The sequence below is a fragment of the Callithrix jacchus genome, chromosome 1 (assembly GCF_049354715.1).
Source record: "Callithrix jacchus isolate 240 chromosome 1, calJac240_pri, whole genome shotgun sequence".
Taxonomy (NCBI): domain Eukaryota; kingdom Metazoa; phylum Chordata; class Mammalia; order Primates; family Cebidae; genus Callithrix; species Callithrix jacchus.
The window spans coordinates 63,076,817-63,365,174 of record NC_133502.1 but is presented as its reverse complement, the minus strand read 5'-3'; the positions used below and the strand labels follow the sequence as shown (position 1 = coordinate 63,365,174).

Genomic DNA, 288,358 nt, shown 5'->3' with positions numbered 1-288,358 from the left:
TTGTCTAATAAAGACAGCAGTACAGTTTGGCAAGAATTCTAATGGTGACAAAATTGACCAAGCATTTCAATAAAGCTCTTATTTAAAAAATGATCAAGCATACTGATAGAGCCACTTGTACCTTGAAGAATAGCTTTTTGAATTTCCACCCCTGCAGAGTAGCTTTTTTGGGGAAAAATATGTGCCTGAAAGATTAATGCAGAGAAAGTTGCCTCCGATATGTTTCACTTAATCACTAGAAAATTTCACAACTATTGTATGCCTTCTACAGTGGAGGGAAGGAGGGATTAAGAAACCTACCCAGGTTTCCAGTGTCAGGGCTGGAATTTAATCTAGGCTTTGTCTAAAAGTGTATTTTTTACTTGCATACAGTGTAAGTAGGAGGTCCAACTTCATTCTTTTGCATATGGCTACTTGGTTATCCCAGCACCATTAGTTGACCATTAAATGGTCTTGGCATCCTTTTGAAAAAACAATTGGTCTTATGCTTGCATGTGGGCTTTTTGTTTTAATAAGCAATTACTAAAAAATCAATTGACCAGCCAGGTGCAGTGGCTCACGCCTGTAATCCCAGCACTTTGGGAGACCAAGGAAGGTAGATCACAAGGTCAGGAGTTTGAGACCAGCCTGGCTAACATGATGAAACACTGTCTCTATTAAAAATACAAAAAACTTAGCTGGGTGTGGTGGCACGTGCCTGGAATCCCAGCTACTTGGGAGGCTGGCAGGAGAATCGCTTGAACCCAGGAGGTAGAGGTGGCAGTGAGCCGAGATCACGCCACTGCACTTCAACCTGGGTGACAGGATGAGACTCCATCTCAAAATAAAAAATAAAAAAAATCAATTGACCATAGATATGAGTTTATTTCTGAACTTGCAATTCTAGGTATATGTCTATCTTTTTCCTATTATCACACTATCTTGATTACGACTGCTTTGTAATAAGGTTTTTTTGAGACAGAATCTTATGCTTTCAATTAGGCTGGAGTTCAATGGCACAATCTCAGCTCACTGCAGCCTCCACCACCCGGGTTCAAGCAGTTCTCCTGCCTCAGCCTCCTGAGTAGCTGGGACTACAGGTGTTTTTCTGTATTTTTAGTAGAGACGGTGTTTCACCTTGTTTGCCAGGCTGGTCCCAAACTCCTGACCTCAAGTAATCTGCCCGCCTTGGCCTCCCAAAGTGCTGGGATTATAGGCATGAACCACCAAACCTGGCCTGTAGTAAGTTCTGAAATTGGAATCTATGAGTCCTCAAATTTTCTCTTCATTTTCAAGATTGCTTTATCCTGTTCTGAGTTCCTCATACCCCCATATAATTTTTTTTTTTTTGAGACAGGGTCTGGCAGTATTGCCCAGGCTAGAGTGCATTGGCACAATCTCGGGTCACTGCAACCTCTGCCTTCTGGGCTCAAGCAATCCTCTCACTTCAGCCTCCTGATGGCTGGAACTGTAGGTGCACACAAACACACTGGCTAATTTTTGTACTTTTATAACTCCAGTACCTGCTGTTTCCACTGAGCTTTTGCTTTTAAACTGAAATGCCGGCCAGGCACGGTGGCTCACATTTGTAATCCCAGCACTTTGGGAAGCCAAGGCGGCAGATCACAAGGTCAAGAGATCAAGACCATCCTGACCAACATGGCGAAACCCCATCTTTACTAAAAAAATACAAAAATTAGCCAGGCATGTTGACCTGCTTCTGTAGTCCCAGCTACTCGGGAGGCTGAGGCAGAATGACTTGAACCAGGAGGCGGAGGTTGCATTGAGCCGAGATTGTGCCACTGCACTCCAGCCTGGTGTCAGAGCAAGACTCTGCCTCAAAAAAAAAAAAAAAACAAAACAAAAAACCGAAATGCCAGGGACTGGGTGGTATGTATTTCAAAAAAGAATTTGAGCTTAAATTGAATGCATATTAGACTAGATAATTCTACTGACAGTGAAATGGGATGATCACCTTAAAGTCTTCTTTGAAACTTTAGATGGATTGAATTAGCATTGCTAGAAGTAACTATTTGACAAGATTGACTGGGTGTTGTTTTGTTTGGTTTCGAGACACACTGTACTCTGTCACCTAGGCAGGAGTACAGTGACGTCATCACTGTTCTGTGTAGCCCCAACGTCTTGGGCTCAGTAATTCTCCCACCTCAGCTTCCCGAGTAGCTGGGACAACAGGTACATGCCACCACATCTGGCTAATTTTTTATTTATTTTATTTTTTGAGATGGGGTCTCACCCAGCCTGTGCAGTGGCATCATCTCGGCTCACTGAAGCCTCCACCTGGGTTCAAGAGATCCTCCTGCTTCATCCTCCCAAGTAGCTGGGACCACAGGCACGTGCCATCACAGCTGGCTAATTTATCGTGTTTTTGGTAGAGATGGGGTTTTGCCATGTTGCCCAGGCTGGCCTTGAACTCTTGAGCTCAAGCAATCTACCCCCTTTGGCCTCCCAAATAATTTTTTATTTATTGTGGCAATGGAGTGTCACTGTTTTGCCCAGGCTGGTCTGAAACTACTGGGCTCAAGCAATCCCCCTGCCTTGGCTTCTCAAATTGTTGGGGTTACAGGCATGAGCCACCACAGTTGGCCGACAAGTTAAGTTCTTAGAAAATTTTATACCTCTGGTAACATATACGTAAATACTTGTGCTACCTGTTAAAAAATGAAGTGATAGAGTCACAGACCTGCAAATCACTGATTTTCAAATACTTTTTAAATGAGGTAAAGTTTACAAATTGCAATGCACAGATTTTCAGTCAGATGAGCTTTAACAAATAGTAAATCCGTGTAGCTCACACCCCAAACAATAGAACATGTCTGTCACCTCCTAAGAGTTCCCTGGTGCCTCTTCCCAGTCACCCACTCCCCAAAGTCCACCGCTGTGCTCTGATTTCCATTACTGGATATTAGTTTTGCTGTCAAATGGTATATTCTGCATAAAAGAAAAGCAAATGGTAAACCATATTGTACATTACTCAATTTAACAAGCACAGCTCCTAAGGTGGAATCTATCCTCTCATTTTCAAAAAAGCTTAATATTTTTGGTTAATTTTAGTTTTAGATTTGGGGGCACATATGCAGGTTTGTTACCAGGGTAATTGTATGTTGCTGAAGTTTGGGCTTCTGTTGATCCTGTCACCTCGATAATGAACGTAGTACCCACTAGGACGTTTTTCAGCCCCTGCCCCTCGTCCTCCCTCCCTTGACTTGGAGTCTCCAGTGTCCGTTGCCATCTTCATATTGAAGAGTACCCATTGTTTAAGCTCCCACTTGTAAGTGAGAACATACAGTTTTTGGTTTTCTGTTCCTACATTGATTCACTTAGAATAATGTCCTCCAACTGTATCCATGTTGCTACGAAAGACGTGATTTTGTTCCTTTTTATGGCTGCGTAATATACCATGGCGTGTATGTACCACACTTTCTTTACCCAGTCCACTGTTGATGGGCACCTAGGTCGATTCCATGTCTTTGCTATTGTGGATAGTGCTGTGATAAACAGGAGTGCAGGTGTTTTTGGTAGAATGATTTATTTAACTTTGGGTATATACCCAGTAATGGGATTGCTGAGTCAAATGATAGTTCTATTTTGAGTTGAGAAATCTCCAAACTGCTTTCCACAGTGACTGAAGTAATTCGCATTAGAGTGTTTTCAATGCTTAGTTATTTTTAATAACCAATTCTGATCCCAGGGAAAGAAAATGGAAATGGAGATGTACTTTACGTGAACTATGCTCTTTTGAAACTCTTCAATGGCATTCGGGAAAGCAAATTTACAACCCACATGCTGTGCCACTTCAAGGACTTACTTTTGTGGTCTCCCAGAAGAAAATGACACTAGGGGAGAAGTGATTGAATGTGAAGTGTCAGGAGATTGCTGCTTGTCCTTAAAACCCCGGGTCTGGCCGTGGGCTGCGGATGCGGGTGTGTGTTGGGGAGACCTGCGACTGCCGGGGCCGCACCCCCTCCCGCAGGACCTTGGCGGGCCTCTCGCCTTTCCTGCCTGTTTCCTGTCCAGCAGCTGGCGAGCTGGGGGCGGGCAGGAAAGGATGCGCTGCCCAGAAGGGGCGGGAGTCGACCACACCCGGTCCCGAGAGCCCCCCCGCCCTCCCCACGCCGTCGGGGGCGGGCCCGGGCGGGGCAGTGGGAGCCGAGCGCCGCGGGGTCAGGGCGCTCATTCCCGGACTCGAGATGCTGGGCGCGCTGCCTCGCGGCCACTGAGGCCTCCCGTCTGCCTTGCCACTCGGCCGGCCAGCCTGGGGTCGCTGCCTGCCAATCCTGAAAGGTAAGAAGCCACCTCCGCATCCCGGTGCCCGCAACCCGGTGGACGCTCCTGTGCCTCGAGACCCTCCGCGGTTCTGCTGGGGTCGGGAAATACTCCCGGGCCCTGCCACTTCCCGGCAGCCCGAAGGCGCAGGTGGACGGTGGCGGCCACTCCACACACCCGCATCGGGCCCCAGGGCACACTTTAAGTCTGGCTCTCTCCTGGCTCCGATGTTGCGATGTGGCCGATTGACTGAGACTGGCCACAGAACCTTGAAAATTTGCGTTTTGAGCTACTGTTTCTTTCCAAAAAGAAATCCTTTCTGGGATACAGAAAGTATGAGATATAAACATTACATTAAATTAAAGACGGTCTTCATTAAGAGGGCTTTATGCTGACGACACGAGGCTTAGATTTCCAAGCATGAACTGGGCTTGCAAAGCTAAGTAGATGGGGCGAGTGCACGGCGTCCCAGGGACGCTGCACGCAACCCGTGGGACCAGGGCAGAGCAGACTCGAATGAACATAGAAGTAAAGCCTGTTTACACGAGCTGCTTTAGAACTAGAGATTTCCTCCCAATAGATATGATTCCTAGATATACAGACGAGTATGTGCATGTTGGTCAGGAGGGACAAAGTAACTGCTTCGTTCTCCCTTTTAGTCTTTCACGAATTATTGGTCCCATCGATTTTAGTGTAATTCATTTTCTTTTTCTGCAGCTATGAAGGGAAAATTCGAAGCGTTTGTTCGAATTTTCTTGCTGAAACCTGGTTTCAGCAAAATCACTAAGGTTGGGGGATGCTGTTAGCCATTGAGAATATTCACAGCTCTTCCCCACCTTCTCAGCTGATGCATTTAGAATTTTTCTATAAAGTTTACATACGAGAATGCTATCTAGACGTATTTTCAAAAGTGTATAAACTATACCTAAGTTCTTAATTTCTTAGAACAATTCTTGAGCCAAACGTTGTAAGAAGTCAGTTGGGGTTTTGGGAAGAACATGTTGAAAGAAAATAAGCAAGCAAGGTAGAAATTAGAGAGGCATATTACTACTATGATGTTATGATTATGATCGTAATCCATATTATGATGGACGAGTAGGCTGGTTTGTTTTATGTCTCTTTCCATTCAGCTCACAATATAGATGATCTCACAATTCTATGTTTTACTGATCATTTTCATAAGAAAGAAAATGTGTTATAATCACAAAATCAGTTATGATTTTTTGAATAAAAATCAGTTTTTATTTTTTAAAAAATAAAAAGGTTATTGTGGTGGAAACAAACAAATCCGAGAGAAACCAGTTCAACTTTTGGGAGCTTGCTTCTCCTTAGTTTGGTGACCAGGTCTCGATGACTTAAAAGCAGCATTGCTTTTAAGTAATTGTCCTAAGTGCTCACACTAGCCCAAAAGATACGATGCATTCTCTCAGGATCTCACCAGCTGTCTTTGGCCAGGTTTCCATTCTGCGTTCAAGGAAAGAATTGGGTCAAATCTTTGGCTAATTCTACCCAAAACAGAATTTTCTTTCTTTCTTTCTTTTTTTGGCAAAGGGTGGCAGGGAAGAGGAGGGAGCCCTAATCATCTGCATAGTTACACTTCAGATCTCTGCTTCCCTTTCAGGAAGTACTGAATTTCCTTTGTTCAACCAGTTCTTACTGAAAGAAAGCTAATAGAGACACACCAGTTTCCTTTCCATTGAATTTTGGCTTATTTCAATCGGTCTTCTTAATTCTACTAATTTGTGTTCTTCTCTGAAGAGATGTAATATGTATTTGGAATATATATACTTGCTTATTAAAATGATTAACTGTGGGCCAGGTGTGGTGGCTCATGCCTATAATCCCAATGCTTTGGGAGGCTGCAGTGGGTGAATCACGAGGTCAGGCATTTGAAACTAGCCTGGCCAACACGTGAAACCCCTTTTCTACTGAAAATACAAAAATTAGCCAAGCATGGTGGTGCACACCTGTAATCTCAGCCACTCGGAAGGCTGAGGTGGGACAATTGCTTGAACCTGAAAGGCAGAGGTTGCAGTGAGCCAAGATCAGGCCACTGCACTCCAGGCTGGGTGACTAAGCAAGACTCTGTCCCAAAAAAAAAAAAAACAACAAAGAGAGAGAGAGAGAGAGAGAGATTAACTGTGAATAATGGGGGAACCATAAACACTAAGAAAATATATATTTGGGTATATTTAATATTAATAACTCATAGTTTGCTAGACTCTAGTATGAAAGAACTGTCTTATATGCCCCAGTATCTTATTCTATAATTGAATAGTCTGTATCAAAATAAGTGCCTCTTCCAACAAATAACTCTGAGCCACAGGCCAGCAATGTCTTCCCTCCGTTTAGGTAGATTGGCAAGATTGCTGTGTGACTCACCTATCTCCTGATGCATACCAGCAGCTACAAGTATTGCAGGACTGATGAAGATGATTGTTATTTGTATGTTTTTAGACTACCCTAAACAAGGGAAGTCAGGGCCACATAGAGTTCACATTTAATTGTAGTATTCTGGGGTATCTTTTTTTTAAAAAAGCTTTGATCACTTGGAAGTAGTTCCCAGGAGTCAATGAGTGAAGCAATCCTGGTAACACATCAGTGGTGCAAGGAAGCCTTAACGCATTTGTGGACACCAGGCAGGGAGCATGTGGGTGTATATAGCACAATGCTAAATGAAAGTCTGGCAAAAATTTAGCAAAGTTATCAGCGTGAAATGCCAAGCAGATAAATACTGTGAAAATGTAGTCTCAAAATTGGCTATTAACTTTGATAAAATTAAGCAAATTACAATAAACTCTCCACTTAAGGATATGCCATAAAGAGAAGAGATTTTGGTGTTTTGCAAAGATAATCTTATCGGGTGTTGGGCATACCTGCATATTCTTGACCAGTGAGTTATAATGGAATGAAAAGGGCTGTATAATTAGAAGTCATTGCCCCAGGGAAAATTAGTGTCCTCTCTAGCTTCCTTTTAATATCACATAGGCAGTTTGAGTTTTAGAATGGTTTTGTTATTTCATGATTACTATTTTGTCAATCACATTGAATGAAGCCATCTGTTTTTGAGGTTCTAATTTCAGGTGTTTGGGGGGAAGAAAAATCACAATTTGGATGTGAGAAAGGACATGAGGAGACTAAAGACCTGGGATTTTGCTGATCAGAATGAAACCAATGTTGAAAGACTTTTCAAATCTATTGTTGATGGTGCTCTGTGACTATGGTGAGTATTGTGAGTATACTTAATGTTTTGGTAGCAATAAAACATAAATGTGACATTTATAAATGCATTGATGTTGATGACTCTTCATGAAGGAGACAGGGTAGGGTCTATATAGTTCAGTGCTTTCTAAACTGTGATCCTTGCAGCCCTGGGTTCCCTTATGTTTCCATGACTCTGCATGATTGATTCAAATTTCACTTTATATTTTTAACTCTTTAAAAAAATTTTTAAAAGACTCTCTCCAATTTTAACAAACTGGAAGCAAGCATGTTACCTTCAGTTCTCTTCTATTTCCCAAGAATTCAGTGTGATAAATCACCTCATACACACATGCAATGATGTTGTATATACTAGGATTCTGCATAAGATTTTACTTGACAGAGTTTTGGTATCTTTGGAACCAATCTAACTATTTCAATCCTTGAACGCTGGGTGCTCTGAGACAAGTTTCTTAATCTCTTTCAACCTCAGCAATAATATTGACTTCACAGGGTTGTTAAGATCATATCAAGAATGTGAAACACCCTTAATGTGTGAGCAGAAAGTAGGTGCTTAAAGTGTGTACTTTTCATTAAGTTCATTTCAACTAAAAATTGAGTTCATTTCTCAGAGTTTTACACAACTACTAAACCAATAGAGTCAACAATATGACATAATCTTCACTACTTTTCTTTTGATTTCCAAATATTTCATAGACATCTAAGCACTTGATGGTATGGGAGTGGAAGTTGTTTTCTAATTTGGTGAAGAAATTGTGATCCAAGGTGTAGAGGACACTGGCTTGTGTGAGTGGCACAGCAGTTAAATGGATCGGAGCATGTTCTGTTCATATCATTCAGTAGACCTCCTTTTTCAGTCTTCTTTTTTAAGAAGTTTATTTATGGACGAAGATGCCAGATTTAAGGAAAGCCAGTGTAGGATTCATTCATTTTAAAGTAATTTAACCCTTCTTAAAAATAGATTGCTGTACATGTAACAGCCTTCTATAAAAAAACTATGTGTCCTTGGTTTCATAATGATAAATAAAGCATTGAAATTCTCCATTTAAACAAAGTATACAAGGGCGTTTGTTGTTAAGAGCAAAATTTCTTACTGGAATATGAAAATAAAAGTTGAATGAGCATAAAATAGAGCATAGAAGTTAAGTGCACAGGCCACTGATGAAAAAGGAGGTATTGTCATCCAGGTGTGGTGGTTCATGCCTGTAATCCCAGCACTTTAGGAGGCCAAGGCAGACAGATAACCTGAGGGTAGGAGCTCAAGACCAGTCTGACCAACATGGTGAAACCCCATCTCTACTAAAACGTACAAAAAAATTAGGCTGGCATGGTGGCATGTGCCTGTAATCCCAGCTACTCGGGAGGCTAAGGCAGGGGAATTGCTTAAACCAGGGAGGTGGAGGTTGCAGTGAGCTGAGATCACGCCATTGCACTCTAGCCTGGGTGACAGAGCAAGACTCCGTCTCAAAAACAAAAAAAGGTAGGTATTGTCATAGATCTGTTTTTCCCTGCTTTATCTCTACTCAATACTGATCAAAATATACCATTACCCATATACTATATTAGTCAGGATGTGGTAGAACCAAATTGTGGTTTTCTTTTTTTTCGAGATGGAGTCTCGCTATTGTTGGCCTGGGTAGGGATGCAATGGTGCGATCTTGGCTACCCGTAACCTCCACCTCCTGGGTTCCAGCACTTTTCCTGCTTCAGCCTCCCAAGTAGCTGAGATTATGGCTACCTGCCTAATTTTTGTATTTTTAGTAGAGATGGGGTTTCACCATGTTGGCCAGACTGGCCTCGAACTCCTGACTTCAGGTGTTCCACCCTCCCCGGCCTCCCACAGTGCTGGGATTACAGGCATGAGCTACTGTGCCTGGCACAAATTGTAGTTTTCTAACAGGAGCTCTAAGGTAGTAAATTCTCCCTTTAGTACATACCTCCTGTCTGCTGCTGCTGGAACCCTTCTGTTGCATCTTTATTCTTTATTTCCAACTGGGCATGTGTGTCTTTCTCATTGACTGGTTTCCATCAAATCAGAATCTGATCTGCTTCATTGAATTGACAATCCCCGTCATACACAATAGACTTTTTTTTGTTGTTTAGCCAGTCAGTTTTAGTAGTTAGGGGTCATATACCTAACTTTAGTGACATTAATGTTAATAAGTTCCGATAACCTGCTACCGTCAGACCAGTCTGCAGTGGACTTTCATTAGCTAACTGAGTGGTGTATGTGTCTTATTCTTAAATGCACCAAAGAACCATCTTGCCCCCTTCAGACTGAAATTAACATGACTTTTTTCTCAGTCTTAAGCACTTGCTTGGGCTGTGGTAAGTGCTGGGGTCTGTTTACCCACTAGTTCAAGAAAAATAGCAGTTTGGCTCTGACCCAGTATGCACGCTTCACCAGAATCAGCTACCTTGAGTCATCTCAAAAGGGAATATCCCTCAACTTGTTTTGCTTAATTGGAGAAAAAAACTTTATCCCACTGTAGTTTTCAAACAAGTAATAATCGAGCATTCAAGTCATCCAAGTTCTATGTCTTTTATTTCACCTAATCTGAAATGAGAACTAGGTGAAATGCTATGCTAATTAAAAACTCTTCTGTGTGCCAGGATATTAATGTGCTGATTCTAATAATTACTGTTTGCATATATCTCTAAGGGTATTTTAAAGACTGCCAGCCCAAACAAAAAACACATGGGCCCCTTTGGACATACATATGCATGAGGCATATATAATAATAATAAAGTCATACTTACACAAGTTGTTTTTCAAACCTAAAGGGCACTTCAGTCCCTACATCTAGAACTGTTTCTTACCCTAACCACGGGCCAGCTGACTGTTGCATTGCCAAATTCTGCCTCCTTTGATATGTATTTGGATAGGATTCAAAAGGGAAACAAGGATTCTTGTGTGTCTGTTCTTTGCACTTTTCACTTAAGTACTCTGCTGGGTAAGATTTAAAAGATATGATTGATCCTAACAGAATGATACTTGGGAAGTAGTAGTCATCTGTCCTATCTAGACAAATACAAGTTGCTGTAATGTCATTATATTGCCAAGGACAAGCCTAGTTATTTCCTAAATGTTCACCCTATCCCTTTGGTTATTCATGCATAATAAAGTGTCAACATTTCTTATCCATCTAAACATTTCTACCTCACACAAACTGAGGACACTGATTCCTTTACTGGTAAAAAATTTCCCAGTGCTTGCCTTGAATATCAGAAAATAACAACTTGAAGTAAATTTAGGGTCTTACATTTAAAATCATCCAGAACAATTTGTATTGTGTCATTTAAATCCAGCTTTCTCTTCAGTGTGTATCCATTTTCCCAAATATCAACCACCAGAATATGATTAATAATATGAGATTGGGTTTTTAATTCCAAAAATTATTATTCTAGTTGTATAGATTTTCCTTGCAGTTATATCACATTGTCAAAAGTTGTGAATTCAGAGTATTTGCCACTAGTCATTGTAAACATAACCATGAAAGATGAAGATGAAGGAATGGAACCGCTTCAGAGTGCAGAGAGCACAGTGGCCAGCTTCCAGGATCGTTACTCAGTATAATTTCACATCATCCCTGGCTCTGTTCTAACTTCTCTTATCTAAAATGCTGTTTTCTGCTGGGTACGCGGCTCATGTCTATACTCTTAGCACTTTGGGAGTCTGAGGTGGAAGGATTGCTTGAGCCCAGGAGTTTGAGAACAGTCTGGGCAACATAGTGAGACTCAGTCTCTACAAAAAGAAAATTAGCTGGTGTGGTGGCATGTGCCTGTAGTCCCAGCTACTTGGGAGGGCGAGGTGGGAGAATCACTTGAGCCCCAGAGGTTAGGGGTACAGTGAGCAGTGACTGTGCCACTGCACTCTAGCCTGGGTGACAGCGTGAGGCCCTGTCTTGGGGAAAAAAATTAAAAATTCTGTTTTCATCAATGTCACTAATAGTTCTGCTCAAATATACCTTTTAAAAACCAATTCTGACCACGTCATTTCAGTTCTTGGAGAAGCTGAGTATCTTCTCTTGAGAGAGCCAGGCCATGTAGCCCTCAGCAATGATACTGTGCATGTGGATTTCCAGTATTTTGATGGTGCTAATGGGACGCTGAGGAATGTGTCTGTCCTGCTGTTGGAGGCCAACACCAATCAGACCGTAACTACCAAGCACGTCCTGACCAACCAGTCCCAGGGAACACTCATGTTTGAATGCTTCTATTTCAAGGAGGCTGGTGACTACTGGTTCACAATGAGTCCAGAAGCAACAGACACCAGCACTCCATTCCCCTGGTGGGAGAAGAGTGCCTTTCTGAAGGTGGAATGGCCTGCCTTTCATGTTGACTTGAACAGGAGCTCCAAGGCAGCAGAAGGCACCTTCCAAGTGGGCCTGTTTACCAGTCAACCACTGTGCCCATTTCCTGTGGACAAGCCTGCCATCACAGTGGATGTCATCTTCACCAACAGTCTTCCTGAGTCAAGGAGAAATTCAGGACAGCCGCTGGAAATAAGAACCAGCAAAAGGACAGAACTTGCTCAAGGTCAGTGGGTTGAGTTTGGCTGTGCACCTGTGGGGACGGAAGCCTATGTCACTGTAGTGCTGAAGCTGCTTGGGCGAGACTCAGTCATTACCTCCACAGGACCCATTGACCTGGCCCGGAAATTTGGATACAAACTGATGATGGTGCCAGAACTCACATGCGAGTCCGGGGTGGAGGTGACGGTGCTGCCTCCACCATGCACCTTCGTCCAAGGAGTAGTCACTGTCTTCAAGGAGGCCCCCAGATCCCCTGGGAAGAGGACCACTCATTTGGCTGTTAACAGCCTGCCCCTGGGAGAGAGGAGGACCGTTTTTAACTGTACTTTGTTTGACATGGGGAGGAATAAGTACTGCTTTGACTTTGGCATTTCAAGCACAAGCCACTTTTCTGCAAAGGAGGAGTGCATGCTAATTCAGAGAAGTATAGGTTTGTACTGAGATTTTTTAACATTTTAAATCAAATCCTTCATGTAATCAAAATTATCGTTTAGAATTTAGATGAACTGTACCATCATTTTTGTGGTTCAGGCCTTATAGTGTACCAACTGGCATTATCACCCTTAGCTGAAAAACTAAGTGTACCAGTAAACCTACTTAACCTCTTTAAGTCTCCGTTTTCCCCATCAGTAAAATAGGGGCAATACAAGTACACACATCAGAGTCATGGAGATTGAACGAAATCCACATGTGACATTCTCAGTGCCTGGCATATAGGAAGTGCTCAATAAACATTATATTTTTAAAATCCCATTATTAAATCATATGGTAAGTTCATGGAGAGATGACTGGGAGTTCAAAACCAAATCCCAAATTAGCAACATCTGTCTTCCTCTAGCTGAGCATGTCTCTTCTCTCATAAGTCACTCATTATAGGAATGCAGCCTTTATAGTGAGAAATCAAAGCAAGATTTAAAAAAATGTGTTCAGATTCTGTATTCTGTGTGTAATGCCCTACCTAATCACAAAGGGGTTGTGACAAGTCCATTCATTCCCTATGCTGCTCTTTGTGTTTCTTTCCCTTTTCTTGGGGAAAAGCCTGGTCTTAGCAAGTAGTTTAATTTGGCAGAAATCTTCTTGTTTGCTTTTATCTTTATCCCCAGTAAGCCCAGTGTCCCCTCCCTGCACAAGCCTGACTTTGTCTGCAACTCCCAGTGTTCCTTGCTGCAAATGTACACACTTCCTCTCTTTAAGTCCCTTTGCTTTGGCGTTCTCCTTCTCCACTTGCCACTTCCTTCCTTGTACTCCCTTTTCTATGCAGCCTAGATTCCATAGCTCATCCCGTTAACCACCCTCCTGCCAATATCCTAACCTCCTTAGCCTCATTGTCCTTCTGATACACCTGCCAGGACACACCTCAGCTCTGCACGTATCCAGCCATCTGACAGCCACCCACTGCACCACTTCTAAGGCTGCATGACAAGGTTACACACAGGTGGCCTGATGCCACCATGGGTGGATCATGCTTTCACCTTTGGCAGGGCCTGCATGCTGCTCAGCATGTCACCCAGGCCAATGCTCCTTCCTACACAACAGCCCTTTCAGACCTTCTCCACTCCTCTCAGACCTCAACCCCTGCCCACTGGTTAACTCTCAGAGTTGATTTTCCACCTACCATGCAGAGCAGCTGGAAGCCGCTAAGTGGGAACTCCACCCTCCCACCAAAAGATCTGTACACCTGTAGACGTCAGACCCGTCCTCTCCTCTCCCTTCCTGCCACCATGGAAGAAGTGTTATTCCTTCTCTCCACTGTGGATTTCAGCCCCTCTGCTCGTTTCGGGAAACTTTTCATTAGTCATTGTACCCTATCTCTCCCATCCTCAACTGTCCTTCATTTTCATCAGTTTTGAAATGTACTTAATTATTGTGTCCCAAAAGAAAAACCACCCTGACCCTGTGATCTCCCCCAGACATCACCCTCTTTATTCTTCCTTTTATAGCCCAAAAACTGCTTGACAATTTGCCTGGTGCTTCAGAGTTCTTTTTTTGCCTCCCATTCACTTTTCAACCTATTGCAAATTGGCTTCCACACCTAAGTCCTCCCCTGAAATACTCTTACTGAGGCAGCCAGCAAATGAGGTACAGGACTCCAAATCCAGGTACACTTCAGCCAGTGTCTTCATTGACCTTGATTCTGTGACACCACACACCTGTCACCTCCCTGCTTGCTTCTTCATAGTCTCCTTGGCCTCCCGGTTCTGCTGCCTGTCTCCCTCAAGTGCTGGTCATCTTCTCTTGACTCTTCACACACTTGCCAGGTGATTGACCTTGATGCTGATGGCTCCAGCTGGGTGTGTCTCCCCTACTCATCTCCTGCATCCAGGTGCTGCATCCCTTGGATGTCTCCCTGGCATCTCAGAAGCAGCATTTCTGGACTCACTCATCATCGTACCCCCAACCCTGCTTCTCAGCAGTATAGGTCTTCCCCAACCATCTTACGGATCAAACCAGAAGCCAGGAGTCCTCCTCTTTACCTTCTGTAAATGATACATTACTGAGTCCTATGGCTTTGTCTCCTGGGTGTCTCAGTCTCTCCACTTCTCCCCAGTTCCACTGATACCAGGTGGATTAAACCTCCATTACTCCTTGCCTAGACTCTTAGAACAGATTCCCAGTTGGTTTCTCTCTGTCTACTTCATTCTCTCACTGCATCCAAAGGGATTGTTTAAAATTCAGGTCAGCTGAATTTTAAGCAGGCTGTTCTCCTGCTTAAAAGTCATTTCACTGGGTCATCTCACTGGGCAAAGTTTACATGATCAGTTTTATAGGTGATGAAATGGAGGCACAGAAAGGTGAAGTAATTTTCCCAAGGTCAATGATGTTTAAATAGTAGGGTCAGAACACAAATCCAGGTAGACGAGCTTGGGAACTTGCTTTGACCACTATTCTGTAACTGCCTTCCATGTAATCGACTGTCAATCCATGTATTAAATAGTACAAAGCTTTTAGGTTGAAAAAAAAGGTTCTGATTTTCCCTCTTTAACTTACTTTGTCAGTCAAACCTTCCATGGTCAGGCTGCCCCCAGGTCCCTGCAGTCACCATCTCTGCACTGGGGCCTAGAACACCCTCCTGTCACCTTCCCAGTTAACATTAACCCATCCTCCAGGTCTCTGCTTGGGTTACTCTCCCATGACCTCGGGTTCAGTTCCTCTGCTGTAACCTGGGCAGCATCTTTTCATTCCTCTTTCATGGCATTTATCACTTCTGCCATTGCTTGTCTGTCTTTCTATCCCTATGCATCCCCTCTGCACAGCAGATGGGGGAAGTTCATTTGATGGCAAACTTGATTTGTGCTGCTATGAACCTTTTTATGGCCTTTATTTGGCCCACTTAGTATGCCTGGCACATTCAGACATGCTCAATACATGCTTATTAAGTGAAAATTGAACTCAGATTTGGCTAGTCTCAACTAGGTATTAGGAGAAAAACAGTTAGATTGAATGAATTTACTCATCTAAGATATTCTTTTTTTGTTTTTGTTTCTGTTTTTGACACAGAGTCTTGCTCTGCTGCTCAGGCTGGAGTGCAGTGGCACAATCTCGGCTCACTTAAACCTCCACCTCCCTTGTTCAAGCCATTCTGCCTCAGCCTCTTGAGTAGCTGGAATTACAGACACGCACCACTGCACACAGCTAATTTTTGTATTTTAGTAGAGACGGGGTTGGCCAGGCTGGTCTTGAAAACCTGTCCTCAGGTGATCCATCTGGCTCAGCCTCCCAAAGTGCTGGGATTATAGGCATGAGCCACCGTGCCCAGCCCGATATTCTTGCCTTTGCCAAAGAATATACTCATTTGGGAGGAGCATAAATCTGACTGAATTTAATGGAAATGAATCAAGGGAAGTTGAGAAACTGGGGCCATGTGATTAAGGTCACATGGGGGCAGGAGGTCCACCTTGTTGGTGTTTTCAGCTGCTGGGCTTTCCACAGATGCTTCCACTCCATGTCTAAAGTCTGGAGTTTTTCCTGCAGCAGCAGCGACACCGGGCAGTTGGGAAAAGGGCAGAATGGGAGTGGTTCTCTGTGTGTCCAGGTGGAGGGTAGTCAGGGGCTCCCAATGGGGCTGCCCTATGTAGCAACTGCCAGATATATCTGAATAGCAGGGCTGGGGGCAGTAACTAGGGGAGCCTAACATGCCTGGAGACCCTGATTCTTGGTGTGGCAGACAAACTCTGACGCTGTTGGTCTGAGAAATGAAATTTATGCTTGAGAAAGGAACCTCAGTGATTCCTGCATTTTGAGTATATAAATTTATGACTGAACTGAGTTCTTCTCTTATTTTCTATCTAGATTGACAGCTCTGACCTGCAGAGAGTATCTTTTTTTGCCGAATGGTACTATTTAGGGGCCCACCATGATTTGTGTAAGCCACGGACTCACACTGAATTTATTTTGAAAATAGAATAATGTGTTTTATGTTTGTGCCTTTTTCTAAACGTGTCTGAGGATCTTAGGATAATATGTAAATAATTTATAGGGAATACATAATGGATTTGCCCAAAATGACTATTCATAATCTTTATTCCACTTAATGGGATGAATATTTGCACAGTGATCACTTGGCACCAGGCACTGTTCTAAGTGCTTTATGGATACTAACCCATATAGTCCTCATAATGAGTCTATGAGTTCAACTCATTACATTGCCAATTTTATAGGTGATGAAATGGAGGCACAGAAAGGTGAAGTAATTTTCCCAAGATCAATGATATTTAAATAGTAGGGTCAGAACACAAATCCAGGTAGACGAGCTTGAGAGTTTGCTTTGACCACTATTCTGTAACTGCCTTCCATGCAATTGACTCAATGCATGTATTAAGTAGTACTAAGCTTTTAGGTTGAAAAAAAAGGTTCTGTTTTTTCCTCCTTAACTTACTGTTTCATCTTGTGCCACCCATCTCTTAGAAGACCCATAACCACTTGGGAGCCCACAGGCCCAGGGTATAAGAATGATCTGTTCAATATAAGGAAGCCTGGTTCTATGCAAAGAAAATCTGAACTGCGGATCCCAGGTTCGACTGCTCTTCCTACTGCTTATAGCTACTCTGCTATGTCTACAGAGTTTTCTTATAATCATGATTTGTTCAGTTACCTTGATTTCTTGAACAAAATGCCTTGCAGATGTGAATATTTCAAAGGCAGCATTCCTTCAGATAGTCTTATGGGTAGAAACAAACCTCCCTTTTCACATTTAAGACATATTTTGCTTATTCAAAATTAAAACCCTCTATAAAAGCCTGAAAGGCATTTATCCTGGACAAACAGGTTTGTTATGTAGTGTGAGCACATGTATGGACATCTAAACAGGAACAGGACAAAACAAAACAGCCTTTCATTTGTGACAACGGACTATTTGGAGTATTGGCTTTTTGCTCTTCATTTCTAACATGTGAACTACAGTTATCTAAAGAGTTCACATTTGCCAAGTATTTTCCTCAAAGTTACTAGCAGAGATCTTCAGGGATCAGATGGAGTTATTTAAGACATTTACAAATATTTGCCTAATTTTTTTTTTTTTTTTTTGAGATGGAGTTTCACTCTTGTCACCCAGGCTGCAGTGCAATGGCGTGATCTCGGCTCACCGCAACCTCTGCCTCCTGGGTCCAGGCAATTCTCCTGCCTCAGCCTCCTGAGTAGCTGGGATTACAGGCATATGCCACCATGCCCAGCTAATTTTTTGTATTTTTAGTAGAGACGGGGTTTCACCATGTTGACCAGGATGGTCTCGATCTCTTGACCTCGTGATCTACCCTCCTCGGCCTCCCAAAGTGCTGGGATCTTGCTCTGTCACCCCACCTGGAGAGCAGTATGGTCTCAGCTCACTGCAACCTCTGCCTCTTTGGTTCAAGTAGCTGGGATTACAGGCATGTGCCAGCATGCCCCGCTAATTTTTTTTTTTTTTTTTGTATTTTTATTTGAGATGGAGTTTCACTGTGTTAGCCAGAATGGTCTCGATCTGCTGACGTAGTGATCCACCGACCTCAGATTCTCAAAGTGCTGGGATTTCAGGCATGAGTCACCATGCCTGGCCAAATATTTGCCTAATTAAATTTGATCATTGCTTTCAGTGATTTCCTGTGTTTATTGTTTGATTAATTTGACTTAGAAATTGAGACATAAAAGCTTAAATATTCATTTTGTTTTATTATTTGGTATCCTACAAGCTATGACTTTAAAGGGGAAACAACACAACATTTCAAAATGAGATTTTTTTTTTAACATTAAGATTTTTGGTTTTAGCCAGGAACAGTGGCTCACGCCTGTAATCCCAGCATTTTGAGAGGTCGAGGTGGGCGAATCACTTGGTCAGGAGTTTGAGACCAGCCTGGTTAACAAAGTGAAACCCTGTCTCTACTAAAAATACGAAAATTAGCCAGGCATTTTGGCATGTGCCTATAGTCCTAACTACTTGGGAGGCCAAGGCACGGAAATCGCTTGAACCTGGGAAGCAGAGGATTTACAGGCACACACCTGTAAATCCCATCACTCTGGGAGGCCAAGGTAGGTGGATTGCTTGAGCTCAGAAGTTTGAGATCAGCCTGGCAACATAGCAAAAACCCATCTCCTCAAAAAGTACAAAAATTAGCTGGGGATAATGATATGTGCCTATAGTACCAGCTACTCAGGAGGCTGAGATAGGAGGATCACCTGAGCTGGGGGAAGTCGAGGCTTCAGTAAGCTATAATCACACCACTGCACTCCAGCCTTGGCAGCAAAATGAGACATTGTCTCAAAAGAAAAAAAAGAATTATTGTAAGTCCCCTCTCTATCAGTATCCATCCAACCCAAGATCTAGCAGATCCTGCCAGCACTAGGCACCAACACAGACTCTGCATAAAAGACTATTCATCCTTTATGGACAATAACTTCTAATGCAGCCAAAGGTATACAAAGTACTACAAAGCATAAAGAAAATGTAGGGAGATGCATTCTCAGGTGAGCCAAGTGGTGCAATCTTTGGAGTAAGTAATGGGATGTGAGTTCCATTATATATGTATGTATGTGGGTGTGTACAGACACACACACACATACATTTTTAAATTTAAAAATATATATACTTTTTTATAAAAACTGATTTTTTTCTGATCCTAAGTAGTGGAATTTTTATTTTTAGTTTGACAAATGACTCTATGTACTTAAATAAGTTATATAAAGTAAAAGAGCTCAGAAGGAATAACAAAAATTCTTAGCATGTGTAATTCTACCTTTTGTGGTCTTGAATGTGAGCATGGAGAAGAATAAATTATATATTGACTTAATTTTCAATTTAGATTTTACAGTAGTGGGATTTCCAGTAGATTTTCCAAAAACAAATCACAGTACTATCACTCAGACTGTGATTCTCAAAGCTTTTCAAGCAGTGACGCTTAGTATTGGAACAGCTCTGAAGCTTTGAGGACAAAGCCAGCTCATTGTTAGGCTGTACGAGGAGCTGCAGTGTGATCTTGGAGACAGAGAACTAATATTGTCTTCACTTGGACTTCTAGATGGAACATAATTAGCACACCTCAGTTGATGTTGGTCCAGGATACTGGTTTGTAACCCTCCCACTCTTCTGAAAATCCTTTTAATTGCTGTAAAGAACTCATATTCCATTACTCAATCCAAAGATTGCACCACTTGGCTCACCTGCGAATGCATCTGCCCTGCACGTTTTCTTTATGTTTTCTAGGGCTTTGTATACCTTTGGCTGCATTAGAAGTTTTTGTCCACAAAGGATGAAGAGAGTCTTTTATACAGAGTCTGTGTTGGTGCCTAATGATGGCAGGATCTGCTAGATTTTGGGGTTGGATGGGTACTAATAGAGAAAGGACTTAGAATAATTCTTTTTTTTTTTTTTTTTTTTTTTTGAGACAATGTCTCACTCTGCTGCCGAGGCTGCAGTGCAGTGGTATGATTATGGCTTATTGAAGCCTCGACTTCCCCCGGCCCAGGCAATCATCCTACCTCAGCCTCCCAAGTAGCTGGTACTACAGGTGCATGCCACTATCCCTGGCTAATTTTTGTATTTTTTTTTTTGTAGAAATGGGTTTTGCTGGCCAGGCAAGCTGGCTCACCCCTATAATCCCAGCACTTTGGGAGGCCGAAGCAGGTGGATCACGAGGTCAAGAGATTGAGACCATCCTGGGCAACAAGGTGAAACCCCGTCTCTACTAAAAATACAAAAATTAGCTGGGCATGGTGGTGCGCGCCTGTAGTCCCAGCTACTCGGGAGGCTGAGGCAGGAGAATTGCTTGAACCCAGGAGGTGGAGGTTGCGGTGAGCCGAGATCATGCCATTGCACTCCAGTCTGGGTAACAACAGCGAAACTCCGTCTCAAAAAAAAAAAAAAGAAATGGGTTTTGCTATGTTGCCCAGGGTGGTCTCCTGAGCTCAAGCGATCCACCTGCCTGGCCTGTGCTGGGATTTACAGGCGTGCACCACCATGCCTGCCAAAATAATTCTTTATATGGAAATTACTCATTTATTCTATCTGGCAGTGATTGCATATCTGCTTGGATGAGATGTTCACATTTATCAATCAATAATAGCTGGGAGGGTTTTGTGTGCACTTTAAAGCTCCAGTGTTAGGTATGTCCTCATTTAGGATTAAAGTTCCTTGCTGAATTGACCCTTTTATCACTATGTAATGTTGCTCTTTATCCCTGGCAGTATCCCTGGTTCTGCAATCTATTTTGTTTGATATTAATGTAGTTACTCTAGTTTTCTTTTGCGTAATGTTCATAAGGAATATCTTCCATCTTTTTACTTTTAACATATGTATGTCTTTATACATAAAGTGGGCTTTTAAAAAAAATAACATATAGTTGGATCATGCTTTTTTATCTAATCTGACAATCTCTGTCTTTTAGTGTTTAGGTTATTTAGTTTTATCATTATATGGTTGGATTAAGATTTATTTTGCTGGATTTATATTTGTTACATCCATTCTGTTTTTTTCCTTCCTTATTTTAGATTAATTGAATATTATAATGGTTTACTTTATACTATTGGTTTATTGTTTATACCTTAAAAATGTATTTAGTGGGCTGGGCCTAGTGGCTCATGCCTGTAATCCCATCACTCTGAGAGGCCAAGGCAGGTGGATCACTTGAGATCAGGAATTTGAAACCAGCCTGGCCAACATGATGAAACCCCGTCTCTCCTAAAAATACAAAAAAACTTAGCTGGGCATCATGGCACATGCTGGTAATCCCAGCTACTTGGGAGGCTGAGGCCCAAGAATCACTTGAACCTGGGAGGTGAAGGTTGCCGACGCCATTGCACTCCAGCATGGGTGACAGAGCAGATTCCTTCTCAGAAAAGAAAGTATTTATTTAGTGGTTGTCCTAGAGTTTACAGTATACATCTTTACTCTCAGTCCACCTCCAGGTATTATATTGCTTCATGTGTGCTACAGGGACTTTTGAACAATATACTCCCAATTCGCTCCTCCCATTCTTTGTGTGATTGTTGTCACAATTTTACTTTATATATGCTTTTTTTTTTTTTTGAGAAAGAGTTTGCTCTTGTTGCCCAGGCTGGAATGCAATGGTGCTATCTCAGCTCACTGCAAACTTTGCCTCCCGGGTTCAAGCAATTCTCCTGCCTCAGCCTTCCAAGGAGCTGGGATTATGGGCATGCACCACCATGCCGGCTAATTTTTGTAGTTTTTTAATCAAGATGGGGTTTCCCCATGTTGGCCAGGCTGGTGTCAAACTCCTGACCTCGTGATCCACCCCCCTCAGCCTCCCAAAGTGCCGGGATTACAGGAATGAGCCACCGAACCTGGCCCTATATATGCTATTAAACACTGAATACGTTGCTACTATTTTGCTTTAGGCTATCAATTGTATTTTAGAGCATTTACACATGACAGAAATGGTTTTTGTATTTATCTTTATATATACTGTTACCAGCACTCTTCATTTCTTTGGATAAAGGCAGATTTTTTTCTGGTAACATTTTCTTTCTGCCTGAAGGATTTCTTTGAACATTTCTTGCATTTAAGGACTGCTGCTAATGCATGATCTCCATTTTTGTTTATCTTAAAAAGTCTTTATTTCTCCTTTATTTTTGAAATTATATATATATATTTTACTGGGGTGGTTTTTTCTTTCAGTTCTTCAGAGATGGCATTCTGTTGTCTTCTGGCTTGGATAATTTTGTCAAGAAGTCAGCTGTAATTCTTATTGCCATTCTTCTCTGGTGGTGTATTCTCCCCTCTTCAGCCACAGCCCTCACACTTTTTGGTTGTTTTAGTTTTCAGCAGTTGGAGGACCATATTGCTTTTTGCATTTATCCTGCTTGGTGTTTTCTGAGCATCTTGGACTTGTAGTTTGGGGTCTTTCATTAACGTTGGAGAGTTCTTAGACATATTTATTATGTCCTATTCTGTCTTCTCCTCCTCCAAATTCCAATTGCATGTATGGGAGTCTGTCTGATATTGCCCCACAGCTCTCCGGTCTTCTATTCTGTTTTATTTACTCATTTTTTCCTCTTTGTGTGTGTTAGTTTGAGACATTTCTATTTACCTATATTACATTTACTGTTTTTTCCTCAAGTGTTTCAAGTCTATTGATGAGCCTTCTTCATCTGTTTTAGCATATTTTAAAATTCTAACATTTGATTTTTTAGTTTCCAACTGTCTGATGAAATTTGCCATCTGTTTATGCATCTTGCTCACCTTTTCCACTGAAGTCTTTGACTTATTTATCATAGCTATTTTAAATTCTTTCTCTGACAGGTCTAATATCTGGGTCACATCTGAGTCTGGCTATCTTGGTTACTTTGAATCTTGATAGTTTTATGTTTTTTCCCCTTCTTTTTGTGTCTAATAATTTTGAGTTGAAAGCTGGACACTTTGTTTGAAACTGTAGACATGGAGGTATTTATGCCTGGACGTGGTCATACCTCTGTTCTTGCTGGGCCTTTAATGTGGGTATTGTGATAATATAGTAAGGAATTGAGCTGTGTCTGGGTTTTTACCATTGCTATGGCTACCCTCAGTGTTTATCACATTGGAAATTTTTCTAGTGTTACTTTGTCTTTAGGGCAGGCATTGCATCACCATAGGGGTTTTCTCCATGCTCTGTCCCACCCTCAGCTTTGGTTGTGAACCTGTACATCAGAGAGGCTTTCATCTCTTGCTCTGCCTCTTCCTCAGAAGTAGACTGTTGTTACTTGATACTTGGCACTTGCTAGCCTGGAACAGAGGGAAGGCATTCTCCTGTCCTAGTTCAGCCTCAGTGTTAGGCAAGTGCTGTGTTCCTACGTTTCAGGAGTGGGGACTTTCTGATGATCCTGCTCCTCCCCAGTGGTAGAAGATCTCTAATAGTCTGGGTGGGCCCAGGATAATTTTGGCTCTTCCCCAAGGGTGAAGGAGTTTCTTTTTCCATTCTCTAGAAGCAGTTGATATCAGCTGGTGCTCTTAGGATGATAGGGTTTGAGGCCTTTTCCCAAGTGGTTGAAGATTTTATTCAGTAAAGGAAATGGAGAGAGGATCTAGGTGAGGTTTTGTGTCTTTCCCACAGTGCTGCCCCTTCTCTCCTTGGGCCCCCGCCATGAGGGAGGCTTTGTCTGGTCTGGTACCTGCCCTCAGTCCTTTTTGTATTTGATGAGCTCTGTGGAGAAGATCCAGCAAGTGAGTATAAATTCTGCTTGTGTATGTGAGTCATAGGGGTTCTATATTCTGTGCTAATCCACTAGACTTTTGGCAGTTCATGACATTTTTAGGTGAACTCTGCCCCTGGTAAACAAGAATGGCATCTCATTTTTTTTGGAGGATCCTATCTTTCATTATATTGCAGGATAGTTAGTTGTCCTGTGACTTTAGCTCTTTGGTGGGTTCTGGAAAGGTTAAGATTTTGTAAATTATACAGCTTTTCTGTCTTTTTTTAGGTTAGGAGCAACTCTTTTCAGCTTTCTACATCTGGGAATGCTTTTACTCACAGACTTTTCAAGACCTGAGATTTGAGTTTTGCTGTTTCATTTGGGTGCAGTTACATACTGACTCTCAAATGAACTAGCGTTAAAAGCATAACTTATATCCTTGCAGAAACTTGGGGACTGTGGCAGCCGTGGAGCCAGTGTAGCACCACATGTGGGGATGGTGTCAGAGAGCGTCGCCGAGAGTGTCTCACTTCCTTTTCCTCCAGACCCAGCTGCCCTGGAATGCCCTTGGAGACCTCCCTGTGTTCCCTGGAGGAGTGTGCTGGTAGGTGTTCTTGCTTCCTTCAGGAGTCTCTCCTCAGATCCTTCATCAGAAGGTATATTGAACCCAGGTCTGCCCGAGAGTTACGAGTCTGAGGTCAAGAGTAGACTCATGAATACTCTGTGATTGCTGTTAGTTGTACTAGCCCTGTATACGTTAGTGTCTCTAAGACTGGGAGTAGCTGGGAGAGTAGCTTACCAGTGAGATGATGGGATTTACCGCTGTAGAAGACAGGGAAATGATAAGGAAATATTAAGGATTCAGACATATTAAATCATTTCTAAAAATGCAAAAAATATAGAAGGAACCATTTCTTCATAAGATTTTTTTTTTCTCCCTGTTTTTCCCTATCGAAACTGTGGAAAAACAGTTTTCCTTAAGTTTTCTCCCTATCAACCCAGAAAAGCCGGGGGACCACATAGACCAGTATTTGTCAGAATGAGGCAAGACTGCCTGTCTAATTCCCTGCGGCCTAAGTTGTTCCTTACCACCCCTTCCCAGAGGGACATTTCTTCTTGCTCTCACCTGTGGACTGGCCTTTCCTGCATCTTCTAAGTATCTTCAAGGCACATGCTAGTAGCTGGTCAGTGAGTATTTGGTGTAAATGGTCTATAGGTAAGTTGCTCGCATGGTTCAGTTGGGTTTGCCCCAGCTTATGGAGCTGAATCGTGTTCACTTACCACGAGTCACACACTGAATAGTCACCGCTTTTCCCACACACCATCTTGCCTCCTGACGGACAGTCCACATTGACTTGGCCAGCCTCTGCCCTGGTCCTGACTCTTAAAGTTCTGTCAAGTCCCGTCTTCTCATACTCTCCAATTCCAGGTTAAAAGACCATCTTAGTTCCTTGTTTCTTTGGGATCTGGAGGAGTTACGTGCTTTTCTGTGTTCAGATCTCAGAGTACATTTTGGCCCAAACCACAGGCACCTGGCAGCGTCTCAGCCAGTGTCCCCACCTGTGGCCTTTAAACTCCTTGCGGCTCTATTATTTTCCCACCCAGTATCATCGGCCTTGTTCCCTTCATTCCATCATTTTTAGGATATTATTCTTTCTTCTGTTGTTTTTTTCTTATTGTAGCTTCTGACCCAGGCTCTTCTTTTAGGCCTCCATCTGCCTGTCTTCTTTCATAAGTCCCGCCCTGAATTCATTATTTCTTCAGTGATATTTCATTCTGTTTTCTAAAGCTCTATTCTTTGTCTCCTCTTCTCTTTATAAGTCCTCTCCACTTTCTACAGACCTTCTGTGTCTATAACTTCCTTCAAATATACCTCATCCTCTCAACTCTGGGATGGGATCATGTATGCAGACATTTCATATCTGAGTTCCATAACACTCATGCATTTAAACTCAGTGGCCACTGGTGACTGCTATTCTTTTATATGTGACGAAAATAGGTATTTATTGGTATTACCGTTATTGATTATGTGCCATGTGGCAACACTTAAAACACATAATCTCACTTCAGGCTGACAGTAATTCCACAAAGTAGGTATAGTTGGGCTGGGTTCAGACTTCTTGAGAGCTTACTGCCTGCCAGGCATTTTTCTAAGAGCCCTGCACACATAAAGTAGGCACAGTCTTATCTCTACATTGCAGATGAGGACTCTCGGGGACAGAGAGGATGAGTGGCCTGACAAAGATCATGAAGCTAGAAAGTGGCGGTCACTAGATGTGACTCCTTGCCAAGCTACCTATCCTGAATACCTTGCTTTTATATACAGGACAATTTGGCTTTCTAGAAGAAGCCTCAACAAAATGGAATTAACAATCATTTTTAAGAAATGTGATATTATGTCATATTCTAGCATCTTAATTCTTTAATACTGAGTAGGAACTGGAAATTGTACATTTTAAGTTAGCAAGAAGAGTAAGTCCTACAGACTCGCCTGCCTCTACTGTAAGTGGTCCTCAGATAATTGCTTATGTGGATAAAAACGATCCTTTCTTCCAAGGGTTCTCTTTCCTAGTCAACCTATTTTCCATTCTTTGGAAATGTAAAGATAAATTCACTGGCTGCATAACATCAACACATCTCCTTTAGTTCATGTGAAACAGGAAAAACTATAGATAGAGATGGGTGAGGCCAGCAGCTTTTGGGCTTTTCTCCAGCTATGATTTTAAAGGAAGCCAGCCAGAGTAAAATGATAAGTGAAAATTTAAAAGAAAAAATAAGTAAAAGGTAAGTAAAAACTCAAGTGAAGAGGTTCACGGTGTGTCCTGGCAATGCTGCTACCCTGTCATGAGGAGTCACTGGAGTTGAAGAAAGTGACCCATCAGGGAACAAGTCTGTCATCATTCAACTGTTTTCACTTGTTTGGGAGTTCAGAGGTTGGTTTGGCTTTAAAAGAATGTTCTTCCGCCAAGGTCTGATTGTAGTTGTACATTATTTGGTCTATCGTGTTCAATAAGAGAGTAGCAGTACAATTAAATTGTCGTTTCACCTATGTTCCATCTGTTGGAATATTGATCATTTTGCTATTGCCTTTTTAATAATGAAAGAGTGAATCACTAGTGTTTATTGAGAACTAACTATGCAAGTCACTGTGACTGTGGTTCTGAATGTATTAAGATAGGACTGTCTAGAAGGGGCTTATAGTAGCTCGGAAGGCACATAAACAGGCTTAATACTATACAATACTGTAGGGCCTACAGTTACAAATGTACCCAGAGCTTGCTATAGAAGCTTTCAGGAGTAATAATCCAAGCTCAAAACATTTCCAGTCTTGGAGGAGACTGGAAATAAAAATTATTGTTTTTTTTTTTTGAGACAGAGTCTTGCTCTGTTGCCCAGGCTGGAGTGCAGTGACACGATCTCAACTCACTGCAACCTCTGCCTTCCGGGTTAAAGCAATTCTTCTGCCTCAGCCTCCCAAGTAACTGGGGCTAAAGGTGCGTGCCACCACACTTGGCTAATTTTTTGTATTTTTAGTAGAGATGGAGTTTTATCATATTAGCCAGGCTGGTCTCAAACTCGTGGCTTCAAGTGATCTGCCCACCTCAGCCTCCCAACGTGCTAGGATTACAGGCATAAGCCACCACGCCTGGCCAAAAAGGTGGTATTAGAGTTGAAATTGGAGAGCTGAGGTTTCCCCCAGGTGAAGTAGGTGAAAATGGGGGTTTTAGCAAAGAGAGCAATGAACGAAGGCATGGAAGATGGCACAGTAAGAGAACTGGAGAACTGAAAGTAGTTCAATGTGGCTGGATGATAGTGTGCCAGGGAAGGGTGGGAGACATGAGGCCAACCAAGAAAACGGGGTGCATATCCTGAGGGGCCTTGAAGGTTGGGACCTGTGTTTTCGTGGTATCTCTATCTGGCTGTAGCATGGAGTATAAATCAGAAGGTTAGGCATGGCAGCAGATGTACCTGTTAAAGAGTTTTGCAGTAACCTACATGCAAAATGAAGTGCCAGCAATTGTGATGGAGGGAGAGGAGGATTCAGACTCTGTATGTGGCAAGTGATGGCGAAGGAGGCATGAAGGATGAAACCCAGGATTTTAGAATTAGCAACTGTGGGAACTGTGATTCCATTCCTTTGAGATTATATATATCAGAGGAAGCACATGTTCTAGGCAGAGATGGTGAGTCTCGGGCATTTTGAGATGGAGGTGGTGGGATAGCCAATGGAGATGGTAGAGCTAATGGAGCCAGGAATGGAACCTAGCTCTCCTTGGAGCTAAAATCTATGCTATTCTCTCTAATTTACATAAGTGAATATTTTGACTGAAACCAGAAGGGAGAGAGAGAGTTGGAAGAGCTGTCTAACAGTGGCCAATGATGCGAAACGAACTCCTTTGCATTTGACTATTGGGAGGTCATTCATAACCTCAGTGGCAGCTGTTTAATTGGAATATTGGGGATAGGTTGCAGGAGACAAAGGTGATGTAGGAGCAGTAAGCAAGGCAGACTCTTCTTTTCAGTAAGCATGACCAGGAAGACAAGGGGCAAGATATGGCTGAGAGTGTGAGAAGGTTCTTTTAAAAGTGAGAAGAGCTGGCTGGATGTGGTGGCTTGTGCCTCTAATCCCAGCACTTTGGGAGGCTGAGCCATGTGGATCACTAGGTCAGTTGATCGAGACCATCCCTAGCCAACATGGTAAAACTGCCATCTCTACTAAAATTACAAAAATTAGCTGGACATGGTGGCACAAACCTGCAGGCCCAGCTACTTGGGGCGGGGCGGTGGGGGGGGGAGGGTTGGGCTGTGAGGCAGGAGAATTGCTTGAACCTGGGAGGCAGAAGTTGCAGTGAGCCAAGATTGTGCCACTGGAGTCCAGCCTGGTGACAGAACAAGACTCTGTCTCAAAAAAATATAAAATAAAATAAAGTGAGAAGAGCTCAAGTATGTTTCTATGCTGAGGAAAAGGAGCTACATAGAGGAGTAGCTAGAGAGATTTGCTGCGGAGGGGACCCTGGACAAGGGAGGCCTAGGGAGTATTTGCTTGTGGCCTCACCTTTTATAGGAGGACAGTTCTCCCACTGATCATGTGGAAAAAAGGTAAATAGAGGTGTGGCTGCTAATAAGTTTATGGGGCAGGGGAGGATGACAGAAGAAGCCAGGCATGGACTTGCCTGATGGCTTCTGTTTTGTGTGTGTGTGTGTGTGTGTGTGTGTGTGTGTGTGTCCTACTAGAGTGCTAAGGAAGTGGATTGATGGGGCTTAAGGAAGTGGTGAAATTGGGAGCAGGTGTTGTAGGGGACCCACTGAAGGATTTGTGGGCAGGTGAGGTTGGGTGCTGTGACTGTGTGGGGGTACTGACCTGCATGGTTGTGTTATTTCCTTCACCCGTGCTCAGGACCTGGGTGCAGCAGCTGGGAATTCATGTGTCTGAGGTTCACATGTCTAGGGTTGGACTTCTGCTGCAGAGCAGGGGAAGGGGTATAGCTCAGTATTAGAGGCTGAGAGAGTTGAGGTTGTTGGAAGGAAAGTGGTTTCAGTAATGAATCATAGTTCTAAATTGGTTAGGGGCGGTAGTGAGTCTAGGAAGCGTCTGGCAGATGTGAGAAAATGGAGGGCTGGAGAATCAGAAGTCTCAGTTTAGTAATAGTGAGTGAGTGAGAATAGTGAACACAGATAGAGAGCAGGTTGAGCAGTTTCACATTTTAGAAGAGGAGCAGACAGTGGGAAGGTACCATATGTTGGATGGACCTGAAGTCACCTGGATGCTCCAAGCTCTGGGATAGTGAGGGAGGCTGGGACCCAGGTGCTAGAGTGACTGATGGCTAGCAGGAGGTTGGGAGCTGATGGTGTTGAGGGAGGGGTGGAACATTTGCTTGCCAGGATGGCATAGGCATCAAAGGAGTGGAAGTTTTTTAGGGAGGTGAAGGGTGCAGGTTGGAAATAGCAATAGGAATGAGCTTGAGGAGCACACTCTGCTGCTGACCCTGTTTACTTCTAAAGAAAGTATGTGTGACAGCTTCCACTGAGAGGACTGGAGGAAACCAGGCCCTGCAGGGTAGCCTGGCTTCAGGTGGGACAAGGAGGTGAAGGCAGTGTTTTGTGGATCAGTGAGGAATGTTGGGGAATTTGTAATCAGCTGTCCCCTAGGGGATAGTGGGAGGACGGGTGGAGAAGATGAAGAGCCGGTGGTGGTGATACAACCATGGGAGCAAAGCCATAGGACAGGTGACCAAAGCAGAAAGAGTTGGGAGCTCAGGGTCTCACGTTTCCAGGTGTTTCAGTGGCAGTACAGGTAGAGGCTCCAGGTGGTGCCTACATTTTGATGACCATGGGACAAACCAGTTTGAGCAAGCAGGGAAAAAGAAGAAAAATCCGCCTCACATAGAAGGTAGGACGGGGAGTGGATGGCTGAAAATAGAAGAGTGAGAACGCAGAGGCTTTAACACTCAGGAAAGACAGTTTCTGGATATTAGAAGGGTGAGATGAGTTGTGTTATATTTTGCCACATCTCATTTTCATCCATTAATTTCTCCTAAGATGTGCAAATTTAGGTACCTAAATTTGGCCTGCCTAAATCATTTTGCGTTTCACATTTTATACTTGGTATTTTCTGATGTGCCTCTCAGAGTACATTTAACTTTAGGTACAACATTTACATTATCCTAAGTGAACACTGATTTTTACCTTGAAAATTTCTACATGCTACTTCTGTGTGGAAACTTGGAGGCCAATTCTAGCAGGAGCTGGTGAGCACAGAGTCACCTTGATTATGGCTTAGCAGGTCACCTTGCTTCTGTAGGTCTCTGTTTGTGCAGTGTTTCTCCTTTGGTGATCCTGTTTAGCTTCAGCTGCCAGTAGAAATCCATATGTAAGACCAGAAATCCCAGTCCTTGTATATGTTCCTTCATTCCAGAACTGCTAGATAATTCGAGCAAGTGACGCAGATACCTTAAAACTGTGCAGAGCAAACAATACTACAAAATATGTATTTGGGCCAGGTGCAGTGGCTCACAGCTATAATCCCAGCACATTGGGAAGCCAAGGTGGACGGTTCACAGGTTAGGAGTTTGAGACCAGCCTGACCAATATGGTGATACTTCGTTTCTGCTAAAAATACAAAAAAATTAACCAGTCTTGGTGGCACATGCCTATAATCCAAGCCACTCAGGAGGCTGAGGCAGGAGAATTGCTTGAACCTGGGAGGCAGAGGTTTCAGTGAGCCCAGATGGGTCCATTGCACTCTAGCTGGGGTGACAGAGTGAGGTTCTCTCTCTCAAAAAAAAAAAAAACAAAAACAAAAAACTGTTCCTCTGTGTTTTTGTTTTTGTGTTTTTTTGTTTGTTTGTTTGTTTTCAGCTTTCCAGCCATCCAGCCCATCTCCTCTTCAGCCCCAGGGTCCAGCAAAGTCCAACAGCATCGTGACTGTCACTGGCATATCCCTGTGCCTGTTCATCATCATTGCCACCGTGCTCATCACGCTGTGGAGGAGGTTCGGCCGCCCCGCCAAGTGCAGCACCCCTGCTCGACACAGCTCCCTCCACTCCCCCGGTTTCCGGAAGAACTCGGACGAGGAGAACATCTGCGAGCTGAGCGAGCAGCGCGGGAGCTTCTCGGATGGGGGAGACGGGCCCACGGGGAGTCCGGGGGACACGGGCATCCCTCTGACCTACAGGCGGAGCGGGCTGGGGCCTCCCGAGGACGATGCCTCTGGCAGCGAGAGCCTCCAGTCCAACGCCCAGAAGATAATCCCCCCTCTGTTCAGCTACCGCCTCGCCCAGCAGCAGTTAAAGGAGATGAAAAAGAAAGGTCTGACGGAAACCACGAAAGTGTACCACGTGTCTCAGAGTCCCCTGACAGACACTGCCATTGACGCGGCCGCCAGCGCCCCCTTAGACTTGGAAAGCCCAGAAGAAGCTGCAGCAAACAAGTTCCGGATCAAATCCCCATTTCTGGAGCAGCCTGCGGTCAGCGCTGGGGAAAGGCCTCCCTCCAGGCCGGATCTAAGTGTGACTCAGGCCAGTTGTGCCATAAGCCCCAGCCAGACTCTGATCCGCAAGTCACAGGCGAGGCACGTGGGCAGCAGAGGGGGCCCGTCCGAGAGGAGCCATGCCAGGAACGCGCATTTCAGGAGGACAGCGAGTTTCCATGAAACCAGGCAGGCCCGGCCGTTCCGAGAGAGGAGCATGTCCACTCTGACTCCACGGCAGACGCCCGCCTACAGCTCTAGGATGCGGACCTGGGAGCAGACAGACGACAGATCTAGGCCTCCGAGTCGAGACGCCCACCTGTTTCCTGAGAGGCTGGAGCATTCCCATGGGGCAGGTGGAACCGGTGGCCCATTAAGCCCTCTCCCTAAATGCTACACTTTGGGGCAGCCCTTGGGAAAACCAGACCTTGGGGATCGCCAGGCAGGATTAGTGGCAGGAACTGAGAGAACAGAGCCTCACAGAGCTCGTCGGGGACCGTCCCCCAGTCACAAGAGTATCTCAAGGAAACAGTCTTCTCCCATATCCCCCAAAGATAGCTACCAGAGGGTCAGTCCTCTGAGCCCTTCTCAGTGTGGGAAAGACAAGTGTCAAAGCTTCCCGGCTCACCCCGAGTTTGCCTTCTATGACAATACGTCATTTGGCCTCACTGAGGCTGAGCAGAGGATGCTGGACCTCCCAGGATATTTTGGGTCAAATGAAGAGGATGAAACCACAAGTACACTTAGCGTGGAGAAGCTGGTAATCTAGACTGAGAGTCTGGCTGAGCTTTACACAGCTGGGGTCTGCAACTCAAGTTCTGTAGACTTTTGTGTAACTATTTGTGCCATAGGACACAATGTGATGAAGTAGCACACACAGAGGACGACGTGTGTGTATGCATGTGTTTCAAGTCACAAGGAAGAAATTATTTATTTTGAGCTTTTCCTTTGTTATTCAATTTCTATTGGTTTATTACTAATAACAATGATAAAATGTAAACGAGCAAATGGGGCTTGGTCTGCCATACATGGATATGAAAGATAATATATGACTTTGGAGTAGGACATGCTCTGAACATTGCATTGGCAGTTTCCAACCTGAAGCAGAAATCTGGAACCTCAACTAAAAAGGGGTGGAGCAAAGTTAACTTGGTGTCATAACTGTGAATTGCAGTTTATGAAGTTATAAATACATTAAGAATTTGACTCCTGGCTAGGAGCAGTGGCTCACGCCTGTAATCCCAGCACTTTGGGATGCCGAGGCAGGTGGATTGCCTGAGCTCAGGAGTTCGAGACCAGCCTGGGCAACACGGTGAAACCTCATCTCTACTAAAATAATACAAAAAATTATTCGGGCCTGGCAGTGTGCACCTGTAGTCCCAGCTACTCGGGAGGCTGAGGCATGAGAATTGCTTGAATCCAGGAGGCAGAGATTGCAGTGAGCTGAGATTGTGCCACTGCACTCCAGCCTGGGAGACGGAGCAAGACTCTGTCTCAAAAAAAAAAAAAAAAAAAAAGAGAAAAAATAATTTGACTCCTACAAAGGCAGTATCAAATAGTTTTTGTATTTGGCTAAGTTAATCATGCCTGTTAGACTGCTGAGCTGCTTAGAAATGGTGATACCACAGATATTCCAGAAGAACTTTCAGATTAGAGTTGATTCCAGGTGATGTCACAAAATTATATGAATTAAGTCTGCTTTAAAGTGATAATGTAAGAAGATGGTGGTTCAGGTAGTAAGTCAAGTGAAGATCCAGCTGTTCTGAGCAAATAAACAGTAAACATTTTGGAAAGGAAAGTATTGTCTCCTGAGGAAATGGGCAGTAGGTGCTGATCATGCCGCTACCTGGGACCAGGACGCTGATTATGTATTCCTGGACCAAACTGGTAGCAGAGACCTCAGTGGGTGAATCGGTGCATGTATGTTCTTAAACATAACTTTGTCACGTTGTTCAGCAAACGCATTGACTAACGTTAGGAATACGTAAAGCAGGTAGACCAGTTTACAATTTTACAGTTTAAGCTTTTTAAATTAGAATGAGTTAAAGAAAGAAACAGAGGAAATACGCCTTTTTAGAAAGTTAGAGTCCCGTTTGTGTTTTCAGTCTGCTACACTTTACATACAAGACATCTGAGGTTCAGGGTTCAGGGAGAGTAACAGGATTGGCTAGGATATGCACTGATACATTATTCTAAATATGCTCTTTCCACCCTGTCTTTACAAGTTTTTTTTTTAGACAGTCTCTCTCTGTCACTCAGGCTGGAGTTCAATGGTGCAATCTCAGCTCACTGCAACCTCTGCCTTCTGATTTCAAGCAATTCTCGTGCCTCGGCCTCCTGAGAAGCTGCAATTACAGGCACCCACCACCAGTCTGACTAATTTTTGTATTTTAAGTAGACACAGGGTTTCGCCACGTTGGCCAGTCTGGTCTTGAACTCCTGACCTTAAGTCATCTGCCTGCCTTGGCCTCCCAAAGTGCTGGAATTACAGGCGTGAGCCACCACAACCGATACACAAGTCTTCTCTAATAGCAGAAACATCAGGAGAAAACTGGCCCTTTTTGTTTGCAGTAAGAGGCTATGAAGAGACACCTCTATTAGCTTTTCTCAATGGAAGGAAGCTTTCTGCTGCTTGATGAAATGTTGACTGGTCTTGCAACTTGCTTTGTTTGGCAGTAAGGGCTAAACAAAAGAACCTGAATGTTTTGTTCCTTTATTAGAAATCTGTTGGCCGCGCATGGTGGCTCACGCCTGTGATTCCACCACTTTGGGAGGCCGAGGTGGGTGGATCACAAGTGAAGAGATCGAGCCTATCCTGACCAACAGGGTGAAACCCTGTCTCTACTAAAAATACAAAAATTAGCCGGGCATGGTGGTGCATGCTTGTAGTCCCAGTTACTCGGGTGGCTGAGGTGGAAGAATCACTTGAACTGGGAGGCAGAGGTTGCAGTGAGCCAAGATTGCTCCCTGCACTCCAGCCTGGTGTCATAGCAAGACTCCATCTCAAAAAAAAAAAAAATCTGTCATTAGTTACCACATGGGCATTCTGCAATTTCATGTACTTCCTTTCAACCCTGGACTTTAATGACTTATCTGTATCCCTTGACTAGCTGCACTTTCCTCCTGTTTCGTGGTGATCTAACTGTCACACCCACCCTGCCTTTTAGATTGTGTTTTCCTTCTTCCTTTTAGAGTTTTTCAGGATATCAGGATGACGGCCCGCTGGTGATATTTCAGGGACCACCAGACACAGTGGAATTCGATGGGAAAAACATCACAAATGCAAATACTATAATTTTAAATTTTTCTCTCATATTTATTGCATTGCCCCTTCATTTGTGTCTTTTTAATTGAAAATCAAAATATAAGTCCTTTTGGCAGTGTTTTAATATTAATCACTTTCAGAAATAGGAGGGGTAGATTATTCAGAGCTCTCTGACAGCTGGTTTTTGCTGATGTCAGGAAGAGGAAACCAGACTTGTTAATCTTCATTTTCTCTGTCATACTAGAAAGCTTTGTTCTCTTTCCAGGTTCACAGGCCTGCATCCCAACCTTTGAGGACAAAGGGTACATGCTCACTTGTTCTACAGTGTCACACAGACCAAAACAGATATGGGAAAGGTAGAAAGTAGAGGAAAACACTTTGAACAGACAGAAAGATTTTCTGTTAAATTATGTTCTTCTCCATCATCTTTACACATCTAACACCAGCATCTAACATGTTTGCTATCTACCTAGCCCAGTTTTCTGGAGCTGTAAGAATAAAATCTCTATATTTCAAAGTTAAGCTAATTTGGTCTCTGCCTCTGAGAAAAAGGAAGATGCCTCAAGCATTGCCTTTTGTGGGCATGTGGGAAACTTCATTAGAAATAATCTGATCTTCACCATTGTGTCCCTAGGTCCTAGCCCTAGTGGCTGCCATAGAGTAGGAGCTCAATAAAATTTGGTAAATAAATGACCAGCTATTGAAAAGCTTTCCAGAAGCAGGGGAACACAAACTTCTACAAGAAACAAAAGGCATGCTGGCGTTAGATTGATCATCAGCGACAATGGAATAAAAATGGTTGAATAATAGCTTCCAAGTTCGGGAGGGGAAATGATTTTCAACTTGAGACACCTCTACCCAGTCAAATTACATGTGAGGGCAAAATAAAGACATTGTTATACATGCAAAGACTCAGAAAGCTTACCTTTCAGACACCTTTTCTTGAGGAGTTATTAGAGCATAGACTCCAGTAAAACAGCAAAGTTCCATGAGGAAGCCATGGGATTTGGGCTACAGCAGATGTGACCCAGAATGTCAGTTTCATGGGTTACTAAGCCATCAGTTCATATCTGAGCAAGGATGGGGAATCCAAGAAACAAAGGTATTTCATGGAACACACAGTTGGAAGAACTTGAAGATATACTTCAGGCAAAGAAAATAAAAATAAGCACCTAGAAATTTTATTTTCTGAAAGACTCTACAAGAAAATCATAACACAAACATGAATTAAGTTAAACTGAGTCGTCAATGGGCTTTCAAAAGAAAAATATTCCAAGCAATAGAATGGGTAAGATGGCACAGATTTCTTCTTTCAACAAAATACTGGGCAAAGCCACAACTAAGTAAATCATGATTTTGAGAAACTGAGCAGCACAGAGTTGAGACATTGTGATCACACTGAGGAAAATCAATCACAGCATACTACTTGGCTCTGCTGTGGACCAACATTTTCATAATGTTAATGCTGCTTATTGGTTATTGTCTATTAGAACCAACTTATAGAAGACTTAGGCAGGGCACGGTGGCTCATGCTGTAATCCCAGCCGAGGCAGGCAGATCACAAGGTCAAGAGATCGAGACCATCCTGGCCAACATGGTGAAATCCTGTCTCTACTAAAAATATAAAAATTAGCTGAGCATGGTGGCTGCACCTGTAGTCCCAGCTAATTGGGAGGCTGAGGCAGGAGAATTGCTTGAACCTGGGAAGCAGAGGATGCAGTGAACTAAGTTTGTGCCATTGCACTCCAGCCTGGCGACAGAGCGAGACTCCATCTCAAAAAAAGAAAAAAGACAATTATAGTTATGGAAGGGAATATAAATGTTATCTGTTATGGAAATGTGAGAGAGTACAGCTTTGAAAAGTTTTAAGGTAGAGGAGTTTGAGGCTGCAGTGAGCTATGATTGCATCAGGTATACTCCAGCCTGGGCAACAGAAGGAGGCCTCATTTCTTTTTTTCTTTTTTAATTTTTTATTGGATTTTAGGTTTTGGGGTACATGAGCAGAGCATGCAAGACAGTTGCGTAGGTACGCACATGGCAGTGTGTTTTACTTTGCTTCTCCCCTTCACCCACATTTGGCATTTCTCCCCAGGCTATCCCTCCCCACCTCCCCCTCCCACTGGCCCTCCCCTTTTCCCCCCAATAGACCCCAGTGTTTAGTACTCCCCTTTCTGTGTCCATGTGTTCTCATTTTTCATCACCCGCCTATGAGTGAGAATATGCGGTGTTTCATTTTCTGTTCTTGTGTCAGTTTGCTGTACACGAATGTTCATTGCAGCACTGTTTACAATAGCAAAGACCTGGAATCAACCCAAATGCCCATTGATAATAGACTGGATTGGAAAAATGTGGCACATATACACCATGGAATATTATGCAGCAATCATAAATGATGAGTTTGTGTCCTTTGTAGGGACATGGATGAATCAGGAGGCCTCATTTCTAAAAAAGAAGTTTGGAGGTAGAAGCAGAGGTGGGGAGTTCAAGAGAAGTAGCAGTTCAAATCTCCTCCTATCATGAAATGGAGAGCCAAGAGGTGCTGTCTATATTTAATAGAACTAAAAACAAAAGTTTAAGGACATTGAAGTTACTGGTGTAAACAATAGGACTAAAAATTGTGCTGTAACTACCATATACACCCTGTGTTTTCGGGGGTGAATGAAGCTGACTTTGTATCAGTCCTTGCAAGAGTCAATAATGTCACAAAATAGCAGCTTCCTCATATTCATACAGTTGAAGATCATCAGGAGAATTTCAAACCGCAGAGGACAAAGCGATTGCCCTTTGAAAGTGGAACTGAGGCTGGGGAAATAAGAAGCAGGAACAATCGCAGGTCTTCCTCTACTTTTAACCTTTCTTTTTCACTTTGACAAAACAAAAACCAAACATAACAATAGCGGTGAGGGTCAGAGATCATCTATTTTAATGCCTGGAAATATAATCGGTGAGTCATCTTGTGGTTGTTAGGAGGAGGATTTGCTCCTAGTGTTATTGGATCTCCAGCCTCCCCCACGCCATTTTTTCCCTTCTTTGGGGATTCTAGATGGTTCATACCCGAAGCTGCCCCGCCCTCCTGACGGTTCTCTGGTCATTCCAGCTGCGGCCATCTCTCAGGGCCTGCCTCTTCTCAGGATGCCACCTCTGCTACCGGTGTGGGTGAGTGTGGCGCCCCCCTCCATCCTGCTATCAATGTTGACAGCGTCTCCCTCAACTGCTGCCAAACACATCACATGGCATTTTATTATTATAAATTGATTGATAAAAGTTCAAATGTCCACATCACACCTACTCATAGGTTTAAATGAAACATTGATTGGCCATTATTAATACCCATTTTTTTTTTTTAGAATAAAGCAATATTTCCATTCACCCTCCCTCTTTCTCTTCCTCTTTCTTCCTCTCCTTTACTCATTTTTTTCTTTTTCTTTCCTTCTCTCAAAAAAAAAAAAAAAAAAAAAATCAACTTGTAGACCTCTAGATCCAGGCCGGCAATGTCTCTCTCACTGCCTGATTTCCTTCCTTCCCTTCTCTCCCTCCACTCCCTCCCTCCCTCCCTTCCTTCCTCCCTCCCTCCCTTCCTCCTTTCCTCCCTTCCTGCCTTCCTCCCTTCCCCCCCCAAAAAAAGTTCAAATGTATGAACTTAAAAGTTTACTATTTCGCTCAGTATTATATAATTACTTGTAATGAAAATTCTGCTTTTGCGGCCAGGCAAGATGGCTCACGCCTGTAATCCCTGCACTTTGGGAGGCTGAGGCAGGTGGATCACCAGGTCAGGAGATCGAGACCATCCTGGCCAACATGGTGAAACCCAGTCTCTACTAAAAATACAAAAATTAGCTGGGTGTGGTGGAGCATGCCTGTAATCCCAGCTACCCAGGAGGCTGAGGCATGAGAATCGTTTGAACCAGAGAGTATGAGGTTTCAGTAAGCCCGAGATTGCACACTGCATTCTAGCCTGGTGACAGAGGGAGACTCTGTCTCAAGAAAAAAGAAAAAGCTTTTTGCTTTTTCTGAGTTTTTACCACAGAACCACTTTAAAAATAATTTTTCCTTAAAAATAAAGTAATTTATGCTCATTATAGAACATTTGAAAAAATTGCTCCCTTCCTCTTCATCAGCTTGGGGTACAAAAGGAAATTTCATTTGGTCAATATTAAATTAGATGGCTCTATAGGCCAGGCGTGGTGGCTTATCCCTGTAATCCCAGCATGTTGGGAGGCTGAGGCGGGCGGATCACCTGAGGTCAGGAGTTCGAGACCAGCATGGCCAACATGGTGAAACCGTGTCTCTTCTAAAAATACAAAAAATTAGCTGGATGTGGTGACATGTGCCTGTAGTCTGAGCTACTTGGGAGGACTCTCGTGAGGCAGGAGAATCACTTGAACTTGGGAGGTGGAGGTAACAGTGAGCTGAGATCGGGCCACTGCACTTCAGCCTGGGCGATAGAGCGAGACTCTGTCTCAAAAATAAAATAAAAATAAATAAGATGGCTCTGGGTCCCATATACCACTGTTAAAGAGAAGGTCTCTCTTTCCTTCTTCAGTGCTTTGGCCTGAAATAACTCTTAACCCTCCAGGGCTGCTTATGCTTTCTCTTCCTGGGGTGTCACTCTGGCCAGAAATGTGGAAGTTATCCTAAACTCTTTCCTCCTTATTCTTCAGATCTACTTAATGCTAAGTCCTTGGAGAATTAATTAAGCACCTCACCCACGTCACATAGCACCCAGTTAGTGTGCCTTAGGAGCCAGAATCTAGTGCTTAGGAGGCTTAGGCTAAAGCACACTGTTTTGTTATTTTATTTTATTTTTTTTACTGCTCCTTGCAGAGCAGGACTACCCGTAGGCAGTATGCGCAGAGTAGCCAAGCACGCTGTTCTTATTGTGGGTGGCAATAAGCCTTCTTGATGGAAGATGTGGATGGAATAAAGCCGCCTCAGCTGCCCCCAGCAGCACTCATCCCAGGAAACTTCTCTTGGCATCGTTGCCATCATATAGCTACTAAGTGGTAAAAGTAGTATTCACTTCCTCAGTGAATGTGATGTCAACCTTTTTTCTTATTTTGTTTTTTCAAAACCTTATTAATAAAATTTCCAAGTAATCAAAAAAGTTGAAAGAATAGGACAGTAACACTCATATATTTCTCACCAGGCTGAAACAATCATTAATATTTGCCAACTTATTTATCAGGTTGAAGTATAAAAAATTGTAATAAAAATTGAATGGAAACAATTTCCTGTAGTTCAATGTATGGTGCATGTGTTGTTGAACAATCTGAAGATTTCTTTCAGGTACACATGACACTTCAGAGTGTATCTTCTAAGAATAGGTCTGTGCTTCTAAAAAACCCATAATATTATTATTACACCTAAGAAAGCAATTCCCTAAAATAATCTAATATCCAGTCCATGTTCAATTTCGTCTTATAGCCCTTCTTTTTGTGATTCAGAATCCAATCAAGATTCATGCATTGCACATTATTATGCCTTCTTTTATTCTACATTATCCCCCCACATACCTTTTTGTTAAAAATGACATTGACTTTTTAAACTGATGGGGCCAGTTGTCTTGTAGAATGGAGATCTGTCTCATTGCTTCCTGGTAGTGTTAACTTATTCCTCTACTCTCTGTATTTCCTGTAACTTGAAAGTTATGTCGTAAGACTTGCTTAGATTCAGTTTGAAGGCTTAAAGCAAGAACACTTGTAGGAAGCTGTGTACTTATATTGCATGACACCAAGAGGCACAGCTGTCACATTATTAGCAATATTGGGTTTGGACCCCTGATGAAGATGGCAATTGCCAGATCTCACCACTGTAGTGTATATGCCATGGGCACGTCTCCATTGGTCTCTTGCTTCTCTGTATAACTTGAGGTCCAAGCATTGATTGTCTTTTTTTTTTTTTTTTTTTTGGACTATCTTTTCAAGGATATTTAGATAAAACTGCCTTAGAAGGTGAAGATAGAATCTCCCTCTGCAGCCAAGCAAGTTTAAAGTTTTTAATTGTAAAAAGCATAGAAACATTACCATTTTTAATTGCAGAGTTCAGTAGTGTTAAGTATATTCACACTGTTGTGCAACCCATCTCCGAAAGCTTTTCCTCTTGCAAAACTGAAACTCTATACCCATTCAACAACACCCTCCTATTTCCGTCTTCCTCTAGCTCCTGGCAACCACCATTCTGGCTTTCTGTTTCTATGAATTTAAGCACTCTAGGGAACCTCACATGAGAGAAATCACACAACATTTGTCTGTTTGTGAATGGTTTATTGCACAGAATGATGTCCTCAAGGTTCATTCAGATTGTTTCATATATCAGATTTCCTTTCTTTTAAGGCTGAATAATATTCCATTAAATATTTACAACATACATATTGCATGATGCAAATATGCCACATTTTTCTTATCCATTCATTCATCAATAAACGTTGGTATTGCTTCCATCTCTTGGCTATTGTGAATAATGCTGCTATGAACATGGCTGTACAAATATTTATCTGAGATCCTGCTTTCAATTCTTTTAGCTATATACCCAGAAGTAGAATTGCCAGATCATATGGTTATTTCTATTTTTAGTTTTTTTGAGGTGCCACCAGGCTGTTTTTCATAGACCTACACCATTGTACATTCCCACCAACAGTGTACAAGGATTTCAATATTCTCCATAATCTCATCAATATTTGTTATTTTCTTTTTGTTTTTTAAGAGACAGGGTTTCACAAGTAGCCCAGGTTAGCCTTGAACTCTTGGGGCTCAAACGATCCTCCCTCCTCAGTCTTCCAAGTGGGACGACATACAGGCACTGCACCCATCTCTTTTTCATTGTTTGTTTAAATAGCAACCTTCCTAATGAATGTGAAGTGATATTTCATTGTTTTTGTTTGTTTGTTTGCTTGTTTTTTGAGACAGAGTCTTTCTGTCACTCAGCTTAGAGTGGTATGTTGCGATCTTGGCTCACTGCAACCTCTGCCTCCTGGGTTCAAGCAATTCTCCTGCCTCAGCCTCTCGAGTAGCTGGGACTACAGGCGTGCACAACCATGCCTGCCTAAGTTGTATTTTTAGTGGAGACAGGATTTCACCATATTGTCCAGGCCGGTCTTGAACTCCTGACCTCAAGTGATCTGCCAGCCTCAGCCTCCCAAACTGCTGGAATTACAGGTGTGAGTCACCGCGGCCTGCCTCATTGTGTTTTTGATTTGTATTTCCCTAATCATTAGTGAAGTGCTTGTGGCCGTGTGTATATCTTCTTTGGGGCAATGTCTTTTCAGATCTTTTGCTCATTTAGAAAACTTAGTTATTTTTTGTTGAGCTGCAATTCATTATATATTTGTATGTTAATCACTTGTCAGATATTTGATTTATAAATATTTCTCATTCTGTGCATTGTCTTTTAACTCTGTTTGTGGCTTTTCACGCACAGATCAATTCAGATTTTAACATTACATATTACCTTCTAAAATTTGATATTTGAACACTTTTTCTCACACTGGTCACCTTGGTTCCTAATAATATCAAAATATTTGCTTTGTCCCAAAATATACACAAAATAGTCACAAAATTGAAGTGCTATATTTACTACTAAAAATAAGATACAATATGAAGTTTGATATATCTTTGAAATTCTTTTTCTCCTTAGAATACACAGTTTTCAAAATTCATTCAAAATTCTTGTCTCTGTGTAACTATATTACCAGTTCAATACAGAGTTTGGGTAATTCATTTCAGTCTATTTTAAATTTTAATGTTTGCTTGTTTTTTCTTTTTCTTTCTCTTTCTCTTTTTTTGAGACGGAGTCTCCCACCGTCTCCCAGGCTGGAGTGCAATGGCACAATCTCAGCTCACTGCAACCTCCACCTCCCGGGTTCAAGCAATTCTCCTGCCTCAGCCTGCTGAGTAGCTGGGACTACAGGTGTGTGCCAACACACCTGGCTAATTTTTTGTATTTTTACTAGAGACAGGGTTTCACTATGTTGGCCATGCTGGTCTCGAACTTCTGACCTAGTGATCCACTTGCCTCAGCCTCCCAAAGTGCTGGGATTACAGGCATGAGCCACTGTGCCCAGCCTTGTTTTTTTTTTTAAAATATGTAAATATTTACATGGTTTACAATGAAAATCTCTATAAAAAGATATATTCAGAAGAGTCTTGCTTTCATTCCTATCTCTTTTACCCCATTCCCCACGCTCCTACCCCAGAGGTTTTTTATTTGACCTTCCAATATATATTTATGCCAAAATAAGCTATATGTTTAGATGTTTATATTTATAATTATATTCTTATTTCCCCACATTCCTTACACAAAATATAAAAGTACTGGTATCTTGAAGCACTTTACTTTAAATGCATGAATCTTAAACTCTCTTTTGATTTAAAAAAATCTGCAAATAAGGATCATAATAACCTTATGAACGTAAGATATTGCTTGTTCTAAATGGTAAATAATGAATATGTATTTAAAAATAAAGTGGCAATGAAGGATATTCATTGTATCATCAAGGACATGTATTACTATCTTGCCTTTGTCATTTTTATTCTCCTTCCCTGCCTACGGTAAATATGCAGCTACCTGAGGGAATGGATTTACAGGCCTATATGCCCATATACTTTGTTCATAAACCAGTTTCCCATTCATCTCATTGTTTTACAGTTATTTATATATCTTTTCCCCTAATAGTGTGTAAGCTCTGAGAGCAGGGATCGTATATCCTATTCCTTTTTGTATGTCAAGCAGCATGCTACAGGGGAAAGTTCATTGTCTTTGGAATCTTGGCTCTATCACTTCCCAGCTGCATGAGCTTGTTCATGTTACTTCACCACTGTGGACTTCAGTTTTCTCATTTACAAAAATAATGTCCTATTGCAGGACTCTTGATAACACTAAATGAGGCAGTGTAGGTAAAGGCCCCATGAGTGGCCCACCATCCTCTGAGTATCCCATGCTATGTGGCCAACATTTTGTTTGTTCCTAGATTCAACTTCCCTTTGAATTGTGACACTAGGTCTTTTGATGAATTCTACAAATGTATTTGTTAATTGTCTGTATCCCAACCAGTCAAAACCACGTGATATGTCTGTACTTGCTCTATTGAGAATAGATGTTTGGCTGGGCATGGTGGCTCATGGCTGTAATCCCAGCACTTTGGGAGGCCAAGGCAGGCAGATCACGAGGTCAAGAGATTGAGACCATCCTGGCCAACATGGTAAAACTTCATTTCTACTAAAAAAAAAACCAAAAATTAGCTGGGTGTGGTGGCACATGTCTGTAGTCAGTCCCAGCTACTCAGGAGGCTGAGGCAGGGGAATCACTTGAACCGAGGTTGTAGTGAGCCAAGATCACACCACTATACTCCAGCCTGGTGACAGAGTGAGACTCCATCTCAAAAAAAAAAAAAAATGATTAAATGTTCTGTTCTTTCTTCCTAATTTATAGCAAAGATGAAGTTAGTGCAGGGGGTGAGTTGATAACACCTGTTTCACAACTCTAGGGAGCAACATTCTCACTGATGAGAGTGAAAGATGGCCCCTGAGCCCTCTGCAACTTCACAGCCTGGGTTCCTAGCCTCCAACCTACAAACCTATCTGTTTCTAAGCTTCCCCCCCCCCCCCCGCTTTTTTTTGAGGCTGCGTTTTGCTCTTGTTGCCTAAGCTGGAGTGCAATGGCATGATCTCAGCTCATTGCAACCTCTGCCACCTGAGTTCAAGGATTCTCCTGCCTAAGCCTTCCAAGTAACTGGGATTACAGGCACACGCTACCATGTCCAGCTAATTTTTTGTATTTTTAGCAGAAATGGGGTTTCACCATGTTAGCCAGGCTGGTCTTGAACTCCTGACTGCCGGTGATCTGCCCTCCTTGGCCTCCCAAAATTCTGAGATTACAGGCGTGAGCCACAGCGCCTGGCCTCTAAGCCTTTTTTTTGTCTACTTTTTCTTCGCCTCTTCTACCAATGCTTAGGAACTCATCCTTTCTCTTTAGCATCAAGCTTCTTGGAGAAGTTATGTACTCCATTGCTCCTCTTTTATTAGCAATTTTCTTCCTGTTTTCCATTCACTCTTCAATTAATTGCAGTCTAGCTTTTGCTGTCCCTAGATTGAAACACATTGCAAAAAAATCAGTTTCATTTCAAGGCCTTTGCACTTGCTCACTGAAACCTTTCATCACTCTATTACATTGGATTCATTCCTCTCCCACCCCGAACTCTATGTCCTCCTTATCTGATTTATTTTTCTTCAGAGGACTTATTCCATACATTAATTTTTCACATATTTATTTGCTTATTGTCTGTGTTCCCCACTAGAATGTAATCCTAGAGGGCAGGATTTTTATTTTCTGTTTGGTTCACTGATTTATCCCCGGTGCCTTGAATAGGAGATGCACCCAATGGGTGCTTCATGCGTATTCACTGACTTGAACAAATAAATGCATTTTCTTCCCTCCACATTCATTGTGTCCTTTTCCATGTCCTCCCTGAGCTCTCGGGGACACTGACATTTGCTTCTGTGTACTTCCATGACCACACTCTCTCCTGGGTTTTCTCCTATTTTCATACCACTTCTTATTTCCCTTTGCCAGCTTCTTTTCTTCTTCTTCTCTTAAATTTATTGGCCATTCTGGTATCGTCCTTGTTATTTTTCTTTTTCTACTCTACACTTTTCCAGACAAGCTTATCTACACTCGGGAATTTGGCTACCATCCACAGGATGAAAATTCTCAAGCACGTATTTCCAGCTCTTGATTGTGCTCCTTCCATCTGTGAAATGGTCCTCCCATCTTGAATCCCAACACATTTTTTTTTCTCCCCAAACTGCTCTGTATTTAGGTTAAGCACCAGCACACAACTGATTTCCCAAGTCAGAAACTTAAGAGTCACCTCAAACTTCTTCCTTTCCCATCACTCTGAAGCAGTGGGACACTGAACCACCCATGCTATCCCTGCTCATTCTATGCCCATTGCACCACCTTATCATTTCTTGCTTGTACTGTTTAATTGATTTTCTAAAATTTCTTGCCTCTGTCTTGCCTTCCTCTAATTCATCCCATGGTGGCAGCCAGAGCATTCATTTAAAAATGCCAGCCAGGTGTAGTGGCTCATGCCCATCATCCCAGCACTTTGGGAGGCCAAGGCAGGCAGATCATAAGGTCAGGAGTTTGAGACCAGCCTGACCAACATGGTGAAACTCTGTCTCTACTAAGTACAAAAATTAGCCAGGCATGGTGGTGTGCGCCTGTAATCACAGCTACTCAGGAGCCTGAGGCAGGAGAACTGCTTGAACCTGGGAGGTGGAGGTTGAAGTAAGCCGAGATCGCACCATTGTGCTCCAGCTTGGGCAACAAGAGCGAAACTTTGTCTCAAAATAAGTAAATAAATAAAATAAAAATGCCCACCTGCTCATGCCTCTCCCCTTAGAGTCCACCTTTTGTGACTTTCAGCTGCCTGCAGAAATCATCCAAACTTCATGGCATGGTGTGGAAGGCCCTTCAAGATATGTCACATCTTTCACTCTGATGCAAATATTCTGCATATGGTGTAGACTAATTATAATTCTTTAAAGAAGCCACAGTGTTTCTTAGCTCCTCTGTACATGCTGTTCCCAGTGTACTTTGTACATGCTGTTCCCAATGCACAGATGCTCTTCCATGCTTTGTCTATCTAGTGAGCTCCTACTCAGGTCTTCCCTGATATCCCCGGGCAGAAACAGAAGCCTCCTCTGTGTCCTGTCCTACAACTACCTCATTTACAGCACTGACTGCATTTGCAGTAATTGCTTTTCACATGTCTATCTTCCTCAAGAATCTGTGAGCCCCAGGAGGGAATAAACTTCATTCTAACCATCTTTGTTACCAGAGTGTCAGGATAGTGGCTGGCATGGAATCTTTACTTCAGTTTATTAAGTTAATCAATAAAAATACTACTCTTCATCATCACCTTACATTTAACATGAAATTCTCACAACATGTTCTAAGATGCTTCATTGGTGGCCCAGCATTGGGCGGTTGCTATTGAGTACAGAAAGGGAGATGCCATCTAAGTGTGGCTTGTCACCCACCAAGAAGCCCGAGTTCTTGTCTCTTAGACTCTATGGACTTTGTGAGAAATTTAATCCTTCAGGCCTCGGTTTCCTTAACTAAATCAAGGAGAGGAATAACCTGAGTTCTGAGAGGAAACAGAAAAGTGGAACTAAAGTATCCGCCATACTCTGTTTCAACAACGGATTTATAAGCTTTACCATCCTAAAATAAGCTCTGTGTATTTTGTCTCTTCTTATAGTGCAATTATAATTTTGTATATTCATTTAATGTGTACCAGAGTCGTAGGTAGTCATTTTATTATTTTTTTTTTTAGAGACAGGGTCTCACTCTGTCATCCATCCTCTAATGTAGTGGCTTGACCATAGATCACTGCAACCTTGAGCTCCCGGGCTTATTCAGTCCTCCTGCCTCAGCCTCCCAACTACAGACATGCACCACCACATCTGGATAATTTAAAATTTTATAGTAGGAATGAAATCTCACTATGTTGTCCGGGATGGTGACAAGCTCCTGGGCTCAAGTAATTTTCCTGCCTCCACCTCCCAAAGTTCTGGGATTAAAGGCATGAGCCACCACGTTCGGCTGTAGGTGTTCATTTTAGATCATAAACTCCACAAGGGTCAAAGGCCTTTGACTCGCCACATATGGTTGAGTAGAGTACCTGTGCTCCACATATATGGGCTGAACTGACTTGTATAGTGTTCAGAATGACTTCATAGCAATTTCAGAAATACAAGATTAGAAGCAGATTTGCTGTGATTTTAGTTATACATAACAAGGAAAAAATGTTTTGTTCCTGGTAAATGAAAGGCACCAGTTTATCCAAAGGACTAAGAAAGGAAACGGGTGTTTTAATTTGCTAAATCCAAATACTTTTGGTAAAATAGGGGCTGAAAAATGGAAAAAACCTGCCCTAGCTGCCTTTGTGAGATTTCGTTATGCTCAGAGTAGGAGCTCTATAAATACCTGTTGGATGAATGTTGCATGACTGCAGTCCCTCTATAGCTTTAATGATCCTAGGAGCAGCTAGCCATATCCCTTATAGCACCTTTCTGCTGACAGCAGCAGGATATGGATGGTGTTAGCACGGTTGCTAGATGATGAAGCAAGAGAGAGGTCAATCCCGAATAAACATCTGGGAATTTAGTAAGAGAAGTTGGGCAAAGAGCTGCATAAAACAGCTCTGGTTACCAGTTAATGTGAACTTCCTTGAGTTAGGCATACCAGCTTTTTAGAAAACAAAGGCTGATGTCTGGTTACCTGACCACTGACTCTGGCCCACAGATGAGCTTTGGACAAAACATTTGAATTTGGGTTCTTTTTTGATGGGGCCAACACAATCCAGTTTTCCAGAGTTTTGAACACTCCGTATTATCTTGCTTCACTCATTTACGTAACTTGTGAGTCTCCTGAAACTTCCTCCTGGCTTAGAGGAAGCTGAAACTACAAAGAGACACCTTTGGATGCCAAACTGGCCTAAAGTTAGAATTTAGTCTTCAAAATTGGTTTAACCAAGCCTGCAGAGCGTTTCTTTATCTAATTTATCTTAAAGCTTTGTTTACTGCTGCGATCTGTGAAAGACGTAAAAAAGAAGGGCTCAGTATGAGTAATTGTCCAGGACCCCTTAAAGATATGAATATTTTTCATTAATTAAGAATTGTTGTGTGTGCATTCTATGCACCAGCCTAGGTTCGTAGGTGTATGGCACTTCACGGAATTTGCACAACTTACTGAGGGCTACACTGAGGCAGAGCAGGGACTCATCCATCTGCTGATCTCAACTCCATGTTCTTTTCATTGCTCCATGAGGTAACACGTGATTTCCTACTATACTGGGTACTGAAAAGAAAGTTGCCGGGTACAATGGCTCACGCTTGTAATCCTAGCACTTTGGGAGGCCGAGGCAGCATATCACTTGAGACCAGCCTGGGCAACATGGCAAGATCCTATCTCTACAAAAATTAGCTGGGCATGGTGGCATATGCCTGTAGTCCTAGCTACTCAGGCGGCTGAACTGGGGGGATCGCCTGAGCCTGGGAAGTTGAAGCTGCTGTGAGCTATAGGAGAGGAGAAGAGGGAAAGGAAAAGGAGGCTAACCAGTTCATCATAATTTCCCTCCCCTCCCCTCCCCTCCCCTCCCCTCCCCTCTCCTTCCCTCCCCTCCCCTTCCCTTCCCTTTCCTTCCCTTCCTTTCCTTTCATCTTTCTTTCTTTCTTTCTTTCTTTTTTTTTTGACAGAGTCTCACTCTGTTGTCCATGGTTGGAGTGCAGTGGTATGATCTCAGTTCAGTATAACCTCTACCTCCTGGGTCCAAGCAATTCTCATGCCTCAGCCTCCTGAGTAGCTGGGATTACAGGCACCTAACACCAGGCCCAGCTAATTTTTGTATTTTTAGTAGAGACATGGTTTCACTATGTTGGCCGGGCTGGTCTTGAATTCCTGGCATCAAGTGATCCACTTCCCTCAGCCTCGCATAGTGCTGAGATTACAGGCATGAGCCATTGCACCCAGCCACAAGTTCATAATTTCTAAATGAGCAGCCTAAAGAAAGGTCTGCTGCAAGATTATAATACAATAGAATCGCTAACATTTATTGAGTGCCTACTATGTGCTGACATTAAGTGCTTACATATATTAAATTAACTCACTCTCACATCCACTCTATAAGGTATTATTCTCATTTACGGATAAAGCAAGTGAGGTAAAAAGAAGATAAATAACTTGTTTGCCCAAGTCAGGGAATGGTTGAACCAAGATTTGAACCCAGGCCGTCCAGCTCCAAAGTTTACGTATCCATAAGCTACGTTGTAGCCATTTGCCTTTTACTTCATGTAGGGTGCAGAGAAAGAGAGGTTGAACACGGTAAATTACATTCTACCCTGCACTTAAAATTCAATGAAATATTTCTGCTTAAAAGTCAATGATGTCATCTTTATTACTATTTTTATTGACATTCATTTTTTTTTTTGCTATAGCATCCCATTATACAAATGTTCAAGTTTTTGGAGAGTTCTGAAACTATAAATTATTTTTTGAGGCTGATTAGATGGAGACAGGCTTTGTTTACTAGAAAAATGGAAACACCATGGAATGTGCAGTTTTCAGCAGAAAAGTCACAGCCCCTCTTCCACAAAGCCACTATCTATTTCTACTCTGCTATCGCGGAATCCAGATGTTCTCATCCTCCCAACAAATGCTTTCCAATGGGAACTTCTTGTTCAAGCAAACCAAAGCACAGTTTTATATAGTGTGGACTTTGGCTTTTTTTGAGCCCTCCATTATAAAAAAAAGTGCAAGGCAATTCTGTTGCTTTCGTGCTGTGTTCTCAATCAGCAACACAGACCCATCATTTATTATATTGAACTTTGGTTTTTGTATCTCAGGGGAAAAAATTTAAATTTTATGTCCTGGGCAGTATAGAAAAAAATACCTTCTAAAACATTAGAGAATCAGGAACTTGCTGTGGCTTCCCTGCTCCAGTTGTAAAAATAACATTACCAGAATGGGTTTTTTTTTTTTTTGACCTAGCGTTTTAAAAACCAATTGATTATGAGGATTCATAAGGTGATATTCACAAGTAATGACTGTTGAAAGTTATATGAGTAAAAAGAGGATAGACATCAGTGACTAATTTTAACTTAGTCTCCATATATTTAAAATGTGATTTAAGAAAAGGAAGCTTTTGAAAAAACAAAGTTGCTCCGGATTCCTAACACCTTTTTATTTTTGCGGTTCCTTTCCTGCCAGTGACATTGGTGAGTAATTAATGGCTAGAAGGCAGGACACATGTATAGTGCTAAAGTCCTATTACTTAGCTTAAGTTTCATGACCTACCCTGTAAGACAACTCATGTGAAGCTGCAGACATCCCCCGACCCCATTTAAAAAGAAATTTTAAGTACAATTCACTTTTGGAAAATTTGGCTGTGTTCTGGAGTTCAAGAGGGTATGGTGACTACTAAACTCAATAGCTGTGTGTTTGTTTTATGTAGAAGTTATACACACTTTGTAAAGCATATATGTCTGACAGTATTAAAAAAGCAAGGCTGGTAAAACCAATGGCAAGGCTAGGGGATGACTGCAAATTTTGGCTGGGCTAGGAGCCATACTGAGATGGTTTTGTTACGGTTGGTGGTGGTGTGCCGATGATAGGACATCTGAACAGAGGACAAGAGGGTGACAAGATCCAGTTGGAATCAGCTGGGTCTTGAAATCAACCTGTAGAAAGGCAAATCTATGCAGAAGTGTCTGCAACTCCATATACTACTTACACTTAAGGTATTCTAGGATGTTAAAAAAAGAGCTTGCCAGTGTTTGTATAAGAACTCAGGACCACTATTTTTATTTCTAAACATTAAAGGTGACTGGGTATTGTGGACATTGAAAGGTTGACTCCAAAGACACTGGTCTGCTTGGCATCTGCATTAGGTCACTGGTATAAATAATGCCAGCTAACAAGTGTTGAGGCATTGCCATGTGTGAGGCACTGGTGAAGATATTTGATGTGAATTTAATCATTTAATCTTTTTAAAATTGTGGTAAAAAATACGTAACATGAAACTTACCGTCTTAACCTTTTCTTTTCTTTCTTTTCTTTTTGAGATGGAGTCTCGCTGTTGTTGCCTGGGCTGGAGTGCAATGGCGCCATCCTGGTTCACTACAACCTGCGCCTCCCGGGTTTCAGGAATTCTCCTGCTTCAGCCTCCCAAGTAGCTGAGATTACAGGTGTCTGCCGCCACACCTGGCTAATTTTTGTATTTTTAGTAGAAACGAGTTTCACCATGTTGGCCAGGTTGGTCTGGAGCTCCTGACCTCAGATGATCCACCCCCCTCAGCCTCCCAAAATGCTGGGATTACAGGCATGAGCAACGGCGCCTGGCCCATCTTAACCATTTCTAAGAGTACAGTTTAGTGGCCTTCAGTACATTACATTGTTGTGCAACCAGTTTCTCATCCTTCAAAATGGAAACTCTATATCAATTAATTCCTCCATTCCTCTTCTTAGCCCCTGGCAACCACCTTTCTACTTGATGTCTGTATAAATTTGACTACTCATTATACCTCATATAAGTGGAATCATACAGTATTTTTCCATTTGTGACTGGCTTATTTCATAGATATGTGAACACACACACACACCATTTTGTTTATCCATCAATAGACAATAGGTTGCTTTCAACACGTGGCTATTGTGAATAATGCTGCTATAACATGGGTGTGCAAATACCTCTTCAAGATCCTGCTTTCAATTCTTTTCGATATATACCCAGAAGTAGAATTGCTGGATCATATGGTAATTCTATGTTTAATTTTTGAGGACCTGCTATAGTGTTTCCATAATGTCTGCACCATTGTACATTTCTACCAGCAATGTATAAGGCTTCCAATTTCTCTGCATCCTCACCAACACTTGTAATTTTCTGTTTTTGTCTCTTAATAGTAGCTGAGGGGTTTTTCCTGACACTGAATACACAGTTTTTTCCACACCAACAACCAATTCAACCAATTCTCTGGCACTAACTGGGTGTTCAGCAATTCAATTCAGTTCTGATACTAACTTCTAAGATTAGCACAGACCTCAGAGGTTAAGGACTCATTCCTATAAGACTGTCCCCTCTTTGGTTGAAAGTCCCAGGGGTCACCAATATTTATGACTGGCCAGCTATACATTTGGGGTCCCCACAACTTCTTCTCAGGCTTGATAATTCACTGGAATGGCTCACAAAGAGAACTTTGGAAAATACTTAACATTTAGTTTATTATAAAGGATTCATACAACCCAGGAACAGCCAAATGGAAAAGATGCATAAGGCAAGGTACTGAGTGGGGTTAGAGGGTGGTAGGACAGAGTCCACATCCCCTCTGGGCACCCCACTCTCCCAGCACCTTGATGTGTTCACCAACCCAGAAGCTCTCTGGACCTCATTTTTACGGGGTTTGATTGGTTTCATTATGTGGGAGTGATTGATTAAATCATTGGCCATTGGTAATTAAGTTTAATCTCAAGTCCCTCTCCCTACTCCAGAGACTGGGGAGGGAAAGCGGGTGCAGGTAATGGGGGCGGCTGAAGTTTTAATGATTTAATCACCTGATTAGTTTTTATAGTGACGAACTCCCAACCTGAAGGTATCTAGGGGGCCCCTGCTTTGAGTCATCATTAGCATACAAGACAGTAAATTCCAAGTGTTTGGGGAACTTTGTGCCGGGAACCAGTGGCAAAGACCAAATATTTATTTTTTATTACACCACAGTAGCCATCCTAATGGGTGTGAGGTGATATCTTTGTGGTTTTGGTTTGCATTTTCCTAATGATTAGCGATATTGAGCATTTTTTCATGTGCTTGTCAGCATTTATTTATGTCTTCTGTGGAGGAATGTCTATTCAAGCCCTTTGCCATTTTTAATTTGAATTATATGATTTTTATTGTTGAGTTGTAATTATATATTCTAGATACAACCTTTTATTAAATATATGATTTGCAAATATTTTCTCCCATTAGGTAAGCTCCTTACGAGCCTGTTGATCAGGTCCTTGAATGCACAGAGTTTTAATTTTACATGGTTCAATTTATCTATTTTTACTTTCCTTGCCTGTGCTTTTGGTATCACATCCAGGAATCATTGCCAAATCCAGGGTCATACAGCTTTTCCCCTGTGTTTTCTTCATACCATTTTAATAGGTTTAGGTCTTATGTTTAGGTCTCTGATTAGTTTTCAGTTAATTTTTGTATATGATACAAGGTAAGGGTCCAACTTCATTCTTTTGCCTTTGGATATTCAGTTTTCCCAACATCACTCGTTGAAGAGAGTGTCCTCTCCCCATTGAATGGTCTTGGCACCCTTATCAATAATTATTTAATATTTATGTCAACTTTGTGAGATAGATGTCCTCAGATGAGGACACTGACACCCAGAGAGGTTAAATAGCTAGTCCAAAGTCACACTGAGTAAATTCTGGAGTCAAGATTATAACCTAGACTAAGCTAAAAACTTTTGTGCATCGCAGGACACTATCAGGAGAGTAAAAGACAACCCACAGTGTGGGAGAAAATATTTGCAGATCTCACATCTGATAAGGGATTATTATCTAGAATGTATAAAGAACTCTGAGAATTCAATAACAAAAAGCCAAACAATCCAATTCAAAAATGGGCAGGAAATTGAATATCTATTTCTCTAAAGAAGATATATAAATGGCCAATAAAAATGCCTGAAAGAATACTCAACGTCCTTCACCATTAGGAAAATACAAATCAAAACTACAGTGATTCACACCAATTAGGATGGCTGGTATCAAAAAACAGAAACCAACAGTGTTGGTGAGGATATGTAGAAGCTGGAATACTGTGTATTGCTGATGGGAATGTAAAATGGTGCAGCCCTGTGGAAAACAGTATGGCAGTCCCTCAAAAAAGTAAACATAAAATTACTGTATGACCTACTTCTGGATGTACATATAAAAGCATTGAAAGCAGAACTCAAATAGATACTTGTTTACCAATGTTTTTAGCAGTGTTATTCACTGTAGCCAAAAGGTGAAAATAACCTTAATGTCTGCTGACAAATGAATGGATAAACAAAATATGAGATATATATATATAATGGGATATTATTAAGCCTTAGAAAGGAAGAAAATTCTGACTCATGCTACAACATGGGTGAGCTGTAAGAACATATGCTCAGTGAAATAAGCCAGACATAAAAGGACATATATGCTTCCACTCATATGAGGTACCTAGAAAAGCCAAATTTGTAGAAACAAGAAGTAGACAGGTCATTGTCAGGGGTTTAAGGAGGGAAGAATTGGGAGTTCATGTTTAATGATTACAGAGTTTCATTTGGGAAGATGAAAACGTTTTAGAGGTGGATGGTGGTGATGGTGGCAGGACGATGTGAATGTACTTAATGCCACTGAATTGCACATTTTAAAATGGTTAAATTGCAACCCAGACAATTTCCTCCACAGCCTACGCTCTTAGCCACAGTATTATAGCTGCCTCTCTGGTGTGTGGCTTCTTACAGATTTACAACAAACATGAATCTCGTGGGTGCCCCGGCTCATCCACTGAGATGTCCTCTTCAGCCTGACTATATGGAGGTCCAGTCTGACTTGCACCTGCTCAGTCTTTTGACTTTATCTTCTGGCTCCCCGAGTTGTCCCAGCCACCAGAGATCAGAACACACACTGGTAATCCTTTAGCTTTGTATTCTGGTTTTCCCTTATTATTTGCCTTACTTTATCCCAGTCAGTTTGGTGTTTAGAAATGTGCTTATCGTAGCTTATCCATCATTTTCAGATGTTCTGTACTGGGAAGTGTCACTCTGAATGTTTAGTTCTCAATATTGGCCCTCGATGATCTGAGATGCTCTTTTCTAATATTACTTGTAATACCTGGGACTCACGAAGACCTACCTAACTCACCTAACAGCAAAAATGATTCAACTCAGTAAGCAATGGTGGTGGTTACTGTTTTGGAGAGGCATATGTCAATTACAGCAATGCTTCTCAAAATATCTGAATCACAATCTCCTGCAGGGACTAGTTTGAAATGCAAATCCCAATCTCTCACCTTCTTGAGGTTGTGATTCGGAAGGTCTAGGGTGGAACCCAGGAAATCCACAGTTTTAACAGTCACTTCTAAGTGCTTTTGGTAAAAGTGAACAGCTAACCTACTCTGAGAAATGTAGCTAGCAGAAGATTGGGAAAAACATTCATTTGGAGAGAGGGCTATGTGGTCTTTGAGGGCTGCTTTCTCCTTGGAAGAAAAGAACATGGACTTCAGACCATCTAATCTGGACTTTGCTCCACAATGATCACCTGTTAGATCTTCAGCAAGAGTCTTAAACATATTTGTGCCTTAGCTTTCTTATGTTAGGTGGAGTTAATAATACCTTTTTATAAGTTTGGTATAAGAATTAAATGTGATAATAGATATTAAGCATCTTGTAGACTTTTTGCTAAACATAGCTTTTAAATTCACACATTTAACTCCTGCTGAAACTCTGCCAAAATGACAAGAAAGGAATACGAAAAGGCATACATGTCCAAGCCCAAGGAAAATCAGAAAAGTAGAAAACAGTAAAAAAAAAAATTAGAGAATAGAAATTAAATGGAAGCAGAGGAGATATTCAATTAGTACTCACCTTTCCACTCTGATATGACCTCATCGATTATATATAAGCAGTGTCTGTTCTGTGCTCCTGCCCTCCTTGTAGTTAAATATTTTCATGGTCATCCCTGAACAGAGGAATGGTAATTGATTTAGCGAGTTGAACCTAAACCTAAGAAAGTTAAACCTAACTGCCTGAGGAACAGGATGCCAAGGAGAGGGAACCAATTCATTCCAGAGAACATTGGGAAAGTTCAGCACCAAACATCATGCAGAGCTGGGATGAGAAGAAAAGACTCAAAACAGGGAGACTGGTTAAAGAAACACGTGCTGGAGAAGATTTAGACTCAGAATCAGAATTCTTATCTGCAACTCCGAAGTCACTAAGACAATGAAACAACTCTCAAAATGTAGGAGAAAATGTTTTCCAGGAGGAGGACTCAAGATGGCGCTGTGAGAACAACCCAGGATTGAAGCTCTCGCTGGACGCGCGGAGAGGGTGAGTCGGGGAAGCATTTCCAGACGGATCTTAGTTGCCCACAGAACGGGGAAATTCCCAGGTATAAAAGAGACGCGGGATGCCAGGCAGAGGTCTCGGCTGGTGCAGCCGGCAGCTGGTGCGGCTCCGGCCCGCGCCGGAGCACAGAGGCACTCCACAGCGCTCCATACAAAAGCGCCCTGTGAGGGGTGCCCTGTTGAACTGGCAAACTGAGACCCGAGAGGGCTGAACTTGAGACTGAACGGGTCTTGAACTGTGACCCAGCCCAGGAAATCCCAGGGACTCAGTGTTTGGTGGAGCGCAGTGTGAAAAACAACACGGCGATTCCAAACGCTCCTGGTAAAAAGGTTTTTTTAAAGCGCAGCTCCATGGGGGAGGGGGCGTCAGCCATTACTGAGGCAATCAGCCCCTACTGAGGTACACGCCCATTGCTTACGCAGCCTGCCATTGCCGAGGCAACCCGGTACAACAGAGACACTCCGCCACAGGGCGTAGCCCGTGGCAACAGGGCGGAGACCACAGCAGAAGGGCAGAGCCTGCAGCAAAAGGGTGAACCTCACACCAGGAGGGCGGAGCCTCGGCAGGCAAAAAGTGACTAGACTGCCTCTTAGCTTGGCAGGACAGCGAGGTGGACACTCACAAGGAAAGCCCAAACCCGCCCCCAGACAGAGCATCTGAGAAAAAAAGGGGTTTTCTTAAGAGTTAGGTTGCAGCACAACTAAACATAGCAGCCTAGCAGCCCTGAATGAACAACAGAGCTCACAGCTCAGCACTTGAGCTCCTACAAAGTACAGACTGTCTCCTCAAGCAACTCCCTGACCCCTCTATATCCATAAGACTGACATTTGGCAGACATCATCCTGGGACAAAGATAGCAGAAAAAGAAACTGGTAGCATCCCTCGCTGTTCCGCAGCCACTATAGGTACACCCCAGACAAGCAGGGCCTGGAGTGGACCTCAGCAGTCATACAGTGAAGGGGCTAGATTGGTAGAAGGAAAACCAAGTAACAGAAATACTCCATCATCAACAATCTGGGTGTCCACTCAGAGATCCAATCGAAAAGTCAGCAACTACACAGACGACAGGTGGATAAATCCACAAAGATGGGAAAAAACAGCGCAAAAAGGAGGAAAACACCCGAAACCAGAACACCTCGCCGCCTAGAAAGGACCAAAACTCCTCACCAGCAAGGGAACAAAGCTGGATGGAGAATGACTGTGACGAAATGACGGAATTAGACTTCAGAAGGTGGATAATGAGAAACTTTTGTGAGCTAAAAGAACGTGTTTTAAATCAATGCAAATAAACTAAGAACCTTGAAAAAAGATTTGAGGAAATGATAACAAGAATGGATAACTTAGAGAGGAATATGAATGAATTAAAGGAGCTGAAAAACACAATATGAGAACTTCGCAAAACATACACAAGTTTCAATAGCCGAATTGACCAAGCAGAAGAAAGAATATCAGAAGTCGAGGATCAACTCAATGAAATAAAATGAGAAACCAAGATCAGAGAAAAAAGCGCAAAAAGGAATGAACAAAGTCTCCAAGAAATGTGGGACTATGTGAAGAGACCTAACCTACGTTTGACAGGCGTACCAGAATGTGATGAAGAGAATGAATCCAAGCTGGAAAATACTCTTCAGGACATTATCCAGGAAAATTTCCCCCACCTAGCAAGACAGGCCTATTGCAGGAAATACAGAGAACACCACAAAGATATTCCGCAAGAAGAGCAACCCCAAGGCACATAATCGTCAGATTTAACAAGGTTGAAATAAAGGAGAAAATACTAAGGGCAGCCAGAGAGAAAGGTCGGGTCACCCACAAAGGGAAGCCCATAAGACTCACAGCAGATCTCTTGGTGGAAAGTCTACAAGCCAGAAGAGAGTGGGGGCCAATATTCAACATCCTTAAAGAAAAGAACTTTCAACCCAGAATTTCATATCCAGCCAAACTGAGCTTCAGAAGTGAAGGAAAAATACACTCCTTTGCGAACAAGCAAGTACTCAGAGATTTTGTCACCACCAGGCCTGCTTTACAAGAGCTCCTGAAAGAGTCACGACACATAGAAAGGAACAACCAGTACCAGCCATTCCAAAATCACACTAAATGCTAAAGAGCATCAACATAATGAAGAATCTACAACAACTAATGGGCAAAACAGCCAGCTAGCATCAAAATGGCAGTATCAAATTCACACATAACAATATTAACCCTAAATGTAAATGGGCTAAATGCACCAATCAAAAGACACAGACTGGAAAATTGGATAAAAAGCCAAAACCCAGCAGTGTGCTGTATCCAGGAAACCCATCTCACATGCAAGGATACATAAAGGCTCAAAATAAAGAGATGGAGGAAGATTTACCAAGCAAATGGAGAGCAAAAGAAAGCAGGAGTTGCAATCCTCATCTCTGATAAAATAGGCTTTAAAGCAACAAAGATCAAAAGAGACAAAGAAGGCCATTACATAACGGTAAAAGGATCGATACAACAAGAAGAGCTAACGATCCTAAACATATATGGACCCAATACAGGAGCACCCAGATACATAAGGCAAGTTCTTAAGGACTTACAAAGAGACTTAGACTCCCACACAATAATAGTGGGAGTCTTTAACACTCCACTGTCAATATTAGACAGATCAACCGGACAGAAAACCAACAAGGATATCCAGGGCTTGAACTCAGACCTGGAGCAAGCAAACCTGATAGACATTTACAGAACTCTCCACCCCAAATCGACAGAATATACATTCTTCTCAGCACCACATCACACCTACTCTAAAATTGACCACATAATTGGAAGTAAAGCACTGCTCAGCAAATGCAAAACAGCTGAAATCATAACAAACACCCTCTCAGACCATAGTGCAATCCAGTTAGAACTCAGAATTCAGAAACCAACCCAGAACCACACAGCTTCATGGAAACTGAACAACTGGCTCCTGAATGTTGACTGGATAAACAACGAAACGAAGGCAGAAATAAAGAAGTTCTTTGAAACCAATGAGAACGAAGACACAACATGCCAGAATCTCTGGGACACATTTAACAGTCTCTAGAGGAAAGTATATAGCAATAAGTGCCCATATGAGAAGAATGGAGAGATCCAAAATTGACACCCTATCGTCAAAATTGAAAGAGCTAGAGGAGCAAGATCAAAAAAACTCAAAACCCACCAGAAGACAACAAATAACTAAGATTAGAGCTGAACTGAAGGAGATTGAGACACGAAAAACCCTCCAAAAAATTAATAAATCCAAGAGCTGGTTTTTTGAAAAGATCAACAAAATAGACAGACCACTAGCCAGATTGATTAAAAAGAAAAGAGAGAGCAACCAAATAGATGCAATAAAAATGATAAAGGGGAAATCACCACAGATTCCACAGAAATTCAAACCATCATCAGAGAATATTACAAACAACTCTATGCACATAAACTAGTAAACCTGGAAGAAATATATAAATTCCTGGACTCCTGTGTCCTCCCAAGCCTAAACCAGGAGGAAGCTGAAACTATGACTAGACCAATAACAAGGTCTGAAGTCGAGGCAGCAATTAAGAGCCTACCACTCAAAAAAAGCCCAGGTCCAGACGGGTTCACAGCCGAATTCTCCCAGACACACAAAGAGGAGCTGGTACCATTCCTTCTAAAACTATTCCAAATAATCCAAAAAGAAGAAATCCTACCCAAATCATTCTACGAGACCAATATCATCCTGATACCAAAACCCGGCAGAGACCCAACAAGAAAAAAAAACTTCAGGCCAATATCCATGATGAACATAGATGCAAAAATCTTCAATAAAATATTGGCAAGCCGGTTGCAACAGCAAATCAAAAAACTTATTCATCATGGTCAAGTAGGATTCATCCCGGGGATGCAAGGCTGGTTCAACAAACGCAAGTCTATAAACGTAATTCACCACATAAACAGAACCAAAAAAAAAAACCACATGATTATCTCAATTGATGCAAAGAAGGCATTTGACAAAATTCAACAGCCCTTTATGCTAAAAACCCTCAATAAACTCGGTATCGATGGAATGTATCTCAAAGTAATAAAAGCTATTTACGACAAACCAACAGCCAATAATATCATACTTAATGGGCAAAAACTGGAAGCATTCCCTTTGAAATCTGGCACTAGACAAGGATGCCCTCTCTCACCACTCCTATTCAATATAGTACTGGAAGTTCTAGCCACAGCAATCAGGCAAGAAAAAGAAATAAAGTGTATTCAAATAGGAAAGGTGGAAGCCAAATTGTCTCTATTTGCAGATGACATGATAGTATACCTAGAAGACTCCATCGCCTCAGCCCAAAAACTCCTGAAACTGATAAGCAACTTCAGCAAAGTCTCAGGATATAAAGTCAATGTGCAAAAATCACAAGCCTTCCTCTACACCAATAACAGACTTAAAGAGAGCCAAATCAAGAACGAACTGCCATTCAAAATTGCTACAAAAAGAATAAAATACCTAGGAATACAACTCACAAGGAACGTAAGGGACCTCTTCAGGGAAAACTACAAACCACTGCTCAACGAAATCAGAGAGGACACAAACAGATGGAGAAACATTCCATGTTCATGGTTAGGAAGAATTAATATCGTGAAAATGGCTATACTGCCCAAAGTAATTTACAGAATCAATGCTATACCCAGCAAGCTACCATTGACTTTCTTCACAGAACTGGGAAAAACCACCAGGAACTTCATATGGAACCAAAAGAGAGCCCGCATAGCCAAGTCAATTCTAAGCAAAAAGAACACAGCGGGGGGCATCACACTACCGGATTTCAAACTATACTACAAGGCTACAGTAATCAAAACAGCATGGTACTGGTACCAAAACAGAGATATAGATCAATGGAACAGAACACAGGCATCGGAGGCAACACAACATAGCTACAACCATACAATCTTTGATAAACCTGACAAAAACAAGCAATGGGGAAAGGATTCCCTGTTCAACAAATGGTGCTGGGAAAACTGGCTAGCTATGTGCAGAAAGCTGAAACTGGACCCCTTCCTGACACCTTACACCAAAATTAACTCCAGATGGATTAAAGACTTAAACATAAGACCTGGCACCATAAAAACCCTAGAAGGAAATCTAGGCAAAACCATCCAGGACATAGGAGTAGGCAAGGACTTCATGAACAAAACACCAAAAGCATTGGCAACAAAAGCCAAAATAGACAAATGGGACCTAATGAAACTCCACAGCTTCTGCACAGCAAAAGAAACAGTCTCTAGTGTGAATCAGCAACCAACAGAATGGGAAAAAATTTTTGCAGTTTACCCATCTGACAAAGGGCTGATATCCAGAATTTACAAAGAACTCAAACAGATTTACAGGAAAAAAACAAGCCCATTCAAAAGTGGGCAAAGGATATGAACAGACACTTTACGAAAGAAGACATATATGAGGCCAACAATCATATGAAAAAATGCTCATCGTCACTGGTCATCAGAGAGATGCAAATCAAAACCACATTGAGATACCATCTCACGCCAGTTAGAATGGCGATCATTAAAAAATCTGGAGACAACAGATGCTGGAGAAGATGTGGAGAAAAAGGAACACTTTTACACTGTTGGTGGGAGTGTAAATTAGTCCAACCATTGTGGAAGATGGTGTGGCGATTCCTCAAGGCCTTAGAAATAGAAATTCCATTTGACCCAGCAATCCCATCACTGGGTATATATCCAAAGGACTATAAATCATTCTACTACAAGGACACATGCACACAAATGTTCATTGCAGCACTGTTTACAATAGAAAAGACCTGGAATCAACCCAAATGCCCATTGATGATAGACTGGATTGGGAAAATGTGGCACATATACACCATGGAATATTATGCAGCAATCAGAAATGATGAGTTCGTGTCGTTTGTAGGGACATGGGTGAATCTGGAGAACATCATTCACAGCAAACTGACACAAGAACAGAAAATGAAACACCACATATTCTCACTCATAGGCGGGTGATGAAAAATGGGAACACATGGACACAGAGAGGGGAGTACTAAACACTGGGGTCTATAGGGGGGAAAAGGGGAGGGCCAGTGGGAGGGGGAGGTGGGGAGGGATTGCCTGGGGAGAAATGCCAAATGTGGGGGAAGGGGAGAAAGCAAACAGCACACTGCCATGTGTGTCCCTAAGCAACTGTATTGCATGCTCTGCACATGTACCCCAAAACCTAAAATGCAATTAAAAAAAAAAGAAAATGTTTTCCAATGAAGTATTCAATAGCAAACCATTAATCACGATATTTTTAGATATGAAAAGTCTCACAATTTTACTTTCTATGTTCTCTTTCTCAATAAGTTACCAGATAATGTGTCCTATGAAAATTGGAGAGAGAGAGAGGAAACAAAACAAAACAAAACAAATTTCTGTTGTTTTAAGCAATCCAGTCTGTGGTACTTTGTGTTATGGCAACCCTAGCAAACTAAGGCCACAGGGTTAGCAAACAGGCCTCAAAGCTTCATCTGCACAGCATGTGTCTTATTCTTCAGATTGTATATTTAGTTGGGAGCCTTGATAGGAGGACTGATGAAGATTTTAGGGATGATTTAAGTCTCCCAAAACTATCACTTGGTATTGCCACTGGCTAGATGCCAATCTGGATGAGTCCAGTGAAATGAATGTGTTTTAAAGTTATTACAGCCAGGCATGGTGACTCATGCCTGTAACCCCAGCACTTTAGGAGGCTGAGGTAGGTGGTGGATCACCTGAGGTTGGAAGTTCAAGACCAGCCTGACCAATATGGAGAAACCCTGTCTCTACTAAAAATACAAAATTAGCCGGGCATGGTGGCGTATGCCTGTAATCTCAGTTACTTCAGAGGCTGAGGCAGGAGAATCGCTTGAACCCATGAGGTGGAGGTTGCAGTGAGCCGAGATTGCACCATTGCACTGCAGCCTGGGCGACAAGAGCAAAACTCTGTCTTATAAAAAAAAAAAAAGTTATTTCAAATGCATAAGCTTGTTATGCAATATATTTTATGGACAGTAAGATCTCTGCACCACTGTGTAGTAAAAGCCTTGAGCGTTTCTCTATTTCATAAAAGAATCAGATATGAAGCCAAGAGAAGTAGGTCTCCAAGCCTATCCTTCTAATAAAGCTTCATAAGACTGGCTACAGTAAGATGTCACTCATTGGTATCTCATGTCTCTGTTTTGTGTCTGACTGGATACTTAAGATCAAATTATTTAATTTCTTCCTTTTTTTTTTTTTTTTTTTGAGATGGAGTTTGCTGTTGTCCCCCAGGCTGGATCGTTGCCCAGGCTGGCATGCAGTGCAGCTCACTGCAACCTCCACCTCCCGAGTTCAAGTGATTCCCCTGCCTCAGCCTCCTGAGTAGCTGGGACTACAGGTACGCACCACCATGCCTCGCTAATTTTTTGTATTTTTAGTATACAAATACAAAAATGGGATATCGCCAGGTTGGGCAGGCTGGTCTCGAACTCCTGACCTCAGGTGATCTGCCTGCCTCAGCGTCCCAAAGTGCTAGGATTACAGGTGTGAGCCACCATGCTCAGCCAATTTAATCTCTTCTACCTAATTATTTGCTTTTGAAATTTACCAGTTCTCCTTAGTCTCACTGCGGAGACTAAGCTCTAGCGCTCCCGGAAAGACCTTTCAATAACTCAGAGAAAATCATCAGGCCCATATCCTCCCCCCACAAATAACAAATTAAGATTTCAGAATTATCACTTGATAATTTACTTGAATTTTTGGTTTCTTTTTAAACTTTATTCATTCATTCATTCATTCAAGACAGAGTCTCTTTGTTGCCCAGGCTGGAATGCATTGGCATGATCTCAGCTCACTGCAACCTCCACCTCTGGTTCAAGCAATTTTCCTGCCTCAGTCTCTCAAGTAGCTGGAACTATAGGCACCTGGCATCACATCTGGCTAAGTTTTGTATTTTTAGTAGAGATGAGATTTCATCACGTTTTCTCGAAAGATTTTGGCCAGGTTTTCTCGAACTCCTGACCTCAGGCAATCCACCCATCTCAACCTCCTAAAGTGGTCCTTTTTTTTTTTTTTAAGATGGAAATTCATTTGTTTAGGTACATGCCATAAGTTCAAATTCTACTTCCAAAATCTGTTTCACATCTGCCCAGGTCTTTTCATCTCTAGCCTAATGGCATGTCCATATCTCTGAAGATTTACTACAGTAGTGTCTTGTGTTCCCCTCCTGCCCTTTTTTCTTTTCTTCTTCTTCTTCTTTTTTTTTTTTTTTTTTTTTGATAGAGTCTCACTCTGTCGCCCGGGCTGGAATGCAGTGGTGCAATCTCGGCTCACTACAACCTCTGCCTCCCAGGTTCAAGTGATTCTCCTGCCTTAGCCTCCCGAGTAGCTAGAATTACAGGCACCTGCCACCACATCTAGCTAATTTTTGTATTTCTAGTAGAGACAGGGTTTTACAATGTTAGTCAAGTGATCCACCGATCTCAAGTGATCCACTCACCTCGGCCTCCCAAAGTGCTGGGATTACAGGTGTGACCACTGTTCCCCTTTTATATTTTCATTCCCTCCACAGAAAATAAGTCACCATATGACTCTACTTCGTGAAACTATTCATCAGATTCACTTACGATAAAATGTAGCATGCTTAATGTGGCCTACTAGGCTGTTCTTAATTGGACTCCAGTCATCCTCATCTCCTGCCATTATTCTTTTCAAACACTGTACTCTAGTCACATGGTCTCAGGTTCTTCAATACATCAAGCTGTTTCCTCCTCAGGGCCTTTGCACATGCTGTTCCTCTTATCTACCATGCTCTTTTCTCTACTGTTTAGTCTCTTCTATAATTACAGTTACATTTCACTTGTTTTGTCTATAGGTTAGAAAAATTAAAAGCTAATAAACAGCATTTAAGAAATGATTTTCTGCATATGAGTAATTACAAAAACAAGTAGTAAGAAATAAAAACGAACGATCCAAGATGGCTGATCGCTAACATCTCGGATTGCAGCTCCCAGTGAAAGCGCAGAGAACGAGAGGATGCCACACGTTCAGACAAATTTTGGTCGCTCATGGAGCAGAAGATTCCCAGTGGAGGAGCTGTACGGGTCACCAGCACGACTCTTGTGGCTGGCGCAGCGGTTTCACCAGCACCTTGGCGTGGCAGCTCTCGGTGCAGAGTAAACAGGACTAGTTCCCCTTCTGACAGAGGTTTGGAGGAGCCACATGGGTCGCCAGCGCGATTCTTGTGGCTGGTGCAGTGGTTTTGCCGGCACCTCGGTGCAGCAGCTCTTGGTGCAGAGTAAACGGGACTGGTTCCCTTTCTGACCGAGGTTTGGAGCTCCGGGAAGGCAGAGTCACCTATTATGGACTCAAGAAGGAAGCCAGACTGGAGATTCCTGGGCAGAAAAGCATCGTCAGTCTTAACACCGCTGTTTTGGCCGGCGCAGTGGGTTGCTCATATTTCGGCCCTGGGAATTAACAACTTGGATGTCCACTCAGAGACCTAATTTGAAAGTTGGTAATTACAAAGATGACAGGTGGATAAATTTACAATGATGGGAAGAAACCGGCGTAAAAAGGCTGAGAATACTCAAAATCAGAACGCCTCTCCCTCTAAAGAGGATCACAGTTCCTCATCAACAAAGGAACAAGACTTGATGGAGAACGAGCGCATCCCATTAACAGAATCAGGCTTCAGAAGATGGATAATAAGAAACTTCCGTGAGTTAAAAGAACATGTTGTAGCCCAATGTAAAGAAACTAAGAACTTTGAAAAAAGGTATGATGAAATCCTAATGAGAATAGACAACTCAGAGAGGAATATAAGTGAATTAATGGAACTGAAGAATACAATGCAGGAACTCCAAGAAGTATGCACAGGTTTAAACACTCGAATTGTTCAAGCAGAAGAAAGGATATCAGAGGTCGAAGTCCAACTTAATGAAATAAAACAAGAAGACAAGATTAGAGAAAAAAGGATAAAAAGGAATGAGCAAAGTCTCCAAGAAATGTGGGACTATGTGAAAAGACCAAATTTACATTTGATAGGTGTACCTGAATGCGACGGAGGAATGAATCCAAACTGGAAAATATTCTTCAGGATATTATTCAGGAAAATCTTTCTAAACTAGCAAAGCAGGACAATATTCAACCCCAGGTAATACAGAGAATACCACAAAGATATTCCTCAAGAAGAGCAACCCCAAGGCACATAATCGTTAGATTCACCAGGGTTGAAACAAAGGAGAAAATACTAAGGGCAGCCAGAGATCGGAAGGTCAGGTTAATTACAAAGGGAAGCCTATCAGACTTAGAGCAGATCTCTCAGCAGAAACTCTACAAGCCAGAAGAGAGTGGGGGCCAATATTCAACATCCTTAAAGAACAGAACTTTCAGCCCAGAATTTCATATCCAGCCAAACTAAGCTTCACAACTGAAGGAAAAATAAAATCTTTTATGAACAAGCAAGTACTCAGAGATTTTATTACCACCAGGCCTGCTTTACAGGAGCTTCTGAAAGAAGCATTACACATAGAAAGAAACAACCAGTATTAGCCTTTCTAAAAATATACCAAAAAGTAAAGAGCATCAACATAAAGAAGAATTTACATCAACGAATGGATAAAACAGCCAGTTAACATCAAATGGCAGTAATCCTAAATTTAAATCGACTAAATCCCCCAATCAAAAGACACAGCCAAAACCCAACAGTATGCTACATCCAGACCCACTTCACATGCAAGGATACACAAAGACTCAAAACAAAGGGATGGAGAAAGATTTACCAACCAAATGGAGAGCTAAAATAAATAAATAAATAAAAATCAGGAGTTGCAATTCTCGTATCTGATAAAATAGATTTTAAAGCAACAAAAATATAGTGGTAAAAGGATCAATGCAACAACAAGAGCCAACGATCCTAACACCCGGATACATAGAGACTTAGACTCAATGAGACAGAAAATTAATAAGGATATCAAGGACTCAAACTTAGATCTCGAACAAGTAAACTTAATAAATATTTATAGAGCTCTCCACTTTAAAAACACAAAATATACATTCTTTTCAATACCACATCACACCTACTCATAGGTTTAAATGAAATATTGATTGGCCATTATTAATACCCATTTTTTTTTTAGAATAAAGCAACATTTCTGTTCTCTCTCCCTCTTTTTCTTCCTCTTTTTTCCTCTCCTTCACTTCTTTTTTTTTTCTTTCCTTCTCTCAAAAAAAGAAAAAAAAGAAATCAACTTGTAGACCTCTAGATCCAGGTCGGTAATGTCTCTCTCATTGCCTGATTTCCTTCCTTCCCTTCTCTCCCTCCCTCCCTTCCTCCCTCCCTCCCTTTCTCCCTTCATGCCTTCCTCCCTTCCTCCCTTCCTAAAAAAAAGAAATAAAAACATACATGTACAAAAAGACTTGCACTTAAATATTCATAGGGCTTTATTCTGAATATCCCCAGGTTGTAAACAACCCAAATTCCATCAGCAGAAGAATAAACAAAATGTGCTATATTTGTACAATGCATTATTAATTAACAACAAAAAAAGAGAACCTCGAATACATGCAACCTCGTGAGCCTCCAATGTAATATATTGAACCAAAGAAGCCAGATATATTAACAGAAAAGTGCTTACAGTATGATTCTTTTTTTATGATTATTATTTTGTTTTTTGAGATGGAGTCTTTCCCTGTCACCCAGACTGGAGTGCAATGGCACCATTTCAGCTCTGCAACCTCCACCTCCCAAGTTCAAATGATTCTCCTGCCTCAGCCTCCCAAGTAGCTGGGATTACAGGTGCCCATCACCACGCCCAGCTAATTTTTGCATTTTTAGTAGAAATGGGGTTTCATTATGTTGGCCAGGATGGTCTTGAACTCTTGACTTTGTGATCTGTCCACCTTGGCCTAGCAAAATGCTGGGATTACAGGTGTGAGCGACTGCACCCGGCCATGATATGATTCTATCTATGTGAAGTTAAAAGGCAGGCAAACCAATCTATAGCTATGGCAATCAGAACAACACAGTGAGACCCTGACTCTACAAAAAATAGAAACCAGCTGGGCATCATGGCACACACCTGTAGTATTATAGCTATTCAGGAGCCTGAGCGGGAGGATCACTTGAGCCTGGGAGGCCGAGTGATACGGTTTGCATTTGTGTTCCTGCCCAATCTCATGTTTAATTGTAATCCCCAATGTTGAAGGAGAGGCCTGGTGAATGGATCATGGGGGCAGAATTCCCCCTTGCTCTTCTTGTGATAGTGAGTGAGTTCTCATGAGATCTGGTTGTTCAAAAGTGTGTGACAGCTACCCCTTCATTCTTTACCTCCTGAATGTAAGATGAGCCTGCTTCCGCATCTGCCAGGATTGTAAATTTCCTGAGGCCTCCCCAACCATGCTTCTGGTACAGCCTGCAGAACTGTGAGCCAATTAAACCTCTTGTCTTTATAAATTACCCAGTCTCAGGTAGTTCTTTATAGCAGTATGAGAATGGACTACCATAGTACATTGGCACCAGGAGTGGGGTATTGTATAAATATACCTGAAAATGTGGAAGTGACTTTGGAACTGGGTAATGGGCAGAGGTTAGAAGGGTGTGGAGGGCTCAGAAGAAGACATGAAGATGATGGAAAGTTTGAAATGTCCTAGAGACTTGTTAAAATTGTAGTGACCAAAATGCTGACAGTGATATAGTCAATGAAGTCCAGGCTAAGGACGTCTCAGATGGAGATGAGGAACTTAATGGGAAATGGAGCAAAGGGCACTTTTCTTATGCATTAGCAAAGAGGTTGGAGGCATTGTATCACTACCCAAGGGATCTGTGGAAGTTTGAACTTGAGAGTGATAATTTAGGGTATCTGGCAGAAGAAATTTCTAAGCAGCAAAGTGTTCAAGATGTGGCCTGGCTGCTCTAGCAGCCTGTGGTCATATTTGTGAGCAAATAAATGATGTAAAACTGGAACTTATATTTTAAAAAGAAGCAGAATGTAAAAGTTAGGAAAGTTTGCAGCTTGGAAACAAAAACCCATTTTGTGGGGAGGAATTTGAACGAGCTGCAGAAATTCTCAAAAATAAAGAAAAATCAAATGTTGCTAGCCAAGATAATGGGGGAAATGACTTGAAGGCATTTCAGACAACTTTGAGGCAGCCTCTCTCATTATAGGCCTGGGGGCCTAGGAAGGAAGAATGGCTATGAGGACCAGACCCAGGTTCCCCACTACTCTGTGCAGCCGCAGGATGTGGTCTCCTGCATTGTGGCTGCTCTAGCTCCAAACATGGTTAAAAGGGCCCAAGGTACAGCTGAGGCCACTGCTTTAGAGGGTGCAAGCCATAATCCTTGGTGGCTTCCACATGGTGTTAAGTATGCAGGTGCACAGTGTGCAAGAGTTGAGGCGTGGGAGCCTCCACCAAGATTTCAGAAGATGTATGGAAAAGCCTAGAGGTCCAGGCAGAAGCCTGTTGCAGGGGGACCTGCTACTAGGGCAGTGCAGAGGGGAAATGTGGCATTGGAGTCTCCACACAGGTCCCCACTGGGGCACTGCCTAGTGGAGCTGTGAAAAGAGGGCCACCATTTTCCAGACTCCAAATTGGTAGATTGAATGACAGCTTGCACCATGCACCTGGAAAAGCTACAGGCACTCAACAGCAGCCTGTGAGAGCAGCCACAGGGGCTGTAGCTGCAAAGCCTCAGGAGCAGAGCTGCCCAAGTCCTCGGGAGCCCCACTCCTTGCAGCAGTATGCCCTGGATGTAACACGTGGAATCAAAAGAGATTATTTTGGAGCTTTAAGATTTAATGACTGCCCTGCTAGGTTTTGAATTTGCATAGGGTCAATAACCCCTTGTTTTGGCTAATTTCTTCCTTTTGTAATGGATGAATTTACCCAATGCCTGTACCACCATCGTATTTTGGAAGTAACTAACTTGTTTTTTATTTTATAGACTCATAGGTGGAAGGGACTTGACTTGTCTCAGGTGAGACTTTAAACTGTGGACTTTTGAGTTAATGCTGAAATGATATTAAGCCTTGGGGGCCTGTTAAGAAGGGATAATTGTGTTTTGCAACGTGAGAAGGACATGAGAATTGGGAGAAACCAGAGGTGGAATGATATGGTTTGGATTTGTGTCCCTACCCAAATTTTATGTTGAATTGTAATCTCCGAAGTTGGAGGAGGGGCCTGGTGGAAGGTGATTAGATCATGGGGGCAGATTTCCCCCTTGCTGTTCTTCTGACAGTGAGTAATGTCTCATGAGATCTGGTTGTTTACAAGTGTGTAGCACCTCCCCATTCACTCTCCTCCTTCTGCTCTGGAAGAGATGATTTAAGATGAGCCTGCTCCCCCTTCCACCATGATTATGTTTCCTGAGGCCTCACCAGCGATGTGTCCCATACAGCCTGCAGAACTGTGAGCCAATTAAACCTCTTTCCTTTATTAAGTACCCAGTCTCAAGTAGTTCTTTATATTAGCCTGTATGAGAACAGACTAATACCTCGAGGCTGCAATGAGCTAAGACATGCCACTGCACTCTAGCCTGGGTGACAGAGCAAGACCCTGTTTCAAATAAATAAATAAGTTAAGCCCTTTACCAAATGAAGGGCAATAACTTAAACAATGGATTTTTAAAAAAAGTTTATATACAAACACATTTTCTAATGTATCATGTAAACACTTAGTAAATATACTTCCTAATGGTTCTATAATTATATCATGAGCCTTCTTTAAAAATACAATTCTTTAATTAAAATATAATAGCCATTTTATCATTTACATACCAGAAGCACTTCACTAGTATGACCTAAAAGATTCAACACTCTGCTGAAATGAATTCAAATAATTAAGCACAAAGAATCACTAGGGAAATATCAATTATTATATCATAAAAACTTCCCAATCCTATATATGTTAGAATTAAGAAAATTAAGTGTAGATTGTTTTCTATTGCTGTCACTCATGTGTCCTATATAGAAAAACCTTATTTATTAGAAATTAGAATTTCAGTTATAAAAATAAAATTAAAACTGAAGTATACTAGTAAGAACATACAGCTTTTATAAAATGTAAAATCTAGAAGTTGTCCAACAAAATACCATTATAATGCTCATTACAGAATAAGTACAAAATCTGTGGACTCCAAATAATAAGCTTGTACCTCATAAACACATGCAGGTAGGTCTGTCAGAATATACCATACCTTTAATGGGTTAAAAAAATTAGAATGAATAAGACCTACTGTTTGATAGCAAAATAGATGGCCTATAGTCAATAATAACTTAATTATACATTTTAAAATAACTTGAAGAGTATAACTGGGTTGTTCATAACTCAAAGGGATAGATACTCCATTCTCCATGATGTGCTTATTTCACATTGCTTGCCTGAATCAAAACATCTCATGTGCCCCATAAATATATATACTATGTATCCACAAACTTTTAAGTTAAAAAATTAAAGAAAAGGAATATACCAGCCAGGCACCATGGCTCACCCCTATAATCCCAGCACTTTGGAGGCCAAGGCAGGTGGATCAAGAGATCGAGATCATCCTGGCCAACATGGTGAAACCCCATCTCTACTAAAAACACAAAAATTAGCTGGGCATGGTGGCACATGCCTGTAGTCCCAGCTACTCAGGAGGCTGGGGCAGAAGAATCGCTTGAACCCAGGAAGTGGGGGTTGCAGTGAGCTGAGATCGCACCACTGCACACCAGCCGGTGGTAACCTAGCAAAACTCTGTCTTAATTAAAAAATAAAAATAAATAAATATAAATATATATATATATATTTTTTTTTTAATAGCTAAAAAACACAAAGGAGTGTTTAGAATGACTTACAGATCTGGGCTTCTGCTCTCCAGCTGGTGGTCTCCATTCATTTCTATGCAATATTGCATTCCTTTTAATTGGCACAGATATCCTTGATCTTGGTGGGCACTTTCCCTGGAATCTCACTTTTTGTATTTTGCACTCTTAATTAACCAAAATAAAACGGCTTCAATTTTTTAAAAATTGTACACCTTTAATACTGATACTTGTAAGAGTATAAACATAAGCTACATTTTTAGCGGGAGACATTTTACACACAGAGAAGTACAGCTGAAAAATTAATATGCATTTTCTTTAAAAGGAAAAAACCATTTTTTCAGAGTCCCTTTGCATACTTCAAGTAATACATGACAGCACCTTTTTTTTTTTTTTTTTTTTTTTCAGAAAAATAGAAATTAATATTAACATTTACAGAAACAAAATGTATGGGGTAATAGTAAAAGTTATTAAATTCGGTCATCAGAGCTTGGGTTATCGGGCCACTCCATTCATGCCATGTTGTTTGGAATTGATGAGTAGATCTTCTCTCTCTCTCTCTCTCTCTTTTTTTTTTTTTTTTTTGGTTGTTGTTGTTGAAACAGTCTCACTCTGTCACCCAGGCTACAGTGCAGTGGCAGGGTCTCAGCTCACTGCAGCCTCCCAAGTTCATGCCATTCTCATGCCTCAGCCAACTGAGTAGCTGGGATGACAGACATGCACCACCATGTGCAGCTAATTTTTGTATTTTCAGTAGACACGTGGTTTGGCCATGTTGGCCAGACTGGCATCAAACTCCTGGCCTCCAGTGATCTACCCTCCTTGGTCTCCCAAAGTGCTGGGATTAAGGTATGAGTAGATTTTCTAATGTTTGTCTTTATCTCCATCAAAATTTGTTCTTGGGCTGGGCAAGGTGGCTCACACCTGTAATCCCAGCAATTTGGGAGGCCAAGGTGGAAGGACTGTTTGAGCTCAAGAGTTTGAGGCCAGCCTGGGAAACACAGCAAGAGCCGACCTCAATAAAAAAATAATTGTTCCTGTTCTCCTATCTTACCTATACTAGAAACATGGACAATATACTGTCCCATATTCTCTACTTATCTATTTTCTGAACATTCTCAATCTAGACTGATACACAATAATGTCAGTCAAATTAAATGGCAAAGAAGCTCATTCATTTTCTCTTTAACTTTCCTCAATTTTAGCATCTCGATCACAATGGATAACATTTCCCTATCACGGATTTCTTTGAGAGGTTTTCTGCTCCTCCTGATATTGTAAGTCTAGACATTCAGTTGCGGCTAAATCCTGGGGCTTTGACTTTCACAGCTTCAAGTGAATTAGTAATTTTCTCTTCCTTAATGCACCCCTCCCCTGACACAGAGCACTTCATCACTTTCACATAGTTTCCCGTTGTTACCAATTAGACCCCAAGATCCTAACTTCAGCTCCAGTGGTCCTTTGCAACAGAATTCTTAATTGCCGGTCTATCCTATTTTAGAAAAATAAGTTTCATCTCATCATCTGTGTCTATCTGTAACCTTCTCCCACTCTATCCCTTTCCTATACAAAAGTTAAGTTTGGGTTCGACCTCTTCAAGCATCTCTCTCAGCATGTCCTCTGCTTCATGAAGGTTTCCTGACTAATGAGAAGGAAGGTGCTTATGTATGAGCTAGATATACAACTTTCAGGCACACTCACTAGCTGCCATTTGACAAGATGATTTTTCTCCTGCTTATACTGCTTGTATTTTTCAAATGTCCACTTTCCATATGTTTGGTGACATTTCCTTGCATTACTCTGTATGACACATGTGTAATAGATGCTTTTGATTGCACGGCTAAGTCACACTTACTCTGGACCATCTTGTTGAGAAGCTGGCGCTCCTGCTCTGCATATAAGCATGTGATTGAATTTTTCCTGAATGACCTAAAACCAAACACACGTGTCAAGGACCTACAAACCAAAATCTCTGCCAAAATTCAAACAGCCACCTCACAACTCACCTCAGGAGTCAAATATTTGGGAATCAGATTCTCTAAAAAGGGCCTTTTCAAAATGGAATTTATGGATGGTCGGTCTTGAGGAGATATTTTAAAGAGCTGAGATATCAAGGAATGTAGGTTATAAGAAAACCTTGGAGATACTGGAGCAAAATGTGCTTGACAAATCTTCAGAACCAGCTGCTGTAAGTTGCTAACTTCAAACTGAAAGGACAAGAAGCAATGATACTAAATCAGAGAAAAGTTACTAAAGTAACAAACCTTAAAAGTGTTAAAGTAACAAATATACCAAGAAGCAAAATAATGTTTTTAAATTGCAGAAGCACTAAGCTCCTGGGTAATCCCAGTACTTTCAGAGGCTGAGGCAGGAGGATCACTTGAGCCCAGGAGCTCAAGACCAGCCTGGGAAACACAGTTAGATCTTCTCTCTCCAAATCATGATTTTTAAAAATTTGCTGGGTATGGTGGTATGAGCCTGTGGTCCCAGCTACTTGGGAGGCTGAGGCAGGAGAATTATCTGAGCCCAGGAGGTCAAAGCTTCAGTGAGCCATGATCACACCATTGCACTCCAGTCTAGGTAACAGAGTGAGACCCTGTGTCAATAAAACAAAACAAAACAAAAAACAAGCAGCACTATGGTCCACCCTAAATTGTTTTCATCAACTAATCTTCCATGAGCAGATATTGCAGTTACTCAATGAGATGCCATGTTACTTAAAACAAGTTCTTTTTTTTTATTTGTTTAATTTTGTTTTATTATCAAAATAATGTTTACTCATAACAAAAAACTGGGAGGTATAGGAAATTCTAAAGTCATGGGAAAATATGTATAATTTTACCACTCAGAGGTATAGCTTCTTATCTTTTTTAAAAATGATTTTTATTTTACAAAGTTGGGGTCATACTGATATGAAATTTTATCTCTTGCTATTTAATATTAGCATAAACATTCTTCATTTCCTCTAAAATGTTTCATAAACCAGAGAATCTTCTATTGTATATACCCAATAGTTATTTATACATAATAATATTCAACACCATGGTGTGGCAATAAAGGTACACGTTGGCCAGGCACAGTGGCTCACGCCTATAATCCCAGCATTTGGGAGGCAGAGGCAGGTGGATCACCTGAGGTCAGGAGTTTAAGACCAGCCTGGCCAACATGGCGAAACCCCATCTCTACTAAAAATACAAAAAAATTAGCCAAGCATGGTAGTGGGTACCTGTATAATCCCAGATACTCAGGAGGCTGAGGCAGGAGAATTGCTTGAACCCAGGAGTCAGAAGTTGCAGTGAGCTGAGATCAGGGTACTGCACTCCAGTCTGAGCCACAGAGTGGGACTCTGTCTCAAAAAAAAAAAAGAGATACACGTTTTGGTCAGACACTGGCTGTGCAACCCTTGACAATAACTAATAATAATAATAATAATGACAGCTGTGGAGAAAAGAGTTGATGTAGCAGGATATCCTCAGAAAGGTCTGCTTACAAAGTTGGCCTGGGAACTAAGATTTCAGGAGAATTTCCACCATTCCCTGAATGTTAAGAGGGGTTTTCTTTGCCTCACCTATTTATGCAATCAATATGGCTTATGCTGAACACCTGCTTTCTTTCCAGGAGTCTGGAAGTTTGATATATGCCAGGTAGAAGGTGCCTATGTGACCAGTCCCCAGTAAAAACCCTGGGCACTGGGTATATCTGATGAGCTTTCTTATAGATCACATTTCACAGGTGTCATGGGTAACAGCGCTGGAGGATCTGGCACATCCCATGTGACCTCAGGGAAAAGACTCTTAAAACCTTGTGCCTGGTTTCCTATAAACTTTGTTCATGTACATTTTCCTTTTGCCGAACATATGTATTCACACATAATTTATTTATTTTTTTTGAGACGGAGTCTCGCTCTGTCATCCAGGCTGGAGTGGAGTGGTGTGATCTCAGTTTACTATAGCCTCCACCTCCTGGGTTCAAGCAATTCTCATGCCTCAGCCTCCTGACTAGCTAAGAACTGCAGGTGCACGCCAGCATGCCCAGCTAATTTTTGCATTTTTAGTAGAGACGGGGTCTCACCATCATGTTGGCCAGGCTGGTCTCCAACTCCTGACCTCAAGTGATCTGCCTGCCTTGGCCTCCCAAAGTGGTGGGATTACAGGCATGAGCCACCATGTCAAGCCCACGTAATTTATTTTTAATGGAAATATGCTACACATACTATTCTCCAACTCAGATTTTTACTTTATAATATTGCTTGGACATCCTTCCATGTCAGGACATATAGATCTACCGTTATTTTAAGTAGCTCATCCATATAATTTTTAACAATCTAATAAAATCGAACATTAACATTTTTCTCCCAGAAGTTAATTTCTTTTCTACAATTCCAATAATTCAAGATTAGTTTGATGAAGAGCATACTTACAGGATGTTTCAGTGTGCAGAGCTCATATAAGACACAGCCAAGAGACCAAATATCCCTAGAGAAGATCAGAGTTTACAAGCCAAGAAAACATCCATTATTCTTAATAAAAGCTTCTACCCTTACAGTGCCTTAAATTTGTGTTGCTTTACAATTTTATATAAGTTGACCAGTTTTTACAAATGCTTTCCGATATATCATCAATTCTTATTAGAAGATAATAGGTAAAATAAATAAAAATAAAATTTGTAGTTTGTTGGATTTCTAGTAGAAGAAAGGCACACAAACTCTGCTACAACCTGGTGGCTTAATATTTAGTTCAGTTTTCTGCTCAAATAAAATGTATCTGATGAAATTTTGAGCAATTTGGAGGCAGGCAGAACTCAAACATGGATTTGTTTTGACTCAAAAGGTAATATTGAGTTGATTTAGAAAGATATGCCCTACTCAAGGCTTTTGACAGAACCAAAGTTATATTATGTAATGAACACAGTATCTGATTCTCGATAGACATTTTTTTAAATGTACTTAAAATATATATTGTGAGCTTTGCTCCTTACAGATTTAGTATTTCATAAATATTTATGTGATTGGTTTAATTGAGGAGTTATTTGTAGAACAAAAAGCACAATTAAATCTAAAAGATCGAAAAACGTATAATGAGAAATGAAAATGTCAAGGAGCCAAAGCAAGAAGGAATCATTAAAGTGAGGAGTGAGGTAAATGCCTCCTCTAGCAGCAATGCATCATGCATGTGAGAGAGAGAGAGAGAGAGACTGACTCTTATACTAAGGGTTTGAGTACAATAGATCGTAAGTACAAGAGATGGTAAGATTGGTGGGAAACAAATTTGTGGGGTTTTTAAATAATTTTTTTTGTTTTTTCAGAAACAAGGTTTCACTATGTTGCTCAGGCTGGTCTCAAACTCTTGAGCTCAACCAATATTCCCTCCTTGGCCTCCCAAAGTGCTGTGGGCATGAGCCACCTGCATGTGACCCAGGAAACAAATGTCTACTTTCTAGAGCTTCTAGAAACTCACTGACCACTTCACACCACACAGAATTTTGTCTTTTCTAGGGCTTCCACAGACCCAAACTTCTCTTCTGTCCCCAGAGTACCCTCTGCAGCCAGGGTAGAGAATTCATATGCCCCTCAGGGCTCAGGCCAGTAATGCAGCCACCTGGCAGTTGGGAGGGGCCAGTGCAGCCCTGAGACCACTTGGCATGGTGAAGACTGCAGTGAACCAGGGAATGTTTGCTGCTCTAACGGAACCAGCAGCTACCCACCTGATTATTGCTAAGATCTTCCCATTTTGAGATGCACCAACTCTGTATATTTTAAAGCCTTTCAATATTTATTTTTTCTAATGTAGTGACGAGGTCTCACAATGTTGCCCAGGCTGGTCTTGAACCCCTAGACTCAAGCAATCATTCCCCTCAGTCTCCCAAAGTGCTAGGATTACAGGTGTGAGCCACCACATCCAGCATTATTTACATGTTGATTCAAATTCTTGAAAAGCAGTACAAGGAAACAAAACAATGCACCACAGCACCACGCCCTGCTCTGAACAGCCTACTTTCTGTCCAGCACAGCCTACCCGCATTCCTGCATGACTAACTTGAGGCCAAACTCCTAGGTGCTAGGGGATAGCTCTAAAAAAAAAAATCTCTGTTATTTTATTATGCAAAGAAATTTTTACTATTCTTTTTGTAATTGTCTACCATCTGAGCTTTGCCTTTCATTTATCTCTTTCAAAGTCCAATAGCCAAACATCTCTTGTGCATTTTCCTAAACAAAAGGACAATTAACCCAAAGGGAACTCAGTCTTCCTTATTGACAACTTGTTCAATGGCAACCAGCTTTGAAAAGTTAAAATCTTTCCCTTCTCCTTATAGGAAGCAAAAGTTCTTCACCTTTTCTTGCTGTATACATTAACATTACTACTGAGGGCGGCGTGTGGTGGCTCATGTCTGCAATCCCAGCACTTTGAGAGGCAGGCAGATCACCTGAGGTCAGGAATTTGAGACCAGCCTGGGCAATATGGTAAAACCCCGTCTCTACTAAAAATACAAAAAAGTATCCAGGCATGGTCCTGGTACTTGGGATGCTGAGGCACAAGAATTGCTTGAGCCTGGGAGGCAGAGGTTGCAGTGAGCCAAGATTACAGCACTGCACTCCAGCCTGGGTGACAGAGCCAGGCTCCACCTCCAAAAATAATAATAATAATTACTACTGAGAACCAGACTCTGATGTCACACACATAAAAACTAGCTGCGTTTTAAAGCTGGAAGACACCTTAAAGATTACCTAGTCAATATTCTCATTGTTATGAGTTACAGAACTGAGGCCCACAGAGGTCAACTGACTTGGTCAAGTTAGCAACCGAGCCAAGACTAGGATTCCAGCTCCTAACCCAGTGATCGATCAGTCACCAGACCACACTGTGTTCTGCTTCGTCTTCTTCGATCTTGTCTTGCAACAGACTAAACAGTGCTTCAAAGGTATAAACATACAACAAAAAAATGGACATCACAGTGACGGCAATTTTTGATGTTATTTTTTATACCACTTGTATCTTTAAAGGAAGAGAAATGGTTTTCTTCTAAACAACTTCAAAAGCTTCAGGTAACACTGCTCAGAGATAGTCTCTGGGATCCCCATTTTGTGGCAGGCCAGGTCTTACTAACGCAGGCCTCCATCACAACTGTTTCAGTACTGACTAAGTGGTGAAGTTAAACACTGAAAGCTAAAAAAGCCAGTGCCCTGATATCTTCCTTATGGAATGTAACAAAAGCCCATCAAGAGTTTTGCCTAGGTTTTTCCTGGGTCTTAAAGCATGACAAAATAATGAAGCAATTCCAAACAGGACCCATTTAGGATTAAACAAGTTTTATCAGTGGTCTGAAGGAACTCCCCAAACCTCCATGATTTAGCATGAAACAAGATTAAGGGTAATCACCCGAGCACCTAGACCCATTTAGATTAAGTAAACATACTGAGGCTCCAGAAGAAGGTCTTCAGGACTCAGACCTTAGTTATAGATTAAAAGGAGTTAATCACTTATGTCCTTAAATGAATGCACCCTTATACGTAGAAATATAGCTTAAAAGGTGTATAAGCTAGGAAAAACTTTGCAATTTTGAGTTGGTATGGTGATAATTTCCAAACCTCCCTATAACTGGTTACAGAAATAAAAACTCACTTCCTCCCTACTTCATCTGCATCTCATTATGGGGCCACAAGAAACAGCAGCCCAACCCTCAGTTTGGTCCAGGAACAATTTCACACATGAAGAAAATGAAATTACAAAAGTACCATAAGAAAGAGAGAAGAGATTTGAATTTTAGTTTTTGGAATCTTCGTTCAGTGTCATCCATCAGATTTTACTGACATTTTTAAACTGAGAGTCAGCAACTTACGTCTTATTGTTGTAGGACTTTTTCTGACAGATCTCTGGGGACAGGTAGTAAGGTGTTCCAACACAAGTTCGAGCAAGTTCCATGGAACTAGTAAATTATATTAAATAATAAATTAGCATGTTTTTTAGTGGAGATAAAGTCCTAAGAAAAGTCTTAAGACACAGACATTTAAGAAGAATGAGAACATGGATAACACAAGATTTGGTACATACAAGTGTTAGAAGGAAGAAAAACATGGTACATTGATAAAGTAACAAAATCAGTTGATATTTAAAATTACAATTCACCTCCCAAAAAATTACACATTAAGACATATTTTTATGGCTTAAACACTCCACAAAGAGATGAAATTGTTATGTTATAAAAATCTCTTTGATGTAAGAAATTATCTAATTGCAACTTCATGATTTAAAATTTAGAAAATACAAAAATGAATAATGTAAAAAAAGTTACCCAGAATTTTAGCACCCAAAACAACTATTGTTAAAATTCTGATATACTTCCTTCCTGTCTTTTTTCCACCAATATTTTTCATATAACTGTGATCACAATGTATTTAAAATTCAGAATTCCATTTTCTTTATTTAGTATAACAAAGTTATCAAGAAGTCTTCAAAACCATAAATGTTTTTCATGACATATTCAGGTACATGGCCATGCCAAGTTTTATTAAATTTAACCATTTTCCAATTATTTAGGCATTTATGTTATTCCAAATGTCAAACTATTCCCTTGGAACAAATTCCCAGAAATAGAACATTTAAAAATCTCTTAATATATATTGCCACCCGTTGGTGTAAATTCTTCTTTATGTTGGTGCTCTTTACTTTTTGGTGTATTTTTAGAAAGGCTAATACTGGTTGTTTCTTTCTGTGTGTAATGCTTCTTTCAGAAGCTCTTGTAAAGCAGGCCTGGTGGTAATAAAATCTCTGAGTTCTTGCTTGTTCATAAAAGATTTTATTTTTCCTTCAGTTGTGAAGCTTAGTTTGGCTGGATATGAAATTCTGGGCTGAAGGTTCTGTCCTTTGAGGATGTTGAATATTGGCCCCCACTCTCTTCTGGCTTGTAGAGTTTCTGCTGAGAGATCTGCTGTAAGTCTGATAGGCTTGCCTTTGTGGGTAACCTGACCTTTCTCTCTGGCTGCCCTTAGTATTTTCTCCTTCGTTTCAACCCTGGTGAATCTAACGATTATGTGCCTTGGGGTTGCTCTTCTTGAGGAATATCTTTGTGGTGTTCTCTGTATTACCTGGGGTTGAATGTTGACCTCCTTTGCTAGTTTAGGAAAACTTTCCTGAATAATATCCTGAAGGGTATTTTCCAGCTTGGATTCATTCTCTCCGTTGCATTCAGGTACACCTATCAAACGTAAATTTGGTCTTTTCACATAGTCCCACATTTCTTGGAGACTTTGCTCATTCCTTTTTATCCTTTTTTCTCTAATTTTTTCTTCACGTTGAATGGATAAAACGCCAGTCAACATCAAAGGGCAGTAACCCTAAATTTAAATTGACTAAATCCCCCAATCAAAAGACACAGCCAAAACCCAATGGCATGTTACATCCAGGCCTGTTTCACATGCAAGGATACACAAAGACTCAAAACAAAGGGATGGAGAAAGATTTACCAACCAAATGGAGAAAAAAAATAAATAATAAATAAATAAAAAGCAGGAGCTGCAATTCTCGTATCGGATAAAATAGATTTTAAAGCAACAAAGATATAGTGATAAAAGGATCAATGCAACAATAAGAGCTAACGATCCTAACACCCAGATACGAGACTTAGATTCAATGAGACAGAAAATTAATAAGGATATCAAGGACTCGAACTCAGATCCGGAACAAGTAAACTTAATAAATATTTATAGAGCTCTCCACTTCAAATACACAAAATATACATTTTTGTCAATACCACATCACACCTACCCATAAGTTTAAATGAAACATTGATTGGCCATTATTAATACCCAATTTTTTTCAAAATAAAGCAATATTTCCATTTACTCTCCCTCTTTTTCTTCCTCTTTCTTCTTCTCCTTTACTAATTTTTTTTTCTTTCCTTCTCTCAAAAAAAAAAAGAAATCAACTTGTAAACCTCTAGATCCAGGTCGGCAATGTCTCTCTCATTGCTTGATTTCCTTCCTTCCCTTCCCTCCCTCCCTCCCCGCTTCCTCCCTTCCTTCCTTCCTTCCTTCATCCCCTCCTTCCTCCCTACCGTCCTTCCCTCCCTTCCTGCCTTCCCCCCCCAAAAAAAAAAAAAATATATATATATATATTGCCACCAAATTGTCTTCCCAACAGGTGCACCAATTTATTTGCTAGAAAATGTGTAAATCAAAAATAAAATTCTAAGCTCCCCAAACAACTCATGGACCCTCCCTTTGGCCAAGGACATTCCAAAGTTAACCTGAAAAACTAGTTCAGGCCATGATGGGAAGCAGGGTCTGACATGCCTCATAATTTTCTCTTTCCTTTTGGAATTGAGGCACAGTTGACCAGCATTAACATTAAACAGACCTTAGGCAGGGCACAGTGGCTCACACCTATAATCCCAGCATTTTGGGAGGCTGAGGCGGGTGGATCACGAGGTCAAGAGATCCAGACCATCCTGGTCAACAAGGAGAAACCCCGTCTCTACTAAAAATACAAAAATTAGCTGGGCATGGTGGTGCATGCCTGTAGTCCCAGCTACTCGGGAGGCTGAGGCAGGAGAATTGCTTGAACCTAGGAGGTGGAGGTTGTGGTGAGCCAAGATCATGCCACTGCACTCCAGTCTGGGTAACAACAGCGAAACTCCGTCTCAAGAAAAAAAAAAAAAAAACATTAAACAGACCTTAAGACTGACAAAGCGGACTCTTTGTAGCAATAAGATACTGAAATCCAGCCTGAGTCTAGCATAACATCACATGACAGATAGAAGGTCTGAAAGAAATAAAAATATTTTACTCCACATCATGTTTCTTTGCCCATATCTTGAAATAGTCCTGCAAAGCTTTCTCTTATGGGGAAAATCTACGTTCTGGAGAAAATCCCCTTCTTTTTCCAAGTCTTTTTCCTGATACAGGAGAAAATTAACTAAGAGTCTGGCACCCTTTTAAGACTGATAAGAAACATTTATATCTATTCTCTCTGAGGCCTGCTACTTGGAGATTTCATCTGCATAACAAAAACCTTGGTTTCCACAACTCCTTATCTTAACCCACACACTCCCTTCCATTGATTCCAGGTCTCTAGATAAGCTCTTTCAACCAACTGTAAATCAGAATAGTTTTTAATCCATCTATGACCTGGAAGCTCCCTCCCATTCCTCCCAGCTGTGAGTTGTCCTGCCTTTCTGGACCAAACCCATGTACATCTTATTGACGTCTTGTGTCTCCCTAAAGTGTACAAAACCAAGCTGTAGCCCAGCCACCTTGGGAACATGTTCTTAGGATCTCCTGAGGGCTATGTCACAGGCATGAGCCTTGGGTCACTCGTATTTGGCTCAGAATAAATTTCTTCAAGTATTTTAGAGAGTTTGACTTTTTTCATTAAGAAGTGTAAACCTGCCTGTTTCACTAAATTCTCACTAGCTTTATGCGTATTAGTCACATCCCATAGTTGATAAACTGGAATCACACTACAGAATATTAGCAACATCATTCTATTATGCCACAATTTATCTTGAGAATTTTAATCGCAAAGTACCATCTGACTGATTTATTGCACTGACATAAAGCTACCTAAAATTATTTGGACAATCAAGATTTTAATATATTCTTAATCCATGATACCTAAAAATACATACTTGGGATATTTTGAATAGAAAAAAATTTTTTTTCAAAGTACTTACTTATTCAGGACTCTTGCTATACCGAAGTCCCCAAGCTTTGCAACCATTCCATTCTTGCTAAGAAAAATGTTCTGCAAATGGAGAAAATGTCATGTTGTTTGAGGCACTTCAAGAAAAGATCAGAGTTCTCTCTTAGTCTTCTCTCTGAGCTGTTACCTGAGTTTTTATGTCCCTGTGTAATATCTTCCTGTCATGAATGTGTTTTACTCCTAGAGAAATCTGTACAAGCCAACCGAGGATCTATAGCAAGAACACAAAACAAAGCCATTGAATAGCCTGGTAGTCACTGAAATGTCTTCAGGATAACATGCAAAAAGAAAGAAAGAAATTATACACAGACACATACACGCACACACACATAGTGTATGTGTATTTAATAGATACACTTTACAATATTATTATTTTCATTTTACAACTAGAAAAATGAAGGCACAGAAAAGCAATCCAAATAACACTGGTATCAAGTAGAAGCAAGGGAAAGAGGCATGCCATTCATGATTTTCATCTTTTCTTTCTTAACCCTGGGATGCTAACTGCATCAGGAATAGTACACAGCAGCCCTGTTTCCTGATAACCTGGGCACCACTGGTTCTTCCTTTACGGTGAAAGGAGGTAGAGAGAGAAAGGGGCAGAAATGCAGGATCTGTGAGGTTATTAGGAATCGTAATGAAATGTCTATATATCTAATATAAAACCAATAAATATTTTACTTTTAAAGTTTAATTTTATTTCTAAGTCATGATTTTATTTTATCTTTGTTGGCCATGAGCCTCTTTATGAAAATATGTCCTGTGCCTGTAGAGATTTATTTAAACTATTCTAAAATTTCACTGGTTCTTTGTCTGCCAAATTATACAGAAAGAGGAAAATAATAGGAATAAAGCTATATTCCAGACATTAATCTTCAGTTGTAATTTTAGTTCATTCCTAACAAAAAGAAAGATAACTAAAAATTTTGTCATGAGAAGCATTTTTATAAAATGTGGCAAAATAATATCTAGATAAGGAGAGCTTCTATGAATATGGAATTTAATATCTAATACAAATGAGCATACAAAGAATGCTTGATTAATGTTACAGAGATTAGAGATATTGATTCTTTAATCCTTCATATATTCAAAATATTCAATTTGAAGTGGAAATTATACGGGCATGATGCTCTTACATGCTAAACTAGAACAAAGAAACAAATGGCCAAAGGGAAGATGGCAGGCCTTTCTATGTGCTGCTTGAGGCAATGGCCTTACCATCAATCACACAGGCACTAACTCAGATTCCTCTCCAAACACACAAACCTGTCTCCTTTATGAGTACCACTCCCAAGAAGGTTTCAAGGAGGCTTGGAGAATAGAAGAGAAATATGTTTATGCAAAGGGAAAGTGGGAATTGAGGCCATTATTCTTCATTTTTTGTCTCCCCCTCTTAATAACCAATGAAACTAAACAGGCATGGCTAAGACAAGCTTCTATCCTCTCTAGCAAAGTGGGATATCTATTTTAAAACAGAGCACCAAATTGTTAAAGAGAAAACAGTGAAGCTATAAATATGTCATATGTTAAATGGCTCAGGAACACTCACATTCAGATTTTTTTTAACCATTAAGTTTTATCTCAGAGGCATCATACATGAGATTGTCCAAATAGACTATCTTTTCTCAAGAAAATCTCACTTTCTAAAAAACAATTCAGTTTAGGTTCAACTGGAAACTTGTTCTGGACAGAATCTACCATGAACATTGATGCACTATTTTATGGTTTGAATTTCTCTACCAAAACACGTGTGTTATATCAACATAGTCTACTACTTATGACATTACACATTTAATTCTCCCCCTGCCACACATACATAAAATTAAAAAGCAAATTCAAAGTTTTTACCTGATCTTCACTAAATAACACACCCCGTTGTATACTGATCCTTTTCATGAGATCCCCTCCATCACAATCTTCCATCACAATAAACAGGCTGCCATTCTCTGTAAGAAAAGAAATCATGGATGAGGACTCAAGATGGTGCTGTGAGAACAACCCAGGATTGAGGCTCTCGCTGGATGCGCGGAGAAGGTGAGTCGGGGACGCATTTCCAGATGGACCTTTGTTGCCCACAGAACGGGGAAACTCCCAGATATAAAACAAATGCGGGACACCAGCCAGGGATCTTGACTGGTGTAGCCAGCAGCCGGTGTGGCTGCAGCCCACGCCGGAGCGCAGAGGCGCTCCACAGAGTTCCGCACAAAAGCGCACTGTTCCGGGTGCCCTGTTGAACTGGCAACCTGAGACCTGAGAGGGCTGAACTTGAGACTGAACGGGACTTGAACAGTGAGCCAGCCCAGGACAAAGCGTTAGGGGTAGCGCAGTGTGACAAACAAAACGGCGATTCCAAACGCTCGCTGTTAGGAGGTTCCCTTAAAGCGCACCTCCGTGAGGGAGGGGCGTCCGCCATCACGGAGGCAATCAGCCCCTACTGAGGTACATGCCCATTGCTGACACAGCCTGCCATTCCCGAGGCAACCCGGTACAACAGAGAGGCTCCGCCGCAGGGCGGAGCCTGCGGCTGCAGGGCAGAGACCACAGCAGAAGGGCAGAGCCTGCAGAAACAGGGCGAACCTCACACCAGTAGGGCAGAGCCTCGGCAGGACAAGACTGCCTCCTAGCTGGGCAGGACAACCCGGCGGACACTCAAAAATAAAGCCCCAACCCCTTCACAAAGAGCAGCTGAGAAAAAAAGGGCTTTTTTATGAGTTCTGTTGCAGCAGAATTAAACATAGCAGCCTAACAGCCCTGAATGAACAACAGAGCTCACAGCTCAGCACTTGAGCTCCTATAAAGTACAGACTGTCTCCTCAAGCAGCTCCCTGACCCCTCTATATCCAAAAGACTGACATTTGGCAGGCATCATTCTGGGACAAAGATAGCAGAAAAAGAAACTGGTAGCATCCCTACTGTTCCGCAGCTGCAATAGGTGCACCCCAGACAAGCAGGGCCTGGAGTGGACCTCTGCAGTCGTATAGCGAAGGGGCTAGACTGGTAGAAGGAAAACCAAGTAACAGAAATACTTCATCATCAACAATCTGGGTGTCTATCCAGAGACCCAATCGAAAAGTCAGCAACTACACAGACGACAGGTGGATAAATCCACAAAGATGGGAAGAAACCAGTGAAAAAAGGAGGAAAACACCTGAAACCAGAACACCTCGCCTCCTAGAAAAGACCAAAACTCCTCACCAGCAAGGGAACAAAGCTGGATGGAGAATGACTGTGACGAAATGACGGAATTAGACTTCAGAAGGTGGATAATGAGAAACTTTTGTGAGCTAAAAGAACATGTTTCAAATGAATGCAAATAAACTAAGAACCTTGAAAAAAGATTCGAGGAAATGATAACAAGAATGGATAACTTAGAGAGGAATATGAATGAATGAAAGGAGATGAAAAACACAACACGAGAACTTTGCGAAGCATGCACAAGTTTCAATAGCCGAATTGACCAAGCAGAAGAAAGAATTTCAGAAGTCGAAGATCAACTCAATGAAATAAAACGAGAAACCAAGATCAGAGAAAAAATCACAAAAAGGAATGAACAAAGTCTCCAAGAAATGTGGGACTATGTGAAGAGACCTAACCTACGTTTGATAGGCATACCAGAATGTGATGAAGAGAATGAATCCAAGCTGGAAAATACTCCTCAGGACATTATCCAGGAAAATTTCCCCCACCTAGCAAGGCAGGCCAACACTCAATTGCAGGAAATACAGAGAACACCACAAAGATATTCCGCAAGAAGAGCAACCCCAAGGCACATAATCGTCAGATTTAACAAGGTTGAAATAAAGGAGAAAATATTAAAGGCAGCCAGAGAGAAAGGTCGGGTCACCCACAAAGGGAAGCCCATCAGACTCACAGCAGATCTCTCGGCAGAAACTCTGCAAGCCAGAAGAGAGTGGGGGCTAATATTCAACATCCTTAAAGAAAAGAACTTTCAACCCAGAATTTCATATCCAGCCAAACTGAGCTTCAGAAGTGAAGGAAAAATAAAATCCTTTGCAAACAAGCAAGTACTCAGAGATTTTGTCACCACCAGGCCTGCTTTACAAGACCTCCTGAAAGAGGCACTACACATAGAAAGGAACAACCAGTACCAGCCATTCCAAAATCACACTAAATGCTAAAGAGCATCAACATAATGAAGAATCTACAACAACTAATGGGCAAAACAGCCAGCTAGCATCAAAATGGCAGTATCAAATTCACACATAACAATATTAACCCTAAATGCAAATGGACTAAATGCACCAATCAAAAGACACAGACTGGCAAATTGGATAAAAATCCAAAACCCATCAGTGTGCTGTATCCAGGAAACTCATCTCACATGCAAGGATACACAAAGGCTCAAAATAAAGGGATGGAGGAAGATTTACCAAGCAAATGGAGAGCAAAAAAAAGCAGGAGTTGCAATTCTCATCTCTGATAAAATAGACTTTAAAGCAACAAAGATCAAAAGAGACAAAGAAGGCCATTACATAATGGTAAAAGGATCGATACAACAAGAAGAGCTAACGATCCTAAACATATATGGACCCAATGCAGGAGCACCCAGATACATAAGGCAAGTTCTTAATGACTTACAAAGAGACTTAGACTCCCACACAATTATAGTGGGAGACTTTAACACCCCACTGTCAATATTAGACAGATCAACAAGACAGAAAATCAACAAGGATATCCAGGGCTTGAACTCAGACCTGGAGCAAGCAAACCTGATAGACATCTACAGAACTCTCCACCCCAAATCCACAGAATATACATTCTTCTCAGCACCACATCACACCTACTCTAAAATTGACCACATAATTGGAAGTAAAGCACTCCTCAGCAAATGCAAAACAACTGAAATCATAACAAACAGTCTCTCAGACCATAGTGCAATCAAGTTAGAACTCAGAATTCAGAAACCAACCCAGAACCAAACAGCTTCATGGAAACTGAACAACTGGTTCTTGAATGTTGACTGGATAAACAACAAAATGAAGGCAGAAATAAAGAAGTTCTTCGAAACCAACGAGAACGAAGACACAGCTTGCCAGAATCTCTGAGACACATTTAAAGCAGTCACTAGAGGAAAGTATATAGCAATAAGTGCCCACATGAGAAGAATGGAGAGATCCAAAATTGACACCCTATCGTCAAAATTGAAAGAGCTAGAGGAGCAAGATCAAAAAAACTCAAAACCCAGCAGAAGACAAGAAATAACTAAGATCAGAGCTGAGCTGAAGGAGATTGAGACACGAAAAACCCTCCAAAAAATCAATAAATCCAAGAGCTGGTTTTTTGAAAAGATCAACAAAATAGACAGACCACTAGCTAGATTGATTAAAAAGAAAAGAGAGAACAACCAAATAGATGCAATAAAAAATGATAAAGGGGAAATCACCACAGATTCCACAGAAATTCAAACCATCATCAGAGAATATTACAAACAACTCTACGCACATAAGCTAGCAAACCTGGAAGAAATGGATAAATTCCTGGGCTCCTATGTCCTCCCAAGCCTAAACCAGGAGGAAGCTGAAACTATGAATAGACCAATAACAAGGGCAGAAGTCGAGGCAGCAATTAAGAGCCTACCACACAAAAAAAGCGCAGGTCCATACGGGTTCACAGCCGAATTCTCCCAGACACACAAAGAGGAGCTGGTACCATTCCTTCTGAAACTATTCCAAATAATCCAAAAAGAAGGAATCCTTCCCAAATCATTCTATGAGACCAATATCATCCTGATACCAAAACCCAGCAGAGACCCAACAAGAAAAGAAAACTTCAGGCCAATATCCATGATGAACATAGACGCAAAAATCTTCAATAAAATATTGGCAAGCCGATTGTAACAGCAAATCAAGAAACTGATTCATCATGATCAAGTAGGATTCATCCCGGGGATGCAAGCCTGGTTCAACATACGCAAGTCTATCAACGTAATTCACCACATAAACAGAACCATAAACAAAAACCACATGATTATCTCTATTGACGTAGAGAAGGCATTTGACAAAATTCAACAGCCCTTTATGCTAAAAACCCTCAATAAACTCGGTATCTATGGAACGTATCTCAAAGTAATGAAAGTTATTTATGACAAACCAACAGCCAATATCATACTGAATGGGCAAAAACTGGAAGCATTCCCTTTGAAATCCAGCACTAGACAAGGATGCCCTCTTTCACCACTCCTATTCAATATAGTACTGGAAGTTCTAGCCATAGCAATCAGGCAAGAAAAAGAAATAAAGGGTATTCAAATAGGAAAGGTGGAAGCCAAATTGTCTCTATTTGCAGACGACATGATAGTATACCTACAAGACCCCATCGCCTCAGCCCAAAAACTCCTGAAACTGATAAGCAACTTCAGCAAAGTCTCAGGATATAAAATCAATGTGCAAAAATCACAAGCCTTCCTCTACACCAATAACAAACTTGAAGAAAGCCAAATCAAGAATGAACTGCCATTCACAATTGCTACAAAAAGAATAAAATACCTTGGAATACAACTCACAAGGAAATGTAAGGGACCTCTTCAAGGAAAACTACAAACCACTGCTCAACGAAATCAGAGAGGACACAAACAGATGGAGAAACATTCCATGTTCATGGTTAGGAAGAATTAATATCGTGAAAATGGCTATACTGCCCAAAGTAATTTACAGAATCAATGCTATACCCAGCAAGCTACCATTGACTTTCTTCACAGAACTGGAGAAAACCACCACGAACTTCATATGGAACCAAAAGAGAGCCCGCATAGCCAAGTCAATTCTAAGTAAAAAGAACACAGCGGGGGGCATCACACTACCGGATTTCAAACTATACTACAAGGCTACAGTAATCAAAACAGCATGGTACTGGTACCAAAACAGAGATATAGACCAATGGAACAGAACAGAGGCATCAGAGGCAACACAACATATCTACAACCATACAATCTTTGATAAACCTGTCAAAAACAAGCAATGGGGAAAGGATTCCCTGTTCAACAAACGGTGTTGGGAAAACTGGCTAGCCATGTGTAGAAAGCAGAAACTGGACCCCTTTCTGACACCTTACACTAAAATTAACTCCAGATGGATTAAAGACTTAAACATAAGACCTGGCACGATAAAAACCCTAGAAGGAAATCTAGGCAAAACTATCCAGGACATAGGAGTAGGCAAGGACTTCATGAACAAAACACCAAAAGCATTGGCAACAAAAGCCAAAATAGACAAATGGGACCTAATGAAACTCCACAGCTTCTGCACGGCAAAAGAAACAGTCACTAGAGTGAATCGGCAACCAACAGAATGGGAAAAAATTTTTGCAGTTTACCCATCTGACAAAGGGCTGATATCCAGAATTTACAAAGAACTCAAACAGATCTACAGGGAAAAAACAAACAAGCCCATTCAAAAGTGGGCAAAGGATATGAACAGATACTTTACGAAAGAAGACATATATGAGGCCAACAATCATATGAAAAAATGCTCATCGTCACTGGTCATCAGAGAGATGCAAATCAAAACCACATTGAGATACCATCTCACGCCAGTTAGAATGGCAATCATTAAAAAATCTGGAGACAACAGATGCTGGAGAGGATGTGGAGAAAAAGGAACACTTTTACACTGTTGGTGGGAGTGTAAATTAGTTCAACCACTGTGGAAGACAGTGTGGCGATTCCTCAAGGCCTTAGAAATAGAAATTCCATTTGACCCAGCAATCCCATTACTGGGTATATATCCAAAGGACTATAAGTCATTCTACTATAAGGACACATGTACATGAATGTTCATTGCAGCACTGTTTACAATAGCAAAGACCTGGAACCAACCCAAATGCCCATTGATGATAGACTGGATTGGGAAAATGTGGCACATATACACCATGGAATATTATGCAGCAATCAGAAATGATGAGTTTGTGTCGTTTGTAGGGACATGGATGAATCTGGAGAACATCATCCTCAGCAAACTGACACAAGAACAGAGAACGAAACACCGCATATTCTCACTCATAGGTGGGTGATAAAAAATAAGAACACATGGACACAGAAAGAAGAGTACTAAACACTGGGGTCTATTGGGGGGAAATGGGGAGGGCCAGTGGGAGGAGGAGGTGGGGAGGGATAGCCTGGGGAGAAATGCCAAATGTGGGTGAAGGGGAGAAAGGAAGCAAAACACACTGCCATGTGTGTACTTATGCAACTGTCTTGCGTGCTCTGCACATGTACCCCCAAACCTAAAATGAATAAAAAATAAATAAATAAATAAATAAATAAATGTGTCCCAGAGATTCTGGGAAAAAAAAAAAGAAATCATTTGGTGCTGGAAGGATTTCAGATGTTTATCATCATGTCATGTTCTGGCTGTGGAACCAAGATGGACTGGGTTCTAATCCCACTATGCCATTTCTGTTTCTTAGCTCTGTGACTCCGGGCAAGTCACTTTAATTTCTCTTTGTCTCATTACCTCATCTGTAAAATGGAAATAATAGTATAGAAATTTCTTCTTTGGATTGTTGGAAAGATTAAACGCGTTAATCCATGTCAGATGCTTAAAGCAATGCCTGCACATAATAAGAGTTTAAGAAATGTTGGCTATTTTTATTAATACATTCATTTGAGAGATTAGAAATCTTCTGTAAAAATAGCAGCTGTGACTCTTTCATAACACCCTAGGAAGAATTAACAGCCCCTTCTTGAATTTGGGCATAACACCATATTTATATGGCACTTATTCAACTACATTGTTGAATACAATAGAAACTCTTATAACCGACCTCTGCCTAAACCACTCACTAGATTACAGGACATTCTCCATTGCTATTGCCCCATCCAGGTTATCACTAGGCTACCAGGCTCTCTAGTATGTCCAAGTACCTCTGCTCCTACCAATTAAACTGAATCCTACCAAGATCATTGTGTTTTTTCCCAATATGTTTATACCATTTATTCTTGTCATTGTAACATAAACTGATGAAATATGAATAGAAAATGAAAGATGTGATTATTTTCCAAAAGCTATGCTGAATATTTTGGAAGACTCAGTAAAAGTGAATAGTTTTTAAAAAAATAGCTATTGACCTAAATGTTGAATGGGGATGAATGAAATATAACTGGAAAACTTCTAAAAGGATTGTGGATAGAGTATCCACAAATACTTGCTCCACGTTAAAGAAAAGAAACTAGAAATTCTAAATAAGATGCGTAGCTTACATAAGAAAGAAAATTCAGAACTACAGTCAGTGGACTCATAATCTACTGACAATAGTTCTGAATTTTCTTGAACTACAGTCAGTGAGTTATTCTTGTCATTACTATATAAACTGATGAAATATGAATAGAAAATCAAAGATATGATTATTTCTCCAAAAGCTATGCTCTTTAGAAGTTTTCTATAACTAGAAAACTTCTAAAAAGGATTGTGGACAGATTATCCACAAACACTTGCTCCATATTAAAGAAAAGAAATGATCCTTTGACAAATGCTTGTAATTTCCTTAGATTTCTTTTTCTTTTCTTTTTTTCCCCAGCCATTTCCACTCAAAGGATGATTATGTCTTCTTATGTTAAAATGTTTGTATAATTGCTATGGTCTAAATGTCTTTGTCTTCCGCAAATTTATATGTTGAAATTCTAACCCTCATGGCGATGGTATTAGGAGGTGTAGAGCTTTTGGAAGGTGACTAGGTACTTGAACATACTAGAGAGGCCTGTAGTGACTACTGATAACCTGGAGCCTCATGAATGGAATGGTGTCCAAGGAGACCCTCTCCCCTTCCACGATGTGAAGACACAAAGGGACGAACCATCAATGAACCAGAAGGTGAGTCCTCACCGGACACTGAATCTGCCTGCAACCTGATATTGCACTTCCCAGCCTCCAGAACTGTGAGAAACAAATTTCTGTTGTTTATAAGCCACTCAGTTTATGGCATTTTTGTTATAGCTGCTGGAATAGACGAAAACAGATGATTTTCTGCTTTAACCAGCTTTTTTCATTAGCCAACCAACCACCATCTGGGATCTTGTTAAAAAAGAAGAACTTCTACTAACTTGTTTGTCCACACTTCATTATTTTGTACCCAAAATAGTAGTTAGCACCTTAAAGAGGCCGAAATGTCTGCTGAGTGGATTACACACACACACACACACACACACACACACACACACACACACAAAACGTATGCCACAAAGTCAGGCTTATAAGCAATTGTTAATCTTTTTAACATTTTCCTCTGTAGTATCCACTAAATGCCAGAATCTCTTGCCAAATATCTATCTTTTGCTATCCTACTCTTTAAAACCTAAACCAACTTTCCCCTGGATATCAAGAACCTGGTAGCGTCTACACCTGGCTGCTTCTAATTTGCAAAACATGCAGCTTCTTTCACATATTTCAATTTTTCCACATCTCTTCCTTAAGACACAGATCCATTCATTTATTAACAAACTTCTATTGAGGACATGCAAAAACAAGGAATGCTGTGTAGGAATAAAAAGCAAAGAAGCCATCCATCCTACTGTTAAGGAGGCGAAGTCTAGCTGGGGCTCCCTCAGCACTGGGTGAGGATTGCTGTGAAGTCTGCAGGCTGGAGGGTGAGGAGAAAGTGCATGCAAGTCAGACTGGAGATCCAGGAAGGGTTCTAAGAAGATGCTTCCTGATACGCCCTAATATCTAGAGATCAGTTATTTTCAGGAATGTGTTCATTTTAGGAGAACTGATGTTTCTTATCACTGAAGCTCAGTCATTAAAAGTCTGCCACAGCAATGAAGGGATGGCAATTTCAAAACCATGAAAGAATCAGAATAATGAGACAGAAGAGAAAGGATTTCATCTCATTTCCTTTTCATCAACTTCCAGCTCACTCAATCTTACATTGGCTTTTGGTGAAAGAAACTGACTGACACTCAAGGTTTGTCATGACTGAGCCATCTTAAAGAAACTACTGGCTCAGCCCATAATCCCAGCACTTTGGGAGGCCAAGCGGGTGGATCAGTTGAAGTCAGGAATTTGACACCAGCCTGGCCAACACAGTGAAACCCCCATCTCTACTAAAAATACAAAAATTAACCAGGCAAGGTGGCGTGCACCTGTAATCCCAGCTATTTAGGAGGCTAAGGCAGGAGAACTACTTGAACCTGGGTGGTGGAGGTGCAAGATTGCACTCCAGTGTGGGCCTCTCAAAAAAAAAGAAAAAGAAAAAAACCACTTATGTCTATTAGCATTATCTGGTGTAAAATAAGTATTTTACCCATTAGCCACTGGTAATTTTATATTTATTGGAAGTATCTGGAAAAATTATTTATCCTCTCAAATTTTCCATCTGCTTAAAAAGTAAGCACCGAAGGAGGGAATAAAAGGTATAACAAATAATTCTTCTCAAGGAACTTCCAATCTCATTGAGGGAAACAAAGAATACATATTAACATAATAATACAGTGTACTATAAATGCCATGTGAATGTATGATAAGGCCAGTAAGAGTTTAGAGGGGCTCAGAGCAGAAGTGAGAGAGATCACTTTAAATTTATGAGGTGGGATGTGTTTACTCCTAAAGTATAATATTTGATAATTAAAAAAAAAAAAAAGATACCCCAGAAAGAGAAAGAAAGTGCAAGGTCCACTATAGGACAGTAGTTTCCGGACCTGTAAAGCTCATGTATCACTGACCTCTCAAAACAACTGAGGGTACCAAATACCATTTTTTTTTTTTTTTGAGACAGTCTTGCTCTGCTGTCCAGGCTGGAGTCAGTGGTGTCATCTCTGCTCACTGTGATCTCCACCTCCCAGGTTTAAGTGATTCTCCTACCTCAACCTCCCAAGTAGCTGGGACTACAGGCATGCTCCACCATGCCTGGCTAATTTTTCTATTTTTAGTAGATATGGGGTTTCACCATATTGGCCAGGCTATTCTCAAACTCCTGACTTCATGATCCACCCACCTTGACCTCCCAAAGTGCTGGGATTACAGGTGTAAGCCACTACGCCTGGCTAACCTTTTTATTTGTCAAGTTCCAACATTTATTAAACAGTTATTATAATTCATTCTAAAATGCATATTTAAAAAAATCAAAGGCCTGGCACAGTGGCTCTTGCCTATAATCCCAGCACTTTGGGAGGCCAAGGCTAAGGCAGGTGGATTGCTTGAACTCAGGTGTTTGAGACGAGTCTGGGGAACATGGTGAAACCCTGGCTCTATAAAGAAAAAAACTACTAAAATTAGCTGGGTGTGGTGGTGCATGCCTGTAGTGACAGTACTCAGGAAACTGAGGTGGGAGATCACTTAAGCCCAGAAGTTCAAGGCTGCAGTGAGCTGTAATCACACCACTGCACTCCAGCCTAGGCAATAGAGTGAGACCCTATTTCAAAAACAAACAAACAAAAAAACAAAAAATCAAGATTGTTTCTTACAAACATTGGCATCTTCCAATCAATTGCTGTAGACCCAGCAGGCTAGATATCTTCACTGCCTGCATAATTTTTGGAATACCTTAACCAACTTTGTTTGCTGATATTTTCTTTCTTATGTGTGTGCAAGAGTAATATAAAATAAAACTGTGTGATTAAATAAATGTGAAAAAGCTCTTTCTGGCCAGGCTCAGTGCTCCCAGCACTTTGGGAGGCCACAGCTGGAGGATCACTTGAGAGGGAGTTCAAGGCTGCAGTGAGCCATGATCCAATTACCCCAACTGCAAGTAAATGAAATCTGTAACAATCTAGATGAGCTTGGAAGAGGACCATGAGCCACAGGTAATAGTCCCAGCTGACACCTTGATCTCACCTAGGTGAGACTCTGTGCAGAGACTCCAGCTAAGCCAACCTCAGGCTTCCGACCTACAGAAATCAAGAGATAATAAATAGGTGTTGTTTTTAAGCCACTACATTTGTGTTCATTTGCTATGTAGTAATAGAAAACAAATACAACAGTGTGGGGATTTTTGCCTATTTTGTTTGCTGATATATTTCCAAGACCTAGAACATGCCTGGCATATAACAGACACTTAATGAATGTTTACTGATGAAATTCAAAATAAATTAATTTAGTTTTAGGAAAATACCACTACATTCTCATTATTTTTCTTATGTATCTTCAAACCAATAAAAATATCCTATTTTCTATAGACAAACATTAGTGCCATGGTTGTTATGATCAGAGAGAGATAAGCCATTTGCGGGTAAACAAGCCTTTACCTATACCTTCTAAAAGACAGAGGCTACAAGGCCCTCTGAGGCTTTCAGATAAGCTCAGTGGTTCAAGTCCCAGCAATCTGCCAAGCAAACTCAAAGGTATCACAATAGCTCTAGATTTCCTAAACACAGAGGTGCTCTACTTAAACAAAAAGAGTCATAAGAAAATGTAAACTTGTAGTATCAACAAACATAGCAGAGGTTATTTATACTGTAAAAATGATCTTAGTTTTGCAAAAGCTTCCAATAGCAAACTGTCCTCAAAAAATGATCTCACATAGTATAAGGAAATACTCCAGTCTTTAAAAGTGGTCCAGTCCATTCGCTCATTGGGTAGATACGTATTGAGCAGCAAGTGTGTGTCAGATGCCAAGGATCAAGTGGTGAGTAAAACAGATGGAGTCCCCAAATTCATTAAGTTTACTATGTAAAGAGAGACAACTATGAAACAAATTCAAAATTATATAAATAGACATACATAAGTACAACTGCTGTGGAAGAGAAGCAAAGGGAGCTGCAATTTGAATTGTGGGTTCAGAAAAGGCTTGAAGATGAATAGGAGTTAGCCAGAGAGTCACAGTAATAACCTTAAAAAAAATAAAGAAGGCCAGGCACAGTGACTCACACCTGTGATCCCAGCACTTTAGGAGGCCCGAGGTGGTGGATCACCTGAGGTCAGGAGTTCAAGACCAGCCTGACCAACATGGTGAAACCCCATCTTTACTAAAAACACAAAAATTAGCCAGGCACAGTGGTAGGCACCTATAATCCCAGCTAATTGGGAGGCCGAGATAGGAGAATTGCTTGAACCCAGGAGGCGGAGGTTGCAGTGAGCCAAGATCATACCACTGCAAAGACCAAAACTCTGTCTCAGAAATAAATAAATAAAAATAAAGAAGAGAAAGATCATCTTATAGCATTATCAGCAATCAATGGATAGGAATGCAGGCACTTTATTCAGTGGCTCTCCTTGAAAGTTATTCCATGTAACCCAATTCCAGACCATGTGTACTGCTCTGCTCCCAGGAAGACCTCAGAAGAGTCCCTCCCAAGAGCTCTTTTCAGTACCCAGAAGCCAAAGAAGGGTCATACACACAGAACTACTTTGAATGCAGTGGTTTTAATCAGTAAGGAACACAGTGCCCTGCACAGTGTATAAGCTTGAGACACAGTGGCTGTATTTATTTATTTACTAGCTTTTACCCCACTGATGATGCTTGAAGATACTGAGGTCAACACTGCTGCTCCAAGAACTACTAACCACTCTTAAAACAGCCCCATGCTGGGGGCTGGGTTGGGAATGACCCCTCATAAAACTGTCAGTACATACAGCCCTGTCACGTCTTAAGACATACCTGACATACTGTATATTTTTTTATTGTCTATCTCTTCCCAGTAGAATATAAACTTCATGAAAACAGGGATTTTCATCTGCTTTGTTCACTGCTGTATTCCTGACACCTAGAACAATGTCTGGCATATAGTAAGCACTCAGTAAGTATCAGTTCAGTGAAGGAATGCTGTCTGACCAATGCCCCTTCATATATTATTTATTTTTTACCTTGGACTAGAGTGATGGTGGAGGTGAACTGTATTCAGGTGTACAGAGGAAGAGAATTCCTTCCCTGAAGTTCTCCCCCTCTATGAGGAAGTGTACCAAGAAGCTATGGTGTGTGGCTGTTTGCTGGCTCTCTGCAAGAGGATTACACAGCCCTGTTGCCTAAGGATATGCAGAATTTCATGTAAGCAGAGCACCCCTCAACACACACACACATGCACGCCCGTGTGCACACACATACACACACCAGCAGGGCTTTGAGAGCGATAGTGTGGTGGGCTCTGTGTCTTCCTCTCTTCTCTTGCTTATGAGAATAGCTAACTCCCTATCTGAGCTGCTCCTTCAGCCTGGACCCCAGACTCCAGACCCCAGACTCCAGACCCTTGCCCACCACAGCTAGCATGTGATGTAAATGAGAAACAGGTGTGTATTATTGTTAGTCAGTTTCTATTGGGGGTTGTTACTACAGCAAAGAATCTAATTAACTGTCATTAACTTTTTGGGAGAGTGAGAATTAAGGATAGGAGGAAAAACAAGAAAACATAAGAAAGCTGTCTATAAAAACTTGAGAGGAAATAATGAGGATGTCTCAAACTGCAAATTGAGTAAATGGGGAAATGACACATTTACAAAAATTAATTTATACATAGTCCTTAGGAACAAATCTTTTTACATATGTCCACAAGCCTATGCTTTATAAAAATACTTAAAGAATATCGGAAAATCAAACCTTGAAATGAATTGAAGAAGGCTACAATGTTGGGATGTTTCATCTTGGCCAGAAGAATGACTTCTTTCTTTGAAGCTTCTTTTTCTTGTATGGGCATCTAAATTACATTAAGAGACAGAGTAGTCTATAGAGGTAACTTGGTTTCAAGAACATGCTCTGCTAATTTCCATCTAAAATTCTCTAGAATGTCACTGGTTTTTTAATGTCACTTTGAAAATGATCTTTCAATGGCAGGAAAGATTTCTAGAATTAGCAGAGTACCCTATGTCTAATCAATGGGTTGTCAACAATCATCATCAAGAAAATAAATACTTCCGGTGACGTTTTGCTATATTAAAAGTTGGACTGGTGGTACTGTGTTCATTATCTCGCCATATGGAGGAAAGGTATTTTAATATCTATCTTTCAGGAGCAAAGAAACTCTTTATAAAAATGCAACATTCTAGGAGTAATCACTGCTGAGAAGAAACAAATGAAATCTACAATAAGAAAACATGTCATATGCCAGATATTTATATATCATATGCCTGTTTTTATACAGAAATCAGGCCAGTAAAATTTTGTATTAAGATGATTACATTTTTCAGTTTAAAATAGAAATTGTCTTGTGTGGCTTCGCTTTAGATGTATCTAGCTGTTCTTTCTTGTTCTACTTCTCATCTATAGACAATACTTTTCAAGGGGTGCAGTGCCACTGCCAGAGGTCACGCCTCATTTCTACTTTTTCTTTCTCACTCTTGATGCTTTGCTGACTTGTCATTTCTACCCTGACTTCCAGCCCCTGACTGCCCCACCTTTCTGGTGTCCATGGGCCTCCACCCATTAGAGGTCTTCAACATTGGCCAAATTTCACATTCTCATTTAGACTTAAGAATTTTTTTAAAATTAATGTTCTCAATTCTAGCTTCACTGCATCCCAGCTGAAGCATCCTTCAGTAAGTTCCTTAACCTCTCTAAGCTTCAGTGTTTCCTGCCCCAATTTAAATTGTATAGTCAGTACATAGGCGTTTCAAAACAAAACAGCTGGATAGATTTAGCAACTTAAAAAATTCCTAACTACTATTTATTCAAAAGAATATTATAAACAAAATTAAAAGGCAAACTAATGGTTAGGCTACAATATTTGTAACACATATGACAAAGATTTTATATTTATAATAATATATAAATTGATGGCAAATAATTTTTTAAAAGGTAAACACCCCAATAGAAAAATGGCAAAGTACAAGAACAGTCAATTCGAAAAAAACAAGAGAAATAAAAATGACTAATAGAAAAAATATTCAACCTCATGCAGTCATCAAAGAAATAAAAACGAAAACAAAATTTGGCCAGGTGTGGTAGCTCATGCCTGTAATCCCAACACTTTGGGAAGCCAAATGAGGCACACAGATCACTTGAGGCCAGGAGTTCAAGACCAGCCTGGCCAACATGGCAAAAACCCCATCTCTACTAAAAATACTAAAAATACAAAAAAGTAGCCAGGCATGGTGGCACACACCTGTGGTCCCAGCTACTCGGGAGGTTGACGCAGGAGAATCAGAATCTCTTGAACCTGGGAGGTGGAGGCTGCAGTAAGCCAAAATCATGCCACTGCACTCCAGCATCTCAAAAAAAAAAAAAAAAAAGGGAATAAAAACTAAAACAAAAGGTAATATAATATTTCATGTATGAAATTGGCAAAGATGAGAAGAATGTCAATAGCCACTATTGGCCAGAAAGTAGCAAAATGGACACTCACTTATTACTGGTAAAACTACACAAATTGACAAAATCTTTCCGGGAAAGCAATTTTACAATACATAATATGAACCTTTAAAATGTTCATTTTTTCGGGGGGTCTGTATCCTGCTGAAGAAATGTTCCTTTTTTTAAGACAAGGTCTTGCTCTACCACCCAGGGTGGAGTGCTCAGGCACGATCTTAGCTCACTGCTACCTCCACCCGTTGAGCTCAAGTGATCCTCCCACTTCACCCTCCTGAGTAGGTGGGATGACAGGCAAGCACCACCATACCCGGCTAATTTTTTGTATTTTTAGTAGAGAAGGGTCTCGCCATGTTGCCCAGCCTGGTTTCGAACCCCTGGCCTCAAGTGATCCAGCTGCCTCAACCTCAAGTGCTGGGATTACAGGCATGAGTGAAATGTTTCTATTTTTGACTTACTAATTCTTCTAGAAACTTATTCAAAGAAGACAATAAAAAGTGTACAGAAGCATTCTCATACAAAAGCCTTTGTTATAGTGTTTTATTGCTAGTTTTTAAGTTACTCTAATAATGCATACTTGTTTTAAGTCAAATAGAAGTGAATAAGGTAAAAGTGAAACTTCCTTCTTTCTTTCTCATCTAGCCCATAGATGAAAGTCCATAGGTGGTAACCTTACTCTGAATGGCAAAAATGCAATTACTTTTGCAACAACCTAAGACTATATTCCCTAGGGACAACTATTGTTAACAGTTAGAGCTTTTTATTTCATGCATACATAGGTAAGTATATATACATAGTATTGTTTAATAAAAATGAATCATACTTTACATATTAAATGTTATTGAATCATAACCAAGAAAAACAACCAAACAATGTAATTATCTGAAAATAGAAAAACAGTTAAATAAATTACAGGTGTTGTTTTGCTGGCTTTTTTTTTTTTTTTTTTTTTAAGACAGAGTTCTGTTATGCTGTCTAAGCTGGATTTGAACTCCTGGGGTCAAGGGATCCTCCCCACTCTTCCTCTGGAATAGTTGGGACTACAGGCACTTGCATGCCCAGCTAAATTATGGTAGTTTTAACCTGCTACCATGCTATGCAGTCATTAAAAATCAAGGGAGGCAATGCGTTAGTGTGGAAAGAGCAGAGAAAGACTTAGATGGATCTGCTGATGACTGTGCATCCTGGAGCTAACTGCTTAACCTCTTTAGCCTCGGCCCTTTCACTTGTACAGTGAGAGTAATGAGAGCTATCTTTTAGGGTGGTTGTGAGGATTACATTGAGTTAAAATATATGAAACACCCAGGATGGTGGGACATATATTGGACACCCTGTAGGGTGGTCCCTTTATCATTAGTGTGAACATTTAATATCATTATAAGACAACATTTATTATATAAAAACATTGACATGAGGAAATATTCATGATATATTGCTAATGTAAAATACTATTGCAAAAAAGTATATCTGGGCAGGATGTGGCTCACACCTATAATCCCACTGCTTTGAGAGGCCAAGGTGGGAGGATCATGAGGTCAGGAGTTTGAGACCAGCCTGGCCAACAAACTGAAACCCTGTCTCTAGTAAAATACAAAAATTAGCCAGTCATGGTGGTGTACACCTGTAGTCCTACTCTGGAGGCTGAGGCAGGAGAATCATTTGAACCTGAGAGGCAGAGGTTGCAGTGGGCTGAGATCACATCAGTGCACTCCAGCCTGTGTGAGAGCACACTCCATCTGAGAAAAAAAAAAAGAGTATATTCACCATTACATCAATCACTCTAATAACTTATAAACTACACTTATACATTATAAATAGTCTACAGAGAAATTCAGGAAAATGTTCATAGTGATTAAGAAAGAGGTTATATGCTATTTTTATTTCTCTCTGGTCTTTGGTTGTTTTCAAAATTTCTACAATGAACATTTTTATTTTCATAATCAAGGAAAGATAAAACACTTTGATTTGAGCCGAGAAGAAGAAGAACGTGCTTGATAATGGTAGGATGATGAGAGAAAATATTATCTTTTTGGTACCTGTAAGAAGATAACCAATTTAGTTCTTGGGTCTAGTGTAGGGAGTAGGGAGGCATTAGAGAAAAGAAGTGCACACTTAGTTAGATAAGAAGTAATGGAAAACTTCATGAGAGTACATAGGAAGAAAGAAGTAATAAATGTTACTATTGTGACACAGATGTTATTGGCAAATTTGATAACAGATATGGAAAAACAAGAATAATGAGGGCTAACATAAGATTCTACTTATTTATGGCATGGTGAGAAGAGTAGTTCATGAGGAAAGTTATTTAAAAAGTTGGTGCTCTATTAGAAAAATATAGTCAATTTTTGATTATACTTAAAGAATGGGAGAGATGCTATGAAATGAAGTAATGTATATTTTTATGGAGAGTCACCTCTCAAATATTTTCTCTTTACATGGAATTAAAATGGGTTTACAATTCCTAAGTATATACCAGCTTCAAAATAGAGCAAGAGGGCCTGAAAGCATCTGTCCAGTGAATCATCTATCCAATAAGAATTTACTGAATACCTACTGCACCAAGCATTAGCATTAGGTGCCGTGTGGAATACCAGCACGAATCGCACATGGCCTCTGCCCTCACAGAGCATGTTCCAGCTAAATAACGAGAAGAAGGCATAAAATAAACAGCCAAAGCATGTCCAGAAAGAAAGCAGTCAGGACTCTAACAGAGGTTCCAATAAAAAGTTACGCAGGTTTACAGAGAAGGAGAGAAATTCTTGAGAGTGGGAGGATTCTCGAGATAATGGTGAAGCTCAGCCTTGAACAAGCGGGATCTTGATGCTGGGAGATCCGCAAGAAGGGACCTTGGGAGAAGCAGCCCTGTAAGCAAATGCAGAGGCTGGAGTGTGGGGATAAAAAAAAGTAGAGTATGTGATGGGAGCCGTAATTTTGGAGCAAATCAGAGAGGCTCTCAAACTTCTCTGAAGAATGAAACAATATAAAAGCACAAGGCAGGCCAGGCACAGTGGCTCCTAACTGTAATCCCAGCACTTTGGGAGGCCAAAGCAGGAGGATCACTTGAGGCCAGCCTAGGCAACATAGCAAGATCCTGTCTCTAAAAAAAATTAAAAATCGGCTGGGTGTGGTAGCGCATGCCTGGAGTCCTAGCTACTCAGGAGGCTGAGGCAGGAGGATGGCTTGTTCAAGGTTACAGTGAGCTACGATGATGCCACTGCACTCCTGCCTGGACCATAGAATGAAACTCTGTCTCAAAAAAATGTACAAGGCAAATGCCACTTTCTTTCTCAATAATAACAATCTGGTGTGTCTCTTCTCTTTGTACACATATGAACGTATTTGTAGGTATACAGATACATAGAGAATATATTTTTTAAAAGATTCTATTGTCCTATACTTACTATTTTCTCAAACACTGCAAACATTGAAATTTTCCCATGTCAACACTTCACCTACAACATGACTTCTAACAGCCACTTAGTTTTTTATAAATCACTTAACAAATTACCTACTGTTGGACATGTGTTTTCTAGCTGTTAATGGGGATTTCCTTTGAATAAACTCCTAATTTCTTAGTTTTCTAATGAGCTTCAAATTTTTGTATGATGACTTTATATACAGATTTTATCTTTTTATTGATTTAATAAAAGGCTAACACCATTAAGTCAATACCTGGGCACCTTTTCAGTTTTCTTTTAATTTATTTATAGTGTTTATTTTGACATACAAATGTTTTCTAATTTATGTAGTCAAACCTAGGCAACTCTTCCTCTAAAGCCTCAGTCCCAGTGAAGGTTTAGGGGCATGGCTGGGGCATTATCAAAATTGGGCTGGAGCTATAAGAAAGTGACTGAAGGATCCAAGTGACCCAAGGCATCCACAAAAGGACTGAAACAACTTCAAGGAAGAGAAAGAGTCAACAGTATTCGGCAAATGACTGAATGCGGAGAGGGAATAAGCTCACAAATGACGCCAAGGTGTTGAGCCTGGCTACCATAAACACATTGTTGACATCACAGCGCAGCAGTAGGAGGTGAAGTGGGTCTGCTTACAACAATGAAGAATCGCTAGTAATACTTGTTTTGGGGTGCAATTGTGATACTTAGCCTCCAAGGTGGTCTCAATGATTGTCATCCTAAGTTCTTGATGCACAGGATCTCCACGGTAAATGTTTATTCTTTAAGCCACTAAGTTTGGAGTAGTATGCTACACAGCAATAGATTACTAACACAGACATTACCTAAAATTATCTAGCTGGCAGAAGAAATGCAGAACTAGGGCAATGAAAGATGTCAGGTACAGAGACTTAAGAGTGATCTGCTTAGTTGTAAACACTGAAGTGGGGCAGTTTAGGTGACAATGTACAGAAAGAGAAGGTCAGGAAAGGACATATGGTTGGAGACATACAGAGGTTGAAGAAAGAGATAAGCCTGAGGAAGAGCAGTCAGATAAACAAAAGAGAGTGGGCAGAATAATGTCAGGGAAGGAAGCTATGGCGAGCCACTAGAATAAGAGGACATTATTATGAATATGCCATGGATTCACAAAAAGATGGACAGGGCACAGTGGTTCATGCCTGTAATCCTGCACTTTGGGAGGCCAAGGCAGGCAGATCACAAGGTCAAGAAATCAAGACCATCTGGCGAACATGATGAAACCACGTCTCTACTAAAAATACAGAAATTATCTGGACGTGGTGGCGCACACCTATAGTTCCAGCTACTCAGGAGGATGAGGCAGGAGAATCCCTTGGACCAGGGAGGCAGAGGTTGCAGTGAGCCGCCGAGATTGTGCCACTGAACTCAAGCCTGCCACAGAGCGACACTCCATCTCAAAAAAGAAAAAAAAAAATTAGACCTATGTTGGGAAATAAATCATTATCCCTGGAAGCCAGTCATCTACCCATGAGCTTTAAGTTTGGGTAGGATTTCTTGCAATTTTTTTGTGTGGTAAAATAAATTTATATCATTTTAACCATTTTTAAGTGCACAATTCAATGGCATTAAGTATATTCACAGGGTGTAACTTGGGTAGTCCATTTTGCGCACACACTGTACGGAACCTTTTATGTGACTCTCATTTATAAATTCTCTAGAATCTGACCAACAAGACTTGCCTTAAAATTAATTCTAAAAACAATTTATTCGTTATATAATAATATATTTTGAAATGAACATATCACTAGACATGGTGACATAAACACTAAGGTGGGGTTAGCAAAAATGATTAATTTTTAATTAGCTATATTTATTTTCCAAAATCATTAGACAAAAGGTTACATGTGATTTTCCTCTGTTCATTCAGTGCACTCAGTAAATTTGTTTAGCACCTATTACGTGTCAGGAACTGTTCTGCATACTGAGGAAGACAATAAACAAGTGAATAATTAAGACAGCAAAGTAATTGCAGAGCATTATACATGCTAGTAAGAAAATAAACCAGGCCAGCAGCAGTGGCTCACACCTTTAATCCCAGCACTTTGGGAGGCCAAGGTGGGCAGATCACATGAGCTCAGGAGTTCAAGACCAGCCTGAGCAACATGGTGAAACCCCATCTCTACTAAAAATACAAGAAATTAGCCAGGCAGGGTGGCATGCACCTGTAGTCCCAGCGACTCAGGAAGCTAAGGTGGGAGAATTGCTCGAATCCCGGAGCTGGAGGTTGCAGTGAGCAGAGATCATGCTACTGTACTCCAGCCTGGGTGACAGACAGAGATTCTGTCTTAAAAAAAAAAAAATGGAGAGAGCCAGGCGTGGTGGCTCAAGCCTGTAATCCCAGCACTTTGGGAGGCCAAGGCGGGTGGATCACGAGGTCAACAGATCAAGACCATCCTGGTCAACATGGTGAAACCTCATCTCTACTAAAGATACAAAAAAATTAGCTGGGCATAGTGGTGAGCGCCTGTAATCCCTCTACTCAGGAGGCTGAGGCAGGAGAATTGCCTGAACCCAGGAGGCAGAGGTTGTGGTGAGCTGAGATCGCGCCATTGCACTCCAGCCTGAGTAACGAGAGTGAAACTGCACTTCAAAAAAAAAAAAAAAAGAAGAAGAAGAAGAAAGAAAAGGAAAGAAAAAAACCAGGGTAGTGTGATAAGGTGATGAGGTGTGACTGTGGCTGGGGGACCACCCTAGCTAGGATGTTTGCAGAAAATCCCTTGTAGAGGACCCGAATAAGGAGAGAGGAAGTGCACCAGAGAAGTCAGGGCAACAGAGGAGGGTGGCATCTCACAAGGCCTTGCAAATCACCCTACGGAGGGTCACAGGAGCCACAGAGATGTGATCTGATTTTCTATCTTAATTTAAAAAATGTTTGGGGGGTAGGGTCGGGGTCTTGCTATGTTGCCCAAGCTATCTCAAACTCTTGGCTTCACACAATCCTCCCACCTTGACCGTCCAAAGTGCTGGAATTACAGGGTGAGCCACTGCGTCCAGCCTCTTTTTAAAAATAAGATCATTGGGATTACAGAGGTCAAGAGATCGAGACCACCCTGGTCAACATGGTGAAACCCCGTCTCTACTAAAACTACAAAAAATTAGCTGGGCATGGTGGTGCATGCCTGTAATCCCAGCTACTCAGGAGGCTGAGGCAGGAGAACTGCCTGAACCCAGGAGGCGGAGGTTGCAGTGAGCCGAGACCACGCCATTGCACTCCAGCCTGGGTAACAAGAGCGAAACTCCGTCTCCCAAAAAAAATAAGATCATTGGTTGCTGTTTGGACAATGGACTTAGGAGGCTGAATTAACAAAAATCAATTATGGCTTAAAATTTGTAATTATAAAAAGATACAAACTCCCTGTTTATATTGGATTAAAAGCTAGCTCAATATCTCACTGAAAATTGACAGATATTTGAACTTCTTAACTTTACCTTTTCAAAACTGATCTCTTTTATGACACAAAGGGAAATCGCTTGCTATCTGATTTCCCTTTAGCTAAGTATGCTTTCCCGAAGGCACCTTCCCCGATGGCCTTAATCACATCGTACTTATCCATGGTCTCGGATGGGCTGAGGTTCCTGGAATTACAGTAATATATCACGCATGTCTCATAAGACTAACAAAGTCAGAAAACTGATGACTAAAGTGTTAAAGAAATCGCTTCGCTAAAACTTTCCTTCCAGCCTTGCCAAGACAGACAAATCTGTTACAACCGAAATTAGAGTTTCTCGGTCAGACATGGGTCATAGCTCAGCTTTGATACACTTATGCCCTGTGTCCTTAGGTAAGTCACTTAACCTAGCAAAACCTCACTTTCCTAATTTCTAAAATGGAATAACAACACCTGTTCTGCAAGTTTGTTCTGAGAATAAAAGATACTATACACCCGGTATGTCCTTAAACTTGGGAACTTTTACAGTCCAGCGTTTCTTAGTGGGAACGTACTGCCCCCTAGGGGCAATTTGGGAAATATTATGAGGGTGGGAAGGCTGTTTCCCCCAGAGATGCAGGGGCATGCGGTTGCCAGGTGGATGGGGCCTGAGATGCTAGGATTCTGCCATTCGAGAGACAGTCCGCACAATAAAGGATTACCCCGCAGCCCCACCACCTTGGAGAGTCTTCCCGTAATTCATGTGCGTGGAAAAATCTGTTTGTAATTATCTGCGGCTAGAACCAAACTCTATTTTACATGGAAATGCTAAGTATTTTTGCACAGCTTTAATGAACACTGATTTTTTTTTTCTAGGAATGAAACTACATGTAAATCAAGGCTTGACTGCACTTTGGTTTGGAGGTTTACCAAGAACTGTTCACCATTTGGGAAAATCACGCCCTCCGCCGGCCACGCTGTTCCTGGTCCTGGAGACCTAACAATCTGCCTTTGCTGCCCTCAGGTTCCGGCGACTGTCCAGGCGCCACTACTGGCTACTTCCCTACTTCTTCAAGTAGTGCCAAGATTGAAATATGTACTTTCTTATTGCTTTCCTTCTATTTCCCCTTTATGCTACAGTTAGGCCATAATACAGTTTTGTTGTCGCTGTTGTTTGTAATGGGGTGAGCAGGGGGGTTGTTTTCGAATAATTAATTTTACGTCAGGGTAGGAAGTGGGTACCATTGGGTTGCAGGGGACTGGGAACCAGCTCCACAGCCAGGGGAGGCTGCAGACACCCGAGGACCGGGTTCTGAGAGACACGGATGCGGACTTGGGGCCGGAGGTGACCAGCCGGGAACTGAGGGTACGCGACCCTCCCGCCCAAGTGGCACCAGAGGGTGGAAGCCTCCAAGTCTAAGAAAATTCCATCTCACCTAGGGCCGCCCTTGGAGGCGGCCGTGGGACGCTCACCCGGACCGAGCTCAGCGCGTGGAGCGTTGCCATGGAGACCGACGCGCCCGGGACGCTCCACCCACGCAGCCCGGGACGCTAGGTCTCCTCTGGGCAGCCCCCATCGCCCGGGACGTACATTCCTTCCCTTTCCCCACGGCTGCCGAAGCCCTGAGGCGGCTTCGGGCAAGAACTAAGGCCAGCCCCTGCAACATACCTGCTCCGCCGGCTCCGCGGGGCCAGCAAGCTTGTGGAAAGCATCCGGGTTCCAGGAGCCGCTACGCCTCCCCACGGCCGGGGCGGAGCCGCGCGGGGAAACCTGGGAGGGGGCGGGGCTGAGGTGGGGCGAGGCGGGGCGGGGCGGGGCTGGGATGGCCAGGGGACTCGTACGCACAGTGCACCGCGAGGCAGGCTCAGGCGCCAGGGTGTTTGGAGACCCGACAGAGTCACCCCCAGTCCTGTTGCCTTGGGTCGGGATTCCTTTGCTTTGCACTTGTCTCTTCTTTCCAACCCCGCAAGGCACTAGTCTCCCAGCTTTACAGATGAGCTAAACTGAGACAGGAAGTGTTTCTGGTACAGGTCTCACACATTGCCGAGAGGTGGACGTGAGACAGGAACTGCTTCCTACTCTCTGGGCCACAGCGGCCGCTGCCAAGGGATTCTAACGAAACTGGCGCTGCCCAAGCGTCTGCACCCACGCTCCATCCCCACCCCACCCTGCCCCATTCTGGATTTGCACATCAAGCAGCTGTCTAAAATGTTTTAGTTGAAAAAAGTGCACTTAAAAAAATGCAATTGTAAATAGTGACGAAAGTAAAATACATCCGGTTGAATCTGAACAGTACGGTGATATGGTACCCGCCATCGTCCATCACACACACAAACCCACCAAAAAAACTCTTAAAAATCATAAGTTTACACCAATGCTTTTTCTCCTTCCTCCTGAAAATCATCTATCCGGCCCCACTCCCGCTTTCCCAAATGTCTTATAAAAGCACGCTAGTCAAATTGGATTAGGGCAGAACTAAAGGCCTCATTTTGATCTAATTGCATCTTTAAAGTTCTTATCTCCGAATGCAGTTTCATTATAAGTTACTGGTGTTAGATTTCAATATGTGGATTGGGAGTGGCGGAAAGGAGCTGGGGAATGCAGCCCATAACAGGAAAGTTGTTTAGAAGCTGGAACATCCAATGTTAGTTTCTTTGGCAGTGACACTCCCTCAAAATACCAGTAGGTACATGATCTACTTGTTTTTGTTTAATTTCATGTGTCAGTGACCACACCCAAATTTCTTCTCTCAAATTCTTAGACATGCTTTATAAAATCATACCTTCATTCTACTTTCCTGATAGAATTTTATCCCAGTTATCTTTTTCATGCTTAAAAGTCTTACTGGTCATTCTGTCATACTGCTGAAAGAAGTATCGAAATGGAAATTTATATTTCCTCCTCATAGAATTTTATTTTTTCTGGATTAAATTGTTAAAATTACTAGTACTACATAATTTATCACAAGAAAATAGATCATAATACCAATAATTATTAAATATAAAAAAATAAAATTCTGGCCAGGCACAGTGGCTCACCCCTGTAATCCCAGCACTTTGGGAGGCCAAGACCGGCGGATCAGGAAGTCAGTAGTTCAAGATCAGCCTGGCCAATATGGTGAAATCCCGTCTCTACTAAAAATACAAAAATTAGCCGGGCATGGTGGCATGTGCCAGTAATCCCAGCTACCAAGGAGGCTGATGTGGGAGGATCAGTTGAGCCCAGGAGGTCAAGGCTTCGGGGAGCTGTGATTGCACCACTGTGCTCCAGCCTGGATGACAGAGTGAGACCTTGTTCCAAACACTTACTAAATAAAAATAATAATTTTAAAATTATCATGGGAAATGTCGATTGCTTTGTATATAGAAATACAGAGACTAAGAGTGAATCCCCATATACCCACCCCGAACATCTTGAATTAAATAATGGTCAAGATTTTGTGTATCATTTTTACTTCTTCTATTCCTCCTTTTCTTTTTCGTATTTGCTGAAGTAATTTAAAGTAAATCCCGGACATCGTGTCTTTCCACCCCCTTATACTGCAGTGTACATTTCCAAAATATCCAGACACTGAGAAAGATATTTAAAGAGGGAAGTGTCAGTTGCATTAAATGATACAGATGAGTTGTGATGACGACCGAGGGGCTGTCAGGAAAGTTCCAGGATGGAGCTGAAGGTGCAGAGGCAGCAGGAGGAAGTGCTGACCCCGAGGCGTGGCTGGAATTGGTACTAATAGTTCACAGAGGACCTTCAACAGAAACATTCAAGAAATGCCAATCATTATTTTGAGAAGTGTGATGGTAAAAAGAAGGAAGATCACATTTGAGCAGGGATGAGGCACAGAAATATTGCTAGGATGAAGAGAGATCAATATTTGGAAGCTCAGGTGACAGGTACGAAAAAGGAAGCAATAATTGATGGAGGAAATTCCCAGAGGGACAGAAGGGAACGAGCGGACACTGGGTGGATCTCTCAATAAACAGGAAAGAAGTTACTCAAACTTCTAAAGGTGGGAGGAGAGGGGCGACATTCTCGGAGGGCACTGAGTCTGCAGTTTGGGACATGAGAATTCAGAACTCCGTGGGGCAGAGACCAGGGTCAACCCAGGATTGTGACATGTGATGTATCGGGTGCTGCTGCAGGCACTTCCATCATCTCGTTTAAGCCCATCAACGCGTTTTCAGCTCAGGAAAGTGAACTCAGAGATGTTAACTAATTTGCCCAACACATACTTAGCAAGTAGCAGAATTGCTTTTAGCACAGAGCTCTTCTGCACAGCGCTGAGGACCACTGTCTTTAAACCGCAGGGCTCACTGGGGACACCAGTCCTGAGCAGCAGGTGGGTTTCCCTAGCATCTCCCAGAAAACAGCCAATTGGATTGTCTCAGGTGTGTGAGGGTACCTGGATATATGAGCAGGACAGGGTGATAGAAGATTGGGGGATTCAGGAACCTAGGGGTGCCTGTGCATCTTTGTTCTTGAATTATATGATTGCCTCTAGAATTCCTGCTTCTGCACTCTCCCTCTCTTTCTTTCCCTGATCACCCTCTCTGGGGCAAACTCCTCTTTGTCCCCAGCTACCCCCAGTCCCTTGCTCAGGCTTAGTAAAACTTGCCCTCAACCTGGCAGCATCACATCCCCACCAATCTGCTGCCATTTATTGAGAAAGAGGAGACCTTGGATGTCACTGGTCCACTGGCAAGTCACTTAGAGGAAGGAGCAGTTGCCCTGCGGAGCTCCATGGTGCTGTTCCAAGACTAGCTCAGCTGTAGGGACCTCCACCCCAGCGGCGCTGAAGGAAGTAAGGAACAGACACCCAGATAGAACAGCAAAGTGGGGGACTATGGCGGGGTGGGCAACAGCCTTCTGAGCTGAGAGCCTCAGGGGGCCAAGAGCATTCCGGGCTGAGGGCCTCGAGCAGACGCTGACCCACTAATTTATTCTCTCTGAACAGGTGTTCTGTGTTTTATCATGGAATAAAAATAAACTAGTTAGGCAGCTGGTGCCTGCTTACCTCTGAATACAGTCAAACTAGAAAGCATTCTCTGTGAGGGAGCCACAGGGGCAGAGTCACATACCCCGGGCTTAAAGAATTGTTTTAACTGGTGTATGATATACATATACTGTTTTGCTACTTTAGAATGCCCCAAGCAGTTTTCCACGGGGTGGGGTGGGAGGGGGGCTCGTGGCCATGTTTTCCTTGCCCTCGTTCTCAGCAAACAATATAGAATTTATCATACACATTAGGATTTGTCCCAGTAGTGATGTCTGCAGGTGCAGTGTGGGGCTGGGAGGTGGGTGGGCTGGCATCTGTAAGTCACATTCATGCTCTTTAGGGAATGTCTGCCTGGTCAACAGGTGGGGAACTAGGGCTTTAGCCCACAGGTTAGTATTAAGAGGGCCTTACTTCCCTTCCTCTGCATAAGGGAATGAAAATAACACTGGTGAGCCAGACAGACCTGAGTTTGGATCACCTCAGGGGAGTCACTCTGCTTCCCAGACCTGAGGATGCAGTGAGAAAGGGGCTGGAGAATCATGTGCGGGAATGCTCAGAGGGTGGAGGAAGGGAGGAAGGGAGGCAGGGGCAGAAGGGAGGAGGGAGGAAGGGAGGCAGGGGCAGAAGGGAGGAGGGAGGAAGGGGTGGAAGGGAGGAAGGGAGAAAGGGGAGGAAGGGAGGAAGGAGTAGAAGGGAGGAGGGAGGAAGGGGTAGAAGGAGGAAGGGAGGAAGGGAAGGAAGAGGTGGAGGGCATTTGAATTCTTGCTGGTTTAATTGAAAGGGGAAAGAGTGTGTTTAAAGAGGATTCTGAGAAGAAAAATCTCTGAGGTAAAATACATTTTAGGTGGACGACTGAAAAGATGAAATGTAAGGATTTCTTGGGTAACTGACCTGAGGTGACCCTGAGGAGCTCTGGGCCAATGGCACCCCAGGGAGCCAGGCCCTCCTGGGATGCAAACCTAGGAAGGAGGGCTGGGCTGGGACCATGCTTGGATGGCTGGAAGGGCCAAACACAAGCCAGTGCCTGGCTCCATGTGGCTCCTTTCTCTAGACTAACATACAGACTAAAATAAGATGTTTTCAACAAGGGAAGAATGCATTGATGGCTACCACTTTTTGAACAGTAAATATGTGCCAGGCACCATGATAGGTACATAGAAACCCTTTACATACCCATTCTCCCAGCTCACACAGCCCACATGTAAAATACTATCGTTCCCGCCATTTCATGGAGAAAGAACTGACACCAGAGTGCAGAGGCCACTCACTGGGCTGTACACTGAAGCTTCGCCCTCAAGGCTTCTGTGATGCTCAGGCCCCTGTCAGGCTCTGGAAGGGCCCAGCCATGCGTTCTCTTGGTCATGTGTTTGGAAGTTTTGCAAAATGGGTTATTAATATTTCACTTGTAATTGGTTAAGACAGGTTTCCTCTTGCCGATGTTCCCTCCAGCACATGCACGTTCCCTGTGTCAAGCGTCAGTGATTTTCAGGGGAAAAGGTCATTGACTTGGGGATACAACTATTTGAATGAGCGAGATCTATTCTGATGATTTGCTCCCACTCCTGTGTATCAGGTGCTCCCTGTACAGGAATGGCTTCCAGGACCCAGGACTACTCCCTCTGTCCACTTCCTGACTCACCCAGGCGCATGGTGACAGGGGCGTCTCTGCATCTATGTAGCGGGACATGAACAATAGAGGAACCCCAGACCTGTAGCACATGGAGTCCAAAGCTACTGTGGAGAATTCTCCCAATTATCTGACATGTAAAACTGTTAGCAGAGACGATTCTCATCAACAAAGCCCTCTCTTGTCAGGAATGTACTTAATGTGGCCTATATGCTTATAAGCACATCATGGATTCTTTTCTTCTTCAATGGCAGTTGCAAGAAATACAATTCACTGCAGCTGTTGTATTTTGAGGGCAGAAAGCGATAGCAGTGTTCCATCTAATGAGTATGTCTACTCGTGAAGGGGAATATTCTACACATTCCAACTCTCCTAGTGAAACATTTCTATCAGCCTGGTTAAGGGAAAGCCTGAATTATCTTTTATAAAATCCTAGCCAGATGAAGAGTCCATCAGGGCCCCAACATAAGGATAAAGTGTTGCAGAAGTGCACTGGTTGATAGAAACATGAAATCAGGTATCTGGATTGTTTGTGTGTTTTCGGTTCTTGTCAGCTCTTCGATATTTGTAATCGGCGGCAAAGTCTTTACATTCCAAACATCACTTTTGTTCCTAATTTTGTATTTGTAATTTTACATCCTTCTTTTCTTAAGGAAAATACTCCAGATTGTATAAGATGTAGGCCCACAAACCTGAATTGATTCCTGACAGAGTAATGAAGCAACAGCTGGAATCACAGCCACTAAATGGCCAAACCAGGATTTGAAGCCGGAATTCAAGCGTGGGCCTCAGAAGGGCATCCTGGACTCTAACATGCGTCCCTGGAATCAGGGTCTTGTTGGGGTGCAGATTCTGACTTGGTAGATGTGGGCTGGGGTCCAGGTGCTGTGAGGTTGCTGCTCTGTGGGCCACACTCGGGAGCCAGGGTCTCTCAGCTAATGCGCTCTATGGCCGGCTCTCAGGCAGTGCAATTAACCACTGCCACTCAGGGAGGTGGTGGGACTTGCCCAGATAGCAGAGTCAGAGGCTGAACTCACAGCTCCAGCCCCCGCCTACCATGGTGGCAGGTGGGCTAAGTGTGGAGTCCCAGGAGTCAGCTCTGGGTCCCCAAGAGGAATGTCCCTTCCAGCTCCCTACACCTCAGGTGGGAGCTGCCCCTCCTGTTCCCTGGGATTGGCCTGAGATGCTGCAGTCAGTCTCCACCTGCAAGGGGAGCAGGAGAGCACCGGCGTTTCCAGTGTGACAGCCATACCTGTCTGGACTCCACTTGCCTGGCTTTCTCCACCTTGGTGACAGGCTGCTCAGCCCGCTAAGCATCAGTTTCCCTGTGCATGAACCGAGCTGAATATGACCCACCTCATAGCATTATTCAGGGACTAAATGAGGTGTTATATGACTAGTTACACAATCCGACTCTGCGTGTGTTGGCCCACAGCACCTGTGGAACGGGTCATTGTTCCTGGGCTAAACTGACCTTGGGAATCAAGTGACTACTTCCTGCAGCATGTACTCTCAGCTTCCATTTTCTCAATGTGTGTGAAGAAGAGACGGTGTTAGAACAGAAAGACATCTGCAAACATTCACACCCTGCAGAGGGCTGAGCAGAGGCTAAGGGCTTGATGGCAGCTAATTGTTCCCTGACAGATGTCAGCTTTGCCTGTCTGTCTCTCGGTGTGTGTTTGCAGCTGTGCAGCAGGCTGGCAGCCTCTGCCATTCTCTTTCTGCCTGGGTCCTCCCAAATGCACCCCAAATCCCAGCCATGCTGCTTGATCACCACAGGCCTGCCTGGTGACAACAGGCTGTGGTGATTTTATTTGTCACCTTTAGAGCTTGTGTAGCAGTTTTTCTTTCCTACAGGCTCCAGATGTTTGTCCTGCAGACATCTCTTCCAGGAGAAAAGGGAATAGATGAGGATAGGCTGTATTTCCTGGCTGTCGCAAACCTCTGGTCATTAGCATTCCCAGAAGGACATGCAGCATAATGGCTGCAGACTCTATGTGGTGCTGCCCTGGGCTCTGTAGCCTGGAGGGTCCCACATCAGTTGCAGCCTGGCCTGGGTTTGGGTTATTTTAAGCTGCCCCTGCAATGCAGCTGCAAATCCAGAAAAAGAGGGATGAGGTGTCTGCTCATCACGGAAGAGCTCTCTAAGCACATGTTGTCACTGGCTTAGAGAGCAGGAGACAGTATAATTACAGTCATTCCACGAGGTTCATGCTGCTGCATCACCCCTTTCAGGAGCGCCCCTCCCATTTCCTTGGTGCCAATACCTTTTCTTAAAAACCCTCCGGGTAAATTTCAAATTGCCACTGGTAAAAGCAAACTGCCTCATTTAGCTCCTTAGTTATTTGTTTAGATTTAATGTATCTCCATAAAATTTTTTCTTGGAAGGGACTGAAGCCCCTTACCCTCCCCTTTGGGGAAAGGGGGTATCCAAGAGGAGTGGGAGGACGTTTCTTCTTCAACCCCATGACCTCAACTGCATTCCACATGAAGCATTAGCTTTAGGACAACATGGGCACAGACTGAACCCTGAGAATGCAGTTTGCCCACTCATCTACTTATTTATTTGGTGTCTGAATCAACAGGCTCTGGCCAGGAAGAGGAAGAGGGGAAGCTGTGAAACTCCTGTCCTTGGAAAGCTGTGTTTAGTGGACACCTATCGGCCCTGAATGGCAGGCAGAATCCTTGGTTCACAAGGGTAAATTCTCTAACTCTGAACTTCCTTCTATGTCATTTCCATCTGTCTGCCTTTTCTGATTCCTCAGTATTTTTTCTGCTTCATTCATGTATGTATTCATTCATCCATTCAGTGAGCATTCATTAAATGTCAACTACATGCCAGGACTGCATTGGACACAGGGGCCATTGTTCCTGCCCTTGAGTTTACAAGGCAGTGAGGGGCAGAAGAGCAGGGCTGAGTGGGCAGACAGTGAGGTCAGTGCTGCTCTGGGGGAAAGCCCGCATGTCTGGGGCACGTGGAGCTGCAGAGCATTGCCTACTGGGTCTAGGCGCTGGAGAGGCCTCTTGAAGTGGTCCTAGGGAAACAAGGTGGCAATGATTAGGTAGGAACTCAGTGAAAGAAAGAGAAAGATGTTTAGAGGGAAATTTTGAAAATGTGGCCAAAGAGTGTACATGCAAACCCTCTCTCTAGTCCCCACAGCCTTTAGTAAGGGATCAGTTTCCCGAGAACACACTGTGGGCTGGGAGCTCTGTGGAGGATGTGCCAGCCATGGCTCGGGTGCCGATGAGGCTGCTGCCCCCACGTGACATGGAGAAGGCTGTTTGCAGAACAGCCACAGGTAGCAGCACAAAGAACAAGCGTGAATGGGAAACACAGGTCCCAGGAGCTCTGCCTCCCTCTCATGTGTCCATTCACTTCGCAATAGTCACTGAATACCTGCCGCACGCACTGTCCTCGAGACTGGGAAAACAGCCACATCTGAGCCCTTTTGGACGTTTACAGAATGACCAACAAATAAATGAATCCATGGCATGTCAGACCATGATGGAGGAAGACAGATAGGGAGAAAGACAAGGGAAGGAAAGGAGATAGAGCATGCAGGGCTGGCGTGAGGGTGGGAGCTGCCACAGTGACAGGTGCCATTCAAACAAACCCTTGAGGGACCCAGCATGTGAGTGCCTGAAGTAAGGGTGGGCCAGGCAGAGGAAACCTAAGTGCAAAAGCCTCGAGGCAGCAGCAGGCTTGCTGTGTTCAGGGAAAGACAAGGGGGTGTGGGAGGCAGAAGCAGAGCAGTGGGAGGGAGCGGGTGGGGAGGAGAGGGAGCTGGGGCCAGTGCATGGAGGGCCGTGGAGGCTCTGTCTCAGGGCAAGTTGAAAAGTCAATGGAGGCTGTGGGCAGGGGAGTGGCAGATGTGACCTCTGCTTCAATGTGAGCACCCACGATCAGGTCAACATGGGCGCCGGCTTCAGAACAGCCAACTGGTGTCTGGCAAAAACTAACAAAAACAAAAAGAGTCTCCGGATCTCCTGAAACCGATTAAACAAAAATATTTATAGAACACCGAGTACATGAAGGATATTTTGTAGGTAGTTTGGTTCCTCTCCTGAAGGAGAGAGCTTTCCGGGTGAGCTGGCGATACATGCACTTGGGGGAGATGACGGCTCACTGCAGGGCAGTGCATCATCCGTGCTGAAGGAGTGCCAGTGTTTCAGAAATGGACACAGAGCAGGTCAGTTGATGGACAGGGAAGAGGAGCACTCTCTATGTGCCAGCACTGGGCCTTCTGGGGACGAGATGAGCATTTTTCTGTCGTACATGAGACACTGAGGATCGTGCTAGGCAGAGGTGAGCCCTTTCCTGGAAGGAGTTAATCTAGAAAGCATAATCTGTCTCATTTGGGAGGAGCTAAATAAATCTCTCTTCAATGAAGCAAAGGTCAATAAGAAAATGTGTATTTTACGTATAAAATTACCTATCAGAATTTACCATGAGGCATAATCTTAGTCAATTGCCTAAATTAATGATTTCAGACCACAAATACTGAAACACCAAATTGATAAGGTGGCAGCTATTTCAGTTATCTACTGCTGCATAACAAGTGACCCCAAAGCTTAGGGACTTAAAACAATAGTTTGTTATTGCTTATCATTCTGTCAGCTGGGAGGTTCTTCTGCTGGCCTCACCTGGGTTCATGCACAAGGCTACATTTCCTAGGGTGTCAGCTGGGGGATGGGCATAGCTGGGAGGCTGGATCACCTGAGTCTCTCTCCATGTGGTATTGTTTTAAAATATAGGTTTTAGCGCTGCCTCAGGATGTAAAGTGTAACATGGGGGCAGGGTGGGCAGCGTGGGCCTGTGAGACTTGTGTGTGCCCCAAGCTGCCCCCCGCAGCCAGCTCCACAGTGGTCTGCTCTGGTGGATTTGGGTTCCAAATGGAAGGCTGTGTGTTCTCTGCTGCTTATTGTTGCCCCAGTTACTGTGGGGACCGTCAGAGCAGCCTTAGCGCTGTGCAGAGCCCGGGTCTACCTCTCAGCCCTATTTCGGGTTGGTCCTGGTGGAGCTACGCAGGGTTGTGGCAGCACTGCCTCAAAATATGACCACAGATTCCAATTCCCATGAGTTTCCATGGGAATTCATGATGTGGGCAGCTATTGTTGGAGTTTTTGCTGTTCCCATTTTTTTGTGGAGAAGTTGGAGATCGGTTAGGAGTCGGCTTTATGCGAGGAGAGAGAAAAAGCTTGCCGGTGCGCTTTCTGAACTAATTGACAAAAAATGTAAACTACTTGAAAACCTTACCCTCCTTAAAAAAAGAGCATGAAGGCTGTGAAGTAGAGTCATCTTTAAAGGAGGCCAGCTTTGAGGACGAGGCAGCAGAGGCACGAAGTTTGGAGGCAACATGTGAAAAGCGGAGCAGGTCCAATGATGAACTTGAGAATGAGATACTTGGTCTCAAAAAAGAGTTAAAAGAACAGAAATCAAAACATTCTGAACAAAAGCAACTGATGGCGGATATTTCAAAAACGATACAGTCTCTAGAATATAAGTCAAAATCCCTCAAATCACAAGTAGCTGAAGCCAAAATCATCTTCAAGATATCTCAAATGAATGAAGAACGACTGAAGATAGCGATAAAAGATGCCTTGAATGAAAATTCTCAACTTCAGGAAAGCCAGAAACAGCTTTTGCAAGAAGCTGAAGTATGGAAAGAACAAGTGAGTGAACTTAATAAACAAAAAATAACATTGGAAGACTCCGGAGCACACGCAGAGCAAGTTCTAAACGATAAAGACAATCACATGGAGACTCTGACGGAACGCTGGCTGAAGATGAAAGACTGGGCTGCTGTGCTTGGAGAAGACATAATGGAAGATGAGAACTGGAAATTACCAATGAACAGTGAATCAGAAGATGGTGCTAACTCAGATCATCCTCCAGAAGGAGCTTCGAAGAAACTGATTCATGCTGCTAATAAATGCTTCTTTGAAAATCTTGGAAGGAGAAAGAAACCAAATTGATTTTCAGTTATCTGAAGTTGAAAAAACAAAGGAAGAGCTTACACAGTGTACTAAAAATCTTCAGACTCAACAAGCATCTTTGCAGTCAGAAAACACACATTTAGAAAGTGAGAATCAGAAGCTTCAACAGAAACTTAAAATAATGACTCAGTTCTATCAAGAAAATGAAATGAGACTCTATAGGAAATTAACACTACAGGAGAACAGCCAGTTAGAGAAAGAAGAGAAACTTTCTAAAGTAGACAAAAAGATCGTTCATCCCACCGAGGAGCTGGAGACCTACAGAAAGCGAGCCAAAGATCTCGAAGAAGAACTCAAGAGAACTATTGATCACTATCAACGGTGGACCATTGCCTATGAGGAAAAAGCACATCGTGATCAGCTGGCAGCTTGGACTGCTGAGGGAAACCTCAATGATTTAAGGAAAGAAAATGCCCACAGCAGACAAAAATTAACTGAAATAGAGTTTAAATTTAAACTCTTAGGAAAAGATCCTGATGCATTTGATGTTCCAAATAGGGCATTTGGCAGAGAATATTCCCTGTACGGTCCCTCACCAATGGGTGGACCTTCATGTGAAACTAGAGCTTTTCTCTGTCCTCCAAATCTGTTGGAGGGTCCACTCAGACTCTCAGCTTTGCTTCCTGGGGGGAAAGGAAGAGGCTCAAGAGGCCCAGGGAATCCTCTGTATCGTCAGAGTACCAATGAAAGAGGAGAATCAACCTGTGGTGGGTTACCGGATCCTCACAGGGCTCCTTCTGACACTGGGTTCCTGTCACCTCGGTGGGAACAGGACCGTAGGATGATGTTTCCTCCACCAGGACACCAGGTCTACTGTGGTTGTTGACAAATGGGAAAGTAACTTTATGCTTAAATAAATTGTAGTTGGTTTAAAAAATATATACATATATGTTTTATTATTATTCAGGTTTGGAGAGACCAAGAGGTCAAGAATCTATTGCCACTGAAAAGACTGACTCACAGATCCCAAGAGAAGGAAAAGTACTATGCCATGCAGGAGCACATAGGGAGGCACTGTGGTCACTGAGAAGGCAGGAGTGATGGGAAAAGATGCACAAGAGCCTTTATTGTGGTTTCCATGGGAAGGAATGAGTGAGGCAAGATGAACCGGGTTAAGGTTAGCCACTATAGTGTGAGTAATTTCCGCAGGCTCTGGCATAGGGGCTGTCCCTAGTTGTCTGGTACCTGGCCCTGGGGTGATTAGAGCAGAGGAATAGTGGCCTAGACCATGTAAGTTCTGAGGAAAGCTGATGAAGTGGGTAGCTGGGGACATCAACTCTGGATTGGTTAGTTTGTGTGTTAAAAGCATGGCCTGGCCAACACAGTGAAACCCTGTTGCTAGTAAAAGTAAAAAAAAATTGCACACCTGTAGTCCCAGCTACTTGGGAGGCTGAGGCAGGAGAATCGGTTGAACCTGGGAGGTGGAGGTTGCAGTGAGCCAAGATCGTGCCACTGTACTCCAACCTGGGCAACACAGTGAGACACCATCTCAAAAAAGTAAATAAGTATTGAGAAGTCATCTCTTTAGGCCCTGGATGGGCTCCTCATGTGTCAACAGTTCCTGTATCCATAAAGGAATGCTAACTTTTGCTACAATTAAGTTTAACACTGATTTGCTTCCTTTTTTTTTTTTTAAGGCTCTAAGTGCTAAGAAATAAGTATATAGAAATGAAAGTTTTGTTACAAGTGTTCCTTCGATTTTTGCCTAGTTGTATCTCAAGAATCTTATAGCAATCTACAACCAAAAATGGTTTATAATAATGAACTGATAATTCCCTTAGTCTTCTGAAATTTTATTAAAAGTAAAACCCCATAAGACATTTGATTTTCAAAAGGATTTATTCTCCAGTACTCATCCAGTCTCTCAGTAACTGTATACAGTAGCAAGTTATTTTTGTTTGATGGTTTGGAAATGTTTATACCCCTGGGCAATGCTAAGATTGAAGGTAAGAGGCATGAAATACAGTATATATGGAAGCTGAGTATCTGGAAATATCCTTAAAATTATCCACGCCTGCTTTAACTTGAAAATCTTCAAGAGAGTGGTAAGCTAATTTCAAAGATCTAACCTAAATAATTTTCAGAGATGCTGTTTGAATGGAAACCATGGGACAGTAGGAAAGATACATAAACTCTGTACCCTAGTTGGTAAATTTGTTTCTCCCAGAGGTATGGGTTAATGGTTTGGAAGGTGCTTTACAAATAGACTAGGATTGAACAGCTAAGAGGATGGTAGATTGTGCAAGCCAATTTCCTCATTGTCGGGGAGAGAAGTTACAAAAAAGCATGAGAAGAAGGCTAGAATGAACCTTGTAGTATTGGGTCAGTTGCACATGTCAGTATTGGCTCATGCTTAATTTAATATTACATTTATTAATATTAATGTACAGACGGAGAGATACAGAAATGACTGTAGAGATGTGTGGACAGTTAAACAATTATACAGTGTACACAGGTTAGTATACACATATATACTTCCTAGCTGTCTGCTGAGAGGACCTAGAAGCAGTGACACCCCAGGAGCAACAAACACACCCAGCACCCAGATCTTGGTTTGGAAACCAGTGGGAACCAAGGCTCCTTGTTGAAATGGATGATACTGGGGCTGAGACAGAGAAGGTAAAGATGAGGCTAGACCATCTTCTTGTAGTGCCAGAAAGGAAGGAAGTATTCCAAAAGGATAGGGGCACATCAAAGGGACATGGGGGCTGACCTGAAACAATTCCCGATGGCCAGAGCTAGAACAATTGAAGCAAGAAAACAAACGACTTACTATTGGATATATTCCCACCCCCAACCTCACCCCCAAAGGTGGAGATTAATTCCTCTCCACTTGAGTACGCACTGGACTGTGTGACTTGCTTATAGTGAACACGGCATGAACATGGACAATTATGAAGTTTCTAGTGGAGAGCCTGGCAGACACTGCCTTACTCTAGTGATCAGGGTGAACAACACCAGGAATAAGTAATGCTGATGCTGTGACTCCCTCAAATGATGTGACGACAAGGGCACTTCACCTTTGTGGTTTTCCCCAAAGTCCATAACCTTAGTCCAATTGTGAGACAAACCCAAATTAAGCAACAGTCTACAAAATACCTAAGCAGTACTCAAAAACGTCAAAGTCCCGAAAAACAAGAAAAGATTTGCAGACTGCCAGAGACTATCAGAAATGAAAGCTGAAAGACGACTAAATGTAAATACAGCGAATGGATGAGGTTAGGTTCCATACCACAGGTTTTGCATGTTAAGATTTAAAAATTGTTAATTTTTTTTTTTTCTTAGAGATGGAGTCTCGCTTTGTCACCAGGCTGAAGTGCAGTGGCATGATCTCAGCTCACTACAACCTCCACCTCCCGGGTTCAAGCAATTCTCCTGCTTCAGCCTCCCAAGTAGCTGGTACTACAGGCACACGCTATCACACTCAGCTAAGTTTTGTATTTTTAGTAGAGATGTGGTTTCACCACGTTGGCCAGGATGGCTTCGATCTCCTGACTTCATGACCCACCCATCTCAGCCTTCCAAAGTGCTGTGATTACAGGCATGAGCCATCATGCCCAGCCAAAAATTGTTAAATCTTTAAAAGATGTATATATTCCCGGCTGGGCACAGGGGCTCACAACCATAATCCCAGCACTTTAGGAGGCTGAGGCAGGTGGATTCAAGGTCAGGAGTTCAAGACCAGGCTGGCCAATATGGTGAAACCCCATCTTTACTAAAAATACAAAAATTAGCTGCGTGTGGTGGCAGGCACCTGTAATCCCAGCTACTTGGGAGGCTGAGGTAGAGAACTGCTTGAACCTGGGAGAAGGAGGTTTCAGTGAGCTGAGATTGCACCACTGTACTCCAGCCTGGGTGACAGAGTGAGACTCCACCTCAAAAAACAAAAAAGAAAGATGTATATATTCCAGATTTCAGCAAGTGCTTGTTAATGACCCTAAATGTATTTTCCCCTACTCTTCACTTTAGCACTGTTCCCTGTATCTGCCTGGCTCATGTCCCTGTGAGAGGTGCTAAGCAAAGCTTGTTTCTTCTTTCATGAAATACTCTCATCTCACCAAAGTGCATACTATTAGATGATGTTAACACACGACAGGACCCAGCACATGTGTGCCATGTGTCCCTCATTTGTTCGACATCACTCTCTAGTTTCTGGTAGTTTCATTACCATTTCCACTCCTCACCTCTGGCCTCTTCCTTCCTCATCTGTAGGACTGCCATCTTCTGACAAGATCTGCAGACCAGCCCACACTTCCCAGGGCTGACCCTCCAACCCAGACTCTTTCATGAATCCTATGAGGGACTGTACTTAAGGACAGCTGGTCCCTGGTGAAGATCACTGGAATGATTTTCAAACTACTCAGAATCAGGTCACATTGAAAATTTGCACACATTATTGTATCATAATTAAATATATTCTCAAACCTTTAGTCACATAATAATAAACACAAATCATAATGTGAATAATAACATATGGTCGGCATCCCTCTGAGTAGGCATTATTATCCTCGCTTTATGGTTAAGGAAATTGGGGCTCAAAGAGGTCAAGTAATTTACCACAATCACACAAGTAGGTAGAGGCAGGCTAGCATCCCATTTCTGCTCTATGGGACTGCAAAGCCCGATGCTCACATTCATTCCACTATACCTACTGCCTTGAGTTCAAAACTTACAGGGTTTTAGACTTTTCAGACTCATGATACTAATCAAGAACAATTTTAAGTATTAAGAGTTTCCTCTGCTTCATTCTGTTTCCAAAAGAAAATATACATCACATGAACTAATTATCATCCCAACACGAACTCATTGAAGCCTCTCCTCAGTGTGACTTAGGATTGCACTGGCCTTGCCATCCAGCTTGCTTCTTCAGTTCTGACACCCAGTCAGGATTGTCATCTTCTTCCTCAAAGTCCCTGGGAAAAAAACAGTTTGGACCATAAACGTCTACATTTGGGCCACGGAATCTGTTGATGAATTCAAAGCAGAACCACCATAACAATATTTAAGCTTCTGAAAAATGAGTTCCGTAACACAACTGAAGGGGAGAAATTGTTAGTTCTAACAAAAGATCACTTCTTTTACTGTTTCTAAAACTTTCAAAAATGTAAAACCTAATGTATTAAGAAATTACAAGTCCAAGCTGAAAGGTTATATAGATGTAGGGCTCAATCAGGAATTTTATAATCATAGTGTAAGGATTGTAACCCATCCCAGACAAAAGATCAGGATATAAACACCCATTTATGATGAAATAGGTCCCTGCTAAACCTCAAATTATCATGGTCTAATTTAAATCACACACACACACACACACACAGACACACACACACCCAGCTAAAGCTTTCAACGCATATCACAACATACGTGTCCTCCTCATCTCGCCCAGGCTCAAGTCGCTCTGGATCCAAAATGACAGAATCATGACCTCCATCAACATTGTCCGATGCTTCTGTTTCTTCAGACAGGGGACCTTTCAAGAACCCTTCCGAGCCTTCAGGAGATACGAACAGAAAATATACCAATTTACACAGTATTTACTTATTTCATGCAGTTTGACTAAACTCCTCCACAAGCTTGCTGGCTAACTGAGGACAGTGCCACGTCCCATAACTGTTTTATAGTGTCTCCACACATTACCCAACATGACTGTGGGCATAAATCAGGCCCCTGAAGCAGAAGCACCAGGACGTGAATTAAATGTATAAACAGTACTTTCTTTTTCCTTTTTTTTTGAGTCAGAGTCTCACTCTGTCACCCAGACTCGAGTGCAGTGGCATGATTATAGCTCAGTTCAGCCTCGATCTTCCAGGCTCAAGAGATCCTCCTACCTTAGACTCTTAAGTAGCTGGGACTATAGGTGTCCAGAACCATGCCTGGCTAATTATCTTAGTAGAGTCGAGGTCTCTCTATGTTGCCCAGGCTTGTCTTGAACTCCTGAGCTCAAGTAATCCTCCTGCTTCAGCCTCCCAGAGGGCTGGGATTACAGCCGTGAGCCACCACACCCAGCCTATAAACATAATTTTCTTTAAGAGAAAAAAAAAAACTTGAAAAATTACAATAAAACCCTCCAAATATAAGAATGTATATTAAGGCAATAAAAGTTACCTTTGGAAATTGGATTATAGCAATTTTTTTCCCCTCCCAAGTCTTCACAATGAGGGGGAAGAAAAATAGGAAACTGAAGGAAGACTACATGTATGCTTTAAAAAATTTTTCCAGGTAGTAATTAATTCTAGATTTTTCACAAACAGCATGAAAACCTAACCTAAAAACATGGGCTGAATCTTATAAAAGGCATTTCAAAATAGAACTATGATACAGTTTTTGAACAGGGAGTTTCCTAAAATGACAAAACTTCATCACTAAACCGGACACAAAAGCCAGGACCTAAGATTGCTAAATTAAAATTCATAACCATTAACCTTCCTTAACATCTCCCTCCCATGCTTCAGCCTCTCCTTAGGGCTTTCATGATGTTTGGTGCTCCTCTCCAGCTGAATGCATACACCACAGAGCACGATCATTCTTTATCGGTGTGCTTACATCCCAGGTAATGAACCCCTTCATCCTTAGGGCAGGAAATGTGTTTATTCTTTTTTTATCTTAACCTATGTTAGGCATTCAATAAATATTGACCAAATAAACAATCATTGCAATAAATATAGTCAGACTTGCCATACCATTACATGCTCTACTTGGTATAATTTATCATAGATCTTAACCTAGCAAGGTAGCTTAGTAATTAAATTATCATAATTATAATACACACACACATATACATATCTAATGCAGACCACTGGCCTAGATTCCTAAGGATAGTATTATAAAAAATTATTTTATACAATTTTAGTAAAAATATCTGTTAAAAAAATTAAAAATCAAATCCTAATTGATCATCCTTTTTGAGCTCTATTCAATGACAGAGTTTAGGCATACCGCAGAAGAAACCTTGGAGTTGTTGCTAAGGCAATGGCATATCACATGATAAAAATGGGCTACTCTTCAAGGATAGCAGTAGCAGGATTATGAAAATAAGCAAAGATATGAGCAAATAGAAGTAATGTAGCTCTATGAAAAACTTTAATTGTAGCTTAAGACTGGCTAGAAAAGATGCAAAAACATGCAAAAATACAATGCTATGAATTATTCTATAACTTTGAAATCAAAGGGTTTCTGGGAGGAGAAACCCTTTGATTTTAGTTTTGGAAGGTGAGAAAAATTTCTGTGGATGGATAGTGGTGATGGCTGGACAACAGTGTGAAGCACTGAGTGCCCCTGAACTGTGCACTTTAAAATGGTTCGGAGGTAAATTTTATGTTGTATCTATTTACCACAATCTTCAAAAACTCAAAGGGTTTCCAAGGTCGCATACAGACATGAATTACCTGGCCTATATATTGTGTATGTTTGAAATGCCAAGCTGAGGTCAGCATTCTGAAGGATGTTCAACAAAGTGCCAGGGGTCTCTCTCAGCCACTGCTTACGAGTAGTATTTTTGCTGTACTTTATTACAGAGCCACCTAGTTATAAAAGACAAAAATTAGTGTCGAATAAAAAAAGATTTTTCAGCACGTACCTTCCGGATCATATTTTCAAGCAAAGTTATTTATGTCTGACTGTCAACTAAAATCTACTTCACTCACCTGTATGAGCAATGCTCTGATGTGTGACACTAATTACCCTTCACAGACATTACAAACCTCTAGCGTACCGAATAACTACTAGAAAAAGTTCTCTAATAAAATAATAGTCTTCAGTCTGACTACTAACCTCTATCATCCTCTGCTGTTAAACTGGAGGTGAGTATGGATGCATTTTCCAGAGCTGTAAGAGCTGTATTAGCTACATTTTTCTCCCACTGTCGCCTGTGAAGATTTGGTGAACTGGCTTTCCGCAGATGGACTGACTTGTTACCTGATTTTAAAGTGTAAGAAAGGAATGCCAAGCATGTATTTTACGTATTCCTCTCTGTCCACACACATACTCTAACAACAATATGGAAGTGTTTCTTTTCTCTTTCAAACGCAGATCTAGCAACAATGTCCTTTCAAATCTAAGCAAAGGACATTTTTTAAAAACTCCAAAATGAAAAGTTAAAATGAATTGTTAATGTGACTGAATTAAAAAAATAGATATGTATATAGTTACATATTCCACATTGTACAAGAATAAAGCCCTGGGAGGACTTACACACACACAGGAGGACATGCTTTTTATATTGTATAATGCAATAAATAGTACTCTTCCTAATGGCTCTTACTGATATATACTATTCTGTCTTTTGTGGTAAATAATATATTCCTAAAACATTAAATAAGTTACTAGGTAAGCAAAAAAATACTGACTTGTACTCTTGTTTATGATACCTGAGACCTAGTAACATAAAAATTGGTATATCCTCTGCATTTACCAACTCCTCATCTAAGAAGTGATTAGAATTTGAATAAGTTACCTTTTTCTTCTCTGTTTACTCTTCTCAATGCACTTTCAACTGAATTTTCATTAATGCCTTCCAAATCAGGATGGCTACCCTTTCTGTCTTGTTCTTCCTCCTGCTTTAAAAGAAATTTAAAATACAGATTAAATAATGCTTGATTTGCTAAAAAAAAAAAAAAAAGGTAAACACATAGGCAAAGTTAGCTATTTTAATTTCAAATAGAAATTAATGGATTAAAAAACATGACTAATCATAGAACCCCAAAGACATGTATATTAATAGCCATGTATATGTATTTAATAACATGTATATTAACCATGAACCTACATACATGTATATAATAGATATATACAGTCGTAGCCATTAATATCAATGATTATAAGTATGAAAAGGATATATTAAAATGACAGATGTTTGGCAACTCTTTATCAGGAAAAGAGGAACAAAAAATTTCAATATGGTGTGCTGTATTAGGCTTTACAAACTATAATATCAAAATGAGATACTGTATAAAGTTGCCATATAGAATCAAAACGTTACCACTTAATTCAGTATCTTTCCAAATTATCTAAGCCCTTGATTTATTTCATGAAATATAATAATACACTCTCTAGTTTATTAAATCTGCATCTATTTTGAGGAGTACATACTGAATGCCTAAACAGTCCCAGGCAAACAAGTTCTCAGTTATTTGTTGAATGAATAAATAAACAGCACGTTTGGCTGGCATGTGGGATTTTCTTATTTGTAAGCAGTGGTTCTCACACTTCTCTTCCTACACATGTAGGGAACACAAAAGTCTGTCACTTTTCAGTGGTGGCTCACTTAAAGCAGTGATTTCAAAGCCTCCTATACTCAAGATCCACATCAGAATCCTGGAGGAGGAGCAGAGAGGGGTAGCTGTGAAAAGTTCCCAGCGGACTCCAGTGTTTCCCTGCCATTGAGGATCACTGCTCTCTGCGTCTGAAGGGGCCTCCCACCTTTTCTGGATGCTCCTCAATCTGCCTTAATTGCCACCATCCTTTGCTGGCCTGCACATGAGTTTTCCTGCCTCAAGTCCTTCATGCCCTGACTGAGGTTTTGGCCTTCTCTCCATTCTGTTTACATGTTGCACCCTTTTCATTTTGTGAATACATATTGCTGTGTTCACTACAGGCGGTATCAAATTATAGCGTGTGGACACAGATCATCTGCAAAGGGGCACAAGGAAACATTTTAGGGGATAGAAACTCCTTTCTTTTTGAGACAGGGTCTTGCTGTGTCACCCAGGCTGGAGTGCAGTGGTGCAATCATAGCTCACCGTAGCCTCAACCTCCCAGGCTCAGGCAATCCTTCTGCCTCAGCTTCCCAATAGTTGGGACTACAGGCATGTGCCACCATGCCCAGCTACAATTTTTCATTGTTTGTAGAGATGGGGTCTCACTGTGTTACCCAGGCTGGTCTCATATTCCTGGCCTCAATCAATCCTCCCACCTCTGCCATCCAGAGTCTCGATATTACAGGCATAAGCCACCATGTCTGGCCTGGAAGTCCTATATGATGACTGTGGCAGGGGTTACATGGATGTTTAAATACCATCATCAAAATTTATCAAATTGTGTATTAAAATGGGTAAATTTTGGGTCAGGTGCCGTGGCTCATGCCTGTAATCCCAGCACTTTGGGAGGCCAAGGCGGGCGGATCATGAGGTCAAGAGATCGAGACCATCCTGGTCAACACGGTGAAACACCGTCTCTGCTAAAAATACAAAAAATTAGCTGGGCACAGTGATGCGTGCCTGTAATCCCAGCTACTCAGGAGGCTGAGGCAGGAGAATTGCCTGGACTCAGGAGGCGGAGAATGCGGTGAGCTGAGATTGTGCCATTGCACTCCAGCCTGGGTAACAAGAGCGAAACTCCGTCTCAAAAAAAAGGGGTAAATTTTGTGGCATGTAAATTATAACTCAAAAAGCTGGGAAAAAACAGACACCATAATGAAAACAAAAAAGTACAGAGGCCTGTATTCTATTTGTAACAACATAATGGTGGGATGTTATTTATTTACAACTTATGGTTTATTCAAAACACTTACAAGTTTAATTACTAGTACATTCCATAGAGAGAGTAATTTGTTGTCAATACAACATATTTTCCTTTTTGAATTAAACGGTTAGGCCAGGTGAGGTGGTTCACCTGTACATCCCAGCACTTTGGGAGGCCAAGGCAGAAGGATCAATTAAGCCCAAGAATTTAACGCCAGCCTGGGCAACATGGTGAGAAAAAGTTAAAAAATTATCTCTAGAAAAAGTTAAATTATCTGGGTGTGGTGGCTTGCACCTGTAGTTCCAGCTACTTAAGAGGCTGAGGTGGGAGGATCCCTTCAGCCCAAGAGGTCGAGCCTGCAGTGAATGGTATTCATACTACTGCACTCCAGCCTGGGCAACAGAGTGAGATGAAAAGAAGAAAGAGGAGGAAGGAAGGGAGGGAGAGAGAGGAGAATGAGGCAGGGAGGGAAGGGGAAGGGAAGGAAGGAGGGAGGAAGGAGAAGAGGGAGAGAGAAAAAGGAAGGAAGGAAGGAAAGAAGGAAATGAACGAGAAAGGGAAAGGAGAGGAGAGCAAAGCAAGGTTAATGAAATACTGAAGTAAAAAATCAATAGTACATGATTTGCTAAGGTGGGTGTGACAACACTGGAACATTAATCAGCTGTTAATATCCACAGCTTTATGGAAGCTTCAGTGTAAAAGAATGTCACAGTTGCCCAGGGACAGATAGGACGAACAGGACCCCGAATGCCAGCCTAAAAATTGATTCTTGGGATAATAAGAAGGCACTACAAGGCATTCAACAGAAAAACGTTAAGATCAAAATAGTAATCTAAATGTTATTCAGCACAGCAATAAAAAGAAATGAAGTTTTCACACACAGAAGAACTTAAAAACACTATGTAAGTGAAAGAGGCCAGACACAAAAGGACAAAAATTGTATGATTCCACTTATATGAAATACTTAGAATCAGCAAATTCACACAGAGATTTGAGCGGCTACCAGATTTGAGATTAGAGGCTGCCAGGGCTGCAGTGGTGGAAGTGGGAGTTATTGTTTAATAGGTACAGAGATTCTGTTTGGGATGATAAAAAGTTTTGGAAATAGACAGTAGTGATGGTTGCACAATATTATGAATGTAATTAAGACCACTGAATTGTACACTTAGAATTGGCTAAAATGGCATATTTTATGTTATGTATATTCAACCACCATAAAAAAACAAAAAGCAGGACAGGCGTGGTGGCTCACACCTGTAATCCCAGCACTCTGGGAGGCTGAGGCAGGCAGATCACATGAGACCAGGAGTTCAAGACCGGCCTAGCCAACATAGCAAAACTCCATCTCTACTAAGACAAAAAATTAGCTGGGCATGGTGGCCCGTGCCTGTAGTCCCAGCTAACCAGGAGGTTGAGGCATGAGAATCACTTGAACCCAGGAGGCAGAGGTTGCAGTGAGCTGTGATCGTGCCACTGTACTCTAGCCTGGGTGGCAGAGGGAGATTCTGTTTCAAAATAAACAAATAAACAAAAAAGCAGCCAGGTCCAGTGGCTCACACCTATAATCCCAGCACCATGAGAGGCCAAGGCAGGAGGATCACTTGAGGACAGGTGTTTGAGACCAGCCCAGGTAACATGGCAAAACTCCATCTCTAAAAAAAAAGCCAAACAAAAAATTAGCTGGGCATGATGGCACATGCCTGTAGTCCCAGCTACTTGGGAGGCTGAGGTGGGAAGATCACTTGAGCCCAGGAGTTCGAAGAAGCCAGGTTCACGCCACCATACTCCAGCTTGGATGCCAGAGTGAGACCTCATCTCAAATAAATAAATAAACACAAATAAATAAAGCCACAGTAATGCAAGATTTTCATGACTGAAAGCAGGACAAAATTCTTGCACATCTGTATTGAAACCACTGCCATCAATAATTACAAATGGAAAGACAGTAAATGGTGACCTAAAGTGGCTCAGCTGACAGTGCAGGAGAACAGCTACCAGTTATTTCACAGGCCAAAAGATGAAGAACTACTTAACTGGAGGGACCAGGTCAGTCTTCCAAATATCTCATGTACTGAAGGGTACTCACTACCCAGGAGTTGGATGTTTCATAAATGTGATTTTTTTTTTTTTTTTGAGATGGAGTTTCCCTCCTGTCGCCCAGGCTGGAGTGCAACGGCGTAATGTCAGCTCAGTGCAACCTCCGTCTCCAGATTCACTCAATTTTTCTGCCTCAACCTCCTGAGCAGCTGGGATTACAGGCATATACCATCATGCTCAGCTAATTTTTGTATTTTTAGTAGAGACAGGGTTTCACTATGTTGGCCAGGCTGGTCTCAAACTCCCGACCTCAAGTGATCCACCTGCCTCAGCCTCCCAAAGTGCTGGGATTACAGGTGTGACCCACCGCACCCAGGCTCATAAATTTAATTTTAAAGCACTTACCACTGTGATTGCTTCATTTCCCAAAGCCATCCTGATTCCGCTAGAGTTTGCTTTCAAAAGAGAGAGAAAAGACACACACAAAGATAAAACACATAAAGGCTCATCCTATTAACATCCTAATATGATCTGTATACAACTTGAGGTTATTAAAGTCAAAGACCCAAAGCTCTTTGATATCCTGAATGGGAATATCAAGCTTTAATCACCTAATAATACATCTCAGTTGTTCAAGGAGGCTATTTCCACCATTTCATTCCTAAAGTTAAAATCTGAAAGTTAAAAGAGATCTCTATCCACTTATGCCAACCCATTTAGGCACGAAGAGGTAACATACTCTGCATGCCTAAGGTCATTCTCCCCTTTAGTGCATGTTGGCTAGTGGAGTCCCTGCTTTTCCTGTCAGCTGTCACAGCTGGTGGAATAGGTGTCCCTAACAAGCAGTGAGCTCTTTATTAGCTCACCAGAGACGAGCAGAAGGAGTCAGGAAAGAACTCTGGCAATTGATGTCTTTGGTAGGAATGGCTACGCCTCCTTTTCCTCCGGCAGAGCCCTGTGGTTCATCTGCCTTGCTTGTTCAACATTTTTTAAAACTGCTATTGAACATCGATGATGACTCACTGAATACATGAGTGAGCAAGTCAGACACAATCCCCCCCATTCCATTTCATTGTTCTGGTCTGTCTACAGATTAAACTGGAGATGCCACCAGACATATGGTCCCAATCTAGTGACATTTCTCTAACTACTTTATTCCTCTTTTTAAAAACTGTAAAACTAAACTTTCAGCTGGGTATGGTGGCTCATACCTGTAATCCCAGCACTTTGGGAGGCCAAGGTGGGTGGATCACCTGAGGTCAGGAGTTTGAGACCAGCCTGGTCAACATGGTGAAACCCTGTCTCCACCAAAAAAAAAAAATTAGCCAGGTGTGGTGGTGCATGCCTGTAGTCTTAACCACTGTGGAGGCTGAGGCACAAGAATCGCTTGAACCCACAAGGCAGAGGTTGCAGTGAGCCAAGACTGTACCACTGCACTCTAGGCTGGGAGACAGAGTGAGACTCTGTCTCAAAAATAAAATAAAGTTAATTTTTTAAAAACCTACACTTTTCCAAACTACCTTGAAACTTTTCTTAGTCTCTTTTTCTCTTGCCCAGCATTTTGAAACTAATTTCCCATTACCTTGGGATGTGAACAAAAGCCACAGAATAACACCTATGCTAACGCAAACTGGTAAAACAAAGGTAACTGGCTATCTCTTAAGGAGAAAAGGTTGAGTTATAAGACTAAAATATTTACATCCTTCCAAAACAACACTTAAAAGTTAAGTTTAAGAAAACAATGCAGTTCTCAAAATGTTTCTTTTGTAGTATCTGCATATAACATTATGATAAAGAGCACCAGGCATGTGGGTTACATACAGGATACATTTTCCTATAAGATTAGTGCTATGTTTTCATGGATAGATTCTTAGGTCAGCCCACAGAAGAAGCTTTCTACCTGACCTACACAGCAAGCCAGAGAAAATATGGAACTAATAATGACAACATAATATTTCCATCACTAAAATATCCCAAACTAGGCTTTGTTAAATCCCAATTTTTTTCAGGGATCAGAAAGTACAGTATTCAGTACAGAACTACATCTAAAGTAACAAAAAGAAAACATTCATTTGAGGAGTATCTCTGATAATCATTTCTAGTAACTTAAAAATTATACATTTTTTTTCTGTGATAGTATATTTTTAAAAGAGCACTTAACAAAAAAATATGCTGCCCAGAATTCTTACTTTTTTTCCTTGGTGTATTATGCTTAGAGGTTTTTATTTCTTCTAATACCTGCTCACCATATTCCATGACGACCTGAAATTTAAAGTTGAGAATTTAAAGATGTGAAAACATACTTTTCTATAGAATTATAGAATTACTTTTTTAAGTACATATAATTTAGATAGACAAATGTAGACATTTATGTCTAAAAAAGGTCTGGAAGGATACACAAACTAACTGTGATTATTCTTGGGGAATAGCATTGTGGTGGGGGAAAGAGGAAGGAAAGCAAGTTTTAACTTTCTATTTTTTAATATACTTCTGTATCATTTGGATTTTGATGAGCACAAGTAATGTGTGATGTTAAAAGAGAACCATTTTGCCATACACTTGAAAACTGTTCACAGCCAGTCCAACACAGATCTTACCTCGGGAGATAAGCACTTCTGGACAAGCTGGGCTAGGATGCCTCGGGAGAGAAGTGTTGTAGCCGAGGGGCGATGTGAGGGATTCCTTTTAAACATCAGCTTGACTAGGAACTGAAGTTCATAGGAGTAATGAGATGGCAGTGGACGGATGGACCCTTGACATATTTTGAGGATAAGATTTTTCCAACTATTTGCCTGAAACTGAAAAGAAAAACTGAACTTTAAAAGCAGATACAGGGGAAGAAATGGAAGAAACTGCCAGCTGGGTAAATTATTATTATTATTATTATTTTTTTTTGAGACAGAGTTTCGCTCTTGCTACCCAGGCTGGAGCGCAATGGCGCGATCTCGGCTCACCATGACCTCCGCCTCCTGGGTTCAAGCAATTCTCCCGCCTCAGCCTCCTGAGTAGCAGGGATTACAGGCACGCGCAACCATGCTCAGCTAATTTTTTGTATTTTTTGAGTAGAGAGGGGGTTTCACCATGTTGACCAGGATGGTCTCGATCGCTTGACCTCGTGATCCACCCGCCTCGGCCTCCCAAAGTGCTGGGATTACAGGCTTGAGCCACCGCACCCGGCCAAATTATTTTAATTTAATAAACATATCTGCTATCTGGTCATTTTTCTTCCTAAAGGTGTCCTTAAGATACCATTATATAATCTTAAGGTGGTTTAGGAGAAAGTTGAACGTGAATGGTAAAAAGCTTCCCCCTCTAGAAAAGGTATTTCCATCAATGCCTGCTCTGACTACCTTATTAGTCATAATGTTTTTGCAGATATACATCATTAATACATATTGAAAATCAAAGTAATATATACATGTTAAATATGTATTAAAATATGTATGACATTCTAAAACATCAAATGATACTAAAAGGCTTATAATAAGTGTGATATCCCTTTGCTCCACCCCTCCCCAGAAATTGCCAGGCCTGCTCCATAGCAACATGCACTTCAGACTTTTTCAGTTTTCTGCAGGTGGTTTTCTGGCTTGAGTACAGTGGTGCAATCACAGCTCACTGCAACCTTGACCTACTGGGCTCAAGCGATCCTCCCACCTCAGCCTCCCAAACAGCAGGCATGTGCCACCATTCCTGGCTTTTTACTTTTTTTTTTTCCTTTTTTTTTTTTGTAGAGACAGGGTTTCGCTGTTGCCCAGGCTGGTCTTGAGTTCCTGGGCTCAAACGATCCTCCCACTTTGGCTTCCCAAAGTGCTGAGATTACAGGCATGAGCCACTGCACCTAGCCAGTCTTTTCCAGTTTTAAACTTCTACTGCAAAATCCTTTTTAACCATCCCTGTCATTAAAGTAGCTATTAAGGTTTGACGAGTAACAGTGTGGGATATACAATGACAGACTGGAGTAACATTTTTAAAGTTTTCCATGCATAATAAATATATCAGAACATTAGATGTCAGCCTTGGTAATGTTTATGAAAGAACATGTTAGCATTCTACCTAGAAGCGTATTGCCCTAATACCTACGTGATGGGTTGACAGGTGCAGTAAATCACCATGGCACACGTTTCCATGTAACAAAGCTGCACACCATGGACATGTACCCCAAAATTAAAAATAAATATTTTAAAATGATATTGTATTAATTATTGACTACTTATGTTTGAAAATGTTTTCTCCTGATCTGTATATTATGTTTTTATTTATGGTATCTTTTGCTATGTGAAATTTATAATTTAGTATAGTCAAATTTATTCATCATTTTTCCTTAATAATTTCTGCTTGTTGAATCTTGTTTAAGAAATGTTTCTATACCTCAAGGCTATGTCAGATGTTAATTACAGTGTGGGGTATATGTATGCTTTTTGTACTATCTTGGAATTTTTCTGTAAATCCAAAATTGTTTGAAATTTTTTTTAAAGTTTATTTTTTAAAAAGTGTATTGTCCCAGAAATTAAAAAATCAAGTGAATATATGAAAAAGAAAAATCAACACATAACAAAGGACAAATTCTGATCATGACAAATACTACTGAATCTGCTTTGCCTCTGGCTTTTTAACAATTACACCAATCATCTGCATTTCTTAAAGTTTTGAGAACAACTTCTATCTTCGAGCAGACAAGAGAGGACAGATCTTATGCCAAATATTCAGGGCACGATTGTCCTTAATATGCATTCTTGGTAGAAAAAAAAAGAATGTGTATATATAAATTCTGAAAAAAGATACAATCAGGAAGTAAACAATTATAAGATGTTGAATTTAAAAAATACTTTTATTTGTAGACTATGTTGCCTCTCAACTTGGTCTGCACACTGTAATCACCTGCTTTAAAAACATGCCCAGGACATTTTCAGAGATTTCAATTCAGTCACTGTGGTGTGGGCCTCAGCATCAGCATTTTAAAGGTTCCCCAAGCTGTTCTAACTGTGCAGCCATCATTATAAACCACTTATATTCAAGAAAGATAATCTCTCATTAATACCAGGTGTCTTCAGTTTGGGTAGCGGTGAAGGATGTTTGTCAGCCATGCACTCTCTCCTGAGCTCTACATGCCTTCAAGTACATCTGTAAAAAGCTAAGTTTCAATTTGTACCCAAAGAACAGAATTGATTTATATGCAAAGCTAAGAACTAATAGGAATTAGCCCTGCAGTTGTTGTTCTATGTAATAAACTATTGCTGAACAAGCGGGACAAGTTATTTGACCCGTTTTTGTTCATATTTTTAAAAGTATCTTGAAAAAATAATAGGGCAAAGTCTGTGTTTTCATGATATTTCAGTTAGAGAGGAAACTCAGATGAGAAGTGAAATCTAACTGCAAAAAGCTGAGGAAATAAATGATGCAGGCACTCTCGCAACCTTTGGTGCTTCCTCAAAAAGCCAAATACAGTTACCATATGACCCAGCAGTTCCACCACTAGATATATACCTCAAAATTTGGAATCAAGGACTGTAACAGATACTTGTACATCATTGTTCATAACAGCATTATTTACAATAGTCAAAAGATAGAAACAACCCAAGTGTCCATCAACACATGAATGGATAGGCCAGGCGTGGTGTCTCACGCCTATAGTCCCAGCACTTTGGGAGGCCGAGGCAGGTGGATCACCTGAGGTCAAGAGTTCGAGATCAACCCGGCCAACATGGCGAAACCCCGTCTCCTCTACAAATTAAAAAAAAAGTAGCCAGGCGTGATGGCAGGCTCCTGTAATCCCAGCTACTTGGGAGGCTGAGGTAGGAGAATTGCTAGAACCCTGCAGGCAGAGGTTGCAGTGAGCTTAGATCGCACCACTGCACTCCAGCCTGGGTGACAGAGCAAGACTCCATCTCAAAAATGAAAATAAAGATAAAAATTAAAAAAAAAAAACAGATAAATGGATACACATGTCTATACATACAATGGAATACTATTTAGCCATGAAAAGGAATGGAATCCTGATACATGCTACAGCATGGATGAACCTTGAAAACCCTGTGCTAGTGAAATAAACCAGACACAAAGGGCAAATGTTGTATAATTCCAGTTGTATGAGATATCTAGAATATGTAAATTCAAGAGGCATAAATTAGATTAGCAGGGGAAAGTGAAGAAATGGGGAGTAACTGTTTAATGGGTGTAGAGTTACCATTTGGGGTGATGAGAAAAGTTTTACAAAGAGGATTCATCGATCCAAGATGGCCGACCACTAACAGCTCAGGATTGTAGCTCCCAGTGAAAGCCCAGAGAACGAGACGACGCCACACTTTTAGACGAATTTTCGTCACTCACGGATCAGCCGATTCCCAGTGGAGGAGCCCCACGGGTCGCCAGCGCGACTCTTGTGGCCGCTGCAGCGGTTTTGCCGGCGTCTCGGCGCAGCAGCTCTTCCTGCTTCCCCTACTGACCGGAGTTTGGAGCTCTGGGAACTCAGAGCCGCTTGTTGCGGACTCAAGAGGGAAGCCAGACCAGAGATTCCCGGGCAGAAGAGCACCATCAGTCTTATCGCTGCTATTTAGGCTGCCACAGTGGGTTGCTCGGATCCCAGCACTGGGAATCAATAAGTCGGACGTCGACTCAGAAAACTAATTAGAAAGGCGGGTCATCTACAATGAAGGGAAAAAAACAGCTTAAGAAGGCCGAGTATACTCAAAATCAGAACCCATCAGCAACGGAACAAGCCCTGACGGAAAAGGACTCATTAGCAACTGAACAAGCCCTGATGGAAAAGGACTCATCAGTAACGGAACAAGCCCTGATGGAAAAGGACTGTGTTCCATTATCTGAAGTAGGCTTTAAAAGGTGGATGATAAGAAACTTCTGGGAGTTAAAGGAACTTGTTCTAACCCAATGTAAAGAAACTAAGAACTTGGAAAAAAGGTTAGATGAAATGTTGAAAAGAATAGACAATATAGAGAGGAATATAAATGAACTTATGGAGTTGAAAAATACAACACGAGAACTTAGTGAAATATGTACAAGCTTAAACAGCCGAATGGATCAAGCAGAAGAAAGGGTATCAGAGGTCGAAGATCAACTTAATGAAACAAAACGACAAGACAAGAATAGAGAAAAAAGGATAAAAAGGAATGAGCAAAATCTCCAAGCAATATGGGACTATGTGAAAAGACCTAATATACGCTTGATTGGTGCACCTGAATGTGACGGAGAGAATGAATTCAAGCTGGAAAATACTCTCCAGGACATTATCCAGGAAAATTTTCCTAATTTAGCAAAGCAGGACACTATTCAACCCCTGGCAATACAGAGAACACCACAAAGATATTCCTCAAGAAGACCAACCCCAAGGCACATAATCGTTAGATTCACCAAGATCGAAATGAAGGAGAAAATATTAAGGGCAGCCAGAGAGAAAGATCAAGTTACCCATAAAGGTAAGCCTATTAGGCTTACAGCAGATCTCTCAACGGAAACCCTACAAGCTAGAAGAGAGTGGGGGCCAATATTCAATATACTTAATCAACAGAACTTTCAGCCCAGAATTTCATATCCTGCCAATTTAAGCTTTACATTTGAAGGAAAAATAAAAATTTTTAGGAACAAGCAAGTACTCAGAGATTTTATTACCACCAGGCCTGCTTTACAAGAACTTCTAAAAGAAGCATTATACACAGAAAGGAACAACCAGTATGACCCTTTCTAAAAATACACCAAAAAGTAAAGAGCATTAACATAAAGAAGAATTTTTATCAACGAAAGGACAAAATAGCCAGTTAATATCAAACTGGCTAACAACCCTAAATTTAAATCAACCAAATCTCCCAATCAAAAGAGACAGACAAAATCTAACGGTATATCCAAAGATATACATAGACTCAAAATAAAGGGTTGGAAAAAAAAACGTACCAACCAAATGGAGAGCAAAAATAAATAAATAAAAAGCAGGAGTTGCAATTTTCACATTTGACAAAATAGATTTCAAAGCTACAAGGATACAAGGATAAAAGGATTAATGTAATAATAAGAGATCTTAACACTCAGATACATAAGACCCATAATGAGATTTAGATTCAACGAGACAGAAAATTGATAACAATATCCGGGACTGGAACTAAGATCCAGAACAAATAAACTCAATAGGGCTCTCCATTTTAAACACACAAAATATACATTATCCACAAAATCTAACGATATATCTAAAGATATACAAAGACTCAAAACAAGGGGATGGAAAAAAACTCACCAACCAAATGGAGAGCAAAAATAAATAAATAAAAAGCAGGAGTTGCAATTCTCACACTTAATAAAATAGATTTCAAAGCTACAAGGATGCAAGGGTAAATGGATTAATGTAACAATAAGAGATCTTAACACCCAGATACATAAGACACATAATGAGATTTAGATTCAACGAGACAACAAATTGATAACGATATCCAGGACTTGAACTCAGAGCCAGAACAAATAAACACAATAGAGGTCTCCATTTTAAACACATAAAATATGCATTAACCACTTTAAACACTCAAAATATTGATCGGCCATTATTGAAACCCATTTTAGGAATGAAGTAATATTCCTTTTTCCCTCTTTTTCTTTTTTTCCCCTTCTTTTTCTCTTTTTCCCTCTAAAAAAAAAAAAAAAAAATGAGAAAGAACCCACCCTGGCAGATGGCACATGACACCTGAAGATGATGATAGGCATTAAAAAAAAAAAAAAAAAAGTTTTACAAAGAGATAGCAGTGGCTGGGCATAGTGGTTCATGCTTGTAATCCCAGCATTTTGGGAGGCTGAGGTAAGTGGATCACCTGAGGTCAGGAGTTCGAGACCAGCCTGGTCAACATGGGGAAAATGCAAAAAATAATCAAAAATGTCTCTAGCAAAAATACATAAAAAACAAATGAGCTGGGCTTGGTGGCATGCACCTGTAGTCTCAGCTACTTGGGAGGCTGAAGTAGGAGAATCACTTGAACCCAGGAGATGGAGGTTGCAGTGAGTCAAGATACCACTGCACTCCAGACTGGGCAACAGAGTAAGACTCCATCACAAAAAAGTAATAAGTAAATAAATAAATAAATAAAACCCAAAGAGATAGTAGTGATGGTTGCACAATATTGTGAATGTAATTAATGACAATGAATTGTATAATTAAAAATGGATAAAATGGCAAATTTCATATTTATTTTATCAAAATAAAAAATTAAGAATAGCAACAACAAAAAGAGGAGAAGAGAAAGAAAAAAAGACAGAAAGGTTATGTATTGCACAACAAAACTAAATAATGGGAATTTCCTATTAGTAGATGCTACAAAACTAGTTCAGGGCGGATGACTGCACTGGAAACATATACAAACTTTTATAACGACTTCTTCCTAGGTAAGCAAACTGCCAACTAAAATCTGTCACTTTTTTAGGACCCAGCTAGATATGACAAGCTGCCTTTTCCATTTTACATGACATACTTACTGGATGCTTAAGGGTACAGAGTTCATACAGAATGCATCCCAAGGACCAGATGTCACTGAAAAAAAAAGAAGCAATGTAGTAACAAGTGGGCTATACATTTTCTAATATAAAAAGTATTTTCTTACCTTTAATAAGACTAGGTATCACAAGTAATTCCTAGGCATTATATTAAAACATATAATTTTGGTCTGACACCTAGATACTTCCTAAGAGTAACGTTCACAATAAAACTCTCTGCTCTTCAATCACCACCCCTTCAAATCAGGGCAGTTGAGATATCACTTCAATAGTATTTGGGAATTCAGTAGCAAGAGAGAATATTTGCGGACTCAGATGATCACAACTGGGAGGACTCTGGAAGGCATCCAGTGAGCTTCCACTCCGACCACCCTGGACGCAGCACCCAGCCTCTGATCACACCTCCTGCTGGGCAGCTTTCAACCTCCTGCACAGTCTGCTCCCTTGCTGGATGGCTTTCAGGGATAGTGTTCTTCCTTTTCAAAAGCCAAAATGTGTCTCTGGGAACTCTCTACACCCCCAGAGTTAGCTCTACGTCCCAAAACAAAGAGACCAAGACTACTAATTCTTCCACAAATAGCTCTTCAAAATCCAGAGTTTTATAGTTGGTCCCATACCCTGCACTTCTTCATGCTAAGCCTCTCCAGCTTCCTCCATCATTCACACAACCTATTTGTCATCCTCTTGATTTTCCCTTTTCTTTTTTTAGGGATGGGGTCGCACTGTGTTGCCCAGGCTGAAGTGCAGTACCTATTCACAAGCATGATGTCACTACACTGCAGCCTTGGAACTCCTGGGTTCAAGCAATCCTTCTGCCTCTGCCTCCCAAGAAGTTGAGACTACAAGCACGTACAATGGCCCAGCTCCTCCAGACTTTTCTAGATGATATTCTTTTTTATTTTAATTAATGGTTTTTTATCACTGTTTCCCCTTTAATTTTTTTAAATTTCAAATCTGGCCAGGCATGGTGGCTCACACCTGTAACCCCAGCACTTTGGGAGGCTGAGGCACATGGATCACCTGAGGGCAGTGCTTCAAGACCAGCCTGATCCAACATGATGAAACCCAGTCTCTATTTAAATACACACACACACACACACACACACACACACACACACACATTTAAATAGAGACTGGGTTTCTATTTATATATATATATTATATATCATATAAAAAATATATATTATATATCACAAAAATACATATTATATATATGTTTACTATATATAATATATATATTCAGATAGGTATAGGGGAGGAACATTAGCATGCAAACATGGTCAATGGGAATGACTGCAGGACCTAGATAAGGGCATGTGGACAGTTGCAACTTTTCTGTAGATTTCAATTTTTTTTTTTTTTTTCCTGAGACGGAGTCTTGCTCTCTTGCCCAGGCTGAAGTCCAGTGGTGCGATTGTAGCTGGGGGAGGGAGCGGGAACTTCCCAAAGACGCTCCCAGTTCTCCAGTCCGAGGTCCTTGGCTCCTCTTACCAATTAATATATAATATATATAATATATATTATATAAAATATTATATAATTAATTCTATTTCATTATAAATACATTCAATATTTCATAATTAAATATTATATTATATAATTACTATAATTATAATTATTATATTATAATATATATTTATATAATATATATTATATAATTATTATATAAAAAATAATTTTTTTCTCGGACTGGAGAACTGGAAGTGTCTCCGGGAAGTCCCCGCTCCCTCCCCCAGCTACAGTCACACCACTGGACTCCAGCCTGGGCAACAGAGCAAGACTCTGTCTCAAAAAAGAAATTTTTTTTGAAACAGAAAAGTTGCAAATGTCCACGTGCCCTTATCTAGGTCCTGCAATCATTCCCATTGGCCATGTTTGTGTGCTAATGTCCCTCCTCTATACCTATCTGAACCTCCTGAAAAAAGGTTGCAGGTATGGAACACCTCATCTCCGTATACATCAGCATGGATCTCCTAAGAACAAAGACGTACCCTTTCCCTCAGAAACACAATACTGTTATCACATCTGAGCAATTTAATCTCAATTCAGTAACATTATTTAATATTTACTGTATATCCACATTTCCTCAATTGTCCCAATAAGTCCTGGTAGAGTTGTTTTGTTTTGATTCAGTCAATTCTACTTTTAAAGAAACCTATTTAGTACAGACTATCATACCCTTTTCAGAAAGCAAGTCAGCAAAAAGTAACATAGCCTTTAAGTGTTTCTGCTTCTAGGAATCCATGCCAAGAATGTGACACAAAACAAGGACCTCTTTATACACAAAAGGTACGTTAATCACAGCACTGCTTATGATACTGAAATTTAGAAACGTAAGGCCAACAACAAAGGAATTACTAAGTAAATTTTGGAAGGGCCATATGGTGAAATATATGCAGCCATTAGAAAATTTATGAAGAGTTTAAGTATGTGAGGAAATGACTATTATGATATTAAATGACAAAAGCAAATTATACATAAAATATATCAACTAGCTTTAGGGGGAAAAGTGAATGGATGAAGAAAAAAACAGCAAAATGTTATTAGCAGTTGGGAAATGCAGGTGATTTCCATGTCCTTTCTTACAGGTCTACTTCCAATATATTCCAACGTGAATATATGTGCACATCCATCCCCACGATGGGCACATATATTCAGAAAAAATACTGCATTTTAAATCATTAAGATCTTCATACTAACCTCCTGCAATCAATTTATCTATCAACCAACTGCCTATAATCTATCCCTGTAAATACTAACTCAATGACACAATCTATTGATTCTCAAATGTTGCTGTGCATTGGAAACACCCAGTGATCTTGAAAAATGACTGGTGCCTGCTTCCCATCCTTTGGCATTTTGATTTAATTAGTGTAGACACAACAATGAGCTTTGGGATTTTTTTAAGTGGCAGCAGCAAAGTCAGGGAACCACTGATATAATTCGTACAAATCCCTAGAAATGACGAGCCTTTTTTCAGCATTTGCTCCTCTCAGCTATAATTAATAAAATTGGAAAACTATTACTTTCATCTAGCAGCCTCGCAATATAGATTAGCAATATAGATTCCACATTGCTTTCAGATATACTTTTTAGAAATCAAATGATCCGTGCGTCTGCTTTGAAGTGACGTCAGAGTCTAGCATCATTTGCAGGCTACAATGCCTGACACCAAATGGGCACCCTTGCATCAAATATGCACCACTCACCTTTTATTGTTATAAGGCAGGTTTTCCCAAATTTCTGGAGGCACATAATAAGGTGTTCCCACGTATGTACAAGCAAATGCCATCGGACTAAAATCATAAAAAGGCAAAGAATGACTACAGAGCATTCCTGAAAATGGATGTTCTGATCACTGTCACTACAATAGAACAGAGATACATACGTAGAGAGAAGACGGGCAGATCCAAAGTCTCCCAATTTCACTTTTCCATTTTGAGTGAGGAAGATATTCTGCATTTAAAAAGAAGAACTCAGATTATGTTTTCCATCATCCAACATGAGGCAGATAAGGTGTCTTTCAAAGCCTGCTGATGATGGAGATTAAGGGTAGAAATGCTGACAGCTGAGTCCCAGAGTGAAGCACAAGACACCAAGTTCCCCTCTTGACAGCTACACATTCCCCTGCTTGGAAACTCAGATGAGTGCTTCGAAATCTAACAAGCCAAGTTTTATTTTTTATTATTTATTTATTTATTTATTTTTTGAGACGGAGTCTCGCTGTTGTTAACCAGATTGGAGTGCAATGGAACGATCTCAGCTCAATGCAACCTCCGCCTCCTGGATTCAAGCAATTCTGCTGCCTCAGCCTCCCAAGTAGCTGGGACTACAGGCACGCACCACCATGCCCAGCTAATTTTTGTATTTTTCATAGAGACAGGGTTTCACCTTGTTGACCAGGATGGTCTCGATTTCTTGACCTCGTGATCCACCCGCCTCGGCCTCCCAAAGTGCTGGGATTATAGGCGTGAGCCACCGCGCCCGGCCACAAGCAAGTTTTAGGTTGTATCAGCAGACCCAATCTACCCAGTGAGAATCTGTTAGGGTGATGCCACATGGCAGGCCCAGATGTCAATCCTTTTCCATCTGGGAACACGTGGGCTTAGCAAGTGGTCACTAAAAGAGAGCTAGGACACATTACCATACACAGTCACATGCCACATTTCAGTCAACAACGGATGGCATATATGTCAGTGGTCCCATAAGACTATAATACCATATTTTTACTATACTTTTTCTATGTTTAAATACATAGATAGTTAGCATTGTATTACAATTGCCCAAGGAATTCAGGATAGTAACAGGCTGTACAGGTTTGTAGCCTGGAAGCAAAAGGCTGCACTCGATAGCCTAGGTGCAGTAGACTATACCATCTAGGTTTGTGTAAGTGCACTCTATGATGTTCACACGACAGATTCACCTTGCGATGCATTTCTGAGCACTTATCCCCCTGTCGTTGAGTGACGCATGACTGTACTACTATAGAGATTTCAATGACTTTTTCTCAGGTATTACCTTATTTGGTTAGCAAAAATATTAAGTCAAAGGGTACAAAGTTTCAGTTAGGACAAGTACGTTCCAGTGATCTGCTGTACAACATAGTGACTACAATTAATAATGCATACAATACTTAAAAAGTGCTGCGAGTAGATCTTAAATGTCCTCACCACAAAAAATAGTAAGTATGTGAGGTGATAGAGGTATATTACCTTGATTTAATAATTTTACAATGTGTATATGTGTATAAATATATAAAATATGTGTACATCATAAATATACATAATTTTTGTCAATTATATTTTAATAAAGGTGGGGGACATTTTCATTCAAAAAATAAATAAATAAATATTAGGCCGACAGGTTGTTTTTTTCTCTTTTTTTTAGACAGAGTCTCACTCTGTCGTCCAGGCTGAAGTGCAGTGATGCGATCTTGGCTCACTGCAACCTACGCCTTCTGGGTTCAAGAAATTCTCCCACCTCAGCCTCCCGAGTAACTGGGACTACAGGCATGCGTCACTGTGCCTGGCTAATTTTTGTATTTTTAGTAGAAACGGGGTTTCACCATGTTGGTCAGGCTAGTCTTGAACTCCTGACCTCATGATCCGCCCTCCTCAGCCTTCGGCCTCCCAAAGTGCTGGGATTACAGTTGTGACCTTCCGCACCTGGTGTTAAATATTTCTAAACTAAACAAAAATGTCCCAAGATGCATGGGATAACACAAATCAATTAAATAGTATTTTTTTCGAGATGGAGCCTCACTCTGCCACCCAGACTGGAATGCAGTGGTGCAATCTGATCTCACTGCAACTTCTGCCTTCCAGGTTCAAGCAATTCTCCTGCCTCAGCCTCCAGAGTAGCTGGGATTAGAGGCACATGCCACTGCACCCCATTGATTTTTGTATTTTTAGTAGAGACAGGTTTTTACCATGTTGGCCAGGCTGGTCTTAAACTTCTGACTTCACAATCCACCCGCCTCAGCATCCCAAAGTTCTGGGATTACAGGCATGAGCCACTATGCCCAACCTATTTTTTTGTTTTTCAGTCCAAAAATGCACTCCACTCACCTTGGACTTGATATCTCTATGTAGCACACGTTTCTTGTGAATGTGATTTACTCCAAGACACATTTGGGTAAACCAATTAAGTATCTGTAAGAAAAAGGAATGTAAAATCTTCAAAAATGCAGTAACTGGCTCATGTTAACCTAAAATTCCAAAGAATCATCTCTAGGCCCTAGTCGACCAGAATTTTACATAATGTGAGAACAGACTGCTATAAGTTACATAGTTCAACTAAGATTCAGGAGAAATTCAGAAAAGCTATGATTCCCATATTCCATCATCTTATGCATGATCCAAACAGCAACTTATTTTAGTAAAACTTCCACTATAGTTTTCTTATATTCAACCAAATAAAAGTATTTCTTAAATGCTTATATAAAGGTAGTTCACCAATAAGAAATACACTACAGCTTTTCTAGTGTAATCATTATGTTGGATTTTCATTTACTTTTGCAGAATATCCATAGGGTAACATTAAAAGATTTCATTATGGCCAGGCGTGGTGGCTCACGCCTGTAATCCAAGCACTTTGGAGGACAAGGCGGGTGGATCAGCTGAGGTTGAGATTTCAAGACCAGCCTGACCAACATGGTGAAACCCCGTCTTCAACAAAAAATTAAAAAAAAAAAAAAGATTTCATTGTATTATAAATAATATTATATTATAAATAAACCTTTGAGGTCAATAGTTCCTACTTATAAATCCAAAGTCAACAGTACCCAGAATTTCTAGGTGTTTTGGGGGCCAACAATTAAATGTCAAACTGATTTTTGTTTTCACTTTTGCTACGGAGATTTTCCAGCTGAAGCCAAGGTTAACTTCCCTCTATGGAACCCATATTTTTAACAATACAATTTCTAAATAGAGAATACTTATTGGCCGGGCACGGTGGCTCAAGCCTGTAATCCCAGCACTTCGGGAGGCCGAGGCGGGTGGATCACGAGGTCAGGAGATCGAGACCATCCTGGTCAACATGGTGAAACCCCGTCTCTACTAAAAATTACAAAAAATTAGCTGGGCATGGTGGCATGTGCCTGTAATCCCAGCTACTCAGGAGGCTGAGGCAGGAGAATTGCCTGAACCCAGGGGGCGGAGGTTGCGGTGAGCCGAGATTGCGCCATTGCACTCCAGCCTGGGTAACAAGAGCGAAACTCCGTCTCAAAAAAAAAAAAAGAAAAGAATACTTATTTACATTTATTTACATATTTTTATAACATGCTATAACCTAAATCAAACTAAGCCTCACTGGAACAATTTAAATGTTTTCCATAGCCAATTAATTTAAAAATGTTTAGTATGCCATTTTCCACTAAAAAGGCAGCAAGTCTTAGACTGAAGGGACCACTTCAAGCTTTAGAAGGAGAAAGATTGAGAATACTCTAAAGAAACAGAAATGGCAAGCTTCATTCTTCTGATTTCAGTAACACAAAATAAAATAGATCTGGCTTCTAAAATTTCAGTAAGATACAAATCAAGATTTTAAATATCTAGTACAAAATTTGATGATATACTCTTGAAATGATTCTAAACATGCAAGTTTTATTCCTTAATAATTTATAACCTATAGATTTTACTTCCTAAAACCATTTCAGGTAGTGGTATTCTGAGGACACTAAGTGGTAACACCAATGAAGAAGTCCATCATTTCTATCTACCTTCTCGGGTAATTAGAGATATCAAGGCTTTTGTTTTAACTTATACAAGTTTATGAGAAAAGTGGCTTCTACACCTTGAGAGAAACTATGTAAGTCAATCTCTTACCATGTCTTCAGGAAATAACTTTCCTTTTTGCTGTTTAATCTTTTGCATTAGATCCCCTCCATCACAGTATTCCATCACAATATACAAGTGTCCTTCAGCTAAAACAGACACAAGCTCTTTAGAAAAACTGTAGTGGCTACAAATCAAATTCTGAAATGCACGTATCTGGGGGAATTCGTATTTACCTTCAAAACATTCTTTGAAGGCAACAATATTGGGGTGTTTCATTTTGGCTAAAAGAACAGCCTCCTTCCTAGAATTCTGCGTATTGGAGAAAGACTAGAAAAACATTTTTAAAAAGCATAAATACTGCATTTTAAAATAGATAACTTTACAATCATATAGTTTATATGATATTTCAACGCTAGATCCAGTTTTATAACACTTTGGCTCAACTTAAGTTTGTCAAATGACAAGAAAAAATGCCTGGTGATTTTTCAACTCTGGCTCTATTTTCATGCTTGAGCTGAGCCCTTCATTGTATTTTTATTCTTTTTTCATTCCTTATACAGTCAGAATGTTAGTTTTAATATCATCCTAAGCATTATCTGACTTAGAGATGCTTAAGCTGATATGAGAGCCAGTATACCATCAAAAATACTATACCTTTTGCTTGATTACTTGTAATATAGAAAAAAGAAAAAAATTTTTTTTATCGTAAAAGAAAAAAGGGGGGATTTCATGTTTTGACTGGCTGCATCACAAGTCGACTGGTCCAGATAAAAAAAGAATATGCTGGTGTATTACTGCATCAAGGATGAACAAAGATGGCATGCAAAGTAAGTTTCCAAAACTGCTTATCCCTAACTTACTCTGTAAGGATGAAATTCTAAGTGACTTATCTTACAATCAAGAAATTGCTGGCCGGGCACAGTGGCTCACACCTGTAATCCCAGCACTTCGGGAGGCTGAGGTGGGCAGATCACCTGAGATTGGGAGTTTGATACCACCCTGACCAACATGGAGAAACTCCATCTCTACTAAGAACATAAAATTAACCAGGCATGGTAGTGCATGCCTGTAATCCCAGTATTCGGGAGGCTGAGGCAGGAGAATCACTTGAACTGGGAGGCATAGGTTGCAGTGAGCCAAGATCATGCCATTGCATTTGAGCCTGGGCAACAAGAACAAAATTCTGTCTCAAAAAAAAAAAAAAGAAAGAAAGAAAAGAAAAGAAAAAAGAAATTGCCATGGTTAGTTGGGTGTGGCGACTACCCTCCCCAGTGGCTGGGACTATACTACACCTACATCTAGAGTCCCCGCCACTGCGGAGACTGAGGTAGGAAGATCACTTGAGCCCAGGACTTTGAGTTGCAGTGAGCTATGATCGTGCCACTACACTCCAGCCTGGGCAACAGAGCAAGACCCCTTCTATACATTTAAAAAAAAGGAGAAAAGAAACTGCCATTGATTGTGTAGTAGTAACACAATGGTTCTCAGACCAGCGGCAGCAGCACGAACTGGGAACTTGTTAAAAATGCAAATTCACAAGCCCACCTGGACCTACTCAGTCGGAAGCCTGGGGGTGGAGGACAACAATGAGTGTTTTAACAAGCCCTCCAGATGATTATGATGCCCACTCAAGTCTGAAAATCACTGAAGGAAGTCAAGAATCCAGTGGGAAAAAAATACCCAGCACTCTGAGAACTTTATTAGAATGTCTTTTTTAAAATTGATCCAAAATATTATTACATAGTCTCCATGTAATGAATTATTTCATAGGACAACTATGACACACAGTAATAGTCTACAAGGAAATAAAACCTATAAACTGATCCACAGAGTAGATTTCCTGGTACCAAAGGTTAGCATTTGTTCTTCATTGTATTTTTATAATCCTTTTTCATTAATATTGCACCTGAGTTGCTTTGGCAAGGATTTCCTACACCATTAGGTATACAAAAGTGGAAATTATTACCAATTGTTCGCTGAAATAAAGTTATCAATAATCACCACCAAAACAGTTACTATTTTTCTCCCATTGTTAATCACAATATCCTAAGAACCACATATAATGTATTGAGCCCTTGCAAAGCTAATGAATAAACCAATTACATCTTTTGCATGAAGGAGAAATTCCATGTTAAATCTCAGAAGTGTATTTATTTATTTACAGTCGTGCTTTGTCACCAAGGCTGGAGTGCAGTGGCGTGATCTTGGCTCATTGCAACCTCTGCCTCCCAGGTTCGGGTGATTCTCCTGCCTCAGCCTCCCAAATAGCTGGGACTACAGGTGCATACCAGCACACCTGGCTAATTTTGTTAAATTATATTTACTAGAGACAGGTTTTCCCCGTGTTGCCCAGGCTGGTCTCAAACTCCTGACCTCAGGTGATCTATCCGCCTCCACCTCCCAAAGTGCTGGGATTACCGGTGTGAGCCACCATGCCTGGCAAAAAACTTATTCTTTTATACAAATTCATGTATACTTTCAAAGTGAGCTAATTTCTTTAGTAGTGACCTTGGGAAGCCTTATTTCTTTCATGGCAAACGTCTGATTACTGCTTTCGTGCTGAACCAAAAGAGCTCTGCCGAAGGAGCCCTCCCCAATCTCTCTCAGGACCATGTACTCATCCATGCTGGGGCATCCACACAGCTGGACTCTGCTCGCGAAGTCACATGGGCTCCCCTAAACTGCATTCAAAAGCAAAAACAGCTGAGAATTAAACGTACTTTCAAAAAGCAGAAATTAAAGTCACTCTCATAATCATGATAAGAAACAAGCAACTTATTTCTTTTTCGAGACGGAGTTTCCCTCTTGTTACCCAGGCTGGAGTGCAATGGCGCGATCTTGGCTCACCATAACCTCCGCCTCCTGGGTTCAGGCAATTCTCCTGCCTCAGCCTCCTGAGTAGCTGGGATTACAGGCACACACCACCATGCCCAGCTAATTTTTGTATTTTTAGTAGAGACGGGGTTTCACCATGTTGATCAGGATGGTCTCGATCTCTTGACCTCATGATCCACCCGCCTCGGCCTCCCAAAGTGCTGGGATTACAGGCGTGAGCCACCGTGCCTGGCAACTTATTCCTTTTGAAGAGGATCAGCGTATGCCCTCCCTAAATATGCCACTTTTGTGTAACAATTGTTTTGAGCTTAAACCAATTTGCTCTTTACCTTCCCTTTTTTTGTATAAATGCAGGGCATAAATTTTCCCATGTATAGGTAATAAATATCCATTTGTAAATATGTCTTCCTCTCCAGTACCAGGAAAAGGAGAGCAACCCTTACTAATGGTGAAGGCACCAACTTGAGTCCACATAACAAACCTTACTGAATAACCCTTATCTTCTGCTAGCTTCCCCATATATTTACCTTCCTACAATTTACCCAAGAAGCATTCCCCTACCTTTGTCTAGTTACTTCTCCACAATTTTTACTCTTTGTGAAAATGGCATATGAGCCCCCTGGTCTAACCACTTCTTTACATTTATGCATAAACCTTCCTGATAATATATCTCTCATCAGTTTATTTTGCAGGGCCCAGCCACTGAACCTCAGAGGGTAGAGAAAAAAATGTTTTTTCTCCCCTATACTATTCATTCAACAGGTAGACACTGAGCACCAACTCTGAGTCAGATGTTATAGTCTGAACAAATCTCTCATAGTCCCTGCCATCGTGGACATTTAATGCAGAGAGACAACCATAAACCTCAACAAATGTGGGCTATTTAAGCTGAAGCCTGAAGAAGAATTAAAGTTGGCTAGACAGGGCTGGGCACAGTGGCTCATGCCTGTAATCCCAGCACTTTGGGAGGCCGAGGCGGGTGGATCACGAGGTCAAGAGATCGAGACCATCCTGGTCAACATGGTGAAACCCCGTCTCTACTAAAAATACAAAAAATTGGCTGGGCACGGTGGCAAGTGACTGTAATCCCAGCTACTCAGGAGGCTGAGGCAAGAGAATTGCCTGAACCCAGGAGGCGGAGGTTGCGGTGAGCCGAGATCGTGCCATTGCACTCCAGCCTGGGTAACAAGAGAGAAACTCCATCTCAGGAAAAAAAAAAAAAAGTTGGCTAGACAAAGAGGAGGAAAACAATAATCAAGAAAGAAGAAATTGCATATTTAAGAGCTAAAGACACTACATTCAGTTCAAGAAATTGAAAGAATGTAACAGGCTGCTGAAGCATTTACCCAAGAAGGCAATATAATCATATTTGCATATTAGAAGAAACATTCCCTCTGAAGGCAGATTAAATGGACCAGTGGAGGAGGGTCAGGAAGGCCAGCTCAGAGATGTAGGCCAGTTTGGAGGCTTCAACAATAGAAAAGGCAGGAAAATAATGAAATGGAATAGGGTGGAGGCAATGGGGCCAGAAAAAATGGCAAGGAAAGATGTAAGAGGAGTTGACAGGATTCTTGGTGTCAGATTTATGGGGTTAAGCAGAGAAGGGGCAAGGTTGACTCCCAGGTTTCTGGCATAAACTGGATGGTTTCTGGCACTCCCTGAGAGGAAACGCACAATGGTTGTGTGTGTGTTTTTTTGTTTGATTTTTCTGGCAGTGAGAGTGCTGCAGGGTGGGGCAAAACATGGGGAGAAGAAAGACATGTTTCATTTTGGACATGCGGAGCTGTAGGCTCCTGGGAATCAAGAGATGTTAAACACACAACTATATTTCCAGGATGAAGCAGCTAGTAGGACTGCTTAGCACATAAGAGAAAATGGATAAAACTTTCCTAACACTTTGCCTGGTACATAGAAGATCCTGAATATTATGATTATTAAAACCTTAGAAAAGTGATGCATTCTTCACGAGGTCAGGAGTTCAATACCAGCCTGACCGACATGTTGAAACCCCGTCTCTACTAAAAATACAAAAACTAGCTGAGTGTGGTGGTGAGCACCTATAGTTCCAGCTACTCAGGAGCCTGAGGCAGGAGAATCCGGGAGGCGGAGGTTGCAGTGAGACAAGATCATGCCACTGCATTCCAGCCTGGATAACGGAATAAGACTCTGTCTCAACGAAAAAAAAAAAAAAAAAAAAGATGCATTCTTTTTCATTGCAAGAAGAACACTGGAATGAATTTACCTGATGTTTCAAAATACTTATAGTATTCATCTTCTAATCATACCACAAAGAATTATAAGGCAGAAAGTTCATGACAGCCAAAGCAAAAATAAAACTAAAACCTCTACTACAGTGACCTGTAAAACTTGCAGTTTGAATTCCTGCTTATCACAGAGTTACTAGGAAACCCTAGAAATAATCTCTTCATATAACCAAATCATACACATTGCCTTCGAAATAATTTTTTTTCCAAGAACGATGAGGTCTTTGAGTGTATAGAGACATGTGAGAGAAATAAGTCTTTTACCGCTATTCTAATACCTGGCATTACACGATTTAACATGAAAGCCAAGAAACCATGTTATTATTCTTCATTTCTTCGGGGCTTTATTCTATGCAACGGAAAGTAACTGAAAAATAAGAGCAACTAGACTTCTTAGCTGAAAACCACATTTGATGTTTTCTGTCCACATTTGCCTGTTACTCAATATTACACCCATATGACCATCATAAGACCTGAATACACACTGAACGTGGCAGAAATATATCGGCTCCTTCGCATGCCTGCAACAATAATTTAAAAACCTAATAAAGTGATTTACAAACACCCAGAAGTGGGATCACCGGTGAGACATGGGCTAAGTTCAGAAAGTGCCCTGAAACCACCTTTGCAGATTTATAAATAATGAAAGAAATCTAGCATGACTGACTCCATCTTGCTTCTAACCTCACAGGCTAAGTTACTGTGTTGTTTTCTTATTCTAGCACAGAGGCTAGGATACCTACGAGAGGGATTTTGTGTAAACTTGGAGGCAAAGGAAACTGACCCCACCCCCGTCCTGGGAATCCGTGAAACCTCTCCGAGTTGCAGAGGCTCCTGTGATTTCGTTCCCAGCCAGTCAATTGTTTCAGTTCCCCAGCGCCCTGCCGCCAAAATACCCTTTAAAACCCTGGCCCCGGAATTCGAGGGGGGACGGGTCTGAGACGCTGTTCTGGCTCGTCCAGCCCCGCGCTAAGTTCTCTTGCTACAGCTGCGGTTCTCACTGGTTGTTTCAGGGCAGCGAGAACCCGTAGGGCCGGCGCCCGCTTGGCAACCGCACCCAGGGGGAGCCCAGTGGCCCCGCTCACCCGTGAGACCCCTTTCTCCTGGAAGAGCCGCTCCGTCTTGCTGGCTCCCCGGCCCTCGGAGGCATCCGGCCCCCACTGCGCAGCGCGCGGAGACCCAAAGGCGGCGAGAGACTCGCGGCCCAGACTGCGAAGCGGAACTGAGGGGCCCGGCCGAGCGGGAGCTCGTCTTCCTCTCGCTCCCACTCCGTGCCACCCCGTTCCCCAGCACCGCGCCGCGACCACGCGCCACGCTCCTCGCTCCAGAGGCGGCTCGTCCGGGTAGGGACCACTCACCCGCTTCCCCCGAGACTCTGGTCCGCTCCTTGGCCAGGCAACCGGAGGCTTCCGCGGGGCGGGCCCAGAGGGTCGTCTCTCGGGTTGTGGGTGGAGGAAGCCGCTTGGGTCTGGCGGGAGGCGCTGTTCCCGGAGTAGCCGGGCCTACGAAGAGCACGTTTTAAAACTGCTGTCCCACGTTGCACTGCAACAACGCTAATAATATTGAGGGAAAGTGTCCCCCACTAGGTAGCTGAGTTCTGTCTGCAGTTTAAGTGAAAGCCTATGTACATAAGTTTCACGGGCACAGCACTCAGTGCTAGCTAGCACTTACCAGCTGCGTGACCTTGGGCAAGTGTGGAAGGCAGAATAATGCCCCCCACCTCCACCCCTCAGGATGTCCACATCCTACTCCTTGGGACCTGGGCGTTCTCTTGCTGGGCAAAGGGGAGTAAGATTGCAGATGGAATTAAGGTTGCGAATCAACTGACTTTAAAATAGGGGGAAGATCTTGGAGTATGCGGGTGGGCCCAATGTAATTACAAGGGGTCTCTAAAGTGGAAAAGGGCCCTAAAAAGTGAGAATCAGAAAGCTATTTGAAGGTAGAGGAAGGGGCAACAGCCAAAGAATGCAGCTGGCCTCAAGTAGCTGGAGGAGCAGGCACAGTGTCTCATGCTTGCAATCCCAGTGCTTTGGGAGGGAGAGGCGGGAGAGAAGCCCTGGAGCCCAGGAGTTGGAGATCAGCTTGGGCAACATGGTAAGAGACTCTCGTCTCTACGAAAAATTAGCTAGACATGGCAGCGGGCGCTGTGGTCCCAGCTGCCCCGGGGACTGGGGCAGGAGGATCACTAGAGCTGGGGAGGGCTCATAATCCCACCACTGCAGTCCAGCCTTGGTGAAAGAGCGAGGGAGACCCTGTCTCAAAAAAAAAAAAAAAAAAAAAAAAGGGGAAGAAAGAAAAGGGAGGAGGAGGAGCTGGAAAAGGAAAGAAAAGGAGGAGGAGAAGCTAGAAAAGGAAAAGAAAAAAAAATTGTCTCCTAGAGATTCCAGAAGTAACAGTTCAACTGACACACCTTGATTTTTTTGTTTTTAAACAGGGTCTTGCTATGTTGCCAGAACTAGTTTTGAACTCCTGGGCTCAAGCGATCCTCCCACCTCAGCCTCCTGAGTGGCTGGGATTACAGGGAAGCACCACTATGGGTGCTGATGCATTAATTTTAACCCAGTGAGCTGTGTTTCTGACTTTCAGAACTATGAGATAATAAATTTGTGTCGTGGCCGGGCGCGGTGGCTCAAGCCTGTAATCCCAGCACTTTGGGAGGCCGAGGCAGGTGGATCACGAGGTCAAGAGATCGAGACCATCCTGGTCAACATGGTGAAAGCCCGTCTCTACTAAAAATACAAAAATTAGCTGGGTATGGTGGCGCGTGCCTGTAATCCCAGCTACTCAGGAGGCTGAGGCAGGAGAATTGCCTGAACCCAGGAGGTGGAGGTTGCGGTGAGCCGAGATCGCACCATTGCACTCCAGCCTGGGTAACAAGAGCGAAACTCCGTCTCAAAAAAAATAAATAAATGAATTTGTGTCGTTTTAGCCATTTATGTTGTCATGGTTTGTTACAGCAGCCTTAAGAAACTAATACAGCAGAGTAAACCCCTCTTTATAAAAGTATAAAACCTACCTCATAGGATTATTGCAAACAATATCTGGCTATAATTTATTATAAGCACTGAGCATGTTCATTATAACGTGTCAATTAGAGTCACAGAGACTGAAATCCAACGAAAGACGTTTATTGGCAGTCTTAGAATTGCAATTCCAGGAACACATATTCCGGAAGCATTTGAATTGTGTCCTGACCAGCTATTTTTGGGTAGGGTTTTTAAAGGAAATAAAAAGTTAGTTCTCACTTACTCATTCATAACCCACTATTTCTTTAAAGATGAAGCATTATCATGACAGTTCATTGGTTTCTAGGCAAAAGTCCTTGATTCAGGGGTTTGGGAAAAGTTCAGTCCGCAGCATAAAGTCCTTTTCATAAGTGGCAGCAATCTTGTCTGCAACATCAGCAAGTACATTCCACAGTCAGGCAGTTGTAAAATGGCATTCAGGAACAAAATGGCTTTGCTCTGGCCAGCTCCAATTGCCTTCCTTCCACAATGTCAGAGTTAATATACAAGTATTCCATGGTGTGGCGATAAGAGAAGGGAAATGTTACAAATCGACATTTGTAACATCTGCAGCCCTTTCTTTGTACTCTATAAATAGACTGGTTTCAATTAAAAACAAACAAGGCCAGGCACGGTGGCTCACACCTGTAATCCCAGCACTTTGGGAAGCCGAGGTGCGTGGATCACCTGAGGTCAGGAGTTTGTGGCCAGCCTGGCCTACATGGTGAAACCCCATCTCTACTAAAAATATAAAAATTAGCCAGGCATAGTGGCAGGAGCCTTTAATCCCAGCTAGACAGGAGGCTGAGGCAGGAGAATCGTTTGAACCCGAGAGGCGGAGGTTGCAGTGGACTGAGATCATGCCACTGCACTCCAGCCTGTGCGACAGAGCGAGATTCCATCACAACAAAACAAAACAAAAAACCTGACTGTGCGTGTTGGCTCATGCCTGTAATCCTAGCATTTTGGGAGGCCGAGGTGGGCAGATCACAAGGTTAGTAGGTGAAGACCATCCTGGCTAACACGGTGAAACCCCATCTCTACTAAAAATACAAAAAAAAAAATTAGTCGGGCCTGGTGGCACACCCCATAGTCCCAGCTATTCCGGAGGTTGAGGCAGGAGACTCGCTTGAACCTGGGAGATGGAGGTTGTAGTGAGCCAAGATGGTGCCACTGCACTCCAGCCTGGGTGACAGAGCGAGACTCCATCTCAAAAAAAAAAAAAAGAACAAAACCCAAATCACTACTACCCATGCCTGTACCCAGAATGCTGCTCTTGGGAATTGAGCAACAGACACAAATTTCTGAGATTAAATTCATGGCAGCATCAGGGGAGAAGATGACAAAGGTGCCTAATGCTTTTCTTTCCCACCCAATGTTGGCAGTCGTGAAAGGGACTCTTTCCCTTGTTCCATCAGTGTATTAGTTTGCCAGGGCTGCTGTAACAAAGTCCCACAAGCTGAATCCATAAATAAATTTGTTATCTCCTATTTCTGAGGGCTAGAGGTCCAAAATGAAGGTGTTGACAGTGTTGGTTTATCTGAGGGCTGTAAGGAGATCTGTTCCAGGCTTCTGTACTTGACTTGTAGATGGCCTCCTTCTCCCTGTATCACTTCACATTGCCTATCTTTCATTTTTTACTTTTTTGAGACAGAGTCTCGCTCTGTCACCTAGGCTGGAGTGCTGTGATGTGAGTTCAGCTTACTGCAAACTTTGCCTCCCAGGTTCAAGCAATTCTCCTGCCTCGGCCTCCTGAGTGGCTGGGATTACAGACGTGCACCACCACACCCTACTTTTATTTTCAGTAGAGACAGGGTTTCACCACGTTGGCCAGGCTGGTCTGGAGCTCCTGAACTCATGATCCACCCACCTCGGCCTCCCAAAGTGTTGGGATTACAGGTGTAGCCACCGCACCCAGCCTTACATTGCCTTTCTTTTATGTGTGCTGTCTCTAAATTTCCCCTTGTATAAGGACACCAGTCATAGCAGACTGAGGGACCACCCTAAACCAGTGGGGCCTCATCTTAACGAATTACATCTCCAACAACCCTATTTCCAAATAAGATCACACTCTGAGGTACTGCACATTAGGACTTCAGTGTATATTTTGCAGGAGGTTCAACTTGTAACTCAGGAAGAATAGACTGGTAAGGGTAGGGGAGAGGGGATGCTGAGAGAAGGTCTGGCTCCCTTTTTATGCAGTGGTTGCCAAACTGTGGATACCCAGCCGGGGAGCTTCTGGGTATATCCAGAAATATATTTGGCAGTAACTAGAAATAATAAAATGCCACTTCTCCTGAGATGACTGTGAGTTTTCATTCTGTATAACTGCTTTGTAGTCTACAGTTGTATAGACTTTCTTATGCTTTTTAACTTTGGTTTGGTGTGGCTAACAGTTTTCTTAAAATCTCAGACTTATTTATTTATTTATTTTGAGGCAGAGTCTCTGTCACCCAGGCTGGAGTGCAGTGGCGCAGTCTCAGCTCACTACAACCTCCACCTGCCAAGTTCAAGCCATTCTCCTGCCTCAGCCTCCCAAGTAGCTGGGACTACAGGTGCGTACCACCACACCTGGCTAATTTTTTTGTTTAGTAGAGACAAGATTCACCCTGTTAGCCAAGATGGTCTCGATCTCCTGACCTCATGATCCACCTGCCTCAACCTCCCAAAGTACTAGGATTACAGGTGTGAGCCACCGTTTCTGGCCTTTTTTTTTTTTAAGAGACGGGGTCTTGCTGTGCTGCCCAGGCTGGAGTCCAGTGGTTACTTACAGGCATGATCATAGCATACTCTTGCCTTGAACTCCCAGGCCAAGTGATTCTCCAGCCTCAGCCTACTGAGTACATGGAGCTATAGGTATGTGCCACCATGCCTGGCTAGATTTACTTATTTTACTAGAATAAAACCTTCAGGATTAGTTTCAGATAAACTCATGAATGGCAAACTGAATCCTTTCTTGCTTGAAAATATTATTTTGCCCTTAAACTTGAAAAATACCTGGAGCATGGAATTCTAGGCTCACCATCCACTTTTTTTTTTAAACAGAATCTTGAGGATCTCAGGTGCCACACACTAGTCTGGTCCCTGAATGTCTTGCTATCATACCTATCGAGTCTTACTGCTATTTGCTGTTAAAGTCAATGGGCTCTACCACACCCTTCAGTGTAAAGGTGTCTTGATTAAGAATGCCCTCCCTGTTCTAAGGTAAAAACATATTTTAGGCTAGGTACAGTGGCTCACACGTGTAATCCCAGCACTTTGGGAGGCTGAGGCAGGCAGATCACTTGAGCTCAGGAGTCTTTGAGACTAGCCTGCGCAACATGGAAAAACCCCATCTCTACAAAAGTTAGAAAAATTAGCCAAGCATGATGGCACAGGCCTGTAGTTCCAGCTTCCAGCTATTCAGGAGGCTGAGATGGGAGAATCACCCGAGTCCAAGAAGGTCCAGGCTGTCGTGAGCCATGATTGCACCACTGCACTTCAGTCTGGACTAACAGAGTAAGACCTGTCTCAAAAACAAACATTTTATATTTCCTCCTAACATACTTACTTAACTACTTATCCTACCTGGAATTTATTTGTACAAATGGTGTGAGGCAGGGATTGAAATTTCTTGTTCCCAAAATGGGTAACTGACTCATTACCATTCTTTCTCCCACTATTTGAAATGTAGTATTTATTAAATTCCCATGCAGTCATGTTACATTGATTTACATAAATGGAAATTCCCCTAAGACTTAGTAAATTAGAAAAAAAAAAGCAAATTACATAACCATACATAAGGTATGGTGCCATGTATAGCTAATAAAGCAAAACAAACTGCGCAAAGTGTATATACAAACACACACACAGTTTTATTTATGTGGTCTTTTCTACTGACTGGTGACCTCTGTTCTTCAACCCTTATTTGGTCACCCAGCACATATTTAACTACATTAAAAAAAAAAAGACTGTCTATTTTGATTCCAAATTCCTATGGAAAGTTCTCTGACATGTCCAGCTTGGGTCAGGTGACCATTCCTGGCCAATGAATCTGGGGGTTAGGCAGATAATATGGTACAAAATGACTACAGGGGTTATCTCCTTTTTACCTCTCAGAAAGATGAGATTCATATCCAAGCTCACACAACTTTTAAGGGAGAAGCTTGAGATTTTGGAATGTAGGTCATCACCAAATCAAACTCGGATCCACTCATCCAACATACAGCGAAAGCCAGACACTGTCACCAGGATTTGTAGTCAGAGAAATTGAGGTATTATAGGGTCAATAATACCTCACTTTTTTTTTTAGTAGAAACTCCGTCTCTACTAAAAGTGCAAAAATTAGCTGTGCATAGTGGCAGGCACCCATAATCCAATTACTCAGGAGGCTGAGGCAGGAAAATTGCTTGAACCCAAGTGGCAGAGGTTGCAGTGACCCGTGATCGCGCCACTGCACTCCAGCCTGGGTGACAAGAGCAAGGCTCTAAAAGGAAAAAAAAGGACCCAAGCTTCCTGATGGCTTCCAAGCAAGGGTTTTTAATGGCAGGGGTACACTTTAGGAAAGTGGAAGTTACAGGCAAAATCATAAATCAATAATACATGGAGGTTATAATTGGTTTGAGCCAAAAATTTAAGTGTCTTGAAGCAGGGGCTTAGAGGTTATAGGAAGATTCAGAGCTTTGCAATGGTTAAAGTAGGGCTTTGTCTAAAAACTTAGGGTCAGCAGAAAGGAATGTTAAGGGTTTGCTTGTGGGCATGATTCTCTCTAGGCCCCTTAGGAAGAAATGTAGAACAAAGAATGGTGGTTAGGGTTCAGTCCTGTTTCCCCTTATCTTAGGTCCACATGACAGTGCGTGGCATTTTTCATCTGGTATGAATCTGGGTTTCTAAAAAACTCAACATGTAATCTTTCATTTTTATAGGGAACCAAACATTTGTGTCCTTATTCCAGGCTGCTCATTTACTTTCTTGAGGCTAACTAAGGTACCTGGATTTCTAGATTTTTTTTTTTTTTTTGAGACGGAGTTTCGCTCGTTACCCAGGCTGGAGTGCAATGGCACGATCTCGGCTCACTGCAACCTTTACCTCCTGGGTTCAGGCAATTCTCCTGCCTCAGTCTCCTGAATAGCTGGGATTACAGGCACATGCCACCATGCCCAGCTAATTTTTTGTATTTTTAGTAGAGACAGGGTTTCACCATGTTGACCAGAATGGTCTCGATCTCTTGACCTCGTGATCCACCTGCCTCGGCCTCCCAAAGTGTTGGGACTCAAGACTTTTTATTAGTATGCATGGGAAGATCCAAGCAGGCCCGTGAAAGGGGTCCCTGCTACATTTCTATTGGATGCTTATACACAGTATCACATCCTTGGACATATTTAGCTTGGAACAAACCTAGGGGAGAGATGTTATAGCTGTCTTTAAGCATCAGAAAAGGAGTTAGACCTCTGGTTGGATGTTAGAACTAGAACCATTTAGAGACAGATTTTCCCTCAGTTAAAGAAGAAAACAAATACAAAAACTAAAAACTTGTCCAAACGTAAAGTTTGTATCTTGAGTTGTCTTTCAGAGAGATATTTCAAGCTATGCTATAAAGACAAATGAATTACATAGTATGGATGTTAAAAAGCTGCGAGTGTGACAAAGCTTGACTTCAAAGTATGAAAAAAACCAAAGAGCATAGTTACTGTTTTTGTTAAAGTGAAAAAAATTAGGTAAAGTTTATATAAGTAGACTAATTTTTGAAAAGAAAATACACCATTAAGCATATATTTGTCAAAAACCTCAAGTCAAATTTTACAATGTATTTCAAAAGCAAAGCTAAAATTCATTCACTGTAATTAAACTGCATTTCATTAAGTATTTGTTGAAATAAACTTCATGAAAACATCATTATAATTATTTTTATTGTATACATATCAGGTACACAGAATAAAAACCTTACTCTCTAGAACATGAGAAGTCAATAGTAAAAAAGATACATAAATGGAATGAACATAAAAATGACAAAGCATGTGATCTTCAACCACATGATATAGTTTTTAAACTAATCTTTTACAATTAAAAAGTCACTTATTTGGAACCGTAGAATTGACAGATGATGTGTGCCACGTAAGTATTAGTTTAGAGACTTACGAAACAGTTTTAGTGGTGGTATTTATGTGTGGAGAGAAAAATGTGTAACTATCAAGTATTTTAGAAATGCTTTCTAAACTAGAATGACATTTATTCAGTATGATATATTGTTTCCCTACTCCATTCTAATTGTTTAAATTTTTTAAACAATTGTTTAAAAAATTGTAGTTTTTAAAGTGAAGTTACAGAAGTTAAACCAATAAATCAGGCATATTTTCTTTCTTACACAAAGTATCTTCTCTTATTTAATTAAGCATCCTTCTTGGTGACCCTAGTTATAATCAAAAGAGGCCATGAGACCACAGACTACTACGGATGAAAAGAGAGAGTGCAGACACTTGCATCAATCAATAGGCAGTCCAAGGGACAACAGAACACAAGTCTGGGTAACATGAATTTGGTGAGAAAGCAAGCTAAACCGCCTGTGTCTTAATATTCAAAGTGAGTCATTCTATACAATTTTTAACTTTCATACTAATCCAAAAAAGCTTCCCCAAAAATTATTCTGTTTAAAGGCAGGGAGGTGTACCATAACTTTTAAAAACATGTCAATGCAAACATACACATTTTAACTAGAATAACTCATTTTCTAATGATGCATCATTACTGTACTTACAGTTAGTAAAGTGAACAGCCTAGTATTATAACCTATTTATATTCAAGGAACACAGTAAACTAGCTGACAAGATGTGCCTATCTTAAAAGAAAAACTCAGTCAGTTGAGATTGAAACAGTAGCATTAGCTTTCTAATGCAGAGGACAACTCTTGCCATAACATGAATGTTAGTAAAGCAGCTCACTGCCATGAATACTTACATAGGTACTTGACCAACTCCAGACCTAAGGACAATATAAAGCTACTCCAAACAAAACACCCCACAAATCATAAAAACCCAATTCCCTATCAGAGCTTTAGTTCTCTTCTGTCATTTAATCCTCAGAGTACATCCGGCACAGTGCTGCATTAGGGCGGCATACAAAAGCTTCAGTTTGTCTTCCCAACTCCGTTAGCTGTTCTAATGAAGACACGCAAGGATAATGATCTTTTAACATATCTGGCAATTTAGAAGTTTTCTCTTGAAGACGTTGAGAACGTCTCACTGGTGTTAAAAACTTCAGCTCCTTAAATGCAGAATTTGTTTCATCCAACTGCACCTTCTTTTTCATACTGAAATTTAAAACAATATTCTCAGAGTTCAAAAACATGTTAATGTTTTTAATCTGTACTTTCATGATATGTACGATACCATATAGCTTGTATGTTATAAGCAGGTAATTGTCTTTTAGAGGTACTAAAAGCTCATTGAAGTGAGAAACTTACCCTTTTCTCAATTTGTCATTACAGCTTGTACACAGTAGATACTTGAGTATCTAGAATTGGCTAACTCCTGAATGCCAAAACCTACTTTTACTAATAACCACAGATTAAAGTAAAATCATATAAACGTTTTTTATTTTTTCAAAATGGCAATATTTAGACAAAGTAAACATAGTATTTAAAAGGTGAAATGTTCCAATGACATTCTATTTGTTTGAAAACCTTTTTTTTGTTTTGAGACAGGGTCTCGCTCTGTCATCCAGACTGGAGTACAGTGGCATGATCTTAGCTCACTGCCACCTCTGCCTTCCAGACTCAAGTGATCCTCCCACCTCAGCCTCCCAGGTAGCAGGGACTACAGGCAGACGCCACCTAGCCCAGCCAATTTTTTTGTAAAGACAGGGTTTTGCCATGTTGCCCAGGATAGTCGTGAACTCCTGGGCTCAAGTGATCTGCCTGCCTCGGCCTCCCAAAGTGCTGAAATTACAGGCATGAGCCACCATGCCCCGCCTGAAAACTTTTCTATGTTAACAAATGGTAGCTGTAAACTGAAGCTATCTCAAAGATTTTTAAATGCCATATTTATTATCCCCAAATATCAAAATAAATCATAGTACATTACATTTTAAAAGTTTACCTTTGCAAGTACGGCGTAGTAGACACATTATATTTAATTAAGCAGCTTGTCCTTATTTCTGTACTGGGGGTTTTAATATCATGGGTTGGATCTTTTGTTTTGCTGTCTTGCTCTTTTTCACAGTCTTGGAATAGCACATTTCTATGATGTTTACTCTCCATTTCCAGTTTTTCTGGATCTACATCAACACCTGTATCTTCAATACTGACTTCTGTGACTAATTCCTTGGTTGCACAAGCCTTCTCCGTATTTTCTTCTATAGAAAATACATTTATTAGATTAAGCTTTTGGCTGAATTTTAAGAACAAAATCAGAAGACATTAAAGTTATTCCTAGTTGGCCAGATTTTCAAAATAAAAGAACCCAACTGCCATTACCGAACCATTCCTTTCCCTCAGCCAACTATCTAACAAACCGTTGCCAACTATATAACAAACATTTACTATTATAAAATGGAATAAATGCTATATATGTAATAAGAACAAAGGATTATTAAAACCCACAAAAAGGAACAACTAACTTTGTTTGTGGTACAGGGAGATGGTTAGGGAATGCTTCACAAGTGACATTTAGGCTGGGTCTTGAAAAATGAGTAATTGACCAAGACCAAGGAAGACAACCTTCCTATGGCACATAAAAGAAAATGATCTATTAAAATAACATTAAAGAGCCAGTGTGTTTAGAATATAGGGTAAGGAGCAAGGGAGGAGTGGGAGCGGGCAGTATTGAGCTCAGATAGGTAAGCAAGAGCTGGATTGTAATGAGCTTTATATGAAAGAAGTTTGGGGAAAAAAAAAAAAGTTGACCAGAGAGACAGATATAATTAAATTTGGTCAATGTAAAGGATTGTCTAGAATGACAGAATGAAAACTAACAATCTGGGAGGGCAAGAAGACGAAGTTGTTGTAATAGGCTAAGTCAGTCATTAAGAAGTTGGATAGGAAGGAAGCGTCCAATTTGAGAAATATTTCTTAGTAAGGACTTTTTTTTTTTTGAGACAGGGTGTCCGTCATTCCAGTATGGAGTGCAGTGGCACAATCATAGCTCACTGCAGCCTCAACTTCCCAGGTTCAAGTGATCCTCCTGCCAAAGCCTCCCAAGTAGCTGAAACTACAGGTGTGCACCACCATGCCCAGCTAATATTTAAAAATTTTTTTTGTAGAGATAGGGTCTCACTATGTTGCCAAGGCTGATCTCGAATTCTTGACCTCAAGTGATTCTTCCACCTTGGCCTTCTGGTGTTGGGATTATAGGCATGAGCCACCATATCCACCCGAGTCAGAACTTATCAACAAATGAAGGCATGACTGTGTGGGAATGACTGTGCATATATATTAGGAGCATCTTGTCTAAAATTTCTGGCTTAAGAGTCATAAATGCCAAAGGAAGGTTTTTTTCTTTTCTTTTTTGGGATGAATCTTGGGTATGGGAAAGCAGTGAGGGCAGTCAAATATTTAAAAATAAAACATGGTAGGCTAGAAATACTTGTAAGACATCCTGATAAATTCATTGAGCTGAAAAAAACCTCTAGATTTAATTATGAGGAAAATTACTAAAAATTTTTACTAAGAGAAATTTTAGTTGCATGATAGTGACTGAGGTTTTACTAAGTGGAAGCTGAAAAAGAAAGAAAAGAATATAGATTAATTCAACAAATATTTAAGTGCCAAATACATGCCAGACATTCCATTAGCACAGGAGACTCAGTGGTCAGGAATATTAGGCACTGTCCTTGTATATTGAGTTTACATAATGCAAAAGACAGGACAAACAACTAAATAGTAAGCAATCAAATGCATCAAATATTGCATAGGGAAAAAACAGGGTGCACAAAACAGGTGCACTAAACCTAGGTTGAGAGGAGATGGAATGGTACATCAGGGAAATCATCAGGGAAGGCTACTCCAAGGAAGTGACATTTGAATTGACATATAAAGGATAAGTAGAACTTAAGAAAAAGCAGAAGACCGTCTTGGAGAGACATGGCGGGAAAAGAGAGTGTAACGTCTATCAGGAAAGAGAAAAAAAAAAGAAATTCAGGGACATGGGGGAGAGGGAAACAGAAGAGATTAGACTCAGGAATTTATGCAGATGCATGACAGAGTATTTTGGTTGTGGTGTTGAGAATGGATTGGAATGAGGCAAGAGCAGAGAGGCAGGTAAAAGTGTGGGTCATCGTGACTATAGATAGGAAGAAGAATAAGGATGGAATGATGTAGATGGATCTTAAGAGACACTTAGGAAGTTAAACTGAATTTGATTAGCTGGGGAAAAATGGATGGGAACTGGAAAAGAAAGAGGGAGTAAACAATCACACCAAGATTCTGACTTGGAATTCATTAAGACAGAGAATTCATTCATTCATTAAGACTTAATTCATTCATTAAGACAGAGAACTAAAAGAAGACTCAGGTTTAGGGAGAAATTATGTATTCAAGTTTGGCTATTTGTGTTTGAGGCAGCTGTGAGACATCCAAGTGGTGCTTGTCTCTTATTATTTGTCTTTCTTTTGAGACAGAGTCTCAATCTTGTTGCCCAGGTTGAAGTGCAATGGCGTGATCTCGGATCACTGCAATCTACGCCTCCTGGATTCAAGCGATTCTCTTGCTTCAGCCTCCCGAGTAGCTGAGATTACAGGCATGCACCACTACACCCAGCTAATTTTTTTGATATTTTTAGTAGAGAAGGGGTTTCTTCATGTTGATCAGCCTGGTTTGAAATCCTAACCCCAGGTGACCCACCTGCCTCGGCCTCCCAAAGTACTGAGATTACAGGCGTAAGCCACAGTGACCAGCCTTTTTTTTTTTTAACCCTCTCCTGAACTACTTCAACCACTTATGTTCTTCTGCTGTTTACAAATAACTGACTTGTGAAATTGGTTTCATATCCAGAACTTACAATTATACATTTCAGACAGCCAAGAGTTTATGGATAGCTCCTTCCCCATCTAAAGACTAATAAAATATTATACCTGCTAGAAAACACCAACTAGTATTATTGTGTAAGATAGGAACAGTAATTTAATCGGATTAAACACTGCTTTTCTCTTTCCACACATCTCCAGAGATAGAATTATAAGAGAAGCTCTTTTTATGAAATTTGAATTTCCACTTCACTGTGTTTGTGAATAAGAGACAATACTGGATTATTCTTAAACTTTTTTCCTCCTCTTTTTTTTTTGTGGTATACTAGTCTTTCCCTTCTCTCCTTGCTTCTCAAGCTCTTTCATTAAATACTATTAGTAAGATCAGATCATATAAATCTTTCATAGGTTCCCTGGTGCATATTAACAGTCACCATAAACTGAAATAAATCCTGATAACTAAGCATGCTGCCAACAGAAGCATGACCTCCAACATAGCCATAAGCATAGTAATTAGCACAGCCATTAGCATATTAACCCCAATGAACAGGTTTTTTATTTTGCTAATACATGTAATAAAAAACTTATATAACATACTTAATTTAGAATTTGAGTATGCTCTTCTTTTTTTTAAGGTTTAGCCCTTCAACCTAGATCTCTACATCTTAAATTCATTTTGCATACTACAAGTAGGGGTACTAATACTGTTCTGGAAAGCAATCTGGCAGCATGTATCAGAAGACTTTAAAAGTTCAAACTGTTGGCACAGTGGCTCATGCCTGTTATCCCTGCATTTCGGGAGGCCAAGGTGGGCAAATCACCTAAGGTCGGAGTTCAAGACCAGCCTGACCAACATGGTAAAACCCTATCTCTACTAAAAATACAAAATTAGCTGGGCGTGGTGGCACATGCCGGTAGGCTGTGGCTTGAACCTGGGAGGCGGAGGCTGCAGTAAGCCGAGATCCCACCATTGCACTCCAGCCTGGGTGACACAGGAAGACTCCGTCTCAAAAAAACAAAAAACAAAAAAAAAACACCTCAAACTGTTTGACTCTTGTTAAAATTAATCAAAAGAAAATAACTAGATATGTAGGCAATAGCATACAATATGCACTCAAATATTTGCTGACTATGTAATATACAGGTATAGTAAACAATTGGAAACCATTTCCTTTCTTTTTTTTTTGTTTTTTTTTTGTTTTGAGACAGAGTCTCACTCTGTCACCCAGGCTGGAGTGTGGTCGTTTGATCTCAGCTCACTGCAGTCTCTGCCTCTTTGGTTCAAGCAATTCTACCTCAGCCTCCTGAGTAGCTGCAACTGCAGTTGTGTGCCACGATGTCCAGCTAATTTGTGTGTGTGTGTGTGCGTGTGTATTTTTAGTAGAGATGGGGTTTCACCATGTTGGCCAGGATGGTTTTGATTTCCTGACCTTGTGATCTGCTCATCTCAGCCTCCCAAAGTGCTGGGATTACAGGCATGGGCCACCTTGACCAGCTGGAAACCGTTTTTATAAAATTAATTAACATTAATGGCTACAGTTTAATAAATTTACTATGTGTCATATGCTATGAAACTTTATAAACATTATTTCATTCAATGGTCCCCAAAAATCCCTATTTTACAGATGAAAGGGTATTTTTGGCCTAAAGTCATATCAACTGGCATAAACTTTTATCTACATCTAAAATTGTTTACACATTTTATGACTGAATCTCCTATCTTCATCTACTATCCCCAACAAAGAGAATTCTTGAATGAGCTTTTCTAGACAACACTACAGATCAGAGAATTTAACAAGTGAAAAGTGAGATCTAGTCAAACTGCCTCATTTTTAAGGCAGAAAATTAAAGCCTAGAGACAACACAACTTTTATAGACATTTAGTAACAAATCTAAATATTGAGCCAGATCTCCTAATTAAAAATTCTGGGCTGGGCGCGGTGGCTCAAGCCTGTAATCCCAGCACTTTGGGAGGCCGAGGTGGGTGGATCACAAGATCAAAAGATCGAGACCATCCTGATCAACATGGTGAAACCCTGTCTCTACTAAAAATACAAAAAAAATTAGCTGGGCATGGTGGTGCATGCCTGTAATCCCAGGTGCTCAGGAGGCTGAGGCAGGAGAATTGCCTGAACCCAGGAGGCGGAGGTTGCGCTGAGCTGAGATCACGCCATTGCACTCCAGCCTAAGCTACAGAGTAAGACTCTGTCTCAAAAAAAAAAAAAAAAAAAGAAATCGGGAAAAAAACAGATGCTGGCAGGGTTGTGTAAAAAAAGGAATGCAGAATGCGTTTTACACTGTTGGTGGGAAATTATTTCAACCATTGTGGAAGACGGTGTGGCCATTCCTCAAAGACCTAGAGACAGAAAAATCTTCAACCGAGCAATCCCATTACTAGGTATATACCCAAAGCAATATAAATCATTCTATTATGAAGACACATGCACACGTATGTTTATTGCAGCACTATTCACAATAGCAAAGATACAGAATTAATCCAAATGCCCATCAGTGATAGACTGGATAAAAAACATATGGTATCTATACACCATGAAATACTACGTGCCATAGAAAGGAATGAGATCATGTCCTTTGCAGGGACATGGCTGGAGGCCCATTATCCTTAGCAAACTGTTAACAGAGGAACAGAAAACTAAATACCTCATGTGAGAGTTAAGTGATGAGAACACACGGACACCTAGAGAACAACACGCACCGGGGCCCAAGGGAGGGTGGTGGGTGGGAGGAGGGAGAGAATCAGAAAAAATAACTAATGGATAGTAGGCTTAATACCTGGGCGATGAAATAATCTGTACACAAAGCCCCATGACATGTTTACCTATGTAACAAACCTCCACATCCTGTACATGTACTCCTGATGTTAAACAAAATACAAACGAACCCTACAATTCACTTGAAAGAAATAAAAGAACTAAAACTTACCCAAATTAACTTTTTCTTGACTCTTCATTGTTAGAATATCTACAATTGTGTGTCGCATCTCTTCAATAGGCTTAATTTTTTTAATGAAGAAAGCAGACCCATGTAAGTTTTATTTTCTCTGACATGAACTAGGTATCCACATTGAAAATACTAAGTCAGTGATTAAAATTTCATACTGTATTTTAAAGTAAGGCAGTAGTTCTTAAACCATGCTTCTCAGACCACTAATTAAGATTGAAAAATGGCTCTTTTCCAACGTACAGACTAAAAATGAACTTGAAAGATAGAATTTCATGTTTGAAAATTTTACTTAATTAAGCCTTGCTGCTTTTCTCTTACATTTAAGTCTATGGTTATACTTTTGTTTCATATGCTATGAAATGTATCTCTGAATAGCTGAAGGTTGATTACCTCAACATATTTCATTCATTGAAAAACTTACTAAGTGCCTATTATTTACCAGGTATTATAAGCATTTACTATGTTCCATCCAACACATTCAAGATTACAAAAGGTATGGTTCACAGCCTCAGTTCCAGAAGTTAGTCCTGAATTACTCAGCTATCCTGCTTTCAGTTTTTTTGGCTTATTTTTATTTTTTGAGACAGGGTGTTGCTCAGCTTACGCAGGATGGAGTGCAGTGGCATGATCATGGCTCACTGGTCTTGAATACCAGAGCTCAAGCAATTCTCCCACCTTAGCTTCCAGTATAGCTGTGACCACATGTTATCTACCACCATGCTTGGCTAACTTAAAACTTTTTTTTTGCGGAGATGAAGTCTCACCATCTTGCCCAGGCTGGTCTCGAACTCTTGGGCTCCTGCCTTGGCCTCCCAATGTGCTGGGATTACAGGCATGAACCATCATGCCTGGCCACTAATTTTATTTTAAGAGATGGAGTCTATGTTGCCCAGGCTGGACTAAAATTCCTGGGCTTAGGAAATCCTTCTACCTTGGCCTCCCAAGTAGTTGGAACTATGGGCATGCAGTACTGTGCCCAGCCACCTTGGCTAATTTTGATTCTTGTTTTCCAATAGCTTCTCCCCTGGTGTTACATCTTTCTGTTTACATTATGCTTTCTATGTGAGCCTTGGTTCTAGTTTTGCATCTTTGCTATAATGTCCTAAGTTGCCTTAAGTAATGTCCCTTCTGATGCAACGTCATAGGGGAATAACACTCCCCACCAGGTAGCATTCTGTCAAATATAATTACCCTTCTGGAAAGAGTTTCACACATAACGGCCACTGAGAGACTATCTGCTACATATCTGATTTTTTACTTAAGTGAAAAGTCAAACAGCATTTGTTGATTTTGTTGAGACTAAAGTGAACAGACCTTTCTTAAAAAGGAGTTTAAAAAATTATCTATATAAACAATCTCCAAGAATGTGTTTCTGAGAAACCTGGTCAAAAGGAAATCTATTTTAGGAACATTTTTCCATAAAAACAAAAAACCACAACCAAACAAAAAGCTTGAGAAGATAGGAGTATGGTATCAAGCCACTATGGAGGTAATGTTAGAGAAACTGGTTTACTGCCATTTTCCATATGCTGACAGGAGTAATATCTATAGTGTATATATTATACACTATAATAGTAAACCTGACTGACTGACTGTCTCTCTCTCTATATATATATTTTAAACCTGACTATATAGTCAGGTTTACTCTTAAAGTGAAAGAGTTCTCTCAGAAAAACATGAGAGCTTGATAACATTTAAAAGGCTAATTTAATTTCTTTTGCTTTATATTCAATGAAGAAATTTTAATATTAAAATTCAGTCTCGCAGTAAATTTCCAATCAGGAAATGCATACAATAATATGCTAAAATATTTCATGCACAAAGTTTTATTAAATGTACATTTCAGTTTACATCCATTTTCTAAAGTCAGATTATTCCTAGTACAAGAATGAAAGACTCAGAAGGCCATAAAAGCTTTTATAATGCAATCCTTGTGGCCTTTAAACATTTATTAATACTACATATATGCCCACAATTTTCTCAAGTTATGTTATAATGTGTTTCAAATTAATTCTGAATTGTCTACTACACTGTAATAGTAAAGATCAACAAATTTTTATCTTACCTGAGCCCCTGCCAGAATGGCATTCTCATAGATTGCAATAATATTTTCAACAGGACTTGTGATTGGTTCCATACGTACAAGACATATCCAATACTTAACAAGCTTTTTGGCATCTGGAATATTTTTAATCAGCTCATTAAGTGTGACCAGTATATCTTCTTTTGGACATCCCTAAAAGAGCATGAAATAACGTGTATGATATTTTTTAGCCTACAAACTATGAACAATAATTGATAGTCAAGATCAATGATAAAGATAGCCATAAGCGTAAACCAAAAAATATTAGTTGAGACATTTATTAGTAAAAAATGAACACTGACTTGGTGTTGATTTTATCCTTATATTGTGGAATTCCATTTGTTGTTAATAGCTTCAACCAAATGCTTATGAGTGAGAATAGCCCTGTGGAATTTTTTTCTCTTGTCTTTGCTGGCTTTTGATATTAAGATTAAAATGAATTCGTAATGGTTTACGTCAGCTACATATAGTTAAATAGTAGGGCAGAAAAAGATTTTAGTATCAAAAGAAAAAACTTCAAACTAAGCAGAAATAAACTCTAATTCTTTCCTATTAAAGAATCAGAGTTTTCCTGATTGTAACTTTCACTTTTAACCACAAAAAGTTAAAAGAGGCTCATGAAGAATAGAGTCAGGTTCAGGTTTGAAATCATACCTTGAATTCAGTTTTGGTATGGACCTTACATACTGGTAGGTGACGAAAACAAGATTAAAGAGCAGTCAGGAAACAAAGACAATATTCTGGAGCTGATTATTATACTCCACAAGATTTTGGTCCAAATAGCAAACTTCTGCAATAAATTCAAAACCATAATGATGTTGCCTTAGATGAATGGAATTTCCTTTTTCTTTTTTTGAGATGGAGTTTTGCACTTATTGCCCAGGCTAGAGTACAATGGCACAATCTCGGTTCACTGCAACCTCCACCTCCCAGGTTCAAGCAATTCTCCTGCCTCAGCCTCCCAAGTAGCTGAGATTACAGGCACCCGCCACCACACCTGGCTAATTTTTATATTTTTAGTAGAGACAGAATTTCACCATGTTGGCCAGGCTGATCTCAAACTACTGACCTTGGGTGATCTGCCCACCTCAGCCTCCCAAAGTGCTGGGATTATAGGCTTGAGCCACCACACCTGGCCAGATGAATGGGATTTTGTTTGAGAGTATTTTAGGTAACTTGAATTTAATCTGTCATAATAATGACTCACACAATATTTGTGTTGCTAGTCTTTGGTAAAATGTGTAATGAATGTAAAAAATAATGTGTAAATATAACGAATAGATGTAAAAAACAAAATATTAGAAGCAATAAGGTAAATATCACCTCAGTAGAGTATATAATTATCTCAGAGGACTCAAATATTTGTAATTCAGTAAAAAAACTTAATTATCCCATTGATACAGGTTAAGTATCCCAAATCTGAAAATTCAAAACCTAAAATCCAAAACTTTGAGTATCAACAGCATAATGAAGATGACCATCATTAACACTGCAGAAAACGTACGTATAGGTGAAAATATGTGATAGGCTTATTAAAGGACTAGAGCAGCATTTCCTTAAAACAGAACAAGAAATCATGTCCCTTTATAAAATCAAGGAGAAACTTCTAAGACAAAAACCACTGCTAATGAGGCAGATGACTTGAAGAAACATCTTAAAAAGCCATCCAGCAGAATGCCTCCTTATCCCTAGAGGACCCACTGCCTGTTCCCTCAACTGTTTCTGATGTTTCTTCTCACCTAAAAAAATAAAACACAGTATAAAATACCTCTTAAACACAGCATCATATATGGAGATTGAAAACGTGCTGCTGTTTGTTGTTGCTGTTGTCTAACAGCAGATATAGGTATTCTGATTCTCCTGTTCTGCTGAACATATTTTTCACTGTATAAATGTTGCAGTTTTTTATAAATTGTTAAGTACTTACATGTGAATAAGTGTAAGAAAATAACTGCTTATTAGTAGCATAAAAATTCAGAGTGAGGAATGATGGTGATGCCAAACAACCAGAATTTCCCATGGGTGGCTGACACAGTGACACCTTTGCTTTCTGATGGTTCAATGTACATAAATTTTGCTTCATGTACAAAATTATAAAAAATATTGTATCTTAGCTGGGCACGGTGGCTCAAGCCTGTTATCCCAGCACTTTGGGAGGCCGAGGCGGGTAGATCACGAAGTCAAGAGATCGAGACCATCCTGGTCAACATGGTGAAACCCCGTCTCTATTAAAAATGCAAAAAATTAGCTGGTCATGGTGGCGCATGCTTGTAATCCCAGCTACTCAGGAGGCTGAGGCAGGAGAATTGCCTGAACCCAGGAGGCGGAGGTTGCGGTGAGCCGAGATCACACCATTGCAATCCAGCCTGGGTAACAAGAGCGAAACTCCATCTCAAAAAAAAAAAAAAAATTGCCAGGCGTGTAGCACATGCCTATAATCCCAGCTTCTTGGGAGGGTGAGGAAGAAGAATGGTTTCAACCCAGGAGGTGGAGGTTACAGTGAGCTGAGATAGCCCCCTGCACTCCAGCTTGGGTGACAGAGTAAGACTGCCTCAAAAGCAAACAAATACACAAACAAAACATAAATGAATTTCGTGTTTAGACTTGGGTTCCATCACCAAGATATCTCATTACATATATGCAAATATTCCAAAATCCAACAAAAAAATTTTCAATTACTTCTGGTCCCAAGCATTTTGGATAAGAGATATTCAACCTAAAGACTCCCACATAATAACAGTGGGAGATTTTAACACTACATTGTCAATATTAGACAGATTGACGAGACAGAAAATTAACAAGGATATCCAGGACTTGAACTCAGGCCTGAAATAAGTAAACTTAATAAACATTTACAGAACTCTCCACCCCAAATCCACAAAACATATATTTTTCTCAGTATCACATCACACCTATTCTAATAGTGACCACAAAATTGGAAGTAAATCACTCCTCAGCAATTGCATAGTATTTCACAGGTTTAAATGAAATATTGGTTGGCTTCTTGTTTGTTATTTTCCTCCCTTATTCCTTCCTGTCTCCATTGTTACGTACATTTATTGGCATAAAAGAGGTTTTTAGTACCCATTTTTAGACTGCATTCTAGGCTGGGCAATAGAGCAAGCTTCCCGTTCTCACTCCCTCTTTTTCTTTCTGTCTTTTATTCTTTTCTTTCTTTATTTTTTTCTCAAAAAAAAAAAAAATATTCAACCTGTATATTTTTATGAACTCAATGCAAAAATATAGTCAATTAAAGGCTAATAATCTCACAATTAATGAATGAAGCGGTATATCTCACAATTAAATAACTGTTAAAAATAATTTCACAGTTCATGTCAAGGCAACATAGTAACACCAACATCACCTAGTAAGAAAGACTGATGATATAATTTAATAAAATAATGTTTATGAAGGTAATTTGCAAACTATTAAATGCTAAACAAACATAAAGACTCTACCTCATTAATCAAGTTCAGGCATTCAGAAAATGTGTTGTTTACTTTTTCAGTAAATAATCTTTGTTCATCTTCTTCTGCCATGGTAGTCCAAAAAGACCCAACTGGTTTTTCTTTTTGTCCTTCAGGTTCATGCTGAATAACTACTGAGTTCGGAGGCCTTTTTAGCACTCTTCCTTTGCCAGCTTTCCACTCACTCAGACGAGCTCTATAGTTAGAAGCAGATATAAACATTACTTTGAAATCGCTGAGAGAACTCTGTTAAATAGAGGAAAAGTTAAAAAATAAAAAAAGTCGGGCCGGGTGTGGTCGCTCACGCCTGTAATCCCAGCACTTTGGGAGACCGAGTCGGGTGGATCACGAGGTCAAGAGATCGAGACCATCCTGGTCAACATGGTGAAACCCCGTCTCTACTAAAAATACAAAAAATTAGCTGGGCATGGTGGTGCGTGCCTGTAATCCCAGCTAGTCAGGAGGCTGAGGCAGGAGAATTGCCTGAACCCAGAAGGTGGATGTTGCGGTGAGCTGAGATCGCGCCACTGCACTCCAGCCTGGGTAACAAGAGTGAAACTCCGTCTCAAAAAAAAAATAAATAAATAATAAGAAAACTCATTATTTTAAAGTAATCTTACTCTAGCAGCATGTACATAGTTTACAAACTTGAAGAAATAGTAAATATATCAAGGTCAAGTATGCTCAAAGCCTCCATGAATGCATTTTTTTTGAGAGATTATAAAGTATTTCCCAATTATTATTAAGCATTTACCTTAGATTTTAAAAAAGCAATCTAACAAAACATTCAAACACAAAAACTTATAGGTCATATTGTTCCGCAACATAAATCTGCCTGCATATGACAGAAGAGAAACCATGAAAGAAAATTATAGGCCAGGCATGGTGACTCATGCCTGTAATCCCAGCACTTTGGGAGGCTGAGGTGGGTGGATCACGAAGTCAGGAGTGTGAGACCAGCCTGGCCAATATGGTGAAACCCCATCTCTACTAAAAATACAAAAATTAGCTGGGCATGGTGGTATGCACCTGTGGTCCCAGCTACTCAGGAAGCTGAGACAGGAGAATCACTTGAACCTGGAAAGTGGAGGCTGCAGTGAACCAAGACTGTACCACTGCACTCTATCCTGGGCAACAGAGCAAGACTCTGTATCAAAAGAAAAAAAAAAAAGAAAAATTCTAATGCAGTCAAGGAAATTAGAAGCCAAATCTACAAACAGCATTTTATTGAAAGCTAAGATAATACAATAAAGAAAATTACATCTACTTACTTTCTCTCTTCTGCGGTTTCTTTGGGATGAACTGATCTATCAACAGTTGCTTTTCCTACAGTATGTCTTCGCTGGTCAATGGGCTTCGACTTTTCCATCAGTTTGTCATTAGACAATGAAGTAGGCCCGGCCACAACTTCAGATGCCATGCTTCTTAACAGTGTTTTACTTCTTATTACATCTTGACAAGAACTGGTTTTGACACTAGGTAAAGCTGTTTTTGATTCTAACAATTCTTTTTCACGAGGCACTTTCCGGATTGTAACATGGGCAGAGGTTCTACTGATGCCTTGTTTCACAGTATTACTGTGATAACTTCTAATTGGAGGTCGCACAAGTTGTGTGTTCTGAGATGTAGTGCTTACAGATTTCGTGGTGGCAGTCATACTTGAGGATCTATTACTTTTCACTGTTACACTGCTGGCATTTACAGGCTGAGGCTTTGTGGCTCTAGGGACAGTGGTTGAAAGTTTCTTTGTTGCTGCAGAACTCTCCTCTTTGACTTGTAGAGGTTTTCTAAATGAATTCACCTTAGACTGAACAATCTGGCCACGATAAGATCCAAGCACAGGTTTCTTGGGCATGTTAGCATCTTGCTTTGGTTTCTCTGCAGTTATCTGTTTCTTTTTACTATTGTTTTTCAGGTGAAATGCCTGGCTTAATGTCATATGTTGATTTGGGGGATCATCTTCAGTTAGTAACAACTGCAGATTTTGATTACTATCCTTAGGTTTATGTGTGTCAATTACTACAGTTGAATTGGTTACTTCATTTGAAGGTTTTAAAGGAATACAATTTCTCCCCACTATTATACTGTTTTTGCTCCCTGTAGGTCTCTTCACATTTTCTTTATCAGCCTAAAAGAATTATTTAAGAAAAGTGTTTATGAAAGGCAAAGCGGAAAAGGGACAGTTTAGGAAGGCTATGTCCACATCTTACCATTTTTGCTTTAAGTTTCAGCACTGTAGTCCCTTCTTGAACTTGGTCCTCAGATGTCACAGCTCTCTGACCTCTACTACTTAAAAACAAACAAACAAAAGGATTAATCAATCAATCCTGTACCAAGGAGGCTTCCTTTTGGGGAGGGAGAAGAGGGCAATGTTAACAATTAACTGACTTATTAATTCTAAGTTTAAGAAAGACCTGTGAAATTTTTCCTAAGCAAAACTTTTTTTTTTTTTTTTTTGAGATGGAGTCTTGCTCTGTAACCCAGGCTGGAGTGCAGTGGCATTATCTCAGCTCGCTGCAATCTGTGCCTCCCAGGTTTCAAGTGATTCTGCTGTCTCAGCCTCCTGAGTAGCTGGGATTACAGGTACACACCACCTTACCCAGCTAATTTTGTATTTTTAACAGAGATGGGGTTTCACCCTGTTGGCTAGGCTCTCTTGAACTCCTGACCTGAGGTGATCTGCCCACCTTGGCCTTCCCAAGTACTGATTACAGGTGTGAGCCATCACACCAGCCCTAAGCAAAACTTTCAATACTTATTATTATTATTATTATTATCGAGACGAAGTTTCATTCTTTTTACCCAGGCTGGAGTGCAATGGCGTGATCTCGGCTCACCTCAACCTCCACCTTCTGGGTTCAGGCAATTCTCCTGCCTCAGCGTCCCAAGTAGCTGGGATTACAGGCACGTGCCACCATGCCCAGCTAATTTTTTGTATTTTTTTTTTTTTAGTACAGACGGGGTTTCACCATGTTGACCAGGATGGTCTCGATCTCTTGACCTCGTGATCCACCCGCCTCAGCCTCCCAAAGTGCTGGGATTACAGGCGTGAGCCACCACGCCTGGCCTCAATACTTTTTAATAGTGCAAACAAATGGCTGAGGAATTTAAAGATATTTTCTAATAGTCTTAACACTCTCTGCCCATAGAATTTGTAAATACTTAATATTCTTATTTCAAATCATCAAGTCATTCCAACAAGTCTTCAAAAAACCTTTAGTAAGCAATACCTTCTTGGTTTACTTTTAAGTACTTAGTAACAGATGTACTACGATGAAAAAACTTTTATGTAAGAGTCCACCCAAAAGTAATCCAAAATTTACCATATGGCATTCACAGCTTAATTTATATTAGAATATATTAAGAATATGGACTGATGGGTGCAGTGGCTCATGCCTGTACTTTGGGAGGCTGAGGTGGTGGTATTACTTGAGTTCAGGAGTTACAGAGCAGCCTGGGCAACATGGTGAAACCCTGTCTCTACAAAAAATGAAAAATCAGTTGGGCGTCGTCGTGGAGGGTGCTTGTAGTTCCAGCTACTTGGGAGGCTGAGGTGGGAGGACTGCTTGAGCCTGAGAGTTGAGGCAGTGAGCCAAGATCCCGTCGCTGCACTCAAGGCTGGGTGATGGACTGAGACCATGTCTCAAAAAAAAGAATCTTAGTTTCTAGGTGGTATTGCAAAGCAAATCCTTCCTCAAGAAAGTGATCTAAACTTATTTTTATAGTTGTAAACTGGCTAAGGCAGACTGTGAGCAACTCTTAGCAGGTGATTGTAACAATTTTGCATACAATAAAGACAGGAAATAAATACTGTCAATTAGACATGCCATTGATTTTAAGACAGATCCTTCGTTCAGAGATCACGTTAAAATGTGAAAAAAATGAGGCCAGATACAGTTGGTCATACGTGTAATCCTAGCACTTTGGGTGGCCAAGGCGGGTAGATTACCTGAGATTAGGAGTTTGAGACCGGCCTGGCCAACATGGCAAAATCTCATCTTTACTAAAAATGTAAAAATTAGCCAGGCATGGTGGCACATGCTTATAATCCCAGCTACCCTTAAGGCTAAGGAAGGAGAATCGCTTGAACCTAGGAGGCCGAGATTGCAGGAAGCTGAGATTGCATCACTGCTCTCCAGCCTAGGCAACAGAGCCAGACTCCATCTCAAAAATAAAATAAAATAAAATAAATGTATATTTTACATTTGACATAATTTGATAGTTAATAATTTTGGTTACATTGCCTTTCACATCTATTTGCTCTGTCAGCTTGGAGAAGGGACAGAATGTTGACACAGCCTGTACTATGCATTTTGAACAACGGTAAAGGGAGATCAAAATGTGCCCCTTAACAGGGTTTCTTAGTAGTTAACTGCTAGCTAAAAACACAAAACTCAGAATGACAAGAAAAACCCATCTTACTCACCTGTCCAATGTGAAGACTTAATCCTATTCTGTCTTATTATCATGAAACTGCCCTAAGAAGGGTTATCTGAAATGAGTCTTAGGATACCTACACTTTAGAGATTATAAAATATAATTGTTTAATTCTGAAAAGCTGCAGCACAGATGGGTTGTCTTATTAATAATTCACTGCTAACACATTTAAATTGACATCTGTTTTCTGAAAGGAATAAAATGTACTTATGCCACAAGAACCGTTTAGAATTTTCTTGTCTTCCTATTATGTGGAAGAATATTATAAACCCCTGACCCTACCGGGTTCCTTATTTAAATAAGCAGTAGAGAGTCACTGTCTGAATCCATATTATCCCTACTTATTTCTAGTAATTTCATTCCATCCTAAGGTTTTTAAATAAACATCATTTGTATACTGACCAATTCCTGAGTATATGTTTCCAGTCCCAACCCCTCCCCTTGAACTTCAGACACACAACTATTTGGCATATCTGCTTGGTACCTCAAACATAGTCAAAACAGAACTCCTAATTCCAAAGCTCCTCCTTCGGTCTTCCTATTTCAGTATATGGTTATCACCACCCATTTATTCATCCAAACCAAAAACCTAGGATCACCTTTTTGTCTTAAAGAAATAAAAGATTTGTGAAGGACAAAACGTTTATTCCAAACTAAAGCAACTTATTAACATACTGTTAGAAATTATTTTTAAAATTTTGGAATACCAAAACTTAAACAAAATTGCAAAAATATAAACAGGTCAAAGAATATCTATACACTCCTTACTCAGCATCCACCTACTGTTAAAATTTTTATCCCATTTGCGTTATCATTTCCAATCTCTAAATGTGTGTGTGGGTGGTATACATAATTTTTTTTTTTTTTTTTTAAAAGAGGGTGTTTCAGCCAGGCGCGCTGGCTCCCACCCATAATCCCAGCACTTTGGGAGGCCGAGGCGGGTGGATCACGAGGTCAAGAGATCGAGACCATCCTGGTCAACAAGGTGAAACCCCGTCTCTACTAAAAAAACAAAAATTAGCTGGGTATGGTGGTGCACGCCTGTAGTCCCAGCTACTTGGGAGGCTGAGGCAGGAGAATTGCTTGAATCCAGGAGGTGGAGGTTGCGGTGAGCCGAGATCGTGCCATTGCACTCCAGTCTGGGTAACAACAGCGAAACTCCATCTCAAATAAATAAATAAATAAAAACAAATAAATAAAAAATAAAATGAGGGTGTTTCACCATGATGGCCAGGCTGGTCTTGAACTCCTGACCTCAGGTGATCCACCCACCTCAGCCTCCCAAAGTGCTAGGATTACAGGCGTGAGCCACTGCGCCTGGCCGGTATACACAATTTTTTACCTGGACCTTTGAAGACAAATTGTATATACCATGGCCCTTATTCTTAAATATTTCCTTAAAATAGGACTATTCTGGTTTTTTTTTGTTTGTTTTTTTTGAGACAGAGTTTCGCTCGTTACCCAGGCTGGAGTGCAATGGTGCGATCTCAGCCCACTGCAACTTCCACCTCCTGGGTTCAGGCAATTCTGCCTTAGCCTCCCAAGTAGCCTGGATTACAGGCGTGCGCCACCATGCCCAGCTAATTTTTTGTATTTTTAGTAGAGACAGGGTTTCACCATGTTGACCAGGATGGTCTCGATCTCTTGACCTTGTGATCCACCCGCCTCGGCCTCCCAAAGTGCTGGGATTACAAGGCATGAGCCACTGTGCCCGGCAGGAATATTCTCTTACATAACCACAGTAATCAAATATATTTACCTTGATACACTACTTTAACCTACATTTACCTTGATCAACTACTTTAACCTACTGTTCACACTTTAGTTGTCAACTGACCAAAGAATGTCTTTTATGTTGTTTCTCCCTTCCAGCCTAGGATATGGTATAAGGTCAGGCGTTGCATTTACTTATCATGTCTTTTTACCCTCTCTTACTTGGGAATATTCAGGACTTTTAACTCCATTCTTTCTTTTATATCCCATACCTAACCATTACCGGGTCTAGTCAGCTCTATCTTCCAAAAACTGGCAAAATCTGACAACTCTCTCCCATCAGAAAGCGTATCAAGCCTTTTTAAGGGCAGAATATATCAATAAATTACCTAATATAAAGAAGTGCAGATGAAAGTGATGCTTTTTTTTTTTTTTTTTTGACATGGAGTTTTGCTCTTGCTGCCCAGGCTACAGTGTAGTGGCGCAATCTCATCTCACTGCAACCTCTGCCTCCTGGGTTCAAGCGATTCTCCTGACTCAGCCTCTCAAGGAGCTGAGACTACAAGTGTGTGCCACCACATCTGGCTAATTTTTTGTATTTTTAGTAGAGACAGGGTTTCACGTTAGCCAGGATGGTCTCGATCTCCTGACTTCGTGATCTGCCCACCTTGGCCTACCAAACTGCTGGTATTATAGGTGTGAGCCACCGCGCCTGGCCAAAAGTGAGACTTTTTTTTTGACCCATGAGGATGGCAATGATGTTGGAAGAAAATTAATGAAACCAGGAGAATAAAGTATTCAAAAAACCAGTTCACTGAATGTAATGCCACAGAGAGAGCTTTAAAAAATATTATCACTTGTTGGGTTCTCACTGTATAACAGGGCATAACATGATGCATTCACTATATAATTTAATCCTCAAGAAACAATTATTGCTATTCCATTTTAATATATGTAAACAAACTCAAAGAGGTCAAGTATCTTTCCTGAGGTTGCACAGCTGTAGTAGCAGACTTAAGGACTGTAACCCAGGCCCTTATCACTCTTAGATGTAAAGAGCCTGTGAAGATGTAATTAGTGGTTATCTCCAGGGAGTAAGGAAAACTTCTGCCTTTCTGCTTTATCTACTTTCATGGGTTTTTGTTTTTGCTACAACTATGTACTATCTAAAATATTTTAGCAAAATAATAAAAATATTTGTACAGATGTTGAGACTACGATTAATAATCTGTAACCATTTGGGAGGGACACCCAACCCTTCCCTGAAGAACTCCCCCATACACTGAGTAAAAGCTTTGCTAAATAATAGAAAGACTGACCTTTGTGTGGTGTAAACCATAAGTTGATAATCTGGTCTATACACATACTTTGCTTTATAACTGTGTTTTGCTTAGATTGTGAATTAATTTATGCAGAAAACGAGGCTCTAATGTTGCACCATCCAGTAAAGTAGCCACTAGCCAAATGTGATTATTGAGTTGTTATGAGTGATTGAAATGTGGATCTTCCAAATTGAAATGTGCTATAAGTGTAAAATAGACACCAGATTTTGAAGACGTTGCACCAAAAAAAGATATAAAATAATATCTAAGGACTGTAAAAAAAAACACTTTCTAAATGTGGCTACTAGAAAATTTTAAATTAGATGTGGCTTACTTTACATTTTTATTGGACAGATCTGATATAATTTTACAGAAGTGAAAAGAAAGAAACTTGACCTCACCTGGATAACATCTCATTTTCCTGCTTGTATGCAAAAAGTGTTTTTCTTCTCAGCAGATGTTCCTGGAGTTTTTGTTTTCTTTGCTCTAGGTAACAAAAGGTAAGAGCTACAAGTTAATATTAGTTATAACATCGAATAAAATTTTTTGACTAAATAGAGTTTACTTCCAACGCTGGTTCCCCTTGAGGTCACATCTCAGAAAATTCCCCAATTCAGTATTGCCTATGAGAAATCACCTAATAAGAGACTGTTATCATAACAGGTTCCCAAAGCCCCTCTGCGTAAGAATCACGTTCTCTACTGTCTGTGAAAAATCTGGAGAATATCGTTTTCAGCATACGGTTCTCGAAAACGAAGCTTTAAGAAACAATGTTAGAAGTGAGGCGCCAGACTCCAAAGTTCTAATTTACCAGAACCGGGTCAGGTGAGAATTCCTTCCTTCTGCGTTACCGTCTGTAGAAACAAGAAATAACTTTTAATGACCCAGCCAACCGTCGGTTTCCAAAAAGTCTAAGGAGAAGCTGTGAAATTGGAAAAAACACAGGATGCGACCCCAGCCCAGCAAAAAGTCGCTAGAGGCCGAGAGCCCGGCGCAGGCGCAGTCGGTTCGGGCGCCTGTGCAGCCCCGTCCCCCGCCCAGGAGACCACCGACTCGTAACACAGGTCCCAGCCCGAGCCCCGCACGTTTCCCCTCGCCCAACGGATTCCCTCACAGGAGGGCCCAACCCAACCAGCAGCGACCGCACACTAACACCACGCAGCGGGTCCGGCTTTTACGACCCGTTCCACAAGGCCAAGAATGCGGCGGGGCGGGGGCGGGGGCGAGGCCGAGGCCGAGGCCGAGGCCGCGTTCAGGGCTCTCACAGAGCCGGAAAGGAGTGGAGCGCGCCAGCGCAGCCCCTAGCCCCGACCGCTCAGCCCGCGCCCCTCACCTTTGAATGCAGACTGGGTCCTCTGACTCGGGGGCAGCTGCAGGTCTCGGGGCACGGCCGGGGTACTCATTGTACGCTCGGGTCGGGAGCTGCCTCTCCGCTTCAGCGCCTCTATATAACTTTCTCAAGCCAACGCCGCCGCACACCGCAAACGCCAGCAGGGGATAAGCCCTCAGACGCCGCCGCCGCCGCCGCCGCCCATTGGTTTCTGCGTGAATTGAATGAGCCAATGGGCGTGGAGGGGCGGAGCCTGAATTGCAGTTGCGCTGGTCAGTCTAGTGTCTACGGAGTTCGGTTGCGACTGAGTCTGCAGGTTTCAAACATAAACTGCGCTGTTTATCTTGGACGTGCGAAGCGGGAGGAGTCAGCCTGCTCAGTCCCCACGACGTAGCAGGACTAGATTGCAGACAACAGCTTGGGACCTTTACAATCTTTGGAGGAAGACGGACGAGAAAAATACGAGAAAAGTGTTGAGTGACTGATTCTTATTAACCATCGGCTTCTTCACTGACGAGGACGTAAACACCGATCTGGCGTACGACGAGGATGTGTATTTTCCTTTCACAAAGATTGCTTCACTTTGAGCATGATAACTCTGAAGGAGACGTTGTCACCTCTTTTTCCACTGAGAGGTGACAGGCTCAGAAGTTGTCCACGTTTGCACAGCGTGTGAAGGGAGGCCGAAATTGGGATCTACTTTCCATACCTTCATTCTAAGCAATTATCAGATGCAAAAAAGGGAGGAGAGGAGGAAAAACTGGAAAAATGAGGATAAGCCCCATCCCCTCCCCAAGGTGATATATGATTCTCCTGTGAAGATAAAATAGCATTTGTTGTAGACGTTTTGTGTTTGTGTGGTTAAGTGTGCTATTATAACCTTTTCGTTTTTCTCATCTAAAAATATCACCTTCATAAAATCCACACAAACACCCAATCCACATGATAGAACGAAACAAGTCAGGGCTAGAAGATTTTAAGGGTGGCAGTGGGGAAGTTAGAGCGAGTCTGGACTCACCTGCCTGGTTTCAAGCACTGGGTTTTACATTTCTTGCCTGATCACTGCAGTAAGGCTGGACTGGACTATGCTTCAGCCATGTTTTCTGTGCTTAGACGGGAGGATGTGATTTCCCCATTTACCCTTCCCGGGTCTGACGGCCTCCACAGCTGGCCCTCGGCAGGGGTCGATTTTTCCCACTTCTGCCTGCTTTTTTCTTCAGATGTCTTATGGCAGCATCTTGCTAATGAGGAATTTGCTTTGAGATTTTGTGTCATTTTTTACTTGATGAAATGTCCCAGTTTTAATGTAACGTGTTCATCACCATCCTTAAGAACATAGCTATTTAAATACTTCTGTCAATAATGTTGATTATTTATTGAAGTTTTGTTAGACAGTTTGGGTAACGAGGAATTTCTATCAAGTGAGAGAACAAAACAGAGCAGTTAATAAGTAATTCAAAAACCTCCAAAACATTATGCGAAGTAAAAGAAGTAATATATGAAAGGTTACATATGGTAGGATTCCATTTATATGGAATATCTAGAATAGGTACATCCATAGTAAAATAACTCAGATAGCACTTGCCAGAGGCTGAGGGTAGGGGAGGCTGGGGAGAGACCACTTAATGGTTAAGGGATCCATTACTTTGAAGTAAATGAAATGTTTTGGAATCAGAGGTAGTGGTTGTGCAATACTGTAAATGTATTAATGCCACTGAGTTGTTCACTTTAAAATGGTTAATTTTAGGCCGGGTGCAGTGGCTCACACCTGTAATCTCAGCACTTTGGCAGTGGGTAGATCACGAGATCAGGAGTTCGAGAGCAGCCTGGCCAATATGGTGAAACCCAGTCTCTACTAAAAATACAAAAATAAAAAATTAGCTGGGCATGGTGGCACACGCCTGTAGTTCCAGCTACTCGGGAGGCTGAGGCAGGAGAATCGCTTGAACCCAGGAGGCAGAGGTTGCCGTGAGCAGAGATCCCACCACTGCCTGGGCAACAGAGTGAGATTCCATCTCCAAAAAAATAAAATAGGCCAGGCGAGGTGACGCATGCCGATAATCCCAGCATTTTGGGAGGTGGGAGGGATAGCCTGAGATCAGGAGTTCGAGACAAGCCTGGCCAGGATGGTGAAACTCTGTCTCTACTAAAAATATAAAAATTAGCTGAATATGGTGGCATATGCCTATAATCCCAGCCACTTGGGAAGTGAGGCAGGAGAATAGTTTGTACCAAGGAGGTGGAGGTTGCAATGAGCCGAGATTGTGCCATTGCACTCCAGACTGGGCAACAGAGCAAGACTCAGTCTCAAAAAAAATAAAATCAAATGAAATGGTCAATTTTATGTTATATGAATCTCATCTCAATAATTTTTATAAGTTGGCATGGTGATTAATGAAAGTGACTCAAAAGATACCATGGAGATCTCAATAGGCTAAGATGGTGAATAGGAAAACCTGCAAAACTACTAGATTTTTCATCGTGGCAATTCTCCTCTAATCTCCAGACTCATCCACGCCAATGACGGTCTATTTTTTTTTGAGACAGTTTTTCTATTACTGCCCACAATTATTGGAGAGAAAGCAGATCCTTTCCTAAAAGAGCCAAAAAAAAAGAATTCCTTCCAGAACCAGTCTTTGCCAACACAGCTGACCATTAAACTGCAGGCACCTGGCGAACTGATGATTAATTAGCATTAGTTTTCCTCCTGTGCCACGTGAAGGAGGTAAAGTGCCTGTGAGAGAACAGGGAAGGACAATCTGAAAGGAAAACAATGGGGACACAGTGGGAGGCACAAAGTCTGGGGAAGAGAGAGGCTGAAGAAAGAGGTAATGAACCATAGTGTTGGGCACTGCAGAGGTCTAGTAGGACTGAGACTGAAAGGGACTATCGGATTCAGAAAACATCCTGGAGAAAAGTATAAAATATTGCTGACGGCAATTTAAAAAAACCTAAATAAATGGAGCGATATTATATGCTCATGGATCAGAAGACTTTATATTGTTAAGAACTCTATTTTCTCCAAGCTGACTGGTTCAATCCCATCCCTATCAAAATTCTAGAAGGTTTTCCATAGAAATTGGCGATGGGGTTCTAAAACTTAAATGTGTATGTAATGGATCTAGATTAAGCAACACAATAGAAATAGAACAAAGTTGGAAGACTACCTACCTGATTTCAAGACGTATAAAGCTACAGTAATGAAGACAGTATGCTATGCTACTGGTGTAAAGAAAGACAAAGAAATATATGGAATACAAAGGAGATTCCATGTGATGCGTGCTGCATCCCGCGCTGCACAAGGGTTCAAAGACCTAAGAGGGAACAGTGGGGGATGAAGAAAGACACAAACACAAACAAAGAGAAAGCTGGCCCAGGCGGTTGGGGAGAGTGAGATGTCAGTCTCTCTGGCCCCGACCTGCCTCAGAGTACTTTATTATATTTGTTCACAAAGCACATAACAGAGGAAGGGTACAGTCACTTAGAACAGCCTGTGGTTATTATTCTCATACTTCAGTTAATATACTTCAGCTAACAACTATCTTGCAGCAAGGTCAGCGAAAGCTGGTTATCTCTCTAAGCCCTGTCTCTGTTCTACCCCGAGACATACACATCCTCCTATTATGGTTTTACTTCTCTGAAGTTCCACCAAAGTTCCCAGCAGCCTTGCTGCTGATCTCCCGGGAGGAGGGGGGCGACTCTGGCTCCCTGCAATTCCAGAAATATAATCAAGCCTATCTGGCCAATTGATTTTTCCAATTTCCAAGGCAACTCAGTGAAGGAGGATAATCTTTCCAACAAATGGTATGGGACAACTGGATATCTACATACAAAATATCGATTTTGACCCTTTTCTCAACCCATGTACAAGAATGAAAAACAAAAACAAAACCTGACAACTTCAAAATGGAACATAGGACCAGGCCTGGTGGCTCAGGCCTATAATCCCAACACTTTTGGAGGCCAAGGTGGGTGGATCACCTGAGGTCAGGAGTCTGAGACCAGCTTTGCCAACATGGTGAAACCCTGTGTCTACTAAATATACAAAAATTAGCCTGGTGTGGTGGTGGGCACCTGTAATCCCAGCTACTCAGGAGGCTGAGGCAGGAGAATTGCTTGAACCTGGGAGCAGACGTTGCAGTGAGTTGAGATGGCACCATTGCACTCCAGCCTGGGCGGCAGAGAAGACTCTTCTCAAAAAAAAAAAAAAAAAAAAAAATAGAGCATAGACCTAAATGTAAGAGCCAAAACTATGAAGCTTCTAGAAGAAATCATAGGAGAAAATCTCAGTAACTTCGTGTTAGGCAAAGATTTCTTAATCAGTGTCAATCTCTGGTTTGTAGAAAAAAGATTTTTTGAGGAGGCAAATTCTATGAGCTATGAAAGAAAAAATACACTGGACTTCATAAAAATTAAAACCTTTTGTATATTCATTTATTGCCATATATAAGACACATGACATTTGTCCTTGCTCCAGCCTGGATATGGGAAACCCTTGTACAGTTGTCTATCCCAGCAGCTGTCATATGCCAGGCTTCTATTTGTATACTACAGACTGTACATCCCTCAAGGGCAGAAAACATACCTTGCAAATGTCCTCATTGCCTAACATTTTGATCATTGCAAAGCCCAGGTAAGACTGCACAGTTCCCCATCTGATTAGAATGCTTAGGTCACATATTACTTTCAATTAAAAAAGACTAAAAGGTTATAAACAATTAAATCATCAAAAATCAGGCAATGAAGGTAAATTGTGAAACACAAGATAGCATATTACAGCAATTCAAATGTTTTTAAAGAACTTTTAGTTATTGGGCATATGCTGATGATGGAAATTGAAAAATATGAAATACCGAAGACACTTTCGAAATAGACCAAAATACACACAGGATTTTAGAACATGGTAAAAGTGGCAATTCAGTTTGGGGGAGAGATGGCTTATAACCATTGGAAAGAGCCTTGCCTTTCTTGTAAAGCCTGGACACAGACCACTGACTCCAAGACTGGGGGAGATGTGGAGCCCTGGGAACAGAGAGCAAGCCTGCCCTCTGTCCCTCTGTCCCTCTGCCCCTCTGTCCCTCTGCCCCTCTGCCCCTCTGCCCACATGGGCACGCAGCCTTAGGCCCCCAAAGTGGAGCATAGACCTAAATGTAAGAACCAAAATAAGAAGCACTTACCCCCATAAGTGGTAGGCTCTCTAAAATGTGTTCACAACCTTTAAAACAGTTATTTTATTTTGGGAAGACACTGTAAGAAAATAATCCTAAAGGGAAAAATATGTATCAGTTGTAGGAAGACATCTATAGGTGCTCCATATAAGCAAAATATAAAAATGAAATGGCTAGGGTCTGCAGCCGCCTGGTGGGTGAGAGCAGCAGCCATGGATGGCTTTGCGCAGACCAACTAACAGATGAGTTATAGGTGATCTACATATCGAAATGCAAATTCACACGAGGTCTGTATTAATGTTGGAAATGCCTAAATAAAAATAATCTTTTTTTTTCTGAGCCTGGGGGTGGGGAGCGTGGAGTGGAGTGGGGGAGTTGGGTGGAGGGGGAAAGGGTCTTTCTATGTCGCCACTGGTGCCAAACTCCTGGGCTCAAGCAATCCTCCCACCTCAGCCTGGGAAGCAGCTGGGAATACAGGCAGGTGCCACCAAGCCTGGTTAAATAAAATGTTTCCCCCAATTTAAAAAAATTAATTTTTCGGTGGCTCAAGCCTGTAATCCCAGCACTTTGGGAGGCTGAGGCGGGTGGATCACGAGGTCAAGAGATCGAGACCATCCTGGTCAACATGGTGAAACCCCGTCTCTACTAAAAATATTTTAAAAATTAGCTGGGCATGGTGGCGTGTGCCTGTAATCCCAGCTAGTCAGGAGGCTGAGGCAGGAGAATTGCCTGAACCCAGGAGGCGGAGGTAGCGGTGAGCCGAGATTGCGCCATTGCACTCCAGCCTGGGTAACAAGAGCGAAACTCCGTCTCAAAAAAAAAAAAAAAAAAATTAATTTCTGTGGGCACATAGGTGTTTATATTTATGGGGCATATGGGATATTTTAATACAGGCATACAGTGTATAATAATCACATCAGGGTAAATGAGGTATCCAATTTTTTTTTTTTTGAGACGGAGTCTGGCTCTATAGCCCAGGCTGGAGTGCACTGGTGCAATCTTGGCTCACTGTAACCTCCGCCTCCTGGGTTCAGGCAATTCTCCTGCCTCAGCCTTCTGACTAGCTGGGACTACAGGCGTGTGCCACTACGCCCGGCTGATTTTTGTATTTTTAGTAGAGACAGGGTTTCACTATGTTGGCCAGGCTGCTCTAGAACTCCTGACCTCGTGATCAGCCCGCCTCGGCCTCCCAGAGGGCGGAGATCACAGGCGTGAGCCACTGCGCCCGGCCAAAATACTCGTAAAGGGAAAAAAAGCAGCATAGGTAGTACTGACTTCAGCTGTAAAGGGACAATGCATGCCATAAATATTCATTTGAAAAAGAAGGGTTACATGATTATTTGCAATCATTAATGAACATGGCAACATTCTGGATACTGACAAGAAAACTGCCACAAACATGCAGGCATAATGCACAATAAGGAAGTCCAAGCTGTGGTCGGGGCTCCCTAGCCTCCTTATAAGCTCTGAATTTAGAAAGATGTGGACCGCCTGCCCATCAAGGGTTCTAAAAGGCTGGCTGCGAATGGACCGCCAGGGGCGCTCCACTCACTTCTCCGCGTCCCTCGGCGCACCTCCGAGCCGCGCCCGCTCCGGCCCAGGCCGCTCCCTCCCTCCCTCACCCGCCCCGTCTGACGCTAGGGGGCGCCGTAGGCTGCCCGGCGCGCAGCTCGCTGCCCGGGAGGGCCGGGGCGGGAGGCTGCGGCCATGGACCGCTTCGTTTGGACCAGCGGCCTCCTGGAGATCAACGAAACCCTAGTGATCCAGCAGCGCGGGGTGCGAAAACGACTGCGAGGAGAAGGTAGGGCGTCGGCCGGCCTTCCCAAAGGGCTGGCGGAAAGTCCCCTGGTGAGCGCGCGGCCCGGGTTGGCGCGGCCCGGTTCCCGGTCTCGCTCCCGGCCCTCTGCGGCCCGGCCGGCCTCTGTGCGGTACCAGGCGCTCCTGCCCTCCCCGCCGGCCGGTCGCGCGCCGCCCGGGGAGCTCTGGCGCCTTCTCAGCGCGGTACCCGACTTTGGCACGGTTCCCAGCAGGCGCGGATCGCGGCCGCGTCCCGCCTCCCTGCATGCTTCCCGGAGCGCACCGCAGCGGTGCCCGGGAAAAGGCGCGCTGTGGGTCTGCGGGCTCTGGGCGGCGATCGGGCAGCCGACTTCCTCGGCGGGGTTCCAGACACCCTGACGACACCCACCGCGGCCTCGGCACTGGACAGCCCGGTTCCGCCTTTCTGTGAGGCCGTACAGTCCGTGCCCCCGCGGAAGCTTTAGCTGGGACCTTATGCAGGCGGGGGGATTGGCAAATCTGCCCTGTGCAGAGTGGTGAGGGGTTGCGTCGACAGGATTTCCTAAAGAGGTATCAGTGTCTCATTGGAATGCCCTTGCCAGAGGCTGTTGGGTTTCTGTTTTCTAATTGCTTTAGAAAGGCGTTCTGAGCGTATGTTTTGTAAAGTGTTATATTAATAGTAGACCGTGCCTTGTAATGCAAGCATAAATCTTCGAAGGTGCGTTTGCAAATCGAGAGGAGAAATAGGAAGTGTAAGTAAGTATTTTGTAGATACTTTTGTGAAACTACGAGATAGTTTCTGTCCTGGGTTGAAACGTATAAACTGGAGTTAGAAAAATTTTTAAACTCATTTACCCACAAGCATTTTTGGTTTCCAGAAGTTTTAATTTGCTGCCTCTCTTCTCTTGCCGTTTTGTTAACGACACTTCCCGCTGTACTTTGATGTAAGTTCCTCAACTCATAGCTTTTCCTGGTCAGTGCTTACAGCTATGTAGAGGCACAGATGACATTGGACCAGGTCCCCTGACTCCCTTAGGGCATTTTCCATGAGCCGTATTGCCTGTATTATTGAGTAAAGGTCTTTTCCTTAAATAATTTGCGTGGATATTTAATTTCCTTAAATAATTTCACTTACTGCCTTATTAATTTTGAGACGGAATTTCGCTCTGTTGCCCAGGCTGGAGTGCAGTGGCAGGATCTCGTTTCACTGCAACCTCCACTTCCCGGGTTCAAGCAGTTCTGCCTCAGCCTCCCGCCACCACACCAGCTAATTTTTGTATTTTTAGTAGAGACGGGGTTTCACCATCTTGGCCAGGCTGGTTTCAAACTCCTGACCTCAAATGATCCACCCGCCTCGGCCTCCCAAAGAGCTGGGATTACAGGCGTGAACCACCGTGCCCAGCCTGCCTTGGCACTTCAACTAGTTTGATCTCAAGTTGAGTCTTCCATCCCCGGATTGGAGTGGCAAGCTACCTTTTTTCCCTTTCTTACCAATTTACATCTTTGTGACTATTTTAAATGGGAAGGTTAATCCACCTCCCCTTCCTCGGCGTTTTGATTTTGCCCTCTCTCTGAGAGGAACTGAATGTTGACAGTGGCAGATCTGTCCTCAGAGACTCCTCCAGTGCCAGTCCTTGAGGGAGCACTAGGAAGTCATGCTTTTGCAGAGCGTGGCATACTACTATTCTGTGGAACTCCAATGTGAAGACTAGGAACACTTGCTGGCAGGCAGTATAGCTGTGATAGATTCAAAACAATGTAAAATAACAACTGTTAGTACTTTTATATGAAAAATACACTGTCGAACCAGCAAGTTTTAATTTTTACTTTAAAAGTTTTGCTCATTGTTTTAACAGACAAGTATATAGATGTCAGAGGTTTAAGAAACTAATCATGGGGGAAAAATGCTTTAGACCCTGTGATCTAGTCAGGGTCTTAACTCTTCTAAAGAATTAACTCTTCTAAAAGATTGAAACTTGAGTGTAGCTCTAAGAGGAGTCCCCTCACCACTGTGCCCCAGGGCTGAACTGACTTAGCCACTTGCTGAATTGCCTTGAGGCTACTTGGTCCCCAGGCTGAATGAGGCACAGGCTGACTTCTGGAGGAAAGTGCGTTATGAGGTTTCCTTCATCTGTTGGAAGGTTTCCAGATCTCCTGTGGTGCTAAAGACTATACAAGGCTACGCATCAGCCCCCAAATCTGATGAAGTTAGTCTCCCTTTTAGGATGCCTCACTAGCTCCCTTGGCCTGGGGACTGCAGTCCAGATTACTTAGCCTTCATAGCTTTGCATCCCAACCCACACCTTGGGCAAGTGTGCACATGCCTGTCTTCTAGACTAGTTGGATGCTCCTGGAGCATAGGTGTACCTTGCTCATCCTTGTATCTCCTGGCTGGTTGTGGGTGTGAAACACATTTTTTTAAAGACCTGAATAATTAAATACCTACTATGAGCCAGGAGCTGTATATGCCATCGTATTTAATCATCTCACCAGGAATATGATGTATTTTACTGAATAAGAAAGTAACGCTAAGACATACAGTGAGTTGCCTAAGATCCACAAAGAGAAGATTTAAATCTCTGTTGATCAGACTCCCAAAGCCTTTGCTTTGTTCACGTGAGCTGCAGTGAACCAAGATCACGTCACTGCACTCCAGCCTCGGCAACAGAGATTCCATCTCAAAAAAAAAAAAGAAGGACTTCATAATATAGCAGTCACCAGTGCCACTGTTGATGTAATGTTTAATACAGCTAATCTTCCCAAAGATGAGAGAACTGAGACCCACAATTGATACTTGAGAAAACTGTGAGCTGTCCAAGGTCATACAACTAGTAACTGGTGGAGATAGAATTGCAAACCAGATCCAATGGACTGCTCTTCCCACTGCCCAAGTGCCTCTTATGAATACATGCATGCTTGCTTGTTTATACAGGCATAATTTTCATGGCCTCATTATGACTGGATAATGTGTTACATTCAGAAGCACTGTAGACAGGTCATTTGTTTGAATTCACAGATGCTTCTGTAGCCTCGGCTAATTTAAAAGATAATGTAAGGTTAGTAATGTATAAAGTGGCAAGTTGGCAGCATATATCAGAAGATTTAGAAAATGTTTAATCTTTTTCAGCTAACAATTTCACTTTTAGGAATTTGCCTTTGAGAAATAATCAGAGCTGTGTAAAAATATTATATATGAGAATGTTTATACTAGCATTATTATATATTACATATAATATTTTATATGTGGAAAAATTGGAAGCAATCTAAATGCCCATCATAGGGATTGATTAATTAAATTATGGCATGGGGCCTGTTGAGGTGGCTTACACCTGTAACCCCAGCACTTTGGGAGGCCAAGGCTGGCGGATCCCCTGAGGTCAGAAGTTCAAGACCAGCCTGGCCAACGTGGTAAAACCCTGCCTCTACTAAAAATACAAAAAATTAGCTGGGTGTGGTGGCAGGCACCTGTAATCTCATCTACTCAGGAGGCTGAGGCAGGAAAATCACTTGAACCCGGGAGGCAGAGGTTGCAGTGAGCTGAGATTTCGTCATTGCACTCCAGCTTGGGCAACAAGAACAAAACTCAGTCTCAAAAAAGAAAAAAATTATGGCATGTCCTAATTAGCATGAGGAATTGCTAATGATAGACTGCTAACTATATTTTATAAGTATACTATTAATAATAGTTACAAAACTTTCATATTCTATTTAAAGATTATGCATATACATAAACATCTGTGTATAGATACATACACACTCCTGCTAGTATGATTATGAGTTATTTCATTCTTTTTCAGACTCTAAATATTTTTCAGATTTCAACACTGAATGTGTATTATTTTTATAACAGAAAAAATGTAAATTAAAAAAAACAGTGTAAGAACTTTTCAGTGAGTGCTGAAGTTAGATCAATTTTTAAGCAGTTAAAATTATTCTAGGCTCTGAATGGTATAAGCAAACCAGTCTAAACTTGACTATCAGGTTTAGATCTTAATCCATTGGAATCCCTACAGGGAACTTTTATACAGTTTCTTCTACAATTAGAGCAGCAACATTTTACTTTTGCACATTGTTAATTGATGTAGCAATGGAACATAGTCTGGCTCCAGCCTTAGATTAACATGAATATGCTTGGATTTCAGGAAGATAACATGCAAAGTTTCTTAATCAGAGCTAATATGTTCTATAATGCAGCATTATGTACTCTTAGAATAATTAAATATATGCTTTTGGAAAAGTTAAATTTACTCATTGGCAAAGAAGAGATTTAAAAAATATTGTAGGCCAGGCACGGTGGCTCACGCCTATAATCCCAGCACTTTGGGAGGCCGAGGCGGGTGGATCACGAGGTCAACAGATCGAGACCATCCTGGTCAACATGGTAAAACCCCGTCTCTACTAAAAATACAAAAAAATTAGCTGGGCATGGTGGCGCACGCCTGTAGTCCCAGCTACTTGGGAGGCTGAGGCAGGAGAATTGCTTGAACCTAGGAGGTGGAGGTTGTGGTGAGCCGAGATCGTGACATTACACTCCAGCCTGGGTAACAAGAGCGAAATTCTGTCTCAAAATAATAATAATAAAATAAAATAATAAAAATAAAAAATATTGTAAACTAAGTTACTTGGTTTTACATAAATGAAATTAACCAAAATGTTTGAAGCCAGACTGAACTGAGTGCCAACAGTACATATGTTTTATTTCTGATTCTGAGAAAAACATGGACTCATAAGGTCTATTCTCTGACGTGTTGAAGTTTGTTGATGGGACAATCTCTCATGAAGTGTATTTAGACTAGATGGTTCAGAAGGTCTGTTTTCATTAAAGTTTACTAACCATATCATTATTTACTGCTTAATACTATTAAAACAATAATACAATCAGGCCAAGCGAGGTGGCTCACGCCTGTAATCCCAGACTTTGGGAGGCTGAGGCGGGTGGATCACCTGAGGTTGGGAGTTCGAGACCAGCCTGACCAACATGGAGAAACCCTGTCTCTACTAAATATACAAAATGGTAAATATACAAAATGTTAGTGCGTGCCTGTAATCTCAGCTACTCAGAAGGCTGAGGCAGGAGAATCGCTCGAACCCAGGAGGCGGAGGTTGCAGTGAGCCGAGATCGCGCCATTGCACTCTAGCCTGGGCAACAAGAACGAAACTCCGTCTTAAATAAATAAATAATAATTCCATCAGACCTTACTCTTAGAAACAATTTTTAAAATGTATGTCAAGAAGTGTGTTATTTATTATACGGGGACTTTTTGACACATGTTCCTCTGTGTGCTTGATTTAACAACAAATGATTGTATATACAGTTATAATTACAGTTCAGAGTTACATGAAGATGTACATGCCTGTGATCAATCTTTTCTTTTTATTTATTAGACATGTAATAAAGTTGTTAAGTATGGATAAGCCAAAAGGAGAAACTTGAAATAATCAGTAATCCTACTATGCATAAACAATTACTTCTGGGGTGTTCTGTTTATGGAGTCATGCTATATGTACTATTTTGAGACCTGCTTTTTTCTATATTAATATCATAAGTCTCTATGTTATCAACCACATATATAATTTATTATTTTTATTTAAGGATGATATATAATAATGCTCCAATTCGTTATTTACTTTACAAATACTTTTAACATGTTATTTTAAACTCAAAACAATTCCAATCTTATTATGCTTTCCATATAGTTTATGTTGTAAGGCTGCCTTATAAATGGGACTAGCCTTGTAACTTTTGTTTTTTTTTTTTTTTAATCTAGGACTTAGTGAGCAACAGACATAACTTTTAAAATAACTGAATATTCCTGGAAAGGACACAAGCAAGCCCTATCTTATGGCAAATTCCACTTTCTAGTAACTTCAGTTAATAGAAGCTTCTAGTACATATCTTGTTTTTAACAGAAACATAGGGGTTTAATTCATTCATCTCTTGGGTTCCAACTCTAACATTTGCTTATTTATATTACTTTCAGGGCAGAGTAACAAGTAGTGAGGGTTAAAGGTTTGGTCCTAAAGACCTAGCTGGCATTTCTTGGTGATTTTATTGTAGTTTTGAAGAACATTTTAAAATTTATATTTTGAATAGGCCATATATACCCAAAGCGTATGTCCTAGTCAGCTTAGCTGCTAAAACAGAATACCATAACCTGGTGGCTTAAACAACAGGCGTTTATTTCTCATAGTTCTGGAGACTGGGAAGTCTGGTGCTGGAAGATCAGGGTGCTGGCAGATTTGGTTGTTGGTGAGGACCTTCCTGGCTTGCAGATGACCACCATTTCCCTGTGTACTTGCACGGTCTTCTCTCAGCACGCACTCATGGAGAGGAAGCCCTCCTGTCTCTTCCTCTTCTTATAGAGATACTAGTCCCATCAGGAGGGCCCCACCTCATGATCTTTGAAACCGAATCACCCCCAAAGGCTCCATCGCCAAATACCATCGCATCAAGGGTTAGGGCTTCCACATATGAATTTGGGCGTTTTACTTTAATGCTGATGGGTTTAATGCCTTCTTAGAAAGATCTTCTCCACTCAGATTACTTAAAAAATTATCTCATGATTTTTTTCTAGTGCTTTTATAATTTTTTCTTTTTTTATTCAATCATTTGATCCATCTAGAATTCATTTTGGTGCATTGGATTAGGTACGAACCCAGATATATGGTTTTTTCTGTTTTCTACCTGGCAACCCACTTGTCCCAGTGCCATTGATTGAATCTCCATCCATATTTATTTTTGTATGTATTTGTATCTATTCCTGGATTTTGTTTTTATTAAAAATGTTATGAGTGTTATACATGAATTGAACTGCAAAAACATTCAATCAGTAGTGAAGTGTAGAGGTAAAAAGAGCCCTTTGCTTCCTTTCTACTCCTTTCCTCCCACTTTTTCTGAGATAATGATTGTTAACAGATAACCATGTGTTCCTTTTCGAGCCTTTTCACTACGTGTGTGTCTGCAGTCACACACATATAGAGCATATGTAATATTGTCTATTGCTGTAAATCACTTTCTTTCCCACCCATCCAATGTCTTAGAGTTCCATGGTAATCCATGCAGTTCTACCTCGTCATTTCTATTTTACCTTTGCATGGAATGCAGAGTATGAATGTGTATCATACTTGGTTGTTTGCATTTTCTTCCAATTCTGTCAAGACTATGCAGATAGCTTATGAAGTATGTAGCATTTGTCCTCTTTAATTTGTGATAAGCCTATGCTAAAAGTAAAATGTTTATTTATAAGATTAATTGAGTGTTGTATAATTCATGAAGAAGAAAATCTGAACCACCGTTATTAATATTTTGTGATGCTCTTTCTTTCTAGATAAAATTTGATGCTGGGACTCTCCTTAGTACACACCGACTGATTTGGAGAGATCAGAAAAATCATGTAAGATATAGTTTTTTGCATCTGTTGTACGTTTTATTTTGTTTATCTATTTTTTAGAGACAGGGTCTTGCTGTGTTGCCCGGGGTGATCTCTAACCTCTGGGCTCAAGTGATCCTCCTGGCCTCAAGCTCCTGAGTGGCTGGGACTATAGGTATGAGCCACCATAGTAGGTTTTAAATCACTGACGCTTTTTCTTCTTTTTTCATTTTTGGTAAAACTTATATAATGAATGCAATAATAAGTTTTCCTTTTCTGAATGACAAAAGAGTGTGTCCCATATAATTTCTCTAAATGGAGTGGGAAACAGGAGTTAGCATGTTATCTTTTATTGAGCTCCAGAAAAGTCCATGTAGTTATTGGATGGAGAATCATGTTTTTTAAATACCAGTCAAATTCTACTCTATATCTGAATGCTCCATGTGTAACAGGGGAACAATACCCCCATCAGTTGTGAGGGAGTCTTTAAAAAGAGCTCATAGGTCCTTAAAACCACTAGTCCTAGGTTGTCGTTGAGAATCAGGAGGCTACATCTGCCAGCAAGTGCATGCTTTTACTAGATACTGAGAACTGTTTCTAGCAGACTCAACAAGAGGATTCCCCCATGCCCATTTATTTTTGAGACAGAGTCTCACTCTTGTCGCCTAGGCTGGAGTGCAGTGGCACAATCTCGGCTCATTGCAACCTCTGCCTCCCAGGTTCAAGCGATTCTCCTACCTCAGCCTCCTGAGTCACTGTGATTACAGGTGCCCATCACCATGCCAGGCTAATTTTTGTATTTTTAGTAGAGACAGGGTTTCACCATGATGGTCAGGCTGGTCTCAAATCCCTAAGGTCCTGATCCATCCACCTCATCCTCCCAAAGTGCTGGGATTACAGGCGTGAGCCACTGTGCCCAGCCTGTTTTGTTTTTTGTTTTTTTTTTTCAGGAAGGGAGAGTGAGTTAGGTATATACAGAGTTGATATCTTTATTCCCAAGAGCTTCAACCTGAAAGTATGTATACATTAATTTCAGCATTGCCAGTAAAATAGCTGTCTCATCTGTGCTTTTATTTTCCTGACTGTTCCCCCAAACCCCATGAAATTTTAGTACCACAAATAAACTATATACTGTACTGTAGCCCTTGAAGGGCTGCTGCTAACCCTTACAATACCTAACTTTTTTACACCCCGGGAACTAACTTTTGTCTCCTAGGTCTGATATTGCCCCTGTTGATAATGCATGCCTTAGAGCAGGAGTCCCCAACTCCACCAGGCTGCAGACCAGTACTGGTCTATGGTGTGTTAGAAACCAAGTCAGATAGCAGGAGGTGAGTGGCGGGTGAGTGAGCATTACCACCTGAGCTCTGCCTCCCATCCGATCAGCAGAGGCATTAGATTCTGACAGGAGCATGAACCGTATTGTGAAGTACACATGTGCGGGATCATGCACTCCTTATGAGAATCTAATGCCTGATGATGTGAAGTGAAACAGTTTCATCCTGAAACCGCAACTCCTGCTCCCCAGGAAATACTGTCTTTCATGAAACCAGTCCCTGGTACCAAAAAGATTGGGGACTGCTGCCTTAGACTGTTAATATTGTCTAATTCCTTTAAAGGTAATATATATTCAGGAAATAAATCTTTTTGGGGAGGATAGAATGGTCTTTAAACAATATGTTGATAAGTTAATCTTAGTATAATTTTTGGATTATCATATAAAGAGGTCAATTTGAACAAATCTTTAGACTTACTACATTGCTAGTCATATATAAAAATTAAACATACTGTTTATATATGTTAAAAATTAAATGTACTGGCTAGGCACAGTGGCTCCTGCCTATAATCCTGCCACTTTGGGAGGCCAAGGCAGGGGGATCACTTAAGGTCAGGAGTTCGAGACTACCCTGGCCAACATGGTGAAACCTGTTCTCTACTAAAAATACAAAAATTCGCTGGGTTGTGGTGGTGCTCACCTGTAATTCCAGCTATTAAGGAGCCTTAATAGCTGGAAGAATTGCTTGAACCTGGGAGGCAGAGGTTGCAGTGAGCCAAGATTGTGCCACTGCACTCCAGCCCAGGTGACAGAGCAAGACTGTCTCAAAAAAAAAAAAAAAAAAAAACTTAAACATACGAATAAAAGTATGCTACATCAATATTTTCTGTTTAAAACTATTAATAGTTGTATGTGGGCATATGAGTGAAGTGTGGAAAATTATAAAGAAGAGAAAGTCATCTACATAAATGCTCTCCTTAAAATTGTTTTGCTGTATCTGTTTTGTTTTTGCTTTCACTGTAAGAAAATATTACAAGTAAAAAGTTTTCATAGAAATATTACTCTTAGAAAATACACCCATTGTAAAAACAAAAAGCTAGTCACAGCTTCTTTTACACTTCTTATGTTCTTCCACACAGGAAAATGCCACCACAGTATTGTTTTCATTTAATTTTTCCTTGAGTTCCTTTAAGGAATAAAATCATTATTGTTTTTCATTGTTTTTATTAAGGTATATGACACTCTGATTAATGCTATAAAACAAGGATTTCTGGCAAGTGTTATGGATGTTGGGTAGAGTCTTTGACTGAGCTACTGATTCCCTCCTAGGAGTGCTGCATGGCCATTCTTCTTTCCCAAATTGTGTTCATTGAAGAACAGGCGGCTGGAATTGGGAAGAGGTAAGGTCTATATAGCACTGTCTTTATTCACAGAAGACATTTCCTGTCATGCTATTGGTCAAGAGGTCCTATCTTAGACTCAATGATGTGTGAATTCATTCTTAAAGCATGAATAAAGTACCTAGGTTTGCTGTAATATCCTTGTCTATTTTACATGGGTCATAATAAAAAAATGTGGCCCAGTTATCATTGTCTTTCCATAGACAATTTGCTTTCACATGCCTGTGTACCTTTCATTTCATACTTAAAATCAGAAGTAATCTATTGAAAAAAATAACTGACTTTGCTCCTGTTTCTAGCTGATCGTTAAGTTCATTTCTTAAGTTTGACTTGTTCAGATAGCAGGATTAAATAGCATATAATAATAGTTATTGTACAAAGCAGGACATTTATCAGAATAATGAGGGGTACAATGAACAGTTAGACCAGGGCAACAGGGACACAATTGGAGTGTCCCAGGCAAGCCAGGAGATGAGGCCACCCTGGTATAAAGATGTAAGTTCAAATGCTCCTGTTTATTCAAATGTACTGAAAACTTGGCTTTATATTTTAAGTACATGTAATTGAGGAGACATGTGAACAAATATTATCAGCATGGGAATTTTTTTTCCTATGGAGGCTTATCTTTAGGTTTAGCAAAATTAGACACTTCAGTAGAAGTTAAACAATGTTGAGCTTTGCTGGACGTGAAATGCATGCCTTGATCATAATGTTATGATTTACTGTAAAATATTAATTTGACCATAAAAGAAACTAACCAACATTTTAAAAAGATTAATAAGCCATAGTTTTTTTAAGCCGTAGATTTTTAGGGTAGATTGTTTTTATGATTTATATTTTTCCCTTATCACTTTTTGCCATTGTATTAAGGTTGTTCCAGGTTATTTAATTTTCCTTTCCTGTGTTCCAAGAAAATCTAAACTAAAAGAAATATTTAAAATATTTACCTTCACATTAGTGTTGTATTTTTTAAACATCTCCAGTGTCCAGTGAGGAGGACTTCAGTAATATGCCAAGTTAACTTTTCTCAAGTATTCTCTTTAGTTCCCAGCCCCTCCCCTCAATCAGTTACATTTGGTTGGATTTCAGGATGTGTATGTTTCACCTTTTAACATCTCTGAACTAAAGATGCTTCTTTCATTTCATACACAAGGAAATAGGTGGTGTCCTTACAAGGCTGGCGCCACCTATTCATACTGAGGAGGCCCAATGCCTGGTGTTTCAATTTTACTGTGATATTTAGGTAACCATGTGGTTCCATAAAAGTAAAAGTAAAATTGAGTAAATAGTTGTGATGATTAATAAAGAAAAAGCACTAAACTAGGTACCCGGGATGCTTAGAGTTTTTTAGTTTCCCTAATCTTTCTGGAAGATTGCTTATTGACCAGGTTGAAGAAAAAGGAGGAAAACAGACTTATTAAGCTGACCAAATGTAGCGGTATTTTTAGAAGATAATGGTAGTTTGTGTTCTCAGAGCCAAAGCATTTTGGGAATTCTTTTTGTTATTGGGTATCTTTCTAGATCATGCTGTTGATTGAGTGGCATTTTCCAACAAATGACACTGTAGAATGTTAGCTTTGGATGGAGTTTTAATAAAATATCGGCTGGCCATTTTTACAGACATGTTTTCACATTTTGTTTTCAAATGAATAAGGTTGTATGCTTTGGCAGAAATTATAGGCCCCCTTATAACCTCTGGGGATGTTTGTAGTTGGAAAACCATAATCATAGACTCAGAATTTTGCAAATTTATTTTGACCATATTTTCTGAAGCAACGCTTTAATTTATAGAACTAGTAACTTGAAGCTTTTTGGTTCATAGCTTGTAAGTTTTAAGTAGAGAGATTTTTGAAAGCTTCATTAATATAGAAATAATACACACTTTACAGGATGCTTTTTGGGATGTTTGTTTCTACATGAATTGTAAAGGTGATTTTAAATATATTAAAAGTTATGAAGGTAGAATTTCGTTTTGAAAGGCAATTCAGTATATTACATTTGTTGTTTCTTCAGTGGCAAAGTAGTGGTTCATCTTCACCCAGCTCCTCCTAACAAAGAACCTGGCCCGTTCCAGAGTAGTAAGAACTCCTATATCAAACTGTCCTTCAAAGAACATGGCCAGATTGAGGTAAGTTTCTATATGAATAAAATCCTACTATAAAGGTGGGGTGTGTGTGTGTGTGTGTGTGTGTGTGTGTGTGTTGTGGCTTGTTAATACGATGGAAGGTAGTATTATACAACATGTCAGATTTCACCACATTTTTACAATAAAATTTTTATTATATCTTAAGCCTTAGCAGTGAATGGTGAAGTTTAGGTTTCATCAGGAATGGGAAGCAGAGGGTGTGGTCCCAAGGAAGGAACAGAGGCTGGAAAATACACTAAGTCATGCCATTCGCCTACTAGCACAGTTTTCAGTGGCATATTGTAGTTAAAGGAACAGAGTGTAAATGCAGTGATATGTTAAACTGTCTCAGTATCTGAAGGTTCCCCAGCTTTAAATCAGGCTGTCTTGATTAACTCCAGTTAATCTTAGTCACTTAAGTACTTTTCTGCAGTATGATAGTTTATATGTTCTGAATAAGTTGCTGTACAAGAATTCTTAAGACATTAGAAGTGTGTATTTATTCTCCCCATCAACATCATAAATTATTATTAATTTTTTCTGTAGCACCTCACCCAGTGTTCCTGACAAGTGATCACTAAGCAGATATAAATAATTGACTAAAGTTTTTGTCATTGAAATTGAAAAATATATTTGATTATTTGTGAGCATAGGTATGTTTTGGTCCTACTTTTTGGTTTTATATTTTAACTAGACAAATTATTCTCTGCTTCTCCTTCATGGAGAATGCTTGTATATTTTTCCTGGCACTGTGTTTGTTTCATTATAGATCAAAAACAATCCACATACACAGGATTGTTTAAAGTAAGTCTATTGATTTCATTGTCACTCATCTCTTTGTTGAGAATAGCCCACTTTATATAGAAGGTCAGTTCCTTCTCTCTTTTTTTTTTCTTTGTGCTTTCTGAAGTTGATCCAAGAAAAGAACTTCCTTTGATTTTCTTTGATGTCTCTGAGAATTTTGGGCGTGCTGCAAATAGCTGAACAAACGTTTATATTAAGGAAATATTAAGTAATGATTTATACAAGGATGCCACAACCTGACTGACTCATTTAAAGTGTATTTATTTGCATAACAGTTTTACAGGCGTTTATCAGAGGAAATGACACAGAGAAGGTGGGAGAATATGCCAGTTTCCCAGTCATTACAAACAAATAGAGGACCCCAGGTATTTTTTTTAACTATGTGGTAATCCAGTATTTTCAACTTTGTATTTACATCTTCATTAAGAAAAAGATTCTGTGAGGCCGGGCGTGGTGGCTTATGCCTATAATCCCAACACTTTGGGAGGCTGAGGCGGATGGATCACGAGGTCCAGAGATCAAGACCATCCTGGTCAACAAGGTGAAACCCCGTCTCTACTAAAAATACAAAAATTAGCCGGGCAGGTGGTGTGCGCCTGTAGTTCCAGCTACTCAGGAGGCTGAGGCAGGAGAATTGCTTGAACCCAGGAGGCAGAGGTTGCGGTGAGCCAAGATCACGCCATTGCACTCCAGCCTGGGTAACAAGAACGAAACTCCGTCTCAAAAAGAAAGAAAAGAAAAAGATTCTGTGATTGTAGAACTTCTCCAAAACAAAATACTGCAATGGTATTCTGATTAAAAAAAAATATATTTTCAACTGGGCATGGTGGCTCACACCTGTAATCCCAGCACTTTGGGAGGTCGAGGCAGGGCAGATCACAAGGTCAGGAGTTTGAGACCAGCCTGGCTAACATAATAAAAGCCCATGTCTACTAAAAATACAAAAATTAGCTGGGCGTGGTGGTGTGTGCTTGTAATCCCAGCTGCTTGGGAGGCTGAGGCAGGAGAATCACTTGAACCTGAGAGGCAGAGTTGCAGTGAGCCAGGATTGTATCGTTGCCCTCCAGCCTGGGTGACAGGGCAAGACTCTGTCTCAAAAGAAAAAAAAAAATTATTTTCACAGCACCTAATTTAGTTCTGTGTAGACAGCAGACACTTAGTAAACAAAACAACTGCTTACCAGCACAAGTCTCAGGGTGATAGAAGGTAGAGTTGACTCATTGCATTCTGTTCTTCATAATCAGTGTGGCATTTGAGAGAATAAACAGTACAGCTGGGTGTTTTCCAGGCCTGTCTAAATTAATTGCCAACACTAGACAGGTAATCAAATGTATGAAAGTAGCTTGGATAATAACTGTTCATTAAGAACCAAAATTTAAACTGTGATTTTTTTTTTTTTTATATGTTTGAGACCCTATTAAGTATCTGGCCAGGTGCTGTGGCTCATGCCTGTAATCCCAGCTCTTAGGGAGGCAGAGGCAGGAAGGTAGCTTGAGCCTAGGAGGTTGAGACCTGCCTGGGCAATATAGCGAGACCCCATTCTCCATAAAAAGGAAAAAAACAAAAAGACAAAATAAATAAATAAATAAATAAACGTATGTGATACATCAAAGCTTGTCAAAGAATAAAAATGATAGGAAATTTAACTTATATCTAAAATGCTTAGTAAAATATGCCATTTATTGTATATTTGGTTTTTCTTGAATGATTTGAAGATCATTATGTACAGCAAGAAAGAAACAAATATTTTGAAAGGAAGTTAAATGTGAGTGTATGCTGTTTTTCTTTGGTTCTTTGTGGGTCCTTTACCGCTATTGAAAACAATGTAGTCGGTTACAAAAGATTTTGTTTCCTTCCTATTTTGTATGTTTTATTTTCTACTTTTTTTTTTTTTTTTTTCAGCCAGGAAGAATAAGGGCTGTAGGAATTGTAGGTATTGAAAGGAAGCTGGAAGAAAAAAGAAAAGAAACTGACAAAAACATTTCTGGGGTAACTGTTAAGTTCTGGCTCTCCATATATTCCAGCCGTTTGTGTGTATTCTTTTGGATAGAGCTGTGACTAATTCCCTTCTGTAATTTAGAATATATTTCATTTGCCTGAAGCTACGTAGTCTCCTATTCTCTTTAACAGGTCTACCTCCGGCTGGCAAAATCTAACCAAAACCTTTTTCTAAAAGGAATAAAAAAGAAATGCAAATTTGTTTGCTGTTAGAAAACACATCATAGAAGGTTGTGTGTAGATTTTAAAGTCTAGATGAAATTGATTGGAGAATACTCCTAATGAGTTCAGGGTTCTCTGTATAATTATTTTGGAAGTTGAGATAACTTAGTTAAGAGAAAAATGCTGTTCTGTGGCCACTGTCTGTGGCCAGATACCACACCGGTTTATGTTGATGACCACTCAGGGATCAGACACCAGACATCAGTAAGAATGGCTCAAACCAGCCCATCACGTCTACTAGGAGACAACCTTCAGCATGTACCTTCCAGTGTTTCTGAGGCTACATCATGTATGAGGAAATTCAAGAGAAAGGGAAAGAACTGTAGTTAAAAAGACAGTTATGCATTGGATTAGTTAATACAGCTAAACATATCATTGGTTTTTCCATGTTTATATAAAAATGGTCTTGGTTTTTTACACAAAATGATGCTTTAAAGTAAATCTTTGTTTTCATAGTAATTCATAAGTAAAATCCCATTGATGGTTGCTGTTCAGAGAATTTCAAAGATTTATGTCAATCAAGTAAAGTCTACAATAAAATCAAGTAAAAACTACGAATAGTTATTTGAATACTTATTTTTGGCTTACTAATTGAAAATATAGATTACTGTTGGAGAACCAAGGGCATTTGACCTATTATTAAGTGCCCATAGTAGGTTATTCTGGTTGTTTATCTATGGTGAAGCTGTGTGTTTTCCTTCTCCAAATTGGCAGCTGGATGCAGATTCTCTATCACACTCATGTTCTGTCCCTTTGGCAACACTAGAGGTGATGCTGTGTTCTTTTGTCGGAGGCACATCTTATCTCTGTCACATTAGCAGCTGTTAATATTCAGTGTCTAGGTCTATTAGTTCATTGGTGGTGGTAAATAGTGATGATTCTGTGTTTATTTTTTACTTATTAGTTGGAATACTTTTTAAAAAATGTTTCCCTTTATCTGCTGTTTGGTTGTCCAGTTCATATAGGAAAGGCAGGATAATTGCATTTTCCTTTATCATCAGGGTAATAAATTATTTCCTCATTATCTTCTGATGATGACTAATTAGGTTTTTTTTTAACATGTCATTATGAATTCATGAAGCTTGGCATATTTGATGGGTTTCAATCAGTTACAGTTATCCTATTTGAACCTCAAATTGTCCCATCTTTGGCTAGTGGGAGCTGCTTCAAGTCGACCCTCTGAGTGCTTTTGTTGTGACTTGGTGAACTTTGCTAGCTTCTTCATGATCTGATGTGACAACAGTTCCAGGACCAGCTTGTAAATTTCCTGCTCCAGATCTGGAATCCACCATTTATCTGAGAAGCTCTGGTTTCTTTTAGTGTGAAATGGTATTTTAGAACCACAGTCTGCCTGCTAGTCATATCCATGACTATTGAGTTGATCTTTGTTTCTAGGCTTTTTCAATGGCAGAGCTAGAATTTTGTTGTTGTCAATATAAAGTGCCCAACAAGAGCATATTTATCTTTTCTATTCAAATTTAGGATGACACTACCAAATAATTACTAGAACAATTTTTAAAAAAATTGTATATGTGTTTTCCCCATTCTTCGTACATTTGAAAAATAGGTGTACTGTATTTACACAATCTGAGCCTGCAGCCACTACATATACTTCCCCCCAGCTCCAGCTCTCATTGAGTCTTAGTTTTACATAGCTCTATGTTTAGTGCCAACAGTCCTATGCTGAGCTCTCTGTAGTCACTTTGGTTGTCTGAAGCTCATTTGGTAGTAGATTTTTTAGGAAATGATCATAGAACAACCCTGTATCTGTCATGTTTGTCTTCCTTAGACATGAAGATTAGTTTTGTTGGATTTTAAATCCTTGGCTCCCATTTTCCTTTGAGTGCCTTCATTATATTACTTTCTTTTTTTTCCTTTGGTCTGGCACGAAGTGTTGCTGTCAAAGAGTGAAGATAACCTGATTTTTTCCCCTTAAAAGCCACGTGCTGTTTTTCCTAGATGGGCAAAGGATTTTTAAATTTTATTTTAAAGCCTGGTAATTTTGCTAAAATGTGTCTGTGTATTAGTGATTCTGAGTTGTTATTCATAGGTATATGCTGTGCTTTTTCAATATATAGTTTCATTTCAGGAATGTTTTAACTTCAGGGAAATTTTTTTATAATTTTCTCTTCTTTTTTTACGACAGAGTCTCATTCTGTCTCCCAAGCTGAAGTGCAGTGGTGCAATCTCAGCTCACTGCAACCTTTGCCTCCCAGGTTCAAGCAATTCTTCTGCCCCAGCTTCCCAAGTAGCTGGGATTGCAGGGACGTGCCACCACATCTGGCTAATGTTTTATAATTTTAGTAGAAATGGGGTTTCATCATATTGGCCAGGCTGGTCTCAAACTCTTGACCTCGTGATCCACTCGCCTTGGCCTCCCAAAGTACTGGGATGCCCAGCCTATAATTTTCTTTTTTTTTTTTAATGCCAAGATAAGAAACAATTTATTATAGAGAGAAGAAAAATTTCTCATCGAAAATATAGAAATCTGTACAACTTTGTCACAATCAATATATATGAACTGTACAAATTTACACCAGTTCATAATTTACCAAATAAAAGATGACTAACAAAGTTCACAAAATAGATGGTGGTTTGTGGACAAGACTTTTACCCAATTAAGTACAAGGGAAGTTACAAACCAGACCTCCACTTTTCTAAAAATAAGAAGTTTACTCAGTCTTAGAAAACTACAAGCTAGCAAATGTACAGAGAGCTGGCTGGTGCTAACACCACAGTTGAGACGGTGTCTTTTTAAGGGTCTTTTTAAAAGCCTGTTGCCATGGCAGATTCTGGTCACTTGCTACTTTCAAGGCCAAAAACACAATACAAGATCTGACCATTTCCCCAGGTCGTGCTTACTAGTTTGTCTTTATGTACATTTATACATATTTAAGTGCTAGGTAAAACTCTTGTAAAATTTCCAGTACTATCATGTTTGAAACGTTTAGCTTTCCTATTGAGCTGCCAAAAAGGTTAACAATAACAATTTTCAAGTGTAATAGTGCAAATTCCTCTGCGAGATTTACTGCAGAGAAAGATTCTTTGAAATACAGATTTTCTTTAAAGGGATTGATGTACAAATTTAGGTATGTCTGGGAGAAACTGAAACCACCCTAGGACTTCCCTCCCTAGCAAATAAAGTGATCATTTACTTGGACTCACAGGCTATTAAAATTAATCACTGAAAGGCACTATGGCACTGTCACTTAACAATTTTTTTTACCACTCTATCTTGTGCCAGATCTTCACAGCTGTGACATGGTTTAAATTCCGTAATCCAGTCCCCAAGAGGAGCCCACCCAAAGCAAATATCAAATTTATCCATCACTATAAGATGATCCATCCATAGACTATATCTTAACCTGATACAGTCATCATATTGTAGTTTTTGGAAGGGCTCGTTCTGTCCAAGAGAAGTTCCTCCTTATAGCTGATTCGGCTGTCTACCACTTGCACGTTGGTGTTGTTTTGAGTGCTACCTCCTGCTGGTGAGGCTTCATACAGCACACAGATGGAGCCATCCTCTCCAATTCTGTAGGATACTTCGTAAGGGTCAACCCAGAGTGTGAGTTCACTTGGGAGAAGCCTGAACAGCTCCTGACTGCTCACTTCAATCCGCTGTGCTGCCTGTCCAATCAGAGGATCCTTTTTTTTTTTTTTTTTTTTTTTTTTTTGAGACGGAGTTTTACTCTTGTTACCCAGGCTGGAGTGCAATGGCGCAATCTCAGCTCACTGCAACCTCTGCCTCCTGCGTTTAGGCAATTCTTCTGCCTCAGCCTCCTGAGTAGCTGGGATTACAGGCACGCGCCACCATGCCCAGCTAATTTTTTGTATTTTTAGTAGAGATGGGGTTTCACCATGTTGACCAGGATGGTCTCGATCTGTTGACCTCGTGATCCACCTGCCTCGGCCTCCCAAAGTGCTGGGATTACAGGCTTCAGCCACCGCGCCTGGCCCCATTTTATGGTTGATGCGAATACAACGGTAACCCGATCCCTTGCATGGCTTTTCTGGGAACCAGTGATGTTTATAATGTTCTGCCAACAGCTCCTGCAGGCTCTGGCTGAAGGTCTGCAGCTGTTGCTCGCTCGTGAGCCCCCTGGTGTGGAGGAACTTGGAGAAGAAGGACACGGTGGCAGCAATCTTGCCTATCATGGTGGCAGCCCGAGTGTAGAAGGGATGCATGGGGGCGGCCCCGGGTGGCCAGGGCTCGTCGGCGCGGCCCAGATGGCGGAGCGGCCGCCCCGGGCTTCCTCACCGGGAGGAAGGCTGAGAGGAAGAGAGGGTGTGAGGAGCGGGTGGCTTTTTTTCTTTATTTATTTATTTAGCCTAAAAAAGTTATTTTCAAGACAAGAGGCGGCAGGAGAGAAGAGGAGACGAGCAATAGTGGCCTGGTCACACCGCTCGGACCTTCCCAGCCGCCTCTGCCTCCAGCTCCGCAGCATCGGACGATCCCAACTACTGCATTTCCACCTCTGAGAGGCGAACTATAATTTTCAATAATTGCTTTGATTCTTTTCTTCTGAGACTCCCATTAGCTGTATGTTGCAGTTTCACTGCCTGTCTTCACTATTTGTGACACTAATGCTTTTCCTTTCTTTTTTATTTAGAAAGTTTTCCTCTTTTTTACCTTTCTTTGAAGGTTTTATCTGTTGTATTTATTCACTCATGTCTGTCTAGTGTAGCCTTTATTTCTGAAATGATTTTTTCCTTTATTTTTAATTCTTTTCTGAATTCCGTCATCTGTTTCTGATTTAATTTGATCCTTCATAGCTTGTATCATCTTCTTAACATCTTTTAGCTTATTTTGAAATAAAAGATTGATAGCAGGCCTTTCTATTATTGAAGTAGGCAAAACCCTCCCCATTTTAGGCACTGTCCTCAAATTGGCCTGCCTTGCTTTCTGGTGAATCCCTATTGGCCCTTTTGGGGCTCTCTCATTCTCAGGTGTGTGGTTACATTGTTGCTTTCCTTTTCTTTCTACTACCTAGATGCTAGCATCCTGCAGGTCTTATGGCTCTTAGCAGTTTGCCCCACCTGCTTGTATCTTTGGGGAGTTTTGCTAGTATTCTAACACTTAGTATTATAATGTATGTTACCTATGGGGTTTTTGGTTTTGAGATCTAGTTACCCTGTCTGTTTTCATGTTGTGAACTGGAGAGATTGAAAAACGGTGCTGCCATAGCCACCATCTTTTCAGAATCGTCTATTCTAAGAAGATTGATAAAATTTCAACATTTTAGCATTAGAAGGCTCCTTATTATTCAGAGAAGAAATTGCCTCAGAGTGAGTGACTAGATTTGGAAGGAAGCAGAGGAGAATCCATGTCTCCTGGTTTGCAGGCAGTTGCTGGTGATGACAGTGCACCACATCATCACTGCTCTCTTCGCCACCTAGAAGGTGCTGTCACCATCTTTCAGCAGTGTCTGTCACCGACCTCTTTATGTCAACACTTTTGGAGATGGCATGGAGCAGTGGGCTAATTTTCCGTTATTTGTATTTTTCTTTCTGAATAGTGCCATTCTAACTCAATGGTTTGTTGAAAATAATGTTTTTCTTAATTTATAAAGTAAGTTATTTTGTTTTGGTCTAATTTTCTTGGAGTCGCATAGCTCAAAGGATTCTACATAAGCGTTGTGCTCCACCATATAGATCATTAATTTATTCAGCAGATCATTAATCATGCAGATCAGTAATTTATTTAGCAGGTGTTCCTCCCTACTTTGTGCCAGGCCTTGTATCAGAGGCTGTGGATACTGGGGTGATGCACAGACACAGACAGGCAAAGAGGCATTATTCAGTGGGAGAAACACCATTTCAAGGAGAACATACAGCCTGCAGCAGGGACATATAACATGATCCCTAACTTCTTTTGAGGTCATCGAGGGCATGTTAGCAGCAGGAATATGGCAGTCAAATGTTGAAAGGTGAATAGGCTCTAGCAGATGACTAGCATGGATAAGAAACCAGGAAAAGGGAATGGAAGATGCAAGGCACATTCGAGAGTACTGAAATGGAAAATCAAGAATATATTGTTACTGATGCTAATAGCCAAAGTGATAACTAAAAATAAGTAAGAAATCATGCCATAAGTTAGCTTAGGAGGGTACTCTTGGTTTTAAAGCAGGTGCTGTTTTTCTCAGAATTGAAGTGGAAATTTGACCATAGGTGTGGTAGAGGGATGCAAGGTTCCATAAACTGGCAGATACAATTATTGAATAGCTATGTGTGTCTCTTTTGCTTTAATTTTTATTGTAGGTAGTTTCTTAACCCATTTTTTGATAGTTGACTAATTCCAAATTTTACAATAATTATAGATATAGAAGTGAGGAAGCTTTACTCTGGGTTTAATAATCACATAAAATATTTATAGATTTTTCTTTAAGGCACTAAAATATTTACTGTATTTTTTATTGCCTCTGTGTAAGTTTAAAGGGCTTGTTTATATATTCTTTGTGCACCCACTATTAACTTAGCATATTTTTTCTACAGCAACATAATATAATAAATACAGTGATTTACCATATAAAATTTAAAAGTGTTGTCTTACCAGTTTTCTTAACACAGATAAAAGAAATCTATTAATATTTTATATATTAAAAGTAAAAATCTAAGTGCAAAATGTGTGTTTTGTTTTTGAAAACTAGGTTGGTGTGTGATTTGCCCTCTGTTTAAATGTTAGAATTGACTTAGTTTCAGAGCTGGTGCCCAGAGTTTCTCATAAAGGGTTTCCTGCATCTGCCTGCTCTAACTGATAAGAATCCAGTGTTTAAGCCTTTTGTATATCTAAGGAAATTCCTGTTAGGTGTGTGCACATTCCCCTTTGTTTTCAGTATTAACCTTAGTGAATTGGCCATAAGAATACACAACATGCTATTCTTTTAGCAAAATCCTTTTGCAGATGGGGGACGCTTTCCTGCAGATGGGCATAAGTTGATCAGAGCAACTAGTATATGTTTCAGACCACCATGTGGACTGGTATTTCAGTGAATGGCATGCTGCTTAATTGCTTTTAAAAAGTAACATCTGTATGCATCAATTAGGTAAGATATTCTGCACTGGTAGTATATTTTCAGTAAATTGAAATAATTTATTATAAATATAATTAAATTTGAAAAGGCCTTTCAAGTAGTTATTTGCTGTAGCAAATTAAACAATTGATTCTATGTAGATACCTTTAGATGGTATTTAAATGTTTTTCTTTTATGATATCCACCATATCTACAAGTATAACGGGGTTGATAGTCAGAGGCTGGACTTACTGTTTCAGTTAAATCACACCTGTGTTAAAGCCAAAATTATTGGGCCCAAAGAACTATTCCTGCAGCTGTGTATTGCAATTTTCAACCAGGAAAGCTTTATAGTGCTTTTGATTCTTGACTTCCTATTAGGAAATGATTTTAGGAAAAACCAGTGGCAGAATTTCTTACTTTTGTCAAATAACAGTAAATAATACTTTCTGAACTATAGTTTATGTCACCTTTTGTTTGTTTAATCAATAATAATTATTTTCTCTTTGAAAATGTGAATTTTTTTATAGTTTGTTTGGAAAATTAATGGGTTTTTGTTGTTGTTGTTGTTGTTTTTGAGGCGGACTTTCACTCTTGTTGCCCAGGCTGCAGTGCAATGGCACGATCCTGGCTCACTGCAACCTTCACCTCCCAGGTTAAAGCAATTCTTCTGCCTCAGCCTCTGGAGTAGCTGGGATTATAGGCATGCGCCAACACGCCCAGCTAAGTTTTTTGTATTTTTTTTTTTTTCTTAGCAGAGTTGGGAGTTTTTCCATGTTGGTCAGGCTGGTCTCAAACTCCTAACCTCAGGTGATCCGCCTGCCTTGGCCTCCCAAAGTGCTGAGATTACAGGCATGAGCTGCTGCTCCTGGTCCTAAATTTATGGTTTTTAGCTAAAATGAAATTTTAGAATAAGGTAGATGTATTACTTTATAAATATTTATTAACAAATTGATATTTGTAAGAAAATTTCAAATTTTTAACATAAGGAAAAAATAGAGGGTACTTCATTGCTTTAAGTCATTTTAATTCTTTAGATGGATTTCAACAAAAATTTATTTCTCATTTCAGGCCTTTGAAGACCTCAGCAAACTAATGATCAAGGTATATGTCATTTATGCCTATTAAATTCATACCAATTATAATACAGTTTTTGAAACATATTTAATTAGCAGACATTTTGGGGACAATATTACTTTTCAGTCTTTTTATTTGACAGGCTAAGGAAATGGTGGCGTTATCAAAATCAATTGCTAATAAAATTAAAGACAAACAAGGTGACATCACAGAAGATGAGGTAAATAAGTTGCTTTTTTTAAAGGCATTTGGAACAATATGACACATATAATGCAGTGAGGTTTCTGTGGTTTACATTGCCTTTCTGAATGTACTGTTTTATTTCTTTTGGGACTTGGGGATATGTTAAAGTACTAAAAGTCAATCATAAAATTTCTCTTAGTTCTATTAGGATTAAAGGCTATTTCAATGCCTTTTTTGGAGTGTAGAAAACAGAGATACTGAAATGTCTAAGGAGTGGCTGTTTTATACATATTCCTAAGGTTGATGTTTGTTTCATTCAGTTTGTCTACAATCTAATCACTGCCATTTTCCTAAATTTTCCATTGTACTATTTGGTTGGCGTTATATATAGCCCAGTTGTTATCAGAATCTCCTCTCACATCAAATTTATTAAATAAATAGAGTATGAGAGACCACGAGAGAAGTAGGATGGAGAATAATTAGATGTATGTAGGGAACTCCTGGAAATCTGTTCCATTACAGTTCACAGCATAGAAACATAGTAGAAGGAATGGGTACACGTAGAAATAGTTGAATGGAATTGAATGTATGATGGAATTTCAGATACTGGGGTAGACAGACTAATTCTGCATTTTCTCCTCTGTTATTATAGACCATCAGGTTTAAATCCTACTTACTGAGCATGGAAATAGCTAACCCAGTTACCAGAGAAACCTACGGCTCAGGCACACAGTACCACATGCAGCTGGCCAAACAGCTGGCTGGAATATTGCAGGCGCCTTTAGAGGTAAAAACTAAACCTACGTGTCTTTTTAAACTGTGTTAAATTAGCCCTATGTCATCAGAAATGTTAACAAGAGCATAACTCCTTTCATGATATTTGTCAACTGACATGTTTTTTTCCTTTCAGGTATATTAAATTAGTTCACTGTGCTTATTATTCTTTGTCTGTAATTTTCTAAATTGTTTTTAATTTTTATTTTTGACATCTATAACTTTGTAAATGTATTTGATATGAAGTTTTCCTTATTTTTCAAAGGAAATATATGATCTTCCTCTGTAAAGATAAATTTCACCTATCTAGTTTTTACTATATAGTACTATTAATCATTCCATAACACAGATTCATCTTTTTTTTTTCAATTCCAGTGTACAGGGAACATTTGTTATGCTGAGCCATAAAGCACGCATAAAGTTTCCAAAGGTTTACAGTCATACAGATTGTATTCTCTGAAACAGTAAAATTCAGCTAAGTATCAATGACAGTTAACTGGAAAACCCTGAACTGTTATTAAATTAAGCAATATAATTCTAAATACATCAGAGCTCAAATAGGAACTTGTAATGGAAACTAGAAAGTATTTTGAACTGAATAATAATGAAAATATAATATTAAAACCCATAGCTTCTACTGAAGCTGTGCCTACAGAGAATTTTACAGCTTTGAAATGCATACTATTAGAAAATAAGGAAGGTTGAAATGAAGACTAGAAATATTTAACTAAAAAAACTAGAAAAAAATTCAGCAAAATAAATCTACAAAAGTAGAAGGAAATAAATAATAAATGTAAGAAAAACTAACTAAATAGAAAACGAATGCACAATAGAGAGAAACAACAGAACCAAAAGTGGAATCTTGGAAAACAATAATAAATATGACAGATCTCTAGCAAATAAATCAAAGGGAAAGCAAGAAAGAGGGAGATAACATGAGCAAATGAGAGCAAGTAAGCACACAATTCCAACATCAGAAATGAAAAAGGAACATTTCTACAGATTTTGCAGGCATGAAAAATATAAGAAGATGATATTAAACGCAACCTGCCAATGTGTAGACTCAAGGCTACTAAATAAGTTCCTTCTGTAATTTAAAATCTTCCCATAAAGAAGTATTCAGGCCCAGATAACCTTGTGGGTGAATTCTTTCAAATATTTAAGGAAGAGGTAATACTAATCTTACACAACTTCTTCAGAGAGTAGAAAAAGGTAAGCCGGGCACGGTGGCTCAAGCCTGTAATCCCAGCACTTTGGGAGGCCAATGCGGGTGGATCACGAGGTCAAGAAATCGAGACCATCCTGGTCAACAAGGTGAAACCCCGTCTCTACTAAAAATACAAAAATTAGCTGGGCATGGTGGCACGTGCCTGTAATCCCAGCTACTCAGGAGGCTGGAGAATTGCCTGACCCAGGAGGCGGAGGTTGCGGTGAGCTGAGATCGTGCCATTGCACTCCAACCTGGGTGAAAAGAGCGGAACTCCGTCTCAAAAATAGAAAAATGTAGAATACTTCTAACTAATTTTAAGAGGCCAGCATTACCTTAGGACCAAAGTTTGAAAATGACATATCAGAAATGCAAATTATAGGCCAATCTCTTTCAAAACCAGAAATATAAGAATTCTAAACAAAATGTTAGCAAATTGAATTTATTAATATATAAAAAGACCAAATGCCCATCAGTGATAGACTGGACAAAGAAAATGTGGCAGATCTACACAATGGAATACTATGCAGCCACAAAAAATGATGAGTTCATGTCCTTTGTAGATACATGGATGAATCTAGAAACCATCCCTCTCAGCAAACCAACACAAGAACAGAAAACCAAACACTGCATGTTCTCTCTCATAGGCGGGTGATGAACAATGAGAACACTTGGGCACAGGGAAGGGAACAACACTCACAGGGATAGGTTGAGGTGGAGGGGAGGGGAAGGAAGGGACAGTGGGGAGACAGGGAGGGACAACACCAGGAGAAATGCCTGATGTGGGCAATGAGAGGTGGTGGAGACAGCAGACCACCATGGCATGTATATACCTATGCAAATATCTTGCAGGATGCAGGAAGTACACATGTACACCAGAGCCCAAAGTAAAACAACAACAAAAAAGACCCCAATAATCATGACCAAATTGGCTTTTGTTGAGGTTGGTTTGACATTTGAAAGTTAATCAGTGTAACTCATCACATTAACAGAAAAAACGGGAAAATCATATGACCTACTTATTGGATACAGAAAAAGTAGTTGATAGTGCAAAGACCAGTTGCGATGAAAACTCGTAGCAAACTCAGAATGGAAAGAATTTCTTTTAACAGATTCATCTTCTAGTCTGATAGTATTTAGGCAATCAAAAGTTTATTAAAGCACTTGTATTAAAAAAGATTTCAAACCTATGACAAATAGAATAGTATAATGAATCCTCTGTGCCCATCATCCAGTTTCTTCTGTAAACCAGCCTCCACTCGAAATTATTTTAAAGCAAATCCCAGACATCACATCACTTTATCTGTGAACATTTCAGTATGTAACTCTAATGATAAAGACTCCTTTAAATACAAGTATAATCTCATTTCATAATGGAAAAAATTAAAATAATTTCTTAACATTTTCTAATATCTAGTGTTCACATTTTCTTTCTTTCTTCTTCTTCTTATTTTTTTTTGAGATGGACCCTCCCTCTTGTTGCCCAGGCTGGAGTGCAATGGTGTGATCTCGGCTCACTACTACAGCCTCCGCCTCCTGGGTTCAAGCAATTCTCCTGCCTCAGCCTCCTGAGTAGCTGGGATTACAGGTGCCTGGCACCATGCCCAGCTAACTTTTTTGTATTTTTAGTAGAGACAGGATTTTACCATGTTGGCCGGGCTGGTCTCAAACTCCTGACCTCAGGTGATCCGCTCGCTTTGGCCTCCCAAATTGCTGGGATTACAGGCATGAGCCATCGGGCCCAGCCTAGTGTTCACATTTTCTCGTACAGTTGGTCTGTTTCAATCAGGATTCATTGTAGTTTGTTGATTTGTTTCTCAAGTTTGTTTGCTCGTTTTTTTTTTTTTTTTTTTGAGATGGAGTTTCACTCTTGTTACCCAGGCTGGAGTGCAATGGCGCAATCTTGGCTCGTCACAACCTCCACCTCCTGGGTTCAGGCAATTCTCCTGCCTCAGCCTCCTGAGTAACTGGGATTACAGGCATGCACCACCATGCCCAGCTAATTTTTTTGTATTTTTAGTAGAGACGGGGTTTCACCATGTTGACCAGGATCTCTTGACTTCGTGATCCACCCGCCTCGGTCTCCCAAAGTGGTGGGATTACAGGCATGAGCCACCACGCTGGGCCCCATTTGCTCGTTTTTAATTTCATGAGTTCTTTCTTTTCCTGCCTCTTATCTCCCCTGCCCACACAACTATGTGTTTCTTGAAGAAACTAGTTTATTCTAGAGTGTGCTTTTCCTTTCTGTGTATTTCCTGTAAACTGGTATTTATAATAAAGGTTTGTTAGGGTTTTAAACAATTATTATTGCAAGACTATTTCATAGAAGCTGTTGTGTACTTCCATCAAGAGATATATAATGTCTGATTCTTTTGTTAAATTTTAAAAAAATTTGTTGTGGTGTTAACAGCCATTGACAGTCATTACCTAGATCTGTTATTTCATTGGGGGTTGCAAAATGGTGATGGTCTTATTAATTCTATGCTTTCTTCATTTATTAGCTGAAATAAGTTAAAACATTTAAATGTATTTTTTTGAAACATGGTGTAGAGACCCTTTTTTTATTTAAGTAAATGTTAAAATGGTAATGAGGCCAGGCACAGTGGCTCACGCATATAATCCCAGCACATTGGGAGGCTGAGACAGGCAGATCATTTGAGGTCAGTAGTTCAAGACCAGCCTGACCAACATGGTGAAACCCTCTCTCTACTAAAAATACAAAAAAAATTGTCAGACGTGGTGGTGTATGTCTGTAGTCCCAGCTACTCGGGAGGCTGAGGCAGGAGAATTGCTTGAACCTGAGAGTTGGAGGTTGCAGCAAGCTGAGATCCCGCCACTGCACTCCAGCCTGTGAGACAAAACAAGACTCTGTCCCAAAAATTAAAAATAAAAATAAAATGGTAATGACATTAAAATGCAAGTAGTGAATCTGAACTGCCTTGTGGTATCTGAATAGGTTCTCCTTTGTGTGAATACAGTTTTTATAAGCTTCTTAAAGAAATTTCAGATTTCTGATATCCCTGTGATTATGATTCCTGTTAAGAAATGTTAACCGGTGTAATTGTAACATAATGCTTTTTTAAAAATTTCGTATTTTAACAGGAACGAGGGGGAATAATGTCACAGAGGTTTACTGCTTAGTAAACCGAGCTCGAGGAATGGAACTAAGAATAGAAAATTTAAATATTCTTTTAGCTAAATATAGAATTTCTCACTACAAATTCTGAATACAATTTGAGGAAGGATTGTGAATATCAAAGCTATTTTGAGACGCACTGTGGTACAGTGAAAAGAATACTGCCTTGGGATCCAGGAGGCAGATTGTTTTCCTGGTTTCAATAGTGATTTGCTTAGTGAGCTTCAGTAGCTTATTTAACATCTCTGAGACTCAGTTTTCCTTCTTTTTTGGGGGGGTCAGGAGTTCAAAACTTTTTATATTTTTCTTTATAATTGTCACAATAATTGTACATAGTCGTGCCATGTGGTGTTTCAGTGCACGTATACATTTTATAATGATCGAATCAGGGTATATTAGTCCATTTTTATGCTGCTGATAAAGACATACCCAAGACTGGGCAATTTTCAAAAGAAAGAGGTTTAATTGGACTCACAGTTCCACATAGCTAGGGAGGCTTCACAATCTAGGAGGAGCAAGTCGCAGCTTATGTGGAAGGCAGCAGGCAAGGAGAATTGTGCATGACAACTGTTTTTAAAATGATCAGATCTCATGAGACCCATTCACTATCAACAGAACAGCGCAGGAAAGACCAGCCTCCATAATTCAGTCATCTCCCCCCAGGTCCCTCCCACAATACGTGGGAATTATGGCAGCTACAAGATGAGATTTCAGTGGGGACATAGATTCAAACCAAATCATGGGACAATTAACATATTCATCACTTAAAACATTTATCATTTATTTGTGGTAATAACATTCAAAATAAATCCTCTCCTGTCTGTCATATGCAGTCACAGAAAAGAACAAAATAATTCTTTTTTTTTTTTTTGAGACAGAGTCTCGCTCTGTTGCAAGGCTGGAGCGTAGTGGTGCCATCTTGGCTCACTGCAGCCTCTTCTTCCTGGGTTCAAGCAATTCTCCTGTCTCAGCTCCCCAAGTAGCTGGGATTACAGGCTTGCTTCACCATGCCCAGCTAATTTTTGTATTTTTAGTAGAGACAGGGTTTCACCATATTGGCCAGGATGCTCTTGATCTCTTGACATCGGGATCTGCCCACCTTGGCCTCCCAAAGTGCTGGGAACGTGAGCCACCGTGCCCGGCCAAGATAATTCTTTTGTTGGAACATGGGGTGGAGCTGGAGGTTATTATCCTTAGCAAACTAGTGCAGGAACAGAAAGCCAAATACCCATATTCTCACTTATAAGTAGTAGATAAATGATGAGAACTTATGAACACAAAGAAGCAAACAGCAAACATTGGAGTATACTTGAGGATGGAGACTTAAGGGAGGGAGAGGAGCAAAACAGATAACTATTGGGTACTGGGCTTAATATTAATACCTAGGTGATGTAATAATCTGTACAACAAACCCTAGTGACATGATTTTATCTGTGTAACAAACTTTCACATGTATCCCCAATGTGAAATAAACGTTTTTTTAAAAAAACAAAGAATCAACCTAAGTGTCCATCAGTGGATGAATGGATAAAGAAAATGTCAGATACATACAAATGGAATACAATTCAGTCATTAAAAAAAAGAATGAAATCACATTATTTTCAGCAACATGGAGATACTGGAAGTCATTATGTTAAGTGAAGTAAGCCAGACACAGAAAGACAAATAGTGCATGTTCCCACTCATTCTAATGGAGGTAGAGAATAGATGATAGATATCAGAGACTGGGAAAGGTATATAAGTGGGAGCAGGGAAGAAAGAAGAAAGGTTGGTTAATGGGTACAAACATACTGTTAGATAAGTTCTGATATTCAGTAGCAGAGGAGGGAAGCAGCAATGTATTGTATATTTCAAAGTAGCCAGAAGGGAGGACTTCAAATGTTCCTAACACATAGACACGATAAAAACTTGAGGTAATAGGCACCCCAAATACCCTGACTTGATCATTACACATTTTATGCATGTGTATTAATACAAATAACCCCTATACCCCATTAATATGTAAAATATTATGTATCAATAAAAAGTACTCAGGGCTGGGCTTGGTGGCTCATGCCTGTATTCCCAGCACTTTGGGAGGCCAAGGCGGGAGCATTGCCTGAGGCCAGGAGTTCAAGACCAGTCTGGCCAACATGGTGAAACCTGGTCTCTACTTAAAATACAAAAAAAATTAGCCAGGAGTGCTGGTGTGTTCCTGTAATCCCAGCTACTCAGGAGGCTGAGGCAGGGGAATTGCTTGAACCAGGAAGGTGGAGGTTGCAGTGAGCTGAGATTGTGCCAGTGCACTCCAGCCTGGGAGACAGAGCAAGACTCCATCTAAAAAAAAAAACAAAAAACAAAAAAATCATGGTATTCAGAAACAGAAAAAAAAAAAAAAAGAAATATACACTGCATTGTCATTATCTAGTCACCCTGTGTAATATAGCAGCAGAACTCATGCTTCCTGTCTAACTGTAACTTTCTTTCTGTTGACCAATCTCTCTCCATCCCCTTCTCCTGCCTACCCTCCCCAGTCTCTGGTAGCCACTCTTCCACTCGCTACTTCTATGAGATCAACTTCTTTTAGAGTCTACATATAAGTGAAATCAAGTCATGTTTGTCTTGCTATGTCTGGCTTATTTCACTTAATGTAATATCCTCCAGGTTCATCCATGTTGCTGCACATGACAGGGTTTTATTATGTTTTGTGCTGAATATATATCATTGTATATATATACAGCATTTTTTTTAATATTTAAATTTTTTGTTTTGTATTTTTGAAACAGAGTATCACTCTGTAGAGCATAGTGGCACAATCTTTGCTCACTGAAACATCTGCCTCCTGGGTTCAAGCAATTCTTGTGCTTCAGCTTCTCAAGTAGCTGGGATTATAGGGGTGCACCACCACACCAGGAGAATTTTCATGCTTTAAGTAGAGACAGGGTTCTGACCATGTTGGCCAAGCTGCTCTTGAACTCCTGACCTCAGGTGATCTAGCCACCCTGGCCTCCCAAACAAAGTGCTGGGATTGCAGGCATGAGCCACTAGGCCTGGCCCCCAAATTTTTATTTTTATTTTTTTATGGATACATAATGATTGTACATATTTATGGGGTACATGTGAAATTTTGATAGAAGCATATAATGTGTAATGAACAAATCAGGGAAATTGAGGGTCTGTCACCTCCAGGATTTATCACTTCTTTGTGTTAGGAACATTCCAATTCCACTTTTCTAGTTAGTTTAAAATATACAATAAGGCCAGAGGTGGTAGCTTACACCTGTAGTCCCAGCACTTTGGGAGGCCAAAGTGGGCGGATCACCTGAGGTCAGGAGTTCAAGACCACCCTAGCCAACATGATAAAACACTGTCTCTACTAAAAATACAAAAATTAGCTGGGTATGGTTGGGGGGCACCTGTAATTCCAGCTACTTGGGAGACTAAGGCAGTAGAATCGCTTGAACCTGTGGGGTGGAGTTTGCAGTGAGCTGAGATTGTGCCACTGTACTCCAGCCTGGGCAATAGAGCTAGACTCCATCTCAACAAATAAATTAAAAAAAAAAAAAAGAAATATACAGGTCAGGCTCGGTGGCTCATGCCTGTAATCCCAGCACTTTGGGAGGCCAAAGCAGGCAGATTATGAGGTCAGGAGATCAAGACCATCCTGGCTAACATGGTGAAACTCCATCTCTAGTAAAAATACAAAATATTAGTCAGGCATGGTGGCATGCGCCTGTAGTCCCAGCTGTTTGGGAGGTTGAAGCAGGAGAATTGCTTCAACCCAGGAGGCGGAGGTTGCAGTGAGCTGAGATTGTACCACTGCACTCTAGCCTGGGCGAAAGAAGCAAGACTTTGTCTCAAAAAAAAAAGAAAAGAAAAAAAGCTACAATACTTTATTGTTAACTATAGTTACCCTATTGTACTACTGAATGCTAAATCTTATTCCTCTGTCACTTTTTTTTTTTGAAACGGAATCTCGCTCTTGTTGCCCGGGCTGGAGTGCAGTGGTGCAATCTCGGCTCACTGCAACCTCCCCCTCCCTGGTTCAAGTGATTCACCTACCTTAGACTCCCGAGTAGCTGGGATTATAGGCACCCACCACCATGCCTGGGTAATTTTTGTATTTTTAGTAGAGATGAGGTTTCACCACGTTGTATATGATAAAGCATATAATGTGATCTGTCCACCTCAGCCTCCCAAAGTGCTGGGATTACAGGCTTGAGCCACTGCGTCTGGCCTCTTATTCCTTCTAATTGTATTTTTGTACCCATTAAGCCAACCTCTCTTCATCCCTCCTTCCCCACTACTCTTCCTACCCTCTAGTAACCATTTTTCTACTCTCTATCTGCATGAGATCCATTTTTTAACTCCCACATATGAGTGAGAACGTGGGATATTTGTCTTTTTGTGCTAGCTTACTCCACTTAACAGTGTCTTCCAGTTCCATCCCTGTTGTTGCAAATGATGTCGGCTATGGTGAATAGCGCTGCAATAAACATGGGAGTGCAGATTTCTCTTCCATATACTCCTTTCCTTTCTTTTGGATGTATACCCAGCAGTAGGATTGCTGGGTCTTGTGATAGTTGTTTTCAGTTTTTTGAGAAATCGCCATACTGTTTTCCATAATGGCTGCACTAATTTACCTTCCCACCAACAGTGTGTCAGAGTTCCTTTCTCCACGTCCTTGCCAGCATTTAGGGACCCAGTTTTCTTACTTTTAATATCAGGATTTCGACTGAGTGAAACTGTTCAGCTCTAATATTTTCTGTTTTTATTGTGATAAATAAGGCTGTTCAGGAAGCCTTTCCTTTGCAATAGTTAACTCTTCTGAACCAACTTGGTTGGAACAAGTTGCCTTGTAGATAATGCAGAGGGAAAGCTGCCCCGCCCCTTTGGCTGTGTATCAGCAGTGGCTATTCTTCAGCTGCCCTTGCTCCTTTATGTCCAGGTGTCCTTGGCCTCCAAGACTGTCCAGGTACTCTTTGTGCCCAAACAGTTACCTCCATGCAAATGGCTCACCCAGTCCCATGAGTTAAGCCCTGCTCTGTGTTTTTATCTGAATACTGATCATAGCTGCCATCAGTGAGTACTTACCATCCACTGGACACTCTGCACATACACGTTTATCCTCCCAATAACTCAGTGACATGGCTGCTCTTACTGTCCCATGTAGGGGATAATTTGGAGATTAGGAAATTGAGGCTTAGAAAGATGAAATAACTTGGCCAGGCGCAGTGGCTTACGCCTGTAATCCTAACACTTTGAAAGCCAAGGCGGGTGGATTACCTGAGATCAGGAGTTTGAAACCAGCCTGGCCAACATGGTGAAACCCTGTCTCTACTAAAAATACAAAAAATTATCTGGGTATAGTGGCCCATGCCTGTCATCCCAGCTACTTGGGAGGCTGAGGTAGGAGAATTGCTTGACCTTGGGAGGTAGAGGTTGCAATGAGCTGAGATTGTGCCATTGCACTCCAGCCTGGACAACGAGAGTGAAACTCTGTCTCAAGAAAAAAAAAAAAAAAAATGGAAAGATGAAATAACTTGAGCAAGCCCATAGCCAGAGACAGTGGTTTGACAGGTATTTGGATCTAGGCTGGACTGGCTTTGGAGCCAGCCTGTGGGACTGAAAGCTATGCTTGTTATCACCACACTATGCTGATTTGTTAAGGCTGCACTGTCCAAAAAGATAGCCACATCACATGGTGACTGGGGACTTGAAATGTAGTTAATCCAAATCAAGATGTGCTGCAAGTGTAAAATGCACCAGATTGAAAAGACTTTGTATAAAATAAGGAAATGTTAAACATCTCATTAGTAATTTTTTGTATTGTTTATATGTTACATTGGTTCTATATTCAATCTAGTGGACTAAATAAAATATATGCACTAAAATTAATTTCACATGTTTCTTTTTACTTTTTAATGTGGTAAATTTTAAAATTTACAATAACATGTGGCATGCAGATTTGATTGGGTAGTACTACTTTAACGAATAGAAGTCTTTGGCTCCTTTGTTAATCTTTTTCGCTTTGCAGTGATTAAATCACATAAAATTATTGATAAAAATTTTAAAATTTACTCTTCTGTTTTAGTGATCATTACAATTGTATAGCATTACTGGAATTTTTTTTCCCTCTTAGTTGCTTTCACCTGAAGATTTAGTGAATGCATGCAAAATGCTGGAAGCACTGAAATTACCTCTCAGGTAAAGGAACCTCTGCAGGAAGTTCGCCACCTGCAACCCTGATTCTGCATGGGGTAGATGGGAAAGGCCAGCCAAGTTTGCCATCCCTAGTGTCAAGCCAGTATATTGCCTTCTTGCAATTATATTATTTCATCTTTATCAGGGCTGGGCATGTTCTTACAGGACCAGTAGTCAGACTCTTATGGATTTGGGGGAATGAGATAGGGTGTGGTTCTGCCCATGAGATTAGAATAGCCCCTCTTCCCTTAGACATTTTGTGTTAGTCTCTGGAGATGTTGAGCTGTGAATTTTCTTTTCCTTATTCTTTGGTTTGAAAAGGTAGCCAGGCGGCCAGGTACAGTGGCTTACGTCTGTAATCCCAACACTTTGGGAGGCCCAGGCGGGTGGATCACCTAAGTTCAGGAGTTTGAGACCAGCCTGACCAGCATGGAGAAAACCTGTCTCACCAAAAATACAAAATTAGCTGGGCATGGCGGTGCATGCCTCTAATCCCAGCAACTCAGGAGGCCGAGGCAGGAGAATTGCTTGAAGCTGGGAGGTAGGGGTTGCAGTGAGCCAAGATCATGCCATTGCACTCTAGCCTGGGCAACAAGAGCGAATTGTTTTTTTTCTGTCTCAAAAAAAAAAAAAAAAAAAACGGTTTAAAAGATGTGCTCCTGGCCGGGCACAGTAGCTCATGCCTGTAATCCCAGCACTTTGGGAGGCCAAGGTGGGCAGATCACCTGAGGTCAGGAGTTTGAGACCGGCCTGACCAGCATGGAGAAACCTGTCTCTACTAAAAATTCAAAATTAGCCGGGCATGGCGGCGCATGTCTGTAATCCCAGCTACTCGGGAGGTTGAGGCAGGAGAATCACTTGAACTCAGGAGGCGAAGGTTGTGGTGAGCTGAGATCACACCATTTTACTCCAGCCTGGGCAACAACAGTGAAACTCCATCTTAAAAAAAAGAAGATGTGCTTCTTCTCAGCGGTTGAATATCCTAGATAATTCCTGGCTTTGTTCTCACACCTGTGTTTTCAGGCTCCATGTGTTTGACAGTGGCGTCATGGTGATTGAGCTTCAGTCTCACAAGGAAGAGGAAATGGTGGCCTCAGCCCTGGAGACAGTACGTGAAGCCAATTTTTTCCAGTCTTTAAAGCTACGAAGACCCAAAGTCTTGCAACTCAAAAAGCAGGATTTCCTTTTGAATTTAACTTTACTGAAAAGTAGCATCACACACCCAAATAAAAACGGTTTATCACTAACAATGAATCTATATTAACCAAAGTCATACATTAAGAGCTTTTTGAAATTTCTTGACACTCTTAACATCTTACATGTAAGGAGAATTAAAATTAGGTGCTTTCTTTTCGATTAAAGCTTAGTGTTGAGAACAGATTTTTAACTTTATCAGATGTTACACACAATTAAAGTTTTTCTTCCATTAACACCTAGATAAGCAGCTTTGTAAAACACCACAAGTTGTTTTATGAAAATAATTGCTTCGAAAAATATAAAAAGCAACAGTAGTTTAGATGGATTTTACTGGCCAAACTACCAATATTACTCATTAGGATATTTAAAATAGTACTGTGTTTATAGCTTCTATGCTGAGCCTGTATAATTTGAATAACTCCCATTTATTATCCTTCTCATTTTCAACTAGATGAAAACCCCAAGACTACAGCTGTTTCTACCACATGTTTTAAACCTACCATAGGTTTATGTATAAAGTTTCTTCACTGCAGCATGTAATATGTACTCAGAATTTGTTATATATTCTTTTTCAGAATATCCAACAGTTCTTTTTAGGCTTTGGTACAGTGACTTTGTTACATTATAGGGAGCTTGATCTTGATATTTTAGTCTCTTCTATGTCTCTTCTGGGTCCTTCACCTTTTGTAGGATTAAGCATTAGTTAAGAATTAGTTCTAAACTGAATGTTCTTTGGAATTTAGTAGAACATTAAATAAATTATTTCTTGCATATACTGGTATAAACTGCCTACTATTAGTACCCAGAGTGTGTTTAAATTAGTGTCCTACATGAATTATATTTTTTTCTGCTGTGTGTTTCTGTTAGGTTTCGTCAAAGGGATCCCTAACGTCAGAAGAGTCTGCTAAGCTCGTGGGAATGTCTGTCCTCCTGGCAAAAGAAAGGTTAGTGAAGTTCTTACCTTTCATTACAATGTAATGTGTATTTGTGTTTCTGCATGGACAGATAATTGTGTGGGGTTTTTTGTTTTAGGTTGCTGCTTGCAGAGAAGATGGGCCATCTTTGCCGTGATGACTCAGTGGAAGGCCTGCGTTTTTACCCAAATTTATTTATGACACAGAGCTAAGGGTTTTGTATTTAAAATCCTTTGTGTCATATGCTTGTGTCATGTAGAGGTTGTATGACATTGAGCTAAGAGATGAACCCTGATTGACTGAGAATTTGTTCATACTTCACAGTGTAATGTAAAACTCTTCTAATTTCTCACTAAATATTGTCCAGGAAATTTATTTAGGATACACATAGGAAAATACAGAAAAGTGAATGCCAACATGACTTTAAAATCATGCTATAGTTTTAAAATCATGCCTGAGTTTATTTGAAATATAGTGCATTTTAACTTGATCCTCAAATCTAATTATTTTGTAAAGAAGGGAATTTAGTTTTGCAGAGAATAAAAAGAGAAGTTGCATGTTCGAACAGGTTAGATGATTATTTGGGTGTGACTGAAATTCACCAAATTATACATGACAATGTTGGGACAAAATATCATACTGCAGCATGCTATATGAGGCTCCTGCCAAGGGCTTTTAGAAGGAGTCATAGGCATGTCTTTAACATACCAAATAAAACACCTTTAAAAATGAAAGAATTTTATTTGAGATATATATATATATATATATATATATATATATGTATTCCATCGTATGTGTGTGTGTGTGTATATATATATGTGTATATATACATATATATATTACAGCTAGTGCATAGATATATTCCATCTAGGGTGTATGTAAACACACATACACACATATTCCGTCTAGAGTATGTGTGTGTCTCTATATATGTGTATGTGTATATATATATATATATATATATATATAGAGAGAGAGAGAGAGAGAGAGAGAGAGAGACACACACACACACACACACACACACACACACATCCACACACACATATATATATTCCATCTAGTCTCTTTTTGTTTTTTTAAGTGATGATTTCATGGCTGGCATTTAAAGAACGCAACTGTGTCATTTTGTTTCCAAATGCTGTGGGTTTTGAAACTGCACTAGAGAGCTGTATAGACATGCCCAGAGTTATGATTACAAATTTAGGAGGTAGACAGCTCAGGAATTCCCTGGGTTGTTGTGCCGGTGGAATGGCAGAGGGAACCTTTAAATAACTTCACAGGAACCTTAGTGCTCTTTTACCTCAAAGCCACAGACAGAAAATAGAGAATGGAAAAGTAATGTCTCCTTTTCTTTTCCATCAGGAGTTTCAACACTGAACTTTAAAAAGTCTCTCTCATATTCCCGCAATATTTTTTTTCTTTGTCGTTTTTCAGTTCTATAGAAAAACTATTTTGGTACCAGGTGTTACTGAGATAACAACTGGCTAATACTGCATGCAGATTGCTTAAATGTTAAAGTGACTGCCTAACTTCACATGTTACTGCTCTATAGCCTCCAGTATTTTGGCATTATCTCAAACTCAGGGACCCCACAGGACAGGAGACTCCCGTTCTGAAGCTGGGTTGGAAGTGAAAGGGTAGTGATGGTTTTGGCCAAGCCTGCGGGAGGGAAAGTATTGTATTGGGAGCACCCTTGGGACCAGGAGGAGGGATGCCCAGGTTCACACTCTGGGTCCCCTAAGATATTGCCAGTGGGTAATGTGGAGGGCCACCTCCAGAGCCTGCTGAAGTGCCCTCTGGGAAGTACCATGGACCTTCAGCTGTAGACCGAGGGGATCCCAGTCCCTTATCCCTGTTTAAAAAGTGGCTATTGTTCCTTGGTGTCCTCCAGTGTCACAGGAATGCTGTGCCTGAGACATCCTACTTGGTTTTTGTTTTCCAAACCTGTCACTGACTCTTCAATTGTGTGACAGATCCTCTGGTTCCCCCATTGGTCAGCCTCAGATTTATTTTGAGGGTAACTCAGTGTCTGACTGCCCAAGGCTTTTGAGGGGTTAGTTGGACCATTGTGTGAACTTGTTTGTGTGTCTCACCTCTTTCTGGGTGGTACTCACTGTCTCACAGTGCTCTGGCAAACTTGTACACTCTCTCTCTCTCTCTCTCTCTTTCTCTCTCTCTCTCACACACACACACACCTGGCTAAGGCTTTTAAAATTATAAAGATAAATAATCTGTTTCACCAGTTGGAGTGAGTTGCAAGGAAGATTGCTGGAGCTATTAGATCTAGCTCTCATGGTTTGGATTCATTAAAGCAAACCTACATAATTTAACATATTTGTTTACTTTAGTTTGACAACTGATGAACAAAAATGGAGCAATCTCAATTGTATAAAGTGACCTAAGAAGGAAGACAAGTGACATATAAATATATTTTACAAATGTCAGATTAATTTAAAAATGAGTATGATTGGTTTTATTATTTTTAAAGTGGGCATTCTTCACTCTTTCTAGACCTTTGTATGTATTTGTGTATTTTTATCTTTTTTTTGGCCATTATTATAAGGTGTTATTTTGGCCCTCTAATGTAGAAGTTATGTTTAAATATAACCAATCAGGCCCTAAGTGCAAAAAAAGTTCTGTCTTGGTGCTTATCATCACTGGCTTAATTGTTATTTTTTTGTTTTCCTAACTTTGCTCTTAGGAGCATGAATCTCTTTGTAGCTTTATGGTAATGCAATATTTCTAGTCATTTACTGTGAAAACATTTTTTTACATTGTGTTGGTGAAGATTATTGTAGGGTTAAATGATTGGTATTAATGTATATAGAGTAAAATTATTACAAAAATTAAAAATGGTTTCTCTTGGCATTCCTTTTTAATACTCTGAAAAATATATGAAAATGATAAACTTTTAGTCATACGAAAGCCAGTTATGTTAAGAACTTTTCCTTTGGATTTTATACTCAGGAGTTGCTTATAAATGTTTATGACATTGAGCTCTTACTGTTTTAATTGTCTTAAAAGAATGGGACACGTCTTGAACTGGTTTGGTTTTTAAAAAATTCTTATGTGAATTCCACTGTTGCTGACCATGTATATTCATATGAATGTACTCTTTCTTGTTCCTTGTTATCAGATTAATCTGAGAGAACGTGGATCATCCTGTCATCATTCTCATGCTCAAATACTTAAAATGGTTCTTTTGCCCAAAAGTCTCAGGGTCTTCATTTTGGTACAGTGGAGTCACAACTTGTAAGGTGGTTAGGTTTTAAAGGCCATGCCTAAGGACTAAATCGAGCATGCTCAACATGGTCCTTGAAAATCTCCTACGTTACCAATAAAGTTCTCTTTGTAGTCTTAAAGTTTAAATTCCATCAGAGTTATATGTAGGTATGAACACATTTTGCTTATATTAAGTACAAAAATACAAACTGTGTGTCAAGAGTAGATTCTTATAGCATTAATAATTTATGTGCATGTGTCTTTTTCTAAGAGGTATGGTTGAATTTACACAAATTGATTGCTAATCCCATCCCTTGCGGTCTAGAGTTTCAGCTGCACAAGGGCAGTGGTTTTTAGCTGGTTTGTTCATAGATATATCCTCAGAGCCTGGAACAGGGCCTGGCACACAGTAAGCATTCAATAAATATTTACTGAATGAATGAACTCTGACCTATATTCCTATGTATAATTTGATTCCACTTTATCCTACTTTAGCTCCCATTCAATTCAATGTAAAAAACATTTTTTTTAACACATAGCAACTTTGTGTCAACACTTTTGTTGGGCACTGGTAGTGGGAGGGGATACAAAGATGAATAAGATCAGCCCTGGCCTTAAGAAAAGGGAGACCTAGTTGGGGAAACTGACATGTAAGCAACTTTCACTGAAGATGGAATGAAGTAAATGCCATGGAAGGGGCATACGTACCATGCTGGGGAGGACAGAGGTAGGAGACCTTAGTCTTGATGGAGGGCTTTGGAAGCCTTCAAAAGAGAGGAAGACCTGGTAAACTAGGCTCACAAAGACCAAGAGATTGTCAGTAAGTGGCAGGTGTTGGGAAAAAGGAACAGCAGAGGTGTGCCCCTTCATGGTCCTGGACACATTCCCCTTGTCTATCCAAAGTTCCCTTCATTACTACTTTTTTTATTTTTTTTGGGATGGAGTCTCACTCTTTCACCAGGCTGGAATGCAGTGGCAAAATCTCAGCGCACTGCAACCTCCACCTCCCAGGTTCAAGCGATTCTCCTGCTTCAACCTCCAGAGTAGCTGGGACTATAGGCGCCCGCCACCATGCCTGGCTAATTTTTTGTATTTTAGTAAAGACAGGGTTTTACTGTGTTGACCGGGATGGTCCCGATCTCCTGACCTTGTGATCTGCCTGCCTCGGCCTCCCAAAGTACTGGGATTACGAACGTGAGCCCTTCGTTACTTCTTCCCACTCACCTGCCCTCTTCCACACCCACCCCCACCAATCTAAATTATACTTTGCTCAATCCTGCCTGCTCCAGAAACATTTCCAATACACAGCTCTATTATTTCTAAACTCTACAAGTTATGTTTTCACTTAATCAGTATAAAATTTCACAACTATTGTATGCCTTCTATAGTGGAGGGAAGGAGGGCTTAAGAAAAAACCCAGATGCTTGTCTTTTCCATACACTTAACTATTTTGTCTTGATACCATAAGAAAATAGAGAAACTGGGTTTAAGTTCAAAGACTGTCGTGTAATATTTCTTTTGAATTCTCACTCACCTAGGTCAGTGACTACATGGTAGATTCCGAGTAAAGTATTAACTAAATTGAGTGATTTTTGAATTATAATACTGAGTCTTGCATGAGTTGAGTAGCAAACCAACTGTGTTGTGTGTCTTTTATCCTCTTCCCAAGAGGTTTCTCAACCAGACTTGTCAAGGCTTAGCCTGTCTGAGTGAGATCTGCTCTATTTTATTCAATTATCATGGCATGAGCCACATCCGTGATGTGGAAAGCACTCCAGAATAGTTGTTATACACATGTAAGATCTTGTTATTACCGTGTGAAAATTGGGCCATTCGTGTTCTTCCTTGTGTCCTGATATGAAATCATGAGTCAGTTTTAGCTTTCATCTCAGAGTATTACCCCAGAGAAATATAAGGTCTCTCCTTTTGTATAAAGGGAGTTATTGAGATAGTATATAAATTTTATACAACTTGTACGAGATCACTAGATCAGTCGCTACCCAGAAAGAGAACTGAAGGTAATTTTGCGAGCCGTATCAGTTATAGTTCAATACTATCCATATCAGTGTTGGTTTGAAAGCTTTTTTTCTTTCACTTTTATATTGCCTTGTATTAGAAAATGTTAAATTACATCTTAATTGTCTAATAAAGACAGCAGTACAGTTTGGCAAGAATTTTAATGGAGACAAAATTGACCAAGCATTTCAATAAAGCTTGTATTTAAAAAATGACCAAGCATATTGATAGAGCCACTTGTACCATGAAGAATAGCTTTTTGAATTTCCACCCTTGCAGAGTAGCTTTTTTGGGGAAAAATATGTGTCTGAAAGATTAATACAGAGAAAGTTGCCTCCGATATGTTTCACTTAATCACTAGAGAATTTCACAACTATTGTATGCCTTCTACAGTGGAGGGAAGGAGGGATTAAGAAATCTACCCAGGTTTCCAGTGTCAGGGCTGGAATTTAATCTAGGCTTTGTCTAAAAGTGTATTTTTTACTTGCATACAGTGTAAGTAGGAGGTCCAACTTCATTCTTTTGCATATGGCTACTTGGTTATCCCAGCACCATTAGTTGACCATTAAATGGTCTTGGCATCCTTTTGAAAAAACAATTGGCCTTATGCTTGCATGTGGGCTTTTTGTTTTAATAAGCAATTACTAAAAAATCAATTGACCAGCCAGGTGCAGTGGCTCACGCCTGTAATCCCAGCGCTTTGGGAGACCAAGGCGGGTAGATCACAAGGTCAGGAGTTTGAGACCAGCCTGGCTAACATGATGAAACACTGTCTCTACTAAAAACACAAAAAACTTAGCCGGGTGTGGTGGCACGTGCCTGGAATTCCAGCTACTTGGGAGGCTGGCAGGAGAATCGCTTGAACCCAGGATGTGGAGGTTGCAGTGAGCAGAGATCATGCCACTGCACTTCAACCTGGGTGACAGGACGAGACTCCATCTCAAAAAAAAAAAAAAAAATCAATTGACCATAGATATGAGTTTATTTCTGAACTTGCAATTCTAGGTATATGTCTATCTTTTTGCTAATATCACACTATCTTGATTACTACTGTTTTGTAGTAAGGTTTTTTTGAGACAGAATCTTACTCTTTCAACTAGGTTGGAGTTCAATGGCACAATCTCAGCTCACTGCAGCCTCCATCACCCGGGTTCAAGCAGTTCTCCTGCCTCAGCCTCCTGAGTAGCTGGGACTACAGGTGTGCGCCACCATCCCCAGCTAATTTTTTTTGTATTTTTAGTAGAGACGGCGTTTCGCCTTGTTTGCCAGGCTGGTCTCAAACTCCTGACCTCAAGTAATCTGCCCGCCTTGGCCTCCCAAAGTGCTGGGATTATAGGCATGAACCACCAAACCTGGCCTGTAGTAAGTTCTGAAATTGGAATCTATGAGTCCTCAAATTTGCTCTTCATTTTCAAGATTGCTTTATTCTGTTCTGGGTTCCTCATACCCCCATATAATTTTTTTTTTTTGAGACAGGGTCTGGCAGTATTGCCCAGGCTAGAGTGCATTGGCACAATCTCGGGTCACTGCAACCTCTGCCTTCTGGGCTCAAGCAATCCTCTCACTTCAGCCTCCTGATGGCTGGAACTATAGGTGCACACAAACACACTGGCTAATTTTTGTACTTTTATAACTCCAGTACCTGCTGTTTCCACTGAGCTTTTGCTTTTAAACTGAAATGCCGGCCAGACACGGTGGCTCACACCTGTAATCCCAGCACTTTGGGAAGCCAAGGCGGCAGATCACAAGGTCAAGAGATCAAGACCATCCTGACCAACATGGCGAAACCCCATCTCTAGTAAGAAATACAAAAATTAGCCAGGCATGGTGGCCTGCTTCTGTAGTCCCAGCTACTCAGGAGGCTGAGGCAGAATGACTTGAACCAGGAGGTGGAGGTTGCATTGAGCCGAGATTGTGCCACTGCACTCCAGCCTGGTGTCAGAGCAAGACTCTGCCTCAAAAACAAAAAAACTAACAAACCAAACAAACAAACAAAAAAAACCCGAAATGCCAGGGACTGGGTGGTATGTATTTCAAAAAAGAATTTGAGCTTAAATTGAATGCATATTAGACTAGATAATTCTACTGACAGTGAAATGGGATGATCACCTTAAAGTCTTCTTTGAAACTTTAGATGGATTGAATTAGTATTGCTAGAAGTAACTATTTGACAAGATTGACTGGGTGTTGTTTTGTTTGGTTTTGTTTCGAGACACACTGTACTCTGTCACCCAGGGCAGGAGTACAGTGACGTCATCACTGTTCTCTGTAGCCCCAACGTCTTGGGCTCAGTAATTCTCCCACCTCAGCTTCCCAAGTAGCTGGACAACAGGTACATGCCACCACATCTGGCTAATTTTTTATTTATTTTATTTTTTGAGATGGGGTCTTACCCAGCCTGTGCAGTGGCATCATCTCAGCTCATTGAAGCCTCCACCTGGGTTCAAGAGATCCTCCTGCTTCATCCTCCCAAGTAGCTGGGACCACAGGCACGTGCTATCACAGCTGGCTAATTTATTGTATTTTTGGTAGAGATGGGGTTTTGCCATGTTGCCCAGGCTGGCCTTGAACTCTTGAGCTGAAGCAATCCACCCCCCTTGGCCTCCCAAATAATTTTTTATTTATTGTGGCAACGGAGTGTCACTGTTTGGCCCAGGCTGGTCTCAAACTACTGGGCTCAAGCAATCCCCCTGCCTTGGCTTCTCAAATTGTTGGGGTTACAGGCATAAGCCACCACAGTTGGCCGACAAGTTAAGTTCTTAGAAAACTTTATACCTCTGGTAACATATACCTAAATACTTGTGCTACCTTTTAAAAAATGAAGTGATAGAGTCACAGAACTGCAAATCACTGATTTTCAAATACTTTTTAAATGAGATAAAGTTTACAAATTGCAATGCACAGATTTTCAGTCAGATGAGCTTTAACAAATAGTAAATCTGTGTAGCTCACACCCCAAACAATAGAACATGTCTGTTACCTCCTAAGATTTCCCTGGTGCCTCTTTCCAGTCACCCGCTCTCCAAAGTCCACCGCTGTGCTCTGATTTCCATTACTGGATATTAGTTTTGCTGTCAAATGGTATATTCTGCATAAAAGAAAAGCAAGTGGTAAACCATATTGTACATTACTCAATTTAACAAGCACAGCTCCTAAGGTGGAATCTATCCTCTCATTTTCAAAAAAGCTTAATATTTTCGGTTAATTTTAGTTTTAGATTTGGGGGCACATATGCAGGTTTGTTACCAGGGTAATTGCATGTTGCTGAAGTTTGGGCTTCTGTTGATCCTGTCACCTCGATAATGAACGTAGTACCCACTAGGACGTTTTTCAGCCCCTGCCCCTCGTCCTCCCTCCCTTGACTTGGAGTCTCCAGTGTCCATTGCCATCTTCATATCGATGAGTACCCATTGTTTAAGCTCCCACTTGTAAGTGAGAACATACAGTTTTTGGTTTTCTGTTCCTACATTGATTCACTTAGAATAATGTCCTCCAACTGTATTCATATTGCTACGAAAGACGTGATTTTGTTCCTTTTTATGGCTGCGTAATATACCGTGGCGTGTATGTACCACACTTTCTTTACCCAGTCCACTGTTGATGGGCACCTAGGTCGATTCCATGTCTTTGCTATTGTGGATAGTGCTGTGATAAACAGGAGTGCAGGTGTTTTTGGTAGAGTGATTTATTTAACTTTGGGTATATACCCAGTAATGGGATTGCTGAGTCAAATGATAGTTCTATTTTGAGTTGAGAAATCTCCAAACTTCTTTCCACAGTGACTGAAATAATTCACATTAGAGTGTTTTTAATGTTTAGTTATTTTTAATAACCAATTCTGATCCCAGGGAAAGAAAATGGAAATGGAGATGTACTTTACGTGAACTATGCTCTTTGGAAACTCTTCAGTGGCATTCGGGAAAGCAAATTTACAACCCACATGCTGTGCCACTTCAAGGACTTATTTTTGTGGTCTCCCAGAAGAAAATGACACTAGGGGAGAAGTGATTGAATGTGAAGTGTCAGGAGATTGCTGCTTGTCCTTAAAACCCCGGGTCTGTCCGTGGGCTGCGGACGCGGGTGTGTGTTGGGGAGACCTGCGACTGCCGGGGCCGCACCCCCTCCCGCAGGACCTTGGCGGGCCTCTCGCCTTTCCTGCCTGTTTCCTGTCCAGCAGCTGGCGAGCTGGGGGCGGGCCGGAAAGAATGCGCTGCCCAGAAGGGGCGGGAGTCGACCACACCCGGTCCCGAGTGCCCCCCGCCCTCCCGGTGCCCGCCCTCCCCACGCCGTCGGGGCGGGCCCGGGCGGCGCAGTGGGAGCCGAGCGCCGCGGGGTCAGGGAGCTCATTCCCGGATGCGAGATGCTGGGCGCGCTGCCTCGCGGCCACTGAGGCCTCCCGTCTGCCTTGCCACTCGGCCGGCCAGCCTGGGGTCGCTGCCTGCCAATCCTGAAAGGTAAGAAGCCACCTCGGCATCCCGGTGCCCGCGCCCCCGTGGGCGCTCCTGTGCCTCGAGACCCTCCGCGGCTCTGCTGGGGTCGGGAAATGCTCCCGGGCACTGCAACTTCCCGGCAGCCCGAAGGCGCAGGTGGACGGTGGCGGCCACTCCACACACCCGCCTCGGGCCCCAGGGCACGCTTTAAGTCTGGCTCTCTCCTGGATCCGATGTTGCGATGTGGCCGAGTGACTGAGACTGGCCACAGAACCTTGAAAATTTGCGTTTTGAGCTACTGTTTCTTTCCAAAAAGAAATCCTTTCTGGGATACAGAAAGTATGAGATATAAACATTACATTAAATTAAAGACGGTCTTCATTAAGAGGGCTTTATGCTGACTGCACGAGGCTTAGGTTTCCAAGCATGAACTGGGCTTGCAAAGCTAAGTAGATGGGGCGAGTGCACGGCGTCCCAGGGACGCTGCAAGCAACCCGTGGGACCAGGGCAGAGCAGACTCGAATGAACATAGAAATAAAGCCTGTTTACACGAGCTGCTTTAGAACTAGAGATTTCCTCCCAATAGATATGATTCCTAGATATACAGACGAGTATGTGCATGTTGGTCAGGAGGGACAAAGTAACTGCTTCGTTCTCCCTTTTAGTCTTTCACGAATTATTGGTCCCATCGATTTTAGTGTAATTCATTTTCTTTTTCTGCAGCTATGAAGGGAGATTTAGAAGCGTTTGTCCTACCTGGTTTCAGCAAAATCACTAAGGTTGGGGGATGCTGTTAGCCACTGAGAATATTCACAGCTTCTCCCCACCTTCTCAGCTGATGCATTTAGAATTTTTCTATAAAGTTTACATACGAGAATGCTATCTAGACGTATTTTCAAAAGTGTATAAACTATACCTAAGTTCTTAATTTCTTAGGACAATTCTTGAGCCAAACGTAAGAAGTCAGTTGGGGTTTTGGGAAGAACATGTTGAAAGAAAATAAGCAAGCAAGGTAGAAATTAGAGAGACATATTACTACTATGATGTTATGATTATGATCATAATCCATATTATGATGGACGAGTAGGCTGGTTTGTTTTATGTCTCTTTCCATTCAGCTCACAATATAGATGATCTCACAATTCTATGTTTTACTGATCATTTTCATAAGAAAGAAAATGTGTTATTATCACAAAATCAGTTATGATTTTTTGAATAAAAATCAGTTTTTATTTTTTAAAAAATAAAAAGGTTATTGTGGTGGAAGCAAACAAATCCGAGAGAAACCAGTTCAACTTTTGGGAGCTGGCTTCTCCTTAGTTTGGTGACCAGGTCTCGATGACTTAAAAGAAGCATTGTAATTGTCCTAAGTGCTCACACTGGCCCAGGAGATACAATGCATTCTCTCAGGATCTCACCAGCTGTCTTTTGCAAGCTTGCCAGTCTGCATTCAAGGAAAGAATTGGGTTAAATCTGTGGCTAATTCTACGCAAAACAGAATTTTCTTTCTTTCTTTTTTTTTTTGGCAAGGGGTGGCAGGGAAGAGGAGGGAGCTCTAATCATCTGCATAGTTACACTTCAGATCTCGGCTTCCCTTTCAGGAAGTACTGAATTTCCTTTGTTCAACCAGTTCTTACTGAAAGAAAGCTAATAGAGACACACCAGTTTCCTTTCCATTGAATTTTGGCTTATTTCAATCAGTCTTCTTAATTCTACTAATTTGTGTTCTTCTCTGAAGAGATGTAATATGTATTTGGAATATATATACTTGCTTATTAAAATGATTAACTGTGGGCCAGGTGTGGTGGCTCATGCCTATAATCCCAATGCTTTGGGAGGCTGCAGTGGGTGAATCACGAGGTCAGGCATTTGAAACTAGCCTGGCCAACACGTGAAACCCCTTTTCTACTGAAAATACAAAAATTAGCCAAGCATGGTGGTGCACACCTGTAATCTCAGCCACTCGGAAGGCTGAGGTGGGACAATTGCTTGAACCTGAAAGGCAGAGGTTGCAGTGAGCCAAGATCAGGCCACTGCACTCCAGGCTGGGTGACTAAGCAAGACTCTGTCCCAAAAAAAAAAAAAAAAAAAAAAGAGAGAGAGAGAGAGATTAACTGTAAATAATGGGGGATCCATAAACACTAAGAAAATATATATTTCGGTATATTTAATATTAATAACTCATAGTTTGCTAGACTCTAGTATGAAAGAACTGTCTTAAATGCCCAGTGTCTTATTCTATAATTGAATAGTCTGTATCAAAATAAGTGCCTCTTCCAACAAATAACTCTGAGCCACAGGCCAGCAAGGTCTTCCCTGCCCTTTTAGGTAGATTGGCAAGATTGCTTTGTGACTCACCTATCTCCTGATGCATACCAGCAGCAACAAGTATTGCAGGACTGATGAAGATGATTGTTATTTGTATGTTTTTCCTTAGACTGCCCTAAACAAGGGAAGTCAGGGTCACATGGAGTTCACATTTAATTGTAGTATTCTGGGGTATCTTTTTTTTAAAAAAGCTTTGATCACTTGGATGTAGTTACCAGGAGTCAATAAGTGAAGCAATCCTGTAACACATCAGTGGTGCAAGGAAGCCTTAACGCATTTGTGGACACCAGGCCGGGAGCATGTGGGTGTATATAGCAGAATGCTAAATGAAAGCAGATAAATACTGTGAAAATGTAGTATCAAAATTGGCTATTAGCTTTGATAAAATTAAGCAAACAACAATAAACTCGCTGCTTAAGGATATGCCATAAAGAGAAGAGATTTTGGTGTTTTGCAAAGATAATCTTATCAGGTGTTGGGCATACCTGCATATTCTTGACCAGTGAGTTATAATGGAATGAAAGGGGCTTGTATAATTATAAGTCATTGCCCCAGGGAAAATTAGTGTCCTCTCTAGCTTCCTTTTAATATCACATAGGCAGTTTGAGTTTTAGAATTGTTTTGTTATTTCATGATTACTACTTTGTCAATCACACTAAATGGAGCCATCTGTTTTTGAGGTTCTAATTTCAGGTGTTTTGGGGGAAGAAAAATCACAATTTGGATGTGAGAAAGGACATGAGGAGACTAAAGACCTGGGGTTTTGCTGATCAGAATGAAACCAATGTTGAAAGACTTTTCAAATCTATTGTTGATGGTGCTCTGTGACTATGGTGAGTATTGTGAGTATACTTAATGTTTTGGTAGCAATAAAACATAAATGTGACATTTATAAATGCATTGATGTTGATGACTTCATGAAGGAGACAGGGTAGGGTCTATACAGTTCAGTGCTTTCTAAACTGTGATCCTTGCAGCCCTGGGTTCCCTTATATTTCCATGATTCTGCATGATTGATTCAAATTTCACTTGATATTTTTAACTCTTTAAAAAAATTTTTAGAAGAGTCTCTCCAATTTTAACAAATTGGAAGCAAGCATGTTACCTTCAGTTCTCTTCTATTTCCCAAGAATTCAGTGTGATAAATCACCTCATACACACATGCAATGATGTTGTGTATACTAGGATTCTGCATAAGATTTCACTTGACAGAGTTTTGGTATCTTTGGAACCAATCTAACTATTTCAATCCTTGAATGCTGGGTGCTCTGAGACAAGTTTCTTAATCTCTTTCAACCTCAGCAATAATATTGACTTCACAGGGTTGTTAAGATCATATCAAGAATGTGAAACACCCTGAATGTGTGAGCAGAGAGTAGGTGCTTAAAGTGTGTTCTTTTCATTAAGTTCATTTCAACTAAAAATTGAGTTCATTTCACAGAGTTTTACACAACTACTGAACTGATAGAGTCAACAATATGACATAATCTCCACTACTTTTCTTTTGATGATTTCCAAATATTTCATAGACATCTAAGCACTTGATGGTATGGGAGTGGAAGTTGTTTTCTAATTTGGTGAAGAAATTGTGATCCAAGGTGTAGAGGACACTGGCTTGTGTGAGTGGCACAGCAGTTAAATGGATTGGAGCATGTTCTGTTCATATCATTCAGTAGACCTCCTTTTTCAGTCTTTTCTTTTTTAAGAAGTTTATTTTTGCAAGAAGACGCCAGATTTAAGGAAAGCCAGTGTAGGATTCATTCATTTTAAAGTAATTTAACCCTTCTTAAAAATAGATTGCTGTACATGTAACAGCCTTCTATAAAAAAGTATGTGTCCTTGATACATAATGATAAATAAAGCATCGAAATTCTCCATTTAAACAAAGTATACAAGGGCGTTTGTTGTTAAGAGCAAAATTTCTTACTGGAATATGAAAATAAAAGTTGAATGAGCATAAAATAGAGCATAGAAGTTAAGTGCACAGGCCACTGATGAAAAAGGAGGTATTGTCGTCCGGGTGTGGTGGTTCATGTCTGTAATCCCAGCACTTTAGGAGGCCAAGGCAGACAGATAGCCTGAGGGCAGGAGTTCAAGACCAGTCTGACCAACATGGTGAAACCCCATCTCTACTAAAAAGTACAAAAAAATTAGGCTGGCATGGTGGCATGTGCCTGTAATCCCAGCTACTCAGGAGGCTAAGGCAGGGGAATTGCTTAAACCAGGGAGGTGGAGGTTGCAGTGAGCTGAGATCACACCATTGCACTCCAGCCTGGGTGACAGAGCAAGACTCCATCTCAAAAATAAAAAAAGGTAGGTATTGTCATAGATCTGTTTTTCCCTGCTTTATCTCTACTCAATGCTGATCAAAATATACCATTACCCGTGTACTATATTAGTCAGGATGTGGTAGAACCAAATTGTAGTTTTCTTTTTTTTCGAGATGGAGTCTCGCTATTGTTGGCCTGGGTAGGGAGGCAATGGTGCGATCTTGGCTACCTGTAACCTCCACCTCCTGGGTTCCAGCACTTCTCCTGCTTCAGCCTCCCAAGTAGCTGAGATTACGGCTACCTGCCACCATGCCCAGTTAATTTTTGTATTTTTAGTAGAGATGGGGTTTCACCATGTTGGCCAGGCTGGCCTCGAACTCCTGACTTCAGGTGTTCCACCCTCCCCGACCTCCCACAGTGCTGGGATTACAGGCATGAGCTACCGTGCCTGGCCCAAATTGTAGTTTTCTAACAGGAGTTCTAAGGTAGCAAATTCTCCCTTTAGTACATAACCTCCTGTCTGCTGCTGCTGGAACCCTTCTGTTGCATCTTTGTTCTCCATTTCCAACTGGGCATGTGTGCCTTTGTCATTGACTGGCTTCCATCAAATCAGAATCTGATCTGCTTCACTGAATTGACAATCCCCGTCATACACAATAGACTTTTTTTTGTTGTTTAGCCAGTCAATTTTAGTAGTTAGGGGTCATATACCTAACTTTAGTGACATTAATGTTAATAAGTTCTGATAACCTGCTACCATCAGACCAGTCTGCAGTGGACTTTCATTAGCTAACTGAGTGGTGTATGTGTCTTATTCTTAAATGCACCAAAGAACCATCTTGCGCTCTTCAGACTGAAATTAACATGACGTTTTTCTCAGTCTTAAGCACTTGCTTGGGCTGTGGTAAGTGCTGGGGTCTCTCTACCCACTAGTTCAAGAAAAATAGCAGGTTGGCTCTGACCCAGTATGCAAGCTGCGCCAGAATCAGGCACCTTGAATCGTCTCAAAAGGGACTATCCCTCAACTTGTTTTTCTTAATTGGAGAAAAAAACTTTATCCCACTATGGTTTTCAAACAAGTAATAATCGAGCATTCAAGTCATCCAAGTTCTATGTCTTTTATTTCACCTAATCTGAAATGAGAACTAGGTGAAATGCTATGCTAATTAAAAACTCTTCTGTGTGCCAGGATATTAATGTGCTGATTCTAATAATCATTGTTTGCATATATCTATAAGGGTGTTTTAAAGACTGCCAGCCCAAACAAAAAACACATGGGCCCCTTTGGACGTATATATGCATGAGGCATATATAATAATAATAAAGTCATACTTACACAAGTTGTTTTTCAAACCTAAAGGGCACTTCAGTCCCTACATCTAGAACTGTTTCTTACCCTAACCACGGGCCAGCTGACTGTTGCATTGCCAAATTCTGCCTCCTTTGATATGTATTTGGATAGGATTCAAAAGGGAAACAAGGATTCTTGTGTGTCTGTTCTTTGCACTTTTCACTTAAGTACTCTGCTGGGTAAGATTTAAAAGATATGATTGATCCTAACAGAATGATACTTGGGAAGTAGTAGTCATCTGTCCTATCTAGACAAATAAAAGTTGCTGTAATGTCATTATATTGCCAAGGACAAGCCTAGTTATTTCATAAATGTTCACCCTATCCCTTTGGTTATTCATGCATAATAAAGTGTCAACATTTCTTATCCATCTAAACATTTCTGCCTCACACAAACTGAGGACACTGATTCCTTTACTGGTAAAAAATTTCCCAGTGCTTGCCTTGAATATCAGAAAATAACAACTTGAAGTAAATTTAGGGTCTTCCATTTCAAGTCATCCAGAACAATTTGTATTGTGTCATTTAAATCCAGCTTTCTCTTCAGTGTGTATCCATTTTCCCAAATATCAACCACCAGAATATGATTAATAATACGAGATTGGGTTTTTAATTCCAAAAATTATTATTCTAGTTGTATAGATTTTCCTTGCAGTTATATCACATTGTCAAAAGTTGTGAATTCAGAGTATTTTCCACTAGTCATTGTAAACATAACCATGAAAGATGAAGATGAAGGAATGGAACCGCTTCAGAGTGCAGAGAGCACAGTGGCCAGCTTCCAGGATCGTTACTCAGTATAATTTCACATCATCCCTGGCTCTGTTCTAACTTCTCTTATCTAAAATGCTGTTTTCTGCTGGGTACGCGGCTCATGTCTATACTCTTAGCACTTTGGGAGTCTGAGGTGGAAGGATTGCTTGAGCCCAGGAGTTTGAGAACAGTCTGGGCAACATAGTGAGACTCAGTCTCTACAAAAAGAAAATTAGCTGGTGTGGTGGCATGTGCCTGTAGTCCCAGCTACTTGGGAGGGCGAGGTGGGAGAATCACTTGAGCCCAAGAGGTTAGGGGTACAGTGAGCAGTGACTGTGCCACTGCACTCTAGCCTGGGTGACAGCGTGAGGCCCTGTCTTGGAAAAAAATTAAAAATTCTGTTTTCATCAATGTCACTAATAGTTCTGCTCAAATATACCTTTTAAAAACCAATTCTGACCACTTCATTTCAGTTCTTGGAGAAGCTGAGTATCTTCTGTTGCGAGAGCCAGGCCATGTAGCCCTCAGCAATGATACCGTGCATGTGGATTTCCAGTATTTTGATGGTGCTAATGGGACGCTGAGGAATGTGTCTGTCCTGCTGTTGGAGGCCAACACCAATCAGACCGTAACTACCAAGCACGTCCTGACCAACCAGTCCCAGGGAACACTCACGTTTGAATGCTTCTATTTCAAGGAGGCTGGTAACTACTGGTTCACAATGAGTCCAGAAGCAACAGACACCAGCACTCCATTCCCCTGGTGGGAGAAGAGTGCCTTTCTGAAGGTGGAATGGCCTGCCTTTCATGTTGACTTGAACAGGAGCTCCAAGGCAGCAGAAGGCACCTTCCAAGTGGGCCTGTTTACCAGTCAACCACTGTGCCCATTTCCTGTGGACAAGCCTGCCATCACAGTGGATGTCATCTTCACCAACAGTCTTCCTGAGTCAAGGAGAAATTCAGGACAGCCGCTGGAAATAAGAACCAGCAAAAGGACAGAACTTGCTCAAGGTCAGTGGCTTGAGTTTGGCTGTGCACCTGTGGGGACGGAAGCCTATGTCACTGTAGTGCTGAAGCTGCTTGGGCGAGACTCAGTCATTACCTCCAGAGGACCCATTGACCTGGCCCGGAAATTTGGATACAAACTGATGATGGTGCCAGAACTCACATGCGAGTCCGGGGTGGAGGTGACGGTGCTGCCTCCACCATGCACCTTCGTCCAAGGAGTAGTCACTGTCTTCAAGGAGGCCCCCAGATCCTCTGGGAAGAGGACCACTCATTTGGCTGTTAACAGCCTGCCCCTGGGAGAGAGGAGGACCGTTTTTAACTGTACTTTGTTTGACATGGGGAGGAATAAGTACTGCTTTGACTTTGGCATTTCAAGCACAAGCCACTTTTCTGCAAAGGAGGAGTGCATGCTAATTCAGAGAAGTATAGGTTTGTACTGAGATTTTTTAACATTTTAAATCAAATCCTTCATGTAATCAAAATTATCGTTTAGAATTTAGATGAACTGTACCATCATTTTTGTGGTTCAGGCCTTATAGTGTACCAACTGGCATTATCACCCTTAGCTGAAAAACTAAGGGTACCAGTAAACCTACTTAACCTCTTTAAGTCTCCGTTTTCCCCATCAGTAAAATAGGGGCAATACAAGTACACACATCAGAGTCATGGAGATTGAACGAAATCCACATGTGACATTCTCAGTGCCTGGCATGTAGGAAGTGCTCAATAAACATTATATTTTAAAAATCCCATTATTAAATCATATGATAAGTTCATGGAGAGATGACTGGGAGTTCAAAACCAAATCCCAAATTAGCAACATCTGTCTTCCTCTAGCTGAGCATGTCTCTTCTAAGTCACTCATTATAGGAATGCAGCCTTTATAGTGAGAAATCAAAGCAAGATTTAAAAAAAATGTATTCAGATTCTGTATTCTGTGTGTAATGCCCTACCTAATCACAAAGAAATAGTAAAGGGGTTACGACAAGTGCATTCATTCCCTATGCTGCTCTTTGCATTTCTTTCCCTTTTCTTGGGGAAAAGTCTTAGCAAGTAGTTTAATTTGGCAGAAATCATCTGGTTTGCTTTTATCTTTATCCCCAGTAAGCCCAGTGTCCCCTCACTGCATAAGCCTGACTTTGTCTGCAACTCCCAGTGTTCCTTGCTGCAAATTTACACACTTCCTCTCTTTAAGTCCCTTTGCTTTGGTGTTCTTTTTCACCACTGGCCACTTCCTTCCTTGTGCTCCCTTTTCCATGCAGCCTAGATTCCATAGCTCGTCCCTTTAACCACCCTCCTGCCAATATCCTAAACTCCTTAGCCTCATTGTCCTTCCGATACACCTGCCAGGACACACCTCAGCTCTGCACGTAGCCAGCCATCTGACAGCCACCCACTGCACCACTTCTAAGGCTGCATGACAAGGTTACACACAGGTGGATCATGCTTTCATCCTTGGCAGGGCCTGCATGCTGCTCAGCATGTCACCCAGGCCAATGCTCCTTCCTACACAACAGCCCTTTCAGACCTTCTCCACTCCTCTCAGACCTCAACCCTGCGCACTGGTTAACTCTCAGAGTTGATTTTCCACCTACCATGCAGAGCAGCTGGAAGCCGCTAAGTGGGAACTCCACCCTCTCACCAAAAGATCTGTACACCTGTAGACGTCAGACCCGTCCTCTCCACTCCCTTCCTGCCACCATGGAAGAAGTGTTATTCCTTCTCTCCACTGTGGATCTCAGCCTCTCTGCTCATTTCGGGAAACTTTTCATTAGTCATTATCCCCTATCTCTCCCATCCTCAACTGTCCTTCCTTTACAAACTCATTTTCATCGATTTTGAAATGTACTTAATTATTGTGTCCCAAAAGAAAAACCACCCTGACCCTGTGATCTCCCCCAGACATCACCATCTTTATTCTTCCTTTTATAGCCCAAAAACTGCTTGACAATTTGCCTAGTGCTTCAGAGTTCTTTTTTTGCCTCCCATTCACTTTTCAACCTATTGCAAATTGGCTTCCACACCTAAGTCCTCCCCTGACATACTCTTACTGAGGCAGCCAGCAAATGAGTTACAGGACTCCAAATCCAGGTACACTTCAGCCAGTGTCTTCATTGACTTTGATTCTGTGACACCACACACCTGTCACCTCCCTGCTTGCTTCTTCATAGTCTCCTTGGCCTCCCGGTTCCGCTGCCTGTCTCCCTCAAGTGCTGGTCATCTTCTTATTTACTCTTCACACACTTGCCAGGTGATTGACCTTGATGCTGATGGCTCCAGCTGGGTGTGTCTCCCCTACTCATCTCCTGCATCCAGGTGCTGCATCCCTTGGATGTCTCCCTGGCACCTCAGAAGCAGCATTTCTGGACTCACTCATCATCGTACCCTCAACCCTGCTTCTCAGCAGTATAGGTCTTCCCCCACCATCTTACGGATCAAACCAGAAGCCAGGAGTCCTCCTCTTTACCTTCTGTAAATGATACATTACTGAGTCCTATGGCTTTGTCTCCTGGGTGTCTCAGTCTCTCCTCTTCTCCCCAGTTCCACTGATACCACGTGGATTAAACCTCCATTACTCCTTGCCTAGACTCTTAGAACAGATTCCCAGTTGGTTTCTCTCTGTCTACTTCATTCTCTCACTGCATCCAAAGCGATTGTTTAAAATTCAGGTCAGCTGAATTTTAAGCAGGCTATTCTCCTACTTAAAAGTCATTTCACTGGGTCATGTCACTGGGCAGAGTTTACATGATCAGTTTTATAGGTGATGAAATGGAGGCACAGAAAGGTGAAGTAATTTTCCCAAGATCAATAATGTTTAAATAGTAGGGTCAGAACACAAATCCAGGTAGACGAGCTTGGGAGCTTGCTTTGGCCACTATTCTGTAACTGCCTTCCACGCAATTGACTCAATTCATGTATTAAATACTACTAAGCTTTTAGGTTGAAAAAAAAAGTTTTTTTCCTCCTTAACTTACTGTTTCATCTTGTGCCACCCATCTCTTAGAAGACCCTTAACCACTTGGGAGCCCACAGGCCCAGTGCATAAGAATGATTTGTTCAATATAAGGAAGCCTGGTTCTATGCAAAGAAAATCTGAACTGCGGATCCCAGGTTCGACTGCTCTTCCTACTGCTTATAGCTACTCTGCTATGTCTACAGAGTTTTCTTATAATCATGATTTATTCAGTTACCTTGCTTTCTTGAACAAAATGCCTTGCAGATGTGAATATTTCAAAGGCAGCATTCCTTCAGATAGTCTTATGGGTAGAAACAAACCTCCCTTTTCACATTTAAGACATATTTTGCTTATTCAAAATTAAAACCCTCTATAAAAGCCTGAAAGGCATTTATCCTGGACAAACAGGTTTGTTATGTAGTGTGAGCACATGTATGGACATCTAAACAGGAACAGGACAAAACAAAACAGCCTTTCATTTGTGACGACGGACTATTTGGAGTATTGGCTTTTTGCTCTTCATTTCTAACATGTGAACTACAGTTATCTAAAGAGTTCACATTTGCCAAGTATTTTCCTCAAAGTTATTAGCAGAGATCATCAGGGAACAGATGGAGTTACTTAAGACATTTACAAATATTTGCCTAATATATATATATTTTTTGAGACAGAGTTTCGCTCTTGTTACCCAGGCTGGATTGCAATGGCATGATCTCAGCTCACCGCAACCTCTGCCTCCTGGGTTCAGGCAATTCTCCTGCCTCAGCCTCCTGAGTAACTGGGATTACAGGCACGTGCCACCATGCCCAGCTAATTTTTTGTATTTTTAGTAGAGACGGCGTTTCACCATGTTGACCAGGATGGTCTCAATCTCTTGACCTCGGGACCCACCCGCCTCAGCCTCCCAAAGTGCTGGGATCTTGCTCTGTCACCCCACCTGGAGAGCAGTATGGTCTCAGCTCACTCCAACCTCTGCCTCCCGGGTTCAAGTAGCTGGGATTACGGGCATGTGCCACCATGCCCCGCTAACTTTTTATTTTTATTTGATATGGGGTTTCATTGTGTTAGCCAGAATGGTCTCGATCTCCTGACCTCGTGATCCACCCACCTCAGATTCTCAAAGTGCTGGGATTGCAGGCATGAGCCACCATACCTGGCCAAATATTTGCCTAATTAAATTTGATCATTGCTTTCAGTGATTTCCTGTGTTTATTGTTTGATTAATTTGACTTAGAAATTGAGACATAAAAGCTTAGCTTAAATATTCATTTCGTTTTATTGTTTGGTATCCTACAAGCTATGACTTTAAAGGGGAAACAACACAACATTTTAAAATGAGATTTTTTTTTTAACATTAAGGTTTTGCTTTTAGCCAGGAACAGCGGCTCACGCCTGTAATCCCAGCACTTTGAGAGGCTGAGGTGGGCGAATCACTTGGTCAGGAGTTTGAGACCCGCCTGGCCAACAAAGTGGAACCCCGTCTCTACTAAAAATACGAAAATTAGCCAGGCATTTTGGCATGTGCCTATAGTCCTAACTACTTGGGAGGCCAAGGCATGGAAATCGCTTGAACCTGGGAAACAGAGGATTTATACGCACACACCTGTAAATCCCTGAACTCTGGGAGGCCAAGGTAGGTGAATTGCTTGAGCTCAGAAGTCTGAGATCAGCCTGGCAACATAGCAAAAACCCATCTCCTCAAAAAATACAAAAATTTGCCAGGGATAATGATATGTGCCTATAGTACCAGCTACTCAGGAGGCTGAGATAGGAGGATCACCTGAGCTGGGGGAAGTCGAGGCTTCAGTAAGCTATAATCACACCACTGCACTCCAGCCTTGGCAGCAAAATGAGACATTGTCTCAAAAGAAAAAAAAGAATTATTGTAAGTCCCCTCTCTATCAGTATCCATCCAACCCAAGATCTAGCAGATCCTGCCAGCACTAGGCACCAACACAGACTCTGCGTAAAAGACTATTCATCCTTTATGGACAAAAACTTCTAATGCAGCCAAAGGTATACAAAGCACTACAAAACATAAAGAAAATGTAGGGAGATGCATTCTCAGGTGAGCCAAGTGGTGCAATCTTTGTAGTGAGTAATAAAATATGAGCTCCATTATATATGTATGTATGTGTGTGTGTACATACACACACACACACAATTTTTAAATCTAAAAATATATACACTTTTTTTATCAAAACTCATTTTTTTCTGATCCTAAGTAGTGGAATTTTTATTTTTAGTATGACAAATGACTCTATGTATTTAAATAAGTTATATAAAGTAAAAGAGCTCAGGAGGAATAACAAAAAAATTATTAGCATGTGTAATTCTACCTTTTGTGGTCTTAAATGTGAGCATGGAGAAGGATAAACTATATATTGACTTAATTTTCAATTTAGATTTTACAGTAGTGGGATTTCCAGTAGATTTTCCAAAAACAAATCACAGTACTATCACTCAGACTGTGATTCTCAAAGCTTTTCAAGCAGTGACGCTTAGTATCGGAACAGCTCTGAAGCTTTGAGGACAAAGCCAGCTCATTGTTATGCTGTACGAGGAGCTGCAGTGTGATCTCAGAGGCACAGAACTAATATTGTCTTCACTTGGACCTCTAGATGGAACATAATTAGCACACCTCAATTGACGTTGGTCCAGGATCCTGGTTTGTAACCCTCCCACTCTTGTGAAAATCTTTTAATTGCTGTAAAGAACTCATATTCCATTACTCAATCCAAAGATTGCACCACTTGGCTCACCTGCGAAAGCATCTGCCCTGCACGTTTTCTTCATGTTTTCTAGGGCTTTGTATACCTTTGGCTGCATTAGAAGTTTTTGTCCACAAAGGATGAAGAGATTTTTATACAGAGTCTGTGTTGGTGCCTAATGTTGGCAGGATCTGCTAGATCTTGGGGTTGGATGGGTACTAATAGAGAGGGGACTTAGAATAATTTTTTTTTTTTTGAGACAATGTCTCACTCTGCTGCCGAGGCTTGAGTGCAGTGGTATGATTATGGCTTATTGAAGCCTCGACTTCCCCCGGCCCAGGTGATCTTCCTACCTCAGCCTCCCAAGTAGCTGGTACTACAGGTGCATGCCACTATCCCTGGCTAATTTTTGTATTTTTTTGTAGAAATGGGTTTTGCTGGCCGGGCGCGGTGGCTCATGCCTATAATCCCAGCACTTTGGGAGGCTGAGGTGAGTGGATCACGAGGTCAAGAGATCGAGACCATCCTGGGCAACAAGGTGAAACTCCGTCTCTACTAAAAATACAAAAATTAGCTGGGCATAGTGGTGTGCGCCTGTAGTCCCAGCTACTCGGGTGGCTGAGGCAGGAGAATTGCTTGAACCCAGGAGGTGGAGGTTGTGGAGAGCTGAGATTGTGCCATTGCACTCCAGTCTGGGTAACAACAGTGAAACTCCGTCTCAAAAAAAAAGAAATGGGTTTTGCTATGTTGCCCAGGGTGGTCTCCTGAGCTCAAGCGATCCACCTGTCTGGCCTGTACTGGGATTTACAGGCGTGCACCACCACGCCTGCCAAAGTAATTCTTTATATGGAAATTACTCATTTATTCTATCTGGCAGTGATTGCATATCTGCTTGGATGAGATGTTCACATTTATCAATCAATAATAGCTGGGAGGGTTTTGTGTGCATTTTGAAGCTCCAGTGTTAGGTATGTCCTCATTTAGGATTAAAGTTCGTTGCTGAATTGACCCTTTTATCACTATGTAATGTTGCTCTTTATCCCTGGCAATGTCCCTGGTTCTGCAATCTATTTTGTTGGATATTAATGTAGTTACTCTAGTTTTCTTTTGCGTAATGTTCATAAGGAATATCTTCCATCTTTTTACTTTTAACATATGTATGTCTTTATACATAAAGTGGGCTTTTAAAAAAATAACATATGGTTGGATCATGCTTTTTTATCTAATCTGACAATCTCTGTCTTTTAGTGTTTAGGTTATTTCATTTTATCATTATATGGTTGGATTAAGATTTATTTTGCTGGATTTATATTTGTTACATCCATTCTGTTTTTTTCCTCTTTTTTTCTTCCTTATTTTAGATTAATTGAATATTTTAATGGTTTACTTTATACTATTGGTTTATTGTTTATACCTTAAAAATGTATTTAGTGAGCTGGGCCTGGTGGCTCATGCCTGTAATCCCATCACTCTGGGAGGCCAAGGCAGGTGGATCACCTGAGATCAGGAATTTGAAACCAGCCTGGCCAACATGATGAAACCCCGTCTCTACTAAAAATACAAAAAATCTTAGCTGGGCATCATGGCACGTGCTGGTAATCCCAGCTACTTGGGAGGCTGAGGCCCAAGAATTACTTGAACCTGGGAGGTGAAGGTTGCCGACGCCATTGCACTCCAGCATGGGTGACAGAGCAGACTCCTTCTCAGAAAAGAAAGTATTTATTTAGTGGTTGTCCTAGAGTTTACAGTATACATCTTTACTCTCAGTCCACCTCCAGGTATTATATTGCTTCATGTGTGCTACAGGGACTTTTGAACAATATACTCCCAATTCGCTCCTCCCATTCTTTGTGTGATTGTTGTCACAATTTTACTTTATATATGCTTTTTTTTTTTTGAGAAAGAGTTTGCTCTTGTTGCCCAGGCTGGAATGCAATGGTGCTATCTCAGCTCACTGCAAACTTTGCCTCCCGGGTTCAAGCAATTCTCCTGCCTCAGCCTTCCAAGTAGCTGGGATTATGGGCACGCACCACCATGCCGGCTAATTTTTGTAGTTTTTTAATCGAGATGGGGTTTCCCCATGTTGGCCAGGCTGGTGTCAAACTCCTGACCTCGTGATCCACCCCCCTCAGCCTCCCAAAGTGCCGGGACTATAGGAATGAGCCACCGAACCTGGCCCTATATATGCTATTAAACACTGAATACGTTGCTACTATTTTGCTTTAGGCTATCAATTATATTTTAGAGCATTTACACATGACAGAAATGGTTTTTATATTTATCTTTATATATACTGTTACCAGCACTCTTCATTTCTTTGGATAAAGGCAGATTTTTTTCTGGTAACATTTTCTTTCTGCCTGAAGGATTTCTTTGAACATTTCTTGCATTTAAGGACTGCTGGTAATACATGATCTCCATTTTTGTTTATCTTAAAAAGTCTTTATTTCTCCTTTATTTTTGAAATTATATATATATATTTTACTGGGGTGGTTTTTCTTTCAGTACTTCAGAGATGGCATTCTGTTGTCTTCTGGCTTGGATAATTTTGTCAAGAAGTCAGCTGTAATTCTTATTGCCATTCTTCTCTGGTGGTGTATTCTCCCCCCTTCAGCCACAGCCCTCACACTTTTTGGTTGTTTTAGTTTTCAGCAGTTGGAGGACCGTATTGCTTTTTGCATTTATCCTGCTTGGTGTTTTCTGAGCATCTTGGACTTGTAGTTTGGGGTCTTTCATTAACGTTGGAGAGTTCTTAGACATATTTATTGTGTCCTATTCTATGTTCTCCTCCTCCAAATTCCAATTGCATGTATGGGAGTCTGTCTGATATTGCCCCACAGCTCTCCGGTCTTCTATTCTGTTTTATTTACTCATTTTTTCCTCTTTGTGTGTGTTAGTTTGAGACATTTCTATTTACCTATATTACATTTACTGTTTTTTCCTCAAGTGTTTCAAGTCTATTGATGAGCCTTCTTCATCTGTTTTAGCATATTTTAAAATTCTAACATTTGATTTTTTAGTTTCCAACTGTCTGATGAAATTTGCCATCTGTTTATGCATCTTGCTCACCTTTTCCACTGAAGTCTTTGACTTATTTATCATAGCTATTTTAAATTCTTTCTGTGACAGGTCTAATATCTGGGTCACATCTGAGTCTGGTTATCGTGATTACTTTGAATCTTGAGAGTTTTATGTTTTTTTCCCCTTCTTATTGTGTCTAATAATTTTGAGTTAAAAGCCAGACACCTTGTTTGAAACTGTAGACATGGAGGTATTTATGCCTGGAAATGGTCATAGGCCTGTTTTTGTCGGGCCTTTAATGTGGGTATTGGGTTAATGTAAGGAATTGAACTGTGTCTGGGTTTTTACCATTGCTATGGCTACCCTCAGTGCTTATCACATTGGAAATTTTTCTAGTGTTACTTTGTGTTTAGGGCAGGCATTGCATCACCATAGGGGTTTCCTCCATGCTCTGTCCCACCCTCAGCTTTGGTTGTGAACCTGTACATCAGAGAAGCTTTCATCTCTTGCTCTGCCTCTTCCTCAGAAGTAGACTGTTGTTACTTGATACTTGGCACTTGCTAGCCTGGAGCAGAGGGAAGGCATTCTCCTGTACTAGTTCAGCCTCAGTGTTAGGCAAGTGCTGTGTTCCTATGTTTCAGAAGTGGGGACTTTCTGATGATCCTGCTCCTCCCCAGTGGTAGAAGATCTCTAATAGTCTGGGTGGGCCCAGGATAATTTTGGCTCTTCCCCAAGGGTGAAGGAGTTTCTTTTTCCATTTTCCAGAAGCAGTTGATATCAGCTGGTGCTCTTAGGATGATAGGGTTTGAGGCCTTTTCCCAAGTGGTTGAAGATTTTATTCAGGAAAGGAAATGGAGAGAGGATCTAGGTGAGGTTTTGTGTCTTTCCCACAAGGCTGCCCCTTCCCTCCTTGGGCCCCCGCCATGAGGGAGGCTTTGTCTGGTCTGGTACCTGCCCTCAGTCCTTTTTGTACTTGATGAGCTCTGTGGAGAAGATCCTGCAAGTGAGTATAAATTCTGCTTGTGTATGTGAGTCATAGGGGTTCTATATTCTGTGCTAATCCACTAGACTTTTGGCAGTTCATGACATTTTTAGGTGAACTCTGCCGCTGGTAAACAAGAATGGCATCTCATTTTTTTTGGAGGATCCTATCTTTTCTTATATTGCAGGATAGTTAGTTGTCCTGTGACTTTAGCTCTTTGGTGGGCTCTGGAAAGGTTAAGATTTTGTAAATTATACGGCTTTTCTTTCTTTTTTTAGGTTAGGAGCAACTCTTTTCAGCTTTCTATATCTGGGAATGCTTTTACTCACAGACTTTTCAAGACCTGAGATTTGAGTTTTGCTGTTTCATTTGGGTGCAGTTACATACTGACTCTCAAATGAACTAGCGTTAAAAGCATAACTTATATCCTTGCAGAAACTTGGGGACTGTGGCAGCCGTGGAGCCAGTGTAGCACCACATGTGGGGATGGTGTCAGAGAGCGTCGCCGAGAGTGTCTCACTTCCTTCCCAACCAGACCCGGCTGCCCTGGAATGCCCTTGGAGACCTCCCTGTGTTCCCTGGAGGAGTGTGCTGGTAGGTGTTCTTGCTTCCTTCAGGAGTCTCTCCTCAGATCCTTCATCAGAAGGTATATTGAACCCAGGTCTGCCCGAGAGTTACGAGTCTGAGGTCAAGAGTAGACTCATGAATGCTCTGTGATTGCTGTTGGTTGTACTAGCCCTGTATACGTTAGTGTCTCTAAGACTGGGAGTAGCTGGGAGAGTAGCTTACCAGTGAGATGATGGGATTTACCGCTGTAGAAGACAGGGAAATGATAAGGAAATATTAAGGATTCAGACATATTAAATCATTTCTAAAAATGCAAAAAATGTAGAAGGAACCATTTCTTCATAAGATTTTTTTTTCTCCCTGTTTTTCCCTACCGAAACTGTGGAAAAACAGTTTTCCTTAAGTTTTCTCCCTATCAACCCAGAAAAGCCGGGGGACCACATAGACCAGTATTTGTCAGAATGGGGCAAGACTCCCTGTCTAATCCCCTGCGGCCTAAGTTGTTCCTTACCGCCCCTTCCCAGAGGGACATTTCTTCTCGCTCTCACCTGGGGACTGGCCTTTCCTGCATCTTCCAAGCATCTTCAAGGCACATGCTAGTAGCTGGTCAGTGAGTATTTGGTGTAAATGGTCTATAGTAAGTTGCTCACATGGTTCAGTTGGGTTTGCCCCAGCTTATGGAGCTGAATCGTGTTCACTTACCACGAGTCACACACTGAATAGTCACTGCTTTTCCCACACACCATCTCGCCTCCTGACGGACAGTCCACATTGACTTGGCCAGCCTCTGCTCTGGTCCTGACTCTTAAAGTTCTGTCAAGTCCCGTCTTCTCGTACTCTCCAATTCCAGGTTAAAAGACCATCTTAGTTCCTTGTTTCTTTGGGATCTGGAGGAGTTACGTGCTTTTCTGTGTTCAGATCTCAGAGTACCTTTTGGCCCAAACCACAGGCACCTGGCAGCGTCTCAGCCAGTGTCCCCACCTGTGGCCTTTAAACTCCTTGCTGCTCTATTATTTTCCCAGCCAGTATCATCGGCCTTGTTCCCTTCATTCCATCATTTTTAGGATATTATTCTTTCTTCTGTTTTTTTTTTCTTATTGTAGCTTCTGACCCAGGCTCTTCTTTTAGGCCTCCATCTGCCTGTCTTCTTTCATTGGCCCCGCCCTGAATTCATTATTTCTTCAGTGATATTTCATTCTGTTTCCTAAAGCTCTATTCTTTGTCTCCTCTTCTCTTTATAAGTCCTCTCCACTTTCTACAGACCTTCTGTGTCTATAACTTCCTTCAAATATACCTCATCCTTTCAACTCTGGGATGGGATCATGTATGCAGACATTTCATATCTGAGTTCCATAACACTCATGCATTTAAACTCAGTGGCCACTGGTGACTGCTATTCTTTTATATGTGACGAAAATAGGTATTTATTGGTATTACCATTATTGATTATGTGCCATGTGGCAACACTTAAAACACATAATCTCACTTCAGGCTGACAGTAATTCCACAAAGTAGGTATAGTTGGGCTGGGTTCAGACTTCTTGAGAGCTTACTGCCTGCCAGGCATTTTTCTAAGAGCCCTGCACACATAAAGTAGGCACAGTCTTATCTCTACATTGCAGATGAGGACTCTCGGGGACAGAGAGGATGAGTGGCCTGACAAAGATCATGAAGCTAGAAAGTGGCGGTCACTAGATGTGACTCCTTGCCAAGCTACCTATCCTGAATACCTTGCTTTTATATACAGGACAATTTGGCTTTCTAGAAGAAGCCTCAACAAAATGGAATTAACAATCATTTTTAAGAAATGTGATATTATGTCATATTCTAGCATCTTAATTCTTTAATACTGAGTAGGAACTGGAAATTGTACATTTTAAGTTAGCAAGAAGAGTAAGTCCTACAGACTCGCCTGCCTCTACTGTAAGTGGTCCTCAGATAATTGCTTATGTGGATAAAAACGATCCTTTCTTCCAAGGATTCTCTTTCCTAGTCAACCTATTTTCCATTCTTTGGAAATGTAGAGATAAATTCACCGGCTGCATAACATCAACACATCTCCTTTAGTTCATGTGAAACAGGAAAAACTAGAGATAGAGATGGGTGAGGCCAGCAGCTTTTGGGCTTTTCTCCAGCTATGATTTTAAAGGAAGCCAGCCAGAGTAAAATGATAAGTGAAAAATTTAAAAGAAAAAATAAGTAAAAGATAAGTAAAAACTCAAGTGAAGAGGTTCACGGTGTGTCCTGGCAATGCTGCTACCCCTGTCATGAGGAGCCACTGGAGTTGAAGGAAGTGATCCATCAGGGAACAAGTCTGTCATCATTCAACTGTTTTCACTTGTTTGGGAGTTCAGAGGTTGGTTTGGCTTTAAAAGAATGTTCTTCCGCCAAGGTCTGATTGTAGTTGTACATTATTTGGTCTATCGTGTTCAATAAGAGAGTAGCAGTACAATTAAATTGTCGTTTCACCTATGTTCCATCTGTTGGAATATTGATCATTTTGCTATTGCCTTTTTAATAATGAAAGAGTGAATCACTAGTGTTTATTGAGAACTAACTATGCAAGTCACTGTGACCGTGGTTCGGAATGTATTAATAAGATAGGACTGTCTAGAAGGGGCTTATAGTAGCTCGGAAGGCACATAAACAGGCTTAATACTATACAATACTATAGGGCCTACAGTTACAAATGTACCCAGAGCTTGCTATAGAAGCTTTCAGGAGTAATAATCCAAGCTCAAAACATTTCCAGTCTTGGAGGAGACTGGAAATAAAAATTATTGTTTTTTTTTTTTTGAGACAGAGTCTTGCTCTGTTGCCCAGGCTGGAGTGCAGTGACACGATCTCAACTCACTGCAACCTCTGCCTCCCGGGTTAAAGCAATTCTTCTGCCTCAGCCTCCCAAGTAACTGGTACTAAAGGTGCGTGCCACCACACTTGGCTAATTTTTTGTATTTTTAGTAGAGATGGAGTTTTATCATATTAGCCAGGCTGGTCTCAAACTCATGGCTTCAAGTGATCTGCCCACCTCAGCCTCCCAACGTGCTAGGATTACAGGCATAAGCCACCATGCCTGGCCAAAAAGGTGGTATTAGAGTTGAAATTGGAGAGCTGAGGTTTCCCCCAGGTGAAGTAGGTGAAAATGGGGGTTTTAGCAAAGCGAGCAATGAACGAAGGCATGGAAGATGGCACAGTAAGAGAACTGGAGAACTGAAAGTAGTTCAATGTGGCTGGATGATAGTGTGCCAGGGAGGGGTGGGAGACATGAGGCCAACCAAGAAAACGGGGTGCATATCCTGAGGGGCCTTGAAGGTTGGGACCTGTGTTTTCGTGGTATCTCTATCTGGCTGTAGCATGGAGTATAAATCAGAAGGTTAGGCATGGCAGCAGATGTAGCTGTTAAAGAGTTTTGCAGTAACCTACATGCAAAATGAAGTGCCAGCAATTGTGATGGAGGGAGAGGAGGATTCAGACTCTGTATGTGGCAAGTGATGGCGAAGGAGGCATGAAGGATGAAACCCAGGATTTTAGAATTAGCAACTGTGGGAACTGTGATTCCATTCCTTTGAGATTATATATATCAGAGGAAGCACATGTTCTAGGCAGAGATGGTGAGTCTCAGGCATTTTGAGATGGAGGTGGTGGGATAGCCAATGGAGATGGTAGAGCTAATGGAGCCAGGAATGGAACCTAGCTCTCCTTGGAGCTAAAATCTATGCTATTCTCTCTAATTTACATAAGTGAATATTCTCACTGAAACCAGAAGGGAGAGAGAGAGTTGGAAGAGCTGTCTAACAGTGGCCAATGATGCGAAACGAACTCCTTTGCATTTGACTATTGGGAGGTCATTCATAACCTCGGTGGCAGCTGTTTAATTGGAATATTGGGGATAGGTTGCAGGAGACAGAGGTTATGTAGGAGCAGTAAGCAAGGCAGACTCTTCTTTTCAGTAAGCATGACCAGGAAGACAAGGGGCAAGATATGGCTGAGAGTGTGAGAAGGTTCTTTTAAAAGTGAGAAGAGCTGGCTGGATGTGGTGGCTTGTGCCTCTAATCCCAGCACTTTGGGAGGCTGAGCCATGTGGATCACTAGGTCAGTTGATCGAGACCATCCCTAGCCAACATGGTAAAACTGCCATCTCTACTAAAATTACAAAAATTAGCTGGACATGGTGGCACAAACCTGCAGGCCTAGCTACTTGGGGCGGGGCGGTGGGGGGGGGGGTTGGGCAGTGAGGCAGGAGAATTGCTTGAACCTGGGAGGCAGAAGTTGCAGTGAGCCAAGATTGTGCCACTGGAGTCCAGCCTGGTGACAGAACAAGACTCTGTCTCAAAAAAATATAAAATAAAATAAAGTGAGAAGAGCTCAAGTATGTTTCTATGCTGAGGAAAAGGAGCTACATAGAGGAGTAGCTAGAGAGATTTGCTGCGGAGGGGACCCTGGACAAGGGAGGCCTAGGGAGTATTTGCTTGTGGCCTCACCTTTTATAGGAGGACAGTTCTCCCACTGATCATGTGGAAAAAAGGTAAATAGAGGTGTGGCTGCTAATAAGTTTATGGGGCAGGGGAGGATGACAGAAGAAGCCAGGCATGGACTTGCCTGATGGCTTCTGTTGTGTGTGTGTGTGTGTGTGTCCCACTAGAGTGCTAAGGAAGTGGATTGATGGGGCTTAAGGAAGTGGTGAAATTGGGAGCAGGTGTTGTAGGGGACCCACTGAAGGATTTGTGGGCAGGTGAGGTTGGGTGCTGTGACTGTGTGGGGGTACTGACCTGCATGGTTGTGTTATTTCCTTCACCCGTGCTCAAGACCTGGGTGCAGCAGCTGGGAATTCACATGTCTAGGGTTGGACTTCTGCTGCAGAGCAGGGAAAGGGGTATAGCTCAGTATTAGAGGCTGAGAGAGTTGAGGTTGTTGGAAGGAAAGTGGTTTCAGTAATGAATCATAGTTCTAAATTGGTTAGGGGCGGAAGTGAGTCTAGGAAGCGTCTGGCAGATGTGAGAAAATGGAGGGCTGGAGAATCAGAAGTCTCAGTTTAGTAATAGTGAGTGAGTGAGAATAGTGAACACAGATAGAGAGCAGGTTGAGCAGTTTAACATTTTAGAAGAGGAGCAGACAGTGGGAAGGTACCATATGTTGGATGGACCTGAAGTCACCTGGATGCTCCAAGCTCTGGGATAGTGAGGGAGGCTGGGACCCAGGTGCTAGAGTGACTGATGGCTAGCAGGAGGTTGGGAGCTGATGGTGTTGAGGGAGGGGTGGAACATTGGCTTGCCAGGATGGCATAGGCATCAAAGGAGTGGAAGTTTTTTAGGGAGGTGAAGGGTGCAGGTTGGAAATAGCAATAGGAATGAGCTTGAGGAGCACACTCTGCTGCTGACCCTGTTTACTTCTAAAGAAAGTATGTGTGACAGCTTCCACTGAGAGGACTGGAGGAAACCAGGCCCTGCAGGGTAGCCTGGCTTCAGGTGGGACAAGGAGGTGAAGGCAGTGTTTTGTGGATCAGTTAGGAATGTTGGAGAATTTGTAATCAGCTGTCCCCTAGGGGATAGTGGGAGGACGGTGGAGAAGATGAAGAGCCGGTGGTGGTGATACAACCATGGGAACAAAGCCATAGGACAGGTGACCAAAGCGGAAAGAGTTGGGAGCTCAGGGTCTCACGTTTCCAGGTGTTTCAGTGGCAGTACAGGTAGAGGCTCCAGGTGGTGCCTACATTTTGATGACCATGGGACAAACCAGTTTGAGCAAGCAGGGAAAAAGAAGAAAAATCCCCCTCACATAGAAGGTAGGAAGGGGAGTGGATGGCTGAAAATAGAAGAGTGAGAACGCAGAGGCTTTAACACTTAGGAAAGACAGTTTCTGGATATTAGAAGGGCGAGATGAGTTGTGTTATATTTTGCCACATCTCATTTTCATCCATTAATTTCTCCTAAGATGTGCAAATTTAGGTACCTAAATTTGGCCTGCCTAAATCATTTTGCATTTCACATTTTATACTTGGTATTTTCTGATGTGCCTCTCAGAGTACATTTAACTTTAGGTACTACATTTACATTATCCTAAGTGAACACTGATTTTTACCTTGAAAATTTCTACATGCTACTTCTGTGTGGAAACTTGGAGGCCAATTCTAGCAGGAGCTGGTGAGCACAGAGTCACCTTGATTATGGCTTAGCAGGTCACCTTGCTTCTGTAGGTCTCTGTTTGTGCAGTGTTTCTCCTTTGGTGATCCTGTTTAGCTTCAGCTGCCAGTAGAAATCCATATGTAAGACCAGAAATCCCAGTCCTTGTATATGTTCCTTCATTCCAGAACTGCTAGATAACTCGAGCAAGTGACGCAGAGACCTTAAAACTGTGCAGAGCAAACAATACTAGAAAATATGTATTTGGGCCAGGTGCAGTGGCTCACAGCTATAATCCCAGCACATTGGGAAGCCAAGGTGGACGGATCACAGGTTAGGAGTTTGAGACCAGCCTGACCAATATGGTGATACTTCGTTTCTGCTAAAAATACAAAAATATTAACCAGTCTTGGTGGCACATGCCTATAATCCAAGCCACTCAGGAGGCTGAGGCAGGAGAATTGCTTGAACCTGGGAGGCAGAGGTTTCAGTGAGCCCAGATGGGTCCATTGCACTCTAGCTGGGGTGACAGAGTGAGGTTCTCTTCCCCCCCCCGAAAAAAAAATCTGTTCCTCTGTGTTTTTGTTTTTTTGTTTGTTTGTTTGTTTTCAGCTTTCCAGCCATCCAGCCCATCTCCTCTTCAGCCCCAGGGTCCAGCAAAGTCCAACAGCATCGTGACTGTCACTGGCATATCCCTGTGCCTGTTCATCATCATTGCCACCGTGCTCATCACGCTGTGGAGGAGGTTCGGCCGCCCCCCCAAGTGCAGCACCCCTGCTCGACGCAGCTCCCTCCACTCCCCCGGTTTCCGGAAGAACTCGGACGAGGAGAACATCTGCGAGCTGAGCGAGCAGCGCGGGAGCTTCTCGGATGGGGGAGACGGGCCCACGGGGAGTCCGGGGGACACGGGCATCCCTCTGACCTACAGGTGGAGCGGGCTGGGGCCTCCCGAGGACGATGCCTCTGGCAGCGAGAGCCTCCAGTCCAACGCCCAGAAGATAATCCCCCCTCTGTTCAGCTACCGCCTCGCCCAGCAGCAGTTAAAGGAGATGAAAAAGAAAGGTCTGACGGAAACCACGAAAGTGTACCACGTGTCTCAGAGTCCCCTGACAGACACTGCCATTGACGCGGCCGCCAGCGCCCCCTTAGACTTGGAAAGCCCAGAAGAAGCTGCCGCAAACAAGTTCCGGATCAAATCCCCATTTCTGGAGCAGCCTGCGGTCAGCGCTGGGGAAAGGCCTCCCTCCAGGCCGGATCTAAGTGTGACGCAGGCCAGTTGTGCCATAAGCCCCAGCCAGACTCTGATCCGCAAGTCACAGGCGAGGCACGTGGGCAGCAGAGGGGGCCCGTCCGAGAGGAGCCATGCCAGGAACGCGCATTTCAGGAGGACAGCGAGTTTCCATGAAACCAGGCAGGCCCGGCCGTTCCGAGAGAGGAGCATGTCCACTCTGACTCCACGGCAGACGCCCGCCTACAGCTCTAGGACGCGGACCTGGGAGCAGACAGACGACAGATCTAGGCCTCCGAGTCGAGACGCCCACCTGTTTCCTGAGAGGCTGGAGCATTCCCATGGGGCAGGTGGGACCGGTGGCCCATTAAGCCCTCTCCCTAAATGCTACACTTTGGGGCAGCCCTTGGGAAAACCAGACCTTGGGGATCGCCAGGCAGGATTAGTGGCAGGAACTGAGAGAACAGAGCCTCACAGAGCTCGTCGGGGACCGTCCCCCAGTCACAAGAGTATCTCAAGGAAACAGTCTTCTCCCATATCCCCCAAAGATAGCTACCAGAGGGTCAGTCCTCTGAGCCCTTCTCAGTGTCGGAAAGACAAGTGTCAAAGCTTCCCGGCTCACCCCGAGTTTGCCTTCTATGACAATACCTCATTTGGCCTCACTGAGGCTGAGCAGAGGATGCTGGACCTCCCAGGATATTTTGGGTCAAATGAAGAGGATGAAACCACAAGTACACTTAGCGTGGAGAAGCTGGTAATCTAGACTGAGAGTCTGGCTGAGCTTTACACAGCTGGGGTCTGCAACTCAAGTTCTGTAGACTTTTGTGTAACTATTTGTGCCATAGGACAGAATGTGATGAAGTAGCACACACAGAGGACGACGTGTGAGTATGCATGTGTTTCAAGTCACAAGGAAGAAATTATTTATCTTGAGCTTTTCCTTTGTTATTCAATTTCTATTGGTTTATTACTAATAACAATGATAAAATGTAAACGAGCAAATGGGGCTTGGTCTGTCATACATGGATATGAAAGATAATATGTGACTTTGGAGTAGGACATGCTCTGAACATTGCATTGGCAGTTTCCAACCTGAAGCAGAAATCTGGAACCTCAACTAAAAAGGGGTAGAGCAAAGTTAACTTGGTGTCATAACTGTGAATTGCAGTTTATGAAGTTATAAATACATTAAGAATTTGACTCCTGTCTAGGAGCAGTGGCTCACGCGTGTAATCCCAGCACTTTGGGACACTGAGGCAGGTGTATTGCCTGAGCTCAGGAGTTTGAGACCAGCCTGGGCAACACGGTGAAACCTCATCATTACTAAAATAATACAAAAAATTATTCGGGCCTGGCAGTGTGCACCTGTAGTCCCAGCTACTCGGGAGGCTGAGGCATGAGAATTGCTTGAACCCAGGAGGCAGAGATTGCAGTGAGCTGAGATTGTGCCACTGCACTCCAGCCTGGGAGACAGAGCAAGACTCTGTCTCAAAAAAAAAAAAAAAAAAAAAAAGAAAAAAGAATTTGACTCCTACAAAGGCAGTATCAAATAGTTTTTGTATTTAGCTAAGTTAATTATGCCTGTTAGACTGCTGAGCTGCTTAGAAATGGTGATACCACAGATATTCCAGAAGAACTTTCAGATTAGAGTTGAGTCCAGGTGACATCACAAAATTATGTGAATTAAGTCTGCTTTAAAGTGATAATGTAAGAAGCTGGTGGTTCAGGTAGTAAGTCAAGTGAAGATCCATCTGTTCTGAGAAAATAAACAGTAAACATTTTGGAAAGGAAAGTATTGTCTCCTGAGGAAATGGGCAGTAGGTGCTGATCATGCCACTACCTGGGACCAGGACGCTGATTATGTATTCCTGGACCAAACTGGTAGCAGAGACCTCAGCGGGGGAATCCGTGCATGTATGTTCTTAAACATAACTTTGTCACGTTGTTCAGCAAATGCATTGACTAACGTTAGGAATACGTAAAGCAGGTAGACCAGTTTACAATTTTACAGTTTAAGCTTTTTAAATTAGAATGAGTTAAACAAAGAAACAGAGGAAATACGCCTTTTTAGAAATTTAGAGTCCCGTTTGTTTGTGTTTTCAGTCTGCTACACTTTACATGCAAGACATCTGAGGTTCAGGGTTCAGGAAGAGTAACAGGATTGGCTAGGATATGCACTGATACATTATTCTAAATATGCTCTTCCCACCCTGTCGTCACAAACTTTACAAGTCTTTTTTTTTTTTAGACAGTTTCCCTCTGTCACTCAGGCTGGAGTGCAATGGTGCAATCTCAGCTCGCTGCAACCTTTGTCTTATGATTTCAAGCAATTTTCGTGCCTCGGCCTCCTGAGTAGCTGCAATTACAGGCACCCACCACCAGTCTGACTAATTTTTGTATTTTTAGTAGAGACGGGATTTCGCCACGTTGGCCAGTCTGGTCTTGAACTCCTGACCTTAAGTCATCTGCCTGCCTTGGCCTCCCAAAGTGCTGGAATTACAGGCGTGAGCCACCACAACCGATACACAAGTCTTCTCTAATAGCAGAAACATCAGGAGAAAACTGGCCCTTTTTGTTTGCAGTAAGAGGCTATGAAGAGACACCTCTATTAGCTTTTCTCAATGGAAGGAAGCTTTCTGCTGCTTGATGAAATGTTGACTGGTCTTGCAACTTGCTTTGTTTGGCAGTAAGGGCTAAACAAAAGAACCTGGATGTTTTGTTCCTTTATTAGAAATCTGTTGGCCGCGCATGGTGGCTCACGCCTGTGATTCCACCACTTTGGGAGGCCGAGGTGGGTGGATCACAAGTGAAGAGATCAAGCCTATCCTGACCAACAGGGTGAAACCCTGTCTCTACTAAAAATACAAAAATTAGCCAGGCGTGGTGGTGCATGCTTGTAGTCCCAGTTACTCGGGAGGCTGAGGTGGAAGAATCACTTGAACTGGGAGGCAGAGGTTGCAGTGAGCGGAGATTGCTCCCTGCACTCCAGCCTGGTGTCAGAGCAAGACTCCATCTCAAAAAAAAAAAAAAAAATCTGTCATTTACCACATGGGCATTCTGCAATTTCATGTACTTCCTTTCAACCCTGGACTTTAATGACTTGTCTGTATCCCTTGACTAGCTGCACTTTCCTCCTGTTTCGTGGTGATCTAACTGTCACACCCACCCTGACTTTTAGATTGTGTTTTTCTTCTTCCTTTTAGAATTTATCAGGATATCAGGATGTCGGCCCACTGGTGATGTTTCAGGGACCATTGGAGACAGTGGAATTCGATGGGAAAAACATCACAAATGCAAATACTATAATTTTAAATTTTTCTCTCATATTTGTTGCATTGCCCCTTCATTTGTCTTTTTAATTGAAAATCAAAATATAACTCCTTTTGGCAGTGTTGTAATATTAATCACCTTTAGGAATAGGAGGGGTAGATTATTCAGAGCTCTCTGACAGCTGGTTTTGCTGATGTCAGGAAGAGGAAACCAGACTTGTTAATCTTCATTTTCTTTGTCATACTAGAAAGCTTTGTTCTCTTTCCAGGTTCACAGGCCTGCATCCCAACCTTTGAGGACAAAGGGTACATGCTCACTTGTTCTACAGTGTCACACAGACCAAAACAGATATGGGAAAGGTAGAAAGTAGAGGAAAACACTTTGAACAGACAGAAAGATTTTCTGTTAAATTATGTTCTTCTCCATCATCTTTACACATCGAACCCCAGCACCTAACATGTTCACCATCTACCTAGCCCAGTTTTCTGGAGCTCTAAGAAGAAAATCTCTATATTTCAAAGATAAGCTAATTTGGTCTCTGCCTCTGAGAAAAAGGAAGATGCCTCAAGCATTGCCTTTGGTGGGCATGTGGGAAACTTCATTAGAAATAATCTGATCTTCACCATTGTGTCCCTAGGTCCTAGCCCTAGTGGCTGCCATAGAGTAGGAGCTCAATAAAATTTGGTAAATAAATGACCAGCTATTGAAAAGCTTTCCAGAAACAGGGGACCACAAACTTCTATAAGAAATGAAAGGCATGCTGGCGTTAGATTGATCATCAGCGACAATGGAATAAAAATGGTTGAATAATAGCTTCCAAGTTTGGGAAGGGAAATGATTTTCAACTTGAGACACCTCTACCCAGTCAAATTACATGTGAGGGCAAAATAAAGACATTGTTACACATGCAAAGACTCAGAAAGCTTACCTTTCAGACACCTTTTCTTGAGGAGTTATTAGAGCATAGACTCCAGTAAAACAGCAAAGTTCCATGAGGAAGCCATGGGATTCGGGCTACAGCAGATGTGACCCAGAATGTCAGTTTCGTGGGTTAATAAGCCATCAGTTATATCTGAGCAAGGATGGGGAATCCAAGAAACAAAGGTATTTCATGGAACACACAGTTGGAAGAACTTGAAGATATACTTCAGGCAAAGAAAATAAAAATAAGCACCTAGAAATTTTATTTTCTGAAAGACTACAAGAAAATCATAATACAAACATGAATTAAGTTAAACTGAGTCATCAATGGGCTTTCAAAAGAAAAATATTCCAAGCAATAGAATGGGTAAGATGGCACAGATTTCTTCTTTCAACAAAATACTGGGCAAAGCCACAACTAAGTAAACCATGATTTTGAGAAACTGAGCAGCACAGAGTTGAGACATTGTGATCACACAGAGGAAAATCAATCACAGCATACTACTTGGCTCTGCTGTGGACCAACATTTTCATAATGTTAATGCTGCTTATTGGTTATTGTCTATTAGAACCAACTTACAGAAGACTTAGGCAGGGCACAGTGGCTCATGCTGTAATCCCAGCCAAGGCAGGCGGATCTAAAGGTCAAGAGATCGAGACCATCCTGGCCAATATGGTGAAATCCTGTCTACTAAAAATACAAAAATTAGCTGAGCATGGTGGCCTGCGCCTGTAGTCCCAGCTAATTGGGAGGCTGAGGCAGGAGAATTGCTTGAACCTGGGAAGCAGAGGATGCAGTGAACTAAGTTCGCTCCATTGCACTCCAGCCTGGCAACAGAGGGAGACTCCATCTCAAAAAAAAAACAAAGACAATTATGGTTATGAAAGGGAATATAAATGTTATCTGTTATGGAAATGTGAGAGAGTACAGCTTTGAAAAGTTTTAAGGTAGAGGAGTTTGAGGCTGCAGTGAGCTATGATTGTACCAGATGTACTCCAACCTGGGCAACAGAAGGAGGCCTCATTTCTAAAAAAGAAGTCTGGAGGTAGAAGCAGAGCTGGGGAGTTCAAGAGAAGTAGCAGTTCAAATCTCCTCCTATCATGAAATGGAGAGCCAAGAGGTGCTGTCTATATTTAATAGAACTAAAAACAAAAGTTTAAGGACATTAAAGTTACTGGTGTACACAATAGGACTAAAAATTGTGCTGTAACTACCATATACACCCTGTGTTTTCGGGGGTGAATGAAGCTGACTTTGTATCAGTCCTTGCAAGAGTCAATAATGTCATAAAATAGCAGCTTCCTCATATTCATACAGTTGAAGATCATCAGGAGAATTTCAAACCGCAGAGGTCAAAGCGATTGCCCTTTGAAAGTGGAACTGAGGCTGGGGAAATAAGAAGCAGGAACAATTGCAGGTCTTCCCCTACTTTTAACCTTTCTTTTTCACTTTGACAAAACAAAAACCAAACATAACAATCCCGGTGAGGGTCAGAGATCATCTATTTTAATGCCTGGAAATATAATCGGTGAGTCATCTTGTGGCTGTTAGGAGGAGGATTTGCTCCTAGTGTTATTGGATCTCCAGCCTCCCCCACGCCATTCTTTCCCTTCCTTGGGGATCCTAGATGGTTCATACCCGCAGCTGCCCTGCCCTGCTGACGGTTCTCTGGTCATTCCAGCTGCGGCCATCTCTCAGGGCCTGCCTCTTCTCAGGATGCCACCTCTGCTGCTGGTGTGGGTGAGTGTGGCGCCCCCCTCCATCCTGCTATCAATGTTGACAGCGTCTCCCTCAACTGCTGCCAAACACATCACATGGCATTTTATTATTATAAATTGATTGATAAAAGTTCAAATGTATGAATTTAAAAGTTTACTATTTCGCTCATAATTATATAATTACTTGTAATGAAAATTCTGCTTTTTCAGCCGGGCAAGGTGGCTCACGCCTGTAATCCCAGCACTTTGGGAGGCTGAGGCAGGTGGATCACCAGGTCAGGAGATCGAGACCATCCTGGCCAACATGGTGAAACCCGGTCTCTACTAAAAATACAAAAATTAGCTGGGTGTGGTGGAGCATGCCTGTAATCCCAGCTACCCAGGAGGCCGAGGCAGGAGAATCATTCGAACCAGAGTATGAGGTTTCAGTAAGCCGAGATTGCACACTGCATTCTAGCCTGGTGACAGAGGGAGACTCTGTCTCAAAAAGAAAAAAAAAGTTTTTGCTTTTTCTGAGTTTTTACCACGGAACCACTTTAAAAATAATTTTTTCTTAAAAATAATTTATGCTCATTATAGAACATTTGAAAATTGCTCTCTTCCTCTTCATCAGCTTGGGGTACAAAAGGAAATTTCATTTGGTCAATATTAAATTAGATGGCTCTATAGGCCAGGCGTGGTGGCTTATCCCTGTAATCCCAGCATGTTGAAAGGCTGAGGCGGGCGGATCACCTGAGGTCAGGAGTTCGAGACCAGCATGGCCAACCTGGTGAAACCGTGTCTCTACTAAAAATACAAAAAATTAGCTGGATGTGGTGACATGTGCCTGTAGTCTGAGCTACTTGGGAGGACTCTCGTGAGGCAGGAGAATCACTTGAACTTGGGAAGTGGAGGTAACAGTGAGCTGAGATTGGGCCACTGCACTTCAACATGGGCGATAGAGCGAGACTCTGTCTCAAAAATAAAATAAAAATAAATAAGATGGCTCTGGGTCCCATATACCACTGTTAAAGAGAAGGTCTCTCTTTCCTTCTTCAGTGCTTTGGCCTGAAATAACTCTTAACCCTCCAGGGATGCTTATGCTTTCTCTTCCTGGGGTGTCACTCTGGCCAGAAATGTGGAAGTTATCCTAAACTCTTTCCTCCTTATTCTTCAGATCTACTTAATGCTAAGTCCTTGGAGAATTAATTAAGCACCTCACCGAGGTCACATAGCACCCAGTTAGTGTGCCTTAGGAGCCAGAATCTAGTGCTTAGGAGGCTTAGGCCAAAACACTGTTTTGTTATTTTATTTTATTTTTTTTACTGCTCCTTGCAGAGCAGGACTACCCCGTAGGCAGTATGCCCAGAGTAGCCAAGCACGCTGTTCTTATTGTGGGTGGCAATAAGCCTTCTTGATGGAAGATGTGGATGGAATAAAGCCGCCTCAGCTGCCCCCAGCAGCACTCATCCCAGGAAACTTCTCTTGGCATCGTTGCCATCATATAGCTACTAAGTGGTAAAAGTAGTATTCACTTCCTCAGTGAATGTGATGTCAAACTGTTTTCTTATTTTGTTTTTTCAAAACCTTATTAATAAAATTTCCAAGTAATCAAAAAAGTTGAAAGAATAGGACAGTAACACTCATATATTTCTCACCAGGCTGAAACAATCATTAATATTTGCTAACTTATTTATCAGGTCGAAGTATAAAACATTGTAATAAAAATTGAATGGAAACAATTTCCTGTAGTTCAATGTACGGTGCATGTGTTGTTGAACAATCTGAAGATTTCTTTCAGGTACACATGACACTTCAGAGTGTATCTTCTAAGAATAGGTCTGTGCTTCTAAAAAACCCATAATATTATTATTACACCTAAGAAAGCAATTCCCTAAAATAATCTAATATCCAGTCCACGTTCAATTTCGTCTTATAGCCCTTCTTTTTGTGATTCAGAATCCAATCAAGATTCATGCATTGCACATTATTATGCCTTCTTTTATTCTACATTATCCCCCCACATACCTTTTTGTTAAAAATGACATTGACTTTTTAAACTGATGGGGCCAGTTGTCTTGTAGAATGGAGATCTGTCTCATTGCTTCCTGGTAGTGTTAACTTATTCGTCTACTCTCTGTATTTCCTGTAACTTGAAAGTTATGTCGTAAGACTTGCTTAGATTCAGTTTGAAGGCTTAAAGCAAGAACACTTGTAGGAAGCTGTGTACTTCTATTGCATGACACCAAGAGGCACAGCTGTCACATTATTAGCAATATTGGGTTTGGACCCCTGATGAAGATGACAATTGCCAGATCTCACCACTGTAGTGTATATGCCACAGGAGACAAGTCTCCATTGGTCTCTTGCTTCTCTGTATAACTTGAGGTCCAAGCATTGATTGTCTTTTTTTTTTTTTTTTTGGACTATCTTTTCAAGGACATTTAGATAAAACTGCCTTAGAAGGTGAAGATAGAATCTCCCCCTGTAGCCAAGCAATTTTAAATTTTTTAATTGTAAAATGCATATAAAAATTACCATTTTTAATTGCAGAGTTCAGTAGTGTTAAGTATATTCACACTGTTGTGCAACCCATCTCCGAAAGCTTTTCCTCTTGCAAAACTGAAACTCTATACCCATTCAACAACACCCTCCTATTTCCGTCTTCCTCTAGCTCCTGGCAACCACCATTCTGGCTTTCTGTTTCTATGAATTTAAGCACTCTAGGGAACCTCACATGAGAGAAATCACACAACATTTGTCTGTTTGTGAATGGTTTATTTCACAGAATGATGTCCTCAAGGTTCATTCAGATTGTACCATATATCAGAATTTCCTTTCTTTTAAGGCTGAATAATATTCCATTAAGTATTTAAAACATACATATTGCATGTTGCAAATATGCCACATTTTTCTTATCCATTCATTCATCAATAAACATTGGTATCGCTTCCATCTCTTGGCTATTGTGAATAATGCTGCTTTGAATATGGCTATACAAATATTTATCTGAGATCCTGCTTTCAATTCTTTTAACTATATACCCAGAAGTGGAATTGCCAGATCATATGGTTATTTCTATTTTTAGTTTTTTTGAGGTGCCACCAGGCTGTTTTTCATAGACCTACACCATTGTACATTCCCACCAACAGTGTACAAGGATTTCAATATTCTCCATAATCTCATCAATATTTGTTATTTTCTTTTTGTTTTTTAAGAGACAGGGTTTCACAAGTAGCCCAGGTTAGCCTTGAACTCTTGGGGCTCAAACGATCCTCCCTCCTCAGTCTTCCAAGTGGGACGACATACAGGCACTGCACCCATCTCTTTTTCATTGTTTGTTTAAATAGCAACCTTCCTAATGAATGTGAAGTGATATTTCATTGTTTTTGTTTGTTTGTTTGCTTGTTTTTTGAGACAGAGTCTTTCTGTCACTCAGCTTAGAGTGGTATGTTGCGATCTTGGCTCACTGCAACCGCTGCCTCCTGGGTTCAAGCAATTCTCCTGCCTCAGCCTCTCGAGTAGCTGGGACTACAGGCGTGCACAACCATGCCTGCCTAAGTTGTATTTTTAGTGGAGACAGGATTTCACCATATTGTCCAGGCCGGTCTTGAACTCCTGACCTCAAGTGATCTGCCAGCCTCAGCCTCCCAAACTGCTGGAATTACAGGTGTGAGTCACCGCGGCCTGCCTCATTGTGTTTTTGATTTGTATTTCCCTAATCATTAGTGAAGTGCTTGTGGCCGTGTGTATATCTTCTTTGGGGCAATGTCTTTTCAGATCTTTTGCTCATTTAAAAAACTTAGTTATTTTTTGTTGAGCTGCAGTTCATTATATATTTGTATGTTAATCACTTGTCAGATATTTGATTTATAAATATTTTTTCTCATTCTGTGCATTTTCTTTTAACTCTGTTGATTGTGGCTTTTCATGCACAGATCAATTCAGATTTTAACATTACATATTACCTTCTAAAGTTTGATATTTGAACACTTTTTCTCACACTGATCACCTTGGTTCCTAATAATATCAAAATATTTGCTTTGTCCCAAAATATACACAAAATAGTCACAAAATTGAAGTGCTATATTTACTACTAAAAATAAGATACAATATGGAGTTTTATATATCTTTGAAATTCTTTTTCTCCTTAGAATACACAGTGTTCAAAATTTATTCAAAATTCTTGTCTCTGTGTAACTATATTACCAGTTCAATACAGAGTTTGGGTAATTCATTTCCGTATATTTTAAATTTTAATGTTTGCTTGTTTTTTCTTTTTCTTTCTCTTTCTCTTTTTTTGAGACGGAGTCTCCCACCGTCTCCCAGGCTGGAGTGCAATGGCACAATCTCAGCTCACTGCAACCTCCACCTCCCGGGTTCAAGCAATTCTCCTGCCTCAGCCTGCTGAGTAGCTGGGATTACAGGTGTGTGCCAACACACCTGGCTAATTTTTTGTATTTTTTACTAGAGACAGGATTTCACTATGTTGGCCAAGCTGGTCTCAAACTTCTGACCTAGTGATCCACTTGCCTCAGCCTCCCAAAGTGCTGGGATTACAGGCATGAGCCACTGTGCCTAGCCTTGTTTTTTTCTTTAAATATGTAAATATTTACATGGTTTACAATGAAAATCTCTATAAAAAGATATATTCAGAAAAGTCTTGCTTCCATTCCTATCTCTTTTACCACATTCCCCACGTTCCTACCCCAGAGGTTTTTTATTTGACCTTCCAGTATATATTTATGCCAAACTAAGCTATATGTTTAGATGTTTATATTTATAATTATATTCTTATTTCCCCACATTCCTTACACAAAATATAAAAGTACTGGTATCTTGAAGCACTTTACTTTAAATGCATGAATCTTAAACTCTCTTTTGATTTAAAAAAATCTGCAAATAAGGATCATAATAACCTTATGAACGTAAGATATTGCTTGTTCTAAATGGTAAATAATGAATATGTATTTAAAAATAAAATGGCAATGAAGGATATTCATTGTATCATCAAGGACATGTATTACTATCTTGCCTTTGTCATTTTTATTCTCCTTCCCTGCCTACGGTAAATATGCAGCTACCTGAGGGAATGGATTTACAGGCCTATATGCCCATATACTTTGTTCATAAACCAGTTTCCCATTCATCTCATTGTTTTACAGTTATTTATATATCTTTTCCCCTAATAGTGTGTAAGCTCTGAGAGCAGGGATCGTATATCCTATTCCTTTTTGTATGTCAAGCAGCATGCTACAGGGGAAAGTTCATTGTCTTTGGAATCTTGGCTCTATCACTTCCCAGCTGCATGAGCTTGTGCATGTTACTTCACCACTGTGGACTTCAGTTTTCTCAATTATAAAAAATAATGTCCTATTGCAGGACTCTTGATAACACTAAATGAGGCAGTGTAGGTAAAGGCCCCATGAGTGGCCCACCATCCTCTGAGTATCTCATGCTATGTGGCCAACATTGTGTTTGTTCCTAGATTCAACTTCCCTTTCCCTTGTGACACTAGGTCTTTTGACCTTCCCTTCCCTTCCTTTCTTTCCTTTCATCTCTCTTTCTTTCTTTCTTTTTTTTTGACAGAGTCTCACTCTGTTGCCCATGGTTGGAGTGCAGTGGCATGATCTCAGCTCAGTATAACCTCTACCTCCTGGGTTCAAGCAATTCTCATGCCTCAGCCTCTTGAGTAAGTGGGATCACAGGCACCTAACATCAGGCCCAGCTAATTTTTCTATTTTTAGTAGAGACATGGTTTCACTATGTTGGCCAGGCTGGTCTTGAATTCCTGGCCTCAAGTGATCCACTTGCCTCAGCCTCCCAAAGTGCTGAGATTACAGTACAGTAACGTAACCAAAATGTTTACCCCATTAAAATCCAAAACTAAGCCCATATTCTCTGAGGCATGTATCACAAAGAGATAATCCACTATTGACCACACTCTCCAACAAAGAAACAACCCACTATTGACCCCACTATCAAGCAAAACCTCCCCACCCCAACACACATTACTAAATGACTATATAAACTGTTACTCCTCGCATACCTCAAACGATACCCTTCAGAGAATGTACTTATACTAACACAGCAGGGAACCCCCCCCCCACCTATATGCACCACCCAAATAGCTCAAGTTAATGTAGCTTAACTTTAAAGCAAGACACTGAAAATGTCTAGACGGGTAATCATAACCCCATAAACACATAGGTTTGGTCCTAGCCTTTCTATTAGCCCTCAGTGATATTACACATGCAAGCATCCACGACCCTGTGAGAATGCCCTCCACCAAAATGTGAGGAGCAAGTATCAAGCACGCAAACATGCAGCTCAAGACACTTTGCTTAGCCACACCCCCACGGGAAACAGCAGTGACAAACTTTTAGCAATGAACGAAAGTTTAACTAAGTTACACTGACAATCAGAGTTGGTCAATTTCGTGCCAGCCACCGCGGCCATACGATTGACTCAAGTTAATAGAGCCTGGCGTAAAGAGTGTTTAAGACTTAACCCACCCAATAAAGCTAACCTATAACTAAGTCGTAGAAAACTCCAGTTATAGTGAAATACTCTACGAAAGTGGCTTTAGCATTCTGAACACACTATAGCTAAGACACAAACTGGGATTAGATACCCCACTATGCTTAGCCCTAAACCTCAATAACTTAATTAACAAATTTATTTGCCAGAACACTACAAGCAACAGCTTGAAATTCAAAGGACCTGGCGGTGCTTTACATCCGTCTAGAGGAGCCTGTTCTATAATCGATACACCCCGATAAACCTCACCACATCTAGCCATCAGCCTGTATACCGCCATCTTCAGCAAACTCCTTAATGATTGCAAAGTAAGCAGAAGTATTACCATAAAAACGTTAGGTCAAGGTGCAGCCAATGACATGGGAAGAAATGGGCTACATTTTCTACATCAGAAAACTAAACGATAACCCTTATGAAATTTAAGGGCCTAAGGTGGATTTAGCAGTAAACCAAGAATAGAGAGCTTGATTGAAACAAGGCCATTAAGCACGCACACACCGCCCGTCACCCTCCTCAAACATCACACAAAAGTATATTGACAACAAGCCACTTCATACTGATCTAGAGGGGATAAGTCGTAACATGGTAAGCGTACTGGAAAGTGCGCTTGGACGAATCAAAACGTAGCTTAAATTAAAGCATCCGGCTTACACCCGGAAGATCTCACAACAAATAATGGTTTTGAGCTAACTCTAGCCCAAACATTACTAAAATATACTACTTAGCCTCATTAATTAAATCATTTACCTACTACAAAAGTATAGGAGATAGAAATTATATTTTAGGCGCAATAGATACAGTACCGCAAGGGAAAGAACAAAACCAATAAAGCACAAAAAAGCAAAGATAAACCCTTGTACCTTCTGCATAATGAACCAACCAGAAATAGCTCTATAAAGAGAACTTAAACAATGCCCCCCAAAACCAAGCGAGCTACCCAAGGATAGCTAAAAGAGCGCACCCGTCTATGTGGCAAAATAGTGGGAAAATCTCTGGGTAGTGGCGACAAACCTACCGAGCCTGGTGATAGCTGGTTGTCCAAGACAGAATCTTAGTTCAACTTTAAATTTACCTACAGAATCACATAATCCTCCTGTAAATTTAACTGTTAGTCTAAAGAGGGACAGCTCTTAAGACCCTAGGAAACAACCTTTTATAGAGAGTAAACAATTTAGCCATCATAGTTGGCCTAAAAGCAGCCACCAATTAAGAAAGCGTACAAGCTCAATATTTATTTACTCTTAATCCTAATAATCTCATTGAACTCCTAATACAAATTGGACCAATCTATTATCAAATAGAAGCAATAATGTTGATATAAGTAACATGAAATTATTCTCCTTGCATAAGCTTATCTCAGACCGAAACAACTACTGTTAGTTAACAGCCCAATTATCATATACTACAAATTAATCCACCAATTAACCGAACTGTTAACCCGACACAGGCATGCACTAAGGAAAGATTAAAAAAAGTAAAAGGAACTCGGCAAACTCTACCCCCGCCTGTTTACCAAAAACATCACCTCTAGCATCCCCAGTATTAGAGGCACTGCCTGCCCAGTGACACATGTTCAACGGCCGCAGTACCCTGACCATGCAAAGGTAGCATAATCACTTGTTCTCTAAATAAGGACTTGTATGAATGGCCACACGAGGGTTTAACTGTCTCTTACTTTTAATCAGTGAAATTGACCTATCCGTGAAGAGGCGGATATGCCTAAATAAGACGAGAAGACCCTATGGAGCTTCAATTTAACGGTACAAGCCACAACCTTTCAAACCAACAGGCAATAACCTATCATAAGTGTACCGTAGATTTTGGTTGGGGTGACCTCGGAGTACAACATAGCCCCCGAAAAACACACACTAAGACCTCACTAGTCTAAGTAAAAATAAATCTATTGACCCAATAACTTGATCAACGGACTAAGTTACCCTAGGGATAACAGCGCAATCCTATTCTAGAGTCCATATTGACAATAGGGTTTACGACCTCGATGTTGGATCAAGACATCCTAATGGTGCAGACGCTATTAAGGGTTCGTTTGTTCAACGATTAAAGTCTTACGTGATCTGAGTTCAGACTGGAGCAATCCAGGTCGGTTTCTATCTATTAAACATTCCTCCCAATACGAAAGGACAAGAGAAATGGGGCCTACTTCATAAAGTGCCCTCAAAAATTAGATGACCCATATCTCAATCTCACAGACTACAACATAGCCCAAGAACAGGGCTTAGTTAAGATGGCAGAGCCCGGTAATTGCATAAAACTTAAAACTTTACACCCAGAGGTTCAACTCCTCTTCTTAACAACGTGTTTATAATTAACTTAATCCTACTAATCATGAGCCATTGCACCCAGCTACAAGTTCATAATTTCCAAATGAGCAGCCTAAACAAAGGTCTGCTGCAAGATTGTAATAAAATAGAATCGCTAACATTTATTGAGTGCCTAGTATGTGCTGACATTAAGTGCTTACATATATTAAATTAACTCACTTACTCTCGCATCCACTCTATAAGGTATTATTCTCATTTATGGATAACGCAAGTGAGGTACAAAGAAGATAAATAACTTGTTTGCCCAAGTCAGGGAATGGTTGAACCAAGATTTGAACCCAGGCCGTCCATCTCCAAAGTTTACGTATCCATAAGCTACGTTGTAGCCATTTGCCTTTTACTTCATGTAGGGTGCAGAGGAAAAGAGATTGGACATGGTAAATTAAATTCTACCCTGCATTTAAAATTCAACGAAATATTTCTGCTTAAAAGTCAATGATGGGCTGGGCGCGGTGGCTCAAGCCTGTAATCCCAGCACTTTGGGAGGCCGAGGCGGGTGGATCACAAGTTCAAGAGATCGAGACCATCCTGGTCAACATGGTGAAACCCCGTCACTACTAAAAATACAAAAAATTAGCTGGGCATGGTGGCGCGTGCCTGTAATCCCAGCTACTCGGGAGGCTGAGGCAGGAGAATTGCCTGAACCCAGGAGGCGGAGGTTGTGGTGAGCCGAGATCGCGCCATTGCACTCCAGCCTGGGTAACAAGAGTGAAACTCCGTCTCAAAAAAAAAAAAAAAAGTCAATGATGTCATCTTTATTACTATTTTTATTGACATTCATCTTTTTTATGCTATAGCATCCCATTATACAAATGTTCAAGTTTTTGGAGAGTTCTGGATCTATAAATTGTTTTTTGAAGCTAATTAGATAAAGACAGGCTTTGTTTACTAGAAAAATAAGAAAAACCATGGAATATGCAGTTTTCAGCAGAAAAGTCACAGCCCCTCTTCCACAAAGCCACCATCTGTTTCTACTCTGCTATCGCGGAATCCAGATGTTCTCATCCTCCCAACGAATGCTTTCCAATGGGAACTTCTTGTTCAAGCAAATCAAAGCACAGTTTTATATAGTTTGGACTTTGGCTTTTTTTGAGCCCTCCATTATGAAAAAAAATGCAAGGCAATTCTGTTTCTTTCATGCTGTGTTCTCAATCAGCAACACAGACCCATCATTTATTATATTGAACTTCAGTTTTTGTAACTCAGGGGAAAAAATTTAAATTTTATGTCCAGGGCAGTGTAGAAAAAAATAACTTCTAGAACATTAGAGAATTAGGAACTTGCTGTGGGTTCCCTGCTCCACTTGTAAAAATAACATTACAGAAGAATGGTTTTTTTTATGAGGATTCATAAGGTGATATTTACAAGTAATGATTGTTGAAAGTTATATGAGTAAAAAGAGGATAGACATTAGTGACTAATTTTAACTTAGTCTCCATATATTTAAAATGTGATTTAAGAAAAGGAAGCTTTTGAAAAAACAAAGTTGCTCCGGATTCCTAACACCTTTTTATTTTTGCGGTTCCTTTCCTGCCAGTGACATTGGTGAGTAATTAATGGCTAGAAGGCAGGACACATGTATAGTGCTAAAGTCCTATTACTTAGCTTAAGTTTCATGACCTACCCTGTAAGACAACTCATGTGAAGCTGCAGACATCCCCCGACCCCATTTAAAAAGAAATTTTAAGTACAATTCACTTTTGGAAAATTTGGCTGTGTTCTGGAGTTCAAGAGGGTATGGTGACTACTAAACTCAATAGCTGTGTGTTTGTTTTATGTAGAAGTTATACACACTTGGTAAAGCCTATGTCTGACAGTATTAAAAAAGCAAGGCTGGTAAAACCAATGGCAAGGCTAGGGGATGATTGCAAATTTTGGCTGGGCTAGGAGCCATACTGAGATGGTTTTGTTACGGTTGGTGGTGGTGTGCCGATGATAGGACATTTGAACAGAGGACAAGAGGGTGACAAGATCCAGCTGGAATCAGCTGGGCCTTGAAATCAACCTGTAGAAAGGCAAATCTATGCAGAAGTGTCTGCAACTCCATATACTACTTACACTTAAGGTATTCTAGGATGTTAAAAAAAGAGCTTGCCAGTGTTTGTATAAGAACTCAGGACCACTATTTTCATTTCTAAACATTAAAGGTGACTGGGTATCCGGTGGACCTTGAAAGGTTGACTCCAAAGACACTGGTCTGCTTGGCATCTGCATTAGGTCACTGGTATAAATAATGCCAGCTAACAAGTGTTGAGGCATTGCCATGTGTGAGGCACTGGTGAAGATATTTGATGTGAATTTAATCATTTAATCTTTTTAAAATTGTGGTAAAAAATACATAACATGAAACTTACCATCTTAACCATTTCTTTTCTTTTCTTTTTTTTTTTTTTTTTTGAGATGGAGTCTCGCTGTTGTTGCCTGGGCTGGAGTGCAATGGCGCCATGCTGGTTCACTGCAACCTGAGCCTCCCGGGTTTCAGGAATTCTCCTGCTTCAGCCTCCCAAGTAGCTGAGATTACAGGTGCCCACCGCCACACCTGGCTAATTTTTGTATTTTTAGTAGAAATGAGTTTCACCATGTTGGCCAGGCTGGTCTGGAGCTCCTGACCTCAGATGATCCACCCCCCTCAGCCTCCCAAAGTGCTGGGATTACAGGCATGAGCAACGGTGCCTGGCCCATCTTAACCATTTCTAAGAGTACAGTTTAGTGGCCTTCAGTACATTACATTGTTGTGCAACCAGTTTCTCATCCTTCAAAACGGAAACTATCAATTAATTCCTCCATTCCTCTTCTTAGCCCCTGGCAACCACCTTTCTACTTGATGTCTGTATAAATTTGACTACTCATTATACCTCATATAAGTGGAATCATACAGTATTTTTCCATTTGTGACTGGCTTATTTCATAGATATGTGAGCACACACACACACCATTTTGTTTATCCATCAATAGACAATAGGTTGCTTTCAACACGTGGCTATTGTGAATAATGCTGCTATAACATGGGTGTGCAAATACCTCTTCAAGATCCTGCTTTCAATTCTTTTCGATATATATCCAGAAGTAGAATTGCTGGATCATATGGTAATTCTATGTTTAATTTTTGAGGACCTGCTATACTGTTTCCATAATGTCTGCACCATTGTACATTTCTACCAGCAGTGTATAAGGCTTCCAATTTCTCTGCATCCTCACCAACACTTGTTATTTTCTGTTTTTGTCTCTTAATAGTAGCTGAGGGGTTTTTCCTGACACTGAATACACAGAGTTTTTTCCACACCAACAACCAATTCAACCAATTCTCTGGCACTAACTGGGTGTTCAGCAATTCAGTTCAGTTCTGCTACTAACTTCTAAGATTAGCACAGACCTCATAGGTTAAGGACTCATTCCTATAAGACTGTCCCCTGTTTGGTTGAAAGTCCCAGGGGTCACCAATATTTATGACTGACCAGCTAAAATTTGGGGTTCCCACAACTTCTCCTCAGGCTTGATAATTCACTGGAATGGCTCACAAAGAGAACTTCAGAAAATACTTAACATTTAGTTTATTATAAAGGATTCATACAACCCAGGAACAGCCAAATGGAAAAGATGCATAAGGCAAGGTACTGGGTGGGGTTAGGGGGTGGTGGGACAGAGTCCACGTCCCCTCTGGGCACCCCACTCTCCCAGCACCTTGATGTGTTCACCAACCCAGAAGCTCTCTGGACCTCATTTTTACGGGGTTTGATTGGTTTCATTATGTGGGAGTGATTGATTAAATCATTGGCCATTGGTAATTAAGTTTAATCTCAGGTCCCTCTCCCTACTCCAGAGACTGGGGAGGGAAAGCGGGTGCAGGTAATGGGGGCGGCTGAAGTTTTAATGATGTAATCACCTGATTAGTTTTTATAGTGACTAACTCCCAACCTGAAGGTATCTAGGGGGCCCCTGCTTTGAGTCATCATTAGCACACAAGACAGTAAATTCCAAGTGTTTGGGGAACTTTGTGCCGGGAACCAGTGGCAAAGACCAAATATTTATTTTTTGTTACACCACAGTAGCCATCCTAATGGGTGTGAGGTGATATCTTATTGTGGTTTTGGTTTGCATTTCCCTAATGATTAGCGATGTTGAGCATTTTTTCATGTGCTTGTGGGCATTTATGTATGTCTTCTTTGGAGGAATGTCTATTCAAGCCCTTTGCCATTTTTAATTTGAATTATATGATTTTTATTGTTGAGTTGTAATTATATATTCTAGATACAACCTTTTATTAAATATATGATTTGCAAATATTTTCTCCCATTAGGTAAGCTCCTTACAAGCCTGTTGATCAGGTCCTTGAATGCACAGAGTTTTAATTTTACATGGCTCAATTTATCTATTTTTACTTTCCTTGCCTGTGCTTTTGGTATCACATCCAGGAATCATTGCCAAATCCAGGGTCATACAGCTTTTCCCGTGTGTTTTCTTCATACCGTTTTAATAGGTTTAGGTCTTATGTTTAGGTCTCTGATTAGTTTTCAGTTAATTTTTGTATATTATACAAGGTAAGGGTCCAACTTCATTCTTTTGCCTTTGGATATTCAGTTTTCCCAACATCACTCATTGAAGAGAGTGTCCTCTCCCCACTGAATGGTCTTGGCACCCTTATCAATAATTATTTAATCTTTATGTCAACTTTGTGAGATAGATGTCCTCAGATGAGGACACTGACACCCAGAGAGGTTAAATAGCTAGTCCAAAGTCACACTGAGTAAATTCTGGAGTCAAGATTATAACCTAGACTAAACTAAAAACTTTTGTGCATCGCAGGACACTATCAGGAGAGTAAAAGACAACCCACAGAGTGGGAGAAAATATTTTCAGATCACATATCTGATAAGGGATTATTATCCAGAATGTATAAAGAACTCTGAGAATTCAATAACAAAAAGCCAAACAATCCAATTCAAAAATGGGCAAGGAAATTGAATATATATTTCTCTAAAGAAGATATATAAATGGCCAATAAAAATGCCTGAAAGAATACTCAACGTCCTTCACTATTAGGGAAATACAAATCAAAACTACAGTGATTCACACCAATTAGGATGGCTGGTATCAAAAAACAGAAACCAACAGTGTTGGTGAGGATATGTAGAAGCTGGAACACTGTGTATTGCTGATGGGAATGTAAAATGGTGCAGCCCTGTGGAAAACAGTATGGCAGTCCCTCAAAAAAGTAAACATAAAATTACTGTATGATCTACTTCTGGGTGTACATATAAAAGCATTGAAAGCAGAACTCAAATAGATACTTGTTTACCAATGTTTTTAGCAGTGTTATTCACTGTAGCCAAAAGGTGAAAATAACCTTAATGTCTGCTGACAAATGAATGGATAAACAAAATATGAGATATATATATAATGGGATATTATTAAGCCTTAGAAAGGAAGGAAATTCTGACTCATGCTACAACATGGGTGAGCTGTAAGAACATATGCTCAGTGAAATAAGCCAGACATAAAAGGACATATATGCTTCCGCTCATATGAGGTACCTGGAAAAGCCAACTTTATAGAAACAAGAAGTAGACAGGTCATTGTCAGGGGTTTAGGGAGGGAAGAATTGGGAGTTCATGTTTAATGATTACAGAGTTTCATTTGGGAAGATGAAAACTTTTTAGAGGTGGATGGTGGTGATGGTGGCAGGACGATGTGAATGTACTTAATGCCACTGAATTGCACATTTTAAAATGGTTAAATTGCAACCCAGACAATTTCGTCCACAGCCTACGCTCTTAGCCACAGTATTATAGCTGCCTCTCTGGTGTGTGGCTTCTTACAGATTTACAACAAACATGAATCTCGTGGGTGCCCCGGCTCATCCACTGAGATGTCCTCTTCAGCCTGACTATATGGAGGTCCAGTCTGACTTGCACCTGCTCAGTCTTTTGACTTTATCTTCTGGCTCCCTGAGATGTCCCAGCCACCAGAGATCAGAACACACACTGGTAATCCTTTAGCTTTGTATTCTGGTTTTCCTTTATTATTTTCCTTACTTTATCCCAGTCAGTTTGGTTTTTAGAAATGTGCTTTTCATAGCTTATCCAGCATTTTTAGATGTGCTGTACTGGGAAGAGTCACTCTGAATATTAGTTCTCAATATTGGCCCTTGATTATCTGAGATGCTCTTTTCTTTTTTTTTAAGAATTAAATTTGAACAGTTTTATTTTATTTTTATTGCATTTTAGGTTTTGGGGTACATGTGCAGAACATGCAAGATAGTTGCATAGGTACACACATGGCAGTGTGATTTGCTGCCTTCCTCCCCTTCACCCACATTTGGCATTTCTCCCCAGGCTATCCCTCCCTAGCTCCCCCTCCCCCACTGTCCCTCCCCTATTTCCCCCAATAGACCCCAGTGTGTAGTACTCCCTTCCCTGTGTCCATGTGTTCTCATTGTTCATCACCTGCCTATGAGTGTGAATATGTGGTCTTTCATTTTCTGTTCTTGTGTCAGTTTGCTAAGAATGATGTTCTCCAGTTTCATCCATGTCCCTACAAAGGACACGAACTCATCATTTTTGATTGCTGCATAATATTCCATGGTGTATATGTGCCACATTTTCCCAGTCCAGTCTATCATCGATGGGCATTTTGGTTGGTTCCAGGTCTTTGCTATTGTAAACAGTGCTGCAATGAACATTCGTGTGCATGTGTCCTTATAGCAGAACGATTTATAGTCCTTTGGATATATACCCAGTAATGGGATTGCTGGGTCAAATGGAATTTCTATTTCTAAGTCCTTGAGGAATCGCCACACTGTCTTCCACAATGGTTGAACTAATTTACACTCCCACCAGCAGTGTAAAAGTGTTTCTATTTCTCCACATCCTCTCCAGTGTAACACCTGGGACTCAGGAAGACCTACCTAACTCACCTAACAGCAAAAATGATTCAACTCAGTAAGCAATGGTGGTGGTTACTGTTTTGGAGAGGCATATGTTAATTACAGCAATGCTTCTCAAAATATCTGAATCACAAGCTCCTGCAGGGACTACTTTGAAATGCAAATCCCAATCTCTCACCTTCTTGAGGTTGTGATTCCTTAGGTCTAGGGTAGAACCCAGGGATCCACATTTTTAACAGTCACTTCTAAGTGCTTTTGATAAAAGTGAACAGCTAACCTACTCTCAGAAATGTAGCTAGCAGAAGATTGGGGAAAACATTCATTTGGAGAGAGGGCTATGTGGTCTTTGAGGGCTGCTTTCTCTTTGGAAGAAAAGAACATGGACTTCAGACCATCTAATCTGAACTTTGCTCCACAATGATCACCTGTTAGATCTTCAGCAAGAGTCTTAAACATATTTGTGCCTTAGCTTTCTTATGTTAGGTGGAGTTAATAATACCTTTTTATAAGTTTGGTATAAGAATTAAATGTGATAATAGATATTAAGCATCTTGTAGACTTTTTGCTAAACATAGCTTTTAAATTCACACATTTAACTCCTGCTGAAACTCTGCCAAAATGACAAGAAAGGAATACGAAAAGGCATACATGTCCAAGCCCAAGGAAAGTGAGAAAAGTAGAAAACAGTAAAAAAAAAAATTAGAGAATAGAAATTAAATGGAAGCAGAGCAGATATTCACTTAGTACTCACCTTTCCACTCTGATATGACCTCATCGATTATATATAAGCAGTGTCTGTTCTGTGCTCCTGCCCTCCTTGTAGTTAAATATTTTCATGGTCATCCCTGAACAGAGGAATGGTAATTGATTTAGCGAGTTGAACCTAAACCTAAGAAAGTTAAACCTAACTGCCCGAGGAACAGGATGCCAAGGAGAGGGAACCAATTCATTCCAGAGAACATTGGGAAAGTTCAGCACCAAACATCATGCAGAGCTGGGATGAGAAGAAAAGACTCAAAACAGGGAGACTGGTTAAAGAAACACATGCTGGAGAAGATTTAGACTCAGAATCAGAATTCTTATCTGCAACTCTGAAGTCAATAAGACAATGAAACAACTCTCAAAATGTAGGAGAAAATGTTTTTCAATGAAGTAGTCAATAACAAACCATTAATCACGATATTTTTAGATATGAAAAGTCTCACAATTTTACTTTCCATGTTCTCTTTCTCAATAAGTTACCAGATAATGTGTCCTATGAAAATTGGAGAGAGAGAGGAAACAAAACAAAACAAAACAAATTTCTGTTGTTTTAAGCAATCCAGTCTGTGGTACTTTGTGTTATGGCAACCCTAGCAAACTAAGGCCACAGGGTTAGCAAACAGGCCTCAAAGCTTCATCTGCAGAGCATGTGTCTTATTCTTCAGATTGTATATTTGGTTGGTAGCCTTGATAGGAGGACTGATGAAGATTTTAGGGATGATTTAAGTCTCCCAAAACTATCACTTGGTATTGCCACTGGCTAGATGCCAAACTGGATGAGTCCAGTGAAATGAATGTGTTTTAAAGTTATTACAGCCAGGCATGGTGACTCATGCCTGTAACCCCAGCACTTTAGGAGGCTGAGGTGGGCGGTGGATCACCTGAGGTTGGGAGTTCAAGACCAGCCTGAACAATATGGAGAAACCCTGTCTCTACTAAAAATACAAAATTAGCCGGGCACGGTG

The 288,358-nt window shown here is 41.2% G+C and overlaps 8 protein-coding genes, 1 long non-coding RNA gene and 1 other non-coding gene across 43 annotated transcripts; 5 read left to right on the top strand and 5 right to left on the bottom strand.

Annotated features, from left to right (window-relative positions):
* The first annotated feature begins 4,172 nt into the window (after nucleotides 1-4,172).
* LOC144579765 (thrombospondin type-1 domain-containing protein 1) lies at nucleotides 4,173-33,379 on the top strand. 7 transcript variants are annotated; one of them, XM_078353280.1, is made up of 5 exons: nucleotides 4,173-4,281; nucleotides 7,347-7,486; nucleotides 11,488-12,450; nucleotides 24,058-24,216; nucleotides 30,972-33,379. In XM_078353280.1, exons 2-5 carry the CDS (start codon nucleotides 7,429-7,431, stop codon nucleotides 32,348-32,350), a joined length of 2,559 nt encoding a protein of 852 aa, XP_078209406.1. In that variant the 5' UTR covers nucleotides 4,173-4,281; nucleotides 7,347-7,428; the 3' UTR covers nucleotides 32,351-33,379. The 7 variants fall into 7 exon arrangements, with proteins under 7 accessions (XP_078209406.1, XP_078209578.1, XP_078209388.1 ...); XM_078353452.1 differs by having other exon boundaries at nucleotides 7,334-7,486; nucleotides 11,488-12,024; XM_078353262.1 differs by having other exon boundaries at nucleotides 7,334-7,486.
* A 38,850-nt stretch (nucleotides 33,380-72,229) lies between these two features.
* LOC100388825 (serine/threonine-protein kinase Nek5) lies at nucleotides 72,230-108,174 on the bottom strand. Its single transcript, XM_035297332.3, is given in 11 exon segments — nucleotides 72,230-72,445; nucleotides 74,134-74,207; nucleotides 74,285-74,485; nucleotides 76,699-76,753; nucleotides 80,115-80,201; nucleotides 83,946-84,016; nucleotides 84,102-84,185; nucleotides 85,823-85,920; nucleotides 99,455-99,551; nucleotides 108,025-108,060; nucleotides 108,063-108,174. Coding segments are annotated over 11 exon segments (960 nt in total). The 5' UTR covers nucleotides 108,150-108,174; the 3' UTR covers nucleotides 72,230-72,375.
* An 11,364-nt stretch (nucleotides 108,175-119,538) lies between these two features.
* Nucleotides 119,539-121,471, top strand: LOC100404894 (melanoma inhibitory activity protein 2-like). The gene is given in 3 exon segments (XM_035297257.3): nucleotides 119,539-119,848; nucleotides 119,850-120,514; nucleotides 120,516-121,471. Coding segments are annotated over 3 exon segments (1,767 nt in total). The 5' UTR covers nucleotides 119,539-119,641; the 3' UTR covers nucleotides 121,411-121,471.
* Nucleotides 121,472-124,980: 3,509 nt separating this feature from the next.
* NEK3 (NIMA related kinase 3) lies at nucleotides 124,981-156,362 on the bottom strand. Of its 8 annotated transcripts, none has more exons than XM_078351878.1 (16): nucleotides 156,024-156,362; nucleotides 152,348-152,520; nucleotides 150,073-150,166; nucleotides 149,888-149,985; nucleotides 148,130-148,213; nucleotides 145,951-146,018; nucleotides 145,772-145,858; nucleotides 142,545-142,599; nucleotides 135,677-135,877; nucleotides 135,269-135,341; nucleotides 133,485-133,534; nucleotides 129,037-129,139; nucleotides 128,355-128,498; nucleotides 127,970-128,104; nucleotides 125,949-126,075; nucleotides 124,981-125,497 (listed from the first exon to the last, which is right to left on the bottom strand). In XM_078351878.1, exons 2-16 carry the CDS (start codon nucleotides 152,462-152,464, stop codon nucleotides 125,404-125,406), a joined length of 1,530 nt encoding a protein of 509 aa, XP_078208004.1. In that variant the 5' UTR covers nucleotides 152,465-152,520; nucleotides 156,024-156,362; the 3' UTR covers nucleotides 124,981-125,403. The 8 variants fall into 8 exon arrangements, with proteins under 8 accessions (XP_078208004.1, XP_035153116.3, XP_078208185.1 ...); XM_035297225.3 differs by having other exon boundaries at nucleotides 156,297-156,362; XM_078352059.1 differs by lacking the exon at nucleotides 150,073-150,166.
* Nucleotides 156,363-163,814: 7,452 nt separating this feature from the next.
* CKAP2 (cytoskeleton associated protein 2) lies at nucleotides 163,815-186,375 on the bottom strand. Of its 10 annotated transcripts, none has more exons than XM_078351595.1 (10): nucleotides 186,018-186,068; nucleotides 185,502-185,718; nucleotides 185,266-185,350; nucleotides 179,603-179,678; nucleotides 178,664-179,520; nucleotides 177,384-177,588; nucleotides 173,908-174,078; nucleotides 171,822-171,891; nucleotides 166,016-166,271; nucleotides 163,815-165,228 (listed from the first exon to the last, which is right to left on the bottom strand). In XM_078351595.1, the coding sequence occupies exons 3-10, from the start codon at nucleotides 185,274-185,276 to the stop codon at nucleotides 164,991-164,993; spliced, it is 1,884 nt and encodes a 627-aa protein (XP_078207721.1). In that variant the 5' UTR covers nucleotides 185,277-185,350; nucleotides 185,502-185,718; nucleotides 186,018-186,068; the 3' UTR covers nucleotides 163,815-164,990. The 10 variants fall into 10 exon arrangements, with proteins under 10 accessions (XP_078207721.1, XP_078207646.1, XP_078207817.1 ...); XM_078351520.1 differs by having other exon boundaries at nucleotides 179,603-179,681; nucleotides 185,676-185,718; XM_078351691.1 differs by having other exon boundaries at nucleotides 185,676-185,718.
* A 6,643-nt stretch (nucleotides 186,376-193,018) lies between these two features.
* On the top strand, nucleotides 193,019-233,229 carry VPS36 (vacuolar protein sorting 36 homolog). 7 transcript variants are annotated; one of them, XM_054252721.2, is made up of 13 exons: nucleotides 193,019-193,163; nucleotides 200,467-200,532; nucleotides 203,114-203,184; nucleotides 205,198-205,312; nucleotides 206,389-206,478; nucleotides 208,016-208,102; nucleotides 216,418-216,450; nucleotides 216,566-216,643; nucleotides 217,259-217,393; nucleotides 227,845-227,909; nucleotides 228,930-229,014; nucleotides 229,971-230,047; nucleotides 230,136-233,229. In XM_054252721.2, the coding sequence occupies exons 3-13, from the start codon at nucleotides 203,123-203,125 to the stop codon at nucleotides 230,227-230,229; spliced, it is 921 nt and encodes a 306-aa protein (XP_054108696.2). In that variant the 5' UTR covers nucleotides 193,019-193,163; nucleotides 200,467-200,532; nucleotides 203,114-203,122; the 3' UTR covers nucleotides 230,230-233,229. The 7 variants fall into 7 exon arrangements, with proteins under 7 accessions (XP_054108696.2, XP_078207125.1, XP_054108707.2 ...); XM_078350999.1 differs by having other exon boundaries at nucleotides 203,016-203,184; XM_054252732.2 differs by lacking the exon at nucleotides 206,389-206,478.
* Nucleotides 211,580-212,660, bottom strand: LOC100412192 (protein BTG1-like). Its single transcript, XM_054252737.2, has 2 exons — nucleotides 212,282-212,660; nucleotides 211,580-211,981 (listed from the first exon to the last, which is right to left on the bottom strand). Exons 1-2 carry the CDS (start codon nucleotides 212,519-212,521, stop codon nucleotides 211,694-211,696), a joined length of 528 nt encoding a protein of 175 aa, XP_054108712.2. The 5' UTR covers nucleotides 212,522-212,660; the 3' UTR covers nucleotides 211,580-211,693.
* A 6,371-nt stretch (nucleotides 233,230-239,600) lies between the features above and the next one.
* On the top strand, nucleotides 239,601-265,979 carry LOC100394972 (thrombospondin type-1 domain-containing protein 1). Of its 6 annotated transcripts, none has more exons than XM_078350893.1 (5): nucleotides 239,601-239,709; nucleotides 242,707-242,846; nucleotides 246,860-247,396; nucleotides 257,499-257,657; nucleotides 264,362-265,979. In XM_078350893.1, exons 2-5 carry the CDS (start codon nucleotides 242,789-242,791, stop codon nucleotides 265,738-265,740), a joined length of 2,133 nt encoding a protein of 710 aa, XP_078207019.1. In that variant the 5' UTR covers nucleotides 239,601-239,709; nucleotides 242,707-242,788; the 3' UTR covers nucleotides 265,741-265,979. The 6 variants fall into 6 exon arrangements, with proteins under 6 accessions (XP_078207019.1, XP_078206844.1, XP_035153007.3 ...); XM_078350718.1 differs by having other exon boundaries at nucleotides 246,860-247,822; XM_035297116.3 differs by having other exon boundaries at nucleotides 242,694-242,846.
* A 2,465-nt stretch (nucleotides 265,980-268,444) lies between these two features.
* On the bottom strand, nucleotides 268,445-269,289 carry LOC144579549 (uncharacterized). The gene is made up of 2 exons (XR_013527408.1): nucleotides 269,176-269,289; nucleotides 268,445-268,537 (listed from the first exon to the last, which is right to left on the bottom strand). It is a non-coding gene; the product is annotated as an uncharacterized LOC144579549 (long non-coding RNA).
* Nucleotides 269,290-277,071: 7,782 nt separating this feature from the next.
* LOC144579714 (18S ribosomal RNA) lies at nucleotides 277,072-278,024 on the top strand. The gene has a single exon (XR_013527892.1). It is a non-coding gene; the product is annotated as an 18S ribosomal RNA (ribosomal RNA).
* The last annotated feature ends 10,334 nt before the right edge of the window (nucleotides 278,025-288,358 follow it).

What these genes read in the sequence shown, in the direction of transcription:
- CKAP2 (XM_035297145.3), bottom strand. Translation starts at nt 186,267, where the DNA reads ATGAGTACCCCGGCCGTGCCCCGAGACCTGCAGCTGCCCCCGAGTCAG. An exon ending in CCATTCTGGCAGGGGCTCAG is followed by an intron (nt 171,892 to 173,907) that starts GTAAGATAAAAA and finishes AAAAAAATTAAG; the next exon opens with CCTATTGAAGAGATGCGACA. An exon ending in ACTACGCCGTACTTGCAAAG is followed by an intron (nt 165,229 to 166,015) that starts GTAAACTTTTAA and finishes TTTAAATTTCAG; the next exon opens with TATGAAAAAGAAGGTGCAGT.
- LOC100394972 (XM_078350718.1), top strand. Translation starts at nt 242,789, where the DNA reads ATGAAACCAATGTTGAAAGACTTTTCAAATCTATTGTTGATGGTGCTC. An exon ending in GATGGTGCTCTGTGACTATG is followed by an intron (nt 242,847 to 246,859) that starts GTGAGTATTGTG and finishes ACTTCATTTCAG; the next exon opens with TTCTTGGAGAAGCTGAGTAT. An exon ending in GCTAATTCAGAGAAGTATAG is followed by an intron (nt 247,823 to 257,498) that starts GTTTGTACTGAG and finishes ATATCCTTGCAG; the next exon opens with AAACTTGGGGACTGTGGCAG.
- VPS36 (XM_054252721.2), top strand. Translation starts at nt 203,123, where the DNA reads ATGGCCATTCTTCTTTCCCAAATTGTGTTCATTGAAGAACAGGCGGCT. An exon ending in AAACAAATAGAGGACCCCAG is followed by an intron (nt 206,479 to 208,015) that starts GTATTTTTTTTA and finishes TTTTTTTTTCAG; the next exon opens with CCAGGAAGAATAAGGGCTGT. An exon ending in GTGACATCACAGAAGATGAG is followed by an intron (nt 216,644 to 217,258) that starts GTAAATAAGTTG and finishes CTGTTATTATAG; the next exon opens with ACCATCAGGTTTAAATCCTA.
- NEK3 (XM_078351878.1), bottom strand. Translation starts at nt 152,464, where the DNA reads ATGGATGAGTACATGGTCCTGAGAGAGATTGGGGAGGGCTCCTTCGGC. An exon ending in AAGAAATAAGGCTTCCCAAG is followed by an intron (nt 150,167 to 152,347) that starts GTCACTACTAAA and finishes ATGTTTTTCTAG; the next exon opens with TCTTTCTCCAATACGCAGAA. An exon ending in TCTGCCCGTCTTCTCTCTAC is followed by an intron (nt 145,859 to 145,950) that starts GTATGTATCTCT and finishes TTATGATTTTAG; the next exon opens with TCCGATGGCATTTGCTTGTA.
- LOC144579765 (XM_078353280.1), top strand. Translation starts at nt 7,429, where the DNA reads ATGAAACCAATGTTGAAAGACTTTTCAAATCTATTGTTGATGGTGCTC. An exon ending in GCTAATTCAGAGAAGTATAG is followed by an intron (nt 12,451 to 24,057) that starts GTTTGTACTGAG and finishes ATATCCTTGCAG; the next exon opens with AAACTTGGGGACTGTGGCAG. An exon ending in TTCCCTGGAGGAGTGTGCTG is followed by an intron (nt 24,217 to 30,971) that starts GTAGGTGTTCTT and finishes GTTTGTTTTCAG; the next exon opens with CTTTCCAGCCATCCAGCCCA.
- LOC100412192 (XM_054252737.2), bottom strand. Translation starts at nt 212,521, where the DNA reads ATGCATCCCTTCTACACTCGGGCTGCCACCATGATAGGCAAGATTGCT. An exon ending in ATAAAATGGGGCCAGGCGCG is followed by an intron (nt 211,982 to 212,281) that starts GTGGCTGAAGCC and finishes AAAAAAAAAAAG; the next exon opens with GATCCTCTGATTGGACAGGC.